Genomic DNA, 288,358 nt, shown 5'->3' with positions numbered 1-288,358 from the left:
AAGGTTCTATATAGAACCATCTACAACACAGTCTCCATCAATCTGAAGAAGCCTTTCATGATGCAAAAAACCCTTTAATCATGAGTGTTTAATCTTTGTGTTCTTGGTTGTGTATAGAACCATTTTCATTACTAATGAAGAACCATCAGTTTAAGTGTGACTATTTGGCAACACTTTATTCAAGGCTACCTGCATAAGCACTTCATAACACACATATATAAGCATTGAATAACATATATAATAATGAAAACTTGAGTATTTATAAACAGCTTATGTCATTATTTACAAAACGATATTGGATGATTTATAAGGTAAGTGATATTGTATTGTTATAAGGGGCCTTAAACTAAAGTGACAGACATTTGCACCATTTATAACACTGTTATGAAGCATCATTCCCATGTAATTGCTAGTTATGTAAATTGCAAGATATATGCCTAGTTAAGAACACATACATTGTAAAAATTATGCAACTTTTAAACTTAATGTATCAAGTTAACTTGAAATCTTCACTGAACTTCAAATAGTCTTTGTTTTGTCTCCAGCTTGTTGATGGCTCCTTTATTTCACTGCTCCTCGCCATGATCTTGCCATCTCATTCAAGAACTCTTTGGTCATTCTGTCTGAAGATGCAAGAAGTCTTGGTGTGATTCTGGATGACCAGTTGTACTTCTCAGCTCATATCACGAACCTGATGCAGGTTTCTCCACAGTGTCCAGAAGATATGACCCTTTCTTTACGGGGAGGCCACCCAGGAGCTAGTTTAATCTCTTGTCATCTCAAGGCTTGAATACTGCAGCTCATTCCTGGCTGGTCTTCCTATGTGGGCCATCAGGGCCTTGCAACTGATCCAGAATGCAGCAGCACGGCTCATCTTCAATCTTCCTAAGTTCACTCATATCACTCCACTGCTGCGCTCTCTTCACTGGCTTCCTGTAGCTGCACACATCAGACATAAAACCCTGATGCTTGCCTACAAAGCCTAAACTGGACCAGCTCCTCTCTGCCTTATTGCAATGACCAAAACTCGACCTGTACTTTGAGCCCTTCAAGCTTCAAGTACAGCTCAGCTTGACCTGCCATCCTTCAAGACGCATGGAAGAAGCATCGAGACTCATCTCTATCCTGGCACACAGGTGGTGGAGCAAAATTCCACTAGCTGTCCGAACAGCAGACTTTCTCCCAGTCTTCAAACGTTGCATCTCTTTTTGTGAAGCACTTAAGCAAATGCTAAGTACTTATTGAAATGCATTGCATTGAACTTCTGCTATGTATTAATTCTGTATCTTTATTTTCTAGGTAGCAGCACTGGCATTTGGATACATAGGATACATTCTCTGAGTGGACAAACAAAGCACTTTCGTAAGTCCCTCTGGCTAAGAGCATCAGCTAAATGCCATAAATGTAAATGTAAATGCTGCTTTTAAACCAGGTGAACAGTCAGTGGTTTTGCATTAGGGCACATGTTGCACTGTGCCTTTGCTCATATGTACATATGGCTCTTAGGTTCCAGCCTAGGCCTTGGTAACAAGCTATTTCTCGAGCCACAGCTGCACACTGTTCCATTCTGTGCTGTCAAGTTCAAGTTGATCCTTAACCGAAGCCTCCAAACCTTATATTTCACATTTTTTTACCACTTAAATGCTTCAGTTAAGGTATGTAGAGAATGCCGTTTGAGAATAACCTTGCAGATTACATGCTTTTTGTTACATAAGAGGATTGGGGGCACGGCTAAAGGTTAAGCACACTATTACATCACAAATATGCCTCTGGTTCATTCAGCACTCTGTGTTATGTGTGTGCATTGATTTCTGTCTGTAGAAAGAATCCAGAGTAAATTAGTTTATTGTTTGGTCATTTGTATTGCTTGCATATAACTTTATCATCCGATTATGACTCTGAGTTAGTCATTTCATATGAAATACCGTAGAGCTATGAGAAGACTAGCAAAGTGCTATTGACCAACAGAAGATGCGTGATATTTTGTCTATTGAACCAACCATAGATTTTTCCAGTTTGTTTGTTTGGGAAATGGCACCTCAGGGAGAGCACTTTACTGCAGTTTTAGAGATGTCTTATACCTCAAGCCCTACCATTGACCTGCTTATGACTGTTTCAAGCCAACAATTGAACATACAAAGCTTAACACTGCAGCAGTGGTGCAGATAAGAAATAGATTCATTGTTCTTCAGGGAGTCTGACGTATAGTTTGTTCTGCTTTGTTGAAGATTTTCTTTGTCCCGTAGAGTAATGGCGCATTTATGACTCTTTTCATACATCTTAGTGATGAATGAGGCTGAATAAACACCAGTGAATAGGCAAGGGGTTTGTATTTGGCAAATGACAGTGAGAGTTTTTTTGGTTTCATTTTCAAGATTGATGTAGTTAATATGGGATATGCATCTCAAACAACCAGCACAAGTACAGCGCAGCTCAAGTTAATACTAAAACTGAAAATGGATGGCCAGGCTACTGTTGTCCTGAGGGTTCTCCTAAGAGAAACAGTTATATTTACATTGACTTCTCCTCCACAAACACTTGTAGAGGATGTAGCTGTCAAATAATGTAGGGCAGTTATTAAGTACTGTTACAAGAATATACAACTTTATCTGGCCTGCTGTCTGGGTGAAGTTGAGACTGCTCTACATCTAAATAGAATCTGTGAGAGCTTGTCACTCTGTTTGGAGAGAGGACAGTGGAGGACATTGCACGGTGTGTGCGTGTATTTCTTCAGACTGCAGCCTCGAGGGAGCTGGGTAAAAATATGTCTCTGTGCAAAGGGGCAGCATTATTAGGGACACACATAGAAATAAAAGTAGAGGCAGAGTCCTTTACCTGTTGATTAATAGATGATGTTTTTTTTGGATATGCTTTTGGCCAAGAATGTAGCGGTAAAGAAAGAGGGTGGGTGAACTCTAAACTTCAGTGGGCACCAGCCATGTAACTGGGAAATGATGCACAAATACATGTCAGTGTCCAAAAAAATGTCCATGTCTCTCTGTTTATTATGATTTTTATTTTTCTACATCATTTGAAAACATCAGCTGGCCTTAACATTGTGTAATGGACCTATAGTAATATACAGCCCTTCTGGTGACATCCTGTATTAATGAAAACAATGTGTGACCACGACTTAGTAAGACGTGGGAACAAGATAATGAAGTTGCAGCCATGACTTAGTAAAGTGTGGGAACAAGATCCTAATGTGTGGCCATGACTTAGTAAGGCTTATGAATGAAATAATTAAGCCTTGGCCAGAGCTTTATAAGGCACGATCTTGTTCCCACCCCTTACTAAGTCATGGCCATGACTTAACTATCTTGTCCCCATGCCTTACTAAGTCATGGCCATGCATTAGGATCTCATTTCCATGTGTTAATACCGCATGGACAGGCATTGTTTTTATTTACACTCAATGCCACCAATGGGGCTCCATAGAAATGCATCAAAAGTAACTGAAATAAAATGTTTTTAAATGATCTCGCATTAAAAGTTCATAACATTTTTGTCTTGTCCTGTAAAGTATTTTTTTTAGATATATATTTTTGACAATGACAATATATAAACCAACACTCCAGTGTTATCATTTCATGTGAGCTGCACTGCAGTTTTTTTCTGCATTGCTTAGCAAAGGTTTTAATATTTAAATAATATTGTCATTATTTCATTTTGTTCTAATAAAAAATAGCCACTGATTGACACCAAGTTAGTGACATAACACATTAAACCTACAGTTGTATACAAAAGTTTTGCTCCCCCCGTTCAAAAGACATGTTTTGTTGATTTTCTGAGTGAAAATAACACATCCTCTATAGAGACACACTTCTGCACACTTTAATGCACAGTTACTGTTTATTTGCTGAATTTAACATATTGAAAAAAAAATATGCCTGTTATATATTCTGTTAAATAAGCGGTAATAAACAATGGTTGTGCATTAAAATATGCAGAAGTGTGTTTGCTGTAGAGGATGTAAAAGGAGATATAAATTATCATTTGCTATTTACACACACAACACCACAGGGTGCATTTTCTTTTAGATGTTTTATGAAATATATTAATAGTGAGTCCTCACATAAGTGATATGTTAGGTGGAGGAGGTGAACCATGAGAATGTATGAGTCAAGTTTAGTCAAGTCAAGTCAAAGTTTATTTATATAGCACTTTTAACAGCTGTTGTCACAGAGCAGCTTTACAGAAAAATCCAAGTCCAAACCCCCATGAGCGTCGCCAATGGCAACAGTGGCAAGGAAAAACTCCCTAAAAGCAAGAGGAAGAAACTTTGAGAGGAACCAAGACTCAAAAGGGGAACCCATCCTCCTCTGGTCGACACCGGACAGCAAACAGCATTAGTATAAAATATTACAATACAAAACGGGGAAAACAGGTGGAGCAATGGTTAAATAGATTAGTTTGAGTTTATGCAGCAGCAATAGGAGGGTCAGTTCATGAAGGTAAGATTTGCACAGCGTGAAGCTCAATGATGGTCAAAACGGTCCAGAAGGCTGAAACGGTCCGGAAGGCTGGCAAGCAGTGGCCACCCGATCAGAGTTAGTTCTGTAAAGAGTGACTGATCAGATTACAGTATTAACAGAGTGCAGCGTTAGACAGCTAGACAGCGTTAAGAAGATGTCACGATCGTCATCTCAAGATCTCTGCCCACCTACAAGATGTTTAGCAGGCTCTACGCGCATCACTGTTGGCTCCAAGGCTGGTGCGAGAACAACGGCATTGACTAAGTGAGAAACTGGAGTACTTTCTGGGAGCGACCAGCCTTCTACCATGGTGATGAACTACACCCTAGACGGGGTCTATCTTCCTGTCCAAGAACATAGAGAAGGTTCTACATCAGGTCTGATTGGATGTAACGATAGCATACAACGGATGGGTAAGTAGTATTGACAGCAGACAGGTAAGTGCTTTTACTGCTATGGACTATACTTTTCCACAATTCCCTGAATGTTCTGATGATATTATGCACCATAGAGTATGAAATACATAAAATCCATGCAATCACTTGTTGAGGAATGTTGTGCTTGAACTGTTGTTTGCTGAATCATTGGCACATTTTTGGCAAAGTGGAGAGCTTCATTTTTTAAGTTGAAGTTAAAATATTAAATTTCTTATACTGTTTCTGTTTACTGTGACGGACTGGTGACCTGTCCAGGGTGTTTCCTGCCTACCGCCCGATGACCACTGGGATTGGACCTTGCACTCCTCGCAACCCAGGAGGATAAGTGGCATAGACAATATGTGTGAGTGTGTATGCTTCTGTTTAAATACAAATTAAATTCAAAGTAAATTTACAAATAACTGCTTTCTGTTTTCATTTGCATTTCACACACTGTCCAACCTTGCATGGAACTTTATGAATTTTCCCCAGATAATTCCCAGCACTATTCCCATATCGCACAGCTGTGTGTGCCCGTGCGCGTGTGTATGTGCACATTCATTTGGGAAAGAAGCAGAGGAGTGAATGAAATCCGATTAGCGAGATTCAGAACTAACTGTCAACAACATGATGAAGCGGTCAGGCTGCAGTTATTCACACACATATACACACAGAGAAGAAAAATCAATAAGGCTTGCTGGCCATTTCTGTTCCTTTTGTCAAGTGAATTGTTTTTTAATTGCATGCAAAGCTAATGCAGGCTTCTGGCAGTAATGTATTGAAGCACTGCCTCACTGGGGAGCCAGCACAATCCTTTATCATGCTTCTAAAGACTGTTTCTGTCCTGCACGGCGAGAGAGGTGCTTATCCTCAGACGAATGGGCCGTATGCCGCGTTTCTTTGCAAATCCATAAGTGTGGATGATGCAGCTAAGTGCAGTCTATAGAGTGAATCCAGTCCAAAGCTGATGTATAGAATCCACAGCAATATCTATGATCAAGTTATTACCATAGCAACATCTGTGTCTTCAAAGCTCCAAGGTAAGATGAAAGCTCATGAGTCATGTAACCATGCAAATAGGACAACACAAAGATCGCAATATGAACTTAGACAAGGCATTGCATATAAACAGAGTCTTTGTATAATTAAAATAGAAAAAAGCGATGTAGAACAAACACTGTAGCCCACAACAGTACATAAAGTAAATAATTAACATGCAATGCTCCACAGAGAGTTTAAGTTGTCATACTCAGAACCTGTTCACACTGAGCTGTTGTTATTCTGGGCAATGAGGGGTGGGGGCTAAGCTCAGTGTTAATTGAATGCAGCGAAGTGTGAAGAGGAGAAGGTAGTAAAGGAGAAATTGGATATGGGTGTGCTTCTAGAACAGTGTAGGTCCCCTATACTGGACCACGTGGATGAGTCGATGAGAAGGTCCGTATATACCCACTACCCGTATTGGGAAATGTAAGCTACTCCTTCTAATTCCATCATAAAACATCTTTTTATAAAACGAATAGTCCTAAAATCTGATGAGCTGTGTTTAAAGCCGTTGGAAAATCCACAATATACACACAGCTATGACGCCTCACAACAGCTGAACTCTATATTACTGCGTCAAAGGATGAAAAATCTTTGTGCTGTTAATGGAATAATCTTTGACTGTAATGCTGCTCACATGGACCACTGAGTGTACTGATGAAGTAAGAACCTGTATTTTATTTAAGCTGAGGGGCTTGCAACTTATTTTCTTAACTATAACTAGGCTGGTCAGCTAGCTAACAGGCTACAAGATAGCTAACAACATAAGCAGCTCCATCATTAATATCACAGGCTTGAATTAAAGTAACTTACTTACAATATGATTCACTGTAAAAGGGCAATGTAAAACACTAAAGAATGTCACTTGAATGATGTACATGCTTCAAATGTCCGTGTTTCAGTCAGAAGTCATGTCAAACCCAGGCTGAATCACCAATGGCTCTGTACTCCCTAAATAGTGTGCTAGCTATGAAAGGGTTAGAAATTCTAGCCTTTACAGCCAAACAGTGCAGTATGGACGTGGCCAAGTCCCAAATGACTATTTCTTAGCTATGTTTTGCACCGTTGTTTAACCCTCCCAACCCTGTTCATAAAGGATTCATATAAACATTCATGAAACATACAAACATTGCAAAAAACCACACACCTATGTTTACAGCTGCCCCATGAAATCAGCTCCAAATGAATAATAGAAAAGGGTCTTATAATTCTTGCTTATTGATATATCTTATATAATGTTGCTGTCATTACAAAACCATGTGTCTCCAAAATTTTATTCTAAATAAATATGGAGCATTTTTCATTTCTGTTGGCCCATACATCATAACATGTTCATTAAAATGAGGTTTTGATTTGACAGTGACAGCAAAGTACTGTGCACTACAAAGAAGAAGAAAAAGAAAGTAAGTGCAAAAGGAGTTTCCAGAGTTCAAAAATGATTAACAGCTATACAAGACCTGGTAGTCCACCAAAACTGTCCAAATCTGAAAAGGCTTTCATCTTTCAGAGAGAGGAGAAAATCAAGCTGCTTCAGATCTGAAAAAAATCCACAGGTGTTTCTGTCCATCCTTCCACTGTGAGAAGAACTCAATGCTATGGGTCTCAAAGGTTGTCTCAAGGAAAAAGTCATATAACTCACTCCATCCTCAGCAAAAGTGTAACTCTGTTTGGTTAAACATTAAAACATTATGTTTTAGCCTACATGCAAAGCCTTCATCAAGTGTGAAAAACACACAAAAGAAAACCATGTTAAAAAGCTCTCAAATTAAAAATAGATGTGGCCTCCTAATTAGAGGAGTGGTCTCACTGTCTAGTGTCTGAAGCACAGACAAAGGATAAAGACTCAAAAGTTACATTTCAGCTTTCATGTTTACAAAAACAAGACAAGACAACACATTGCTTTTAAAAGAATATTGCATACTCTATTTCAAGGTCGAGTCCCTTTGGAGATAATGTATCTAAATGGTTTGTCCAAACAGTGTATCCAAAATGTGGATATATTTTGTGTTGTTTTTCACATCTGACGAAGGCCTTGCATGTAGGCTGAAACATCATGTTTTTTAACCAAATAATGTCACCCAGTTGCTAAGGTTAGAGTGAGTGCTGCACCTTTTTACCTGATAATTTTTTGGAATTTTATTTTTGAAGCACCTGTTTTCTTCAGTGTTTCTGAAAGCATGTGTACTTGTCAAAAAGCTGTTACAGAGAATACAAAAACTGGATAGCAAATAAGGTTCTATGAACAGATGAGTGTAAATTTGAGATCTATAGAAGTGACAAAAGTACGGTATGTACACTGCCGAAGCAGTGAAAGAGTCTTTAATCCTTCTACAACCATTCAAGCACAATGGAGGATTAGTGCAAGTTTGGAAATGCATTACAACATCTGGAGTTGATGATTTGTTTTTTGATTGGAGGCTTCATGAAAACTGTTAAGAGCAAACAAAATGTATAATATCATGGAAACCATCTGAGTGAAAAGAAACTCATTCTAGACCAAGCACATTTCTGAGAAGATCAAGACATACTTACCAAACAAAGATGCTGCTGGTGTTCTCAGAACATTGGACTGACCACCCCAGAGTCCAGACCTCAACATCACTGAATGCTTTTGGGATGAGTCATATCATGAGAAGCAAAAAAATGCAACAAGCTCCAAAGACTGAACTTTTTTGGAGGTGGAAAATCCCTGCAGATTTCTTTCAAAAACTGAAAGTGAGTCTCCTGAAAAGAATGGAAGCTGAAATACAGGCAATGGGTGGACACACTAAATATTGATAAATATGAAATCATATTCAGTTATTGAGTGTTCTGTGTCATTTTTTGTTAAATTTGTTTTCTACTTTTTTTTCTGATGCTGAAAAATCACTTAATGGCCATTTTGACTGGAAATGAAATAAGTGAAGGTGAGTATCTGCCTTTTGCTCAGTACAGTATGTCCAAATATTTATAGTGACGATCATAAGCCTATTCCTTTGCTGTCTGCACATTCATCAAGTTGCTTTGCATGTCTGGTACCAGAAAAAAACTGGGCCCAAGGCACAGTAATGTTCCCAGGCCCTCCCTCCCCTCTCCAAAGAAAATAAAGGAAAGAAGAAAAAACTCAATGTACTTACTATTTTGCATTTCTTTATGAGGTTGGCTGGTATACATTTAAAGGTTAAACAGCTGACAGTAAGGAAAATATGTTTTAAATTATTAATCTTGCTCTACTTTATCCCCTGAAAATCCCAGGCTTATTACATACTAAGGTCTATTATACAGTAGCTCCAGGGACTTCAATGCACACTGGTTGAGCTATTCTTAGGTTATAGTGTCTAATAACACTTTGAACCTGGCAGCAGGCCCTGGTCATGTAAGGGGTTAATAAGGATTAGACTTAAACTTGGTCTGTGTTTAAAAAAATCAGTATGCTCAGCAAACAGTTTATTGTTTGGAACACCTATCAGCTACCTAGTTTGGTGAGCTTTGTTTGGTTATGATCACAGAAACACTTTCTGTTTAAAAAAGCTTACTTGCTGCATTGAATCAAACCTTGTGCTTCTTTATCAGCTTGTGGTTGTTACAAATGACTGCAAAGGTAGCTAATCACCATACACATGGCTAAATGCTAGTTAGATAGCTAGCTTATATTGCTACAACATATTTACTGTTTGGCACTTTAGGCTCACCTGTTTTCTGAAAGAAACTGGTCAGAAGTTGTTTGTTTATTGCTCTGTCTCTCTCTGCTCCTATCATTTCTAAAACCAGGTCACCATTGGTGGATACTGACGATAGACGTGTGCATCGAAGGATCAAACCACTTTTGCTTTGAGGCAGGGGGTGGAGGGGGAGCAAGGAAACAACAACGCACAAGCAGAAATTATCATGAAAGATGCAGTGATGTGTTGTATATTTCCATAATAACAGACAGTATCACGATAGGAAACCAAAATCAATTTATTGCCAAAGCTTTTGGAGGGTCCCCCACTCAAGAGAGACCCCTGGTTAGTCAGGTCTGTCATTACTATGGTCTGATACCCCTGGATATCAGTCAAAATGATGTTTATGCAAAAGCCAAAGGCTGGTAAATCACTGGGTCAGTATAATTAGCTTTCGCCTGTAAATGACTAGAGCTTGCTAATGGCTGTGCACTGAAAGGAGGTAGTCAGGTCATAAATACTTTGGCTGTCAATGCAGTGTCACCTTGCTTTGACTGATGGACTGAGAGAGTGAAAAAGTTCTTGCTCAATAACAAGATGTGGTTGCTGAGATCCTGCATAATTAAATATTATTTGAATTTGAATTTAATTTTACTGCCATTCGGACAGACAAATACAAATACAGTTTGTTGCTTAAGACTCTTCTTTAGTGCCAAAAGAAGACAGATGTGTCTACCAGAGCCTTAAAAATGATGTTGAGTTGTTGACCTAATGCCTAATGCTCTGATGAATGTTAATAAACTCCAGTAAACAATGAGCTGGCATTTAATTAGTGGATGTTTCTGGCAACACTGTTTTCAGTAGTCCTTTGTAGATGATTAATAAACTCCAAACAGATTATCAGTGACACATCAACAACATATTAGTGAAGTAGCAGTAGCATCTGAATACATTCAGGTAAATAACTTGAAGATATGTTCATATATTACTTACTTTAAGACGTATGATTGATATAATACATGAAGCAGACTTAATATGTTACTTCCATTAAGCAAAACCTATCCTTGTCCAACCTTACTCAAAACCAAACCTTAACCCTGGTCCTAATCCTAACCCTAACCTTAACCTCAACCCAGAACTTAATCCTAACCCTCACCCAGGCCCTTATCCTAACCATGTGCTATCCCAGGCACAGGAAGGATGTTGGGAGCAGAGTTGAGGGTTTCAGGGTTTCAACAACCACATTAACTTTATTTTCACGCCAAACAAACACAAACAATAAAACCAAAACCAAAGCTGACCGTTTTTCAGTGGCTTCAGAGCAAGATTATTCAATCCTTTTCTCAAAACCAAGCTTTTCAGCTCCTCAGTCTTTTGCTGCTGCTCATCCGTCCTCTCTGTCTGTTCCCTCTGTTGAAAGTGTTTCTGTGCTAAGAGAGAAGGAGAGCTCATTGCTCCTCCTCACAATCACCGCTCCCACAGCTCAGCCACCTGGATAGTATGTGAGGCAAAGCAGAGTGGCCTTGCCATGAGAACGAAGGTGGTGCCCATGTGGTGGGGCCCGGGACTTGTGCGCTGTCCACCAGTCCCTCGCAGATCTCATCCTCTCACTGATGTCCTTGAGGGGTTTTGTCTGCGCTTGGAGTTTGAGCCCCGCTTCCTGTGGTCTTTTGTGGCCGTCACTGGGGCCTGGGGGGACGGGTGGATGGCTAATTTGTTGTACTACTTTGGTTTGTAAAGAAAAGTGCAGTTGAATTGGGGTTTGACTCAAGGTTGTTCAAATTTCCTTCCACCTGCCTTTCATCACCACTCTTTAAGCTTTGAAAACCTTAATGAAGACCTACTCATTCTAACATGCTGGAGATTGATACACCAACACTATTCTGTTTTTTGGAGATGCAATGTCCAATGTCCAAGACTTTCTCTGCTTCTCTGTCCAACATTCTCGAGATCATGGACTTGTATTTGAACAAGAAGGTGTAAACCATCTTCCAGTGGTTTAATAGAGATCAGAGATAGAGATGTAAGGCAAGCAAATCGTCTCTGTTACCTAGCTAAGGACATTCTAAGTGGCACTCAACTTCAGCATTATTAGAACATTTCTGTCCAGGGTAGCAGCTGAGGGTTCCTGATCTCTAGTAAAGAACTAGGTTCTATCATCTGTATGTGTTAGAAACATAGTATGAGCATTTATCTCTACCTGGAACCTGTGTAGTGATAAGGCAAATCACAGAGGAGGAAGATAATGGGTGTTCAGCAAGACAGGGTCCATCTAGGGACTTTAGAGGTTTGATGAGCAGCTCAATCATCCATGATATGATCAGCAAATGGACATTATAGCTTTGAGTTTCCCAGAGATCTTCCAGGATGTCTCTATCCTTACTACCCCTGCATTGTGTTGACAGATTGTAATGGGAATGTGGAGGCTGTTCAGAGTGAATGAAGCTCCACAATAGTCCTACCCTTTTTTTCAGTACGGTTTTCAACATGTTCTTGACCACTTTGCTTCTGAAACGTGCATAGCACCGATGTTATTGAAGTGGTCACCTGCAGGACAAGGGGAGGAGGGGACAAAAAGGCGCATTGCACTAGCACTGGGCTAAGTAGCCTCAGTTAGCTATTTACTGGGAGCATACCTGTATTCCCAGGGGCCTTTGTTTCCAGGGCTTTATATAATACATTATATCACAATATGATACATTACGGAAACCTGTGAAAGAGCTTGCAAGGACATAGTTAATGCCAAGGGGTCATCAAAGGTCATACATGGGACAATAAAGAACAATTTTTTCAATAGGAATGCACTTAGCATTAGTGAGTTTATTAGCTAGCTTTACAATTCAAACCATTCTTTGAGAAGTCAAAAGTGTAGAATTCATAAACTTTTTGTATAAATGTTTTATCTGGTTTAAGTGCTGTGCAATGAACTTCTTTTTTGTTGCCAGTTGTGTTGAAAGAGTATCAAGGAGTGCACACAAACACACACACACACACATTATCTAAGCTGCTTATCCTCCTGGGTTGCAGGGGGTGCTGAAGCCTATCCCTCACTAGGCAGAAGGCAGGAAACACCCTGGACAGGTCGCCAGCCCATCACAGGGCAGACACACAGACATACACATTCACACACACTCACACTTATGGGCAATTTAGCATCTTCAAATCACCTGACTGCATGTCTTTGGACTGTGGGAAGAAACCGGAGCAACCAGAGGAAACCCTCACAGACATGGGAAGAATATGCAAACTCCACACAGAAATGACCCTGGTCGCTCTTGCTGTGAGGCAATAGTGGTAGTGTCAAGGACTACCCAAAGGGGAAATGGTGAGGGGGGCAAGTTAAAATTGAAATGAAAGGGGCTCCCAAATGGCGCAACTGTCTAAGCGTTGGCCCTATCATCAGGAGATCGTGAGTTAGATCCCTGGTGTTGCTACAGCCATCCGTACCTCGGAGTCCCAGAGAGCACAATTGGCCTCGCTCTCTCTGGGTGGGTAGGATGGCCCCTCCTTCTCCGCCCATCACTCAACGCGATGCTAGTCAGCGCAGGCGTCTGTTAGCTGACGTAACAGATCTGGCGGTTGGCGCTTTCCTCCGAGCGCGTTCAGCTGTCCAATGACGTTGCGTGAGCGGCAGCTCGAAAAGAAGCGGTGGCTGGTTTCACAGGTCTCGGAGGAAGCCTGTATTAGCCTTCGCCCTCCTAGTGTTCATAGTATCGTGTGACTGGGGGAGTCCTAACTAGCGGGTGGAATTGGAGACGACTAAATTGGGGAGATAATTGGGTGAAAATCCCCCCCAAAAAAAAAAGAAAATTGAAATGAAGAGTAGATGTAGTTTTTGAGGATGTGCTGAAAGTTTCCACTGGTAGCACAAATGCGAAGTGTGGTAATGTTTTACTGTTCAAATTGTGATATTCATAAAAAAAAAATAAGACTAAAAGCATTTAAATGCTACCTATCACTGAATTGATTCTGCTTGTCATTCACTGAAATGTTCAATCTGAGCTTCTACATAAACACAGTTTCAGATTTGGTTTACTAAACATTTAACATTAGAATACATTTATAAATATACCTGAGGTACGGATGTTGCTGTAATGTTCTTGTTGAGGAAATATGATTGAGTACCACTTTAAAGTAAGACTACCCTTATAAAGTGTTTATGAATAAAATTAAAATTAGTAATAAAAAACAAATATAGCTCATTGAATTTTTATTAATGTGTTATAACCATTAATTAATGCTTTTTAAGGTGTTTATAATTAATAAACTCATTTTCAACCATTCATAAGCCCTTTATAACGGTAGTCTTGTTCTAAAGTACCATGATTGAGGAGATATGAGAGCATAGAGCTATTTCCCAGGAAAACTTCAATGAGGGAGCATAGGGCCTTGGGAATACTGAACATTAGGAATGTAGGGCTGTTTCCAAAATTACAAAAAGGGAACACAGGGCCTGGGGGACATAGGGTTTTCCTACAAATTTCAATGAGCAAATGAAGGGCCCTGGGAACATAAGGATGACCCCCCTGATTAGTGAGCTGAGCAAACATTATAATGCTAACATTTTTAAGACATTCAAACAGAGCACACATAAATGTAGTAACACTCTATTTGAAGGCTACCTTCATAAGGATGTCATAACACATACACAAGCACTAAATAAGATATTACAAAGCAATACCTGAATATTCATAAACAGCTTATGCGAGTCAGAAGCTAAAGTAAATGATATTGTGTTGACATAAGAAGTTTGTACTTTAACTCATGTAGAACAATGTAGGATAGATATAAACGTCTAAAATAGATCTTCATTCTAAGTTCTATAACTTGGGAATTCTGCTTCATGTTGTTATAAACGGAACAACTGTCCATCATTTTAGTTTAAGGTCCCTTATGTCATGCAATGTCACTTACTTTATAAGAACATCTCTTGTGGTTACTAGCATAAGCCGGTCATTAAAACCTAAATATTTCTTCAAAAATATGTTATTCAGTGCTTATGAGTGTGTTATGTAGTACCTATGTAGGTGGCTGAATAAAGTGTTACTAAGTGTTGCTTAGTCTTACAAAAAGTCAGAGAACTGTTAGACATCGTTGTTGCTAACTGTGTAACATTTACTTTACTGACTAATGAACTAGCTGAGTAAAGTTATGTTGATTTATGTGTAACAGATGGAGATGTTTCCTATGTCAAGCTTAGTTTGAACATTGAAAAATGAATGTTATAGCTTTAAAATATATTTTGTTGCTTGGGCTTATAAACAGCTTCGCCTGCTATGTTCCTTAGTTTGGTATCAGATTGCACTGATTCTGCTCCTGAAGTTTACATTTATGTTGATTTAATCCTTTCTCTAGTCATCTAACAAACTTCATATGAACTAATGGAGCACCCCATGAGATGGCATCCATGATTCCCCAGGGGGAATGGCATGAATGCATTAACGATGGTATTTCAAAACAGGAGGCCCATTGAAACAGAGCACCAGTATGATATTAGTTAAGTTTTATACTAACAGGGCACACACACCGAATGATAAATAAGCTGACTAAATCACACACACTTCTTCCCTCAGGGTTGAAGATTATGTCTTTTGTATCTTCTAAACATGATTTGTTGAAAGGCATCTGGTGCCCTTGACAAGAGTGTGCTCAAGTTTCAGCCTTTGTAACTCCAGACACGTACCTGCTTATTCCAGGTACATTCAACTGCACTAAAAATGCCTTTGGCGAGCCTTTGAAACTGTTCCCTCTACAGATCATATAGGACTATACAATATATAACTGGACATTTATCATCACCAGTTTTTGGTTCCATTCTTTTAATGCAACCGTATACTTTGATAATGGCCTCTCTGACCATTGTCAGCTATCAAAACAGGAAAGCTCAGGTTATATTTGGTTATATTTGATTCTTAGTAACACTCATTATATTTACTATGCAGTGTTGTTGTAAACTCACTCCTTTTGTGGGAGTGTGTGTGGGTGTGTGAGAGATATATCTGCCTCATAAGCAAGCAGCTTTGTTTTGACTCATAATGTACCAATTTAGCATTTGTAAAACTGGGATCTTGTAAATGTAAATGCGGAATCCGTGGCAACAAGGAAGGTGTCTTCACAGCTCCCATTATGACGAGGGCACATATGCTATTTTAAGGTCAGGCCTGGGGTCAGCTCAGGCTTGGGGGCAGTTATTGTTGTGTTCACATCTTTGTTTCAAGTTTTAAGCTCAGTTTATTTTTCTGATGTGCTGGGAGTGAAACGCTGGGCAACACAGCAGTGAAACCCCAGGGCTGCTGATCGTCTTCACTTCTTCTCTTCAAATTCTCCTTTCGATCTCTGAGAAACAAAGCTGTGTAGCACTGACATCTTCAAAAGTGCTCCAGGCTGGTAGCTTTTCGCCTACAGCGACTTGCAAGGAGATTCTTGGAGTGTGACGTGCCTGTGAATCCTGCTCCTGCTGTCCCATCATGTAACAAATTATGTACGTCCTACATTCTTTTTTGATTTTGCATTTTTATAGTTCTCTCACTAATTTAGCCACATGCAGTTAAACCTATTAGCTGGGTATCTCCCAATCACACCATGCTACCAAGCTGGGAGTGTGAAAGCTAGCATGTTGTCGCCTTAGAATTATAAGGTTCTATCTGTGTTCTGAGCAGTTTTGAGATATTGAGCTTTAAAGATTTTGCATTCCCAATAGCAAAACTGATATGTGGAACATGCCTCTTTCATACATGAACATGACAGACACCCTAAATGTACCATATCAAAATCCTATCAAATTCATAAATGACTTTTTTGTAACAGGTCAAATGCAGACAGAAGATTCTAATCATAAGAACTCACTTTCTGCTTTGAATTATGAGGTTCTCTCTGGCAAAACATGAAAAGAAGCAATAATTTTCACAGAATGTGAACAGTGTATTCATATTTTGTTTAAAAACATAAAGTTAGTGTTCTAACAGAGTCTCTATGTTATCAGAACATTACAATTAATGCTATCTATAACATTTGTATGACATTTATTTGTATTAATTATTTTTATAAAAAAAATCTTGTTTTAAGACAAATAATCATTTTCCCATTCAAAAACATTGCAGAGTAAGTATAAAGGTCAGTGCTAAATATTTTGTCCAGTGCAGAGGTCAGTTTGAGGTAGAAACCATTCGTTTAAGTTTCCTTTAGGTTAGATATCAATGAGCTTCTGTAATAAACTGTCCCAGCAACTAAGTATAGCAGATCAGCATAAAGGCAGTGTGAGGTTTTGTTTTAGTTCATAAATGTGGCTCTAATATACCAAAATGTCTTATTTTGGAAGAAAGAAGAAAAAGAGAAGGTGGATGAATGAATGAAATTAATGTCAATGTTATAATTAAGACCCCATCAGTTCAAATGTTCACTATTTATTTACAATTTACATTTAAAGATTAACATTTAGAACATATAAGATAATATGAATTTTTAAAGACCTACAAGAAGACAGGCAGAGTTTCAGCAACATGTTTTCATGTTTAATAAAGTTTTATGAACTTTTTCCCACAGTCACTGAGCACTGTGGCAACAACATAAAGAAGCAGAACCTGATTGGTCCTCTTGTGTGTATTTACAGTGCTGATTGGCTTGCAGATAAACCTATATAGGACTAAGTTAGAGTTTGACCTTTTTAGAACCTTTTTGTTTTCTAGATAAACCCCTCACATAGTGTTAAGACGTTGTTACAGTGTAAGAATATGTGAATAACTCAATTCTGACAAAAATGTCAGAACCTTATAATTCCAAGGGGATGATGTGGTTCCTTCAAGTCACTGCATCTTATCAGACTGCTGCAGACACAACATCATTGGATAGCACAACACAAGAACATTAACTACCAATTCTTCCAATTATGCTCTCCTCTCTCCAAACCATAGAAGGTGGTGGTGGTATTACTAGGGTTCAAGCTCAGGATCTCCCAGTGATATACATTGTCCATATAGGGACAGTGCCTAGATATCTTTTCAATACCTTAAACATCATTTTGATGCCTTTTTTCTTTGAAAAAGACTAAGAGCTCTATTAGCTTGTTCATTCCAGCTGCCCCTGTTGTTTAAGAATTACATTTTCTGAACACCTTTTCTAAATAACATGTTAACATTAGCTATACAATGAAGTTCACTGAAACAATATTTGTCTTTTAGTGGGCTAATCTGCCATATAATTTCAAAAGAATTTTCCCATTTCCCATTTTTTAGAGAGAGAGTACCTAGCTACATTTTACCATGGTGATAAAGTTAAATCTGTTGTTAATAACATTGTAACTACATGATAATGGACCTAGACATGTGACTACAGCATTGAAACATCCGCTGAAGTTAGAACAGTTAAAATAGATAGGTTAGCAAAGTAGCTTGTATAAGGTAGATCATTTTTAGATTCTTTTAATGTGACTTTTTACAGCAATTTTAATTAATGTCAGCATGTGATACAGTTTCCCAGGAATGTTAATGTTTTGCCCATAAACTAGACATGAAAAGAGAATAAGTGTATGAAAGCCAGCCAGCAAAGGTAGAAAATGTTAATTAACAGTGGCTAGTTATCCTCACTGAAGCAGCGCTCTTTATAAAACATGGCAGATATAAAAGAATGTGCTTAAATTAGAAAATAAAGGAACATATTTAATTGTAATAAATCTGTTTTAGTGTTCATTTTTAATGATGGAGATTTTACCGTCTCATGTAATCTGTCCAGGATTGCCCAGAATTCTTTGAGGTCTTAGTTTCCCTTAATTACCTTTTATGTTCTTATTTTTCATCATTTCTCTTCATAGAAAGTGTCTTTGTGGTGTAACAGATAAGAAAGAATAGATCTGGATACTTTTAGCATGTAGTTGTTTTGTTCACCATGATGGTGATTTGTGTTTGTTTACCAGTACAGCTTATCTTGCTGTGACAAAATGTGAACAGGTGGTGACTGTAAGCTTAGCAGTTGCTAACTGGCTACTCAGTTGGCAACCTTGTACTGTTTTGCTTTATTATCATGATATCATGCATTTGAATCCTGGTGATGAACCACTAATTGTTGGCACATCATCAACAATATTTTTGTTGATTCCTCTAAATCTATTATTGTCTATAATGCCTCATATTATCAACCAGCTGATGTATTGGTGGGGTCCAAGTGGACACAGAAGATTTTTCTCTTTTCAGTTGAAATGAACATGCATGATTTTTTACAGATAAAGCTGTAAAATTATGGAATGTTCTGTGTATGAAGTAAAGGAATTGTCCTGTACAGTAAATTAACAGAATTTTCTGTTAAAGAGATGACGGAATTGTCTGTAAGCTTTTTTTTTACATTTTTTTTTAAAGTGATGTTCTTTTCACATGAAGCAGGAGGTTGACACAAGAGCACATTGCCAAACACACAGTGTTTCCTCTCCACAGACACCATGCCCTGAGAAACCCGAACCCCTGCTAGTGACAAATCCTGAAAGATTTATAGCATCGTTCATTTTTAGCGTAATATTTAAATTTTCAAAGAGGGTTTTATTAATGTTTGGTCCCAGGGATATTCTTGATGAGATTTGAATATTAAATTACAGAAACATCTTCTCACTTGCAGACAACTCTGTTTAGAGCCAGACAGCGAACTCATGCCCTCTCACTTCCATTGATAAATGTACCAGAGATGTGAGTGTGGAGTAAGACTTCTTACTGTAAGCAGGAAACCTCTCGCAAATAACACTTGGTTTATGAAAGGAAATGGATGTGAACATGAAAACTGATAGGTTAAATGCAATTGAACACAGAATGAATCGACAGGCGTGTCAGATATCAGGTCAGACGTGCTGCAGTGATATCCAACCCAAATCAATCCCTCTAACCCCTTAAATGGCCAGGGCCCTTTTTTAGTTTTATTACACACATCTATAATCTAAGAATAGCTCAACCAGTTTGCATTGAAGTGCTAGTAGTTACTGAATATAATAAGTCTGGGATTTGATTTTAAGAGGTTAAAAACCCAGTGTGTGCCAGCAGGACAGTGACAGTGTGCTAATGGTTTGCTGCCTTAATAGACAACAGAAGTTTTCTAGTACTCATATGGCTAATAAAAAGACATGGTGACCTAACATACAGTGAATTTTGCTCTCTGTCTAATTCTGCTCATGTGGGTTTTCATAGAAGTACATTGTGTACATACTCAAGGAATGAGTGTTAAAATTGGCTAATTGCTTGTTCCTATGAAGGCAGTAAATTAATAGAGTCTGTTATTTTCTTGGTATTTTTGGTATTTTTTAATTTTATTTGACTCATTGTTGACTCATTGTTATTGACTCTATTAATTATATGAAGTTCTGTGCATAATGTTGCATTAAATGCCTGATTCACAATTACTTGCTGCTACTTAATTGCTTGTTTTTTTTTCTTTAATTTACAATAAATAAAATAATTCAGTAAGTTATTGTAACGGTGGCAGACAGAACCAGACGCTTGCAAATGAGGCTTGAGTTAAGCTAGATTAAAAAATCCAAAACCAGAGATCTGCAAGAAGACAAAAGGACAAGGCAAAAATCAAGGTCAGGACCGAAAAACAAGTCATACACAGAAGTCGATAAACGGCCAAGGAAAGATTCCTCGGTGTGCTAATGCTGAGATGATACTTCACAGATACCTAGACTAAGGCCTGGACTTATGTATTAAACTAACAAAGGCATGAAATGAGAAACAAGTGTGTGAGTGAATAGAAGTCTGTTGAGTCCAGAGTCATGATGTGAGGCAGCGAGGGGTTCTGGGAATTGTAGTCTGATGAGGCAGTGTCGGCTGTAGTTCCAGCAGTGCTAAGAGCAAGTCTTGGGAAATGATAATGAAAGTGCGATTTGGGACCAAAGTGGGTTTCAAATCTCAGCTGCACCGGAGGATTTTAAATAGAACTTTAGCACTTCAGAATGTAGAGCTTTCAGTAACATATCATTGCATATTCTAGTGAACCGTACAGTTTTTATTTATATAATCTTAAACATAATATAGCCGTTAGCCCCTTATTTTAAGTAACACCGTGTTCTTGTGTGGGGAATGTTTAAAACGGCCACCAACAGTCTTAGGCAAATACTCGATTTCAGGCTTGTCAGTTAAGTTATTTGCCAACAGCTGTTAATAATTCCCAAAACTCACATCCTTACAGTAAGCACATTTTTTTCCCATTTATTGATACAGTATTTTGGTAGTCAGTAAATGTAGTGTCTGTGCTGCTGTCGGTGGAGTGGTGCAAACGAGAGCGTAGCATTTGAAATCTTCTGGTGCAGTTTTCAAACCCACTTTGGTCCAAAATTGCACTTGCAATTAGACATTTGTTTCATCAATAAAGCATGTAATTTGACCAGTGTGTTCAAATGTTTGCTTAACTCTTTGAAATCCCAGGCATAATTGCATACTAAGACTTGTTGTTCAGTTACTACACAGACCTTGATGCAAACTGAACTAATCTTAGGTCATAAAAGTGTATAAAAAACCTTTCAGGTCATTTCAGGGGATAAGATTGTTAGCGGGATCAGGCATCTGTGTGCATATGAAGTAATGGGGCAGTTGTGGGCTTGAGGGAACCAGCCCTGTGACCAGAAGGTCACTGGTTTGATCCACTGAGCTTACAGTACGTGACTGAAGTGCCTTTGAGCACCTAACCCCCAACTGCTCCCGGGCGCAGCGGATAGGGCTGCCCACCGCTCCGGGCAAGTGTGCTCACTGGCATGGATGGGCTGTGAGACTAATAAGTGTCTTAATCTTAACAGCCTGAAACTGTGTTAAACATACCCTATATAAGAACACAGTTTGATTGTTACTAACAGCTACAACATGTTCACTATTATATTAACAAAAACTGGCTGTGCACCACTGTGCAGCTCACTTTCTCTCTGAGAATATGAATCAGCCTAGAGTCTTACCTCTTGTGGATGTTTGCTTTTGATATGGTACATTGTTGTATTTGCACTACTGTCCGCTTGAATGGTGCTCCTAAACACTACTGTTTTTAGCAGCATGTGTTGCTGTTGAGTTTGAGCTCAAATGGTGAATCATCTCCAGCGCGTGAAATCAAGCGCCAGCCTACCAGCACTTCATTTATATATCATTTACGTGAAGCACACGCTAATTCAGCTGTTTTGGCGGGGAGACAATACAAGCACAACAGTCATCTGCTCATGAGCCAATGGCTGTGCTTGTAGGTGGAGTTTAAGGTCGAGAAGTGACTTCACTGCTCCCCCTGCTGACCAAACTTTATAATGTTTAAATTCTGACAACAGGAAAGAAAAAAAAAGTGAAATAAACAAAGTATCTTAGTTTTAAGATTTGTTATTATTATTGTCTTCATTATCTTCATTATAACAGATGATATTGGTAATAATTGTGCTTAGTTAACTGCAAATTAAGCATCAAGCCTCTTGACTTGACTTGATTTGTTTCAGGTTATTAAAATATTACACTCAAATTTCCATGCACTGCTACCAGACATGAGTTTGTTGCTGAACAAAGAACTGTCAGTGAAATTTGAGTGCGCTCATTTTACAATCAGATTTGACCAAACGTGATAAGTGCCAGTATGACCAAAGCCTGGGTGAATCTGTCTCTTTGGTAGATGAGGTTGATCTACTCAAGCAGATGTAACAGTTAAATTACATTATAATTTTTTTCCCCCCAGAAAGCATTAAAATGGGCAGAAACAGCTCAGAAGAGAGCTGCAACAGCGCAGTGCTGAATGAGATTGCGCTATCAGGCCTGTGTCCTCTCCTGTTGAGTGTGAAATGGTGGAGTGCGTTAGCCAGAGCCCTCGGAGATATCATAATGACGAGAGTTTAATTAAGGCCCCACGCACATTACATCAGAGCGGCCCCTCTCGGGGGGGGCCCGCTGAAAATGGAAAATATTTCGTTTTTGATGGGGGAAAAAGAAGAGAGAAAATGTTTAATCAAACACGTCTCTCAGTGGACCTTCAGAATCAATTTGATGTGTTATGAAGAAAGTTCTTGCTTCTTGTTTGAATGATTTTTGTAATTAGATGTCTTTGTGAATACCTTTTCACAAGGTCATGCTGATTTAAGTCTCGCGGACCTTCATTTGCTGTTACTTTGGACTGTAACGGATTCTCCTTAACAAGATATTACTCAGTTTCTGTGCTGTCAAGCATTAAAGGCTAACTGTCCATTTAACCTCATACATTCTCTGGGGTTCACAATAAAAACCATGAGGTCTTTTTTCTTTGTGCATATGTGTATCTGTATGCACTTCTGTGCTAAGATCTGCGACGCGGCCTAATTGCCTCAAAAAATCAATTTCAAACTTTGCAAAGCTGAAGTGGTAAGAACTCATTAGCTCTATCAGTGGTCAACATCACTTATAGAGCATATACTAGCCTCTTCACAAAGCTAATGGCAGCAGCACAAGATTGAGTCATTGAAAGCAAGAAAATCTAGCTGACATGGCTGTACACTTTTTTGAAAGAAAATATTATATCACTGTCAAAGTACTGTAAAATTTAATGGGCAGTAGCTTTAAATGGTTAAATGCATGAACCCAAACCATACATATATTGTAATGTAACACTTGTGTTAATTTACAGAAAAATTGTGTAAATTCACAGAATATTTACATTTGCATTTATTTTAATGGTTGTTATACTTTATTACTGATTATTATGATAAAATACTGTATGATGGTGAACTAGTGAAACTGTTGAGTAAAAGTAAAAGGCAGTATTCCTAAGATATTAACTGACTTTAATTTTACAGATTTTTTACCATCACTGTGATAACATACTTTTACTGTTAGTTAGTGACTTTTTGCGTGGCTACAAAAGTCTTTTTACCACTTTTACAGGTTTTATTTTATTTTTCATTGTAAACTACCATTCAACAGTCTGGAACCACTTGTCATATTATTAAATGCTGTTGTTTTGTTCAGTAACAGCTTGTACATATGTAGATATCGTAGGAATACTATGAGCTAAACATCAGAATGTATTTTAAGATGTTTTATTTAATGTTTCAAGTTTTTGGGAACACCAAGAAGCATATTAAGTGTTAAAAAAATTGTGTATTAATTCCTTCAGTCAATTATCTGCTTCATGATTTGATCATGACGTTTCAAAAACAATGTATTCTGGAAGTTAATTTTAGTATAACATCATTCTCAGAGTTAAACAGTTTTCTCTGCCATTATAGAATCATCTACAGTTGTGTCAACATTACAGAAAAATGTAAAAATGATCTTTTACAGCTTTCTACCCATTGTTTGAAAAGTGAAATTGCAGGATATTAGCAAAATAATGAAATAGTTGTATACATGTACAACACTGTGCAAATGTCAGGGACAAATCTTCATTAATTTTCAGTCAGCAAAGTCATCAAGTGCACTACATGTGTGTGTGTGTGTGTGTGTGTGTGTGTGTGTGTGTGTGTGTGTGTGTGTGTGTGTGTGTTTTCCGCCCTTGAGCAGCTCCCCTTGTGTCTGTCACTGTGAAATGAGGACAGCACTCCCTCAGGTGCCCACTCGCCATTTCAGATCACTCACACACACAGGTATGAGTGTATGTGTGTGTGCATGTGTGTGTGCATGTGTGCGTGTGTGGGTTTATATGATGATGATTGAAATTGGAAGATGGAAAGATAGAATGGTGCATGAAGAAGGAGAGAGTTAGTGTGATGGAGAAACAGAGAGTTAAAGAGAGAGAGAGAGAGAGAGAGAGAGAGAGAGAGAGACACTGACCAGCCACTATATCAAGTACACCTCCTTATTTCTACACTCACTGTCTATTTTATCAGCTCCACTTACCATATAGGTGCACTTTGTAGCTCTACAATTCCATGCTGGAGTCTGTCTGGTAGTCACCCTCTAGTCCTTCATCAGAGGTCACAGGATACTGCCCACAGGATGCTGTTAGCTGGATATTTTCTTAGTCCAGCAGTGACGCTGAGGTGTTTAAAAATTCCAGCAGCTGTGTCTGATCCACTCTCATCCACTGTGTCTGGACTGAATGTAATGTATATGAAAGTTTAACATATTATAAAGGATATATACACACATAGAGAGAGAAAGATGACAGGGGGGTGTTGACCACCACCAAATAAAGTTGGACATTTTTTTTTTCACATTTTTTGGTGTGTAACTATAAAAATAGCATTGTGGAAGTGACAACAGAGCAGTGAGGACACAACAGTCACAGGTATGTGTATGTGTGTATGCATGTGTGCCTGTGTGTATGAAAGAGAAAGAGAGAGAGAGAGAGCATAGTTCTCTGTGCCCTTTGTCACCCACATCTCATCCATCAAAGCCACCACACTCCAACACTCCAACACACTCTGTGTGTTTTCCTTTCCCATGCTGCACACACACACACACATGCACACACACACACATACACACACACACACACACACACACATCATCTCTGCATAGTTCATATCACACCTACACCCTGCCACTTTCACAAATATATGTTTATGGGATTGTGTACTCCTTTGCGAATCTGCAAATAAATTACATCAGCCATCCTCTTCAGCTCTTCCCACAACACTTCATGTTTGTAAGTGTTATCATGTGTTCTCATTGCTTTTATCATCTGTCACAGGCTCTAATATGATCGTTTTTCTGATTCTTGTTCAAATAGCACTGGTCAACCCACATCAAAGAAGCTTTATTAGCTTTGCTGTATTACGTTGCTAAAACATTCATATTTGCTCATCATTCATCAGCCTATTAATTATTTAATATTTAAACACACACAGGTAACCACACACATTTAACCATATAATAATGGTCAGTCAATGGTCATTCTCTCTCTCTATCTCTCTCTCTCTCAAATTTTGCTTTTTGAGTTTTGTTGGTGGTCTTGGTTTCTTGCACTGCTCAGAGCAGTGGATTGAGTCCTAACTGACGGTTATTGCCTTTGCCCTGAAGCAAGGCCCTTAACCCTAGGTAGCTCCAGGGGAACTGGCGCTGCAGTTGGTTTGTGTAAGAGTCAGCTGAATTACTAAGGCTATGGTCACAATTCAAGCCTTATTGCTCAATTTTGATTTTTGCTCAGATGCTGTCTTCCTGCCTTGACGCTTCACATTTATGTTTGTAGGTGACCCGTATTTCTGTCCTGAATGGACCCAAATGTGCAGCTTTTAGAAAGCATTCTAGTCACATGCATTATCCATAGGTGTCATAAACAATAAAGGCATCATAGCTGCGAGACAATCCATCATTTCAGTAGCACTAAAATGAAAGGTCAGTGCTCTGTTAGAGTGGGACCAGTTTACACTACAGCCTATTGTTCTTAGAGATGGATTGGAGAAAAGAACACACACACATATAAAGCATTACACCATATCAGAATAGTGAGTTATAACTGTATTTAATTCATAGTCATATAATCAATATTAAAGAAGCCTTCCTTGCTCACTCATTGGTAACACTTTACAATAACATAATACTTAAGAGAGTAATGAAGAGTCATTCTAGAGAAACGTCCACTTTTTTGTCTATGCATAGGAGTCACTGGTGTTACGGATCATCATTGGTGTTACACATAAGAACGGAAACACCAGATACACTTTTAATGAAAAATGGATTTTACAAAATGGCTGCTACAGAGCATCAAACCACATGTTGTCAATCATGGAATATCCACAAAAATATGTAATTTAATTCATTTGTATTATATTTTTTTTCACAATTACCTAAGAATAAAGTTGGTCATACTAGTGACTTTAGCTAAAACCTTCATATGAAATCATGAGTGAAATGAGAAAATTACTGATAACTAAAAAGACACAGTGGACTCACCATGTGCTTCTTCATAGATCATCAGAAAATAGGTAAAAGGAAGTCAAGTGATGTCATCACTGCACCTTTTAGGAATTATCGAATTGCGAAGGTTCTCTTCAGAAAACAAAGCCCATTCTGAGGTGGATATTTTGGAGAAAGAAAACTTTACAGCGAGCAGGACAGGAGATACCCTAGGACCAGGGTTGGGAACTGCTAGTATAAGGCAATGCTCATGACTACCACATGTGGAGGCACTGTATTTTTACATTTACAGCACCTGGGTGGCCTCTTGAGTAAGAAAGGGTGGAATCTTCTGGATGCTGTAGAGGAGAAACCTGCATGACCAAGTCAGGTTTGCAGTATGAGACGAGAATAACTGGCCATCTAGAATCACACCAAGACTTCTTGCCTCTTCAGATGGAACAATCAGAGAGTTCTCGAATGAGATGGCTAGAACATGATGAGAACCTGTAGTTGCATGGATGAACAGCAGCTCAGTCTTGCTAGGATTAAACTTCAAGTCGTGAGCTGTCATCCATGAAGAGATGTCAGTCAGACATGCCGAGATGCGACTGGAAACCTGTGTGTCAGAAGGTGAGAAAGAAAGCAATAGTTGAGTGTCATCAGCATAGCAGTGATAAGAAAAGCCGTGAGAGGATATTACATCACCAAAAGAACTAGTGTAAAGTGAAAAGAGAACAGGACCTAGCACCAAGCCTTGTGGGACACCAGTGGAGAGCCTGCATGGAGAGGATGTGGACCCTCTCCATGTTACCTGATAAGAGCGACCCTCCAGATGTGACTTGAACCACTTCCATGCATAGCCAGTGATTCCAAGGTTGGTGAAGGCGTCCAGAAGGATTGTATGGTAAACCGTGTCAAAAGCTGCTGAGAGGTCAAGAAGAATCAGGACAGATGACAGTTTGGCTGATCTTGCTGACTGGAGCTTCTCAGACACTGCTATAAAGGCAGTTTCTGTTGAATGGGCTGGTGTGAAGCCAGACTGGTTGGGGTCCTGGAGCTGGTTCTGCGTGAGAAAGAGAGACAATTGATTATAGACTGAACATTCAAGAATTTTTACTTTTAAAAGGAAAGAAAGGAGTGATACCGGTCTGTAGTTGTTTACATTAGAGCTGTCAAGCATGGGCTTCTTCAGGATGGGAAGTACTTTTTATAAACAATGTTTTAAAGCCACACTTATATTTTTATTTCTGTTCTTCTTTCTTCTTATTTTTTATGTTTATGGTAAATTTCTCACCTAAAAGCCAGCCTACAAAATACAGTTGTGTTCTATGCTGGTAGTTCACTGTACATAATTTCAAAGTGATTCGAGGGGCTGGACAACTAGACTGAAAATATCAAATCTGCATGATGCTAAAGATTTATCACTTGGTGTTTATTAATCAAAGTCATACATACATACATCATCTAAACCGCTCATCCTTCTGGGTCGCAGTGGGGTGCTGGAGCCTATCCCAGCTGTCATTGGGCGGAAGGCAGGATACACCCTGGACAGGTCGCCAGTCCATCACAGGGCAGACAGACATACACATTCACACACTCACTCACACCTAGGGGCAATTTAGTGTGTCCACTTAGCTTAACTGCATGTTTTTTGGACTGTGGGAGGAAACCAGAGTACCTGGAGGACACCCACGCAGACACGGGGAGAACAGGCAAACTCCACACAGAAAGGACCCTGGTTGCCCAGCTGGGAAGCGAACCCAGGCCATTCTCTTTGAGAGAAAAGCTTGAAAAAGTCTAATGAGGACTGTGGGTGTTTTAGACCACACAGTGATTGACAGTAGTCTGTCCACAAACACAAAACAACCCCTTATAAGAGGATTTTTCCCAACTATGTTAAGCTTTTATTTTCTGGCAGAAGATGGACTTTGAATTTATGTGAGATGTCTGATTATGGAGGTGAAGCTGCACTCAACTTTGATTCATTGATTGCAATGACTGTGGTGGTAAATGTTGGTGTTTAACGCAATCAACCAAACTCTGCTTGCATTTGCTGAAGTACAGTTCTGTGGTTAGGTGGCTGTGATTGACAACAACTCATACAAGCAAGGTGAACATCTGTTGGCCACTTTAGAAAGAATGTAGTTCAGGAAGAATTCAGTTAATTTATTTGCACACTCTGCCCTGCTCAAACATCCAGTGATGGCACAGAGAGAGAGAGAGAGAGAGAGAAAGAGAGAGAAAGAGAGAGAGAGAGAGAGAGAGAGAGAGAGAGAGAGAGAGAGCAACAGCAATCTAGTCTCAACCCACTTAAATCCAACTGAGGCAAAAAAAAAACAAAAAAAAAACAAACCTCTAAACTGAAGTGCTCTTTATTTGGCGGTCAGTAGTTCATCCATGCAGTGCTCTATAACTAAAAGTCTAAACAGATCATTAAAGATCTTTGGTAAAACTTTACTTGAAGGGTGTCTATATAACACATTCATACATAAACGCTTCATAATATGTTCATGAATGTTTAAATCAACATTAATAAAGCATACATATTTACTTGACATTGACATGGATTACTGTGTCATTTTTCTGAGAGACATTTTTTTTTTTTCAAAATGAAAGTCCTTTTTTTTTTTCAACAATGTTATTTTCAGTGAAATCATTTCTGGACAGCCAAAATAAAAATTACCTTATTTTACTCCTTTGGCCATTCAGTGCTTTCACTCTTAGACACATTTTGCTTATACTTTTGACTTCTATTAATTATTTATTTCTTCTTAAGCTTTTGTATTTTGCCCTTTGTTATTCTTTCTCCTTTTTACTCTTTGTCTCCTTTAAAATTTGAATGTGCCAAAGGATTAATTCAACAGTCTATACATTGTTGAGGAAAATGTAATTTATCCTACGTTTAACTCTCTTGAGGTCAAATGCTAGCACTGTTAGAGATGTTCTTCCTCACTTACAGTATTGGAGAAGGCACAAGTATAATTGTGTATTGGTTATCCCATTTAATTGACACTTTTTGAGGTTAAATGTTGCACTGTTATCCCAAAGATAGAAAAAATCTGTTTTGCCTTTACCTCAAAAGTGATGGAAGCTATTCAAACTGAAATGGGTCTTTAAACTGCAATGCGTAGAAGTCTACGTACATTCATGTTACTATCCAGCATCCACAAGGCATGGATGAGTATTATCACCCTAAAATTCCTTCATGCAATGAGTCCCACCCCCATAATAAGATTGTTCCTAGCATATTAATGAGTAATTCACTGTCCGTATAATAAAGTGACATGTAAAGCAACAAATGCTTAAGAAAAAACAAATAATTTAAAAGTCAAAAAGAAAAGTGAAATGCGTCTCAGTGTCTAAGCACTTAATGACCAAAGGGATAAAGCGAGGTCAATTTTATGTTGGCCATCCAGAAATGAGGTGTTTTACTGAAAATAATACACTTTTTAAAAATAAAAAAATGAGAGCTTTTATTTTGAAAAATGTATCTCATGAAAATGCCATAGTAGTCCATATTAATATAATCATGTTCATTAACATGATATTAAGTGCTTATATAAGATGTTGTAAGTGTGTTATGTAGACACCCTTCAAGTAAAGTGTTACCAGATCTTTAAGACTCCTCAGTTAAGGGCACCCAAAGGAAGTCCAACCTGGTTGCCATGGAGGAAATGCCTCTTCTTGTATGCTCCTAGGACCCACAGAACGTACAGTATTAGAATGGTGGTACATCTCTGGATGTTCGGTTCTAGTACAATCACGTCATGTTCTGATTTTGACTCTGGCCACATCCACTTTCTGTAGTACAATGTGTAGGAATGTGTTGGTGTGTATGTGAACATGCACTTGTGCGCTTTGCGCGTGTGTGTATGCGTGTGAGAGAGACGGTGTGCGTCTCATTTGCATTCAGATTGCTATGTTTCTGTGGCTGGTAAGGTTATGAAGAAGGAGAGATTGATAGTGTGGGGTTTGGCTGAGTGCATGTGCATCAATAAGCATTGAGGAAGCTTTCTGTCTCTGTTTGGTCTCTCCACTGGGAGATGGAGCAGGCCATGCAAAATTCAGCAACCAGCATTACCTGCACTGCAAACACAGAGATCGACTCTATGAGAGCTGAGAACACACACACACACACACACACACAGCAGCATCTCTTGAATATATAAGCACAGTATGTGTTATTGTACTCATCTAACACACTTATATCCCAGTTCACAAACACCCTGTTGTGCTCACACACACACACACACATGCTCAGTGAACGATAAGGAAATGGCTGGATTTCTCCAGAGGCCTCGCAAATCCCACAGTCATCCTGCGGTGGTATTAGCTTCAGATAGATATGTTCACTCATTGCTCTCAGGAGCAAGGACAGATTGGGTGGCGAGAGAGAGATCGAGAGAGAGAGAGGAGGGGGGTCAGAGATTCAGATGGAAATGAAAACAGATACTTTGACCTCTATGGCATAACACCACAGTAGCAATCAGGGACTGGTGACACATTTTCTATATGGGTACATTTCATATATTTACAGGACAAAAAAGTCCTGATTTTGCAGAAAACAGTAGAGAAAATCAGCACTTACACACATCAAGACCAATGAAATGGTTTTGACTTTGCAAAGTGATTTTGACAAAAGCAACATGTTTATTTTTTTTAACTAAATGAGCAGAACCATTTCATGTTTGTTACTGAAGTGAACTTAAGGGTTAGATTCAGGGTTAGACATCTTATTACACATATAAGTAATTAAATTGCTGTTGTCAGAGGAAAACCCAAAATGACAACTTTACAGGAGAAGGATAAAAACCTACTTTACTTTTAATGTAAGTCAATGGAACCAGACTTTTTACCAAGTCATTTTAGGTCATTTATTTTAGTGCTTTCATCATGAAATTTACATGCAGTGTAAAGGGTAACAGGTATTTCCAAATTCTGTCAAAAACTGAAAAACGACAAAAATGGAGATACCAGCTTTTCTTCCAACAACAGTGAAATATTGCTGATGTCGCATTAAAACCCTGCCCTTTATGTTGTATGAACATTTCACAATGAGTGGACAAACATAAATCCACCCAAATTGCTTGGGAAAAAAATCTCACTACATTACTACAAACATACATTAACGGTAAAATGTTTTTTTCTTTTTCTTTTAATCATTTTGCAGAAATGAGATTTGTTGCAATGTAATAATAACTTAAAGGGAAAAGTCCCCCAGGGTAATATGTTAACAGATTAAAATAATTCAAAACAGTGCATATTGTAAACCCACACGCACCCCATACTGTGTTATGGTGCAGAATACAGAGTCAGACCCAGGAGACACATTTATTGAGAGCTTCTTACTCCATAAATAGTCTGTTAGTGTCAGTGATGGCAGCACTGGGGGCCCTGCATGAGACTGAAGAGCTTCAGAAATAGAAGTGAACCCTGATCCAAGCCTAAAGCCCTGACCGTCCTCTGAGACGACGCTGGGATTCTCTCCCGCCTCTGCTTCTCTGTACACCCTGCACAATTGACATGAGCTCTCAGTCTGCCATCAGCTCTCTGCAGCTCTATATGCACTAAGCAGAGTGTTTCCTTAGTGCTATAGGGTTTGAGCTGGATGGCAATGTTGAGTTTTGCTGATATAGCTTCTTGGCATAGTGCCTCCTCCTGAAGCCCACCTGTGTGCTGTCCTTCTGGACTTTCCCTACTGCTGGGGTTTCCCCAGAGCTACTGGAGGTTCACTAGAAGTAGAACTGGATCAGTCTAATTCTCTACAACAGCAGAATTAACCTTGATGTTTTCTTTTGTAGCAACTGTTGCAATGTTAGGCAAGCTTTACAGAATATTAGCAAAACCCCATTCAACCTAACCAAAAAGTCAATTATTCCCTTAAACAAGGGATCAAACAATCAAGGGACTGCTGGGGGCAGTCGTGGGCTGGAGGTTAGGGAACAAGCCCTGTGACCGGAAGGTCGCTGGCTCGATCCTCTTGGCTGAACAGTCCTTGACTGAAGTGACCTTGAGCAAGGCACCTAACCCCCAATTGCGCCTTGGGCGCTGTGGATAGGGCTGCCCATCGTTCCAGGCAAGCGTGCTGAACAGTCCATGACTGAACAGCTGAGCAGTCTATGACTGAAGTGCCCTTGAGCAAGGTACCTAACCCCCCAATTGCTCCCAGTGCGCCATGGATAGGGTTGCCCACCGCTCCAGGCAAGTGTGCTCACTGCCCGCTAGTGTGTGTGTGTTCACTGGTGTGCATGTATGTGGGTCTTTCATGGCATGGATGGGTTAAATGTGGAGGTCTAATTCAACAGTGTGCAAACACAGTTGGCTGATGGTTCTGAATTCAATTCAGAATCTGAAGAATTCTCTGTATGAAAGGGACAAAACCAGTAATTGCTGGTCATGCTCTTCATTAAAAACAGACATTATTTTGTAGTGGAAATCACTGCATGGGCTCAGGAACACTTCTGAAAACCACTGTCTGTGAAAACAGTTCATCGCTGCATCCACAAATGCAAATTAAAACTCTTAAATGCAAAGAAGAAACCATATATAAACAGGATTTAGGAATGCTGCCACCTTCTCTGGGCCCAAGCTCATTTAAAATGTACTGAGGGGAAGTGGTAAAGTGTCCTGTGGTCAAACGAATCAAAATTTTAAATTCTTTTTGAAAATCATGGACACTGTGTCCTCTGGGCTAAAGAGAATTCAGCTTGTTATCAGTGCACAGTTCAAAAGCCAGTATTCATGATGGTATAGGGGTGCGTTAGTGCACATCTGTCACAGTGTCACTGGCACATCTGTGAAGGCACCATTAATGCTGAATGATATATACATGTTTTGGCAATACATGCTGCCATCCAGATGATGTCTTTTTCAGGGAAGGCCTTGATTATTTCAGCAAGACAATGCCAAACCACATTCTGCATGTATTACAACAGCATTGCTCTGTATTAAAAGAGTCCGGGTGCTAAACTGACCTGCCTGCAGTCCAGACCTGTCACCACTGAAAACATTTGGCGCATTATGAAATGAAAAATACGACAAAAGAGACCCCGAACTGTTCAGCAGCTGAAATCCTATATCAAACAAGCATGGAAAACATTTCACTTTTAAAACTACAGCAGCGTCTCCTCAGTTTCCAAACACTTACAGAGTGTTGTTAAAAGAAGAGGTGATGAAACACAGTGGTAAACAAGCCCCCATCCCAACTTTTTTGGAATGTGTTGTTGGCATCAAATTCAAAATGGGCATATATTTTTCAAAAAACAAAATTTCTCAGTTTCTACATTTAATATGTTGTCTTTGTAGTATTTTCCTTTAAAAATATGGCTTAAATGATTTGCATTTCATTGCATTCTATTAATTATTATAACACAAAAATTGTAAAGTTCATGAAATGACAGCAATATACAAAGATGGGTGACTGAAAGTTATTGTCCTTTGTCAGCAGTCCATAGTTTCTTGGCAACAGTAGTTCTAATGAACTACACTTCTTGTTAGAAGAATTGTTCATTATGATTATTATTTAATTACAACGTAATTAATATATTCATTTTTTAGGTTATCATATTTTATTTGTTCACCACTTTATAAAAGCAATAAGCCATGAGGCTGTGTGTTACAGTGATTTTGTTATGGGTAAAGGATGGGGAAGGGGGTTTTAGGCATGCCTAAGATCACCCCTGAAGGGCTTTTCTCACTGAGTGTGATTTATTTTTGTGATTGATTCTGCTGTGTATGGCTGATGTCTTGCAGAAGAAAACATGATTTTTTTGGATAGCAAAAATGCAACATCATTCGCCCTCTTGAACATGAACACGTGAACTGCTGTCAACATGAACTCTCTGGCCAATCATGATTGGTATTGGTATGGTGTTCCAGCAACTGGAAATCTCCAAAAACAGCTCTAACTGGGCTACAAACATTTGAAAAATACATGGAAGCACTCATAAAGTTTCAGCTTCTGAATAAAGTGATAAAGCTCTTTGCACTACTTTCACTTTTGCAAAATGGACAACAGACCAATAATGTGATCGTTTCCTTCTTCTGTGAGAAGCAAAAGATTTATTTTACACTAGAAGACGTTCGGGTTGCTTGTTTTGTGAGTCGTCTCATGTGGAGATGCATCTCTAAAAGCAGCTCAGTGTGTTATGGAGGCCTGAGCTGTGAGTAAAAGAATGCTCAAAGTGAATGAGGTGGAGAAACTCTCTGTTGTCCTTTCACTTTTCCAAAATGGAAAGCATCCTGCACAGTTTGCCAATTTTTGTTATAAGCACTCAGCCCATTTGTTGTTTTTTGTCACTAGAAATGTAAAAAATGATGTGAAAAATTGTATTCAAATATTTTGCATTTTTGTGCCACTTATTTGCATCACATTCTGTATGTAAGGGCATTTTATCCATTATGAAACTGTGGCCTATTATTTTATTACAAGTTGAAAAGGAAATATTTCATAATGACATGAATGTGTTGAAAAAATATTGTTGTCCATTCTTGTTTTGCAGATAGAAAAACATTTTTTGACATGTTTTTGCCATTTTGGACATCAAAACAAGCAGAGAAAAGTTAGAAGCACAGACTGTAAACACTGGTATAGAATATAAATTGAATCTAAGTGTAATTAGCTATGTAATTACATAAGTATAACTATGTAATGTACACTGATTGTGAAAAAACAGTAATAATAATAATAGCTCTAGGCCTCTAAGCATAAAACAATGGATCATGTAAACTGTTCCTAACAGTCATGCAGTTTCTTAGCATTGGGCTTTGAATAGGGGAATGCTCGAAAACATTGGTTAATAACAAGAGGTTGAAGTGATCTGCTTTACATTGCTGATGCGTTCTGTCAGTGAAAGCAGGGTATTCTCTGCTGTATCTGGCCACTTGCTAAAGCTTTTGAAATCAGATTTTTTATATGTCCAAAACACTCTACTTTTATTGGCTTTATGAAAAGCTACCTGGGCTTATGCTGCTGTGTGTGTGTGTGTGTGTGCGTGTGTGTGCGTGCGTGTGTGTGTGTGTGTGTGTGTGTGTGAATGATGATATGAAGGTTGTCTCACAGGCCGCCGCCATCTGTCATCAAAGCTCTCAGGCCACATAGAGGGACAGGAAATGTCACGACTGTCTCGGCAGGGCTCGTGTACGTATGCGTGTGACTGTGTGTGTGTGTGTGTGTGTGTGTGATATGTCCCCTCGTGGTACGGCTTGTGTCCAGCTCAGGGAAAATTGCCTGCTCTGCTCTAGCTCCCCACTGTCATCAGTCAATCCATTTCTGCAGCGTCTCAGCTTCACTTTGGATCACTGCCCCGTCCACATTGCCCGTCAGAAGTTTGGGAACTCTTTGCCTTCTTTTGAAATGTGAATTTTCTCGCTGTAACTTTTCATTTAACCACATTTTCACAGCAGCCACAAAATGCAATTTCCTATCTTGGAGGTCCCTCAGTTGAACTGAGCATAATTAATAAATTTAATTTACAAAACCAGATGCATATTGGATTTTTCCAAGTGAGCAAGAAAGTCAACGTTTCTAAAAGTGTTTCTTGAGTTCAAATGCTATTTTTCTCATAGCAGTTGTACAGGATTGTTTGAAAAGAGGAAAGCTGCAATCGTGCTATCCATTTTCTCTTGGCACGGCCATCTTTGTGGAAAGGTGGGAATTGTTTTCACAGCAGGGGGTTCTCGCTTCTCCCTTTTTGCCCTCATTGCTCACTAGCAGCTCAACACAATCACAACATTTCACACTCAGAGAGATGATAGTGTCCTAGAGTTAAAAGGAAAGGCATAATGCCAAGCGTCAGTTGGAGTGGTGTAAAGCACGCCGCCACTGGACTGTAGAGCAGTGGAAACATATTCTGTAGAGTGATGAATCACGCTTCTCTATCTGACAGTCTGATGGACGAGTCTGGCTTTCATGGGCATTCACACACCTGCACTGTCTTGGCTGTGTGTTTAAGAACATTGTTGTGTTGGAAGGTAAACCTTCATCCTCGTCTGACCTTGAGCACTCCTGAGCAGGTTATCTATAGGGATTCTGTAATTTGATGCATTTTTCTTTCCCTCAATGATGTCCAGCCTTCCAGCACAATGCTACCACCACCATGCTTCACTGTGGGTTTCCTCCAGATATAATGCTTTATACAAAGCCTTCTTTCTTGGTTTCATGAGATCATAGAATCTTGCTTCTCTTGACCTGAAAATATTTTTGCTGCTAGCAAGCTTTCATATGTTTTTACAGAGAAGTGGCTTCAATATATACATTTTTTTAATAAATTTGAAAAATCCTTAAGAATAATCAGAGGAAAGAGGGCGCACATGAGCCAAAATATCACAGCACAGAGTCTGAAAATGTGACATTACAGACTTTGTACATTTTTTAGACATTTACAAAACTTTGGAAGTTGTTTTTTAATTATGTTTTTTTTTTTTTCAGATGGATTAGTTTGATCAGTTTTAGAGTAAAAATGTAACATGACAAAATGAGCAAAACCTTAAGTGTGAATACTTTCTGAATGTTCTGTAGACACACTGAATGCATATTTCTCAAATTGTTAAAGACATTTTGATCTACAATCTTAAAAAAAGTTGAAAAGTTATTACCTTACGTAGTACATGCCATTCCTATGTATGTGTTCAATTTCAAAACTGAAATTTTTAAATTATTATTTTTAACACCTGCCTCAAACTAGTTTTCAATAGCCAACAAAAAAACTTCTTCAAGCATTCCAAGTTGTTTCTCATGAAGACTGAGAGATTGCAAAGAATGCGTAACATTGACATCAAGGCAAAAACTGATTTTTTTTAAGAATAAAAAATGTAAGATAGTTTTATAAGATTAAAACATTTGATAATTCAATGTGTTTTATTTTAATAGTTTGATGCCCTCATTATTACTCTAATGTCAGTTAAATATAAGGCTAAAAATGAGAAAAAGGTTTTGATTGGTATTGACATGTTGGTGGACAGTGTACTGGCTCTGTTATCCCTTCACTCAACATTTACTGAGGCTGCTGCTGACTTTTTTATATATTTGTCAAAGAAAAAATAAAACAAGTTTTTCAACTCTTTGGAATTCTCAGCAAAGAGTGAAGGCCACATTTCAAAATATATTTTGTGGATCGTTAGTCCAAGAAGTCAAAGCCTTTTTAGTTTCCCCTCCATTATTTATTTACTACTTGAAATATCTGGGGAGAATAAGGGAAGAAGGGGTGAAGGAGGAGAAAAAACAGTGGAGCAGTAAGACTTTCAGATAAAGGAAAAAAAAAAAAAAACATGTTGTACTGCTGGGTCAGCAATGTTTGAAAGATATGAAAGCGAGAATTGTGAAAGAGGTCACTGTGTGTGATTTCCCAGTTGAGAAGCTTGTGTGTGTGTGTGTGTGTGTGTGTGTGTGTGTGTGTGTGTGTGTGTCAAAGTGTTTCATTCTGCACTAACCTTAACTGAGATATCCGTGCCTCATTTCTGAAAGCTAGGCTAGCTCTGCTTTTCATCTCTCATGTGCATGCATGACGCATATCTGTGTTTCTGCTCTGGGCTCAGCCTTATGACGAGACTCACACATGCAAAAAGAGGCATTTTGCTTAACATTGCATAATTGTAACTGCAATTTGAACAGTACTGTAATTTACCACTTTTACTGTGATCAACACCCTTTAACTTGCCATCAAGTTAATTATTTTACAGATATTTCTGAAGAAATTCGATATAAGACAATCAGCTTTTTAAAAACACTGGGAAAGTCCACAAAAATAAATGAAGAAACAGGAATTTTTAAAATTGGAGTTGAAAAAATGACAAAAAAGATACACAGAAAATTGGTGTGTTCAATGCACTGACCACCCCAGAGTCCAGACCTCAGCATCACTGAATGTGTTTGAGATTTCTTGGATTGTGTGATGCAGAAAATGCAATCAACTTCTAAGACTGAACTTTGGAGGTGTGCATATTCAATTAAATGCATATTCAGTAAATGCAACTGGACTTCAAGTTGAATGTAGTAGATTCTATGAAATCTAACCTAATCATAGACCTAATCCTAACCCTTACACTGTTGTTTATTAACAATTAGAGTATCTGTAGATGCATAAGTGACTGATTTTATATGTTTGACTGACGACTGATGACTGATGACTGTTTGTACTGCACATCTATGTTGTCGCTGTCATATCAAACCCTTGTAGCTCTATTTTTCTGTTTTTTTATTTATTTATTTATTTATTTATTTGTACTCCATTTGAAATCACCAGCTGTGGTTCCCTAATGTCACATTCATTCGCAAATATTTCATTTCAAAACACACTGCATGTTTGAAAAGAAGACACCAATATGCATGTTGTGCACCACAAGGCTGGAAATTGGGCCTCATTCACCAATAGCTTCCTAAGTATTTTCTTAAATGTGTTCTTCAGAAATGTCCTAAGAAAATGTCTACATTAGATTCACGTTGTGTTCTTAAACTGCAGAACTGTTCACACCTTTGTGCTCTTGAGTGTGTGCAGATTCTGTTTATACCTGAGAACACTGGTGACTGTCAGAACTTTTGTGAAAACTGTGTAAGTATGTTTTAAAAAGAAATATCTTAAGAATGCTTGGTGAATGAGGCCTTTTGTTATTTGGTCAGTATTTAAATAAACTTAACTAAACGTAACTGTTAGGAGCCTTTCCCTGAATAAGTGCAGGGATGAAGAGAACCGGGTAAAATATGGGTAGATATGTGTTTATTAATTGATATTATCATACCACACCACAATGATCTGCGGCACGGTGGCACAGTGGGTAGCGCTGTCACCTCACAGCAAGAAGGGCTTGGGTTCGATTCCCGACGGGGGTCCTTTCTTTGTGGAGTTTGCATGTTCTCCCCGTGTCTGCATGGGTTTCCTCCCACCGTCCAAAGACATGCAGTCAGGCCAATTGGACATGCTGAATTGCCCCAGGTGTGAATGTGTGTGTGATTGTATATGTCTGTCTGTCTGCGCTGCGATGGGCTGGCGACCTGTCCAGGGTGTATCCTGCCTTCCGCCCAATGACAGCTGGGATAGGCTCCAGCACCCCACTGCGACCCAGAAGGATAAGCGGTTTAGATGATGTATACCACAATAATCTACAGTCTTTTCTCAGACACTGTTTACACTTAATCACTTCACGTGACTAGTATCTGGATTGTATCCTAATAAGATTTAAGCCACATACAGTTACACTTAGTAGTCAAATGCATCTCCTGTTAGACTGAAATCCGATTGCTGTGAAGGACGGAATATGCAAATCCACTTGTTATCCCAAAATCTGCAACCAATTACCAATTGTTTACCATTCAGCTTCTTCGTCTGCAGTTTGTTTTGCTCAGTAGTGTCTGTCCATATTGCTATTAAGCATTTAGTTTCGTCCAGTGCCCAACCATGTGTGTTCTTCCTCATGGACATGGGTCACATGCCCAGTGGCATACTGAATGGGGAGGAGGTTTGGTTATACTGGGAGGGATTTAGTTGTCGAACGTGTCTTGGACTGCTATAGCATTCCTTAAAACCACCTCCTGAGGTGGTTTGAGTGATCAGATTTGTATCTGGTGCATTTATGCTTGCATTTTTATGTGGCTTGGCCTTATATCCAGGTTTAATCCTGATACTCAAGACGAATGAAGTGACCAGGCGTAAACATGGTCTCAGTTCCTGACAGCCTATTAAGTGGAGAGATAGAAAGAGAGTGAAAGAGCAAAAGGTTTGTAATTCAGAAACATTGTTTAGTGCTAGAAGACAACGAGACTTGTTTTACCTTCAAGACAATTTGTTACTTAGTGACTACTGTAGAACCTTTGAGTTATTTAGGAGTCATGAGGTGAGGAACCATTTAAAGTTTTAAAGCACCTCCACATAATGTAAAAGTTCTACACCAACAGGTTCATCCAAGACCCATTCTGGAACCGTTATTTTTAAGACCTTCACAGTAAGAAACAAGTTCTGAATCATACAGGATTGGAAGGCTCCACATTAGTCTTAACACTAATTAGTTAGTTAGCATTTCCAAATTGTCTAGGTGAGAACGCGTTGTACCTTCATCTCTCCGTTCTTCTTTAATTAGCAAATAACACCTCTAGTATGAACTGGCCTCTGCTTCTACCACCTCTGTGTGTGTTTGAGAGAAATGGTGGACTTTCGAAATAACATTCCTCACTAATTGGGATATTGCTGGGGTGCTCTTCCCTCACACTTCCAGCCCCCATCATTTCTGTCCTGCCTTCATTAATGCTTTCTGAAGGGCCTGAGAGGCAGACAGCAGGAGGCCTGCTGGTGAAAGACAGCTGTACCTGTCTCCTATACACAACTGGGACTGTGTAACTTCAGTCACAACAGCTTAATCTGCTGAGCCAAGGTTCGTCCTTACAAGTCTTGAGTTATTGCTGTCATTTATCTACGTATTTTACAAACTTCAGTTCCAAAAAAGTTGGACAGTATATGAAATGCAAATAAAAACTCCTGGTTGGGTGGTTGGGTGTTAGTGCCCATGGCACGGGGCACTTCTGTGAAGGCACCTTTAAAACTGAATGGTGCAACAAATGCTGCCTTCTAAACAACAGTGGGGTCCATGTTTATATGACAATGCTAAGCCACATTCTACATGTTTCACAGCAGCATAGCTGCACAATCAGAGCGTGTGGGTCCTAAACTAGCCGGTCTGCCGCCCATTGAAAATGTGTGGTGCATTATGAAAAGCAAAATATGGCGAAGGCCCTGTATGGTTGTACAGCTGAAGACTTGTATGAAGGAAGCATCACCAAAAAATCTGCTCTCAAAACCTGGTCAGGTGGTGTTCAAATAATTAATTAGTGTAGTTAAAGGGAAACGTAATGTAACATAGTAGAACATGTGATCTGAGTGTAAATTTACAAAAAAATTACTGTTTCAAGTTTCAGTTTACATTCTGAATCAACTTCTTTGCTTTGATGTCAAGAAATTACACAAACATTACCCAATAACTTCAAATTTAAATCAGTATACAGTATTTAATTTTGTGCAGTAATGTGGCTTCGCTTGAAAGTTTATAACTGGAAATTTTTGCTAAATTTCTCTGGTTGCTTGAATGAGCCATGAGATTAATAATAATTAATCATAAATAAAACTTACTTTGTTTTTTTCTGGTGATAGCTGTGACCTCTAAGAATGAAGCTATTTCACAAATGATAAGAGAAGCTTTTGACACTTATTAAGGTATTGTATGCTTATATGTTTTAGTATTTTTTCACTGTTGTCCTTAGTCATTCATATCCCATTTATATTCCAAAACAACAGTCCTGTCTTTAACTCACACTGCTTTACTGCCACAAAGCTTCTCAAGATACATTTTAAAGCTTTCAGCTGGACCTTCTCTGCAGGATTACTGCACACGTACTAAGTGCAGGACTCAAATATAAACCCTTGAGTTTTACTCCCTTTCTTTTGTGTCTACTACTCTGTCAGAGTGTTACCATGCTGATTGGATATCTGGTTTATCAGAAACTGATAATGGAACACTCAGCACTTTAATACATCCAATACATCTAATAAGACTATTGATGAAAAATATTACATTATTAATGATCACTGTTGATAATTCCACAAAGCTTAAAAAGAGATTCAGCACCACTATTATGGAAAGAGGCTATTCATGGAACAGGACATACTGTACCTTACCCACATGGGAGCTTATGGAGCTCCTATTAATATTGATAAGGTGTGTATATAATTATCCATTGTTTGTGTTGTGTAAGGCCTTGGAATCTGCTCCAGTCTCTAGTGTATGGAAGACTGCACATAAAGCTCTTGAGTTGTGGAGAGAAAAGGAGATGATGATGCTTTTATGCATAAGCATGGTCAACAGTTACTGTAAACAGCAGAAATGTATTTTATTATCCAAGCGAAGGAAAGTGAGAGAGGGATAGTGAAAGCTCCATCAAGTAAAGAGGGGTAAGAACAGGATATGATGTTCAGAGATGCAGACATTTCGTGAATCATGTTGTTCTTAAGCTGTTCCTCAGCTGCACTAGTTTAACCTGAGGATGAGATTCTGTGACCAACAGCCATTGGCTCATGAGCCTGCTGAATACTTTTCTATTATTGCCTCACTGTCAAAGCATTTGCATGAATTAGGGTGTGCTTCATGTAAATTATGTATGCATAAGAGCGAATTGGGGCATGTCCCTTGCAAATGAGGAGGAGTGATGCTTTAAATTGATGTATTTCAACAGTGTGCATCATTTCTGCATGAATTTTCTGTGTATGTTATTCATCAAAGTTGCACACGATCAAATCTGATCATTAAATGAACACATGCAAATTTCACGGAAGGTTTTGTTTTTCATGAATTTTATCTTTTGCACATCTGTATGATGAGATACACATGTGTTGGAATTGTGTGTAAAATTCAGTGTGATAGCCTGATAAAATGCAGTTAAATGATCAAAATTAGTGTCAATATCATCAATAACATCAGCTATAGCAGTGAAAATAGAAAATAACAATGATAATACTGATCATTTTGAAAACATCAATACTTCCCCTAAAGTGGATACACTTTTTTTAAATCGTGCATTGGTATAAACAAATGTTGCAACTATACATTCCACTTAAAAACACATGCTTTATACTACTCAGGGTGGAAATCCCTACCTAGGTAAAAGTACTGTTACATTAGTGATAATTTAAAGTACAAGTAAAAGTATGTATAAAGTAAATTACTCAAGTTTGAGTAAATAAGTAGTTTATTGTAAAACTGCTTAAGTAATCATGTAACTTTTGTATATCTGCAATGACAACCTGAAACTGTTTCTGAGTTGACTTTACTACATAATTTGAAATAATCTATACAAACAAAACTATAGCAATACATGATAAAACATAGGACAAAAAATCTTGACGCTGATCTGCTAGTGCACATTTATACATCTTTTTTGTACTGTGTAAGAAACAAGGTAAGCCTTTTTAACTTGGCCCACTATGGCTCACCACTCAGATGTGCGTCATTCCTATGTAACTAAGTGTCCACTCACAGCAGAAGGGGAGGAGGGGACTTATTAAAGGAGCAGGTTATTAAAATGGAATGCACTCACCCTCGGCAGGTTACCCTTAGTGAGCTAATCAGATAGTCATACAAACTTTGCAATGCAAAATGGTTTTTTTTTAAGAAGTTTGATCATAATTTACATAACATTAGTGTTTAATTGCTTTGTCTGGCTATAAACCTGGAGTAGAACTGTGCTGTAGTGCCTTTCTTTTTGTTCTTGGTAGCCATGTAGTCTTTAGCATGCTAATGAGCCAGCCAGCAGTGGAAAGGGATGATGTTGTATCAGATGTATAACAGATGGAGTAGTTTGAAACTTAAAGGCCAGTAAATTGAACGCTATAGTTTTAAAATGTTACATATTTCATAGTAGTTTATTGCTGTGGCTTATAAACAGCTTTGTCCACCATTATGTTCAGGACTGAAAAGGAGATGCGTCAGGTTGCATAGATTTCTGGGCAAGTTCTGGTGTTCACTCGATCCCTCACCCCCTGAGGGCTTATCTAACACCCTTCACTTCAGCTAATTAAGTGATTAACAGCCCTTAAGATGGCGCTGGGGATTCCTCTGAAGGGAAATTATGAGTCCAAGTGGACAAGGGCTTGATAAAGCCAACAGGAAACAGGGGCTTGATTTCCTGTATCACAGCTTTATGTGGCAGTTTACCTCAAAAACTATGACAAAACCATATTTTATACTGACACCAGTGTTAACTATATTAACTAATATACTAAATGACAGATACTTGCCATAAAACACAAACAACAGATTTTAAGTTTAATAAATAGCCACTATTTTATTCTAAAACAGCAGAGTAAGAAGAAAATAGTGAACATAGTATCTGTTTAGCTAGGATTAGCTAGCCCTCAGGTTGAAGGCTCAAGCTGAGCTGTGAAAGCCGGGGTCTCAGCAGGTTTCGGGAGGCTGCATTAACAGCTGATCATAATTCTCTAGTTCATTTGGATATGTTCCCTGTGTATGCTGGCAAAGTTTTCCTCTCTTTCTCTCCTCCTAACAGGACGTCTCTGAAGTGTTGTTGCAGCTGGGAGCTCTTTTATTTTGTTCTGTTTTGTTCTGTATTTTGTTCAGCCTTCTGAACTGAATCTTTTAAATTTAACCAGGCTTTCGTCTAATTTTATTCTTACTCTGCAACATTATTAAAATGAAAGTGGTGGAGTAAAAGTATGAATTAATTAAAGTTTAAGTAAAAGTAGTATCATTTAATTTTACTCCAAAAAAGTACTTTTACAGGGAAGAATGCAATGTGTGAAATACAGGGGGTCCTGGAGGGCCCGGGACCACTAAGTAGCCTCTTAGAATTTAGCCTTCTCTGCAAGCTTAATATTATGTAATGCTTTCTGTTCAGGAAAAAAAATACTCAAATACAAAAATTCAGGGCAAGGCCATTGTTTCGCTGCCTCACAGACAGTCGGCGAGCTTCTGTTTGTAATATTCTTAACTGACTAGAGCTGCACTTCCCCAGGGTGGCGCTGTAGCAAATTGGTTCACGCAGTTTGTCCCTCATACCCTAGCAAGTGTGACCCTGTAATACCCGGGAAAACTTTACAATAGCATATTTGTAAATATCAAAACTTGCCGAGTTTCGTGAAAATTTGGAAAGAGTGAATTGTTACTCAACCTTTACATTGTGGCGGCTGCCACTTGCTCCGTGTTACAGAAGGGACTTTAGAGGTGTGGTATGCAATGTTGCACCTCTCTGCTTGAAAGAGACATTCATTGCTGTTATTGTTGCTTTTGATGTTGTTTCTGTTTGTTAGTTTAAGATGTGTTTATGTGTTGTTTGGGTGTTATTGTGTCAGGTGTGGGTTTAGTTAGAGTGGGTTAAGTGTCTGCCATGGAGTAAAGTTACACAGCTAGAAGTGACCTGCCCCTTTATTCTGACTGTATTTCAGTGGCCTTTTCTGCAGTGTTCAATAAAAGAAGCATTTCATAAGCACAAATAATGGCCTTCACTGTTTCGTCTCTGCTCAGACAACATAACAAAGAGGTTTAAAAGGCTAGTCACACTCACGTTTACAAAAATCGCTCTTTAAAGATTGATTTACTGAAAGGTTTTTTAGGGAAAAGAAGATGTTTTTTCTAAGGCATTGCTCTAAAGAACGCTTTTGGACACCTTTATTTTCAAAAGTATAGTCTTTTCACAAAGCATTAGCAGTCTGTTCAGTAGTGATAGTGGGGGAAAAACTCAATGACCTTCATGCAATCTTAAGCACACCTGCATTCAGAGCAGTTGAGCATTAGCCACTAGCTCTGAGGCTAACCCTAAGGGCTAAAGACTGCAGGGCTGTGGTTCAGAAGGAAAGCTGAATCGGAGAGATCGCCGCAGGGTTGATCATTCGTAGTGCTGTTACTGTGTTCTGCTCCTGTGTCCTTGGCATACCCAAACTTGCTTCTAGGACAGTTTATGATACTTCATGCAGAGGTCAGTTCCCAGAGAGCAGGGGCCTGGACAGTCAGGGTCTGAGGCAGTTGTATGATTTGGCAGTGATGTTTAATTTCTGCATTTAAAGCAGAATTTATAGCAATAGTTTAGTGGAAAATCAAATCAAAGTTTTCCTCTTCCACCTCTGAGTTGATCATATTTGGTGTCTTCTTTAGTTTTACACCGGAGCTACAAGGCTAATGTAGTTCACAAGTAATGGATGCACCAATGAGCATCATGATAACTGAATGCCTGTAACACTCTCCTCGAATCCTGCTACATAATATTGACACATGCATGCAATAAACATGTCATGAGCAAGTTTTTTTGGTAGTAATGTTTCCATTACCAGTGACTGTCATGACAGATGTTATAATGTTTGATGCCATAATGACTAAATAGAGCATAGCAAAAATTAGCATATGACATAAGATGCCATAACATCAAACATGATGGCATCTGTCACAAAAATTACTGGACATAGTAACATGACACTGTTCCTGTGAATGTAAAAGCCCCTGCTATTATTCAGGTTTTATATATATATATATATATATATATATATATATATATATATATATATATATATATATAATACTTTGTAGATATATAAAGTCAAAGGTTATGGCACCTTTTATATTAATATTTTTTTTTTTGGAGTAGTAGTTTTTTTTTTCCAACATATAAAATGCACTTGAAAAGCAGATTTCAAATTGATTTTTTTTTTTTCATTTGTTTTAGTAGTAGAAGTAAATGTATTAGATTTGACCATACTCAGAAGAGTGTAAATCATCAGTATTATACTTAAGTACATGTACTTAAGTAAATGTAACATCTGCACATCATATGTCTTTGCTTAATAACATCACACGCACAGGCTCGTCCACTTGAGGACAGAGTCCAAAGTCCAAAGCACAACCCATATTACAAAATGTTTTTCCATGTGGTGTGTGCAATTACACTTTTCCACCAAATCCCCAAAACTTACGTAGTGAAGCTTTAAATAGTCTCAAGTAGACTTGCTTATGTGGTTTCAGACTCTGTATGACATACAGTTATTTATACAAATGGACAAAGATACAGACAAATACAGGCTTCCATGCCTTTATTTAGCTACGGAGCAAATTTGAATTTTCTCTCAAGCTGAAAATCATAATAAGACAAAACTGCTGAAAGAAGATTCATTGGCTCAGTTTGTGTACATGGTTCCGTTAATGCTTCCGCTATGAACCTTCTTCTCACCACCTTAACTAAACCTTCAGCTTTTTCTCTTCTGCTTTTTTCCTTACTATTTTCTCTTGGATAATGCAGTAGCTAACTCAGCTATGTGACACTCACAAGCATCAGTGTCCTCTGTGTGTTTGCTGTCCAGCTGTTGTGACTTATTGAATTATGAGGAGAGTTATTAGAGTGTGATTAGCATGTGGTTACTATTAATAGTATTGACTGTGTTGTCTGTCCTGTTCCTCTACAGAGGGCAGTGAAGGGGCAGTGTGTGTTCAGCATGTGTGTAAGAGATTGAGAGGGGTCAGTGCTGATGTGTCAGTGTATAGAGTGGATAATTAGGTATTATTAGAGTCCAGATGTTGCCAGGCTGGGTCACACCTGGAGGGGGCCTTTACAAACGGAGCACCACAAGACATCACACCAATGAACATCTGTGTCTCCTGCATGTGTGTGTGTGTGTGTGTGTGTGCGTGTGTGTGAACTATGCTTGCAGTATCTTAGGACTACAAAATTAGATCATGTTGTTACTAATTTTGGAAAGATGTAATTGAACTTATTGTGCTCACGCTTTAGTGCCACATGGAATGCCAGAGAAACTGAACGAAGCTCTTTTGTTATTTTACCAAATTATTGTTCAATATTATATATGAATATATTATATCACTGCTGTCAGAAGAAAACCTTGTATCTCCATTTTTGTTGTTTTTCTGTTGTTGACATAATTTGAAAATACCTGTGGCCTTCACATTATGTGCAAATTTCATTAAGACTGGACCAGAAGAAACAACCCAAAATGACTTGGAAAAAAGTCTGGTTTCATTCACTTACATTAAATGTAAAGTAGGTTTTTTCCTTCTCCTGTAAAATTCTCATTTTAGAGATACGAGGTTTTGTTCCCACAACAGAAATATACAATAATCTAGTGTTGCAATGTCAATCCCGTTTCTTTTTTGTTACAGTTTTTGCCAAATTATTTCAAAATATTGATATAATGTAATTAGGAATGCACCAATATGGAAATGGTGGGTCAATATCTGATAATTTTCATGTATAAATCTGCCAATGACAATACAGAGACATTTATAGAGAGTATAAATTGGGGCAGGATTCACCTGCATTAGCATTAAAGAAAAATGCAACACTTATTTTCGTAGTGTTTAAATGTAGACATTTTAGCATAGTTTTTTGTGTTGGTTTTTCTCAATTCCTGCATAATTCAATCATTGAAATGTAATCAAAGTTATTCAGAGTGGTTTGATGTAAAATGATGCAGTTACACACTTAGATTTCTTTACAGTGGTTGTGATGGAACCAGAGGTCACAAAGTCCAAACAACATTTTTTTACTGTCTAAAACCTGTGAACCGACACGTGTCTTCTAAGCTTTTATATGTAATGTTGATGATTTTAAAATAGTGTTAGACCTGAATAAAAGTGTTAGACCTGAAAAAAAAAATAAAATAAAATAAAAATTTAAGCCAAAACCTTACATGAAACAATGTTTCAGGCATCAGGCAGCATATTTATAACTATTTTCAAGTAATAATGTTCGATGAGGGAACTTTTAGAGGCATTAAACTCTTCAGACATCTGGTTTCCATCACTAAGAACACTTCTGACTCAGTATGATTCTCTAGAATGGAACATTTCAAATGAAACCACCCAAAAGGGCTTTGTTTACATCTCAACTATGTAATTGTACAGAAACTTTGAAGAACAGAATATCATTTATAGACAAAACAAGTTAGCAGGGCAGGGTGGTGTGTCAAACTGAGGGCCGCACACAAATTATAAATTTTTTACAAAAAAAGAATGTTTTTTATTTTGACTAATGATATCTTATGTAAACAGTGATACACATATAATTCTGAAAATAATAAAGGTTTAATAAAAATATAAAATTTATTTGGTGATATTTTAGATGCAAATGTGATGTTGGTCAATACAGACATGTGAAAATGGCCATAAACTGATGAAAACTAGTTGTCACACACATCCCTCCCTCTAACACTCTCAAACACTCCATTTCCCAGAACTCTTTGGGAGATCATATGACAGATGAACCACCACAGTCCACTAATCACTGTTCCTGTTCACCTGAGTATTAACCTGTCTCACCTGTTATGTGTATCATATAACTAGATCTAGCTTAGTACTTAAGCCCAGGCTTTAGTATAGGTTCTTTGTGAGGTACTGCTTCTACCTGTAGAGCTACTGAGCGTTTCTGTCTGTGCTATAGCCTTTGTGTTTTCCTGACCGTAATTTTGGACATCCTGACTTTGCCTTTGCGCCTGATATTGTTTTGATATGTTTGTTATTCTTTTTTGGATTTGACCACCGCCTGTTTACCGACTGCGAATATTGTCAAACCCTTTACAAGTGAAGCCTCACTCCTGTTTTTTTACCGCAAGCGTCTGGCTGGTTTTGTCTTGTTACAATAGTAATGTTACTCTTTAAGATTAGTATTTTCTCATACATCAAGTTAGCAACAACATTTGAATTAATAGCTTTAAGCTTTGGGGACACACTTTGGCACACTTTTGTGCCTTATTTATCTCACCAAACATTGCGGACACAAATGGCACCTGTTTCGTAGAATGACCTTGTGTCGTTTTGTGGCCAAATTATAAAATATGAATGTGTGGATGTATTTCAGAGAGAGGGAGGGACGCATGTCATCATAGTACAGAGCTCTACAGCACGGCTACAATGGGGAGGTCGAAATGATGATGGACGGACGAGGAGACGGATTGATGGAAGAAGAAGGATGGAGGTCAAAGGTCGATTGCTCTCCAACACACTAATCCAATGGTCTGTATGGAGTCATGGCAACAAGGAAGTGAGAAAATAGATTCAAATTGGTGGGTGTTGTGGCTGGCCATCAGGGGAGATGAGGGGTGGACAAAGAACCAACAGTCATAAATCAACACACTGACATCACATCTTAAACAATGAAAGTGATGAGTTAGGGACAGTCCTTACACACACACACACACACACACACACACACACACACACACACACACATTAAGTAAGGGGAAAGAATGGAGCAGGCTTGTGTTCACCTCCTGCTGTTTGCAATTGTCTTTAATTCCAGAAGACAGCAGTATTTTTTTCCTCATGCTGATGTTTTTGGAAATTTGTTACACAATGATTTGACTCTGCTTAAGCCTGTCTTAAGGGAAGTTGCGTCACAAACTTTTTCATTTTTGGTGTGTGTAAGGGGGGGTGCGTGTTTTGGCGGCATGCTGAGACTCACACCAGTGTCTGAAATTCATTCTGTCTCCTACCTCTCAACAGCGAATCCCCCGGCTCAATCTGCAGGGGGCTCAGACTTATCGGAAAACAAAAACCTTCTAAATTTCGCTTTTCGTGGATGTGGTGCTGAAAAACGAATTTTGGTGCACCCAGGTGGCCCTGCTTCACATTTGATACTTTTTTGAGTGTTAGTACTGAAAATAGCAAACATCATCCTTACACGTTAGACACATAAGGACATCATCTTTTGTAGTTTGCCTTTAGCATCTATACAAGCCATAGACCAAAGCCCCCAGCAAAAGCCCCACAGAGTTCCCAGAACAGGTTCTGGACCCCTGCCATGCATATTTTAGTGTTTCCTGTATGAACACATAAACTCAGGAAGGGTAATGAGTTGATTGGTAGATCAGGTGTGTTAGAGCAGGGCTTGAGAAACACTGATCTAAGCTTTTTTGGGGGGGGGAATCAGGCTCTGCCACCACACAAGTTGTAAAGCCTCTATGTTTTGTTATATGTCATTTGAATAAGGTGGATAAATCATCAATATAGACATATTACTATATTACTATATAGGTGCACTTTGTAGTTCTACAGTTACAGACTGTAGTCCATCTGTTTCTCTGCATACTTTCTCTGCAAACCCTCTTTTACCCTGTTCTTTAGTGATCAGGACCCCCATGGACCCTCACAGAGCAGGTACTATTTGGGTGGTGGATCATTCTCAGCACTGCAGTAACACTGACATGGTGGTGGTGTGTTAGTGTGTGTTGTGCAGATGGACTACAGTCTGTAATTGTAGAACTACAAAGTGCACCTATATAGTAAGTGGAGCTGATAAAATAGACAGTGAGCATAGAAACAAGGAGGTGGTCATAATGTTTTGCCTGATCGGTGTAAATACCCCATGCAAACCTGTAAGCTTTGTCAAGAGTAGTAGTCAAATAGCTTTACACTAGTCAAGCTGGTGTTCTTATTATAACATTATAACATAATATAAATACAGTGAAGAAATGTATCATGTTACTGTTGGAACAAAACTTTGTGTCTCAAAAATGGCAACTTTACAGAAGAAAGTAAAATGTTCTTAACTTGTAATGTAATTTCCAAGTACTTTTGGACCATTTTTGTGGGTCATCATGAAATTCATCATGGAATTTGAACACAAGGCAAAATGTACCTTGAAAAAAAAAACCCATAAATAAATAAGTAAATAAATAATACAAAAATACATAAAAGGAATTGTAGATACAGGGTTTTAAGATAAGATAAGATCTTATCTGGCAGTCTGACAGACAAATCTTGGTGTGGCAGATGCCAGAAAAATACTACCAAGCCTAGTGTTGACTGCTGAGTTTGGTAGAGGAGGGATAATGGGCAAGGGCTGCATTCCATGGTTTGGTTCCAGTGAAGGAAAATCTACAGCATACAACTGAGATTCTAAGGAATCATGCACTTCCAACTTTGTGGCAACAGTTTGGGAAAGGACCTTTCCTGTTTTAGGAATGCCCCCGGTCACAAAGCGAGGCCATAAAGGAATGGTTTGCCAAGTTGACATGGACAAACTTGGCCTGCACAGGGCCTTGACCTCAACCTTATTGAACACCTCTATGATAAATTGGAATGCTGGCCATGAGTGCAGCCTTATCACCCAATATCAGTGCTTAACCTCACTTGTGCTCTTGTGGCTGAATAGAAGTGAATCCCCACAGCTGTGATCCAAAATCTAGTGGAAAGCCTTCCCAAAAGAGTGGAGGCTGTTGTGCACTGAGAAAAATGGTGTCTTGTCAAGTAAAATTGTCTTAAATATAGTCAAGAAATCTAATATTTCTCCTGTTGAGATTATCTTAATTTAAGATTATTCAACTTGTTTCTAGATATTTCTTACTTGTTTTAAGTAATTTTATTAAGTAAAATTATCTCACTATGTTGGCAGATAATTTTGCGTGTTTTAAGAAATATACTTGAAGCCAGAAAATGATCTGGTAGTATAGTGAGATAAATTTACTTAATAAAATGACCAAAACAAGTAATAAATGTCTAGAAATAAGATAGATAATCTTATTCTAAGTGCAAAATCATCTCGAAATGGGAAATAATAGATATATATTGACTAGATTTAAGATCATTTAACTTGACAAGATACCGTTTTCTGCAGTGTAGGAGGACCATGTTGCCAAATACAGAATGATGCCCCCTGCATGATCTTACAGATTTTAATTTTTAACAATGATGTCTTTGGCATGTTTTTGTACAGAAAGGCTGTTTTCCACTATAAAGAGTGTAAAGATTGTGGGTGTTCCCAGGCCACCTCTTCTCCTCTCATCACCTCCTTACTATATATCACACGCATTACCTCAGTGACCCCGAGGCAGACACAAACACAAACACACCCTCACATATTTATATATATCACATGCTAATCTCCTTGGGGCTGTTAAACGTGTCTGGGTGATGAATTGCAAATCTGGGATCGATAGATTCCTGACACATAGGGCAGCTTTTAGTGCTTTAGGACATGATGGGTTAGGATGGCTATGATGTTTTATGAGGCTTTAGAGAGAGGTCATAATGGCACAGCCCTCTACACTAAAATACATTCATGAATATATTATAAAGTTAATGGAAAAGTCGATCTGTGACGCAAAACTCGTCGCTGTGTTTGTCCTAAACTCCGAATAGGTGGCGTTTAGTTTTACAGGGTGTTTTTAATGATCACTGCGTAAAGTGTTTATACAGCAGTGCTAAGAGTACAGTGGAGTAGATGAGGACTTCATAAACACACATGCTTCATATTAGAACAACTGTTCTTTATTTCTTTCTCTCTTTCTTTTTTCTTCCTTTCTTTTTCATACATTAATTTTCTTTCTTTTCTTTCTTTCTTTCTTTCTTTCTTTCTTTCTTTCTTTATTGTTATTTTTCTTTTTTATTTCTTTTACTTTACATATTTTGATTCATCCTTTCTTTTTTCTTTCTTTTTTCTTTTGTTAGTTCTGTCTTTTGTCAGTTCCTCAATATTCATTCATTCATTCATTCTTTCTTTTTTTCTTTCTTTCTTTCTTTCTTTCTTTCTTTCTCAAGTCAAGTCAATTTTATTTTTATAGCACTTTTTACAACAGGTGTTGTCACAAAGCAGCTTTACAGAAAAATCCGGGTCCAAGCCTCCATCAACATCACCATTGGTGACAGTGGCAAGAAAAAAACTCCCTAAGAGCAAGAGGAAGAAACCTTGAGAGGAACCAAGACTCAAAAGGGCATCCTCCTCTGGTCGACACCGGACAGCAAACAACATTAGTATAAAATATTAGAATACAAAACGGGGAATAACAGGCAGAGCAATGGTTAATTAGATTAGTTTGAGTTTATGCAGCAGCAGCAGGAGGGTCAGTTCATGAGGGTGAGGTTTGCACAGCGTTGTACAGCATGAAGCTCAATGGTGGTCAAAACGGTCCAGAAGGCTGAAATGGTCCAGAAGGCTGAAACGGTCCAGAAGGCTGGCAAGCAGTGGCCACCCGATCAAGGCAGAAGAAGCAACAGCATCAGACGCACAGGATGGGCAGTTGTTCAACTCGGCAAAGAAAATGAAAACACACAGAGAGTTAGTTCTGCAAAGAGTGACTGATCACAGATTACAGTATTAACAGAGCAGCAGAGACTCCAGCAGGTCTAGATATTACAGCCTCACTAAGAGGGAGAAACAAGAAAGGTCTCCCTGAAATGTCAGCCCCCCTCCGCTCCACCGTCAGCGACTTGAGTAAATGCATGAGAGCAGCGGGACGACAGCACCAACACTCCCAGTTTGCCATAATGCTCTACGTCCATGACCTCCCAGATCTGCACCTTTTACCGAACGGAAAAACTAATTACCAAAGGCTCGACTAAACATGTAGGTTTTTAGCCTAGACTTAGACAAGACTAAGGCTGTGTCTGAGTCCTGAACACTGATTGGAAGATTATTCCAAAGCTGGGGGGCTTTGTATGAGAAGGCTCTCCCCCTGATGTAAATTTATTAATCCTAGGTACTAACAGTGAGCAGCACCTTATGATCTAAGTAGACGTGATGGTTCATAGTGTGAGAGAAGTTCACTCAGGGACTGAGGGGCGAGTCTTTCTTTCTTTCTTTCTTTCTTTCTTTCTTTCTTTCTTCCACAGATTAGGAATTGAACATAATAAAACAGCTTCTTTTTGTTCCCCTATTGAAGCCGCTTGCATTCATAGTTCATAAGAAATGATTAAGCTTTTCAGAAGTAACAAAATGTTAACACAAAGAACCTTCTTGTTATTTCGCGCCATTTGCATCTTGTAAAAGAATTAATGCTATTAACTGGGGAGCCGTTTAAGGCAAAGTTGAAGATAACCTTTAAAATAAAATAACCTTTCGACTGTGGAACACTTGAAAGCATTCTAATTTATTTTTCTACTCACTGACCACGAGTCATAGAAGCCAGCGCATAAGCGCAAACACACACACATGCACAGAGAGAGTGTGTGAGTGCGAGACTTCAGAGAACGCCTTTGTCCAAAGGCCTGAGGATTGAAAGTTATCTGTGGCTGTGCTCTTTCTTTGGGTGGCATCCAGTTTCTTTTCTTTCATTTTATTGAGGAGAAAAGCAGTGTGTTGGATGTGTGCGCTGCAGATTATGATGTTTATTCAGCCCAAACACACAGTTCTGTCTGTCAGTCAAGACTGAAGACGAACAGACCAGGGCTTTGGCCTTCTGTCACTCATGCTAAGCACTGTCACTCAACTCGGAGAGGGACAGTATGAGAGATAGAGCACAAGGAATAAATTTCAGGCAACAGAATGGACTCATAAGTCACCATGAATGACCACTACACCTGGTCTGCTCATCAAGTGTGTTGGACTTTTTGTCATTCTTGCCTCAGGAGACCAGCCAGGTGCACTGTCTACACTAACATGATGATCCATCAGCAAGACCTGACCGCATACCACCCGTCCATCATGAATGAAACTGTGAGGAGGGTAAACTAACCCACTATAGCGCTTGGAGCTCAGTGCATGCACGTGTCTCTTGTTAGTAGAGCATATCTCCAAACCACAGTAAGTTGATACAATCACCATTATCTATGCTGGTAGAAGATTGTCACAAGGCAAATGACTATGAAGGCAAAAACGACAGTTTTATTACACTCTAAAATGTAGATTCAGATAACATCATCTCAATTTACTTGCAGTATTTTAAGGCCTACACCGATGATGTTTCTTATACACTTGGTCCAGGTCTGTTTATTGCCTCTAGAACCCTTAATGGTCTCAACAACAGCACCATTCAGTTGAATAGACAGTAGAGTCTTTGTATTTTCAAGGCTCAGTCAAACTCTTGTCAATACAGAGTGCTTTTGTGATACTTTTAGTACAATAAAAACATGTCATTTTTACTGTACTGATTCCACTTTACAACACTGATTCTGCACTATCGCACTGTGTGGAGAGGGGGGTGTGGCCGAGCGTTGAATGCGGGACGGAGAAGCCGGTCTGGCTGAACCAGCGGGCTAAGTAGCTGATTTTGTTCAACTGTGCCTTGTTTCTGCCAGCCTACTTATAGCCATCTCTTCCTTCAGTAGGTGGCAGAGCCCAGAGAGAGAAGGAGACCTATAAAGGCATGAGAGCTGAGCTGAACTAAATGAACTGAGCTGAGCTGAACCGAACCAGAAAGAAAGAAAGAAAAGAAAGGACTGAAAAGTCCCAGTGAGCGTCTTGTCTTATGTTGTAGGGCTGAAAAACCGAGTGTTTTGCGTTGTGTATAAATAATAAAAGAAAGCTCTCCGTCTTCACACCTGCCTCTGGTGTCTTTCCTTCACCCATCGTTAAAGTCGCTACACGCTGATTCCCCACTACAGCACTGTTTCTCACTATAGCACTGATTTCTCACTACAGCACTGATTCAACTCTTCAGCACTGATTCCGCACTACAGCACTGATTTGTCACTACTACACTAATTTATGACTACAGCACTGATTCCTCACCATAACACTGATTCCTCTAAACAACACTGTTTCCTCACTATAACAAAGATTATTGACTACAGCACTGATTCCTCACCGTAACAATGATTCTGCCCTACAGCACTGATTCTTCACTATAATACTGATTCCTCTCTGCAACACTGATTCCTCACTATAACAAAGATCATTGACTACAGCACTGATTCCTCACTATAACACTGATTCCTCACCATAACACTGATTCCTCTAAACAACACTGTTTCCTCACTATAACAAAGATTATTGACTACAGCACTGATTCTTCACTACAGCACTGATTCCTCACTACAGCACTAATTCCTCACCATAACAATGATTCTGCCCTACAGCACTGATTCTTCACTATAACACTGGTTTCTGACTTTAACACTCATTCATCACTACAGCAATGATTCCTCACTATAACACTGATTCTGCACTACAGCACTGATTTCTCACTACAGCACTCATTCCACACTTCAGCACTGATTCCGCACTACAGCACTGATTTGTCACTACTACACTAATTTATCACTACAGCACGATTCCTCACCATAACACTGATTCCTCTAAACAGCACTGTTTCCTCACTATAACAAAGATTATTGACTACAGCACTGATTCTTCACTATAACACTGATTCTTCACTACAGCACTGATTCCTCACTATAACACTGATTCCTCACTACAGCACTGATTCCTCACTACAGCACTGATTCTTCACTATAACACTGATTCCTCACTATAACACTGATTCCTCACTACAGCACTGATTCTTCACTATAACACTGATTCCTCACTATAACACTGATTCCTCACTACAGCACTGATTCCTCACTACAGCACTGATTCTTCACTATAACACTGATTCTTCACTATAACACTGATTCCTCACTACAGCACTGATTCTTCACTATAACACAGATTCCTCACTAAAGCACTGATTCCTCATTACAGCACTGATTCTTCACTATAACACTGATTCCTCACTACAGCACTGATTTCTTATCATAACAATGATTCTGCCCTACAGCACTGATTCTTCACTTTAACACTGATTCCTCACTAAAGCACTGATTCCTCACTTTAACACTGATTCCTCACTAAAGCACTGATTCCTCACTACAGCACTGATTCTTCACTATAACACTGCTTCTCATTCTGCAGTGCTGCATAATTTAAAGTAATTTTCATATGACAGACACGTGTAGGCTAAACTAGGTGAAAGAAAATGTAACCTTTATTATAAGTACAGAGTAAATACAGTAAATATTTAAGAGCAATGTGTCTTCCTCACCACACTGATAAAGAAGTTTAATCTTTGTCTGATAAGAGGAGCTCACTGACGCTACTGTGCGCCACTTGAAAAACTTTATCGGCCTTTCCAGAGAAGAAGAAGACACAGATAGAAGTCGTCCTGGGCGGCAAGGAATAAAGTTTCCTTTTGTTGCCAGAGCGCTGTGATGTTGGAAAAATCTCTGAGCGGATTTGAAACTAATCGCTTCCAGGAACCACTCGATAAGTGCAGCTGGCTTGGGCTGGCGGGAGAACACAGTGAAGGATAGAGTTAGACGGCGGAGACTGCGCTCAGGTTTCACTCTACAGCCGGCTATTATCACCACTCCTTTAGAACCAGGGATTATTCTCAGTGTGTGCATTTGCTTAGCTGGCACTCGTCCATGACCTGGGGTTTTTCACACTCATCTGTCATTCTTTCTTTCTTTCTTCCTTCCTTCTTTTCTCATATCCTCTCTTTCTTTCTTTATTTCTTTCTTTCTTTCTTTCTTTCTTTCTTTTTTCTTTCTTTCTTTCTTTCAGATTTTTACTTTACCCTTTTCTATCATTCCTTCATTTACTTAGTCATGCGTTCATTCATTCTTTTTCTTTTTTCCTTCTTTCTTTTTTCTCTTCTTCCTTCTTTCTTTCTTTCTTTCTTTCTGTTTTACATTCTTTGTTTATGTTTGTTTGTTTGTTTGTTTGTTTCTTTCTTTCTTTCAGATTTTCACTTATCCTTTTTCTATCATTTCTTCATTTACTTTGTTTTGTGTTCATTCATCCTTTCTTTCTTTTGTCCTTATTTCTTTTTCCTTTCTTTCTTTCTTTCTTTCTTTCTTTCTTTCTCCTTTCTTTCTTTTTCTTTCTTTCTTTCTTTCTTTCTATCTTTCAGATTTTCACTTACCCTCTTTCTATCTCTCCTTCATATATTGTCAGTCTTTCTTTCTTTCTTTCTTTCTTTCTTTCTTTCTTTCTTTTTTTCTTTTATCACCCCTCTTTCTCTCTCTCTCTCTCTCTGCAGTAGGGCAGTGGCTGATGGCCTGGGGGATTGCTGTGGGTCTTTTACCCAGAATAGTCACTCTGTCCTCAAACCGCACCTCCACAGCCTCCCCTGGGGTGCAGGCTCTGACCGGACTTCCTTAAAAGGCACACGTAATGACCACTGCTGCCCACTGACCATCATAAAGCAAAGAAAGACAAAGGATTCAGGAGGGTCTTCCTCCCTATAGAGTCATGTCCCCCCGCCTTCAGCAATTACTGACACCACAGTTATTAAGGTTGTTCGCTGTTTGTCTTGGTGTTGTCCATTGTACTAGTGCAGGATTGCAGTGAGTGAGTGTGCATAGAGGGTCTCTCTGAAAACAACCATACAAAGCTAAGTGGAGCTACAGTCGTACGCAAAATTCAAACACTGCTGGTCAAATTACTTGTTTTGTTGATGTTCAGATTGAAAATAAGTTACCATCCTCTACAGGGATCAAACTTATATATGCCATTTTCAGCAATTTTTTAATGCTAGTTTAACAAATTCAAAAGTAAAACATATATATATATATATATATATATATATATATATATATATATATATATATATATATATATATATAAATAACCTTATTTTCACTCTGAACAAAAGGTTTTATTTGTTTTTCCTCAATATGATAAATTCAGCAAATAAACAGATATTATGCATTAAAAATGTTCAAAGAAGTGTATGTCTTCATAAACCAAAATATGTCTTGACCAATCAACTACACTTGGGGTAAAGGGAGGTTTTCAGCTATCTCACCTCTCGCTTTAAGAGTGTCACATGAGAAGAGGTTACAAGCAGTGTGTGTGTCATGTGAGAAGCGCCATGGCACTTCGTACACTGCAGCTACTCGTGATGAACGTGTGACAGGCAGCGAGCGAAGGAGCGATGAGCGTGAAATGTAGAAAAATCCATTAGAGAGAGAGAGAGAGACAGAAAATGAGAGAGAGAGAAATACGTCTGACAGCTGCTTAGCTCACCAATCAGTGTTCAGTTGTGAGAGCTCATGCTTGTGCAAATGTGTGATGTAAAGAGGACTGAAGAGTAGAGAAAGAGAGAGAGAGAGAGAGAGAGAGAGAGAGAGAGAGAGAGAGAGAGACACAAGAGAGAGAGTGTTAAACCAATGGAATGTTATGATCAAGGCCTACAGAGCGATATATGTGGAAAAAAGAGGAGTAGATAGCCTGTAAGTGACTCTTCACCAAAGAGAGAGAGAGAGAGAGAGAGAGAGAGAGAGAGAGAGAGAGAGAGACAAGAGAGAGAATGAAAGAGAGTGAATGAGAGAGAGAGGCAGAGAGAGAGTGAGAGAGAGAGAAGAGAAGAGAAAAACATGAAAGAGCTAAAATGAGGGAGATGGAGAGAAAAAAGAGAGACAGTGATTGAGAAATGAAGAGATAGAGAGAGAGAGAGAGAGAGAGAGAGAGAGAGAGAGAGAGAGAGTTCTGTCCTGTTTGTTCCTGTTTCTCTGTGCTTGACTGCAAGCTGACGTAATGTTGCGTCTTCACACCACCTCTCAGCCTGCTGGTGATGACAGCACGCTGTGTGTGTGTGTGTGTGTGTGTGTGTGTGTGTGTGTGTGTGTGTGTTTGTTTGTGTGTGTAAAGGAACAGGAAAAGACAGGGTCCAACACACTTGACACACCTCTCTGCCTAGAGTGAAAGATAAAGAGCATGGAAGGCTCGGCTGCTGTCTACACAATTACACTTGATGCACATGCATACACACACCACACCGATCACAGCACTGCATAAATATCAGGGTCCAGAGGCAGAGCAAATGGCCTTCATTTCTCTCCAGTGCTTTGCTGTGCTGCGAATCACAGCTCTCTTGGAGGGCAAATGGCTCCACTCTGGCAGTGTGTGAAGGAGAAGAAAACGCTCTACACTTGTAGCAGCAATATCACAGGCCATTAAAAAGCTCGCGAGAAACTTTGATTCACTTAAAGTGTCCCAGCTCCACATCAGTGTCCTACATAAAGGCCCATCTGTTGGTGAAATGACACCGTGGAAAAAGGCATCTGCTGCTAGCCAGCGTGACTGCTAGCCAATGTCCAATGTAAGCACAGGGCTAATAAGAGCAATAAATGGACGGCAGTTTCTTCTCACAAATGATTGTTTTAACGTGCAGATTTTGTCTCTCCTACTGTTGCTTTTGTTCAGTTGTGTAGGTCCAGATTAATGCATGTCCACTCTTTCTGGACCTCAGATTAATGCATGTCCACTATTTCTGGACCTAGTTAACAACAGTGAAGTAAACCTAGTTAGCATAGAAGCTACACTACATCTGCCTTCTCAATCACCTAAGTCCTTTGTTAAGTCCATTAACTTCATTCTTGGTAACACATTTACACATAGGCATGTCACATTGTCAGAGGGTAATATATGTATTTACTCAAAAAAATTTGAACAAAACCACAGAATTTTAGATGAAACCTTACTTAAAGGATGTTTACATAACATATTCATAGCATCTTACATAAACACTTCATAGCATACTCGTGAATGTTTAAATCAACATGTATAAAGTATACATCTTTTACCTGACATTGATATGGACTACTGTGTCATTTTACTGAGATACATTTTTCTTTCAAAATAAAAGTCTCCATTTTTATTTTTAAAAACTATATTATTTTCAGTGAAACTCCTTATTTCTGGACAGCTAAAAATGACCTGGCTTTGCCCCTTTGAGCAGAAGGTGCTCTGACATTTATGCACTTTTGCCTAGATTTTAACGTTTTATTTGTTTTTTCCTAAGCATTTGCATTTGTATTTTTCACCTTGTTATTTTTCTCCTTTTTACTCTGCATCTTCCTTAAAATTTAATTGTGCTGGGACATTAACCCAACAGTCTCTAAATTGTTGAGGAAAATGGTATTTAAGTTTAATCACTTGTCTTGGGTTTAAATGCCAGCACTGTTATTCAAAGGATTGATTAATTATGTTTGTTTGTTTGTTTACATTACTGCAAAGTTTAGTGATATTACAGCTGCCATTCATCCAGGAATAACTGGTAACTCTTTGACCTTCCTCACTCACTACTGATACTGATACTTCTGTTAAAAAAAAAGTGCTTTATAAATAAACATGTCTTACTTTGCCTTTACCTCAAAGTGATGGAAGCCACATTAACCATAACAATGCATGTTGTCTGGATCTTTAAAATGCAAAGCAGTTTATGTACATTCATGATTAGTGATTTCAGTAATCAAATACTGGCACCTTGAATGGTTAAGAGAGTACTTGAACACCAGTGAGCATCAGAAGTATCCACTTGTAAACAGCCTCATGCTTCCCATGAATCGTCTCTAATCCATATGTTATCAATGGATAATAGCCACTTCTGCTTCAGTGCAGTTCTCAGGCCCTGCCTCACCTCTGCACGGTGTAAACAACTTTCCTTTCATTTCAGAAAAGAAGTTATTAGGTTGTAGTGTTCACAGATGTGGCACAGAAGAATCATGTTTTCATGTGTTGGTCATGTTTTCTTTTAAAAGGAGAAAAACTAAACATCATCGGCTGATGTAGATGAGCAGTATGTACTTCATCTGCATAAGTAGTGAGCCGGGGTGAGAGATGGTTTACAGAGACAAAGAAGGGCACAGTTTTTCAACACAAATACACACAATAATTATTGTCCTTGCTTGGGGTGGGGGGAGTGGGGTTGTTATTTGCTGTGCCAGGCTTTTGTTTTTATGTTTTTTGCTTATGTTCACTATGCTGCATGTCTATTTGTGTTACCTGTCTTTTATTTGTCATTGACTTTGTAACGTGCCTCTAAATTTGAGGGATGTTCTATGTAAATGAAAGCTGGGCTGGTGTGCTATGTTTGTATATAAGGTGTATATTTATGGTGTCCAGAGCTAATGACGCACCTGCGGGTCCTGGCGCCAACTATGACACACATACAGGATTCCCTACCAGCAACAGGGACACGCCATATGCTAGTAGAGGACAGCAGCATATGTACTGATGCTGCAGGTTAAAACACACACACACACACACACACACACACACACACACACACACACATTTATTTATTTCTGTCTTTAGTGTGTTTCCGTTGTCTGTTTAACTGCAGCCAAATCATGTTATACAACACCCACCATAGTGTGCAAAAGTCAGAGACCACCCTTCATTTATTTAATACCCAGTCAAAAAACCTATTAAGAACAATTTATTCATTTTATCATATCATCATATCAAATCAACTGGAGATATTTCTGAGAAGACTAGATATAAAATAACAATATACAATATCAAACAATATCAAAGGAAAATAAGCCATAAAAGAGCAGTGTTCACAACTAGAGTTAAAAAAGTTATTAAACAATGCACCTGCTAGACCTGGTAGACCAGCAAAATTGTCCTCATCAGATAAACAGCACTTAAAGCTCTCACCCTTGAGAGAGAGGAGAAAATCAAGCTGCTTCAGATCTGAAAAACTCCACTGGTGTTTCTGTCCACCCTTCCACTGTGAGAAGACAACTCACTGCTTTGGGTCTGAAAGGATGTGCAGCTGAGAAAAGAGAGTAGATAAAAGAGAAGAACATTTGCAAATAAAGAAGCTTGTGTCCTCGACATCACTGAATGTGTTTGGTGTAATAGTTCATGAGAAGCGGAAAATGCAACAACCAACTTCTAAGACTGAACTTTGAAGGTTTCTTTGGAAAATCGAAAACAAGTTTTCTGAAAAGAATGGGAGCTTTTAAAAGGGCAAAATGTGGACAAGTTAAGTCAAAGTCAAGTCAAAGTTTATTTATATTGTGCTTGTTACAACAGCAGCTTTACAGAAATATACGGTTCTAAGCCTCCATGAGCGTCGCCAATGGCAACAGTGGCAAGAAAAACTCCCTAAGAGCAAGAGGAAGAAACCTTGAGAGGAACCATGTAGGGTTTGTACAACGTTGCTCAGCAGGAAGCTCCATGGTGGTCCAGACTGGTCCAGAATGCTGGCAAGCAGTGGGCACCCGATCAAGGCAGATGAAGCAACAGCATCAGACGCACAGGATGGGCAGTTGTTCAGCTCAGCTAACGGTTAGTTCTGTTAATACAAGCTGATTTCAGTTTACAGTGTTAAGAGAGTGAAGCAGAGACTCTGGCAGGCCAAGCTTTTACAACCTAAGGGAGAGTCTTAAAGTTAAGAAATAGAAAATGCTGAAAAATAAAAGAAAAGGTACATGGACACTTTCACTGGGCATTTCGAATGGAATTCAAATAAAAGAAGGGTAATATCTGATTTTGGCACAGTACTTTAAATCAGATTCCACTGTCCTTGGGTCCTCAGAAAGAGCTAAATACATGGCCATGCTCACACACACACACACACACACACACACACACACACACACACACACACACAGAAAAATAACATAAAGTTCCACTTAAGTAATTAAAATCCAAATAAATTCACATGAAGTATATTACCATTTAGAGCAATTTGCAACTTATATTGCTTAAAATGATATATAGTTTAAGAAAAGCTATTTACTCCTAAATAGAGCTACACTCTCACCATTTAGGTTAAGAGTTGGAAATCAAGTCATGCCTAAATGAGTGTATAATCATTTCTTATTAACACAGCTGAGAGAGTTCTTCATCTAAATGGATGTGTTTGTCCAGCGGCTCGCCTCTAGGCAAACTGAGGGTGAACTGAAGGGCCCCTACTGTTAAACAAGAATAAGAAGCAAAAAGATGCCCCAGTCCTGCTGCTTTTCAACTCAGACTGTCCTGTGCTGACCAAGTTGGCTGCACTGCTGGGTCATTATGATGCATTATGGTGTATCTGCAATGCAGTATATTTCAGTGGATGTTTGCTTGTGTGAGAATGTTTGCTTCTAACTGGTACATGGATTAGATTTTTACATTTAGTGCTCAGTTTCTCATTCCAGTATGTGTGTGTGTGTGTGTGTGTGTGTGTGTGTGTGTGTGTGCATTTGTGTGAAAGAGAGCAGATGGTCGTGGTGACCATGCAGGCCAGAGAAGTCAGCAGGTGGGTGGAGCTTTCACCCTCAGTCATCTCTCCTCTCTGTCTCTGGCTGTCTGGGCGCCGTCCTGCTTATAATTCCTCTCATCCTTCTCTGTAATTGTGAACCCTAATCCATGCACACACATACACACACACACACACACACACAAACACACACACACACACACACAAATCGAAGTCCTACTTTTGAAAGTATCATAAGTGCACAAAACTTTGCAATAGTCTGAGACAACCCTTTATTTATTTCATTCTCAGTGAAAACAGCCATTAACTTATTGATTTATCAAGACATATTTCCAAGAAGATCAGATATGAGATGATCTATTTGCATTACAAAGGAGAAAGTCAAAAGAAAATAAGTGAAAAAACAAGAATTTCCAAAACAAGAGTTCAAAAAAGGTTTAAATGATAGAGAGAAAATGGGGCTCCTAACAGCCATGCAAGACCTGGTAGACCACTAAAATTGTCCCCACCAGATAAACAGCACTTAAAGCTGTCATCTTTGAGAGAAAGTTAAGCTCCACTTATGCTTCAGATCTGAAAAAATCCACAGGCGTTTCTGTCCATCCTTCCACTGTGAGAGGACAATTTAACACTGTGAGTGTGAAAGAATGTCTAGCTGTCATGAAAAAGAAATAAACATATGAAACATTTGGAAATCATTGAAAGAAGCTGCTGGTGCTCACAGAGTAATGGGCTGACCACCCCAGAGTCCAGACTTCAACATCATTGACTGTTCTGAGCAGAAAAAGACAACCAACTTCTAAGACCAAATTTTGTAGGTGTGGAAAAATATCCCTGAAGATTTCTTTGGAAAACTGGAAGGAAGTCTCATGGAAAGAATGGATGCTGTAATAAAGGCAAAAGGCGGACACACTAAATACTGAAAATCACTGAAAATATATTTAGTTGTGGCTTCTCTGTATTTTTTGGTTAAATATATGTTTTCTTGTTCACTTTTATTCCTAATGCTGAAAAAAATGTGTTCAAAGGTGCAGTATATAATTTTGGGGAATGATTGTTCATATTTGACCCCAACGGTGAAACAAATACCTCCCCCTTCTCCTTTCAGTGCTCCTATAGAAGCTCTGCCCCTGAATTCATTGATGTGCATGCCAAGGTGAATGACACTGAGCTGGCAAACGTCTTTTATTTTAGGTTTTTGTGGCTACAAAACCCTTTGCAAACATTGTACAGACAAATACAATGACAAAATGTTAGAGTGACACAGACCTAATGTAACTAATATTAGCTAAGTTGTGGGTTAGCAAACTGTTGCTACAATTGGTGCTGAGAAGCTAACTAGTTGCTATCTCAAATAGTAGCAAATGGGACAAAACAATACTAACCTAATGGTTCTGTGAAAAAGCAGAAATAAGTCAGTCACCCACCTGTCACTCAGAAACAGCTGCCTCCTCATCCCTTTTCATGACTCTCAATGAAGCTGAAGTCAGCTTCTTTATGACCAGCTTCTTGTTCACATTTTCCTGTTCCACTACAAATGGTGCAGTAGTTCCACTCCAGTGCCTCAGCTTCTTATTTGAATTGTCCCTTTCCACCTCAAATAGTGTAGCTGTTACATTCTGGCACCTCAACTTCTTGTTCAAATTTTCCTATTTGACCTTGAATGGTGCAGTATTTAGGCTACATTCAGGTGCTTTAACTTCTTGCTCAAATTTTCCTGTTATACCTTAAATGGTGCAGCATTCCAGAACGGAAGTGCTGAAGCCAACTTCAGCCTCATCAACTCTTGGAAGTCTCTCTACTGTTGAAATGCCTCACTGATGTTAACGTGGCTCTTCACCCTTGCCTGATCAAGAAACATCTCAGTTTTTGTGCTTCAGATCTTCTCCTCTTTTGCTGTTTCTCAGCCATCTCTCCTTCTTGACATTGCATGGAGTTCTGCACATAGCCCCTCCCCTTCCCCCTGTCCTGTGCACAAGCATAAATGCCCCCTGATGCTGATTGGCTAGAATAGTGTTGTGTCGTTTGGTCCAAGACACTTTCCCATTTACAGAGCCAGGACTGTAAACAGAAGCTTTTTTTTCCATTGTACACACAGAATGGACAGCTAACAGACCATGAGAAGATATTTGCTGAATTTGTCAAGTGTATTGGACAGAAATCATATACTGTGATGTTAATGGACATTTTGAATGGAAATTAAGTAATTAAATGAACTTTTTCACAGTACTGCTAAAAGTTTCAGCACCATGGACAGCAAAATAGAATGAGAATGACTGAGAGATCTGGAGTTAAACTCAAGAGGAGACGGGTCAGCACACAGACACGCATTTACACATTAAGCTTTTCACACCTCACTTGTTCTCTACGAGTGTCGCGGTGCCTGGGTGGTCTTATTTATTTAAAGTGTGTGTATGTGTGCAGATCTGCAAGCTGACCTGTCTCCTCTTGAGTTTAATTCTGAGTCGCCCTGTGCGAGCTGTAGACTCTTCACAAAATACTGCTGAGATAAAGAGAGAATTCCAAACAGCTGTAGATGTTTCAGCACCACGGACAGCGGCAGACAGTGAGCGTGAATCACAGCTTTGTGGAGAGAGGATCTTTCTTTAGAAGAAAAGGCTTGGAAAGGCTTTGGGGCATGTTCAGATGCAGGACTACACCAGCCTCTGACATGACGCCATCCGAGGCAAAGGATGAGAGAAGAGCGGAGTCAAATGGAAATAATGAATAGTGATGAGATGGAAAAGAAAGCGGGATAAAGATGATGAGCAAAGAACAGTAGGAAATGATGTTTGAGAGGCAGAGAGAGGGAGAAAGAAAGAAAGAAAAAGAGAGAAAGACTTTGAGGAGATAAGCAATGGAAGGAGTAGATGTCAACCATTGACAAAGAGAAGCTTTGGCACAATTGGGCGCTCAGCCCAAACCCTCTGGAGACCAGAGCCTCTGTATATGTGCATGTTTTGGGAGCTGGGGGGGCAAGTGATTGGCATGGATGTGGTTATTTTGAGCAGGGGTTGCAGCTGTCTCTGTGTGAGGAGAGAAGCTGAGAGCTTTAGATAGAGATCTCTGTCAGTAAGCTCCACTGCAGATGTCCAATACACACGCACACACACACACATGCACACACTCACATCATCTCACTAAAATAGCAGGCTCACAACACTCTGTCTTTTACTCTGTCCATATGTGTTCTCATAATCAATAGCCAGACATATGTATATGTCGCTGTTGGCAGAAGACGTATGTGTGTATATATATATATATATATATATGCATGTGTATATATATATATATATATATATATATATATATATATATATATATATATATATATATATATATATATATATATACCATTTATAAAAAAAAATTAAATATAAAATATAAAATGTGCTACAACTTTTGCACAGGCACATTTTTCCCCCTAATATGTTAAACACAGCAATAAAAAGGAAATGTGTATTAAAATTTGCAAAAGTAGGGCTAGGCAATATCACAACATATATTGTTGTCATGATAAATTCTGTCACAATACAATTTTTTTTTTTTTTCTGAATGTTTTGTGTATGTTGTCAGCGCTTACAGTTCAGTAAAACAGCTTCTTTTTTCTTAGTTCTAACTGATCAAAGGTCGGAAAAAATACATATTGTGACATATTAGATATCATGAAAATTTGTATTGCAATATTATATCTTTTACCAAATCATCCATCTCTACACAAAAGTGTGTTCTCTGTGCAAAGTGTGTTACCTTATTTACATTTAGAGAGTGTAATTGTACAACATGTAATTTGTCCAGGGGTGACATTTGCATAACAAAAACAAACTTTGCTTTTAATGTAAGTCCATGGAACCAGACATTTTTATAAGTCAATCTGTTCCATTTTTTTGGTCCATTCATCATGAAATTTACATACAGTGTAAAGAGCAGCAGATATATACACAGATAGATAGATAGATACATAGCCAGGCCCTGCCAGCGGGCCCAAAGTTTTATTATACACTTCTATAACCAAAGAATAGCTCAGCCAGTTTGCACTGAAGTCCCTGTAGTTACTGAATAATAAGACTTAGTATGTAATAAGGGCTGCATGTGTGAATGACGTAAAGCCTGGTCCTAACCGGTAAAAGTATCCTGGTAGTGTCCGGAGTTTTATGTGTGAAAAGGGCTTGTAAGAGTCGTGTCATGTGCAGTAGCCTTTACAGTCCGCAGTCTAGAGCTGATCTCACTTTTTTTCACATGATAAAATCTGAATGTTAACTTCATTCTTGATGTTGTACATCTTTTTCAGGCAATTTGGAACCAGCTACAGATTCATTCATCATTCTGGACACTTTCAATATTTCAATTTTTTCAGCTTCCAAACTATTTTGGATATAACAGGTTTTTAAAAGAACATCAGCCATATTAACAATGGAAAATATTATTTTTTTTCTACAATATTGGTGGTATTAATCATAATATAGCATAGATATTTCTTGTTTATGTAAATCCGCTCAATGTTTTTTATGAAAGAAAAAAGTGTTGCTGGTGTGTTAAGTCTGTGTTGCTGGTGTGTAGTGTTGATCCTCTGCTACGCGCTCTGTAATTGTACGTTGTGTGCTGCATCTGCTGCCCAGTGCTAAGGCTGATGAATGGAAGCAGAGGGGCTGGACTGTGGTGAAGAATACGAATGCCCTCCCCCCTCCTCGACCACTGCCTCGACCACCCACCCCCTACACACACATAGACACACACTGCCTGCACATCCTACACACAGTCTGCAGATAACACCAGATAATGCCTGGCTTCAAAATCAAATTCCTACACAGTAGATGAACATATATAGGTGCTTAGTGCATTAGAGAAAGAGGACACTGGATTGAATTAATCTTCTAAAGTATCTCAGATGGCCATGAAGGGCTGGCGGTTGGTGGATGACATGGTGTGTGAGTCATCAGGAAGAGGAACAGGTGGTCTAATGAGAGAGATATTTAGAAGTAGAGGGCTTACTGCTCGGAACTACTGAACCTAATGCACATACGCTCTTAAACGTAAAGGTTTTCGGCATGAATGTACAGTTCTATTAAAGGCCTTTCGTTAGTATAGAAAGTTTATAATGTGCAGAGGTTCTTCACAATCACATGGTATTAGAGCTGGGCCTTCAGTTCAGGCTAAAATTTTCAAAATTTAATCAGAAAATTAGACAATAACACCTCTGACAATGCTGTCTGCCAGTTCATTTCAAATGTATGTTATGTATGTTAGCACATTATCTTTTTTTGGCTGTTCTAGATGAAACTTTGATTGATGTTTGAAGCTTGAAAAGGCATTCTATACATTTTATTTGAAGCTTGTGACAAATTTTATTATATATTTAGTATATTCTGCCTTGCATGTTGCAGTCTTGCAGTTAAAGGTGGAGTCAGCGATTCTGGAGAATGATTGTTGATATTTGAACTCAATAGCAAAACAAATATCCCTCCCTTCAATTGTCCTTCAGAAGCTCCACCCACGAAATTCCTGGGTGTATATTGCCAAGGCAAATGACAGTGGGTGGGCAAACTTGTTGATCTTCATGGCCTCAATACCCTTTGCAAATATTGTACGGACAAATAACATGACACAACATTATGACACAATGACACAGCAACAAATGTCACTTTAGCTGAGTTGTGGGTTAGCAAACTGTCACTACAATTGCTACTGTGAAGGTAATCAGCTGGGATTAGGTATCACAAACATTAGCAAACAGGACAATGTTTCCCACCTGTCAAGCAGAAACAGAGCAAGCTCCTCATCCATTTTCATGCGTTTCAACTGTCAATGTAGCCGAAGTCAGCTTCTTTTTGCCAGATTCTTGTTCAAATTTTCCTGTTCCACCTCAGGCAGGAATGCAACTGCTGCACCATGAATGAATGAGAGACCTGTCCAGGGTGTATCCTGCCTGCCGCTGAATGACAGCTGGGATAGGTTCCAGCTCCCCCCGTGAACCTAAAGGATAAGCGGCTTAGAAAATATGTGCGTTTGTGTGTGTCATAAAATGTCCTGTATGCATCCCAATACTTTTAACCTCATAGAAGTCATTAGGCTCTCTCTGAAGGCCTAGTAGGCCTCAGGCCCTTTACAAAATGGTTCTTAAACTAACCATCTATTGAAATGTTCTTTAAGGAACCAAAAGTGATTTTTTTCTTCTAGAGACACTAGATATGCTTATAAAGCAAGACCCTGACTGTTTTATGCAGTCATGCATAATGTTCACCATACACTACTCAGAATATACTCAAGTAGCCGTTAAATTCATTACACTTCTACATGTTTTTTATGTAATTTGTTTCTGTGTGAGTCATGACTGGCTACTGGAATAAAACTCTATTCATTTAGTCCGTAGGATGTTTGCCATTTCTCCATGGTGCATTGTGCTGGAACGATTGGATGTAGGTCAGTGGCACAAAAACAGCCCACCTTGGCAGTGTTTTCACTTGCTGGGAAGCTGAAGTATGCAGAGCAGCTATTAACAGGCAGGTGTGCTCTTAGAAGATGCTGGCTTGTCTGTTTATTGTGACAGTGGAAGAGTGAGTTGGCTCAAAATAAAATATGTCTAAAGGAAAGCATCCTTCTTCTCAGCAGGTCTTGTTAATTTAATGAGCGAGCATTCCAGTGGTTTCGTTTGAAGGGATTATTTTTTTTTTTCTCCACACAGCATAAGTGGCTTGAACACCCTTTGTTAAAAGTGTGCTCCAGCCTTTAATCACTTCACATTACATTTCTGTGAGATTAATTAACAGGACTTATTATAACACACCATCCACTTTATTAGACACATCTACCCAAGCTTCCACCCACTGGTCACTTTATGAGGCCCACACCTACCTTGTAGGTCTGCTGTATAGGTGTACTATTACAGACTGTAGTCCATCTGTTGTCATGCACATTTTTTCAGCTACTCTCTACACTGCTCATCGCTGGTCAGTTTCTGACCACATCATCACTGATAACCAAAAACTAAGTGGGCGGTGGAGCATTTTCAGCACCAGTAGTGACACTGACAGGTAGTGGCATTGCAGTGTGTGTGGGGCTGGTATCCGGCACAGTGCTGTTGCTTGAGTTTTTCATGTGTTGTTTTTTGTAAACATCTCCAAAGTTCGGGCTTAGAAGTTGCACTTTCGACTTTTCATGATCCAAATAACCCCAATTACAAATTTACACTACTCGGTCCATAAAACCTTAGTGCCCATCTCAGATGATCAGTTTCAGGGTCAGATTCTCCTATTCTTTTTCCCCCTTTTACCTTTTCTCAGTGGGGGCTTCTTGACAGCTACACATCCTTTCAGACTCATAGTGCTGAGTTGTCTTCTCACAGTGGAAGGATGGACAGAAACACCTGTGGATTTTTTCAGATCTGAAGCAGCTTGACTTTCTCCTGTTTCTCAAACATGAGAGCTTTCAAGGTGCCTTAGAATGCATTTATTCAGTATTTTAAACTGTTTTCTGATGTGGCAAAAATGCCCAGATGTAGTTTTACATGCCCATTTACCACCCTATGATTTGTGATTTGGCCCTTTTGGTGGGCTCATGTATAATTTGATGAGCTCTGCTCTGATTTTATAGCAAGGCACCACGATGGCTCACACAGAAGTAACATGTCAAAATACAACAACAACAACAACAACAAAAACATTTATTTGTATAGTGCTTTTTGCAACTAGTGTTGTCTCAAAGCAGCTTTACAGAAAAATAGACCCAGGCAGGAAAATACGACGAACCATGTAAATAAACTAGGTCCTCGTACTATTTAGTTTCCATTACTAGTTAATTGGAGCCAATATTACTTCTAATACCTACTTGCTTTCAATCTTGACGAAACAAAGTAAATTAAAGTCTTTAGCTCACTATGAAACTTTCAGCTCAAGATGATCTGGCTGGCTTCAACTGTCAAAAAGTGGATAAAATCACACAGTATGGCTGCTACTTACAGGTTGTTGTTGGGGCTGTGATGCTATAGTTGTAACTGCCCCTCCGTCTCTTCAGTGTCAAACACTGAGCGGAGCCTGCTCGACATTCTTCAGAATGAAATGTGCAGAGCAAACTAACAACTTGAATTACAGTTGTTTGGGATCCTGTTAAAGATGTGGCTTCCTATTTGCCAGCTTTTGAATTTAGCTTACATGTTGTTGCAGTTACATTCATGGTGTAGGGGTACATGGAGGGCAAAACAGTCCCCAAAGAAAACATATTTTTTCAGATTTTCGATTATTTTACCATTATCAACATTATATATAAAAACTCAGAAGACACGTTTACATTCACTGGTGGTTTTGTATAATATATAAAATGGCTAGTTTTTTTTTAACTTTTTCTACAACTGACCATCTCATTTCAAACCACTCCGAATGACTGCAATGATGGAATTATGCAAAAAATAAACAAATAAATAAATAATAATAAATTGGTGGAATTCCACTTTAACAGTTCAGAGACAGCAAGCAAAGTGGGAAGTGACCCGCTAAACAAGGGATGAATTCACTGTCCTGTTTTGCTGTCTGAACCCCTGGAAATGTCACCGCAGCAGACAGTTTTGGTTGTACTGCCAAACATGTGACTTTCATTCCTACAAGCTACATCATCGCTTGTTCCCATCACTGTTTTTAACGTTTCTCTTTTAACGAGAAACCAACTTTTCCAACTCCACCAAATGTGAAAACCTTTTTTGGGGATATTTAGACATTTTCTGGCTAAAGAGGGGACAAATTAAATACTTATAGATTTGATATTATACTTAGTTTGAGAGGCTTTGGGGTCATTTCCATATATATATATATATATATATATATATATATATATATATATATATCACAATAGAATAAACCCACAGGTTTATGAGTCTCTGATTTTTGCATGGTACTGTAGATGTTTCTAATGAAGTGGCCATTGAGTGTGTACCCAATGCATGCTCATTTCCTGTGTTTTCTCCCTGTCTGTCCTCACTCCGTCACCAATCACCTAAATCACATGACCTCCACAAACAATATTCTCTGCATGATCCTTTCACTGTGCTTTCACACGCTACAGTCTCAACTGCTTATTAAACATCTTTCGATGGAACCGACCATGTGATCATCTTCCCTCATACACTGCCCAGGGTTAAGCAGAGGCACCAACGCTGCGCTCAACAGCCAGAACCAAACACTCCCCACATGAATCCTGCATGAATAATTCACGCCGTTGCCGCTTGTTGTTGTGACGGGTCATTTCCACCTGCCGTTACGCTCTCATATCTTCAGAGACGTTGAGCTCTACATACCACACGCCACGGCATCCCCTTTCCGTTTGACACTGAGCCCTCACATGTGCACACGCGTCATATTTATTCAAAACAGCAGCTGCACAGGAGCCAGCGCGTTTAATTCTGAGCAGCATCTTTTTGGAGTGTGCAGACTAAAATCAGAGACGTCCAGCTCCACTCACTTTCCTCTCCATGTCTCAGAGGGATGGGGCTGGTTTGAACTTTAATGAATGTCTCCAGGAGCCATCCACAGGCACTATTCCCACTCTATCACATGCCCAGGAGAAGCCTCTCAAATTGGGTTGTGGCCTGTCATGCTAGGCCCCAGGGCTCTAAGCCTGTCATTGAGGAAGAGCACAATGTCTATGCTACATTTTTAAACCTTATTTTTATTATATATGTGCAACTTGATGTATGATCTCCTTGTAATGTTTCTTTGTTTCAGTGTAGTCTGACACAGCACAGTCACACTCACTGAAATGTTGAAGCTAGGAACTCACCAGCAACTACTTTGTCTACATTTATGGACTTGCACTCAATGGCCACTGGCCAGAAACAGCAACCTTGTAAGTCCAGTTTTAGACTGTGGCCCATCTTATGCTATGCACAATCCTCCAGCCCCTCATCAGTGGTCTGTTTATGGCCACAAAGGTGTTCTTAGCTGGATATTCTTGGCTGTTGGACACGAAAACTAAAGATTTGCTCAGATATACTAAACAAAATTATACTTAAGTATACTTGGTTTATACTTGCAAGTATAAAGTTTAAGTATATTCAGCCTATACTTGTACTTAATCTTTTGATTGAGATGTACATAAGAAAAGTGTAAGTAAGTATAAAGTAACAGTGTATAAAGTGACCGGGTGGCATGATGGCACAGTGGGTAGCACTGTTGCCTTCTAAACTTTTGAATGAGATGATTAAGAAGGGTCTGGGTTCGATTCCCCATCTGGGTGACCAGGGTCCTTTCTGTGTGGAGTTTGCATGTTCTCCCCATGTCTGTGTGGGTTTCCTGCAAGCGCTTCGGTTTCATCCTACTGTCCAAAGACATGCGGTCAGGTCAATGGACATATATAATTTTACTTATGGTATACTTCAAAGTATACTTTTATAAACTAAAATGAGACCAATTTAATCCCAAGAAGTACTGAAATAGTACACTTACAAGTGTACAACTAGTACATTGATATTAGTATACTTACTACAAAAAGTATACTTGGGAAATATACTGGAACTTTACCTAAGTTTACTTAAGAAAAAGAACTTTAATTGTACTTTTTTGCAACGGCTTAACTTATTTTGACTTACAAAATCAACACAACATGTCATTTAACCGTGGTGTTCAAACTTTGCACACAACTATTTGCTTGATATGCTCCCACCAGGGCCACACACATTACGATATCAGTGTCACTGCAGGGTTGAAAATGGTGCTCAAATAACAGCGGGTCCTATGGATAACAGTTTTAGGTCAGAAGGTGACCAATGATAAATAGAGCCTGTGTGGTCAACCTAAACCTAACACACCTGATCCATCTAATCATGGACTTCTGAAGGCAGTAATTAGTTGGATCTGGTGGCGTTGATTGATTGGAGCTAAACTCTTCAAGAAGGTAGGTTTCCAAGAGCAGGGTTGGCGACCACTACTCTAAGGTGAGCTACACTTTATTGACATTGGTGCATTTGCTAACACTCGTTTTTAAATCTTGTGGGCAGCGCCCTGTGACCACTGACGAAGGACTAGAGGATGACCAACACAAACTGTGCAGAAAAAGATGAGCTATTGTCTCTGACTTTCTACAAGATGGACCAACAATGTAGGCATGTCTAATAGAGTGGACAGTGAGTGGACACAGTGTTTAAAACTACATCAGCACTGCTATATCTGATCCACTCGTACCAGCACAACACACACTAACACATCACTACCACGTCAGTGTTACTGCAGTGCTGAGAAATCATATATGCTCTGTGGTGGTCCAGTCGGGGTCCTGACCATTGAAGAACAGGGTGAAAGTATACATAGAAACAGATGGACTACAGTCTGTAACTGTAGAACTACAAAGTGCATCTGTATGGTGAGTGGAGCTGATCTAATTGACAAAGAGTGTAGATACAAGGAAGTGTACTTAATGAAGTGGCTGGTCAATGTATGTGGTCAATGTAACTTTGAGCTCTAATATCTAATTGAATACTCTATTTATTTCTTGTGTTCTGTAATTCCCTTATTTAAACTGATTAGCGGTGTTGCTAATCGGCCCTAACTAGAAAAAAATTCTGTTTCAACATGTTTGCTTTGAGCTCTGCTGGATTACAGATAGGCAGTTATACTTACGGTCAGGATGGTCACAACTATTTGTTTATGTAGTGTGACTATGACGACCATAACTGTGACAGCAACTGTAGACAGGCCCACACCTTCGGGAACAATGTGAAGGGGCTATAAGCCTGAGGCTTTGGCAGTGAGAAAGCCCACCATAAGCCTGGCCGAAGCCTAAAAGTGGAGGTGGAAAAGCATCTTAAGCCTGACTGTGGAAGGGAGACTGATGTCTTCTCGCCTGATTGGGCTTCTTTAGGGCCCTCAGGTCCAATTCTTGGCTCATTCTGGTCCCTGGCAGCTGTGCTGTTAGTCCAGAGCTCTCTGAAGCAGCATGGTCTGCACAGAGGACCCTTGGTCCGGCCCAGGCAACGTGATGAATGAGCCGTGTGGCATGTTCGCTCTGAGCGGCATTGTCAGGTATGAAAAATGATGTTATTACAGTCAAACAGCAACCATGAAACCTGTCACAGGGGCTTGAATAATATTGCCAGTGCTCTAGACAGTCACAAAGTCTTGTACTACTCTGGTTTCGGGTTGTAATGTGGAAGACAAGCTGACAGAACCAGCCGGAATATATAAAAAATACCACTATGGATTTTGTCAGATAAATTATGTAGGTATGTTTGGTTCACCATCAATATGTCGACTTGTGTAGGGCACAGGAGGCATTTATAATCACTGTTTAGAATCTGTGCCAATGCTAATCATTTTTCAAAAGAAATCATCATGAAAAAATCACTTTTAATTGTTAATAAAAATGTACATTTATTTTCAGTATTGTTTGGCGAATTATCTCCTAACATTAAGCTAAAGTTTAAATACTGAAACATAAAGCACAGTGTAAAAGTCTTAGGCTGCCAAAAAAACATACCTTAGACCATGTATCTCATCGATAAGTGTGTTTTTGTCAGTAAAAACACAATATATCATTACAACAATAACAAATAAACATATGGTGACTTTACAGGAGAAGGAAAAAATATACTTTACTTTTAATGTAAGTCAGTGGAACCAGACTTTTTCCAAGTCATTTTGGGTCATTTCTCTTGGTCCATTCATCATACAATTTACACAAAATGTAAGGGACAACAGGCATTTTCAAAATATGATACATGCCAAAAATGGACATACAAGGTTTTGTTCCAACAGCAGCGATATGTACAGTTGAAAAGTAACAAAATGTTTTGTTTTTAAATTGTTAATAAATGTTATTAATATGTAGGTTAGACGAATACAGTTAGAAGAACAGATGTTTGTTTCCTGACATCTCAGTACGGTCCTGCCATTGCATGAATTTGTTCAGTTCCACCAGCAGCACCCTCTAATTTACTTCCAATATTATGGAAAACATACTTTTCTTCACTTTCATGAAATAAAGGAGTTTGTAAACATTGTAGTAGGTAAATGTTGTTAAAGCATACCACACATTCCCCAGTATAAAATCCATATATGGAAACTAAACAGCGAAATTTTGAACTGTGCTGTCACAAAAATCTACACATTTACATTTATCCACCTATTCAGGCTACCGCAGTTTAGATCCACCCGTTCACACTGTAGTTATGACACTGTTTCAGCGTTTTGAATGTACCACAAAAATGTATAACATATATATTGGCTATAACATAATATATATATATATATATATATATATATATATATATATATATATATATATATATATATATATAATTAAATGCAAGACAAATGTAGGATATAGGCCCTGCAGAAGGACTGCACTTTGAACTAAATGGTAGAGTGGTCCATATATTATCTATTTAACATACTTGAGTTCTATGAGACAGTATTGCTTATGAGTTAGTCCTACTCTATCGCTATGGAAGATGTAAATGTAGGGGCTGAAGCAGTATTATGAGACTGTAATGGAGTCAGTATGTCTCTGCAGGCAGCACACACTGCTGGTTGGTGTGAGAGAGTTGCAGTAGGCTGGAATTTAGCCCAGGGCTGTCTCTCCATACTCACTGAAAACCTGCCTGATTTACTGTGCCATCACACATATGGTACTGGAGCTGTTCTGTGCTTAAAGCCACTAACCTTCATGCTCTCTCTCTCTGTCTCTCTCTCTCTCTCTCTCTCTGTCTTTCACACACACACACACACACACACACACACACACACACACACACACTACATCTTCTTGATGTAGCCAGTTTACAACAGTAATCTCAAAACTGCCATCAATCTGGGATTAGAGGTTATTGATCAGCACTGGGAGATCGAGAGAGTGCTTCAGAAAAAGAGTGAGAAGTTTGGATAGATAGATAGATAGATAGATAGATAGATAGATAGACAGACAGACAGACAGATAGATAAAGCTTTATTTGAAGCATTTCTGACCTTTGATTTAGTTACAAAAAAATTGCTCTGTGAACTGTAAGTTTGCTTTGATTCTTTTTAAACCAAATAATTAAATTGACTTTAATAAAACATCTTAAACAAATTGCTACCAAACTAAATATTTTATACACATTTTAATAAAGTAAAAAAGTACAAAATAACTCAAAATCCATACGTGCTTGTTTAACAGCTTATTCCAAGGAAGTCGGTCTCCCTTTGCTGCTCTAACAGCCTCTTTTTTAGGAAGGCTTTCCACTAGATTTGGGAACATGGCTGTGGGGATTCATTTCCATTCATCCACAAGAGCTTTAGTGATGTTAGTCACTGATGTTTGGGAGATGAGGCCGGGCTCACAGTCAGCTTCAGCACTTGGCAGTCCTGTTGTGTGAGCTTGTGTGGTCAACTGCTTCACAATGAGTGGTTGTTGCTGCACGATGTTTCCGCTTTATAGTAACAGCTGACCGGGGCAGCTCTAGCAAGGCAGAAATTTGATAAACTGTTTTGGAAAGCTGACATTCTATGACTCTCACTGAGCTCTTCAGTACAGGCCATTCTACTTCCAAGGTTTGCATGACTGCATGCTTGATTTTAGTAGATATTTATGAAATCTATTTTGATTTACTCTAAACATTCGGTACTCGATCACACCATCCCTCTCCAGTCATGTTGTTTATGTTCTTTTTTCATTGACAGGGATCACTTAAGATCTACTGGTGGTTGTGCTGTGTGCAGCAGCCTCTGTAAAATGGGTGAAATTGATTTTCTTGCCATCTCTTTGTGTTCGCTATAGATTTTACAAGCTTTGCTGATGATGAGAGCATTTAAGCATGGTTGGCTGGCTCAGGGGGATGGACCAAATCCAACAGCAGCTGGTCATCTCCAATCAGAGGACGAGTGGTGGAGTTAAACCGTGTGGGTTCCAGCTGAAGTGAAAAGTTGGCCCCTGTGTGGCAGGTTAAGAGACAGCGAGCTCTCCTGTATGGAGACACTTACAGCTCGCAGGAAGGAGCCAGATTTACTGGTAACCATGGTGACGCCAGCACGTTTTGGCGCCACTTAGGCAACAACCCAAGGCAGAGCGAAGCTGTAAACAAAATAAGACACTAGCACACAGAGCTTCCCTGGTTAATCATATAAATAAGACAGAATGTGCAGTCACGGGTAAATGCACCAAGAAAGGCATACATACGCTTCCAACAGATGAGTCATCAGGTTGTAGCTAGGCTTGGATTTCTACAACTCGGTTTTGTGTGAAATGTCACTGACGTTTCGTTTTTTTGGATTCCAGATAAGAAAACGCTGCACTATTAAGGGGGCAATGGGGGGCATATTTTATCTTTAGGTGGACTGAGATGCAATAGCAAACATTAAATTAACAAAGCCCTTCAATCCACCACTCCTGCCTGATATTTACCCATCCATGCTGTGTTCTTTCACAGGATTTGTTGTGAGGTTGGACGAGCCTTACAGAACATCGGCAAAAAGACCATAGAATCTCTAGTGCAAACTGATTATATTATTACAGAACAGATTGCCTTATTAATTGGTTATAGATTGTGTTCTTAATAAATAAAGTCATGCTTATTTTGTATGCATGTAAAAGATCATATAATTTATGTATTTTTTGTTGTGTTATTGTGTTTTAGTATTTTGACAAATTTGTTGTCATATCCAACCTGATTAGTGTTGATTACCTACAGCTTAGTCCAGCTTGGTAGCACAGCATTTTAACCCTGGTGTTGGGGTCTGTGGGACCCATTTTCAATGTTCGCCAAAAGAAAAAGTGATGCAATTTATTGTTATTTCAACCTCAGATTTCTTGGTCTTTGCTCATTTTCTATGACGGACATATAAAGTAACACATTTTCAGTGTCTTCACTCTGTTCACCCCCCACACATTTATATACTACACATGTGGTGTTGGCTGAACCCACGGGGAATAAAAGTGTGGAGGTGCTGTGTCCTTCACTCTGTTCTCCTCCTACATGGCCTGCTGTTAGTGTGTGTGTGTGTGTGTGTGTGTGTGTGTGTGTGTGTCTGTGTGTGTATGTGTTTGTATATGTGTGTGTGTGAGAGGGTGGACAACATGGACAGGCTGCTGACTGACTACAGCTGCTAAAGGAGAACCCTATGCTGGGCTCTTGTGATATTTCAAACATCTGGCATTTTTACATAAATTGTTATGGTTGTGTTGATTTAAAAAAAATAAATAAATAAATAAAACAATAATGTGGTGAGTCCACCAGACCACTGAGTAACAAACACATCAATACCACACAAGGGTTAAACTGGAAACGTATGTAGCAAACCTCTGTTATGAATTCATTGGGTTTAACGGGATTTTTCCAGTGTTATGTAAAGCTTGTCCAGCCTTGCAGTTACAACAAAAGTACACACTTGTAGGTGGAGCATTGGATAGAGCAGTTAATGAAGGTTGCTGTCCGTGGTGCTGAAATACTGAACCATCTACATATGTTTCTCTCTCTCTCTCTCTCTCTCTCTCTCTCTCTCTCTCTCTCTCTTTCTCACCAATTTCTGTGAGTGTCTAATTCTGGAAGCACTGGAGGCTGCAGATACTTCATTAAAAGCTCCCCACACACTGTCTTACACGACTGCTGCAGCTGTGATGGAGCTCATGCACCTTAACAAAGTGTCGCGACTCCAGACTCTATCAGGAGCGTGAAAAAGTCCCCTCACCCTCCTGGGGGACATGCCTGCACACAAATCATAAGAACCTCCAGTCACACCATGATCTTGTTAGCATGATCTCACACATCCCTCCTCCCCCACCATCAGAGATATGCTGATAGGCTTGAGTTGATCAGCCGTGAGATTTAACCCTGTAAACTCCAGTGGTGTGTTCCTCCTGTCATAGCTGTGGAAAGTGCCCATGTGGGTTCCCTACACAAAGGAACATTGTTCTAAGAAACGAAGCTGGCAACAATATAGAGGCAGCACTCTGGTAGTAAAAAGGGCCTACATATTTTTTAGTTTACTGAGCATTTACTTTCACACATAGACAAACTGAGATGAACTTACAGATCTTCAACATATCACAATGATACTTCATAAGATATGTACTATTTCACTATATGCTATTGTCTGGCTCATAATCATTCACAATCTTTCATCAAATATCATTTAATTTATAAAGATTCCTCCCATTGGACTAAAGGATGAATTCCACTGATCAAAATTCAGTCCTTAAGATGCAAACAAATTCAGAGTGGTTTGATATGAAAAAAATGAAATCATTGTATCAAAACTTACCAACTCAGATTTCTTTACAGTGGTGGTGATGGAAACCAGGGGATGCAATGTCTACAAATGCATACAGCCATTTTATTTACTATCAAACACCAGCAGCCATACTGTATGTGTCTTCTAAGGTTTTATATGTAATGTTGATAATGGTAAAATTGCATTAAATTAAAAAAAAAAAAAAAAAGATTTCTTTGGGACTATGTTGCCTTACAAAGCCCTTTATGTACCCCTACATAAAGTGTGTTTTAAAAACATCTTGTAGAATAAAACCTTCTCAGAACTATCTTAAGGGAGCCTTTAAAGGCATTAAATGTTTTAGATGTCTGATTCCTGTCATACACACTGCAAACAATTCTGACTTGGTAAGTTTCTCTAGAATGAAGCACTCCACATCAAACCACTCTGAATGACTTGTTTATACACCACAACATTAAAACCTCCCTGTTTCTACACTCATTGTCCATTTTATCAGCTCTACTTACCATATAAGTGCACTTTGTAGTTCTACAGTTACAGACTGCAGTCCATCTGTTTCTCTGAACACTTTGTTAACCTCCTTTTACCCTGACCTTCAATGGTCAGGACCCCCACAGGACCACCACAGAGCAGGTGTTATTTGGGTGGTGGGTCATTCAGTGACACTGACGTGGTGGTGGTGTGTTAGAGTGTGTTGTGCTGGTGCAAGGTGATCAGACACAGCAGTGCTGCTGGAGTTTTTAAACACTGTGGCCACTCACTGTCCACTCTATTAGAACTTATTGGTCCACCTTGTAGATGTAAAGTCAGAGACAGTATCTCATCTGTTGCTGCACAGCTTGTATTGGTCATCCTCTAGTCCTTCATCAGTGGTCACAGGACACTCTGGTTGGTGGACTATTCTCAGTCCAGCAGTGACACTGAGGTGTTTAAAAACTCCAGCAGCACTGCTGTGTCTGATCCACTCACACCAGCGCAACACACACTAACACACCACCACCACATCAGTGTCACTGCAGTGCTGAGAATGATCCGCCACCCAAATAATACTTGCCCTGTGGTGGTCCTGTGGGGGTCCTTACTACCAACTACAAAGTAGACCTGTATGGTAAGTGGAGCTGATAAAATGGACGATACATGTAAAAACAAGGAGGTGGTTTTAATGTCACAGCTGATCGGTGTATCTTGACCATTTAATAATGTTGAAATTTGAAAGAATTGGTGATATTGTCCTGCAGTGATATGTTTCTTTTTTGTCTAATATGGATGTGCATTCACTCACAAGATCCTTAAACCATAACGACTTATATGCTATTGTGACCCATAATAAAGACGAGAATGAATATATCTTTCATCATATATCAATTGATCTATAAAGGATCCTCCCAGTGATCCACCGATGAACATATATATATATATATATATATATATATATATATATGTATATATATATATATATACACATACACATGTATATATACATACACATATGTGTGTATGTGTGTGTGAGGACTGAAGCAACTGAACGAGCTCCCCTCGCGCTGAGCTTCTTGAGGCTTCCCGTGAGTGAGGCACTGAAAGCTGTCTCCATCTAGCGGCTCCGCATCTGCGCGCGCATCAGCCGCGAGAAGCGCAGAAACCACCGAACCCCCCAACCTCCCCCACGCACACCCCACCACCCCCTTGTTCTTCTCATCAGCGCTTCAGCTCAGGTCACGCGCATTACTACGACGCCTTCCCTCCTGTTTCACCGTGCGAGGTTTCGTGGAGCGCGCGCAAGCCACTTTGCGCGTGGTGCGGGGTTCTGGGTTTTTTCTTCGCTTTTTTTTTTGTCGCATACACACTGCGCCGCAGCTTACGTTCCCGGAGTGTAAGCGACCACGCTGCCGGCTCCTGAGGGGGGCTTGGTTTCACTGAGCACGTGACACGCCTTGGACAGAAGCTCGCGCTCTCCACCGCACGCGCACATCTCTCTGCTGGTGGCTCGGAGAGAGGGGTGAACGGAGCAACTTCAGCAGCGCGCGCGTCCGTCTCGGGCTGGTGGTAGAAGCCGGTTCAGCGCTGCTTTCCTGTCAGCCTCTGTGTGACGCTTTGGTTGAATTGTGTTTCTGTTCCTGTGGAAGGTGGATGGAGTAGAAGCGAGCGGGGACGGACACGGAGAGCCGGACTGGATTTCTTTTTCACACTGAACACGCACACGCGCTCTGGTCAGGGGGGCTCTCTCGGCGTTGTATGAATGGACCGCTGTGAGGCTCTGCTGGAGAGTATCGCTGTAAAACGCAGAGGCTGCTGCTGCTGCGCGCCGGCACGGTTTTCCGAAGTGCCCTTGGCTGAGTGCGACCGAGCGCTGCGCCCGAATCGCCTTCACAAACTACCTGAGTGCTGAACTTGTTGCTGCAGCCTCTGCAGCGAGCGCGGGGGAACATTTAGGGCACTTTTTTTTTTTTGCTTTTTACTTTCAGTCTGCATAGTTTCAACGCTCGAGAGAGGACCGCGATTCATGCCAGCTGCTTTGGGCTTTTTACTTTCAGAGCACGAGTGGATTTGTGTGGAGGTAAGTTGAATGTGTTTCAGCCCCGTCAGGAAAAGTGCAAATGCGTGTAATTTATCCTGAGCTGTTCTGGCTGAACGGGGGAAGCGTTCGCTTTACGCACGGATGCAACCCCCCTTTGATAGTGACACCATTTTTCTTCTTTCCTCGCCCTTATTTATCGTAATTTAACAAAGTCTGTCAGGCGCAAAGCACGTTTTACTTTATCTCCTAGTGCTTGTTAGACTGTCTATCTGGCACTGTGTGTAATAAAACACTTGCACTGAGCCTTTGGAACTTAGTGACTAGTTCTTGCTGTCTTTGGTCCCTAGATGTCCCTTGCCTTCGTGGCGGACCTGTGAGTGCAGCCCGGAGTGAGCCTTGAGTCTGCCTGAGCCAGACCACCTTGCACCCACCAGCTCACCATGGCGGCCGGAGTCGCAGCATGGCTGCCCTTTGCGCGCGCTGCGGCCATAGGCTGGATGCCCGTGGCCAGCGCGCCCATGCCCCCTCCTCCACGTGACAAGAGGCACACCCGGGACGAGCTGATCATCCTGAACGTGAGTGGCACCCGGTTCCAGACATGGCGCAACACACTAGAGAGGTACCCGGACACCCTGCTGGGCAGCACAGAGCGCGACTTCTTCTACCATGAGGAGACCAACGAGTACTTCTTTGACCGTGACCCGGATATCTTCCGGCACATCCTCAACTTCTACCGCACGGGCAAGTTACACTACCCGCGCCACGAGTGCATCTCGGCATATGACGAGGAGCTGGCGTTTTTCGGCATCATCCCTGAGATCATTGGCGACTGCTGCTACGAAGAGTACAAGGACCGGCGCCGGGAGAACGCCGAGCGCATCCAGGATGACGAGGATACCGAGAACGGCAACGATGTGACGCAGTTGGACTTGACCATCCGCCAGTCCATGTGGCGCGCCTTTGAGAACCCGCACACCAGCACCATGGCCCTGGTCTTCTACTATGTCACGGGGTTCTTCATTGCCGTATCCGTGATGGCCAATGTGGTGGAGACGGTGCCATGTGGCACAGGGAGCAGGGCCAGGGAAATGTCATGTGGCGAGCGGTATGCGCTAGCCTTCTTCTGTCTGGACACGGCGTGCGTCATGATCTTCACCGTGGAGTACCTGCTGCGCCTGATCGCCGCGCCCAGCCGCTACAAGTTTGTGAAGAGTGTGATGAGCATCATCGACGTGGTGGCCATCATGCCGTACTACATCGGCCTGGTCATGACAGACAACGAAGATGTGAGCGGCGCCTTTGTCACCCTCCGGGTGTTCCGCGTCTTCCGCATCTTCAAGTTCTCACGCCACTCGGCGGGTCTGCGAATCCTGGGCTACACGCTGAAGAGCTGCGCCTCCGAGCTGGGCTTTCTCCTCTTCTCCCTCACCATGGCCATCATCATCTTTGCCACCGTCATGTTCTACGCTGAGAAGGGCTCCAACTCCAGCAAGTTCACCAGCATCCCTGCTGCCTTCTGGTACACCATCGTCACCATGACAACACTGGGGTAAGTGATGAAGGGTTCTGGGATGGGGTGCTAGTGTGTATGTAAAGGTGTGGATTTTCCTGGTGCTCTTTTAAACCGAAGAATACTGCATATTGCTTGCATTTGTACATGACATCCGTGCAGCCAGAAGGCAATGAAATGATCCACATGGGTTCAAAGTAACATCTTTACTACAGCTAGAACTGGGGAAAGTAGAGATCTAAAAATAGGACATATATCAAGGGCAGGGGGGCTCAATAAAAGGTATAACTCACTCCTCTACACACACCTTTGTATTCCCATCGTTGGAGTATGCTGACTTCTGTTTTCCTACAGCTAAATGCTGTTATTTCTTGTAAAAAACACATTCTGTTCCTGGTGGGGACTGGCAAAACGTCCTCACAGCATCAACACTGTCTATCATCCTGGGGACATATGGTCCCCACAAAGTGTTAAATACCCAGCCACACATACACTGCATCTGTCCCTCCTCCTATCATTCACACGCACTCATGCGCTCCAACAGATGTGTTCGCCTTTTTAGCACATTTCCCTAGTAGTGACTTTCTCCTGTGGCAGTTGTAGCAGTGGTGTAATTGCAATCCCCATATTGTCGGAGAGCCAAGAGGAAGACCGCCGGTGCAGCTATTACGAGACGGAGCGTTCGACGCGATTACAGTAATACATCCCCTATTGATATGTTTTCCCATTCATTAACTGGCTCGCTCCCCGGCTGAGTGCGCCTCTCTGTGCCTCCCACCTGCACACCGGTCGCTCTCTGTGGTGCTGAAGCTGCTGCCTGCATGCCGCTCTGCCCCGCAGCTCTGCTCGGCTGCTCGGGAGATGGACGCTGCCAGGCCCACACGAGGGTGTGAGTCACACTCTGGGGCAATAACCAAACCGTGCGTTCCGGCACACAACTGCTGCTTTGATCAGCTGCCTTTTGAAGTCCAGAGCAGTTTCTGTCATAACACAGAACTGAGAATGGCAGCGCGCCTGGATTGCACTGATAGACCACGCAGAACGGGTCAGTGGGCTGTAATTCTCGTTTAAGGCCTTCGCTTTTTAAGTCCTTAGAGGGATTTATGCATCGCTTTAGTGATATGCTGACTGCTTTGTTCCTACCTCATGTCTGCCTCTGTGTCTTAACATCTTATTAGCATTTTATGGTTTTTGGTTCTGTAATGACTGTCCAATTGTTTTAAACGCTATTAAAAATTAAGGTGCTGTAAAGACTTCTTTGAGCCCTAGAGAAATCACTTCTGGCTCCTTAATAAACCATATTTGAAAAAGAGATTTTGAGTATGAAGAACCTTTTAAAGTTTAAAGAACCTTGACATGAAAGTTCCATACCAATCTAAGGGTTCTTCCTAGAATCTTTATATTACATTCTTTGATGGAGTGCTAGTGTGTATGTAAAGGTGTGGATTTTCCTGGTGCTCTTTTAAGCCAAAGAATGCTGCATATTGCTTGCATATGTACATGACATCCGTGCGGCCAGAAGGCATTGAAATGATCCACATGGGTTCAAAGTAACATCTTTACTACAGCTAGAACTGGGGAAAGTAGAGATCTAAAAATAGGACATATATCAAGGTTCTTTAAACTTTCAATAGGATCTTCTTACTCACATGTCTCATTTACAAGGTTTTCTTAGGGAACCAAAAGTGTTTTTTCTATGGCATCATACAAAGAGCCCTTTTTGGCACCTTTGAAGCATGTTGTTATGACTGTCCTAATGTAGTACGCTCTTAAAAATAAAAGTGCCAGTAAAGGTTCTTTTGAGTGACATCATAGAAGAACCACTTTTGTACCTTTAAACTACCTTTTTTATGGTTTTCCTAGAACCAAACATCCAAGAACCAGTTAGGATTCTTCATTTTTAAGAGTCTAGTTTTTTAGTATGTAAATGTTGCCTGAAACCTTTTTTTTAGGTGGAAATTATGTTGGTTAAGCTTTGAACAATGTCAAGATGGAACAGTGAAGAGATAGAAGCTGAGGCTGTGAGAAAGTGTAAATGAGAGAGTGAGCAATGGTGAGACAGTAAAAAGTTGTTTGGTCGTTTCATTTCTTTGTGTCGTGTTTGCATTGAACAACTTCTTGCTAGTCTGATTAGATAACGTCAGTAGACAGAATGCAATTAGTGTCCACCAGTCAGCGCCGAGCTAATGGTGGAAGCCTGCATGTGGGTCTTCTTCACCCTGGGAAGAGGAGCTGACTCATAAGGGCTGGCTGGTAATGAACTGTGTCTTCTAAACAGTCCCGCAGCTGCAAGGCCTCAGCTCCGCAACCCCTCCTTTCATCTTCCCTCCACTCCGCCTGAGCGCATCCCCTCCTTTCAAATTTATTTTTTTCATGTGCCCCCAGTGCCCATAGTGGAAGCAGAAGGAGTACTAAACATAAAAGTTCCTGACAGGTTCCTGGTTTGAACATATGGTTCTAAAGAAATGATTTAACTGGGATGGAACTTTTACATTGTATGGACTGGTTCAATAAGCATCGTTTCAAGGGTTCCTTAGGGAATCAAAAGTGGTTCTTTTAAGGTATTGCACCAAAGAAACTCTTCATTTTTAGGACCTGCTAAATCAGAGTGGCACACCTGAGCAAGAACCTGGCTGAGAGAACGGATGTTCAGGGTGGGAAATTACGAGATGAGACACTTGGAGGTTGTTGAATGCTTATTTTTAACCTCACAGATGTTCCGTGCAATGTTTGAAAACAAGTGATGATATGTCTTATTCCTAGCAGCTCTGTACTCTTTCATTTCTTGCGGCTTGACTGTTTTCAGATTGATTCTTGTAGGCTTCTTAAAAGAGAATGTGATCCTGAGCTGTTGAAAAGCAAAGCATCCTTAATGGTAATACCGCAGACCCTCGGTATCCTCCTCTCACAGTTAATCCATTACGCTACAGCTCCGCGTGCGAGCTTTCGGTCTAATCCTATCCCTCCTTTGATGACACACAGAACCTCAGCAAGTGGCCAGGGCTGCCGTTACTAAGCATCTTTGCCCTCTCATGGACCTCAGAGACCTCTCCAAATCTCCATATCACTTTTTAATGTTGTGATTAGCCAGCCGTGTGGGTGGCATGGCGGGGATGGATGTGTGATTGGGGGTGGAGGATCTTGGGGATGGCGGTTAGAGGAGATAAATGTATGACTCAGCCGTCCAGTCTGGATGAGGGGCGGTGGTACCCAGTGCGCCCATTAAACAGAGCAGAGCAGAAGTTGAGAAACATGACATTTGGTTTGAGATTAGCCTCAGGGAGGATGAGATTACTTGGTTATCTCTGTGGTATTAAGCCTAGTCCCTACATGCTTTCAGCCACTTGGCATATATTGGAATGTATTATAATTGCTGCATGTGGCCACAGCACACACTCATAACCACTTTTGTAAGTGTACTGTGAGTGTGAAGAAACTTTATAAGGTTTAAAGAAGCACCCCATAATGTAAAGGCTAACCATAATGTCAGGACTGTCAAGACAACTCGCACATGACATCTCCCATAGCATGTTTATGGCATGGTTATGTCAAGGTTATGAAGCAGGGATCAAGTAAAGTGATACTGTTTTTGTTTGTTTGTTTGTTTGTTTGTTTCTGTTGGGTATGTGTTTTTGGGTGTTGACCCTATATATATATATATATATATATATATATATATATATATATATATATATATATATATACATACATATATAGTCTTTTGCGGAAAAGATTCCTGCTGGAGATGCAAGAAAAGCAGCTATAGCTGAGCTAAAGCTTAAAGCAGAGTAAAGTAAGTCTGCATTTTCATTTATATAATATTTTTTAGCCTATTTTAGGACATTAGTACATATTGAGACATATTTACAGCCAAGGTGGTAAAACGTTACTTTGTAAGTTCAGACCATGCCTTCAACAGGTGGTGGTAGAATGAGAGAAGACTAATTGAGGGAGGGGCAAGAACGCTGAAAACTTGAGCTGGAGTTCTGGGCAGGTTCTGCCTGTAGCTAGAAGGCCTCTGCAATGAGCACAATGATAAACTCATCTGTTGATGAGAGAGACACACCGCTGCAGTGTCTCCTGTCCTCTGAAGCAGTTCATTCGGACACCCAGGTGTTTTAGCTTGTTCGTCCCCAGCGTTATGGATATACCCTCCAGCTTATTGCTGGTGCACTTTGTCATCCCCCATCTAGATAAAGAGAGGCCTTTATCTGTGCTTGTCCAAAATTCTGTAGCTAAAGCCACAGCTTATATGAGATAGCTGACATACTGCTTTGAATCTCACTGTAGTGCTGTAGCTACACGATACGTAGGGTAGGACCACAGCAAACTGTGACTGTGGTCATTCTGTAAAGCTGGTTTAGACTGTTTTGTATGCTATTTCTTCTCACTCTAAAAGTACAGACAAAGTTTAGACTTCGAGATGACGGGTACTACTGGTTTTAGCTCTGCTAAGTGAGCATGTGGCAGACTGTCGAAAGCAAAAGTCAACTTGAAAGCAAAGCTTTCCCAGACATTTTAGTCAATTTAGAAATCCCAGTCAGACGTGTTTTTAGGTCCTGAAAAAATGACATGTCCTAAAAGAGGAGGATGTATAGGCACCCTGTGCTATGTACTTGTGTCCATTATATAACAGTGTGCTATACATTGTCAGAAACCACAAAATCAAGTCTATATTATCACACAACTTGATATAGTTTGTGGCAAGTTGGATATATTTAGGAATGCAGCTTGTATGGTTCTAATTGGCTGGGTAATAGCATCAGTTACTGCACTGCAAAACTAATGAAGCAAATTTCTTGGGTGTATTAGGGTAAGGTAAATTCGATTTGATTTTTCACCAAACAATTCTTTTAAAGCATGTTCAGGCCTGATCCCAAGTTCAACAGCCTGCAATTAGATCTCAGTCTGCCAGGATTTCCACTCTACTCAAACATGAATGCTTTAGGGTTGGGAAAATAACTTGCAACCGTAGCTTACATGTCCCGCACTGGGCCCAGCACCTCCTAATGGACTCATTTCAGGACCCGGCCAACTCAGCCCAGCTCAATTAAATCAGCAGTATTTTAATTGGCTTATTCACTGTCAAACGGCATCTATTAAGCAAGCAGCTGTCAGAGTTAAAGACGTGCAGACGAAAGAGAACGAGAGAGTGGAAGACAGACGGAGAGAAAGAGAGGTGAAAGTGAACTGTGCATTAAGTATAAGTGCATTGAGTGCGGTGAATATGTGTTTTAAATTAAATGCCACTTAATTTTGTTCTGTACCCATCAGCCATTCCCTAAGAGACTGTCTCTTTCTTTCTCCCTCTCTCTCTCATTTTCTATCTCTCCTCGTAGTTTTTTACTATCCCTCCACTGCAGGGTTCATAAAGCGACATAATGAAGGTAGATTATAGAGAGAGCTATAAAGGGCATAATGGAGTAAAGCGGCGAGTTTGTCCGACCCTTATTAACTATCTTTCGCTGGGTCAGCCTAGGCCAGCTGTTTCTCAGGCCGAGTCCTCATTTCAATCTAGCTTGAGGTAACAATCTGGGGATTTTGTAGATTACATGGTCATGTCCCTGGCTGCAGGCAGCGGTTCCGATTAGGAACGAATGTAATACTTCCAAAAGCAATACATTTCGGCTCTCTGCTTGTCCTCGACAAGGGAGAGCAGGAGGTTTTGGCAGGACATGCGTGTTCGGTTCACAGACAGGTGAGAAGTTCCTGAGAGGTAAGGGGCAGGAATCAGAGGGCACAGTGGCAGTGAAGTCAGGCCGGGGTTAAGATGCAGGCCGAGACGTGAAAGGGGTTCATTGGAGTGTCTGTCAGGCTGCTCTGGTGTGGGGTTACCCTCATTAGCGCAACCCTCATCAGAAGGTGCATGCAGGAATGTGTGGTTCCTAGAAACGCAATAATGCCAACTGTATTATTGATGACCTCCTCTTCAAATTCTCTAGACACACACTGAAACGAGCCACGGCTGAATGCTCCTTTCTGCAGGAACCCACACAATTAAGGGCTTTAAAAGACTTAGCAGATCCTTAGTTAAAGCTCTATACCATTTTTTGTAGACTTACATATGTAATTACACAGTTATAACATAGCTATACAATGAATTACATTTAGATTCAGTTTACATTTTGTACTAACAGGTTGTGATTTGCACTTCTGACTTTTTCTGTTTGTTTTGATGTCAAGAAATGATAGATGTGGCTAAAATCCACAAAACCAGACTGTAGACACAAGAATGACATCATATCAAATTCAAATGGTAATAAAATATCTCTTCTACTTACAAACACACACATGGTATCAACTGAAAGTTCAGAATCCCCACTTTCAACCGAATTGCCCCTCTTGTTCCAATGAGCTAAGAGTGAGAAATAATTTGTATCAAATTGCATCATGCTTTTATAATAGCCGGCACTATTTGCAACTTATGCGTGGCTCTGCATGTTTTCTGAGAGGCATCTGATTCCATGCTGCGCTCGGATGTGAAGCTATAAAAGTGAGTGGGAAAGAAAGTGCGTGCGCCTTATGAATGCAATATGTCTGTCATCTCTCACAGGAGTGGATGAGTTCAGGGTTACATCTGAATGGCTGGTGCATTAGCTCAGCCGTGGTGACACAAAGGGCACATAATGAAGTAATTAAAGTCTCTTTGTCATGTGGAATAACCCCTGTGGCGCTCCTGTGTGACTGCAGGAGCCTTTATCCATCCGTATCACTCCCTCACCATCATCCCACACTGAGAGGCTAATTGGACTCCTTTCTTTCTCTCACTGTCTCCTTCTCTCTCGCCGTCTCTTGCGCCCTTATCACTTAAAATGGCTTAAGTGTGTTTAAAGTGGAAAACACACAATCACAGGCTCAAATTGATCCCCACGATCACTCACTACAGTCAAAGAAATGAAAAGGAAAGATTTTTTGTGAAAGTTTATCCTCATCACATTGACCATTTCATTCCAGTTAAAGTGTCAGTGGTCTAAATTTTTCTTGTTTTTTTTTTATATACCTTGAAGTCAATTTATAACATTTTAAAGCTTCTGTGTACAAAAAACAGTCATAATTCAGTTGTACATGACTTTTTCAACCTCTCTTCATCTATAAGGGTTAAACAGGCTGTTTTTATCACTGTGCCTTGAATGCTGGCTTTAAAACTTTCATGCAATTTTAGTTGCTTGAAACCCACACGAAGCTTAATTGCACTTAAGTTGCATAGTATAACGTGCACTGCAGCTCATTTGAAACTCAGCAGCAACAGTTGCAAGCAACTTAACTTGCAGAGGCAATTTTTGTGAAGCAGCCAATCAAAATATCAAAAACACATCACATGATCACGTCAAATGACATACTTTCAAGCCATCGATTTAACCAGATTGCATGTGGGTAGCCTAAAACACTTTCATGCGTTTTTTTTAGTTGCTAAAGTCTTGTTACATGTTAATGTGTTCATGGTTGTGACATCACAATATTGTATGTTTATGGTTATGATAACACAACCATGATGTATTCAAAATAGGCTGATTTTGTAGCTAAGGGGAGGAGAGTGGATGATACATTTTTAGCTGTCTTTCTTTATTAAAAGGGCCCATATCCTACAATTTTGTCATATTTGTAACTTTTCCCTTTTAGCTTCAGCGTGAATTGGTGGGGCTAAATTGCTGTAGGCTGAATGAGCATTTCCATATATGGACTGTAGGGGCTGATGAATGTTTGCACACAACATTAAACAGCTTCATTTCCAAAAAAACGTAAGGAAAATTTCCATTGTTGGTTTTCCATGATATGGGCCCTTTAAGACTCCCCTAGTACTGATGCTGCTGTATTGGCCAGTTTTCCTAACATATGCCCTAGAAGCACTTCATATTTAACAGATGACCAAAACATCTGCGGATGTGTAATTAGCAAACATATTGGACAGGGCTCATAATGCTGGTAATTAAAAGGAAATTGTGTGCTATTATAACATACAGTTTGTGTCGTGTTGGTTTGTTGGTGCCTTGAGCTCAGTCCCAAAGCTGTGCAGTAATCCAGCTCTGAATTCTGGCCAAGACTAAGCTTAATCTGCATCTGGGAAACAGGCCCCACAGGTCAACTCCTTAATCCTTACAATAGTTAAATACAAGCAGGTTTTTTAAACAATGTGAAGGTTTTAATCAAGGCACAATGCATTGCAGAGGCAGACACCTTTAAATGAAAATAATAAAATTAAACTAAAGGTTATTAGTAGTAATTTAATTAAAAACCTTCAAAGTGCCACAGTTGGGGCACTGCAAAATGTAAATAACAGAATGCACACACACACACACACACATCATCCAAACCGCTTATCCCTCTGGGTCGCGGGGGGTGCTGGAGTCTATCCCAGCTGTATAACAGAATGCAATCATGTGCATATCATTTAAACCCTATATTAAATTGAAAAACGTACAAAGACAACACATCAAATGTTGAAACTTTTAAATATATGCCCATTTTGAATTTGATGCCAGCAGCACATTCCAAAAAAAGTTGGGACAGGTGCATGTTTACCGCTGTGTTTCATCACCTCTTCTTTTAACAACACGCTGTAAGCATTTAGGAACACTTAGGAGACACTGCTGTAGTTTTGTATGTGAAATGTTCTCATTCTTACTTGATATAGAATTTCAGCTGCTTAACTTTTTGGGGTATCTTTTGTCGTATTTTTCATTTTTTATAATGTGCCATTTGTTTTCAAATGACAGATCTGGACTGAAAGCAGACCAGTTTAGCACCCAGACTCTTTTATTATAGAGCTATGCTGTTGTAATACATGCAGAAAGTGGTTTGACATTGTCTTGCTGAAATAAACAAGGCCTTCCCTGAAAATGACATTGTCTGGATAGCAGCATATGTTGCTCCAAAACCTGAATATAGTGTTCAGCATTAATGGCACTTTCACAATTGTGCAAGTCGCCCATGACATGTGCACTAATGCACCCCATACCATCACGGATGCTTTTGAGCTGTGAGCTGATGATAAGCCAGGTGGTATTCAGCCCCGATGATGCAGTGTCCATGATTTCCAAAAAGAATTTCAAATTTTGACTCGTTGGATCACAGGACACTTTTCCACTTTACCTCAGTCCATTTAAGTGAGCTCAGGCTCAGAGAAGGCGGCGGTGTTTCTGGATCCTGTTTATATATGGTTTCTTCTCTGCATGGTAGAGTTTTAACTTGCATTTGAAGATGCAGTGATGAACTGTGTTCACAGACAGTGGTTTTCAGAAGTGCTCCTGTGCCACTGCAGTGATTTCCACTACAGAATAATGTCTGTATTTAATGCAGTGCCGTCTGAGAGCCTGAAGATCGCAGCCAGCTAATATTGGTTTTTGGCCTTGCCCTTGCATACAGAGATTTCTCTAGATTCTCTAAATCTTTTGATGATATTATATACCGTAAATGATGGAATCCCCTATATTATTTTTGCTATATTATGTGGAGAAACATTATTCTTGAATTGTTGCACTTTTTGCCCATGCAGTCTTTCACAGAGTGGTAAACCCCTCATTGTCTTTACTTCTGAAAGACTGTTTTTTTAATACCCAATCTGTTACTATTTAACCACCAGTTGTTGTTTTTTTTTTAGCATTACACAACTTTATCTTTTTCTTTGGTTGGCCTGTCACAACTTTTTTGAAAGCTGTTGGGATCATATTCAAAATGGCATGTATTTTTCAAAAAACAAAAACATTTCTCAGTTTCAACATTTGATATGTTGTCTTAGTAGTAATTTTAATCTAATATAGGGTGATATGCGTATCATTGCATTCTGTTTTTATTTACTTTTTGCGCAGCATCCCAACAATTTTGTAAATGGAAAATCAACAGGATGTTTTAATTGACCAGGGGCACCCAAACAACTGCTTTAGACTATATAACAAAAAGTGAGATGTTCACCACATGTGTACATTTACAAGGTCCAGAAATAGAGCTGCATGGTCTGCAGGGACATATCTGAGTTTTATTATGTTCCACAGATGGTCCAGAGTTGCCCTTAGTGGTGGACGTGACTGGGCGTTGTGAAGCCACTCTATTGATCTGACCTGGATTTAACTAATATGCAAATGGCTTGGACGCTCTAACTGCACTGCAGCTAGGATGACACCTAGAAACACAACAGATTTAAATTTCTTAAACCATGCACGGTTTTCTCAGATATATATGTTCCTTGATAAAGAACTTGCTCTGTTGGTCTCCAAGAAATGTTTATTCACAGCTCCGTATCAAACACAGCATTTCTCACCATCTCCTTTTTTTTGTGCTGATATGTCTGGCGCGCTTTATCAGTAGAAGTCCCGAATCTCCCTCACTTTTCGCCTCAGTCTCTCTCCCTCTTTTCCTCCTTCTCTCTCTCTTTTCCTCTCTCTGGTCATTAGTCAGGGAGAAAGTCCATCTCCTGCAGGTCATGACTGATTTGATTTCCGCGTAATTAGCACTGTGGGCTCTTCATATTAGCTATCTCCACTGGCTTCTCTCTCCGTATATGTATGTGTGTGTGTTCAGTCTCTTCCTGTGTGGGCGTTCTGGACTTTGGGCCTAACTGAATTAATGCATTTGGCCATGCGAGACACTCTATCTACATACACACATACATACTCTCTCTCTCTCTCTCTCTCTCTCTCTCTCTCTCTCTCCCCCCCCTCTCTCTCTCTCTATCTCTTCCTTCCTTCTCCACAGAGCTAAAAAATTATTTTAAACAGAATGTCTAATGATGGCACCTAGAAAGGCACACAGGATGGGAGTAATGAGAGAGAGAGAGAGAGAGAGAGAAAGAGAGAGAGAGAGAGAGAGAAAGAGAGAGAGGGTAAAAAGCAAGAAAGAGCAGGGTGATAAAAAAGGAAAGGAAGAATAAAAAGCAGGGCATTTGAGGGTCTCTCTGGCGTTAAGAGGGTTTATTAATGTCTGAGTTTAACTCTAAAAGAGGAAGGAGTGCATTTAAAAAGCTGGACTAATACACATTGAGGCTTTAATGTGGATAGTCTTCATTAGGCGAGAGAGAGTGTGAGAGAGCGAGAGAGAGAGAGAGAGAGAGTCAGAAAGAGAGAGAGAGAGAGAGAAACAGAGAAATATATGGAGAGAAATAGAGAGAAGAGACAGAATGTCAGAAAGAGGGAAGAAGAGAGACAGAGAGAGAGAGAGAGAGAGAGAAACAGAGAAATATATGGAGAGAAATAGAGAGAAGAGACAGAATGTCAGAAAGAGGGAAGAAGAGAGACAGAGAGAGAGAGAGAGAGAGAGAGAGAGAGAGAGAGACAGTCCTTACTGTTAATCGAGATGAACAGTATTTAACGTGTGTTGGAGTGAGTGCGGCCAGTCCTGCATTGGCTTTGTGTTGGTGTGTATTGATTAAGCCTCGATATGAAGCAATGAAACGGGCCTGAAGCAGAGACCCCGGTCAGTTACTGACCGATCACACAGTGCCGCTCACTCAGCAGGAGAACAGACAGAGACAGACAAGCTGAGAATCAATCTGCCTGTTCAGGCTCACACATTCGATGTGTACACTGAGCTCACACCTTATTAAACACTGCTATCTTGTAGGTAAACTCATTGGCCATTTTATTGGAAACATCTACCATATTAGTGCACTTTATAGATTTACAGTTACCATCTGTTGTCTGCACAGTTTATCAGCCCCTCTCTACTCTGCTCATGACTGGAAAAAGACCACCATAGGACCACTGCTCAGCAGTTATTGTTGGGGTGGTGGATGATTCTCAGCACAGCGGTGACACCAACATGACAGTGAGTTATGCTGATATGAGTGGATCAGGGACAGCAGTGTTGTTTGGGTTTTTAAACACTGTGCACACTCACTGACCACTCTACCTTGTTGCTACATGTGTTATGTGTACCATTAGATGTGATGGCTCACATTTTACCATGCACTGTTTGTGCTGGTCAACCTTTAGCCCTACATCAGTGGTTAGTTTCTGACCACAGGGCCCACTGTTGTCTGGATATTTTTGGGTGGTGAAGCTTTCTTAACCCAAGCAGGGATGAATTACTGACCAGGTCAGTGGAGTCAGTGCTCAGGGGCTGGTGCTGTTATTGCACATTAATATGGCTAATTGTGTTTATTTGCAAAAGAAACCATCTGTGTTGCTCAAAGTACAACTTTTAATCTTACTCATTGCTTCATTCATTGATTCATTCATTAATTCATTCATTATTCAGCATATCCACTTCTTTTGGTTTAATTGTGCCAGACTGGCAGTTAGTTGTGGTTGTGTTTTCATGTACACATCACGTGGGTGTTTGATTGCTTCTGATTTGTCTAACTCACCTAGAGACAGTTCACAAGTTTTGTGTTATGTGGTTAATTTTCCATGCTTAAAACTTTATTATAATTAACATTGCAGCTCTTGTGATTTGACAATTGCGCTCTTTTAAATCACAATTTGAATATAAAAATGATTTTTAGGGCAGTCCTGGGCTAGAGGTTAGGGAGCAGGTGACCTGAGCTGAAAGGACATGACTGAAGTGCCCTTGAGCAAGGCACCTAACCCCTAACTGCTCCCTGGGCACTGTGGATAGGGCTGCCCACCGTTCTGGGCAAGTGCGCTCCCTGCCCCCTAGTGTGTGTGCGTTCACTTGCGTGTATGTGGGTGTTTCATTGCACAGATGGGTTAAATGCAGAGGTGAATTTCCCCGTTGTGGGATAAATAAAGAGCAACTTAACTTATCTTTCTGCTCTACCTGGAGCCTCACAAGACTAAGTCCCTGCACTGAAGTATAAAAAATCCCAGGTGCCCCACTGTGCCTAATACATTCATGTATCTCCAGTGTTTCTAAGAAAATGACCAATGGCTCATATTTATCACAGTTCTCAGAGTATGAGTACTGATCTGGATCAGTGTATGTGTTTTACAGTGTGCTCTACAGGACTACATAGACTGATGAGACCTGATTTTAGACCAGTATTTTTACTCTGAGATGCTTGATAAATCTGGGTCAATGAGTGTAGGTACAAGGCAGGTACCCAATACACTAAGAGAAAGAGAGAGTGAGAGACAGAGAGAGAGAGAGAGAGAGAGACTTCTTCTGGTACATTAATCTTGACCCATTTTTAAGTGTTCTTGAACAAGGATGTAGATTTAAAAAAAAATCACTTATTGTGTCAAGATGCTCAAAGCATGTGCACATTTATTCCAAGCAAAAGCTGGTTTTCTGTCAAGAATGTTGAGCAAAATGTGACACTGCAGGTTTCCCACAACTAAAGTGGCACGAACTCTTGTGTTTATTGGTGTTTGTGTTTTTGTGTGAGTTGTGTGGCAGTTCTCTCCTGTTTCTCCTCTGCTGTGTTGTGCGGATGCAGGTTGAACAGATCCTGCGTTTATTTTTTACTGTCAAGGTGAATCTGCTTGGCTGCCTGTTTGTTGGGCTTTGTGATTTGGGCTCAAATGGAGTGAATCGGTGGAGGGGCCTTGTGTAACCGCTGCATTTCAGGCAGAACACTAGGAGACACACACACACAAACATACACGCACACACACACACACACACGGTGCCATTAGTGGATCTGAGGAGAAGCTCTGAAAGGGTTCACTCCGAGAATGTTTCTGTGCAGTTTTAAAGATTAACACAAACCAAACAGTCACAAAAACACAAAAGAGGTTTTGGTGTTGGGCTGCCTTTTGAATTGATCCCAGCAGTAAAGGGGAGCTCCACCCAATTTTTCAAAATTTTTGCATAATTTAATCTTCGAGATGATGACAATGTCAAAGAGAATTGGTGCCGACTTGGATTCAGTACAGTGGTGGTGATAGAAACCAGGAGTCACAGTGTCTATGACACAAATATAGCCATTTGATTGACTATACAAAACCACCAATAAACCTACACTTTATTACATTCTATGAGGAAGCTTTTTAGAGGCATTGCACGCTTCAGACGTCTGGTTCCTATCACCACCACTGTGAACAATTCTGACTCTAGAATTTCTGTAGAACGGAGCATTTCACACCAAACCACTCTGAATGACTTTGTATGTATCGTAACAATTTCATTTTGCAGAAACTTTGAAAAACTGGTGGAATTCCCCTTTAATTTATAGCTTCAATTGGAATTCTCAGTGCTCTATGTCTTGCTATATATCTTTTCTTTTTCAAGATGGATCTCTCTCTCTCTCTCTCTCTCTCTCTCTCTCTCTCTGTCTATCTCTCTCTGTGTATTTTTTTCATATTTCTGCCTTCTGTTTTCATTTATTCTTTTATAATGGTGATCAATTATTTATTTCCTCTTGATTTACTTATAATTTAATTATCTCAGTTGTTATCCAACAGAATTCACATTCTCAGTTTTATCTCCCTCTATTGATCATTCCATTATGAAACAGAGTGACTGGTCACAGATGCAAACGGCTAACTGGCTAATCTAGCTGCTGGCCTTTAGCAGTTAGCATAGGATGCTTAGCAACTTGCAGTTTTATATAAATTTAACATGTTAGTCAGTATATTTGATAAACTGGCGATTTTAAATCCAATTCAAAGATAAGTGCCAGACATTTGCGTCAGAGCAAAGTTTTTCCGAGGATACGAAGCCCCAGCTGTCTGGCAAAGTGCCAGTAAGAGCAGCAGTAAGTGTTCATACACTTGTGTGGGCAGCAAGTGGACCCTTTACATTTACTGACAAACATGCATTTCACATTGATTTACATAAATGAAGATTAGTTTATCTTTAGAAGTTTCATTTGTGTTTCTTTTACTGACAGTTCATTTGCATTTGTTTACTGAACATCTAGCGAGTGTCCAGTTGTCTGGATAGTCATTCACACTTCTAGCAGCAAATTAGAATGTGATTGTCAACAGACCACTGTAAGCACATCGTGCTTCTACATTTATGGAAGGCTTACAGGACTTTTCCTGTTATGTCTTTCCATATTTTACATAGATTTACAGGATATTTCCAATGAAGTTCTTTTATATTTACCAAAGATTACAGAACATTTCCAACAAAGCTGTTTTATACTTTTCATAGTCTTACAGCGTGTTCAATGTAAAGCTGTTCTGCCTTTATGATAGATTTACAGGTATTTCAAGTGAAATCTTTCTGTGTTTATCATAGATATACAAAATATTTCTTCATGTTTTCCAGAGGCATATGGGACATTTCTTGTGAAGTCATTCTGTATTTGCAAAAGACTATGTAGAATATTTCAGGTGAAGTCTTTCTATATTTACCATACATTTACAGGACATATTCTGTGAAGCCGCTCAGTTTTACCATATATTTACGGGACATTTACTGCATAGTCTTTCTATGTTTTCCATAAAGTTACAGAACAGTTTTTGTTAATTTGTCATATATTAACAGTTGTTCTATATTTTCCGTAACCATACACAGACATACAGGACATATCCTGTGAAATCTTTCTATATTTACCACAAACTTACAGGACATTTTCTGTTAATTTGTCTAATGTATTCTACATTAACCATGGACGTGCAGATCTTTTACTATTAGTTTATTGTACATATACCATAGAGTTATCGGACATCTTATTCTTGATTATAATCATACATATTTGTTGTGAAGTCTTTCGACATTTGCCATCACTGTTGTCTGCCGTCTAGAGAGTGCCCTACCACAAATATCGTGCTGTGACTCTGGTGGAGGTTAGCTGTGGGTATAAAAACAGTGGAGGTCAGTGTGAAGAGAGGCATGGTAATAGGAGAGTGATTGAAATGGAGGGAGAGAGAAAAAGACAGAGAGAAGGACGACGTTTAGAGTGTTACGTGTCACTGGAACATGTTCCCCTGAAGACACGGAATCCACTTACCATCGACTGTCCTCTCTCTGGCCCTCTCTCACTCTGTTAGGCAGCCTGTAATCACACACACACATACACACACACACCTGAAAGTCATAGCACCCTGTGTGGATGCGCTAAATGAACTGCCAGTCATCGCAAACAGACTCAAGACCAGTCAGCACACACATGGGAAATGAGATTGGTTGAGTCATACAGACACACACATACACCTGAACAAACAGGTGCCCTCGGCACCAGGAGGACGCGGCGTCTTTCGGAGACGAGAGGAAAGGTTGTTTAGGTTGTGCTCTTCAGTCCCTGATAAGTCCAATAGAAGATGGCAGAAGGAAGCAAGGTCTACGGCTGGCTGGGGGGGGGCAGCTAGCACCTCGGCTTCATGTTTTAAACATTGCGCCCCATTCTTCTCCGTGCCTGACATTCAGCAAACTCTCTCCGTCTGTCCGGCCTTGATAGTGTCTGCCGCCTGGAAGATCGCTCCCGTAGCCTAATTACCATATACACACAAACGTACGCGAGGTGGCAAATCACCTTCAGAGGATTTTCACAAACACGCAGGCAGGCACTGTTCCATTTGCCTCAAGCATTCCAGGCAGGTTGGTGAGATTATGGCTTATGTAGGGGAAAAAAAACAAGATTTGTACTGTTTTTTGTGTTTCTCTCCACAGAATTAGGAAAAAGAACCGTAAATCGATTTACCTCTTGCCAGGTGCACGAAAGCTATTTTCAATCATGCACTTGTTGTGATTGGAAGTGCATTGTTAAAAATGTGTGTGTGTGTGTGTGTGTGTGTGTGTGTATGTGTGTGTGTTTGAGACCAAGACAGTGAGTTTATTTAACCAGCAGTGTGGTGAATAATGTTTTACAAGCCTTTACAGTTTCCCCTTAACCCCATATATAGTTAATGTTTGGTGTATGAAGCTTGCTTCTTTAGATTCACACTGGAGCTGTGAAGCTAATGAAGCTAACAAGTAATGGAAAGTTATGCTCACTCATTAGCACCCGTGGAAACATCATGCCTAAAATATCACACATGTCTAAAAACAAAACTGGTAATTTCATATTGATTTGCTTTATGACACTATGTGACATGCAGTAATGTATTAGCATATGTATATATATATCACATCACATATACATGACATGGCTAAAAACAGTGGGCATCTTAAAGCTGGAATTTTGTCCTTATTTTCTTTGGAATGGATTTCTTATATAAAACAATATGACCATGTGCATAGGGACAATTTGATATCCGTCCAAAATGCTCCTCTTGCCACTGATTTCAATAATAACAATAGGTTTATGGACAAAAAGTCACTAAAGCCTGGTACACACGTTGCGATTTTAGCCCATTTCTTCAAGTCCAATTTGGTCATCGCCGACTTCAGCATCAGGCCGCGTTTCACCTTCATCAGCCGCCGTTTGACATGCAGTGCCAGGGCGATAGTGATGCCTGATTAACTGCCCAAATGAGCAGCCGATTGAGCAGTCAGATGATTTGATGGATTTCTGAAAATTTGATTGCACGTCTTGCAGTTTGAGCAGATCTCACCAACATATTTCTCAAAGTTGCATGCAAACCACACAATTACGACCTCCGACCAAAAGGCTTGTCTTGGTGTTTCCTTCTTTGAAGAACAACCACAAGCAGTTTTTGTTTTCAGGAATTCATGATTGAATGACTGCTCACAACGGATCTCCCACTACAAACATGTCTGCAACAAACTATAAGTGCATATTATTGTTTTTTGGACAGATAGCAGGGTGTTCTTGTGAACGAGGCCTTTGTCATACACTGTTAGAACCAATACAAAACCAAAGAAGTAAACAGGCATCAACCATGGCTGGACTGATCCACTACACTTGGCATAAGTGTGTAGGATTGTATAAACTGGATAGCATATATGTTTGCAGAGTTCTGGCTTTAATGTAACACTGCCCCCTACCGCACTTTGTATGTGTGAACTCCACTTGTTCTGCTCGAGTTTTTCAGGCCCTGTTTGATCAAGTGTCATGCAAATGGCTTCACACCAGCAGTGCTGACACAGTTTTTAGTGAAGTAGGGCGTGAGGGTGCCACGGCAGAGCGACGGTGGCAGGCTGTACACTGGTAGTGCATTACACTTAGTGACTGCTTTTAGTCTTCATGCTGAGGTGAACCAAACATGGCATGTTCAGTCATTTGCTGCAGCTGGAGATGTTCATCAGGGAGCAGGAGAGGAAAATCTCTTGAGATCGTCCAGAAGGCGTACTGTAAGTGTCTCTGTACTCTGTGCTATAAAGCCGGGTGGAAAATGAATGTAGATGGGGAAAATGATGCTGTTGAAATCCGCAGATGGGTTGATAATGGAGATTGTCTCTGTTAATCCTGCTGCAAACTGTGTGATAACTGCGGTCTTAGAAGTGTATTGCATGTCATACTGTATGAGATGAGGCCAATAAAATCTTGGCCAAAATTGGTGCCAGACTGAGCAATAGCGTTTATCTTCGTGCTCGCTGCACACCAAATTGTACAGTAAAGATCTCCTGACAGCCTATGATATAGGCATATGATACAAAAAACAGTGACATTATGCTTGGGTGTTTCATCAGCACTACCCATTTGTAGTCGATGTGATTGTGTTGGTGTGACTTCCTATGCGCTATACTGCATTTACATGTAGGTGTTGGAAACAGCTGTTCTTCAAAGCAGAATCTGCGTAATCATGCAGCCAGTGGTGGAATTCCGCTACATATAAACAATGGCATTCCTGCCTCTGTGCAAGGTGATGGTGTTAGCCCCTGTTTTATCCTAAAAGTGTTTTGAAGAAGGCTAATGTCACTAATGGTTCGTATTCATTAAAGTTTGCTTTTGTTGTACATTAACAGTTACGATTTAAATTCAACTAGGAGTGTTCCACATCATCAAATCCAGTTTATTCCACAGCTATGGCTGACAGCAGAAGTTGGGAAATTTAAGGTCTTGATGGAACAGTGTGGTATGCTGCCAGTGCTGCTGGTGGTTGCAGAATTTTCCTCTTTACTAATCTGATAGAAGATAAGGAACATCCAGTTTTCACCATTATCCATCCATCATACTGTCATTGTGTAAACTGAACTTTATTCTTATTGGTGAATTTTTTTATCACATGCACTTGATCCAAAACTTCTGATGCTTTCAGATCTTTGTCTTAAGCTGTCTTTAATTGTAAAAGCACTAAATCAGCAAAGACACTGTAGGTGAAAATCACAGGACCCCCAAATAGCACTAATTTGTAGATAGCTCTGTACAAAAAAATAAAGGTATGGGTAGCGCTGTCACCTCACAGCCGGGCCGGGCGACCAGGGTCCTTTCTGTATGGAGTCTGCATGTTGTCGGCGTTGAGGAAACCCACAGTCCAAAGACATGCAGTCAGGCCAATTGGACATGCTAAATTGCCCCTAGGTGTGAATGTGTGTGTGAATTTATATGTCTGTCTGTCTGCCCTATGATGGACTAGCAACCCGTCCAGGGTGTTTCCTGTCTTCCACCCAATGACCGATGGGATAGGCTCCAGCGACCCAGAAGGATAAGTGCTTTAGATTGTGTGTGTGTGTGTGTGTGTGTGTGTGTGTGTGTGTTTTGACAGGGTAAATGAAAATGCTACAAGCATTAAAACTACAGGTACAATATTTTGATATCACACTGTTAGAGGGTAAATAATAGCATTAAGCTGAGCATGTGTAATACGCTTGAAGTAAGGCTGAACTAGCATTAAAAACACAATGAAACGTTAAAAAACAAAGAAAAGTTACTATTCCATACTAATGATATGTGCATCCCCTCAATAGGTAGAGTAGGACATACTGTTAGAACGCTGCCTCTGCCCCCTCATCATCCCCTACACCTGTTTCTTGTTGTTTCAGTTTGTCTTTGGCTTTGTTCTTCATGGTTTTCATGTGTAAGTGTTCCTCATTAGTTCCTCTCATTTCTGACTTTTACCTGCTTTTGTTTATTGATGATTGGTGGGTTTTTCCTGCATTTTGCCCATCTGCCTGTCTTGTGATCCCTGCCTCTCAACATTCACCCAGTGAAACTGCTTATGAACATCCAAATTATTTGATTTCTTAACAGCAAACATAATGCAATGTTTATTAATTAGTTAACCAGAAGGTAGACTAAAGTTTTTTTTTTAAAATAAATGATAACTAATTTTGTGGAAAAAAAAGAACTGGTAATACTGCTGAATTACCAAATGTCTCTTTTGGCTCCTAAACGACTCTCATTTGTGAGCTAATCCAATTGATCTCATTGAAAAAAACTCAGAATGCCCATCTTTATTTTGCAGCTCGTCATTTTTTATGCTTTTGCCCCTTTTCAAAATACTTGCGTTTTTCATCGTGTGAACATTTTATGATGAAATGACCAATAGAAACGGTTTAAAACTGCCTGGAGTCAAATCTCTGTTGAATGGATCAATAGAAATAGTCTAAAATTTTTACTTGGAATAAAATCTTATTACACTATCTTACATTGAAAGCTAAAAATAATCCTTCAATTCTAATATAATGCTACCATTTTGGAGATCCATTGTTTTGTTACAACAGTGATGATGGATGTTTAGTTGTATGGTGTCATTTGTTACATAATATCCTTAACTTTTAACTGTCCATTGATATCCAAGTCATTCTGTCCTGTTTATGACTTTTTGAGTAGGTTTCTGACGTCTTGTTTCATTGCTATACTTATTGCCAGAGCATGTAGGTCTGAGTGGAAGGCAGTGAGAGCCTCATTTGGCTGATAAATACTTTAGGTGGGCCTTGGCTGGCCAGTAGGCTGTGTGTGTAGATTTGGATTGGCCTGTAGCTGTGGATTGTAGCTTCCTATTGGCTGGTTTCATAGAAGCTACTGAGGGAATGGAATGTCTAGAATCTGTGTATGTGTGTGTGTGTGTGTGTGTATCTTTGCTGAAAGCTCTCTCTCTCTACGCTTCAGCCCCCACAGTGCCTTTGTGACGACTCAGCCAAAACCGGCTCAAAACAATTTAGCTGAATCCTCGATACGCCTTTTAGATACAAGAAATGAAATAATAGCAAGACTGCCAAGGATCATTGATCCACAGCCGCCTCTGAATACCAATGAAGTGCCATTACACCAGGATAAATACGGTGCTCGACTGCTGTGGCCTCCCCCCCTGTGCACACACACACTTACATACACACAAATCTAGATTGAAGCCCACCTTTCTGAGACACTAGTTGACAAAAAAAGCACTCAGAATCAACGAGGGGAAATTTACGACCAGCTGTTTGAAGCATTTGGCAGAAAAATATGCTTTTGAGTGCTTTGTGCTTTTTTGACATGCAGGAGATCAACCTTTGCAGGAGTGTAATGCAGGATGTCATCTGTTGAGAGGCTGCTTAGAGTTGTGTTGCATTTAAAAGCCCCACCTAAACCCATCTTGGGATTCTGTTGTCCCAGCAGATAAAATTTGGAGCTTTGTGGTTCCGTGATGGAACGGTTCTAGCCGAAACTAAAAGGTTCTCTAAAGCGGGATCCTTTCTGTCAGACTAGTTTTTCATCACAGCTTGAGAACATGGCTTATTCAACAACACAGCATTCAATAAGTCATGCGGAATGACAATGTTTTTATCTCTTCCGTGGGTGTGACACGACAAGCTTTGAACCTGCAGTCTTGGATGTGAGGAACTTCACCAGTGTGCAACACTTCATATCACGACTTCCAGAGTTCTTTAAATATTTCAATATTAACCCTTTAAGGCTGAGGTAAAAACCTGCTGTCTGCCTTTTATTCTATTTTACTCTTCTTTATTCTTTTGATATGGAAAGAATGTGGCCTAACAAAGCTGAAAAGACTTTTATCACAAGCAAGCACTTTGAACAAGCAGTGTTTGCAGCACAGTCCTGACAACTGAAGATTTGTCCAGCATCCTGCAAAAACAAAATGGCGTTTCACAAGGGGTGTCCACAATAGTGGCGCACAGAATTTTGAAATTTCAATCATTGCACCTCAAATAAAGATTCAAATTTAGTTAAAAGGATAAGCAATAAAAAAGGTTTTTTACTTTTTTACAGCTTGTTTTGCTCATGTTTATCAGGGGTGCCGATATTTGTGGAAGGCACTGTATAAGCATCAGATGTCTGTTTGACCTTTGTGTGGTGTTCAGGTCTGTGGGGCTCCTTGGCTTTTGCTCATTTTCTGTGAAGAACATATAAAATAACACATTTTCAGTGTCTTCACTCTGTTCACCCCCCACACATTTATATTACACATGTGGTGTTGGGCTGAACCTGCAGGGAATAAAAGTGTGGAGGTGCTGTGTCCTTCAATCTGTTCTCCTCCTACATATCTGTGTTTAGTCTATATTTTTCTCATTGGGAATACAATAATCACATATTTGTTTAAATATTTGGACATTTGGATAGCAAACATTGTTGAAAAATGAGACTCTCTTTTGCTGAAAGTGGCTCACCTTCTTGCAATCATTTCTCTCTTTGTTCACTTTATCTCACAGCCAACGCTGTTTCAACATGCTCAATCAGCCAAAAACACTGATGATGAGTGACAAGAGCAAACAATGCAGTACATACAGCACTGACAATGAGCAACGGTTGGCCACAGATGCTCACCAATGGCCTGGCGGCATCCATCGGCCAACAGTTGGCATGGTGTGCCCACAGTGCATCCAACAATAAAGGCAGCATATTGCTTCTTTTGTACAGTGATAGAAAGTTCTGTGCAACAGTGTTTTGATCTACAATCACTTTACGCACTACTAGTTAAGACATACCAAATGTGTCTGTGGTGCAGCCGAAATTCTGTGTGTCGCTAGTTTTAAACTAACTTCTTCTTAAGATTTAAGATGGACATCACACCCCAACTTATGATTGAACTTATGTTCAGCTGATGCAACTGTCTGCAGTACTACATGCTGATATATTTTGCTGCCCAACATTAACATGTGCGTCACTCAACTACTCTGGTGGTTGTGGACAAAGCCAAAGAGGAACTAAAGTAAAAGTCTCAAATGTATCGTTGGCGATTGTCACACCTCTGGGTCTTCTCCCTGTCGCTGTCAAATCCATACACTACAATTCCCATGATTCTCTGGACTCGCACACCAAGGACTCCACCAATCACTAACCACTTCCAGATCCAAGTCAGCTGATTACTGAACCTGTTTCTCATTATCCTCAGTGTGTAAATTCCCATCTGTTTGCAGAGTTTCTTTGCAAAGTATTGGCTAATTTGTTGTATATTGAGTGGTCATTTCTCTCGCTGATTTTCCCCGGTTTATGACCTTTTTTCTCATTTCTTGTTTCATGTCTTTGGATTCTCCTTTTTGGTATTGTTTACCTTGAACTGACTGCTATTTTGGTTTTGGTTTTCTCTTTTCGTTTAGCGCTCATGTTGGTATTTCTATTCATCGCTGTTCTGAACTGGTCTGGCTTGGACGTTCTTTTTGTTACGCTGCTCTTTGTTAATAAATCCTTTTTGACCTTTTATATCCGCAAGCGTCTGCTTAGTTGGGCTAATGTTACAACGATATAGGTTAGCTAAGACAGGGTCAATGTCATGGTTTAGAAGTGCCATTTTTATGCTTAAATATGCATTCGTTTTCCTCTCTGACTGATATAGCTGCACTCTTCCATATCTGCCTGTGATCAGCTTGCAGATTTTACAGTCCTTTCCGCTGCTTTCATATATTGAAGCTATTATTACCCGATAAATGGGCTGGTGCTATAGTCTGACCCAAAGGCTTGCAGGAAACAGCTTGGCTTTGAATGAGAATGGCCCAGCCAGAGGTTGCTTGGAGTGTGTGTGCAGCAGCAAACAGTAAAGCAGTCATATGGTCAGTGATTTAGGCATCTTGGAGACGCCATTATGGCGGCGGGGCAGCACGGACCTCCGATTCACTGTAAATCTGCAGGCGTAAATCACCACTGGCCCTGTCGCCTAGCGGACAGGCAGTAAAAGGAAAAGAAAGGCGCAGGGTAAATTCAATGCCATAGAGGGCTTCCGTCAATGCTATGCTAGTCATATACATAGGCCTACACAACATCCCCTCCCTAAGAACCATATTTCATTTCCTGGGTGACGTCCGCAGCGTATGTGCATGTAAGAGTGTGCGATTGTGATTGATGGTGTGCTGAACATGGCGTTTACGTGTATAAGCGAGTTGTGCACTAGGGGATTTCACAACCTTGCTCTGAATTGAACAGTGGAAAAAGTAATGCTTTGAAATGAGTCAGTGCAGATGTGTAGGGGAGAGCTGGGTGCAAACATCAAGTCAAGTCAAGTCAAGTCAGCTTTATTGTCAATACTACAATATGTACAGGACATACAGAGTATTGAAATTGCGTTACTCTCAGACCCCATGGTGTAGCAATAACATTAAATAGAAAGTAAACAGGAAAAGTGTGAATTTAAATAGACACTAAATAAACACTAAACACTAATCGTAAAAATAAGCACAAATAAAAAAAAAAATATATATATATATATATAAAATAAAATAAAATTTGAATAATAAATATATATGTATATATATAAATATAGATCTTGAAAATTAACACGAAGTGACATGAGGCACAACAGATTAAGATCTGTGGGTATAAATAGTGCAAATATAAACAGTAGTGCTATTGGAATGAGCTTATGGAGCAGTTAAAGTGATGAGTGCGTAACAGTCCCTGAGAAGGTCAGACATATTGGTTTTTGCTTAATAATTTTAAAAGTATTTGAGCAAGATTCATACTTTTATGCAAGCAACTGATACACCAAAGCGACAAATGAAAATATAATCTTCGTTCCCAGCATCTATCTTAAATGAACTATTCAGCCGAAAGTGGCAGGAGTGCAAAAGTTGCAAATAACTGGTATAGGCGGGGTTAATTGTGTTAGCAGATGGAGATGCTTGTGGTAACAGACACCAAAAATCTGGCAAATCGATGCAAACACAGTAAATCAAATCTGTGTCAAATGTAGTGACTGTTCATACTTGTCATAGCACTTTTTTTTTAATTCTCCCCAATTTAGTCCAATTAGTCCTATTCCACCCACTAGTTAGGGCTCCCCCAGTCACAAGATACCACCAGCGCTAGGAGGGTGAAAGCAAACACAGGCTTCCTCTGAGACCTGTGAAGCGCCACCACATCAGCTGCACTTACTATGGCTGCACTTACTAGCATTGTGCTGAGTGATGGGGGGAGATCGGAGGCCATCCCACCCACCCAGACCCAACTCCACCATGAGGAGGCTGTACTGTAGCCAGACTATATCTCACTGTGAGTTATTTACACACTTCAAGAAGATGCTATATTACAGCCACCAAGAGTGAGATTCAAATGATATGGATGTGAATTATGGGATTAATAGAGACCACTCAGTAATTGAAAAATGCTTATGATGATACAAAAATGCGCTGAAACAATAGTGGATTTACATAATTAAAATGTGTCAAGTGGTTGCACATGAACAATATATGTGACAATAACACAATTTATGCAAAACAAACTTAAAGATAGCGATTCTGTTGATGTGACACATTATTTGTGTGCAACATGACACATTTTAATTAGGAGCTTTTTTTTAATCTTGACAAATATCTGTCTGATTGCTGTCAGAATTCACTGATGATGTTGGTATGTGAATGCGAGAAGATGCCTAAAAGCATGTTCTACTTGAACCTGTTCAACTACATAAAATATCCATGTTACATTGTATCCCACATTAGATTGTGCCCTACTCGCCCTACATCTTTTTCATATAAATAAAATAAGCTCCCCAAACAAATGCAAGCATCACTCCTTCTCTACAACTTGGTTAAGCATCTGACTGTCTTGGCTGCACCAGTCATGTCAGATAAAGATCGCTAGTCTCTTGAGATCCTCTCCATTTTTATCACTCTTCTACTAACTTTCTGCTTCGTGTCTGAGCAGAACACCAGGATCACAACTGTATGTGACTGATTCAACAGACCTGAGCTCAATCCCTACTCTTAATTTGGAACAGCAGGTGAAATGCTGAAATAGTCACACTGGAAAGGGCACCCGGTTTGTAAAAGAGTGGGCAAGAATGGACAGGAATTATCTCAGGAAACTGGTGTAATCTGTACTTGATCAATGCTGTCATTAAGGCAAGAGGAAATGAAACCAAGCATTAATAAAGAAATGATGCATGTGACTCATTTTTTTTATAACATTAATCCAGTTATCACCAAAAGTAAGTAAAATGTAAGTAATTCAATTCATCCTTTTTCAGTAAAGTTTCTACCATCAGAACAAAACAGAAAATCTCAGAAGAAAGCAAAATATTACACCAAATAAATAAATAAATAAATAAATAAATAAACAAATAAATAAATAAGTGAATAAATGATCTTGAATGAAGTAATTTATAATAAATGCTGTTTGTGAGGGAAGCGGAATAAAACCAAAATGTTATATCAGAGGTTCTCATTAAAACCATTAAATTTAGAGAGAGAAAATCATTCTCATTAATTATTACCCAGTCCCCAGCATCTCTCTGTATTCCCACATTGCTTGTGCGTTCATTATTAACTAATTGGAGCGCGCTTTACACGGGTACTCCATGGGAACTGCTGCAGCAGAATGCTAAAAGGCTAAAGGCTAGTATTGACAGTCTGGTCATACCTGGAGATCTGATAAGAAGGGTTTGAGCTGTGTGTGTAATGTCTGTACACATGAGACGAGGAACAGCCAGTGTGTGTGTGTGTGTGTGTGTGTGTGTGTGGAGGTTGATGTAAAGATTGTGTAATGGATGTGAGACAAGAGAAATGATGAACTCTGGAATTATAAAAATGCTCAAATATCAGGCTCTCCTCTTTTCATACACAGGAGATATAGAATTTCACTCTCTTTCATTTTCACTCTATCTATCTATCTGTCTATCTATCTATCTATCTATCTATCTATCTATCTATCTATCTATCTATCTATCGATCTATCTATCTATCTATCTATCTAATGCCATGTGTCTCTCAAACTCTCTCTTTTCTTTTCTCTCTCTCTTTCACCCTCTTATTCTTTCATTCTATTATACTCTTTCTATTTCCTTTTCTCTTTCTTTCTTTTTTCTCCCTTTTACTTCCCCTCTCTTTCTGTTTCTGCCTCTCTCTCTGTTCCTCTCTCTTTTGTCTCTGTCACTGGCTCTTACTTTCTCTCTATTGCTGTCTCTCTCTCTCTCTCTCTCTCTCTCTCTCTCTCTCTCTCTCTCATCTTTCCTCCAGCAAAGCTTACAGTGAGTGTATGATTCTAGAGAGATGAAACTCTGCTCTGAGTCTAATTTAAAGTCATTATTATTACATGAGAGAGGTGAAGAGGTTCAGACAAATCACATGATACGTGCGTGTGTGTGTGAGAGAGAGAGAGGGAGTGAGAGAGCGAGAGAGAGAGAGAATTGTTGCTGTTGGTAGCTATAAGGGGAACAGTAAGGGGAGGGGAATTCCTAATAAACACAGTCAGGTAGTGCTCTCTGTAAATCATCCCATAGAGAGAGAGAGAGAGAGAGAGAGAGAGAGAGAGTAAGGGAGATAATCCTCTCTGGTGTGGTCAGGTGACAGAAGCCTCCTGCTGATCCATATTTATGACCAAAGACACAGAGCAGTGATCACTGGTAAAAACGTGTGACACACACTCATAAATACCCCCCCACCCCCCAACACACACACACACACACACACACACACAAACATACACACACACACACACACACATACACACACACACACACACACACAAACATACACACAGACACACACACACACACACAAACACACACACAGACACACGCTCACGGGGAGGAAAGTGCTGACGAATGTGTAAACAGTATGTTTCCGTATGCAAAGGCGTGAGTAATGACTCTGAAAGGACGAGAGAGGGCTGGAGACGGGCCGGCCCGGCGCTGGATGAGTGGGCCAGCGCGTTGAGGCGGCGGCTGATGAATACGCCGGCGAAGTCTTTTCAGCGCGACTCAGCACTTTTCTCCTGACGTACGCCCGCAGACAGCCAGATTAATGAAACTCCACAAGAATCAGATTAAAGACTTAAAACCCCACCGTCTCTGTCCTGTACCAGACAAGATGTAATCTACAATATGCATATCATCACTTCTGTAAGAAAAACTCATATTTCTGTAAGCGGTATCTTTATAGGAGAAGGAGAAAACACTCATAAACAGAGGAGGGTAGTAGGTGCATTTATGCAGTCACGTGTACTCAGTAACACTTTTTGATTCATTCGTAATTTCCTGAGTATTTTTAAGTGATAATACTTTCATTTACTGAAGTATATTAGTGAGAAAAGCTGTGTTTTTTTCAGTTCCACTTTAGTCATCAACACTTCTATAACTTATACAGTATTACAGGTGCTTTTGACTTCTGTTGTTTATTGGAAAGATATTTAGGTTTACCATGGTCATGGTGTTGGGTGGGGGGCACGAGGGGGAAGAGCCTTTTCAGACACATGCTAAATGTTTCAACCTCAGACTTAGAATTAAATTTAGTGCTACTCATTATCCACAGTGCTAAAAAATTTGTTGGTGCACAAATATGATATAATCTCTGAAAAGGATAGATAGATAGATAGATAGATAGATAGATAGATAGATAGATAGATAGATAGATAGATAGATAGATAGATAAAATTTCATTGTTTAAAAACAATGAAAAACCATTTAGTAGCTCTAGAATTGACAGCAAGGACATAAATAAAAAAGAAAAAAAAGATACATTAGTGTTGGTCATCCTACCTGTTTTTCTTTTTAAAACATTCTCTATGGTCAACAGGGTTGCCAGATCCAGCCCAAAGTTTGCTTAAAAGCCATCCACCAGAAGTGGAAACTTTGTAATTTTCTTCCGCGACTCCTGCAAATCTGGCAACCTTGGCGGCATGTACACAGTGAACCAAACGTTCCACAGCATAACAAATGATCGTGAAACCACGTATGTAGGTGCGCATGTCCAGACCTGATCAGAGCCTTTTATGTTTTACGCAAAGATAATCATAATAGTAAAAGGGGATGGCTATTTTTACAAAGGGGTGTGATCTCCCCTTGCATCAGCTCTCAAATCAAGCCATGATGAAGTATGAGTTTACTCTACCCACGTCTGTTGAAAATTTTACTTAAAAATGCCTATTCCTGTGCAATTAGATGTGTCCAAACTTTTGACTGGTAATGTAAATGCTAACACTAATGTTCATTATTATGCATTAGACTATAAATAGGGCATCATTTCCAATTCATATAAGGCTGCTTCCTTTCAGATAACAGTAAAGCACAGTGAGGTTCATTATTATAGTTTTGAAGCCTGGCTAGCAAACGAGATCATACAGCATACGTTAGTAATGCTAGTGCTTCCTAAATAGCTCTTGGCTTATACATAGAGTGTTAGTGAATGTTAGTCATGCTAGCATTTTTCAGCTTTCTGTAAACCATGAAAATGCAGCTTCTGCTTTGCTTTCTTCTAAATTAAGACTTTACAGCCTAATTTCAATATGCTTACATATCAGAGGAAATAAAGCTCCTCGGTGAAATATCCCTCTAAGACTCGTTTCCACCAGCACCTGCGTGTTCTTTCCCAGGAGGCGAAGTGCTTTTAGCATTTGTAATAAAGCTCCTTTCTCCGAGAGAGTGTGAGCGTGTGTAAATGAAACACATTTGGGTGTTTGTGTAGCACTCAGCTTCAAGAGTGTTAGCTATGCCTAAAACGCTAGAAGTTCCCCTCGAGTGCTAATCTGGTGCAAGCTGCTTCTGCCTCACACGTTGGATGAGAAACTGCAGGACTGAGCTCAAATCAGCAAAGCAGGCAAAACAACCACATTATGGAGCTTCATGGGCTTTCTGCTGTGTGCTGTCTGTGGTAGATAGAGGTAAGCACTATTTTGCCATGGGCCTGGTCTAACCTAACTAGCTGTGCAAATTCGGAAAGCGAGCATTAAACGAGCTCATGCAGTCTTCAGTTTACATCCACCCTCCTTTGAGTCACTTCGGCTGTATAGGAGTTATTTCAGCACGATGATTTTACCATGCAGGGTCTTCACCTGTGATGCTAGAGGCTGAATCTGAAAAAACTCTTTGATGTGTCAGACTATATGGATATATATTTATGTCCAATGCAGCAGATTAGTCACTAAATTAGGGAATAAAGGGGCAATTCCTATTCATGTTATTGCTTTTATGCAACTCTATAGCAAAGCACCGATCTGTACACATAAAATGACTCCAAGCCCACCCTTCCCAAGCATGCCAGAGAAGTGTGAGAAGACAATAAATTGCTTAAAATGTACACTTTAAAAAAGATGGTTCTTCAAGGGTTCTTTAGTAATGACAGTGGTTCTGTACAAGCCCAAAAACACTCAAAGAACAATTTGCATGCTTAAATGGTTTTAAAAATGGTTCTATATAGCACCAAAAAGGCTATTGTTACAATGTAAAGCTTATAACAATAGATAAACCCTTTTGGGCGCTACATAGAACCATGTACAAAAATCATTCAAGCATGCAAATGGTGCTTTGAATGTTCATGGTGTTGTGTAGAACCACTGCCTTTACTAAAGAACCCTTGAAGAAAAAAAAATATAGATACTCGGTTTGTTTTCTGTTGTCCTCTCTGCATCATTTCTGAATATGGAAGGTAGTCCAGCTCAAGCCCAACTCTAAGGCCTTTGCACACTAAGCACCATATATTTGTGTGTATCTTGCGCACCAAAACATTTTTGGAAGGTGAAAATGTGACACTGTTTTATTTACGCTCTGTTCACTTTTTGCACACTTTCACAGTCGATATGGAGTCACTCCACCAATCACTGTTGTCTCTGGCATTGCCATGATAACAACCAAGATCGGCTGTGTCCCAGCAAATTTTTTTTTTTTCTGGTGATTCTGGCGATTTTTTACTTCATTTTGTTAGTCAAACATTGCCACAAAAATTTTAGAATAAAAGCAAACCTAACATACCCCCTCCTTTCCCTCCCCATCCCACTGGTCCACCCATCCCCTATGTCTGTATGTTGCATTGCTGATGATAAATTAAATATTAATGAATGGAAATAAGATAAACAAAAAAAAGATGCTAGCTTATACAATATACATCACACCATTTGCTTCAATCTTTCCATCACATCAAAACAAACCTGTCTTTAGCTTTTTCGATTCTAGCTGTGTCCAATTCTGACACATTCGGCTATTTCATGTGGTTAAAATGCTAAATGTTCCACACTAAGATTAAATGGGGGGAAGCTCATCTCTGTGCAATGGTTTTAAAGGCGATGTTAAAAGAGCGAGCCGTGTCTTCCTTTGTTTTCCTTTTAGGACTAAATTGAAGTCATCATTAAGCCGTAATATGGTATTCTTTACTTTACGAATATCCTGAGTGTGTTTTGTACCCATTTAAAGAAGGCAAGCATGTTAATGTTAGCTTGCATTAAAAAATGTTGCTATATCATCATTTCTATCATAGACACATGTCAAAACAAATGTCTACTTGCACAAATCAAGTCAAGATATAAACGGTCCATAAACCGTTTTCATGCCTGCTGTGGCAGTGTGCATTAGCTTAGGATGTCCTGATTTTAACTCAGTTATGTAGTCTTCACTGCAGTATAATTTGAGTCTGTTGCAAGCAGACTTATGTTTTATTGGTAAGGACGTTGCAGTGGTGGTTGGGTTTATGTGATGCCTTTGTTTTTGATATGTGCACAGTCATGTTATTGTACTGTATCTTTGGATTAGGGAGTTTGATGACTGCACTGGTGTCAGCAATAGGCTATAGCCTCTTGTCAAGACATAGCAGGACACATTGTGTTTGAAAAATGTATGAAATGTATCCCAAATTTTTTTTTTATTTGTGTATACAATGTCTGACGTTATTTTGGCACCAGAGCAGTCTGTAGATTATAATCTTAGGCATGAAATGTTCTTGGCTTCATGAATTGTTATAGGAAAAATCTTTAATCAAAATGGAACTTTTACATTATATGGAGGTTCTTTACACTTTAAAAAGGTTCTTCATACTCGCACATCTCATTCTCTTTAGAGAGGAACCATCCATTGAAAGGCCTTTAGGGAACTAACAGTTGTTCTGTCACATCGATCCAAAGATTTTTAAGAGCGTGGACCTGATATGGACACAGAGGTGAACACTCACACACAAGAACGCACTGAGTGAACGTAGAGATCAAACGTCATTTCTACACGGGCCTCAGTCTGAATCTGTTTTTGAGAAAGCTGCGCACTTCAGATGAGCGTTCGCCAGAGTCCAGAGGCCGAGGTTGTTCAGGAGAACAGAGAGAGAAAGTTTAAGGGAGCGAGTAACCTTTAACATTCACTATGTGTGTGAGTGTGAGACTGTGAGGGCACCAGGTGGGTGTGTGTGAGAGTATGTGTGTGTGTGTCTGGCTGGTAGCTAGAGGATTGTGTACTGAGCCCAAGAAGCTCTGAAAGAGATCCAGGCTGTAGGGGGCTCAGTGCTGTGGGCAGCTCCAGAGATGTGAACTCTGCCTGGGGAGTGGAAAGTCCTGTCAGGGGGCTCATGGAACAACCCCCCGGAGGCCTATCTCTTTCAGAGCTCAATCATTACTAAAGCATTTAGCTCCCTTTCCCTCTCGCTCTCTCTGTCTCAGTCAGCTTTTCACACCCTGAGGGCACACCAGTGTAGGTCCACAACACACATATACACAAATAGCTGGTGCTTAGTCGATGTTATATTGATACTATATTTTCACACACCCTTAACAAGGCGTGCCTTTAGTGAAAAGTTGTAAATAGAACTGTGATAACTCAACTCGAAGAACCATTTGAATGCTTAAATGGTTCTTTGCAGTGTTAAATGATTCTTCTCCATGATGGACAACCTGCTGTACTTCTATATGTTTTTTAAAAAAACGTTTTATAAAAAGCTTCAAGAACTTTAAAGGAAAATTACACTTAATTGTTATCGATAATATTCCAGTGACATTGCAGTTGTGCTGTCACCATTTTGGTAGGCAAGCTTGAAATTCATTCAGCAGTGCTGTGGCTGTTTGTAATGAGATGAAGCCATAACTAATCCAGCAATTGCAGTAAAACACATTTCTTTAAACACTTTTTAAATCAAATTTTTAAAGCATATTAACCAGTGTGTTCATGTGTACTGATCTGGTGTCATTTGATTTGTTGCTGTAGTGATTAATGAAAGCTAAAATCCAAAGTATGAGGAGTATGAGGAGCCTGGCCTCTTCCTATTTCCCCTATTATGTCAAAAACGTGACTGCAAAACGCCACAGGGCACCTGCGAGTGAGTCCTCAATAAATGGAGCTAAACAGCTAAAACTAAAGTTAAAATGCTTTCTCATCACTTGCCCAGAACTTTCTGTTAATTTTAGAAAGTGGAAAGATGTATTCCACTAAAAAAGCAAAACTACAGCTAACAGGCTTTGGGCAGCAGGATGTTAGTATTAGTACTACTGAGTGCTAATTGGTTGGCGAGCGGAACAGCTCGTTCTCTGTTCGCACTCACTGACGTCATGAATGTAGATGAGGCAAAGTTTTAAACTCCTATATAGAGTTCAAAAGTGCTTAAAATAACAGGGGTGTTAAAATATTTTATGCTGTTCTGTGTCCACCAAACTATCTAATCTTCTTCTCATTGCATTCTCTTTAGATGCATATAAAGCATCTACATATCTTTTCATCTTGTGGTCATTCTGGTCTGTTTTGTTTGTTTGTTATCCACCTGCGGGGCTGTAGCTGTAGTGACAGTAATGAGACGAGCACTATCTCTCAGATTTACAGCTTGCCTATCAACAGCTTCTGAATGATGTAATCAAATACTATGAATAGAAGGGATTTTTCAAAATTTCTATATAATTCAATGGTTGAAATGTGAACAAAGTCAATCAGAGTGAATGAATGTGAAAGAAACTTTTCTTTACAGTGGTGGTGAAAGGAACCAGAGGTCGTGATGTGAACAACTCATTTTTATTTACTATCCGAAACCAGCAGTGAACGTACGTGTGAGTTTTTACATGTAATGTTGATAAAGGTAAGCTAGTGACAGAGTGCCTTGCAACTCTCTGAATGTACTTCCAAACTAAAACAATATCAGGCATCAGGCAGTGTGTTCATAACCTTTTCATGTAACTTTCTGTGAGGCATTAAACACTTTAGAGGCATTAAACTTTTTAGACATCTGACTCGTTAAGTTTGTCTAAAATTGTTCTAAAATTTTACTGCTCTGATTAACTTTGTTTACATCTTAGCCAATTAATTATGCATATATTAGATATTAGAACTCCCTTCTAAATTACTCTACATATATTAGATGATATGATGGCTACTAAATACACTGTATGCCTTAAATATTAATTCATTTAAGTTAGCTTAGAAACTCTTAGCTGGCTCCACTCTGTTTGTATGTACTCTCAGCCAATCTCACTGAGCCAGGGCTTCTTTTGTCTGGGTATGTTTTCTCTGCTCCTCTGGTCTGTGAATGAGACCTGGTCACTGATAGATTTTACTCAACTCTGTCTCTCTTTATTAAATATATCTGCTGCAGCGCCATTCAGAAACCACATGTGGGCCTCAGGCCTATGTCTTGATTCTATGGGTCATGATTTTGGATGGATTGTATTTTTCATCACACAGCTGCTTGAATGTCTTATTGTGGTCTTTTGAGGATGAGAAAGGAGAGGAGGGGCTCCACCTCACCGCTACAACTCAAACTACACCTAAGAGCACAGCCATTGGCTCATGAGCCTGTCGTTTTAATGGCTCCCTACCAAAACATCTGCATGAATTAGGACGTACCTCCTAAAAATGATATGTAAATGAGGTACGCTGACACTTGATTTCACACACTGAAGCTCCTGATTTGCGCTCAAATCTCCACTTGTTTCCACATCGTGTGAAAGTTTCAGGAATCAGATGGAGAGTAGTTTGTATGTCATTTGCACTTTTCTTATCTTTGCTGAATAAGGGCCATTCTGGGACATTTGGTCCTCACAAGGGTAGCAAGACAAGCGCACACATACACACACAGGAGATGGCTGTCCCGAGCGAGGCCTGACGATGATGATTAAGGTGGGAGGCAGCAGAGCAGAGTCTAGGGTGAGTCATCTCACTACTATAATACAAGACAGAAGAAGACACACACACACACACACACACACACACACAGAGTCTTTCTGTCTCAAAAAAAATCTATATTGGTGCCAAGAGATCCGTTTGGGTGTGTGCGTGCGCTAATGCTTTACAAATGCTGTTTATTTAGCAGACAAAACTTCCCCCTTGTGATCCATCATCATCATCATCACCGTCGTGGTAATGTTATTGTTTATAGCGATGCACTCTGCTTTCATATATTAAAGCCAAAAGCTCGATGATACATCGGCCAAACTTCACTCCTCACAGGGTAATTACATTCCTCTCTGCGCTCCATAACTCACACTGATAGAGCCGCTGAAAGGGCCCCTCATTTGCTGCTGGTTTGAGGAGGGGCGAGAGACATGGGGATAGAATAACACGGCCGAAGCCAAAGCCCGTCTTTAATCAGTGAGAAGCTTCTTAGAAAAGCAGAGCGAGAGAGAGAGAGAGATCACTGAAGAAGTCAATGAGGCTTTAAAACACAAGTTTTGTCATGGTCTTTTATCTTAAGGCACCCAGAGAAGGGGATTTAAAGTGGGTGCCAAGCGCATGCGCCTTCGCACGCATGCACACTCGCAGCTTCTGAGGGTTTTTGAGTGGGAAATAAGGGCCATCAGAGGCAGAGAGAGAGAGATGAATGCACACCACCGTTCAGAAGTTTGAAATGACATCATATTAATAATTTCTGTTCTACAACAATGTAGCATTAAAGAAGTGTTCCACTGAGTTTTTCAGAATTCCTGCATAATTCAGTGGTTGAGATGTAAACAAAGTTGTTCAGAGTGGTTTACTGAGAAGTGGTTTATTGTAGGGAAACTTACTGACTGTCATAATGTCTACAACACAAATATACCCGTTTTATTTGCCATCCAAAAGAGTCAGTGAACCTACATGAGCATCCGGAGCTTTTATATGTAATGTTCATGATGGTAAAGTGGTGATAAATCTGAGAAAATATCTTTGCTGTCCAAAGAAAAACAAGTATCTCTAAACTAGTAACTTTACAGCAGAGGGCAAAAACACTCTTCCATTTTAATGTAAGTTAATGTAAAGATGTTTTATTCCAAGTGATTTTATTGCATTTCTATTTGTCCATTAATCATGAAATTCTCATCCAATGTAAAGGACAGTTGGTGGGTTGAAATGATGTAGTAAAATAAACATTGACAAAAATGGAGATGCATGGTTTTCTTTGGACAGCGACAATATGTTTTCTTTAAGGACGCCCTGAATCTGTCTCTCCAACATGAACACAAAATACATTTTGGGCCAAAACCTTGTAGCAAAACTAACTTAAAACAATGTCTCAGGCATCGGCCAACATATTTGTATCCATTGCATTTGATTTGAGGGTATTTATTGTTGTGTAATGTGTTCAGTGCTGTGTTATACATTATTATATGCAGTATTGTGTGTGCATGGGCTGAAGTTGTATTTTAGGCTGCCTATTTTTGTTTATCCCTACATGGTCATGTTTCTCACACCTGTCATTTGTCATGTATAAGCTGGGTCTAAGCTTGGCATCAGTCCAGCTATAAAACTGTGTCAGTCCATTGTCTTACGGGCTGGCTAGGTGTTTGGTACCTGCGCGCGCAACGAATAAACTTCACTTCTCCAGACGTCAGGCTGGTTCCCCTGGTTAAGTTGGGGTTTGGATTCTTCAGATTGCATTGCATATTTAGATGTCTAGTTCCTGTCACCCCCACTGTGAACAATTCTTATGTTTCTCTATAACCGGGCATCTCACATCAAACCACTCTGAATGACTTTGTTAACATCTTAACCACTTGATTACACAGGAATGTAAAAAACTGGAAATGGAAATTAAATATAAACTCAGGAGATGACTATAGGTTCACTGGTCACTTTGGATAGAAAAGAATGGCTATATTTGTGTTGTAGACATCACAACCCCTGGTTTCTATCACCACCACTGTAAAGACATCTGAGTCAGTTTCTCAGCAATGAACCATTTTGCAAGCAAGATGTTATTAAATGATAAAAAATATACTGTATTCTTCTATTTACAATATTTCAACCGATTAAGCTGTGTTGAGATTTAAGCATCACTTTTGAAATGATGCATTGAAATGAGGCATTTTGAATATTAATGTTATTATAACATCATATTTAAAAGTTCTTATTCATTTTTTATTTTATTTAGTCAACTAGAATCAAATTAAAATAATTTTGTACATATATCTGCAACCAAATTGATTTTATATTATTAAAAACGCAGATTCCAAACTTTTTAATGGTAAAAATAACATAATTTGATAATTGATGTGTCTGAAATGAGGAGAATGTCAATTGCTTTACTGTGTTCTCCTCCATGTATTGAATCTACTGTAAGCTGGGAGCTGTTTGATGAGCATGCGAGCTCTAATTCAGCTGACAGTAAAGGCAGGTATGTAAATTGAACAAGGAACCATGACAATGGCCAAAGCTCTTGGGATTCACATTAATGCTGTATGCAGGTTCGCTGTTGGGATAATATCAAACTACACCTTGTGAAATTCATAAGTAGTGTATGCTAATGTGTTTAGCATTAAATTGCAGCACTGTGGTGTAGATGACATGTAGAATTTGTAGAGACGTTCACGAAGCTCCTGATAATCTTCTTATATTAAAGTTGCCTAAAAATATCATTTTGTCTCACACTGTTTCTAATTTGCTTCTGTTGCTTGGAGGCTGTTTAGGATCTGAATTTCAAAACAACCAACACTAATAACCACTAAGCCTTTTACACAAATAATATATGAAATGTGTGGTTGCATAGAGCGCTGTGTGAGAGTCTAATTAGGTCTGCTGTACATAGAGTATCCAGAAGTACATGCATGTTTTCACAGCAGAACACTGGTGAAAATCCAGTTCTACTTAATGTTATTACATACAGTAGTGCAAAATTCTGGTTTTGTCAAAACAGAAATTTAGATTGCATTATTCATTTCAAATCATATTTGTTTTGTAAAATTCCAAATTAATTCCGATTTAAATTAATTTGAATAAGATGGTTGTTAATTTTGTAAAGCTTGTCCAACATCACACCTGCTGGGTGGGCTGATAAAAATGTCTTATTTAACCCTCTGGGGTCTGAGGGCATTTTCTCAATTTATGTATCCTTTCTTAAATTCTCCTTTAAAGGCTCTTGCGTAAAACATGATACTCATATGTTTCATATCAAAATGCCTATATACGTGAGTAAACCTTTTCATTCTAGAAAAAACTCGCTAAGGCAAAGTTATTCACAATGACATTAATTGGACCCAGATGTCTGATGCCTCTATTTAAGTTTAATGCCTCTAAAAGATCCTACACAGAACGTTTTTACATGAAATGGTTATGGATACACTGCCTGATGTCTGAGACATTGTTTTCTCTTTTGTCTAGAATGTATATAATTAGAGCCTACACTCTTCAAAAAACATATATATTTCTTCAAGGTTCTTCAAAAAGATGGTTCTTTAGTTAAGACACTCCGACCCATTTTCATGCTTAAAGGGTTCTTTGCTTTATGAAGTTGTTCTTCAGATTGGAGAATGTGTTGTGTATCACCAAAAAGGGTTGTACTATTGTTACAATGTCAAGCTTATAACAACAGAGGAACATTTTGGTCCTATAGAGAGCTATATACAACACATTCTCCATCAATCTGAAGAACCATTTCACCATGCAGAGAACCTTGCATGCAAATGGGTCGCTGAGTGTTCGTGGTTCTATTTAGAACCATTGTCTTAACTAAAGAACCCTTAAAAAAATCTTTTTAAGTGCATACGTTAGCAAAAACGTTGTTTTCAGTTCTAAGAGGGGAAATTGAACCTAATAAGAGCTTGTGAAATGTCTGTAGATGAGTTAGACCAACCAGAGGCGACCAAACCTTCATGTGTTGTGACATCACAACCACAACTTACTGGCAGTTCGGCTTATTACATTCAGGGGTCAAGCCTCAAGTGAGAGGAGGTGAACCTTCTGATCTTCTTGGCCAAAATAAATCAGGCCTGAATTTCAATTTTCTAAATAATTGGCGTTTAAAATTACAGTCACAATATTAGTCAGAAAAATCGCAATTTTCCCAAATCGTTCAGCCCTATGCTTAAGTGTGTTCCCTGTAGAAGGTATTTTCGCTTAGAAAATCAACAAAAAATGTAATTTAACTGGCCCATATGACTGTATCTGTAGAGCTGACTCTGTAGATCCTCAAAGGTCAGGGTTAACTTGTTCTGCTTTAAGGCCATAGGTGCTGTACAAGGTGTCTGTCCTCTGCATGTGTGAGTGCGTGTCTGTCCACTCACCTGTACTGTAACCTGCTTCTCTTACCTACCTGTAAGGACACGGATCATATTTTACAGGGAACCTCACCCTGACTTACACCCTCAGCGCTGGGCTTAAATGACCGCTATCTAGTGTTAGCCACAGCCTAAAACATCCAGAAAATGTTACTTCAACCTCAGTGGAACGTTGGCCCGCTGCTCAGATTCAGACATTTGACACAAGTCTGTCAACGTGCCCGGTATGTGTAAGCAGTAACGTTAGAGGGTTGCGCTTTGACACGTTCCACACGTCTGAACACACGTAATCACATGCATGAACACACACGTTAGTGCCAGCACACGAGCCAAAAGCTTAATCGTCTGTTTAGGGTTAATGTGCTGTACGTTAATTTGTTTCTTATTGCTGAACGTATTTGCCGTAGTTTAGCGACTGAGGCGAGAAAAAAAAAAACATTTGCGTTTTAACAATAAGCGTAGCAAAACAGCCCACCAGTGTTGTTTTGAAGATATACAGTGTACAAATGTCTGGAATTAGCTGCAAATGCTAATCAGCCTTAAGCCGCATTTAACAGCCCTCGGTCGTAGCATATTGCTACGAAAACAGATCACGTATGGCATGCATGCTGATTAATGCATTATTCATCGTGTGCCTGCCCGCATGTTGTGTACCATTATTATGTTTATTAATAAATGTTTGGCTTGCCCCTGGAGAGACTGCTTGTGGGCCCATGTGCTTGTGTGTACTTGTTTTTTTTTTACATTTTCAGGACAAAAGTGTCCAGGCTTCATTGGAAAAGCATGGATAACCTACAATATCAGGACCAGCCAAATGGTTTTGACGTTGTAAAGTGCTGATCCATTGCTTTTCGTTTACTGAGGTTACAGGTTAGTCTTTGTGTCAGGCTTCTTTTGCATATCGATATTTAAACATGCATATAATACATATGGAACTTATGAATGACTCCACGTCCTGACTCTGTATAAAAACAAACCTGCGTGTGAGTGTGTGCGTGTGTGTGTTTAGCCCTGGCCCTGGCGCCCCGTTCTGACGGGCTGTTAAAAGATGGAATAAATGCAGGCTGATTTCTTCCCTAAAGTCTCTCCGTCATTGGTGGAGGATGAGAGGCTGCGCTCATCTCCTCTCCAACAGCTGCCGGGGTATTTTTAGCAGGCATTGTATGTGTCTGGCCTGTGCTCAGCTTCAGATAAACATCTACACAGAGAGAGGGGGGAGAGAGAGAGAGAGAGAGAGAGAGAGAGAGAGAAGGAGAGAAGAGAGAAGAAAGTAAGACAAAGGGAGGGAGAGATAGACAGAGAAGAAAAGTAGAGAGAAAGAGCAAGAGTGAGAGATAGGAAGAGAGAGAGGAGGGAGAAGAACTGAAGAGAGAAAGAAAGTGAGGGGTGAGGTAGGGGGCAAGAGGGAGAGAAAGAAAAAGGGAGAGAGAAAAGTAGAGAAGAGAGAGGGATAAAAAGAAAAAAAGAAAGAAAAGGAAGAGATAGAAAGAAAGAAAGTAAGAAAGAAAGAAAGAAGAGAGTGAGACAAAGAAAAGAAAGATAGAAAGAGAAAGATAGAGAGGGAAAAGGAAAGTGATGGAGAAGAGAGAGAATTAGAGTGAAAGAAAGAAAGAAAAAAAGAAAAAGCAAGAAAGAAAGAAAGACTGATTTTGAGAGAGAGAGAGAGAGAGAGTGACAGAGAGCGAGAGCGAAAGAGAGAGAGAGAGAGAGAGAGAGAGAGGACAGAGGGAGAAGAGGGGAAGAATGGGAAATTGAGAGAGGGAGAAAGATAGAAAGAGAGAGGAGAGCCAGTAAGAAAAAAGAAAAGGAAGAGAAGGATGGTTCAAGAGAGACAGAGTTATTTTAAAAAAGAAAGAAAGAGAGAAGGAGAGAGAGACATAGAGAGGAGAGACAGAAAGAACAGAAAATGAGGGATATTTAGAGAGAGAAAGAAAAGAGAGAGAGAGAGAGCAAGGGAGAAATGGGCCTGTGGCACAGCACTGAACACCTTCTCGCATTACTGATGAACACAGAGTTTGCTGGATGTCCATGTGCCTCGACCACAAACTGGCAGATTTAGACGAGCGTTCGACCATAAAAGTCAGCATCTCTGCCCGCGAGGTGTCACGTAAACCTCTCTCAGTAAAGCGATCGCTCCCCAGACAGCATGTTTCCGTGTAACTGAGAGTGTTGGGCTTGTGTGCTCGTGTGAACCTGTGTTTGTGTGTGTATTACACAGAAGGCGGCGACCCCTCCGTGAAAGATGTATGGCGCTTTGGAAGATTTAGTGAAGAGCTGAATCCGATCACGCTGCGAGTGGTAAAAGAATGCTTAAAGACAGCTCATGAAAGTTTTTCTGACTCTAATGGTGTCACCGCACTTTTCTGATTGATGTTGTGACAGGTTTAATGAGTGGAGAAAGGAACAGGTGATGACTACCATTACGTTACGCTAGTCAGCTATCCAAGGGTGTTATGTCAGGATTATTATAAAAAATGTGTTGACAGCCATTCGTTAGTTTCAGTGGCAGCATGCTTACGTCAGTGAGCTGTAATCTCTGCTGTTACACTTGACGTTGGCGCTAACTGCCAAGATGTGTGACGGCTCTGCTGTTGTGTCAGTCTAGGTCACTTTAGACTCCAGTTAATGAGGGCTTTGATTACTGCTAGAGCTGAGCAATATATTGTTTTCTAACTGTTACTGTAATATAGGCCTTTGCGGAAGGCCGAAAAAAGCAGATGAGCTGCTAACTGTCCTGACCAATAACAGATGATGAGATATCTCAATGTCCAAACTGCTCATCTAGCATGTCTTCTGAAATCAAGAGCATTAGTGAGGTCAGGTACTGATAGGGTGATTAATTGAGCACTCCAGCTCCAGACATTTGATAGAGCACCATCACTCCAGAGAACACAGCTCCACTGCTCTACAGCCCAGTGCTGTGGGGCTTTATTCCCTTCTAGTAGAAGCACTGGGCACGGTGAGCTTACCCTTTGCAGTTGTTCCAGAGCATCCCATTGAATTGGCAATGGTTTTCTATGGAGATTATACAAACTGTGTGTGCACAATTGTTGCTGTGTCAGCAATGGGTGCACCTTAAAGAAATAGTTGTGCAAAAAATCTAATTTACACAATTCTTTACTCACCCCAGATATAGTCAATCAGTCAAGCCACGTTTAGTGTCCAGATTCTGCATCTTTAGTTGGAGCTCCTAAGCTAACATAGCTAACAAATACAAGAAGTCAGTAGTCACCCAGATCTTTTCTATAAATACATCCATGAAAATTTCTCTCCACACATTTGAACCACATTCAGGTCTTCATTAATGTCAAGCAGGCTTGTCAATGTGGTTTAGGGCACAGTATAGATGAATGCAGCAGGCATAGAATAATAGAAAGAACAGAAATGGCAAACACAATAAGCAGTACATAAGCAGTACAGTAAATATGCCCATGTGACGCCCGTGAATCTAAAGTCATATTCTGTAAGGGAGCCAGAATTTGGTAAAAGTGGTTGTCCACTAAGTTTTGTTCAGGTTTTGTCCATTTTTATAGTTCACAATAAGTCATACTGTGCCCTAACCACACTGACACGTCTGTGTTACCTTAATGGGGACCTAGATTCAGTTTGAGAGAAGTTGTGAGGATGTATTTACAGAAAAGATTTGGGTGACTATTGACTTCTAGTGTTTATTAGCAATGTTAGCCTCATAACTCCCAGGCATAAGGAAGCAAAATTGGGACACAATGTCTTGGTTGGTCGACTACATCTAGGGTAAGTGGAAAACTGTACATTTTGAGGGAGCGATTCCAGTTTCTAGCTGGTTGTACAAGATCACAGCCCAAAGTTCTAGGGACAGAACAATCTGCATTAAAAAAAGAAAGCTGCATCTTTTATCATTTATTTTGAATTCAATTATCATTTATTTGCAAATGAAATAAAATATTATTGATGTGTTCATTCCAATCAGAATAAGTAAGTTGCTAACATAACTAATGCCTTTGATTTTTAACGGCCTAATATGCGTTTTTGATAGGCTACAAGTAGTTAGCCTTAAGATGAGTGTCAGCATTACTCTGGCTGCTCCTTGGTTGACTTGCTGTTAAATATATGTTGTCCATATTGCGTATGACCATGTCCACCTACTTCTAGCCCTGAATAGAGAACAATTGCTCTTCAGCCTGACTTCATGAAAAATTAAAGCGTTCAGCTGGTGCACTATGGGAAATGTAGCATCTGTAGTGAATTTGCATGGTCATAATATTTGTGCCATGTGGTTTAGCTCAGCAGTCAAGGTGGAAATGGCACTTATGCATTGACACATGTATTTTTTGTGGTTATTGTGGGGCACGGCAATATTTTACTATTAACCAGTAAATTGGGTTTAGTGATGCTCCATTCACAAGGCATTTCAGTCACAGTATTTCACTCACAATGTATTATATTTTATCAAAATCAAGGATCCCTGAGGGCTGCTTGTTATTAGGACAAACGCAAAGACAATGTAATGCCATACTTATGTGTGGGAATCAAGTAAAATGCTTTCAAAAAGTTTCTGTTTAAACTGCAAATGACTCCTGTGAAATCTAAATAGGTTTTGGTTGGTAGAAGCTTTTGTACTATAAGCCTCATACACATGAATCAGTAAATGACAATGAAAAGTAGGACAGCCAGAAAGAAACCTTTGGTTAGGACAGCTTCAGGCAGATGGACCGATATAGAGGTCTGCACAAGGGGGGTTCACTCATAGGTTCTGTGTGATCTGAGGAATAATAATAAAGATAAAACACATCGTTGATACAGATACGGCTGAGCTGATGTCCAAAAAGTAAATAAATAAATAAATAAATAAACAAAAATGTTAACTGTACAGGAGAATGCATGAATCTTAAAACAAATTAATGTAAAGAGCTTTTATTCCAAGTTATTTTGGAGCACTTCTATTGGTCCATTCATCATTGATGTTTCACACAATGTAAAGGACAGCTACTGTGTTCAAATGATGTAGAAAAATAAAAATAAAAAATTATGATAATTTACTGTAAGTCTGGAGGTTGTTCCACTGTCTCACAAGGGTTGCTTGGGCATGCTCCATGCCAGTGGTGCAGATTACAAGGAGTAGACGCAAGCAGGTACAGATGAGGAAAACAGCCCAGAGTAGATGGGTGCGGACAGGTGAGAACAGTACTAGGTAAGTCTGTGCTGGTAACAGAGTCTGCTTATTCAGGTTACTGGTAAATAGCCATGATAAAGAGTTAAATTAGGTTGGTGGCGGGGGGGCGGGGGGGGGGATGTTTTTCCTTTGCTTTGTGTTCTGTAATTTTCTGGCCATTCTTTGCACCAAAGCGGACATTGAAGAAAACACAGTGTTAGCATGTGAGTTGAGTTGAATCTTTGCTAAATAAAAAACAGCATAAAGCACAGTTCAGTAAAAGTTGTGATTGGTCATCCTTAATTTGGCTACAAAACTTTAGTCTAGTAAGAAAGAACAGAATTGCGAATATTACATGAATGTTACAATCTGAAAGTTGGTGGCCACTTAGCTTAGCCCTTTGCCTCCTTCTCTGCAGAGGTCACTTGAAACGATCCATTTTACCTGATGAATGAGAGCTGAGACATGTTTTTCCTGAGACTGAGTTCATTTTTCAGTCTGAATCCTGACGCCGTGCTGTGAGGATGTTGTAAGATGTACATCATAGCATAGAGGTGGATTTTCAAACAGGCAGCTGCACAGAGTGTGTTTAATTATGGATTTTTAAAAAAATCTCATCTATGTTAGGTACAATAAATGTGGTATGTAGGGCATCTCATCACCAAACATTCAAAATTGTTGTTATATTTACATTGGGGAATTCTTCTTTTTTGCTATGTAAGAAATAAATCAATAATTGCTATTGTTACAATGTCAAGCTTGTATTTTCAAAAAGGTTCAATATGAAACCATATACAACACGTTCCCCATCAATCTGAAGAACAATTTCACCAGAATTGTTTACACATGCTAATGGTTATATACAGAATCCATGGTTCTCAATATAAGCATTGCCTTTACTAAAGAACCCTTGGAGAACCTTCCATTTTAAGTGCGTTGGTTTTGCGGACAGGTGCGGTTGTGATACGTGTGATATAAGCGGGCAGGTGCGAGCATTAATAATCAAGCCTGTGCAGACCTCCACCCTGACACACATACACACACACACACACACACACACACACACATACTCATTCATATACACACAAAATATTCACCGGCAACACTTTCACACCCTATTATAACAAGGGTTGTTCGTTTGCACTGGTCCACGTCAACCCGGTGTCATGCCTGTATGTCAGAAGCTGAAGTACTTTGCACACGCCTGACCGTCACTTATGCATGGCTTACTGTCCACACAGTCCAGCATCATAGCCCTCTATTTCAGTCCTATACAGCCTTATGCTTTTGCTGTCTTAACACTGATCTGGAAGCAGGGTCCTGTGTGAATAATGGCCTGTTTTGATACTGTAGGGGGGCTATTGATAATGCTGTGCATTAGCCGAGGCGAGGGGGCCGTAACCATGGTAACGTGACCTTAAGGGTGGATGTGTAATTGCAAGGCCTTGAGGGTGTGCATATAAAAAGCTCATTTAGAGAGCTAGAGTTTGTCAACACTCTGCAGCCTTGCACCGCAGGGAGAGGAAAGTAACACTTTCATACACAGTCAAGCTCACATTCAACCAGAGAGAATTCTGTAACACTATCGCCACAGCCACGCTTTCCAAAATGAGGCTTCATATTCAACAAGAAATAGCTTATGTTACACACAAACATATCATACCAAACATTATACCTTGCAGGTTTATATGCCCCCAATTTACTGTATACAGTACTGTGCAAAATTCAGACCACCATTTCATTTATTAATGTGTATGTCTGTGTGTCTGTCCGCAATGGACTGGCGGCCTGTCCAGGGTGTTTCCTGCCTTCCTCCTAATAACCACTGGGATAGGTTTCAGCACCCCTCCATGACCCAGGGGGATACGCTGCTTAAAAGATGAATGAATGAATGAATGAATGAATGAATGAATGTTTTACTTATTGAATTTTCCACTTAAAACAACCAGTTACTCATTTTTCAGCCGCAATAACTAAACTTTGTTTTTCAGTGTTTATTGTGTCCAGACTTTGCTTTTATCACAGCTTCCATTCTTTTTGCTTTTTGCTTTCATGTTTTCACAGAAATCTGCAGGGATATTGTTCCACACAAGTTTGTTATAGCTTTTGCTTCTCATGATTCAAGTAATCCAAATTACAGATGAAGAATAATCTGTCCATTAAACCAAATTCCACATCTCTGTCCAGTCTCAGTGTTACAGTGCAAATTTTCTCCTTTTCTGTCTTTTTCTTTTCCTTAGTAAGGGCTTCTTGACACATCCTTTCAGACCCATAGTACTGAGTTGTCTCCTCACAGAGGAAGGATGGACAGAAACACCTGTGGATGTTTTCAGATCTGAAACAGCTTGATTTTTTCCTTTAAAAGATAAGACCTTTAAGTGCTGTTTATCTGATGGTGATGGTTTTGGTGGTCTACCAGGTCTTGCATGGTTGTTAGGTGTCCCATTTTTAAACTCTAGTTTCGGAAAATCTTGTTTCTTACTTATTTTCCTTTGACTTCAGGGGTGTGTCTACAGGTGGGCTTTGATAGGCTTCGCCTACCCAGAGAGAAGCCTTGCCCACCAAGAGGAATCATCTGTCCATCTAGTGAAAACTCAACAAATCATAGTTGTAGCTATTTTTGAGCATTCAGTTTTGTCAGTGCTTATTTATAAATGCACTGCCTTCCTATTGGGCATTTTGAAGGTGTGGGTGTGCTTGCTCGGAGCTCCTCCTATACATTATTGCTAAACCACAACACTTCTTCATACCTGTGGTACAGACATGGTTAAGTGAACTGCTAAACCTGCTCACAGCAATCCAAATAAAACTGTTCATACCTTTTCTCTGGTTTTCATAAGTTATATAAGTAGTCATGTATAGTTTAAAAATTAAGTTTTCACATTTTGCGAGCTGCATGTTACCAGGTCACTTGGTGGCCATGGTTTAGTCATTAGCCAGCTTTAGTCATTAGCCAGCACTAGACTAGCTGATTTGTTGCTATTCATTGCAGTTGGCCTGTTGTGTGGATATAAAATAATTTTACAGAAGGTTAACAGTCATTTAAAGTGGAAGTACATAAAGCATGGATGGATTAAATACTTATAGATTTCATATTGTACTTGTTGGAGATTTCTGTGTCATTTTTTGTTCAATATACAAACGTTTCCTAAATGTACCAGATAACTTTTGTTAAAAGCACTTTATAAAGTCAAGATCATTTTGTTGGTCCTGATGCAGGTTAACCCCATTTTATAAAAAAGTCAACACATTTGCGTACCCAAAATATACAAAAACAAACACACACACACACTATGGCACGCTGTAGGGCCAGGTGTTGTGTGGGCCGTGTGTGTATGTAGTGTCGAAGTGCACTGCTGGACCCGGCGGAGACAGCTCATTGTGTTAATGGTGCCAGATGTGATGTATAATAGATGGGGATCAAAGTGTAATTAGCTAGTGTTGTGAGCTCAGGGTGTACTTTACCCAAACAATGAGAGCACAAGAGACACTCACTCACTACTATATTCAACATGCTGGATACACTTACCTCAGCAGGTGTGAAACACAGGGCCCTTGCTCCACTCAGACACACAGTAAGGGTGGGCTATATGGTAAAAACTAACATCGCTCAAAAACATAATATACTCAAAGACATTTTCACAATGTATGATATGTGCAACATTTATTCGTTTTTTGGGTTTTTTTTTCTAAGGTTTACAAACAACTGGAACTGACAAAATGCACCAGCAGGGGCTCCCGAGTGGTGCAACCGTCTAAGCGTTGGCCCTGTCATCAGGAGATCGCGAGTTTGATCCCTGGTGATGCTACAGCCATCCGTAGCCAGGAGTCCAAGAGAGCACAATTGGCCTCGCTCTCTGGGTGGGTAGGATGGCCCCTCCTTCTCCCCCCATCACTTAACGTGATGCTAGTCAGCGCAGGTGTCTGTTAGCTGACGTAACAGATCTGGCGGTTGGCGCTTTCCTCCGAGCGCATTCAGCTGTCCAATGACGTTGCGTGAGCAGCAGTTTGAAAAGAAGTGGTGGAAAATGGTCAACAATAGCACTTTCATTTTGGCATTTCAGAAAAAAAAAAAAACAGATTTAACAGGCCTACAACTAAGTGATAAAATCAAAGACTTTGCAAATAATTCTTAATGGTACTGATAATTGAATTGTAATGATAATTGTAATTAAATTACAGACTGAGCAGTGTAGATAAACAGTGAAAATGTCAGTCCTGTGGAACTATTTCCCAGTTTCTCCTAGAGATGACAAGTGATTTATAATATCTGTTCATGCCAAATATTAACAAAAGGTATGACACGCAAGAACTTCCCCACGGCAGGTTTGATAACCCTGAATTTTGGTTTCACTAACAATTTTTGTTTCAGTGCATCATTTCAGTGCAACATATTGTAATAACATACACTATATAGACAAAAGCATGTGAACATCCCTCCTAAGTATTGCGTTGTTTCAGCCACACCATCACTATAAGCTAAATCAAGCACATATCTATGCAATCTCCATAGACAAACACTGGCCACTGGACTCTGGAGTAGCAGAAACATCCTCTAAGGTGATGAAACATGCTTCAATGGGTTTTGCTACCTACCAGAATGCATAGTATTAACAGTAAAGTTTGGGCTTAGGATTTGGGCTTAACATTGGGCTTAGTTTCAGGTTGTCCTAGCACATGTGTGTACTGTGTACTCTTGCACACATACTGCAGATGTGGATGGAAATGCCATTCAGTGACAAGGGACTGGGATCAAAAATGAAATTTTGCTGAAAGGCTGCTGCACAGGCAGGTATGGCTGTGTGAGCGTGTGGGTTGGCAGCATCTCTTGCTCTAAGGTGGGGGTGTGTATTCGAGCTGGCTTGGCACGCATCTGGGTGGGGAGCGATTGTTACACTTTGGCAATGGGGCATGAAAGCTCGGAAACACTGAGGGTTTGGGGGATGGGGGGTGGTGCACTTCTGGCTATAAGGATCACGAGATAGCATGTACTTAGCAACAGAGCGTGATTCTTAGGAGTTGGATGTGGCAGTGAAAGTTTTCCCACGTTTGTTTTTATACATCAGGCCATGGAGTCATACACTGCAAAAAATCTTAAGAGAAATCATCTTACATCTAGTCTAAATATCTAATATGCTCATTTTGAGGTGGTTGTATGAATATGATAAGATTTTTCAACTTATTTCTAGTTGTTACAGTAATGCTATTGGGTCAAATTATCTCACTGTATTGGCAGATAACTTTGCTTGTTTCATCACATTTCTTAAAATAAGCAAAATTATCTGCCAATATAGTGAGATAATTTTACTCAATAAAATTATTATTATTATTACTCAAAACACAAACATGTCTAGAAATAAGTTAAATAATCTTATAATAAGCTTACAGCAATCTGAACATGGAGAATATTAGATATATCCCTATATTTAGGATCATTTCACTTGCCAGCATATCATGTTTTGCAATGTATATACAGTTGTATACAAAGGTTTAAACACCCTTGGTCAAATTGTTACATGTTTTGTTGATTTTTGAAGTGGCTGGCACATTTTAATTTTCTATTAAATTTACTTTTTACTTTTAATTTTTCATTGTCTTTCTTGTGATAAATGTTATTTTAGGCGGTCTTCACACATACAAGAAATATCAGTGCTATACTATGATTAATAGCACTTTTCTCAGAGAAATAAAAATGCATTTCTACTATACGACTTTTTATTATATTATATCCAAAATTATTACAAATGGTTATACAGTATTTTCTCATCCTTCACAGGGAACAAACTTCTAAAATATAATTGGAAATGGAATGGAAAAAGACAATTTTAGTGCACAATTATAATGCATTTGCTGAGTTTAACATATTGGGAAAAACTTTTGCACAGGCTTTTTTTATTTCATATTTTTTTTCATCAACTAAGCAGTAAATGAACCATTGGACCACTTAATTTGAGTGGTCAGGGGTGCCTAAATGTACTTAAAGTACATATGACTGCATCATGTCTATTATATACAGTACTTGGTTAATTGTCTTAATAAAAGTGCCAATCCTGTTAGATAAGGATTACTTCCATTTTAATCCACTCTCCCTTAAACTTTGTGCAGAGCAGAACACCACATTGACCTTCCCACATTCCAGAATCACATCTGTAGAGTGTCTGAATATGAATGGTTCGACAGACACCATGTAACTCTGGGACACTTTGACTGACCACCAAAATCACCAGACCCTAATCCCAATCCTCAATTTGGAACAGCAGGTGGAATAGACACACTTGAAAGTGCACCTGGTTGATGGTAGAGTGGGCTAAAATGGACAGGAGAGACTGGTGTAACCCTTACCTTATTTTTTTTTATGTCAGGTGAGCTTTTATAACTAATGCAATAAGCCCAACCCCAAACATAATCTTAACCTCAGTAACTACAAAGAATGATCTGCCATTTTAGTTAAAAAAAAAGAAATGAAACCTTTTGTCATAACATTTTTGTCCTGGAAATGTACAAAAACAAAAACATTCAGACACACAAACACACAAGAAAAGACACACGCGCACCCACACTTGGGCTGAGTGGTGATGAATGAGGCTTGACTTGCTGGTAAATGAGAAAATGCCGCAACCTCGAGCACACAGGAAATCCACCATAGCGGAGCTTCAAAACCCTGCACAGCACAGCCCTGCTAGCAACGGAACGCATGAAATAAGCTAATATTTTTTTCATACAGCAAAGGCACCAGTGCTGCACACACAAACCACAGCTCTGTGTCAGCACTGAAACCACACTGAATTTACTTGATTCAAATGTGTACATTAATTCCACATGAATAAAATATCTTACATCACCACAGTGTGTCTCTGTGGCACATGTAACTTGTGTGTGGATTATTGTGGAATACACTATATGCCCAAAAGTATCTAGACACTGCTTCTAATCAGTGAATTCAGATACTTGAACCCATTGCTGGCCCATGCTTTCAGTTGCATGCAAACAGTTTGCATAATCTCCATAGAGGAGCACTGCCAATAGAACGAGATGCCATATCACTGCCAAGCATCATCTAGAGGGGTATAAACCCTCTATAATTGGGCTGTGGAGCAGTAGAACTGCATTCTTGTGATGGAGCTCCATCCCATACCTTTGGGATGTGTTGGAGTAAAGTTTGTGATCCAGAACTAATCATCCTATATCAGTACCTGACCTCACTAATGCTCTTGTGGATGAATGCAATCAAATTCTCACAGCAATGTTCCAACTACTGGTGTCTTTTCAGCAGAGTAGAGGCTGTTAGTGCAGCAAATAGGCCAAAACACCCTATAAATACTCTTGATTTCAGTAGAAACGATGAATGAGCAGGTGTCTACAGACTTTTGGACATATTGTGGAAATGATTTACAAATTTGAATTATGTAAATATAGTGCATCACCTTTTTCAGTGTTATAGGCCACTTTCTGCTAATTGACCTATCGTCTGCTCAGTAGTGTGTACCTCCATAGCAACTGTTGCTAGGCTGGACAGAGCATTAACACTACCTAATGAGAAACTGTTGCTCACAACTCAGGTTTTAGTTTTAGTTATTCACCTTAAATTATCTTTACTTTTGTATGTGTGAAAGAAAAGAGTAATCAAACTACATTAGAATCCCGGCAAATTCTTTATTGTTTCCAACCTGCTTTGTTTCTATTAGACACAAAAGCCTCGGCCAGCTTGTGTTTTAACTCAACAATATGTAGTGAGCACCCTATTTAAAGCAATACAACACTATGTTTCCTAATTTTTTGCATGGCACAAAAACAAATCAACATAACGCAATCCAATCCACATATTTCATGTGCCTCTAGTGCCACTCCACTGGAACGGCACTTCAGGCAAGTGTTCCTTAAACAAAACACAGTTTTTTCCACTGTCTCAAACGTATTCAACCCCATCTAAACCAAACATAGCGCTGTAGAAAGTCCCTGCAGAGCGATGTGCCAGATTTCAATAAGCACTTGTGATATATCAGCGTACACAGCCAGTGGGAATTGGGGGCCATTTTTACCCACTGCAATAACGCCGTCCAATAATGCTTGGCTGCGCCGACATGGCGGGCGCGAGGAATGCAGCGAATGTAATGAACGCACAGAGAAGGGCCTGCTGTGAACACGCTGGAGTCATCAGTGCAAATGATTCATTAGATTATTAATCTGAAAAACGGCAGTGAAATCTGTCAGTGGGCCCAAACGAAGCTGAGTGCACAGTAATGTCATTAGCTGATATGTCGTTAGCATATTGAGAAGCCAGCGTTAATTAGTGAAGATTAGGGGTTCTCGGCTGGTCATTGCTGATGAGGGAGTGGATGTCCATGTCATCTGGTTAGTGTGTCCCTGGTCTGTCTGTGTTTTCATCTCTCTGTCCCCAGTGACCTGGGTGTGTATCTGCTCTGCTCTGTGTCTAGTCCCTTCCCTCAGTGAGGATTTCCAGATGTGACGTCCAGTTGGCGTAAGATGACTCTGGCTTCCTGTCTAAGGGGAGTCAGTATGCGAGAGAGAGAGAGAGAACTGGATTTTCTCAGGGTTTTGTAATTGATCATTAGCATCACTATGTACAGACCTTTCACTCTGCTTCCTCTCTCATGATGCGGAGCAAAACAGATTGTGCTGGACGGCTCAACACTCACCTATAGGCTCAGAACCTTAATCCAGTACCCTAATCTCATTTATATCACGAGCCAACAATTCAGTATGTCATATAGCATGAGTACCTTAATCTGTCCCATCCAATAAACCAGTATCTTCATCTCCCCTATATAATAAACCAGTTTCATAATCTTCTTTATACATTATATGTCCAAAAGTTTGTGGACACCTACACAATCAACGTTTCTTCTGAAATCGAGGGTGTTAACCCTATCAACCCGAACATCTTGCAGGCGTTGATTTTAGCGTTGCTCCAAAAATGTTTACTTTACTTCGTGGCAACGCTGTCTATTTTCGCACATGTGCAGACTAAGAAATCCGAAAGAAATCTGAGTAAGAGTTTACGTGCACTAAATTCTGCTCTCTTTATTGGATTTCTTAATCTAATTTCTAGACCTTACTCCGATCATAGAAATCAGAATCTGCTGTTTCAGATAACTGCAGAAATCCGATTAGGATCGGATTTTTGAGTGCATGTAAACACACTGATTGATATATTTAAGCAGAGTAGAGATGAAATGTGGCATTTTCGAGAAATGACGTGATTAACAGAGATCAGCAGATTAATTAGCACAAATAGCCATATTTTGTGTCAGCCTTAATAAGCTAAATAAGGAGTTTGTCCCTGTTTACAGCAGTAATGGCCTCTACTCATCTGGAAAGGCTTTACAATAAATGTTGGAACATCGGTGTGAGGATTTGATTGGATTCAGCCATATTAAGAGCATTAATGAGGTCAGGTGTTGAATGATAAGTTTTGAATAACAAACACTTCTCCAACTTATCCCAAAGGTACTGAATGGTGCTCCAGAGAATGCAGTTCCACTGCTTCACAGCCCAATGCTGGGAGGCTTTATTCACCTCCAGTCAGCACTTGACATTGGACATTGGCACCTTACGGTCATTTACGGCTCCTCCAGAGCATGTGTCTATGCAATTGCTGGGTGCACCTTAAAGTAGCCGAATCCACAAATTAGAAAAGTGTCTACATGCTTTTGGACCTACAATAGCCTGTGCTCAAATCAACGTGTTTACATGCATTGAGTAATCAAATAACGGGAAAACTCTGGGTCCACACGAGTCAGGCAGTAATCGGATTTCTGCTTTGCCTCAAAACTGTAGTTATAAGGCCACATTCACAAGGAACCCAGCTTAGTAGGTCCAGACCTCTATTGCACACTTCTATAATTGTCTCTTATTGTTTCTATCTAATTGTTTCTATGTAGTTACTGGAAATAAGCCTTAGGAAGTAGAGAGATATTTAAACCCAATCTTTTCCTTGTTCAGAAAGGACATCCTAGTCAAACTAAACACTTACATGAAATGGGTCTTTATCTCCCCATACCACAAACCAGTTCCATAATCTCATTTAACCAGTAGCTTCATTGTGCCAAACTGCCTAATTTCTGACTTAATTTCTTCTCTGTTCACATTGATTAGGCTCACATTTCCATTAGTTTCACAGCCTTTTAAAGTTTAACATCACTGTCTTTGTTTAAATCCACTGTGCTATAGTTCAGGATTTTGTAACTTTCTCTGTGCCCCTGAAAATGTCATACTTTTTGAAATATAATCCATCCCAGGAGCTCAAATCTGGTCAGATAACCCTGACAAAGTGGAAAAAAAGGTGTTCTTTCACTTCCGATATACTTGGTCAGAATTCTAAGCACCTATCGGTCTTGGCAGGTTAACCTTGCTGGGAGCTGCTGTGATAATAGGGGTTTGCAGATGAGCCGTGTCCTTTTCTCTCTTTGTCCTCCATCCAGAAGTTGTAATTAGCTGATGGCATCAAGCAGGGACTCGTTTGGCTCCACAGCCAGTGACTTCACCGGCCTTTCACAGTTGGTCAGACAGAAGAGCCAGTGAGAGGACTTGAGGGAGGCAGGCAGGCCGACATATGAAAGGCATGACTCTCAGCTCAAAAACTGCTTTGATCCATACAGGAGATCAGCGGGGCTTTTGAAGCCTGATAGTGCTTAAATATACCAGGTCACATTGCAAAGAGAAAGGTCACAGTATACCTGCGTTTCCCTGAGTTTAAGGGATATTAAAACGATAGTGAAAGCAGTTTTTCTTCAAAGGTAATGCTTGTTTGTGAACCCTACTGTCTAAGAATGAATCACAAGCCTTTGTTATGTATTTATAGCTGGGGTCTTACTATCCCTACATTCTTAAATGTGCCACTTTATGCATGTTGAGGAAAAAAATGTATTTAGAAAATGAATAACTACAGTTCTAGAATCTAATTAGCTGAATCATGCTTGAAGTGGTCGTAAAATAGTTGATGTACACATGCATGACAACACGTATCAGTTGAATTCTGTAATAATGTACAAATTTATTCAAGATCATTGGGCTGTTCATAGAATAATCTTTGACCATTATGGTACTTGGCAACTATAGGCTACTGTTAATGAACTATAATGTTTGTTGCCTTTGATTAAAAGCATTAAGCATGACAATATTTTTTACCACAGTTAAGGGGGCATTCAAACAACTCTCAGGCACATTTCTTTTTCTTGCTGACTTTTCTACATTAAAGTTGAAAGACTGTCAACTTTTGTGCTGAGCACCCACAAAAGAGTACCATACATCATCCACAGCTGACCAAACAATATCAATATAGAGAAGGATGCCTTCTCTCTAGTCACTCATCATCCAACATGGATGTTTTTGAACACCCAGAGCTGCACTCTACACAAAGAGTAAATAGAAACAGTTTTCTGTTTGTGATTATACTGTATTTGCCGGCTTTAAAATGTTTATAAAATGTCTTTTTTACATTATCTGAAATTGCCCCTTAAGAAGTGCACAAAACATCACACCATTTGAAAATGTCTAAACGCCTCCAAACCTGCTTTACTGTGACTAACAACCCCCCTTAACCATGGTAAAAATCTCTGTAATGCACAGCCTCGCATAGTTTATTGGTCTATTTAAATCCAGTTTAAATGATCATGGTAACATGAAGACTCTATCAGATGGTGACAACATTGATCATTTTATGATCATTTTATGATGACAGTGATGACGATGATGATGAGTGTTGGTGTTCAATCCTAATTTGCTTAAAGTAGAATTCTGAGATGTCAGATCAGAGATACTCAGAGTTTGGATTATTTGGAGGAAGTGTGTGGTCCAGTGGAGGTTATGTAAGTGTTTTCAATATCTCTACTTTCTGCTTTAGCATTCCTCACACGCCTCTGTTTTCCAAGGCAAATGGCCTGCGTGCAGCTGTCTGGCAGCACTGGACTCAACTGCCCAAAACGGGGTGTGAATGGCTAATGTCCTTTCAAAGACACATTACTGTTTTGACATATGACCAGTCCAGCAGTGACTCATCACTTTCAATCTGCATGTGGCTTTGGCTTGTTTATCATAACATCAGTTCAAGTGTGTGTGTGCGCTATGTGGTGGCTGACTCCAAACTTGCACTGCATCTTCAGCGCCTGTCTGAGTCGCTGGTCATGCATGTGTGTGTTTCTGTGTTAGGGCTGAGCTGTGTGGAGTTGACGTGTGTTCTCCTGAGTGGGGTATCAGTGAGTGAGAGGAGAATTTAAAGACCTGCCAGCACACACACAAAGGCGCTCGTCACTGGAGATTAAAATGTCAAAGCATGGATAGCAAGAAAAGGAGAAGACTCTCTCTCTCATTTGGACTCAGCTGCAGGTTGTGGTCATATCAATGTTTCTTCCTTGGCACACTTTCCTTTTGGCCTTGGCTTTATGATATATAAAGCCTCATACTAGACATAGCTCAACCATATGCCAACAACAATGAATGAAAGCCTGTAGTCACCAATTAACCTGATGTCATTTACTATGCATAATGCCAAATGGTGTCTATTCACTTTCATTCATTGTCAACAATTTAAGGTCAGGAGGAATCTTGAATGCCAGGCAGCTGCATCATCTAGACAGGTAGTGCTGCTGTAGGAGTGGGCGATATGGCAAAAATATGACATCACAATATTTGAAGATGTTTTCATGATACATGAAATCTATCACCAAATTTAGTTCAATCAGGACCACTTTGTCAAAGAAATTATTTTGTTTCCATTTGCAGTAGTTATATTTGGCAGTATGGCTCTGTTCTGGGACCTGAGAGCAGCAGAAAGACCCCCAAAACGACCATAACAGGCTTGCAGAGGAAGCAAAGAGGCCTGCAGAGGAAATGGTGGGAACAGGCAGGCTAAAGCAGCTTTAATAAGTGCCCTGACAGATTTAGCCAATTGTATGCATAGTGGCGATCAGAAGAGCCGTCAGCTGATTCAGATCAGCTGCTAACAGCTGGTGATTTGAGAGTGGCCTGAGCTTGATTTCATGACCTGCCTCAACCAACTCTATGCTCAAATTCAGTCAGGACCACTAGTTACATTTTGCAGCATGGCTCAGTTCTGTTCTTCCGGTCTTTCCATGTGCATTGGCTGTCCTGTATTATGCCTTATTCAGACAGCAGTTAAGGCAGTTACACTCTTCGAAACTTCAGCATGAATGTGTGAGGATGAATAGGCTATACATGTAAATATGTTGGGTTTTGTGATTTCACAAAAAGAAAATTCAAAATGGGCTTTTTCAGCTATATATGGCAGGGCTGTCCAGTCTTTTCCACAAAGCACCAATGTAGCTGCAGATTTTCATTCCAACAAAGCAGGAGCACACTTGATCAATTGTTTGAAACCTGACCAACTGATTAAATTAGAGGAACCAGGTGTTTGGAAGGAAAACCTGCAGCCACACTGGCCCTTTACAGATGAGATTGGACACCCCTGATATAAGGACTGTATGGACTGGTGACTGAAAGGTATGTTTTGAAGTTTTAAAAGTGTTCTGGGGTCCGTCTGGGATGCGTAATCCCTTGTAATTTGGCATTTTAATGAGCTGGTGTAGTATAGGAACTGGTGGTTAGCATGAGCTAAATGCTAATGCTAACTTGTCTCATTTGATATCATAGCCTTTTAGTGTCTGAAGCTATTTGAGTTTGGTAGAAGGGTGATTCATAAAAGCAGCTGCTCACTTCAATGTTCTGTTTTCTGACAGTTATAGTACTGTTAAAAATGCATTGTTTTATCTGAGATTTGTTGCTTGAGCTTGGTCTTGTTTGTGGGCCTATCTGACTGTCAGGTGAGGTGGAGAGTGTACAGACTCCCCCTTCTGTTCTGGAGGTGGAGGAGTTGGTGAAGCCTGTTGCAGGTGTACTTGGACTGGTGTCTCTTTGCCTTTGTTTGAGCTGTTGTCTTTGGGTCCTGATATGTGGCAGGCAAAGTGTGTGACCAACCATGAGTTTGTGACCAGCCATACAGGGCTTGAGGATGATAGCCTGGCCAATCAATGAAAGGAACAGAAGGCCCGAGTCTCATCTCAAAATCTGCTTTGATCCATAGAAGGAGATCCATACTTGAAAATACCAGTCAATCTCTTTCAACTGATTCAATTCACTTTCTTTTGTTGCTCATGAGGATCAGTCACACCTGTTCTACTCAGCTCCTCAATGATATTGAACTCTATCCAGATATCATTGTCTGGTGAGTCTGCATCAATAGAAAAACTCACCAGTATCTGCAGCACCTCAGATGCTCGCATAGCATACGACTGGCATTCGTTTTGGCAGGCATAAACAAGTGCAGTTTGCCTGCAGACATTTGTCTCAGTTGAATTGGTCAGTTGTTCTTTTCACAGTGTTGGAAGGATAGTGAGGATGGGAACAGTGTCTACTTGATGCTTTTGGAAGAGACTATTAAATTCAAGAAATTCAAGGCTGTTTCTAACAGATTCTTAGTCACTGAAGGGCTACTTGGACCTGGCATGGTTGCTTTCTGGGGTAATAATTGTCTGCAAATGGTTCTTATTATTTATGGTTTCAGGAAGTGTGAAGCATTTAGCCATAGGGCAAGTTATTTGATGTTGAAGTACTGGTATAGAATGATGTGTTCTCCAAAAAATGCAGTTTTATGGGCTATTTGAATTTCAGTGGAGGCCGGTGAGGGGTATATTTTTGGCCGCAATGTTTTGAACGCAAAAAGGCTCCATAGGCAAAACTCCCGTCTCTAAGATCACACAGGATACAGCCTGCCAGATACAAAGATCTGAATCAATTTATTAATTGATTTTAGTTTTTTACCCCACTGATGCCTCTCTCTCGCTCTCTCTCTCGCTCTCGCTCTCTCTCTCTCGCTCTCGCTCTCTCTCATTTTCTCTCTCTCTCTCTAATTTGTACCTTGTCACTCAGCAGCACACCACTGTTCCTCTACAGAGCTGGGCTGCCACAGCTAATCGATCCTCGCACCACTGATCCTCAGGTCTAACCAAACGCTCAGACAGAACCGCACGTGTGACCATGCTTTCACTGCGTGTGTCTATTGTTGTGTGTTACAGAGCTTTCAATCACTCTGGTGAAGAAAATAGGAAGAAAGAAAATGACTGACCACACTAAGAGACCACAGCCACACTTCTGCTCTCTTTCTCTCTTTGATCTGTTTTTCTTTTTTCTTTCTCTCTCTCTCTCTCTTTCTCTGTCTCTCTTTCACTACCTCTTTCTCTCTATTCTCTCTCTCAAGCTCTCCTTTTCTGTCTCCATATTTCTCTTTCTTTCTCTCTCCTTCTCTTTCTCGCTCTCTTTTCTTTCTCTGCCTTCATCTCAGTCCCCCTCTTTCTCCCTTTATCTTCATCTTTCTCTATTTCTTTTTCTTTCTCTCTATTTATCTCTCTTCCTTTCTTTATGTATTTCCCATTCCGTCCCACATTTTCCTTCCTTTTCTCCATCTATCTCTCTCTTTAGGTATGTAGGTGTGTTGTCTGAAAGTTATTGACGAGGATAAGATGTAGGTCAGAAGTCTGTATGTGTGCGTTTGCTTTTGTTTAATGGACAAAACGGCATCCTCAAGGTCACTGAAACTTTGGGGACAGATGACCTGTGCATCATGGAATTAATCAAATGTAACCACACGTAGGAAAGCTGAACACTCACAAACTACAAAGAAACACGTCCTCCATCCGTGAACACGCACTGCAGAAACCTACAGGCCGCAGACACCCGTGTGCCTAAATGTCCACTTTAAGGCCTCTGGGGACATTTTAGAGCGCGAGGGAGTGTGGTCGGCGGGCAGTCGTGATTTATAATACATATGTTAGACAGACCTCATGTGCTATATATAGTTGTATCCAAGGTGATTGCATCTGCCCTGTTTTGGTCCTTCATTCATCACGCACAGCTCCTTAGGAGTCACAGAACAAGAGAAAGGAGGGAAAGGAGCAGATTGGGGAAAAGGAAAATGGCAAAGAATACACAAAAGGCAGTAAAAAGTAGGGCCTGACCGATATATCAGGTGGCAGATAGTAGCGGCCAATAACGATGTTCTGCAGATTTATTTATGTCGGCAAAAAAACACCAATAACTAGTAGAACACTTTACACTGTAAAACACCTGTTTTGTGAGGAAAAACCCGTTAATTTCTGTGACTTTATGGTTTTCTTGAGAATTTTCTTTCTGCTATGATTACAGTCACCACATGCACTCTTAAAAAAGGGAAGGTGCAAAAAAAAAGGGGTTCTGTGCCATGGAACCACTTTTGGTGCTCAATTGAACCTCTCATATAAAAGGTTCTTAAGGAAACCTCAAGTGCTTCTTATGTGGTATTGCTCAAAATCGTGCTTTAGGGCACGTTTACTTTTAATAATATTCACTTCTTTTATAGCAATACAGGCTGAACTGGTAAATTCTAACATTAAAATAACAAAAACGGGTAAATTGAAACAGTTACCATGAGGATAAGATGCCATAATACATATGAAAACAACAAAACAACTAAGAAAACTGAGTAGCCCCTTCCCCTCATGTTACAATATTTGTTTCATTTAAGATTTTTTTGCTGTTTAAGAATTGTGATAATGAGTATGTTTACATGCACTCAGTAATCCAATCATAATCAGATTTATGCAGTTGTCTGATTATTCATGTGGTCTTGTAAATAAGTTTCTTACATGGGAGTAAAGTCTAGAAATCCAATTAAGAAATCCAATAAAGAGAGCCAGATTTTAGCTCAGTAATCAGATTTCTCAGTGCATGTGAACTCTTACTCTGATTTCTTTCGAATTTCTCAGTTTGCGCATGTGCGAAAACAGACAGCGGTACTGGAAATAAGCAAGCAGTGTTACTGCATGATGGCAGCAATACACTTGTGGAGCGACGCTGAAACCAACTACATGCTTGAGAAAATGAAGGATTTAAATATTCTTCAACTTCTAGATGATGTACGTTCACATTTTCAGGTAAAGTGGCGCGATGTTTAAATAAAGTTTTACAAAAAAAAAAGTTAAGTTTCCCCAATATCTGATTGATCAATTGCATGTAAACGTATTGATCGGATAACTGACACAATCTGATTTTCTGCAGTTATCGGATTATTAAGCACATGTAAATGCACTCAATGATTTCAGTAATTTAAGCACTGTTTAATGAAGACTATTGGAGCCTGTTTCATTTTGGACCGTATTAAACAATATCGGCCAATATTTTCAGATATGAGATTTTCAGGTCATTTAAAATTGGAATCACGAAAAATGTACATATCAGTCAGGTCCAAGTAATGAGATATGAAGAATTAACATTAAAGCAAGGCCTGTATATTTTTAAACGCAGCAATGCCGCTGTAAATGGCTCACTATTGCTAAGCAATATTCACTAGCCTGACCCATAAACACTCCTCAATTCCACTGACCGCTCATTACAGAGAAGGGAATCCTACTGCTGTAGATATGCCCACCAGGCAGTATTGCTGTATCAATACTCCTCTAATTAAATAACACAGCCTCAGCCGTTATAATAGTTAAATAATACACCGTTCCATTTTCTGGTAATATGTTTTACTGAAATTGAGTTTTGACCTGCCAGTATTGCATTCGGCAGCCAGACCAATAAAAAATTCGGCCCTGAATTGAATTGAATTGAAGGAGCGAGTGACTTATAGAGGGGAGTTGGGTGGGGGGGCAGTGGGTGAGAGAGGATTGTTTGGATGGCCATTTGAAAATGAGCCTAGATCAAGCAGATTTGTTTCGATTTCTTTTAAACTTTAGCAGCCTTAGAGTCACGCAGCTTCAGACGAATCAGCGGTGGGTAATTGGGTGGAGGGTCTTGTCCCGATTTTAAATACTGACCGACTGATTGGTTTATTTGTTGCGTGTGCATGTGCACGTCGTGTGGCTTTTCTTGAGTCCCATGTGTTCATCTTTCTCTGAAATGAGCCACCAGTCAAGTCTGTCGCTACCATCAGTGGCTGAAGGGTGTGAGTGCACATGCACACGAGTGTGTGGCTGCTTCCATTAAAGAGCAGCAGAGATAGAAAAAAAATGTATTTCTGATGTGAATGTCTCCAGGCAGGCCAGTCATATTGGCGGTTTCGCAAAAATAATGACAAATGACATTATTTCTCTCTCTCTCTCTGCCTCTCTTTCTACTCATTCTCCTTTTCCGTGAGACCTGTGAGACATTTTCATTATGCTCTCATCCACCAGCACAGTGGGTTTTGTGTGTGTATTGAATGGTGGTCCGAATGGAAGGAGAGAATGCTCATCATTTAAAGCCACACTCAATTAGATTTTCTTTAATAAATTCTGCAGTTTATGCAAGAGTATCATCTAAAATCTTCAACTTTCCTCAACCAAATTATTAAAATACATTATATATCACTGCTGTCATAGCAACACATCGTACCTCTGGACCAAAAAAGACACTTGCATCGTCTTTCACAAGAGAAGAGAACAAAGGAATATTCATCAGCTTATGAGTTTTTATGAAGATTCTGACATTCACCAATGTTTTTTTTTTTATTTGGGATTTGTTCTTGGGTAAGAACAGAATCTACACACGCAAAAGCACAAAGGTGCGAACAATTCTGCGCTTTAAAAACACGTCATGAATCTGACGTAGACTTTTTCTTAGGACCTTTCTCCAAACACATTTAAGAAAAAACGTAGGAAGTTATTGGTGAATGAGGCCCAAATTTCTTTGTTTAGACTTACTTAAAAATGTATTGCAGTTATATTACTGATTACCATTTAAAAATGTTGTGTATAACCTAATCCAAAGAATTAATATATGTATGTAATCTGAATATTTTCCATTCTTTTTTTAATTACATGAAATGATATAACAGCAAGTTAAAACAAGTTTCTCAAACCAAGTCATATGTCTTTAGATATTGACATCACATGCACAGGCGCAAAAAGAAGGTCTGGCTCGATGTTTAGGTTTCTAATGCAAAATACGTATGAACGTATGATAGCTATAGTAGATAGTTCACTCACGTCCTCAGAACACACTTCCTGCACCGCATTTTGACTGAGTTGACTGAGAGCTGTTGTTACTCCTAGACTCTGCCATTTCACAATAGCGCTTAGGCCTTATTCACACATACTGCTTCTACGTGGCGTAAGCACTACATCTCAAACACGCTGGCCTATCATACATAGTGTTTTGAGCTGCGGAGCAGCGAGAAAGTTATACAGACATTCCTTTTTCCCGATGGATAAATGGTCACATCAGCCACTCTGCTCAATAAAAATGTCATTGATGAAAGAGCACGGTGTTTTTGTTTGTCCTGGACAGCAATCGGACTTGCCTGGTAGATCAACTGGGAAATCTGTCTGCATCACGGAATGTTTAACTAGTGAATTAAAGTAAATTAAAAGTAGTGTTTTTCAAAGTTTGTACATGGTTTTCTATTCAGGTTTCATTGAATTTCATGGCTTATTTTAGTGTTTTTTGCTGTGTGACGCGTGCAGCGCAAAAAGAAATCAGCACCTGGTCTATTCTTTAAACACCATGCCTCTTCAGTGCGGCGTCTGGGACTCTGCCGCTTCGCATCCACAGCCTGTGTGAAAGCACTGACCAGTTAACATGGGCACTGAAATGAAAAGCATGCTCACGCCTCGCAGATGCAGTATGTGTGAATCGGGCCTTACAGTTGACTGGGACAGATCTAGCAGGACCAAAATTTCACAGACTGACTTGTGGCAAAGGTGCCACGTTTAAAGTCACTGAGCTCTTCATTCTGCTGCCAATGTATGTCTATGGAGATTGCATTGTTATGTGCTTAATTTTATCCACCTGTTAGCAACAAGTGTGGCTGAAACACATGAACTGAACCATTAAGAGGGCTGTCCACATTTGTTCGGAAATATATTCGAATATTTATATATTATATAATAATGTACATTGTATATATTAGCATATATTGCACATATGATATATTTTGGATATGAAGAAACATATGTACATATATTTTGGTTCAATTTGAGGTTGTTTTCCAAGTCTGTCTTTGACATACGTTAATGTGACAAGATTTTATTTTCGTTCAAAATGGAAAACACGATTGCACATGTGCACGTTTCGTTTTTTAGCACAAGTAATTCCACATTTGCTAACCAAATCTATTGCATCAAGCTATTTCATAACACATGTGCATGTTGCAAAGTGCATGACCTCTTTGTTACATCTTGCAGAGTCTTATCTGCTAACTGTCTGAGCTCTTTTTCTAGTTATCTTTTTACATAACTATCTGAATCTTTCTCAGTGCTAATGACTCATCTCCTGGGATAGCTGTGTGTGTGTTTGTGAGGGGCTGGTTGTATTTGAAAAAGATATACCCCACACACACTTACGTTCCCGCTAATCCTTTCCAAACACTCCCAAATTTCTTCAAGTGGGGGTTATTGTGTAATCTTGGTATTACAACAGTCCAAATAAAATGTTTTATGTTATTTAAGGCGCATTAAATATTGCAGACAACATCTGCTCCAAAGCAACCACTTTCATCACTAAATGAACTTTGGAGTCCCAAATCATGAAGCCTTAAAACTGATAGACAGTTCAGGCTAATGTAGTAACAGAGCACTTCAGGCATCGAGGCCACAATGAAGTGATGTGAATGAATCAGTAAATGCAGAGATGGTCCTGGTAGGGCTGTTTTGGCAAATGCTGATTGTACATTTAAATGCTTGAAATGTCCTATCATCATAAATAGAGCCACAATCAAATACTTTATGAGATGGCCCCCATTTGCTGATGATGGCTCTTATGCACTGAAATGGAATTTGCCGTCCCTTTTCGGCGGGGGATAATGTTTATTTCAAATGCAAGTCTGAATGCTTTCTTTGAGGCGCCTGAATGCATTTCTTGGGATACCTGAAAAATGACAGACTTGAATTGGTCTCCAAAATCAACTGGCAAAATGGCCAACTTTGCTGACCAAATGAAATTTTTTAGCTAGCGTCTTGGTTATGGAGCAATATCTGAGGGTGGGTTTCGAATGGCCCTTAAAATGAGGTGAGGACTGTTTTAGCATGGTTAGTCATGCAGATTTGAATAATACAGTACAGCAATGGTAAAAACCAACCACTATTAAATCACTATTCAATTTAGTTTATTACTCAATTGGCCTGTCCATGCTCTGCCCACAAATTCGTAGCAACTATTGATAGACTGGACAAGCTTTTAAGTGAAAAATGTGTTTGTTTGGCTTTTAAGTTGACATACTAGTTCAATTTCATAGAAAAGCCCAATATCTATCAGGAAATCCAAACATTTGCAAAAGTGTGATGTCTCTGTGGACAACATTGACTGAACAAACACATCAGGAGGTGACATGTTGCTCATGTTTGCATCTTTTAGGTGTGTACAAGGCAATTTTGGTTGCCACCTATTTTATTTTTTACATTTTTACAAGACAAGACCATTTTGTTTGAAATATGAGCAGTTTTTACAAGTTTGTAAGTTTCTCTTTCCAAAGTTTGAGTGATACTATTAGGAATAGGAATGGAATTTGTTGTGACTGCAGGCTGACTTACTATGATTGACTTGATCATGAAATCACCAGTGCCAGTTCCCCAGATTCTCAAGTTATTTTTGAACCTGATGACTAAGATGAACCATCAATGATTGTTGGGGTGACAGAAGGCAATAATAATACAGTACAGCACTTTAGGGTTGAGCCCAAGATAGACAAAAAGGGCACCACAGAACCACGCAGAACAACTTGGCCCAGCAGTAATAAGTAATAATTATTTCTATGAATGAAACTGTTTCATCTTAGCCGACCAATCAGCAATTTAAATCTGAAAGCTGCCTTGTGTAAGTATATTTTATATGATTTTTACATATCACTGTTCCAAAATGGTAACTTTACAGGGAAAGGAAAAAAAACTACTTTACTTTTAATATAAGTCAATGGAACCAGACATTTTTCCAGGTCATTTTGGGTCATTTCTTTAAGTCCATTCATCATAAAATTGACACACAATGTAAAAGGTAACAGGTATTTTCAAATTATGTCAAAAACTGAAAGATGTTTTCTTCCGACAACAGTGATATACAGTTTTGTAATTTTGATGTCATTGCTTCATATTAATACTTATATTTTTTCTATCACTGTTAAGCTTTATCGACTGTCTCTAATGCCTCAATGCAATAGACAGATAAGGTCCCAGTTTAGTCGATTGAGCACTCTGACCCATTACTGATTCACTTATGTCCACCTAAATGAGAAAAAAAGGCCAGATTTTTATCAAATAACCCTTTTAGTCTTGTTCAAACTAGATAACTAAAAGTGTAACAGTATTAGATTTATAAAGGATATTTGTGGGCTAACAAATAGCTTGAAATCCTTGAAGATGATGTTATACTATCACTCGCTAGCAAGCAAGTATAAGGAAGGATTAAACTTCATTCTGACTATAACTTCTTTTCTAATATTATATCTGCATTTATTGTTGTCATTTTACTGACTTTTCTCCACTGAACTTAGAGTTTTCAGTTTAAAGTGCTTTGTTGTTGTAGCTAATTACAAAACAAGGCAGTTTAGAAGCAACAATGACCACCAAGCTAATGTCACCGAATGGGATTTTTGCTAACATTCTGTAAATCTTGTCCAAATTCAACAGTTATTATGACAGAACGCAGTGGTGAGTGGGGCGCAGATCAATTCCACAGTGAAGCTGCAAAGGCCTTTACAGTCTAGACTCAAAGTCAGTCACAAGATGGATGCCTTCGTGCTGGTGAAGTCGTGACCTGTGGGTGGCCTCGTGGGCTGCCTCAGAGGAGGTGTTGATGATGAGAAGGGAAGATTTATTCCCTGATAATCTCAGTTAAGGCACCGAGTGAGAGAACATTAAGGCTTTCTAATTCTCCACTTGGGGTTTGGAGTGGAACTGCAAAGATTTCCTTATCGCACTTGACATGGCTTTGTTCCAGAGTGAGAGTGGTGGCGGAGGAGAGAGGAGATCCTGGATCAAAGAGCGGAAATGAGGAGACAGCAGCGCGCTATGAAAAATCCCTGCTCTGTGTCGCTACGGGCGGATAAGCCTGGGTTAGCAATGACACACTCCAGCTGATCCCTGCTTCAGCACGCAGGGCTTGGTTACCCAAATGTCTAGCTGGTTTCTGTTTGGTGGTTTGGCAAAAAATCTAATTTACATCAGTTTCTACTTATTCCAAATGCAGTTGATCAGCAAAGATGTGCTTGGTGTCTATAACTTGCTTCCTTAGTTTTGCCCTGGAGCTACAAGGCTAATGAAGCTAATAACCCGATGTAGGCCTTTGACAGCCAATTATCAAACTCAGGCTTCACAACATTTTTTTTCCATAACATTTGTGTGGATTTAGGCACTAAAAGCAGTCATAGTTCATTTTTACATGACTGTTTTCCAACTTCTCTTTATCCCTTAAGGGTCAACAGGTTTTTTGTTACTTCACCTTTAAGACTGATATATGTCAATACCTCTATTCTAATTGGCTGCCCTGCATTGTGGCTCATTCAAAAAGTACGCTGGACAGAAACTCCTTACAACTTAAGTGTGAAATGGTAGGGCTAAAGCTGCTGTAAGCTGAATAGGTGGCTATGTGTAAATATGTTGTTTTTGTGACATACTACATACTACATGTAACTGTTTTATTCCTAAAAAGCATTTTTTTTTCATGATATGAGCTCTTTAACAATTCAGTAAGGTTTGAGGCAAATGTGTGATGATTTATGTATGCAGTTTTCACAGCGCTAAAATACTGGCTACAAGCTTCCATTACTTATTAGCTAAATTAGCCTCGTATAGGGCTGGGAGTCAATCCCCAAAAAGAATCAATTCCTCGCTTCCAGGCATTTAGGAATCGATGGTCGACTCCAAAGCTTTGGACTCAATTCCACTCAGTGATGCTCAAGTTTTCCTGCTCCCATAAGCACATGGAGTGCAAAATACAGACTGCATGAAAAATACACCCTCCACAACTCACACTCACGATAGTCCAGCTGCGCTTTTCTTTAGATGAAGTGAAAAACAAAGTTAAATGTAAAATTTGCAAAACAAATTGGTTTATATTGTCAAAGCCAAAACATCTACACATCTAAGAGTGTTGACAGAGAAGTATCAAGTACATCTTAGCCAGCTGCTAGTCAGTATGTTAATGTGGCTAGTGTTAGCTCTCCAAATTTCTATGCTAAGGTCAAATCTAATTAATATTGTATTGCATTTATTTTTGACAGATTTTTCTTGATTTTTGAAATCAAGATTGTGTGCATTGTGTCAACTTTTGGAATAGATTCCATTGACTCTTCGTCACAGAGTCCAAAATTTCTGGAATCAAACAGCCTTAGCCCTGTAGCTCCAGTGCAAATGCTAAAAACAAAACCGAACACGTCTTGGCTGATTGTCTACATTTAAGGTAAAAGGGAAATTGTGTACATTTGTTTTTTAGCTGAACTATTCCATTAAGCTCTCCCTCAATTATCTGGAGCATCTGTTTTTGCCCTCTAATGTGCTTTTCTCTTTTCCCCTTTCTTTTTGTTTTGGCGGTGACTTGTGCCCTCCGTTTACTGCTACAGCCTCTGTCTGCTCACTATGAAATTGTATTTCTGTGACTCACTTGGTGAACCAGAAAAGCCTTTCTTTTTCTGCTTCACGGCTGTTTTCATACTGCTTAAATGGTGTTCCTTTGCCCTTTACCATCTCTACATTAGCTGAGTATCTCTCTCTCTCTCTGTGATTTTCTCTCTGTTTCTCCTCTATCTTTCTCCCAGCAGACATAATTTACCTGTCACTCTGGGTGAAACAGATTTTCCTGACCCAGTGCTTGTCTGTGATGCATTAGTGATAAGCGTTGTGCGCGTGTGTAGAGTAGACCGTCTGCATTTGAATGAAAGATTAGCACCGAGCAAGGAGTTCATTTCTACAGCAGCGCTAAGATGGCAATCTTAAAGGTTAAGCGATGGTTTTAACATGGCTTTTCTGGTTTTCCGTGTGAATGGATTCATGGCTTTTAGTGGAGCTCTCTGTGATGTGTCATCAAAACAAATTCAATTGGTATTTTTATACATGCAGTCACTTTTGTTATACCTCTTGCAGTTTTAGTTGTAGCGGTCAGCTAAAATTAAAAGTCCTTCTTGGAGAAAAAAATAAAAACCTGAATGTTACCTGATCTGCCTAGATCTATTTCCTGCAGCAGTATCCTATTCGGATCGCCTAAGACTTTGCAGATGAAGCATTAGTGAGTGTAGAGCTGCCAAGGTTTAAGTCAGTGAATGGTGAAATTATTATTCATATTGATTCTCTATAGGACCCACCCCCCAACTGATTATCAATGAGGAACATATTATATTAATTAAGCTACACAGGCGCTAAGCACTCATGGGAGAATCGCTGCTTGAATTGTCTCATAACCAGAAGCTCATCGACCACAGCACAGTGTGTGAGGAGTTAATGTGTGTGTCAGCAAACCCAGCAGCGATCGATTACACTCCAGTCGATATTCCTTGATTTTCTCCACCACTTTTAAATCACTAGGCTTCTCGCTCCTTTCCAGGCTGGCGAGAAGATGAGCTTTCATTTGACTATTCCCTCTTTTCTTATGTTCTTTCCTGCCTTCTTCCAAAGACATGCTTGATGTTGGTGACTGAGTAGCATGGTAAATAGTTAGCATGGTTTGGGGGTTTTTCAGAATAACGACTAGCCTCCAGTCACACACTAGTATGCTGTACTGTTTGCCTTGCAGATGAGCTTTTGTTGGACTTCTCTGGTTTCTTTTTTCCTCACCTCCATTATTCCAAAATTAGACTTGCTATTCTTGAATGATTAGCACAGAAATTGTTAGCATAGATTTAAGCTTTTACAAAATCACCAAAATCCTACAGACATGCACTAGTTTGCTCTTGATCCTTACCAGAGAGCTAGCTGATGAGCTTTCATTTAACTCTTCCCTCCTGTCTTTTGTCCTTTCTTCCAGAAAACTGACTTAAAAGGCCAAAAGTACTGATGTGTAAATCAACCGAGTACTGATCTGCCACAGCATAAACATGTGGCCCTCTTCCTTCATCCACACTGTTGGGCCACAACATTTATGCCTGAATTGGCCACACACAGCTGTCCAGCTTCTGGCCCAATTCTGGCCCACATGCCTAGACCTGAAGTCTCAGCCCAGAACTGTCTGCTATCTGGGTGGGCCACTTATGCCATGCCAGACTTGGGCCAAAAGTACTGAGATGTAAATCAACCAAGCACGAAACTGCCACAACTGTGCTGTGGCCCTTTTCCTTCAACCACATTGCTGGGCCACAACATTCACGCCAGAATCTGGCCTAGTTGTGGCCCACATGCCTAATACCAATCTGGAAGTCAACTTGCAGATGTAAGTCAGAATCAGCCCAGAACTGTCTGCTATCTGGGTTGCTGTTCTTGAATAATTAGCACAGTAAATACTTAGAAATGATTTACCCTTTTCTAAAATCACCAGAAGCCTACAGACATACATTAGTTTGCTCTTGCTCAGGTTAGGTTAGCCTAATTGGTTAGCTTTCATTTAACTATTCCCTCCTTTGTTTTCTTCCTTGCCTCCCTTTTTCCAAAAACAGACTTGCGATTCTTAAATGATTAGCACAGTAGATAGTTAGCATACATTTAGGCTTTCCTGAAATCTGTAAAAGCCAGATGGATAGCTGATGAGCTTTCATTAAACTATTCCCTCCTTTCTTTTGTCATTGCCTCTCTTTTTACAGAAACAAACTTACTGTTATTGAGTTATTAGCATGGTAAATAGTTAGTGTAGGTTTGGATTTTTCTCAAAATTACCAGTAGCCTTGAGACAAGCGCTAATTTGTTCTTACTACTTTCCTGGCCAGCTTGTGGGTGAACTTTTGTTTGACTTCTTCTCTACTTTCTTTTGTCCTCGCATCCCTTCTTACTTGCTGTTGCACTGATTAACACGGTAAATAGTTAGCATGATTTTTTTCAGTATAACCAGTAGCCTATAGATATGCGCTAATTTGTTCTTGCTACTTTCTGGCCAATGAGTTTTTGTTTGACTTTTCTGCTTTGTATTCTCCTCACCTCCCTTCCTACAAAGACAGACTTGCAGTTGTTGAATAATTAGCACTTTAAAGATTTAGCATAGATATAGGCTCTCTCTCAAAATCACCAATAGCCTACAGACATATGTTAGTTTTACCAGATGGCTAGCTGATGAGCTATCATTTAAATACTCTCTCCTTTCTTTTGTCCTTTCTTCCAACGACAGCCTTGCTGCCGGTGATAGACACGTCTAATAGCACATGAGGTTGAGCACGTGAATGTGCCTGGAGCTTTGTGGGATAGCTGTTCACACTTTAAGGCCAGTAGCCCTGGAGGAGGAAGGCTGAAATAAGCTCAGTTAATTAGCTTCGCTATCATAGCATGCTCTGTCCCCTCCAGTCAACCATACTCCACTTCCTGCTTCTCACAGGGTATGTATCGGTCATATAAGACTGGCAGTGCTGAACTTTGTTTGCACTGGAGAATTTCACAGTCCACTAGTGCTACATGATAGTAGTCTGCACACTAGTACTGGTGCTAAACACTCATAAAGATGGTTCTTTAAGGATTATTTGTCTTTTTAGAACCATGAGTTCTATATAGAGCCATTTGCATGCTTAAATGGCTCTTTGCATGGTGAAATTGTTGTTCAAAATGATGGAGAGTGTGTTGCATATGGTTCTATATAGCACCAAAAAGGTTCTGCTATTGCTACGAAGTCAAGCTTGTATAAATAAAAGAACTTTATTGGTGCCATGTAGAACCATTTTCTGTAAGATTCTATACAGAACCATATGCAACACCTTCGCCATCAATCTGAAGGAACAATTTCACCATGCAAAGAGCCACTTAAGCATGCAAATGGCTCTATATAGAACACATGGTTCTAAAAGGAACCATTGCCTTTACTGAAAACCCTCAAAGTACCATCTTTTTTAAGTGTGTAGTTTGTGGGTTTGTGTGTGCGTATGTGACTTCTTGTCATTTCAAAGTTTGTTTCCTTTCCAAACACTGTAACTCAGACCCCTTCCCAGGTGAGACCGGCTAGTCTGCCAGCAGTGCTATCAAGTTTTGATTTCTCTCACTCTCTTTCCACGCTAGCGTGTGTTAAATATTAATCAGTGCCTCTCCTGCGAGCTTTCGGTGTTTGGCAGCCACAGCATTGTGTTGTGGGCCGAAACTCTCATCACTCTCTCTCTCTCACTCTCCGCCATGTTTGTCTACCTGTCTCTGAGGACAAGGCTCTTGAAAGAGACAGAGTCAGAGCGACGGCGAAGTGGAAACATCGCTGCTCCTCTGAGCACTGACGCCCAGCCCTGACTGCTTAGTGCTTTAGCAGTTAGCCACTTCCACGTAGCCGCTTTTGTCAGGAGCCACGAGAGAGAGGCCTCTCACTACTGACACATGATTGCAACTGCAAAATGACAGGCAGAAAACCAAACTGAATGAAGGAGTAATTTGCTTTTGGGACTGATAGCTGGTTAACATTGCTTATTGACATAAAGGTCCCCCAGTGGACTTCCACTTTGACCTGATCATGAATGTAGATGCTGAATTTCTAAGCTGTGCAGAGTGCTTGGATACCAGCTATGCAATCTATAGCATACATGCCAGATGACCTGAGTACTGGATGAATGAGTGAAATGGAATGAATGAGTTGATAAAAGTGCATTGGACTGTGTAGGAGAGTGAGATATTTCATGGGAGAAAGTTTGGTTATGCTTTTTTATGAATGGTATTCAACTAAGAACGCATTCATAACAGGTTAATGCATATATGAATTTGTAAACAGGGCTGCAAATATTTAGAAAAATATCTTACACTGCTTTGAACATGTTATGTCATCAGTCCCAGCTTGTGTAGTGCACCTCAACCTGACTAGTCATAAACACACTGAGCCATGCCATGATTTCTTTTCTTTACTCTAACATTAGTAACTTTACTTACAGCCCACAAATATAACATATAAGCTTTTATAATTGGGTTATAATATCATATTTGTATCAGTAATAATCTCTACCCATAATGACAATTATATGAATTCTGTCACTTGATGCTTGCAAAGACATTGATACATTAAAAACAGCTATAAACTGTTATTCAACTCAAGCTCATAAGTTATTAAAATAAATTATGGCATTGCTCAGTGTGTAAATGACTAGGCAGGTCATAAAGCACAATGCTAGCTGGGAGTCTCTGACAATATACGATATTTAGTTCTGATGGCTCAGTCTGATTGGTTGAGAAGTGTTCTAACCATTCTGTTGTTTGTGATTTGATAACATTGTTTTTTTTTACATAACACAAATGAAAACATTGAATCATTTATATGAGAACATTTGGTGTTTGGTCAGATTCTGAAGAACAGTGTGACATCAGGACTGCATCAAATTTTTTCCATAAACAAGCTTTTCGGTTGGCAGCTGTGAACAACTAAACAAGCTGGAATTAGCCAGAAACTAACTGAATGGTATTTAACAATGAGCTGTGAAATGCTTTACAGAGAGTGACTGGAAAAACCAAACCCACTTTCAGGTTCATCTGGCAAACACACTGGAGCCTTGAAAAAGCTAAGCTGAACCTGAGTTTTATGGATCTATCCATAATAGCATTGTAAATATGATAAAGATGGTTTTATATTGGACATTCATTGGATAGTTGATTTTCTCTCCTTCGATTTCTCAGGAAATAAACATCCAAAAATGCAAACCTCCACATTCTCACTCCTGAGAAGACTGAGAAAAAATTACAACCAAATATTCTCCATGTATGTAGCTAAAAGATGGCAACATCTTTAGTAAGTGATTTGACACGATTTTGCCTTATTTTAAGTGCCTTATGTGATAATCTAGTGTACCTGTTTATCTGCGACTGAATCACAACCGTAATGTTATTCATGATAACATACTCTCTCTCTTCATCTATTACTTAAATGAGCACTGCTTATAATGCATTATGTTAACAAATCGTAATACACAGTAAACACGGCTATAAAGTGTAAGCCATTTTTACAGTCCAAGTCCAGAGAGGCCATGGGGTGGTTATAATTTTCTCAATTGTTATCTTGAGATATTAGAATTATGTTATCTCAAGATAATAAAGTTATTATCTTGAAATAATGAATTAGTTGTCTTGTTATCTTGAGATAACAAAAGTTGCTACCTTGAGATAACAAGTTAATTATCTTGTGATCTCAAGATAAAGTTGTTTTTTTTTTAAATAACAAGTTAATTATATTGTGATCTCAAGGTAACAAAGTTGCTATCTTGAGATAACAAGATAATTGTTATCTTGACATCACAAGATAAAGTTGTTATCTTGAGATAACAAGTTAATTTTCTTGGGCTCTCGAGATAAGTTGTTATCTTGAAATCACAAGATAATTAACTTGTTATCTTAAGAAAGCAATGTAGAGAATTTTAACAACAGTCCATGGCCTCTCTGGACTTCTGCACATTTTTGTAATCATTTATAGCCATGTTTATAATGCCTTATCAGTGCAATATAACATCTTATAAATGTTTTCATCTGTTGTTATGGACATGGTATTCTTTGAAAGTGTTCACTTTAATTTTGTGAAGAAATTGTAGGTGTTCCAATAAACCCTTATTGCTAATCTAATCTCTCCACTTCCATCTTTCAGTCCGAGGCCCCTTTCACAAGAACATACTGGTATCAATATAAAAAAAATCATTGATACACATTGCTGGCTTACTGTAGGCGTGTTTGTGGGTGGAGAGTGACATGAAGGTCTTTCAAAATGCTGACAGAAGGAAGTGATAAAGGCTTGCCTTCAGCCGTCCTTCTATATGTTTAGAGTTGGATTGTACAGCTAAATCTGAACTGAAAGCAGTGATTACTTTCTCCTCGGCTTGACTGACTGAAGCTCCGCCCCAGACTTCACCTCAGCCACTTTCTATTGACTGACTCATGGTCACATCGAAGTATGGTCCGTCAAGACGAAACTCTGAAAACTTTTTTGAGGACACCAGCACGTTGTTCTCATGCAAAGCCATGGAGTGCAAGGCAGGTCACTGTGACTGTGTGACTGTGGAGTCATTTCGAGAGCTGCGACTGTGACTTGAATGTGAATCTGTGTGAAAAGTCAAGGCAAACCATCAAAAGATGAAAAGGAAAAAAACATTTGAGTAGCTCTGAGATGTCAACAGTGACCACCACGCTTGATGACTTCCATTTCAAGGATGGGGGTCCTTGGATCGAAAGAGAAATGACTGTCGTGTGCTTGGCCAGAGCATTGTCCATTTGTAGAAGCCCAGCACCAAGATTGGTCCTTTATTTATGGCATTATTTTCTTTTTCTCTTTTTCAGAGGTTCACACTCGAGTAATATGTTTCTCTCCCAGAAATGAATGTCTAGAAGGTGGGGAAAAGGGAGGGGGGGGTGGTCTGCAGCCCTGATTGGTATTCTCTCTGCTGTTACTGATGGCGATGCACGTCACTGTCCTTCTGTTTATTGCCACTGAAGAGATCTTTCTCTTTTTTCCTCTCTTCCTCGCCCATCATCCACTTCTATAGCTCAGCTCATTTGCATATAAATGTATTTAATTATTTCGCCACTTCTCTATCTTTATTTTCCTGCAATTAAAGGATGTAAGAACTTATATAGCTAAATCAAAAGTAAATAAGGTATGTAAGAATCTAATTCGTCTGCTTCGGTACATACATACGTGTGTGGTTCTTGTAATTTGTACATTGTCTTATGATTCCAGTCAAAGCCCTTTTCAGTTCTGTATGGATGCGATTTGGATGGCCATTGTGAGCATAATGGTGAGAGAGAGCAGAGTGTTCGAAGCAAACAGCACTCTACCTGAGTCAGGCCTCCAGCCTCGAGTATGTGCGCATGTGGCCTCCTCTTCTGATTGTGGGCCCTGCGAGAAGGGACGAGAGGCTGCCTCAGATTTGCATTTTAAAAGCTCCCTCTCTTCTCCCATTCTCCTCCCTCGCTCACCCCCTCTTCTCTTCCTCTTTTCTCATTCCCCTCATCAGCAGAAGCACAATCACAGCAGGCTGAGCACCGTCTCTCCACAGCAGAGTGGCTCTTCATGCAGCACTCCGACAGGCCAAGAGCTTCATATATTCTACATACGATGACACCATATGTAACCAAAGAGACTAGAACAGGGCTGGATCTTCTCTCAGAGCGCAGGGGCTGCTGCCTTTGCCGTGTTTGACGATGGACGATGTTGGCGCGGTCAATGGTGACGGACACGGCAAATGTAATCACTGCCAAGATCACTCTTGATCTGTCAGTGCAGCGGCGCAGCACGGCTCAGCCTGTTTGGAGATCCATCCCTCTTCCTCTCTCTCTCTGTCTCTGTCTCTGTCTCTCTCTCGCTCTTTCTCCCTTTTATTGTTTCCCACATGGCAAATCTTATCTGGAAATATAAGATCTGATTTCTCTTTCTCTCCCTCATAGCCTTCCATAATCCAGCATATCCCTCTAACTTAACGATCTGAAAAAAGGAAACAATTTCCACTTTTGCCCATCTTTCATTTTCTATTATTTTTCCTCTTTCTGTAGAGTCTAAGACCATCAACATTAACAGTTCACAGTTGATGTGCTTCCAGTTGGGATGCAAATTTTGCCATTAGTCAGCTACTAATCATTTCCCAGATAGTCTAAAATCAAGGACACAGCCTACAAAATATCAATTTTAAAACAGATAGCTCCAGTTCTGATTGGCTGAGCCATGTTCAACATTGTGTAAAGGGTAACTGATAGGTGGGGCCAGTCATGTGATGTGAACAGCCCAAAACAGATTAACCCCTTAAAAGGCCAGGGCCTGCTAGCGAGGCCAGAGTTTCAAAGAATAGTTCAACCATTTTGCACTGAAGTCCCTATACTTACTGAATAATAAGCCTTAGTATGTAATAAGCCTTGGATTTTAAGGGGTTAAACTAAACATGACCTACACATGAACTCAAGTTTGTTTAAACCAAGAGGCTGACAACTACATTCATGACTACATGACCAAAAACCACTGACAAAATGACTGGAATTAATAATAATGAGCTACTAAAAACACTGTATTCTAATTTGTATGTAAATGCCATGACCAGGGATAGCTTTGGCTCCGTGTACCTCAGTAGCTCTCGACAGTCATCACTGTCCACCACAACCTTCCCTGGCTGATTTCCTTGCAGCTCTGCATGTCACACTTTCTCTCAGAGAACAAGGACGAAATAGTTGTCTGCTTTATTACTTGTGGATGTTTGCTTTAGATGCAGTGCATCGTTGTTGTCCTCTCAAAAATTAGTCCCCAACAACACTAGTTTAGCTGTGCGCTTCATCTTAGTTGGCCTATTGAGAGGAATCAGTTGCCTGTCCTCATACATACAATTAAAACTGTTCCTCAATTTGAATGATAACCCCATGTATTCAGATAAACTATTTTCCACTGTTTCCCCTACTTTTAGCTGCATACCTTTTTTTAGTAGGCCTGTCTTGAAGAATTAATTGCTTGTCACATGCAATTCTGATCAACTTGAATGAAAACCCCCTTCATTCAAACAGGAACTTTTGTTTAATGGAAATTAAATCAAATAAATTCAATTAGCATTTTTTAATTGAAAGCATTGAATGAATTGTTTATTTGTAATGAATTTATGTAATAAGCGTATACACTTTACTATTGAGTTTTTCTAGACATAACATGGTCATGATTATTTTTTCTTTGAGGTTATTGCTTTCATGATTATTATTATTTATTATATATTACACGCTTAATACTAATTATTATTACTACCGTTTGACAGTGTTTTTGTTCTTGTTTTTCTTCTTCTTCCTCTTCTTCTTCTTCTTCTTCTTCTTTGTCTTTCTTTTTTCTTCTTCGTTTCTTTTGTCTCTTCTTCTTCTTCTTCTTCTTCTTCTTCTTCTTCTTCTTCCCCTTTGTCCTTTTCTTTGTCTTCTTCTTTTCTTTTTCTTCTTTTTCTTCTTCTTGTTTGTATTTTTCTCCTCTTCATCTTCTTCTTCTTCTTCTTCTTCTTCTTCTCTTTTTCTTCTTCTATTTCTTCTTCTTGTCTTCTTCTACTTCTTCTTCTTCTTCTTGTTGTCTTCTTCTTCTTCTTCTTCTTTGTCCCCTTTGTCTTTCTCTTTGTCTTCTTCTTTTCTTTTTTCTTCTTTTTCTTCTTCTTGTTTGTCTTTTTCTCCTCTTCATCTTCTTCTTCTTCTTCTTCTTCTTCTTCTTCTTCTTCCTCTCTTTTTCTTCTTTTCTCGTCATCTTCTTCTTCTTCTTCTGCTTCTTCTTCTTCTTCTTCTTCTTCTTCTTGTCTTTTGTGGAGGTTTTTAAACTGTAATGTAATGTGTGTATCTTTTCCTTGAGTGACTGATGTTGGTCAGAGACAGTTCCCCTAACTGACTTCTTCAACTTGGAGTCCAGTTTTTAAGAGCACAATGACAGTTGAAAGTAATTTTTGGGATTGAGACTTTGGATAAATTATCAGATTGTTGGTCTATAACCTTCTCATCATTCTCACCATGTGACATTTTTTTCATCTTTATGTACTTATTTCAGAGAACAGTCAAATGTTTAAATAATCTTTACGCAACTTTCTGTTAAGTAAATTGTGCTAGCGGGGATCATTCTTCTCCTGGACTATTTCAATTGGGAGTTTACTGTTTCCTTTTAATGAATTTGCTGCTTCAGTGTGACTGAGACAAACATTACAACATATCATTGTCAATCAGCTGTTGGGTCCCAACCTAATGAAAGTAACACATTAAATGTATTTTGATTTAAAATGTGTGTATAAAATATATTACAACAACACAGTTTTCTTTCAGTTTACTTTTGACAATGTTAGTGTTAATGTAATATATTTCATGTGGAAATGTGGAAATCATGGAAAATCAATACTTTACTTTCTCAGTGCGGCTTCCACTCCCCTTGGTCAGACTCCAACCCGTGATAACTGGAATTTAGAGAAGAGCTCGTCCACAATAGTGCAATCTGTGCTGAGCTCTTTGCCCAGTACTCGGAGATCCCAGGCTGCCTGTGTGTGTGTGTGTGTGTTGACTTAGTGCGGTTTTAGCATAGTTTTTCCACAGATCCTGGGCAGCCTGTGGGCCCACTGTGGTTATTACCAGACCAATACAATCATCCTTCACTCTGTCTGCTCAAATGAGGCCGCAAATGCAATTACAATGCACCCAGTGAGGAGGGGGAGGAGGGGTTAGCCTCGGCCTTGGCAGACAGGAAATTTAATTAAAATGTAGCAGATTTGACTCCCTCTCTCTGTCTAATTTTATTTCTCAAGGACCTTCCAGCCTCAGATCAAGCTCTGCAGGAGGCAAATTGGAAAAAAATCTATCTATCTATCTATCTATCTATCTATCTATCTATCTGTCTATCTATCTATCTATCTATCTGCCTGCAGTGTCCTCTTCTCATGTCCATTCTTCTCTTTTGCTGTTGTAGCCCACAAACATGCATTCAGAGTGGTGTCCAGTCTTGGTCCTCACAATAACAGATAACCTGTAAGGGATTTGACCAAGCCGTGCTTCGCCAACAAATGTGTTCTTTCATAGCAACGCTTGTGAGGCTAGACAGGCTTTACAAAACATTGACAAACATCCTATTCAACCTAAAAAGAAACCAAAATTTCATGCTAATGAGAAACTGATTAGCTCTAATGCTGCACTGCTGAGCTACTGAGTCATTGCAGATAATCGAAAATGATGATGAGTTTGCAGAAAACATGACTCTTTCTCAGGGATAATCCATATTCCACTGCAGTTCTGTTTTTTAAAACTGCATTGACTCCATACAGTCTGTCTTGACTCCAGGCTTTTATTTTATTTCTCCATTTTAAAACGTTAAGTTTCGAATAGGTACAAATGCATGAGGAGGTGAGTGCAGTATACAGGAGTAGACCTTAAGGTCCGTGTTGTATTTTGAAGGTTACATTAACATTGTTTGTACTGTGCTTAACACAAAATATACCTGTTCTGTAGCTTCTTTTCTGACAGTGCGCATGTGCAAAGTTTACAAGATTGCTGACGTTTACAAGAAAGTCAACACAACGCTGTGGCTCTAATAATTCAATATATACTGGTTACTTACTCTTTCCAGCTCGCTCTCTCTCTCTCTCTCTCTCTGTCTCTGTAGTGTGGTCTGGGACACAGAAGTGGGGGGTGCAGTTGCGATGAAGAAAATGTTTCTTGATGAATTATTGATACTATGTTTTTCTTTTGCTGTTTCTGTCCCAAGTGAATTACTTAAGAAAACCGCACACACCCGCATAAACACACACATACCAAAGGGAGTGGTAAATCACACACATGAATCACGTGTTAAAGAATCATGAAATAGATAAATGAGGCCTCATTTACAGTGTGGTACAGTAATGCTAGGTTGCATTACAGTAATACAGTGTTGTGTTACAGTAATACTGTGTTGTCGTACAGTAATACTGTGTCATGGTACAGGAATGCTGTGTTGTAGTGCAGTAATGCTATGTTGTGTTACAGTAATACTGTGTTGTGTTACAGTAATACTGTGTTGTGTTACAGTAATACTGTGTCGTGGTACAGTGGTACAGTGTTGTAGTGCAGTAATGCTATGTTGTGTTACAGTAATACTGTGTTGTGTTACAGTAATACTGTGTCGTGGTACAGTAATGCTATGTTGTGTTACAGTAATACTGTGTCGTGGTACAGTAATGCTGTGTTGTTTTACAGTAATACTGTGTTTTAGTACAGTACTGCTGTGTTGTGTTACAGTAATACTGTGTTGTGGTACAGTAATGCTATGTTGTGTTACAGTAATACTGTTTTGTAGTACAGTAACACTGTGTTGTGTTACAGTAATGCCATGTTGTGTTACAGTAATACTGTGTTGTAGTACAGTAATACTGTGTTTTTACAGTAATGCCGTGTTGTGTTACAGTAATGCCATGTTGTAGTACAGTAATGCTATGTTGTGTTACAGTAATACTGTTTTGTAGTACAGTAACACTGTGTTGTGTTACAGTAATGCCATGTTGTGTTACAGTAATGCTGTGTTGTAGTACAGTAATACTGTGTTTTTACAGTAATGCCGTGTTGTGTTACAGTAATGCCATGTTGTAGTACAGTAATGCTATGTTGTGTTGCAGTAACACTGTGTTGTAGTACAGTACTGCCGTGTTGTAGTACAGTAATACTGTGTTGTGTTACAGTAATACTGTGTTGTAGTACAGTAACACTGTGTTGTAGTACAGTAATGCTATGTTGTAGTACAGTAATGCCGTGTTGTGTTACAGTAATACTGTGTTGTAGTTCAGTAATGCTATGTTGTGTTGCAGTAAGACTGTGTTGTAGTACAGTAATGCTATGTTGTAGTACAGTAATGCTATGTTGTGTTACAGTAATACTGTGTTGTGTTACAGTAATACTGTGTTGTAGTACAGTAATTCTGTGTTGTAGTACAGTAATGCTATGTTGTAGTACAGTAATTCTGTGTTGTAGTACAGTAATGCCATGTTGTGTTACAGTAATACTGTGTTGTAGTACACTGTGTTGTAGTACAATAATGCTATGTTGTGTTATAGTAACAGTGTTGTAGTACAGTAATGCCATGTTGTGTTACAGTAACACTGTTGTAGTACAGTAATGCTATGTTGTTTTACAGTAATACTGTGTTGTAGTACAGCAATGCCAAGTTGTGTTACAGTAACACTGTTGTAGTACAGTAATGCTATGTTGTGTTACAGTAACACTGTTGTAGTACAGTAACACTGTGTTGTAGTGCAGTAATACTATGTTGTGTTACAGTAACACTGTTGTAGTACAGTAACACTGTGTTGTAGTGCAGTAATGCTATGTTGTGTTACAGTAATACTGTGTTGTGTTACAGTAATGCTATGTTGTGTTACAGTAACACAGTTGTAGTACAGTAACACTGTGTTGTAGTGCAGTAATGTTATGTTGTGTTACAGTAACACTGTTGTAGTACAGTAACACTGTGTTGTATTGCAGTAATGCTATGTTGTGATACAGTAACACTGTTGTAGTACAGTAACACTGTGTTGTAGTGCAGTAATGCCATGTTGTGTTACAGTAATACTGTGTTGTAGTACAGTAACACTGTGTTGTAGTGCAGTAATGCCATGTTGTCTTACAGTAATACTGTGTTGTGTTACAGTAATACTGTGTTGTGGTACAGTAATGAGTTATGTGGTGATGTAGTGGTCTCAGTGACACAGCATTGTGGTCATGGTGGATTGTGTAGTTCAGAATTAAAGGCAGTGGTAAATGGTCTCATCTGTCTGCTGAACCATGGCTGTATGACTGCAGAGTGCATATTTAGCATAGTAATAGGGAATAAATCACACACATAAACAAGCTTGGAGAAAAAGCATCTTCTTCATGTTTGTCCAGCTTGTGAAAGCTATGTTGCAGATGGTAACAAACAATCAACCAGAGAATTCAAAACACACAATGAACTCCACCACTAATCATGTGTGTGAGTGTGCTGTTTAATCAGTTACAAAGGCATGCAGTGAATGTATGTGTTTGATGTGTTTCATCATAAATGGTATAGGTGCTCAGTGCTTTATATGTTTTATACCTACAGTACTCAGAGATCCCCCTTCATTTGTTTTACATTTCCAGTTAAATTGTGCATTTAAATAAAATTTTCAGGAGATATTTCAAGGAGATTAGGCATAAGATAATCTGAAACTGGATTTTACCAAACCTGGAGCTCAAAAAATGAAAAGATAAAGAGAAAATCAATGGTGTAAGACCTGCTTCAGATCAGAAAAAATCCACAAGTGTTTCTGTCCATCCTTCCACTGTGAGAAGACAACTCAGTGCTATGGGTCTGAAAGGATGTGTAGCTGTCAAGAAGCTCTTACTGACAAAAAGAAAATAGACAAAAAAAGAAGACGATCTGCAATAGAAATAAAGAAGCTACTGGTGTTCTCAGAACAATAGACTGGTCACCCCAAAGTACAGACCTCAACATCATTGGAGTCACTTGGATCGTGACAAGGAGGAAATGCAACCAACTTCTAGGACTGAAATTTGGAGGTGTGGAAAAATATCCCTGCAGATTCCTTTGAAAGCAAGTCTCCTACAAAGAATGGAAGCTGTAATTAATGCAGAGTGAACACAGTGAATGCTACTGAGCCCTGCTGGTGACATCCGGTATAAATCAAAATAATGCATGGCCACAACTTAGTAAGGCATGGGGATAAAATAATTAAATCATGGCCACAACTTAGTAAGGTGTGAGAATGAGATGGTTAAGTCTTGACCACAGCATAAGGCATGATCTCGTTCCCATGTCTGACTAAGTTGTGGCTACAACTTAATTATCTTGTTCCCATGCCTGACTAAGTCATGGCCAAGCATTAAGATCTTGTTCCCACACGTTAATATGGCGTATCCATGCATTATTTGTATTTATACCAGATGTCATCAGCAGGGCTCCGTAGAATGCAGAAAAAAATTATATACAGGGTGATTTAAAAAGATTTGTCTGATTTCAAAGTGCCATATTTTTACAACCATAAGGCACCTAGCAACCAATCGCATACCAATTGAAAGGGGGGGTCATAGAGTTTCTGACCATCACCGGAAGATGGCTCCCTTCAGTCTGTGAGGAGATGGAGACCTCAGAGCAGAAAGTGTTTTGTGTTCTCCACTTCAATAAGAGTGAATCCGTCATAACTATGCAACGTGATTCGTTCATTGTTGATTCCACAACACTGGATGATCTCTGAAATCACACTGAAAGAGCCGTGAGTTCAGCGACACCTGACATGCTCAATTGAGTATGGGATAAATTTGAATATGGTGTTGATGTTGTCCGTACAGCTGGAGGAGGTTCATACTGAGCACCTGTAAAATTACATAATAAACTTTATGCTCACTTAAATCATTTACAACTTGCTTCATTGTTCTGTAATGATTTACAAGTGAAATAAATCATTTTGAAATCAGATGAATCTTTTTTTACCCTGTATTTAGCTGTTGAGGCTTCTGTGTAATTTGTGTTTAGGATCATGCAAATAAAGCACGATCTTGTTCCCACGCCTTACTAAGTTGTGGCCACACATTAGGATCTTGTTCCCACACGTTAATACAGCATAACCACTTATTATTTTTATTTATACTGGATGTCACCAGCAGGGCTCTGTAGAATGCTGAGAAAATGATATATTTAGATGTTGAGGCTTCTATGTAATTTCTGTTTAATAGGATTATGCAAAAAGTGGGGGAAGATGTTACACATGTAGCTGATTATATATTCTGCTTCAATTACTAAAATTTGAGCAATTTGTGCAGTCAGTTTTGCATTAATTTTCTCTGCCTTGTGAAAGCATTAGGGACTCAAAAGAAGTTTTATTGAGAGACTTCCTTCAGCAGTGGCAGCAGACACAGTTAGGCAGGGGTGCGAGCTTCTGACACATGCTGAGAGAATGTTTACCATCAGAATAGCACTGTTTAAACTCTCGGGATGTGAGAAGACAGTGCAGAATATGCTGTAATGTTATAACTTTACAAACTCTATTTTCTTAGCCGGAGTAAAATAATACCCTTGTTAAATATTTTGCTATGAAAGAACTTTCTGTTTTATCTTAAGCTTGTTGACAGCTTCCCTATTTCACTCTTGTAAACCATGCACCTATTGAGTGAGCAGTTAGTGGGTGGGGCTACAGTTTGTGTGATAAACTGCAGTCTGCATTAAACTTAATGTTTAATTCACATTGTGGGCACATATTGCTGTCGCATCATGGCCCATTTGTGCTGCGCCTCCGCTTGTACATATCTGGCCCAGAGTGTTTCAGAAAGAGGTTTATATGAAGGCTGTTACAGACACTGTACTGACAGAATGATTTAACCTACAGATGTTTGCAGCTCTCGGAACATATTCCTCAAAAGCTCAAAGTAAATGCTTTGAACAGCTCTTTAAAATGTGACACATCACTCGCACACCCACATAAACACACCATACACATGCAGACACACGCTCGTGCCCTTGCTCAACAAGCATCTGTCCTTTTCAGTGTGTTGTTTAGCAGCGGGTCAATTATGAAGCATCCACAACAGCTCAATTTTCCTTCCACACACACACACACACACACACACACACACACACACACACACACACACATTGGGCCAGGTCGTAATCTCCTGCACATCCTTTAGCACAACACTGACCTTCCTTTAGTCCAGCTTATTCACAGTGACCGACTCCATCTGGCCTCTCAATGGAATGAAAGGTGATTTGTCCCTTCATCCTCGTGCCTAATGGAGGAGATTTTCTCACCTAAGGATTCATTATTACACTAACGAGCCCTACAGCAGATGGGCTCAGATCACTGAGCAGAGCCTTCATCTAATGAAGGTACAAAGAAAGTGAGAGAGAGAAAGAGAGAGACAGAGAGAGAAAGCGAGAAACTGCGGATACAAGTCTGAAAGAAAAGTAAAAGGAAGTGCTAATTGACCTGTCCAGGCTCTGCCTGCAAATGCATTCATTCGTAGTAACTGTTGCTCGGTTGAATGTGCTTTAGGCTGACTGTACGAGGTAACACTTTCATGCAACTAGTTGGATGTTGTGAGTTGCATGCAACATAATTCCTGTGCAACTTGACATTTACAGGTAGCAGTTCAAAAACAAGGTTGTATGCAACACATTCGGTTACTCCACTAGGTAGCCAACTTAGCAGCTCATATTTTTGGTAGACTGTATTGTTCCCACTTTAAAGTCATCTGTATGGTGTTATTTACATATTTGCAGGATTTTTACACCTATAAAACCTACACCTACATATAACGCAATTTTTTTTCTAGTTGTCAGGGTTGTATACCTGTCTTTTGTCTATCTATGGTGCTGTATCGTGCTATATATTTGAGTTTTTATCTGCTCTGTGAATGTTAGGCATTGGAAAGGAGCCACAAAGATTGTACTTGATGTCTCATTCATCCTGTGCTAGAAGCATAAGTTAATCACAGACCACATCTCAGTCTCCTCTGCTGTAAAAAAAAAAAAGAAAGAAATTCATTCCTTCATTCTGTGGATCACAAATTAATCAGAATTCTGTGTAAAATTATGGGGCATGAAGAGAGGAGTACAATGAATCCAGCAAAATATGTAAATCACAGTAACAGCAAGCTTAAGAAGGATAAACAGTGACCCAAGCATCCATTTAAACAGCTGTTAGCATTAGCTTGCTAGTTAATGCTGCTGGTTCTAGAATTTCGCAGCTCAGGAAACCTATTGAAAAAGTACTACCAAATCAATAATTAAAAAGATGTTCTTTGACATGATCGCATGAAGCGTTATCTGGCTGTTTCATGAAACTTGTTTCACTAAGTTGAGATGCTTGCAATTGTTGCAGCTGAGTTTCAAGTGAGTTGTGGGATGCTTTACAGTTCAGTCTAATGTTGGATTCAATTATTTAAAAGCAAGTTTTACAGAATGTTACACTAAAGTTTTTGGTCAGAATGTCTTTATCATACATTTCGAAAGTCATTCATTTCAGATGATATTCATTTTGTTTCCAACCTGACTAGTTTAGATTAGCTCAGTCAAGTCGCATTGTAAACTCAACAGTATGTTGAGAAGCTAAACAAGCATTGTAGTGGTGCGGCATGAATGACATGCATATTTTGACAAAAAAAAGTTTTGCACTACAATTTCTGATCAGGCTTAATAGGTTTTTTTTTTGCCAGCATTCTGTAGAGCTTGTCCAACCTTGAACCAATAACCGCATTTGTGAGAGGAGCTTGGAAAGGCCAATTGGAAAGAAGAGAAAGGAGAGAGAAAAGAGGAGAAAGAGCAATGAAAGAGGGCAGAATAATGGCAGTAGAGAGAAAAAGAGATGGAAACACATGTGAAGAAAGGAAAATATTGACAGCCTGAGGGGGGGAAAAGAGTGGGAAAGACAGATGTAGAGGCTTCTCCCCTTCACCAAGGTTCATATTGACTTTGCTGCCCCCATGGCCGGTCGATGGGGCGGGCAGGGTCAAGCGCTTTGTGAAGGATCTTACGGAAGAACAGAAGGCTTAGGCTGGGTCTAAAACTAGCTCAGTGCTGGAAAGAGCTCTGAGACTACATTAAGCCTTTCTCTCTTTCCATAGAACCAATAACAGCCTGACTAAAGGTCAGCTTCTCTCTAGTTGCAGTTTTTTGCACTTGTGCTGACTCCATATCTATTTAAATGTAATGAAAGAATTACATGACTGACTATATGGTTATGCAAATAATTAAGTCCACATTTGATTTACATTTTTTGGTTTGACAAATAAAATATCTCTTTATTTCTTTGAATTACAAAAATAAGCTCACCGGCCAAAAATTAGTCACCTGTGACTGAAATATACCTAATAGCATGTAATACCTCCATGAGCACAAATAATAGCTGTGATTTGATTTGGCATGGGCTGGATAAGTTTCTGGATGTAGGAGACATCAATGTTCAGCCACTCTTGCATCAAAGAATTGCATAGTTCTGCCAGATTTCATGGATGCCTTCCCTGGTATCTTACTCGTTGTTCAAGTAGTCCAAGAGATTTTCAAGAGAATTCAAATCTGGGGATTTTGCAGGCCAGTCCAGATGTGTGAGTGCTCCCGAATGTTCATCATGCCAGTCAGTCACATTTGCAGCCCTGTGAACGCAAGAACTGTGATTGTGTAATACAGGGATAGGAGTGTTATTTTCTTCAGTAAGATGATGACCAAAAAGCAAAACCTGGTTGTCAGCTCAATGTCGGCACTGTGGTTCAAATTTACTTTTACCTCGATCAAAGGACCCATTTCCACAAAATTAAAACATCACAGAGCTCTTCCAGCTTGAACCACACCTTGCACACAGTCCTTATTGAAGGTTTCCTGAGGTCTACGATGAACACTTTGTGAGTAGAAGTGAGCAAAGGCCACTTGCGTGCCACTCTGCTCCAAATGTTCATGGTATGCAGTTGCCTGTGGAGTGTAGAGAAATTGGTTGTGAAGGAACTGCGTTGACTTTTCGAAGTAAATCTTGCCTGGAAGTGAAGTTATTTTTAATCACTTGTGAAAACACGCTGGCAGTCCCTGTTCATCAGTTTTGTCTTTTGGCCACAATTCTGATGAGAAATTCCTGTAGAGTGGTAATTTTGCCACTGCTGGTAGACCCGTTTGACTGTACACTTCAGTACACCTGCATTTCCTTCACACTGAGGCCTTTGGCACGGCCAAATGCAATCACTCATTTTTACAATCATTAACATTTACTTTGTGACCCATTTTCCAAACATCAAACAAGACATTCACTGCACTGTACCACCTTTTCTCAATCTATGAATCCCATCGTGCACCCTGCAGATAAAAGCCCAAACATCCTCGTGCAATACCATGTGCAGGAATGCAGCGTGAAGTTACTACCACCTTAATAATGCAAGGTGAATATTTTTTTATACAGGGAGTCTAGATATGTTACCAATTGAAACTTCAGAATCAGTACTTTTGATGGAATTCCTGGAATTCCTGCATCAAAGTAAAACAAGCTTCTGTTGCTGATGGCAATAACATGTTGAAGTGTCATGTAGTGGTGGGTATACACAACTACAAGGTCAAGCACAATGCACAAAGAAATAAGAAGATATGGTTAAGTGTGCTGATTGCTTGTTTTAACTCAGCTAGTGAGAAGAGTGTTGGAGAATTAGACATGGTGGAGCTGGCCATGGTGCTTGTGTGCAGTCTGAAAGCCAACTGAGAGGAGCTGCTGTCCATGGTGCTGAACTTTCAGGTTTTGATGCTCTATTGTCATATCATTCAGTGCTCGACCAAGAGAAATTTGTTCCAGTGCTGCCCAAAAGAAACAGCATAAATAACACATACCATATTTCGTTACTTCAGGTAAACCTGCCTGTTGCTTTCCTCTCTTTTGTGGTGCTGCATTTGGGTTTGAATCTCAGAACTTCACGTTAATCTGGTTCAGAAGGGGATGAGCAGGGCTATGTTCTAATTTTCAGCACTTTAGCGCATTAGGATGGTTTTTAAGTTCCATCCCAAGATTTTCCTGGTGGTAAGTGAAGGTGTTAGAGATTTCACTGTTTGATGGATGTTTTGCCAGACCTGGATACTCTTCAGTTATTTGTCGCTATCAATAAATGTCGTCTCAATGCATCTATCTGCCAGCTAATGAATCAGAACACATAAAAAACACTGTCATGTCACTGCTGGCACATCTCTCTGTCTCTCTCACTCCCTATCTCTCTCTTTCTCTCTCCCTCTCTTTCTTCCTCTCTATCTCTCTCTCTTTCTCTGCCTCAGTTATTTCTCTCGTTCCCTTTGCTTGGTGCATAAATCAAACCTAATGGCTTATCATTATCACAACAAAACGCTTACACGCTCTCCAGCCAGGTCTTTATTCTTTCTCTCCCGTATAAACAGTGGTGTAGCACGTGCCAGTGTTAGACTGCTGGGTGTGAGAACACAGTTCAGCAGGAGTGTGGTATGATTTTTTACTTACATTGAACAGAACATGATCCTTCAGAGAGGGAATGAATCATTTGCCATGGGAACATTGAAACATCTGTTTGAGAACAATGGAGTGATAGAAACAGATCTGAACTCTAAAAAGTTTTTTATGTGATCAAATAAAAGTCTACCAGACAGAAAGAAAGAAAGAAAGAAAGAAAGAAAGAAAAATTTGAACTCTAAAAACTTTTTGCATGGAACCATAAATAATCTGATAAGTGTTTCTGGCAACAGTGGCGTGATAAGGGGGAGGGAGGGAGGAAGGAAGGAAATTTCTGAGATGTAAAAACTTTTTGTGTGAGAATAAATAATCTGAAAATGATTTCTAGGAACAGTGGAGTGAAAAGGGGAAAGAAAGAAAGAAAGAAAGAAAGAAAGAAAGCAAAAAAAGGAAGGAAGGAAGAAAGAAAGAAGGAAAGAAAATATCTGAGATCTAAAAACTTTTTAACAACAAGCTTGTATGAGACAGGCAGTGAGGATTAGAGCTGGACTTTCTCTTCGCTACTTTTACAGTAGTTACTTTCTGAGTAATTTGTACAAATTGCAAATAATTTTGAACAATTTCCATTTTTCTAAATTGCTTCTCTTTTTCTGAGCACAGTTACAGAGCTGTTTCACACTTTCTTCAAATATTACAAAATGTATGAATATTTAAGGTCAAGGTTGGGGGTGAGATGTGTTGCTTTTTGAACAACTTTCTTTTCATTGTTCCTGTTCATATTTTTATTTCCCATCATTTTCCTACTAACATCACAATCCCAGGGCTTTTCAATACAGTTCACATGCTACAATTAAAGAGACACAAACACATTTTCCCTTTCCTCTTTAAGAAGAATCAAGTGTGTAGCTTTGCCAAACAAGAGGCCACTCCTCAATGAGTTAGCGAAATGAGGCCTGTATTGTTTGATGAAATCTCGCCGGTCTTTTGTATGTGTTTGAATGTTTAATGGGCTTGTGAATGGCTCATGGGCTTGGTTAAAGTGGAAGCATGGAGAATGGTGTTCAGAGCAAATGGCCCTACCGCTTCACTGACTCTGAGGCGAGGATTACAGGCTTTCACTTGGAGTGTTCTCTGGGTCTTCCTACATGCTTTTATTCCTTCTTACAGCTGTAGATGAAAAAAAGCCCCACAGCACATCCGTTTAAATATGCATTGAAGACACTTGTCCACCCAAATGCATATTTATGCATACTTAAATGTGAACATACATATATGTTAGTATGTACATATGTGAGATTAGCTGTTGTGGTTTGTGTTTCTCCTGAGTGGAGGTGAACAGGGAGGAGCACAGACTGATCCATTCACACTTACACTGAACTCATTCATGTTCTTTGAAAAAATGATAATTATGGGCATTTCTGCTGTTTCATCTGTCGCCAATAATAACATGATGTCTCAGTGCTGGTGTTGGATTTATTTGATTTGCAACGACTGTAGTCTAACAGTCTAATAACGTTGTAAGTTTTATTCAGTTATACCATTATACCACATCAATAGGATTATACTTCACACATCAAACATGTTTAATTGTTACTCCAACAAACCCGGTCAATAATAAGTGCTACTGTCACACATCCCTCCAGCTCTGAGACGCTCACGAACTCCTTCTCCCAGAACCCTCTGGGGGATCACATGAGCGATGACTCTTCTCAGCGCTCCAATCATCGATCTCATTCTGCTGAATACTAATCTTGTACTCCTGTTCTGTCATGTGTCGAGTTAGATTTAGTATAAAGCCTGGGCTTTTAGACGAGTTACTTTGCGAGGTATTGCTTCCTCGAGTGAGAGCTACTGAGCGTTTTTCTGATTGTCTTCTTATTACCGTTTTGTCTGCCTGGAATTTTTCGACTTTGTCTGCTTGTCTCTGCCCCTTTGGATTTGGTTGCCTGGTTGTAATGATTTTTCTTCTTTATCTTTGGATTTTTTCGGATATGACCTCTGCCTGTTTAATGACCATGAGTTTCGCTCAAGCCCTTGACAATAAAGCCTCTCCTTTTGATTTTTACTGCAAGCATCTGATTCGTCTGGTTGTGTCACAGATTATCAATCCAAATTAGGCCGTGAATGTGCTTACTTGGAGAAGAAGAATTGCAGCAAATTCAACAATGAAGGAAGTCCAGTGCGTCTTTTATACCATGATAGGAAGCACTGTAGCATGCTGAAAGCTCCAAATTCCACACACTGGTATGTTTTGCTCTGGCCAGTGTGCAGATGCATGCACCAAAACTCCTCTGGCAGCAGAGTTAAGCAAGCTTAGTGAGTCATTGTCAATTTTTTTTAGAATGGATCACCGGCAACACATTCGTACTCAAATTACGAAGGGCGAAGTCTGCACTTCTAGTTTTCTTCCATTTGTTTTTCCAAACTGTAAACATTTTATTCTTTCCACTAAACAAAACTGTGTAACAACAATACATTTTCATAAAATTTAAAGGTGGAGTATTTGATTTGTTTTAGAAACATTTTTTGATGTATTTTGTGAAATATTCTTTACATCCCGATAGCAATCAATAAATGAAATGACTGACGATAAACAGAAAAAAAAAAACTTGTCTGTGGAGGCCACAGGACACAACAACTCCCTCCAATCAGTTCATTTGGTCTAAACCTAGCCGACCTGTCTGTCCACCTGCTTACGATCTATTGTTACAACCTTGACATTGTTATAATAGAAGAACCCCTTTGGGTGCAATATAGAACTCTGTTCAAAATGCTTCTATATAGAACCATCTACAGCACATTCTCCATTAATCTGAAGAACCATTTCATGATGCAAAGATTCTTTGAGTGTTTATGGTTCTATATAGAATAATTTTCTTTGCTAAAGAACCCTTGAAGAACCATCTTTTTAAAGAGTGTAGCTACAGGCAGAAGCCACCCAGAACTCCAGCTCAAGTTCTGAGAGTTCTCCCCACCGTCTTCCCTTATACTACCACCATACTACATGTTGAAAGCATGATCTGAACTTGCAAATTCATAAAAAAATATTTGCTCCTTTGTTTACAAACACAATTGTAGTATTAATTGAAACTTTCAAATGTACATAACAGAATTCCACCATGTTTCAGCTCGAATATGACAGTGAGAGTTTAATTCTACACTTTTAATTGAATTTCTCAGCTTGTTTCAAGGAGCTGTGAGTGCTTTTGTTATCACTGCTGATAACTGCCACTTCTAGTTCAGTCAGGGTCTCCACCTGTATATGATACAAAGAACCAATCATATTGCATCAGATGCTGGTAGCAATGCGGAACTCGTCATGGCCGAAATTCAGACCCAAATTGAAACGGATCAAAGTGAGGAAGAACTTTGTGATGGAAGCAGTGAAGAGAAAACATGAGGGAAAAGCAGCCAGGACTGAAGACCGGAGATGTAGGTCTTCTTGCTTTTATCCCTTATATGATGATTCCACATACTCATGGATATTTATGAGCTCTGCCCCCATCCCCAACACCCTCATTCACATCTTGAACAGAAAGCATGTAAATGTTGCCCATGACACACACACACACACACACACACACACACATGCAAAAAGCAATCGTGGTTTTCCCATTAAAAGCCATCAGGAGTGTCACATATTGCAAATTATGTCTTAAGGTGTTTGAACTGCCACCAGGATGGACAGATAGAGAGTGAGAGAGGAGAGGCAATAATGAAAGGAAGACTTTGAATACTAAAAAAGATCCCAATTCAGGAGGTTCCAGTCTGGTCTTGGAAAAAGCCTATACTAGACATTAGTGTTGCACCGATATTGTATTGGTGAAAAAAACACTGAAAATCACTAATACTGACAGCGTGAATGGTGATATATACTAAATTGAAGCTCTGACATGCAGCGCGAGTGAACAAGATGTATGTATGAGACGAACAACTTCAGAAATTTGGATGTGAAACAACATTCAGCTCCATTTTTGAGACAGAGAAGCTGATGTGTAAATGCCTCAGGTTAATCTGTTTACTGTTCAGTTCTTTTTTAACTGATTTGCACAATGAAGAAATTTTACATTTATCTAAAGTTGTTAAACATGGTTCTTATTACTATTATATAATAGTAAATCCTAAATATATACAGTAAATAAACAAAAAATAGGTTTTCTTAAGCAGCTAATAAATATAATCCAACAAGTAGATGCTATGTAGCCAAGCTGAGTGTGCTGCATTTGTATTGCAGAACATAGATTTTACCAAAATAAAATATTTTAATAATATAATTTTATAAATATCAAGACTTAGAGTAAGTATCAGTACATAGTATCGGCCGATACTGAAGGATCAGGTATCGGTGTTGGAAGGGAAAAAGTGGTATCTGTGTATCTCTACTAGAAATAATGGACTTTTCTCTGCTCTAGTATATATGATCCATCTAATCAGCTCATTAACAAGCCCCTCCCAAACTGAAGGGGATATGTCAAGCACTGTTGAAACTGGATTAGTTTCATCAGAGAAGATCCTATAATGTAGTTTGTAATAGATTTGACTGATTCATACTTGAAGTATGATTTCCCGCAGAGGACTCGTACTGCGATGGCAGAGTGCAAATGTAGACATTAGCATTACAAGACAGGTGCATCACTCAATGACAATAAAAACATGGAGTGCTACTGTATCTTGCAGGTTTTGTTATTACCTTTTCATGAGGTTAATTTGAACAGGGCAACTAGGAAAGCTTCTACAAAAAAACATGAGGTCATTCACTCAGGAAGTATTACTGTAAGAATTATAAAAAAAACATGTGCATTGCAGATTCATAGCAGATTAAGTTTACAGATCTTGTTGGAAGTATTTTAAATTACAGACCCTTTTCAGATAAAACTAATCAAACTTTGCAGTGTTTTCTTTTTTCCTTCTTACATTGTATGAGTGAAGCAATTAAAAATTCTTTTTTTTAAGTTGACAGCACTCAGCAGAACCTTTAACAAACATTGTTTTCCAAGAAAGAATGTATATTTTTTTACAACAGTGACAATATGCAGGGCAGGATCAGGACTGAAGAAAAAGTCTTATCCCAGTGTGAAACTGTCTAATCTCTGGCTCTTCCTGTCCATTACGCCTGCCTGTCCCAGGCAATGGTCAGACACTGTTATTGTAAGGTTCACTTCTTCAGGCTCTACAGCAGCTATTGTGCCGATAGGCTTTTGGTACCCACCACTTTGTCTACAGGCAGCATAAGCACTCCTCTCCTCCTCTTTGTCCTCCTGCTCTCGCCTCCTCAATTCCTTAACTATTCTCTTTTCTTTTGGCCTTATTCAGCAGGTGAAAAGAAAATCTGTTAGGCTTTCATCTTATGCTTTTGAAAGGAAGGACTTTCAGTGCCTCTGAAAGAGTTTGCGTGTCTGACAGGTAGCCTCAGGAGCATTGCTTGTGAGTTATCTTCATCATTGACTCTCCATCATCATCGTCACTATCGCAGCCTATTCATCTAACCGTTTGAGGTGGAATTCCGAGCGATCATCTATAATACTTTCTACAATCACTTTGAAAGTTTGCTTTTGATTGCATTTCTCCAGCCACACATTCACACACTTGAGACCTACACTGAACACACACTTGAGAGCTACACACACACGCCGCCTTCAAAGCCCTGCAAAAAGCCAGCTTTGCCTAAAAGCTTTTGTAGAGCATTTGTCATTTCATTTCCCTGCTCTTTTTCCCTCTCTGTGTCTTCTTCGCTCTCTCGCTTTCCTTCCTGCTGAAGCTGACAGTGTGTCGGCTCTGCTACAGCGCTGCAGTGATCAGAGCGGGACGAGCCATTCTCTGTAATGCCACCTGATAGAAGCAAACTGATGAAAGGCAGAGGGCTGGGCACATTCGCAAACAGGCTAGAGGGCTGTCAGGGTCCCTGGAGACGTGTGTGTTTGTGTGTGTTTGTGTGTTGGTGTCTTGCCAGAGACTACAAAGTGGCGGAGGGCGAGCGCTGTTGTGTTCCAGAGAGAGCCGGAAAAGAATCTCACTGGGATGGAACTGAACTTGCATACATTAAGGCTTGAATACACTACACGACTTTTAAAGCCTTAACAGATTATAAAAAGACTGAGCTTATCACTACTGTTTTTTTGGGTGGCTGAAATATTGAGGATCACACATTTTATGACTTGGATTCACACACTGCTCAACTTTTAAGTTGTTGCAGAACTGAACAGAACTCACTGAACTCATGTGAACTCACACCTTCTCCTGTTACTAGGAGACGCAAATAAACAAACATGGAGCGACTCTCTGTTGCGGCTGTTTTCTCTGCTGTTTGCACTGACACAGTAAAGAAGCAGCAGGTAAACATGTTTGAGTGAGGGTCATGGGTTAAACAAGTGTGTGGTTTTTTTTAGAGTTTTAAATGTACATGAACTCGATTGTGCTTGTGCCTTAAAGGGTTAGCTCCATATGTGAGAGACGTTTCGCTATTTTTCTTGTTTTATTGCTGCATTTTCTTCTTTCTCGCTCTCAGTTTTCATCACCTGTTGCAGGAGTTTGTTCAGATTGAGCTGTTAACTAGTTTACACTACTAGATTACGCTCAGATTCAGGTTGAAAAAATCAAACGTTTGATAAACTCTGACTGGTCTAAAATGAGATCAGAAGGCCAAAAATCTGAGTCTGCATCCATTCTCTCTCCAACTGTCGACTCTGACTGACCCAAAGATCTGCAGACTAGAGTCAGCTAGCACAGACTCAGCCAGACTGAGAATTAGAGCCAAAATCAGGGTAAAAGTTGCATAGTCTAACCCTAGAATGGAGCTTCAGTGTTTACTTGACAAAGTCATCAATTACACTCAAAAATAACTTGTTGTATGAACGTCAGTTATGGTGCATATCCATCCGGTCAATCAGAGTAGAGTCAGTATACAAGGACTTTGTTACCTCAACATAAAATTCAGTTGTAGATTGAACAACATTGAAGCATTTCAGTGCAATTCATTAGAATGGAATTCTTTTTAGCTCAGCATTTTCATTTATTAAAATGCTCTCTCATTATTTTTTGTCCATTTTACATAAAGTAAGGTGACTTAAAGACAACACAGTTAATGTATTTCATGTCAACATATTTTATTTATTTATTTTTTTTTATTGCTGTTTAATTCTCTACAATGTTAATACGATACATGCAGACTGCAGTACACTACAAGAAGCGTGGGAGGCAATATGGCTTAAATTATAATATGTTCATTATAGCAGAAAGTTCACAAAACGACTGCAGTAAACCTACAATGATGGGAGTAGCTGAAAATTGTTTGCAACAACAGTCTCCTCTAAACAAACTATACGAAGAATTGTTTATTGCAGTTTTTATAACATAATTGAATTTTTTATTTGAAGTTGTGTCTTTTGACTATAATTTATGTTGTTTGTGTTTAAAAGAAGCTATAAGCCACTTGATGCTGCCTTACTGAGATTTTACCACCGTTAAGGGGTTTCCTTCTTCATTTAATGCCCTAGGTCATAGTAACACATGCTATAATGGCTTATTGCTTTATCCTAATATTCCAGCTGCCATGATGGACTGGTGCATTTTTACACTCTTACTTCTACAGTGAGCCATAAGAGAATCTCTAAAGGCCAAAGAGACAAATATGAAGAAACACAAACATTCAGTTGGTGTGCCATACCCGTGTTTGATGAAAGATTCTAAAATGTTCTCCTCTCGTTTATTTTATTATAAGCTCTTTTTCTGAGACAACTGCAAACATTAGAATGTGGTGTACTGTGTGTTGGTGTACGCTGGCCTTAAGGTGTTGTGTGTCAGAGGGAGACGTGTTGAAAGTTGTATTGGTGCTGACAGAGCTTTTGTTTGTGTTTGTGTTGTGGAGCTTCTGTCATGCGGGTTCAACAGCTCAGGATGGTGCAGTCACATGATGCCGATCTGCAGCAGCTGCACAAAAATGATTTCATCTGTTTGCTGTTGTAAACGCCCGCCAATCGTTTGGAGTTGTTATGTGCCGCAGGGTTGTTAATGGTTCAGGGGTGATTGAAGACGCAGGCTGTGTGTGAACCCGCTGGGTTTCAACTTCCTGTGGAGCACTACTCTGTGTGTGTGTGTGTGTGTGTGTGTGCATGTGTGTGTGTGTGAGAGTGATTGTGCACTGCAGAGGCAGGCAGTGTTAGCACACCCAGTGGAGACATCCACACTCACACACACTTTTATTGCAGATTGTTTGGCCCTTCGCTGGCGGTTGTTCTAATGAAACTGTTATTGCTGCGTCACACACAAATTCCTCTCCTAACGCCTCCTCCTCCTGTCTTAGGTCTCTCTCTCTCTCTTTCTCTCTCTCTCTCCCTCTCTCTCTCTCTCACACACTGTTTACTTGTCTGCAACCTGACAGAATGTAACCTCTCTTTAGTTTATCATTTCTTTTCTCTCTCTTTTCTATTCTAATATTTCTCTTTTCTATTCCTTTCTTCTCACACTCTCATTTTCTTTCTGTCTTTCCTCCCCTATCGCTTCTTCTTCTTGCCCTTCATCATCATTTTCTTGATTAATATATATATATTCTTCTATATTAATATATATACATTGTCCATTTTATCAGCTCCACTTACTATATAGGTGCACTTTGTAGTTCTACAGTTACAGACTGTAGTCCATCTGTTTCTCTGCATACTTTGTTAACCCCCTTTCACCCTGTTCTTCCACGGTCAGGACCCCCCATGGACCCTCACAGAGCAGGTACTATTTGGGTGGTGGGTCATTCTCAGAACTGCAGTAACACTGATGTGGTGGTGTCTGATCCACTCAGACCAGCGCAACACACACTAACACACCACCACCACATCAGTGTTACTGCAGTTCTGAGAATGAAAAAACAAATAGTACCTGCTCTGTGAGGGTCCATGGGGGTCCTGACCACAAAGAACAAGGTAAAAGGGGGCTAACAAAGTATGCAGAGAAAAAGATGGACTAATGTGTGTGTGTGTGTGTGGATATATAGCTGTTGTCAGAACAAAACCTCTTATCTACATTTTTGTTTTTTTGTTGTTTTTTTTTTGACATAATGTGAAAATGGTAGTTGTCCTTTACAATTTTATGATGAATGGACCAAAAGAAATGGACCAAAATCACTTGGTTCCATTGACTTACATTAAAAGTAAATTATGTTTTTCCTTCTCCTGTAAAGTTACAATTTTGGAGATACAAGGTTTTGTTCCGACAACTGTGATATGTGTATATATATATGTCTCTCTTTTTCCTGTTTTTCTTCTTCTTTCTCTCTCTCTCTCTCTCCCTCTCTCTCTCTCTCTATTTCTGTGCATCTCTCCATCCCTCTTCATCTGTCTTCTCCATTCTGTACCACTGCTTGTTGTTAGAAGTGATGTAAGAGTTATCCTGGTCACTCAGGGAGAATAAACATGTCTTGTTGTTCTCTTGGTGGTTCTGTAATGATGGAGTGATCACTCTGGGTCTCACTTTTCTTTCTCTACTTCTTCCACATTCTCAACGAGGAAACACAGTACAGGTTTACTGCTCACTTTATGGCACAAAGGATAACTTATCCTTCATCCTGCCTGCCTCTTCCACACCTAATCAGCACTGCAGCACTTCAGGAGCTCAACAGCAGAGAACTTAATCAACTAGTTTACACACCATTATCAGCCGTGTAGCCCTCTTAATGTTCACATACTCATCAGCAGGCCTGAACTTCTTAACTCAATAATCTGAATTGTTTTTCATGCAGTTACTCAAAGATAACCCTAAAGCTGTTAGTGGTTATAACTGATTATAAATGAATAACTACATGGTAATAATTCACTTGTAATAGCAAAGGTTCCCTTTTGTGTTGCAGTGCACAGACTGCCTTTTACTGGAGCCCCATAAATGTTTGAGTTTTTATGTAAACAAAGCAGTTTTCATAACTGCTGAGCAGTAAAAGTTACACCACACAAATTCCCTTCAGTTTGCAGGTGAGGGGAGGGGAGGTGCCTCCACGCTAAACTCTTAGAATTCTACTTACTTTATTATTATTTTCTTTTTGCAACATATTCAATACACAATTCTAAAATTCAATATATTATTATTTACAATTTTATTTGATTTATACGGAGCCCTGTTTGTGACATCCTGTATAAATAAAAATAATGTTTGGCCAGACCTTATTAACAAGTAGGAATGAGATCCTAATACATAGTCACGATTTAGTAAGGCGTGGGAATGAGAAAATTAAGTCATGGCCATGACTTAGTAAGGTGTGGGAATGAGATCATGCCTTAGTAAGTCATGGCCATGGAATAGGATCTCATTCCCACATCTTACTAAGTTGTGGCCCTGACTTAATTATCTTGTTCCCTTGCCATACTAAGTCGTGACAACATATTATTTTTTATTTATATAGGATGTCACCAGTGGGGCTCCGTAGATTTAAATTCTGTTTTAACATGTTTCAGTTTTTGCTTCCAACCTTTTTTATGGAATTCATGGAATTTAATGCAATTCAAATCATAATAAAATATCTCCTTATATACAAAAGTAAAAAGGTATTGAACAAAAGTTTAGAATTTGCAATTTGAGCAGAATTCCCCTACTTGTTTCAATGAACTATGAGTAAAAAATAATTAAACAAAAAGACTGAATATATATTTTTATGGAGCAAAAAGGAGGACAAGGTAATACAATGTAATTACAAGGTAATAGTGCTTGGATTCAGGTAAAGTGTGACACATTTCATGTTAAGAATAGTCCATCAAGCTGAATGCATTCTTTGTGCATTCTTTAGGGCTGTCGGATTCTCTATATGAAAGACATAACAGCTTTGAAATGTAGAAAAGCATCACTTTAAGTGAAACCAGTATTATTTAAGTTGTCCCACTTTACCTGAAATCATCCTACAATAACAAAGGCTTCTCTCAGTGTTCCAGTACACAGAACACTTTTACTGTCCCATAAACATTGATGAGGCTTTATATAAATAGTCTGCGTAAAGGCTAAGCAGTAAAAGTTACACCACACGTGCTTCCTTCATTTTACAGGTGGGTTTAGGAGCAGCTCATCCACTGTTAATAAAATAACCACACACAGGTAACGAGTCTGTGACGCCCCGAGGTGTCCCACCTTTGCTTTGTCTCTGAGTTCTATAACAAGCGTAGAAAGGCTGGATAACGGTGTCTCTGTTTCTCTGAGTGCTGATGAGGAGATATGGCCGTCCGCTCAGATTGTGAGATTAGCTCTGAGTTAGAGCTGCGTTCTTTCAGACGTATGAAAATGCAGCTCACAACTAATCTCATCCACCCACTAATAGTCAGGCGTTTGATTGGATAATCTGTCATGCGGGCGATAAGCCAGGCGTGCTTGGGGCGGCTTAGCGAGGGAGAAGATGTGTGAGAGTTCCTCACTGCAGACAGCTCGTAATCCCACACACACACACACACACACACACACACACACACTCTGCTCAGCTCAAATCCCCACACTACACACACACCGGCTAATTTGTCTCTGGATGACAGAGGTCACAACTACGCACAATGAGGCTTCTCTCTCTCTCTCTCTCTGTCTCTCTCTCACTACCCCACTCTTTATCCTCTCTCCCATCTATCTATCTATCTATCTATCTATCTATCTATCTATCTATCTGTCTGTCTGTCTATCCTCCACACGCACTGGCTAATTATCTATCCCCCCTCTCTCTCTATTTTTCTCTCCTTCTCTCTCTCATGCCTGTCTTCTCATGCCCCTCTTTCTCACACACTCCTTCTCCGTCTCTCATTCTTGCCAATCTATATGTCTGTCTGTCCCTCTTTCTCTCTTTCTCTCTCTCTCTCTCTTTCTCTCTCTATCTATCTATCTATCTATCTATCTATATATCTATCTATCTATCTATCTATCTATCTATCTCTCTCTCATCCCTGTCTTCTGTCTCTAGCCTTTCTCTCCCTCTTTCTCACACACTCCTTCTCCCTCTCTCATTCTTTCCACACACACTGGCTAATTATCTTTCTCTCTCTCTTTCTCTCATCTATCTACCTCATTCTCTATTTTCTATTTATATATTAATCTGTCCATCTTATTCTCATCAATGTAAATGTATTTGTGTTGTATTCTAATTCTTCATATTCACGTCTGTGTTTTCAGCGTATATGATGTATATATCATATTCTGTCCTTGTCGTATGTGAGGGTTCATTGTCTTGAACTTTGCGTATGTAACTTTCTCCCCGCTGTCTGGGGGGTCTTAGGTTGTCCTCGTTAGTGGAGATTCAGTCAAGTGCAATCAGTGCTTATTGTGGGTCTGGGCTGAAGCACAAGCACTTGCTATTAACCTGGCTAGAATATAAATGAGGGATTTACATAATCGCTGGAGTGTGTGCTCTCCTCCTCCTATCTGCGCCTGCTGTTTTAATGAAAGACCTTATTCGTCCTGCTGTTCGGAGAGGTCCCAGACCGCTGGCTATCTGCGCTCCCCGTCTCTGCCCTGACCCTCTGCCACACACGCATTGTTGTGTTGATATCTCAAGGTTTCTGTCTTCACTGTGTATTGTTCGTGTCAGCAGCAGAAGCGGAAAATGGCACAACTTCTAGGAAGAAAAGAAAGATTATGTGAGAGAAGAACAACAACATTCAGGTTAGAAATAAAGGAAAGAATGACTTAATAATAAGCAGATAAACAAATAAAAGAAATAAGAATGAAAGAAATTCAGAAAGAAAGGAAAGTAGACAAAGAAAAGCACAAATAAAAGTAAATAAAAGAAAGACACTGAGTAAGTAAATGAATAAATTAACTGACACATGTGAGAATGAAAAGAAAGAAAGAACAGAGTAAGCAAACGAACAAAAGCACAAACAAAAGTACAGAGAGAAATGACACAATGAGTAAAGGAATAAATGAATTAATAAATGTGAGAATGAAAAGCGGAGAAGACGAAAGAATGAACAAAGAGTGAGCAATGAATAAAAGGCAAGAATAAATGAATGAGCTTAAGACAGAAAAAAGAAAGAATGGGCAGAGAGAAAGTAAAAGGAACAGGAAGCTGAATTGAACAGAGAGCTAAGTGAGTGAGTAAGGGTGATCGAGCTAAAGACTGTGCTAAGCTGTGGTTTGGCAAGCACATCTGAAGACTTTGATTTGACTCATTGATTGTGATTGTGAGCTTTAATTAAATCCATGCATTTGATTTAATTAATCTCTTGTGAAGTTGACATTGCGGAGTGCTGGCTCTGGTGCTGCTGCTGTGTGTGTTTAGAGAGGCTGAAGACAAAATGGTTTTGAAAAGTTCATCAAATGTCCACTAAAAGCTCTGATATCAAAATGGCCTCTGGGACCTAACTGTCATAGTGACTATCAAAGTTACAGTGTGTGCCAAGCATTAATAAGAAGTGCAGTAATTAGGGCTTCTAATACAGTCCCGTTCATTCACTCCCATTCACTTCCCATTAACATAAAATAGCTCGGAGAAGTGGACCACTCACGCTCGCCTTGCGCCATTTTACTCAGCAAATTGAAATTCTTTTGCCCAGTTCTTGCATTGTTAAGCCATAAATCAATTTGAGTGGTAGGAGGAGTAGACTTATAGCTCAAGATCTGCATGAAATCATAATATATGCATATATAGCAATAATGATGGTAAGGAAAATGAGGAGGACAATGATGATGATGATGAGGAAGATGATGAAGGTAGTGATGGCGTTGGTCATGATGATGAGGGGATGATGATGGTGGTGATCTTGATGTCAAGAATGACAGTGATGATGATGGTGATGTGGGAGGGGGTTGATGATGATGGTGGTGGTGGAGATGAGGGGAGGAGGATTATAATGATCAGGATAATGAGGGGAACAGGATGATGATGATGCTGGTGGTAGTGATAATGGCAAGATTGATAATGTTGGTCTTGATGAGGATAGTGCTGAGGGGAGAGGTGATGATGATGATGATGATGATGATGATGAGGTGATGGTGGTGGTGATGAAGGTAGGAGGATTATAAAGATCATAATAGTGAGGGGAAGAAGATGATGATGATGATAATAAAGAATGTGAAGAAGATGATGATTATGGTGATGATGGTAGTGTGATGACAGCAGGAGGATCATAATAACCATAACGATGAGGAGAAAAGGATGATGATGATGATGATGATGATGATGGAGATAAAGAAAGTGATGAAGTTGATGATTATGGTGATGGTGCTGGTGATGAAGGTTGGAGGATCATCATAATAATCATAATGGTGAGGGGACGATGATTATGATGATGATGGAGATAAAGAGGGTGATGAAGATTATTATGGTGGTGGTGGTGAGGGTAGGAGAACTAAAAAGATCATAATGGTAATGGAAAGAGGATGATGATGATGATGATGATGATGATGATAAAGAATGTAATGAAGATGATTATGATGGTGGTGGTGGTGATGATGAGGCTAGGAGGATCATAATGATCACAACTGTGAGGGGAAGAAGAAGAAGAAGATGATGATGATGATAAAGAAGGTGATGAAGATGATTATGATGGTGATGGTGGTCGTGGTGGTGGTGGTGAGGGTAGGAGGATCATAATGATCATAACTGTGAGGGGAAAAAGAAGAAGAAGAAGAAGATGATGATGATGATGATGATGATGATAAAGAATGTGATGAAGATGATTATGATGGTGGTGGTGGTGATGATGAGGCTAGGAGGATCATAATGATCACAACTGTGAGGGGAAGAAGAAGAAGAAGAAGATGATGAAGATGATGATGATGATGATGATAAAGAAGGTGATGAAGATGATTATGATAATGGTGGTGGTGGTGGTCATGAGGGTAGGAGGATCATAATGATCATAACTGTAAGGGAAAAAAGAAGATGAAGAAGAAGATGATGATGATAAAGAAGGTGATGAAGATGATTATGATGATGGTGGTGGTGGTGGTGGTGGTGGTGATGAGGGTAGGAGGATTATAATGATCATAACTGTGAGGGGTGACGATGATGATGATGATGGATACAGAGAAGGTGATGAAGATGAATATGGTGATGGTGGTGGTGGTGATGAGGGTAGGGGGATTATAAAGGTTGTAATAGTGAGGGAAAGAGGATTTTGATGATGGAGATAAAGAAGGTAATGAAGATGATTATGATTATGATGATAGTGAGGATGGTGGTCATCAAGGTAGAAGGATCATAATGATCATAATGATGAGGGGAAGAGGATGATGATGATGATGATAATAATGGTGGTGTTGATGGTGATGAATATGGTAGTGGTGGTGCTGACAAATATAATGAAAATGATGCGGTGGTGGTGGCAGTGATGATGGTGATGATGACATTTTCAGATGAAGTGTCATTTTTAGATGAAGTGTCGTTTTCAGATGAAGTATCTTGGAACAGGACAGAAGGTTTAGGGTGTTTGTCACAGCGGTATAGTTTACTCTAGCATTAGTGCAGCCAGCTTGCTTCTCTCAGCATGATTTTCTCTCATATCATTTATTTCTCTGGCAGGAAACTCCCTCTTCTTTTCTCCCCTCTTTTTTACCCTCATGAAGTCTGAATGAATACATTTAGGTGTTTTGTTCTAGAGTTGAATTTAATTTAAAGTCAAAAACATCAAATAATGAGATAGAAAACTATGGAAATGCAGACGGAGTGTCCAGCAACACGCTTTTGACATTCCTGCTTTCTTCGCTCTCCTTCAGGGCTCAGAGTTAGTGACTGCTGGTCTTTGGGAAATAATTATGGGCGAGTGAAACATGGCAAAATCTAAACAAATGTAGCATTAGCTAGACTAGCACTAATGTTAACTAATTTATCAATAACATGGTAGAAATAATAGCTGGGTAGCTAGTTAGGTAAACACCACAGCTCATCTAACAACCCCAGAACTGCTTTTTTATACTTATGTCTACACTCTGATATGATGTTTAAAAGAACACATAATAAACCCAGAGCACATTTTGTTAGCATTTGTTTCTAATTTCAGTGGTGTTAGTCTTTTTCATATTTTGCTAAATCAGTCCCTTCATTTTTTTCATTCATCTTTGGCTTTTTCCCACATGCCCAAGTCAGAATTCTCCAAAGCAGCAGATCGTGCCATGTGGGCTGCATTATTCAGATTGATCTACCTTAGTTGTAAAGCTAATGGAAGTGAACACTGCTGTATCCATCAGCCTGTGTTAAAGGAGGTCCTAAGGGAGCCCCTGCTGATCCTATAGAGAAGGTGTTGAGTGTGTTTGTACAACCTGTGTGAATTGACCTCTTTTTAATGGAATAACAAAGAGATCGTAAAACCCACGCGTGACGATGGAAAAGGTCCATTATGGGATTAAAACCTGCGTTTGATAAACCAAGCAAATGGTCCTTCACTAGCAATTATCATGTGCACTTTCACTGACTTGTAAATGTGTCTCATGAACATTTAGTGTCTCGTGAACACTTCCTGTTGGGGTAAAATTAGCTTCCATGTGTGTAGGTGTCTGGTTATGTGTTTGTTTGTTTGCTTTGTGCGTGTTTGTGTGTGAGAGCTCATGCATTGATTGCTTTCTATTCCTGCATAAATTCCCGTCTATCCGCACTGTAAAACTCTCCAAATTAAGTTGTTCCTGCCTGCTGGCGTATTTAGAACATAAGAGGAAAGAAGAAAAGGCTCATGTTCAATATTAGTCTCCAAATGACGCTGCCTTTAATGCAATACCCGCCTGATGTGTTTACCGGTGCTAAAGAAAACACGCCTGCCTCGAGTCGAGGTGCAGCTCCACTTTCCCTTCCTCCAATTACAGGCAATTTAGAGCCGTGAAAGAGCAGTTAGCCCAAATTTACATTCTTTTCACTTGATTGCGGCATGTTGATTTGTGAAAGAATGTCTTGCTTAACTCGCTCTGGGGTAAAGACAGATTGCTCACTCTGAGGTGGAGAGCGAGAGAGAGAGCGTGAGAGAGAGAGAGAGAGCGAGAGTGAGAGAGAGACATTTGCATATTTGCAGTATGAGGAAGGTCTAGCAGGGTGGGTTTTTACAGTCTGGGCAGTGCACTGATTCTCAGTTCTGCAGGAATTCAGGACAATAAGACTTCAGTATTGGATTGTTATTATCCTTGTTTATATGCTGCTGTTTAATTAGACAACAGCACAATGACAATATGAATATTACACAAAGACATGTAATTATATTATGAGGATTACTTATTCAGTCACAGAAAGGGTACAGTCTTAAAATGATGGTTCTTCAAGGATTCTTTAGTAAAGAAAATGGTTCTGTATAGAACCATGAACACTCAAAGAACCCTTTGTATAATTAAAGGGTTCTCTGCATCATGAAAGTGTTCTTCAGATTGATGGAGAATGTGCTGTAGATGGTTCTATCTAGGAGCTTTTTGAAAAGGGTTCTATACAGCACCAAAAAGGGTTCTTCTATTGTTACAAGCTTGACATTGTATCAGTAGAAGAGCCCTCTTTGGTGCGATATAGAACCTGTTTCTATATAATAATAATAATAATAATAATAATAATAATGGGCGTGTGATGTATGTGGGAATGAGTGTGTACAGTTTGGATGTGTGTGTGTGTATGAGTGTGTGTGTTTTCCCAGATGTGTTCAGAGAGTCTGGTCCATTCCATCAGAGCGTCCTCTGTGTTTAATTAGCCGATTCATTGAAAACCCTCAGGACTACTGTCCCCTTCTACAGCAACACACACAGCTACAACTACAGCAACATCCACTGAGAATACACACACACACACACACACAGTTGTGCAGAACACTGAAAAAGTAGTGATGGCTGAACACTGAATACACAGTCCATTCAGTTCAGTAATGTATTCTATTACAATACAGAAACAGTAACATACTCAGAACATATTTAAAATACTTTTAGAACACACTTTAATAAACTGTTCTGTTGTCATTTAACTTCATCAACTGTTCCTCAGTGCTACTGGTTGGCAGTATTTCCTTCTGTGTTATACTGTGTTTCTGGCACTGTATAAAGGATGCACAATTTGTTTTTTAACTCATTGTTTTTACCTTTTTTTTTAAACTTTGGTTTAAATACACCTTTTTCCATCATATCTTTATGTCCCTGCACACAGACTCATGGGAAATGCAGTCCATGTATATGTTCCTTTAGTGTATAAGTGTTCCTCTACTGCAGCAGACTGAGCCAGCTCCACTTTTCTTATGTTCACGACCATCACTGATGTTTAAAATTGAGGTACTGAGGTAAATTTGAGGTAAATTAAGCAGGCTACTTGTGATAGGGAGAATGGCATCTCTGTCATTGCCACTGCAGGCCCGGAATGCGTGCTATAGCACTATGTAACTTTGGAGGAGTGGGCACGAAACCTCTCACAAGAACTGAGTAATGCTTTATGGCACCACGTCACACATCAACAGCTATGGCTCTTGAGCTAGCTATAAGAACAAGATGTTATTCCCAGCATTAGTATCATGGCAGATGCTCCCAATAGCCCAAAGAAGTCGTTATCAGAGAAAGCAAAGATACGGAAAAGAGAAAGTGACTGATCCAGAGTAAATCTCGGACGGGTGTTTACTCATTGGTGAGAGCTAAATAGATGAAAGATAAAAGGATGCAAAATCACGGCTCACGGCTAACTGGAAAATGACAAAAAATGGACAGCAGAGTGTTAATGTTATTTCTGAAAGATTGCGATGTAGGTTGTAACCTTATCTGTGCCATCCATGTCTCACAGAGTTTTATAGTTTTTCCAAATTCCAAAAGTCACCTAACCTCAGACTAGCATGCAAAATTCATCTCACACCAAAAGGTTTGGCCAGTCTTTGTCAATCAAATAAGCCTTGAAAGTTTGCAACCTCCTGTAATAAAAAATCCTATAAAGTTACTCTACCTTGGAAGTTAGCATAGTTCTTTCTCCTCTGATGTTGTGTTTGCCGGTGTTGTGCCGAATTCTGTCTCCCTGGCAGAATCTGACTCCCTGCATGACGCTCATGCGTCATGCAGACATACAGATGCTACAGATTACACTCACGATTTCAGTTGTTTACATTTAGAAACATAGAAATCACTAGTGTGATTCGTAGTGTCCGTGTGCCTGTGTGGTGTGAGTGCACACGAAGTTGAATTCTGCATCCTTCAGCTTGTCAACAATTGCACGTGTTCATGAGCAAAAACTACCAATTCTTGTATAATGCTGCTTTAATGCTGTCTCTTTTAAAGCTGCCTGTTTTTATTTTATTTTTTTGTATTTTATTTAGTGGGTAAGTCTCCTAAAAGCATTCTCCAAAAAATGTAAAAAGTCACTGTATACTGAATACTGGCTCTTCAAAATATAACGTGGGCTGAATACAGATGCTTCACTTCTGTATTCTGAATGCGTATTCCCTATACTCGTATTCCATCACATCCCAACCCTTCACACACACACATAACAAACAAACACACACACACTCTAGGGTTATTCATTGACTCCCTCAACCACACACACACTAAGTCAGTTCCACATTAGTATGCAGCTGGATATTTGGAGGAGAACGCGTCAGGGCCAGGAGGGATCTTTAGAAACTTAAGCTCGCCTTAACCATTCATTAAAGCTTGATGAGTGGAAATTCTGTAGCCAGGAGCTGCGCTTTGGGCCGAGCGAGGGAAGAGAGAAAGATAGAGAGAGAGAGAGAGAGAGAGACCGAGGCAGAGAGAGACCTCACGGGAGGAAAAGAGAGAGAGAGAGTGGTAGTGGTAGGAAGCCGACGGCGGAGAGAAAAGGAAAGTGGCAGGGAAACAGAAGAATAAGCCTTTCCTTTCTGAGAAGCTGATTCCCAAATCATCTCACTAACCTGATCCTAAAGCAGCGGGGCTTTTAGAAGAAAGAGAAAGGAATGATGATGAGGAAGAAAGAGAGGGTGCGAGGGCGTGGCACGCAGGCATGAGAGAGTGGGGAGGGAGGAGGGGATCCTTTCATCTTCTGCTTTCAGAGCTGAGGAGGTGAATGAAAAGAGGGACGGAGTCAGAGGAGAAAGAGCTTTTCTTTCTTTTATCGCTTCTATAAGAGGATGTATGAAAGGGAGAGAGAGAGAGAGAAAGGGGGAGCTCTCTCTCTCTCTCACTCTCTCTCTCTCTCTCTCTCTCTCTATCTCTCTGGCATTACTATGGGAGTGTATATTGCTCAGCTGTGCAGACGCACATTCATTTGAAACAGAGAGAATTACCCAGAGAGTACAAAGTATACACACAGCAGCGAGACGGAGATTAGTTTTTTGGGGGTTTGTTTATTTGTTTTTGTTTTGTTTATTGAGGGAAGCACCTTTGATTCCTCCACTCTGTGGATATGTGTATTAGCGGAGTGGGTAAGACAGAGGCAGCGGTGTGAAAGCATCGCTCTTCTTGCGTCTCACTGCCGTCTACGCTGCTTTTCAATTTGAATTTGAAAGCGCAGGCCCACGCAGGCATGCAGCCATGCATGAACCTCATCTCACAACATACACTCCAGCTCACTCCAGCAAGGGATTATCGCTGATAGACAATTCCAGTTCCATTGTTTACTAGAGCCACATACAAATACATGCATTTTCTTACACGACGGAAGCAGAGCTGCTGACTAATCTGGGTTTGTTTTCGTTTTCATTTCATTTTATTTCATTTTATTTTAAAACTGAAAGGGCCGTATCGTTTCTTATTGGTTACTGAGGTGAATAGAAGTAGAACAATTTGCAATTTTATATTTTGATTCAATGCGATACAATGGCCTCTTGATTCTATGCAGCAAAACCAGCCATAATTTATCATAACATTACCATTTTCCAACCCTGATATATGTAAATGAACTGCAATTTGATTTCCCTGCATTGTGACTCATTCAAATAGCAGTATATATATATATATATATATATATATATATATATATATATAATATATATATATATATATATATATATATATATAAGACACTGATCAGGCATAACATTATGACCACCTCCTTGTTTCTACACTCATTGTCCATTTTATCAGCTCCACTTACTATATAGGTGCACTTTGTAGTTCTACAATTACAGACTGTAGTCCATCTGTTTCTCTGCATACTTTGTTAGCCATCTTTTACCCTGTTCTTCAGTGGTCAGGACCCCCATGGACCCTCACAGAGCAGGTACTATTTGGGTGGTGGATCATTTTCAGCACTGCAGCAACACTATATATATGTATGTATGTATGTACATGACAAGTTACCCTCGAGGTTAGCTAATGATTAGTTTTTATTTTTGTGCCAGTTGGGCGTGTGACATACTAACATACTAATCAACACACCCGGCACACTGAACCAAGCGGCTGGACCACACTGTTCGCTGGCTTTTAACCTTCATTAAATCGGTACTGCGCTGTACATCCAGTGCTGAAGCTTCAGTGTCAATAGTTACTTCTAATGTAGCCCTTGTTAAGCTTGCTACTATCCGAAAATGAAAACTGCTTTGCTAAACAAACATCATCTTTTATGGAAAAATAATAGGTTAATACCTCAATAAGTATGTGAAAATAAATAAGTCCTTGTATGTCAGTGACATCATAAAAGAGGAAGCATGTGCACCTTCACCCTCCCAGTTTGGTAGCATCATACGAAAGGGTGAGACCTGGAACTTGGCAGTAAGTAAACTGGGGAGAACATTGGGGAAAAATCCATGTTCATACAGTATAAACAGCAAATTGAGTTTTCAAACAGTGCACAAAACTAAGAGTTATGATGTTTTGAGATAGTAGCAATGCTATATATAAGGCCTAAGGGATATATGTGTTTGTGGGTGTTAATGTGTAAAACTAGACCCTCCTAATCAGACATTACAGAGCAGATTGTAATCACTTAGTGATTCAGATCTTTTCACACACCTGCTGATGAGCGTGATCTTTTTTTGTTTCTCATGAAAAACATGCTGAATCACTGTACACACATACACAGATGCATCCTTCAAGACATTGCTTTTGAGATCCAACAGTGTCTTAGCTGATGGTCCGCACTATAAATCTCAGTTTGATAGAAGAGGGGCTGTAAAAGGCAAACGTGGACCCTCTCACCGCACATTTCCCTCTCGCTCTATCTAGTTATATCCTCCATAAACACCAGAGCTTGTAGAGAGAAAAGCTCTATTACGGCAATATGAAGAACTAAAAGTGTTGATTAGGGATCATTCTCCATGCCCCAAAGGAACCACCATTAGATTTCTGCTCATAAACATGTCGTTGTTTCATTATGTTTTACGTCATGTCGTCTCCAGGTTTATGGTTGAAAGTCATAATGTCCTCCAGTATTACAGCATGGCCTGTTTTTATGTGTGGCATCAATATGAGGAGGTGAGCAGGGAAATATTTGGGGTAAAATGCACCTGAATTCTATTCATTTGCCTTCTCTCATCGCCCATCTGTGAAAACTGAATATATTATTTTATCTATTCATGGACTTTATGGACATCTTCATTTCATGTCAGGTCTTAAAGACATGGTTTTTCATTTTAGTTCAGTTCAAATTATTATGATTTTTGCAGCAACACCTCAGTCTTGTCCTGTGTCTGAGTTGCTGAATCTGGGGAAGTAATATTTAGCAACTTAGAGTCCAAGCTTTGGGAAATAGAAACATTTAGAAACATTTAGAAAGTGTTCAAGGTGCATTAGACATTTAGAAAGTGTTCAAGGTGCATTAAGGCATATACAGTGGTGCTTGAAAATTGAAAAACAGGGTGATCACTTTCACCTGATTGCCATTTCATTGACCGAAACCTGACTATAATTTCACCTTCAAATTATCTGCTAATCCTAAAGGTTCACATACTTTTCCACTCACATATATGTAATATTTGATCATTTTCCTCAATAAATAACTGACCAAGTAAAATATTTTCATCTCATTTGGGGGGGGGGGGCTAAGCCCCTGCCCTTTTGCCTTCAGATGCATTCAAAGACCTTCTCGTTTGGCATATAATTGCATTTTGTATGACCATTCTACAAGACTAGTTTTAGTAAAGCACGGCTTCAGTTCAGCAATAGAGCTAGTAACCCAGCTGTCACTGGGTGGAAACACCCTGGACAGGTCACCAGTCCATCACAGACAGACAGACAGACATATACATTCACTCACACATTCACACCTACGGGCAATTTAGCATTGACCTGACTGCATGTCTTTGGACTGTGGGAGGGAACCGGAGCACCCAGAGGAAACCCAGACAGACACGGGGAGAACATGCAAACTCCACACAGAAATGACCCTAGCCGCCCAGCTGGGAATTGAACCCAAGCCCTTCTTGCTGTGAGGAGACAGCGCTACCCACTGTGTCACATACCAAAATTTGGTGATTTTGATCAAAATCCACACAAAATGTTGGCAGTAAGAGGCATGAATAACTTGCTAAACAAAGTTTTGTTATTGTAAAAACAGGGATTATGCCAGGATCTGTGGAGCTTGGAGTTATAACTCACTGCTATGTTGTGATAGAATAGCATAGTGGATGATATTACAGCCCTATATGCTAGTGACAAGGGTTCAAGTCCCAGGTTGGGAAGTAAAAAGATTTTTTGGCTGTATTGAGGAAAAGAAACTCAACTCTACATTTTATTTCCTCTTTCTTGACTGTCTCTCAGATGCTGTAGATTAATTGCAATATAAATCACATTCATGTTGCCTTTTTATTTTCTTGAGGCCACCAAAATATCTAAGCACGGGACTGAGCCAGACTAAAAACAGCTATGAACACCATAGAATGCTGAATTAGCTTTTACAGTATTCAATTACGTAGAGTTGCACCTAAATGAAGATGCTGATTTTACTGTGATAATTGTAGGCTACAGTGCTACCTAGCATTTAAAAAAAAAACACCATAAACTATAATTCTATCTACAATTCCTGCTTAGATGTGTTCTAGCCCTTAAAGGACACCTTATGCCACTACTGTGGAGATTGCAAGTTAGTACCTGTGGAGTTTGCATGGTGACACCTGTAGGAGATAGCAAGGTGTTGCCTGTAGCGTAGTGTGGTGTTAATTGTAGAGCAGGCATGGTGTTAATTGTAGAGTTAGCATGGCTTCAGTCTTGAGGCTAGTGTAATGTATAGTGGGATGATTTCTCTCTTGCCTCGAGTCTTAGCAAATACTGAGACATAAACTCATCTCTTTATTTTGAGAAAAGGTCTACCACCTCCTAATTACACGCTTCACACAGAGAAAGAGAAGCAGAAAATGAGAGAGGGAGAGAAAGAGAGCTAGCGTGTGCTGAGGAACGCCCACTAGGCTGCGGATTACAAAAGAGAGCCAAAAGAGGGTGAAAAGAAACTGGCGAAAATCAGGAGAAGCAGCCCGAGCGCTTAGTCACACACGCAGAGGAGAAGACAGATAAAGAAAGAAACTTTGTCTTCTAACATAAGACCTTTTTTTCTGTCTTTGGGTCATTTGGTGTATTTTCTTTTCTCTCCCTCTGTCTCCTTTCTTTTCCTTTGAGAGAAGATCTGCTAGGTGATGTCATCCTTGTTCCAGTGAAATTATAGACCTTGCAGAATTATAGACCACATTCTATTTGGTTTAATTCAAGTCAATTTGTATGGCGCTTGTGACAGTAGACATTGTCACAAAGCAGCTTTGCAGAAACCCAGATCGAGCCATCTAATCAGCAAGCCAAGCCAATTTCCCTATTTTTTTTTTTTCACCACACACTCAAGATGCCAAACAGTGTTCCTTGGAGCAGTGCCATGGAAGACCTACATTTGGTTCCCTAAAAGCGTTCAAAGGATGGGTCTTTCAAAAAATATCTTGGTGAATAAGATGTTCATGTGTGAAAGTACCCTTGTGTGGTGTTCAGGTCTGCGGGACCCATTTTTGATGTTTACCAAAAGTAAAAATAATGCTATTTATTATTATTTCAACCTCAGATTTCTTGGCCTTTGCTTATTTTCTATGAAGAACATATAAAATAACACATTTTCAGTGTCTTCACTCTGTTCACTCCCTACACATTTATATTACACGTGGTTTTGGGGTGAACCCGCGGGAATAAAAGTGTGGAGGTGCTGTGTCCTTCACTCTGTTCTCCTCCTACATGGCCTGCTGTTAGTGTGTGTGTTGGTGTGTGTGTGTTTGTATATGTATGTGTGTGTGTGTGTGTGTGTGGTTGGACAACATGAACAGGCTGCTGACTGGCTACAGCTGCTAAAGGAGGACCCTACACTGGACACTTGTGATATTTCAAATATCTGGTATTTTTACATAAATTGTTATGGCTGTATTGATTTAAAAAAAAATAATATGGTGGGTCACCAGACCACTGAGTAACAAACACATCAGCACCACACAAGGGTTAAAGAAATATTCTGTACCATTTAGGAACCGTTGTTTTTAAGAGTGCACTAGTCTCCTCAGGATGTTAGAGATATGGGTGTTAGTGATGTTTGAAACAGAAACCTTGAGCCAGGACTCTAAAGGGGAAGCCAGCAGAGATGACGTTTACATCACTGGGATTGAACTGAGCTAATCAGATCTTACAAAGGAAAGATCCATGAGATAGGCCCGTGACCAGTTGTTAAAGTTCACTAGATCTAGGGGGAATACTTTCTTTAGGATGTTGCAGACAGGAGAACATGGCAGGTAGAAGTTCAATAGGAGTACAAGGCAGAAAGAGAAGGCTGAGAAGCAGCTTTGGAGTTGACAGTGCATAAGGCTGGTTAGGGACCATGAGCATGGGGAGTTCATAAGGGATGGGAGACAGACTATTGATTAAAAACTTGGAGGTTGTTAATAATCACAGCAGGAAGGTGAGTGGCACATGGAATTGGGTATGGAACAATCAAGAAACTCTGGTCCAGAGAGCCGAGGAATAACAGCAGGGGTGTCGCGGCAGGATCTTGCACTCATATCAGGTAGCATGGGGTGAGCTGATTCAGTGAGCAAAAGGACTAAGCAGCAGCCAACTGAAGCCTGATTTTATCTACATAACAGTAGTTGTGCAGTGTTAGAAACCCAAGCAGGTCTATTTGAGATTATATTGGTGGACAATTAGTGTCCATTACTTGTTAACTATTTTATCCATGTAGCTCCAGTGCAAAACTAAAGAAGCTAACTTTGGACAGCACACATGTTTAGGCCCAACCATCAATATAACACAAGTTGTCTTATAGTCAACACAAGGTGTATGATGTAGGGAAGTGCATGGGTACCCAAGTGTTTGGTTGAATGTTGAAGGTGCCAGTAATCACAATTTGAAATCACTATTTAGGTATTCATAATGTTCCCTTGCTGAAAGATGTAGAAAATATACAGACCAACTCTTCAGTGAAATGGCAGTTTTATGGTTTAATATGACTGTAAAATATGGTGAGTTTGCTTGTAAGTATGTTTATCACACCTTGCTACTCCAAACATGAGCATCTTGCCAAGGATGCATTGTTAAGGATGTGACTGAGAAGGCAGGAATAGCACAGCCTTGTTGCTAACTAAGCTAATTACTGTAACTGATGTTAGCTTGGTCCAGAAGCAGTGAAAATATATTTCTCCTACAAACTAACATGTTTGCCCATCCTCCACTGAGGAGAAGAGACCAAAGACGACAAGTTCTCATCAGCATTCTTTGTTGTTCCTGTTAGTTATAGTTCTGGCCCATTAGCTTGTCTGAGGCAGCCTCTGTTACGTTACTCATCCAACATGAAAACCTCACTCAAATATTTTTTAAATATTATATAATAAATATTGGCACTGTCCAAAGAAAAACATGTATCGCCAAAAAGGTAACTTTACAGGAGAGGGCAAATGTTTTTTACTTTTAATGTAAGTCAATGTAAAGATATTTTATTTCATGTAATTTTAAGCATAGCCATTGGCACATTCAAGATGAAATTTTCAAACAATGTAAAGGACAGCTTCCATATTTAAATGATGCGGAAAAATAGAAATTGACATTTGCTTCTGCAATTCCTTGTGTAACACAAGTGCTGCTACATAAAAAAGTAAGCCTACAGCCTGCCATTAAAGTCAGCCAGTGATGCAGCCTGTTAACAAATCTGAGTGAGTGCGTGAGAGTATAGAGTTGACATCTCACTTTACCACATCTCAGTTTACCACAATTCTCAGTTTACCACAGCTCTGTTTCACCAGATCTGCATCTTTATCTGAACAAAAAATGAAAGCCAATTAGTTGCTGGTGTTTTGTTCTACTATTTTAATGTAATTAAACAATTAAAGGATTAATTACAAAGATGTAGAGGATTTTTGTCCTGCCAAACTAGACAGCTTTAACTTTTTATAAAATCATAATAAAACATTTCTCCTACTCACAAACATAAATTTGTATGGATTGAAGGTTTTAAACATGCACTTTCAACAGAACTTCGCTGCTAGAAATAATTAAGGCTGAATTACAACATGCTTTTGTTATCACAGGTGATAATTGTGACTTCTCAGGGTTAATGAACAGCCTGACTAAACAGGTGGGTTTTCAGTGTCAGCTTAAACGCTGCTATTGTGTCTGAGTCCTGCAAACTGACAGGAAGGTTGTTCCTCAGTTGGGGGGGCTTTGTAAGAAGAGGCTCTGATCTGTGCTCTAATTTTCTCATTTTCACCATGTGAACAGGGACTACCTGCTTTCATTCTAATAACACTTCGGTGATATACATTTTCACAGAATTTTTTGCACAATTTAAAGCCATTTTTCTAATTTTCTTTTAAGATCTAACAAAGATCAGGAGTATACACAACATGCACCAGAGTCTTGAGGCTTTTGGGAAGTTCTGAGGAATGTCTTTCTCCAGCACTAGCCCTCTGAAGCGAATCTCTATTGGTTCATTATACTTATCTAACTGACAAGATTTATATTTGAGACAGATATGGATGACATCTCTACAGATACTTCAAACCATCTGAAAGGCCAGCAGCCAGGCTTTGTGGAGTCCCAAAGAGCACAACTGGACCAAGCAAAGCAGTCGATTTCCCCCAAACGAACTGTTTACTGTTTGTGTGCACTGCATTTATCAGAGAGATAGAAGTGAGAAAGAAAAAGAGAGAAATCAATCAGTCCATCTTATGACACTTTTGTCTCTGTCTGGACAGACTCTGATCAGTCCCCTGAGGAGGCTGAAAAAAAAAGAAAAGGAAAACAATGAGATCAGGTTTGGGAAAATGTCACAGATAAAAACACTCCATCAAAAGTGGTGACATTTACTGTGCTTCTTCTGAAGCCTCTGAGCCGCAGAGACACGCAGAAGTGCCCTTATCCAGTAGAAATGAGGATTTCTAGGCATGGAGGGGGACATAATTGTGAAAAATAGGGCAATAACGTGCACACGTTAGCATAAGATGCTGGAATTTCCATAATGGAGGACTGATGATGGTGAACATGCAGGGCTTTGTGTCTGTGCATTGGCGATAATTTTCTATATATAGATGCAGCCTTTGTGGAGTTATTAGAGTGAAAGTGAATTAACTGTCTATGTGTGTGTGTGGCCATGTATTTAACCCTATGTTGGGATCAATTGTCCTCAGGAAGATGGACATTGTGGGGACTTAAAGCGTTTTTACTTACAAAGCAACTTTTATTTGAAAAGTGAACAAGCCAAAAGATTTCCTTTCAATTATTGAGATTAAAATTAGGGCTGAATTAGATCTTATTATTATTAAGTCATTTCCAATAACCAGATGGATACGTTTTTCTCCAAAATATCCTGTCTTTGGTTTGGGTCTTTAGGCTTCATAATGACTTGTTCATGATTTCTATGATTCAAGGCATTCATCTTTTTGCTGGCTGCTTTCTTTCTCTTTCATCTTCAACTGTTTTAAACATAATTGCTTTTCAGTTAAAAGAGTTCTTCTTATAATATGATGTAACTTCAGTTTTGTTATCCAGCTTTGTTATCAGTTTTGCAATTGAGTGATAATTGAGGCTTAATTTGGCAAAGAATCCATGTGTTTGCCATCCAAGGTACTCTGTAAAGTTTTCTCCAGCACCAAAGTTTACAAGTTTCTTGCAAGGGCCTCAAGATCTTCTTTATCTTATGCTATGAGCTTCATGTCACCTGCATATCAGAGATTATTGATGTTTCTTCCACAAATCTTGAATTTGACTGTCTAACGAGAAAGACCCCCTTCATAATGCACCTAAGTTCATCCAAAAACTGTCAGCGCACCTGTGGTGCTAAAGAAAAGTCTGCAAAATGTCTCAAAAGTTCAATGTGAGAGTTAGTGCTGCTGTCTACATGTCCACATCTGTCTCAAATTGCCTGGCCAATTTTGCTCGGACCACTTGTTTTAATCAAGCTAAACTTAGGTCTGGAGATCTAAAACTCTGCAGAGTTTAGCTGCAACCCTAATCTAACCTCCCTGATGTAGGTAAAAAGGCTTTCAGGGGCAGCTGAATTAGAGCCAGGTATGCTGAATCAGACCTTCCCAGGGTGGAAGATCTCCAGGACCTGTATTGAGCAGCCCCTTTCACATTTAAAACCCTGGACATTTTCAAGATACTTTTCCTGATAATGTTCAAGCTTTGCTTCATTCACATACAAAGCCTTTAATCTGTATTTTACCAGGATGCATGTATTCATGCCATGAAATTCCTGGCAAACAGGAGTTGAGCCTGAATAGCCAACCGCTCCTTCATTTTTGGATTATGTACAGAAATACATTCCTGCAATGTTATTCTCTCATCTTGACTGTACACAAACACAAAACACAAACATTTTGACATCAATGCTCCATCGCGTTTGCACAGAAGCATCCATGTACACACTCTGGGTAGATTTTTACACTTCTCCCTAGAATTGTGTTCAAAATAGGCTCCTGTGACACTTTCAATTGCAAAAACTACACAAAAAATTCAACTATAAAGAGTCACAGAAATGTTTAACTGTGCCAGCTGTAAACTAGACATCGTTGAATTTCCCAATAATGTATCGGCTTCTGTTCATGCATGTAATTTCCAAGTATTGTACTAGGCCTTGTGCAGGTAAATACTTAATCCCTTCCTGTTTAATTAGCATGAAATTCCCAGGTAAAAGTGTATGTGGGAAAGGGGCTTCTGTCAGATTAATACTGAACCATTTGTGTGCATGCAAACATAGTTACTGAAGCATGTTGACTTTAGGTGGAGACTCTGCATTATATACAGTAATACTGAAGTCGATGGATGAGAGTGTATGAGGTAGGAGTATAAAGTTGGTGTGCGTGTTGTCATGTGTGGGTCTAGTCTGCATTCTAATTTAGACCCATATGTCGCTGCTGTCAGCATCCATTGCGGATCATGCTGATGGAACCCAGTAGACATCCACTCCATTTCTAGACAGAAACGTACATGTCATATGAATCAGAGAGCCGCAAAGAGGAAACTGACCCCTCGGTATGAACTTATGATTGGCAGCTGTTAGTCCCGAGACATCACACATGCAAACCCAGAGTGCTCTCATCCTCTTTACCACATATACACATGTCCATCAAAAGCAGGTTGATTTGGGCTTCAGATGGAGCTGGAGGGGTCTGTCTGTGTGTGTGTATATATGTGTGTGTGTGTGTGTGTGTGTGTGTGTGTTTGTCAGGCTGGATTATATCTGTGAGGTCTCTCCTGTACTGCTCTGGGAGACAACCAAAGTGGAGAAAGTGTTGGCAGCTCATGCAGTCTCAAAGCTGCTTCTAGAAGATGCTGCTTTACATGAAGATTATGTGTTCCCTGGCTTTGTTGAAATGTGTGCATGTGTTTACGTTTTGTCCATTTTTATGACAAAAAAAAAGCATCATCATTGTCCAAATTTGGTGGACAGTGGTGTCTATGTGGGTAAAACATGGACAGGATCATTTGGACATCTTATTGTAATTGCAAGCGAACTGATGCCCTCTCGTTGGCATACCTGACCAATCTTGAAAAGGTCTTGGCTCAGGATTTAACTCTGGTTCAGTTGAGATATTTTGTGAAGAATCGATAGAACGAGTCTCCAGAAAAGCCAAGGCCTTTTCAGCAAATGTTATTAGGTTATTATCAGTGGGTTTATGGGAATAGGACAGTATAGCTCTAATGCCTAGGAGCACCGCAGGATCTTAGTCTGGCCTTGCTAGTGTACGAGGAGCAGTGACTAAAGCAACATCTTCATTTAGATCTATGGGAAAGACATGAATAAATGGGGCTGGAAATTGTGGTTGAAAAAGGTCATTCACAATGACGTGGAGAAGGATATTATAGAAGAGCCACAGTGGATAAACCCCTCATTACAAAGACAAATGCACTAAATCAGCATTGGTCTACGGAGTCGGGGAAAAAGTAATATGGTCAGATGACACATCCATTGCCAATATGGGTGAGTATGTGTGATGTACACAAGAAAACAATACAAGCCTGAATGCTTGATCCCTTTAGTGAGGGGGTCATGATCTCTGGTATGCAGTGAGGGGCACTTTTCTGGCATGGTTCGAGTCTACTTGGAGGGAAAGGCCACTGCAAATCGATACAGTGTTATTCTAACTGGTCACTTTAACCCTATGATGAAACATATCCTGATGATAATGGTCTCTTCCAGGGAGACAGTGCCCCCAGCCACAGGGCATGCAGGATCTCTGAATGGTTTGAGTATTAGAATGATGTAAATCATAGGCTATGACCTTCACAGTCACAAAATCTCATACCAGTTGAACCTATGGGAGATTTTGTACTGTTAGACAGCAGTCTCCAACACACTGGTCTCTTGTCAAGTGAAATGATCTTAAATCTAGTCAATATATCTAATGTTTCTCATTTTGAGATGGTTGTGCACTTATTATAAGATTATCCAGCTTTTTTCTATACATTATTTACTTGTTTTAGGTCATTTTATTAAGTAGAATTATCTCACTATACAGGCAGATAATTTTGCTGGTTTCATTTCTTAAAACTAGCAACATTATCTGCCAATATAGTGAGATGATTTACATGATAAAATTACTTGTTTTAAGTAAAAAATGTCTAGAAATAAGTTAAATAACCTTAAATTAACTTTACAGCAATCTCAACAGGAGACATATTAGATTTATTGACTATAAAATAATTTTACTTGACAAGATACTATTTTATGTAGTGCATCACATTCAGGGCACATTTGAGGGAATATCTTTTGGAAGAACGGTATTCCATTCACTTTAATTTGTCACCCCTTTGTATGTATGATCCCATGTCCTGACAAGACATTAAAACAAGTCTGCTATAGCTACACATGGGATAGTGTGAACATGTGAAAGCCTGAGACATTAATCTTCTCCACCATACATCTGAGCGAAAACCTGACCTTGTGTGTGTGTATTTGTGTGTGTGTGTGTGTGTGTGTGTGTGTGTGTGTGCGTGTGTGTGTGTGTGTGTGTGTACTCGAGAAAGCTTGGCATCTGTGGGCGGTAAATGAGGTTTGGTGTAATTGGATTATACCTTATTAATGTTCTTATAGCTGCCTAGCAATTATTAGGGCTGAGTAGCACTGCAGATTAATTTAAAGCCCATAGAACGCTGTGTGTGAGTGAGTGAGGGGTGGGAGGGTTGGTGGGGAGTGAATTCCTGTTTAACCTCCGCCACTCTTAGACCTTCCATCTCACCCCTCTCTTCACTCCACCAATTCCTCACTCTCTCTCTTTCTCTAAGCGATAAGCGCCAGCTGAACATCAGACAGTCTATCAAACACACTTGCTCCAAAAGTCACTATTTTTTACTATTTTATACATTATAGAATAATAGTGAATAGCTCAAAACTGTGAAATTGTTTATAGATTTTTATATAGATTTCTCTAAGTTCTGTAAATTTTGAAAGTTTGCTGATGGAGTTCAGCAACTTGCCATTGCTTCCTTTAACAAGTCTTTAGTCAACTGTGGCCAGTTGCACCAGCTGTGCGCAAGTTCAAATGTAGACTAGTTTTAACGTAAGTGTTTACTAAGTGCATTACTAAATCAAAACAAGTTTCACCACGCAAACTAGTGTTAATGTTGAGCTAAGTAGTTACTAAATATTTACACCCCCCTCAGCAGGTGTACGTTTTGGGGATACCATCAGAAACAACATAGAAAGCACAAAAAGACCAAGTTAACTAAGTGGTTAACTAAACACTATATGCTGTTCTCTTCTATGCTGGATATTTTTTCCATTGAAAAATCAGAGCAGCTGCCACTGTGTTTCCATGGCAGCAGGTTTACTGATTGGTTCTGAACACGTCATCGTCATGTTAAAGCGATGTGCACATTAGTTAGTTGTTACTAGTTAAGACATGACTTGCGCATTTGTGGTACAACCAAATTTATTAAAAGGACAGTTTGAAACTAACTAATGTTGACTAAGGACAAAGTAAAGACTTCATGACCAAACTTAAGTATATTACGCAGACCTGGTGCAGGTCCTGGTGTTCAGTCCTTTTCCAAGTTCTGGGAAATGCATTCAAATTATTGCCTGTGGTAACAGAGTGAACACTACAGACACAGCAAACAGATTACGTTGAAAAGTTTGAGTGGTTCTTTAAATTGACAAAAAATTAACCATTAAAATAGTGAAGAGGAGAAATAGCAGAGGGCTTTATAATATATCTGTCACTTTTAGGAGTTTTGATGTGTGTGTGTGTGTGTGCGTGTGTGTGTGTGTGTGTGTGTGTGTGTGTGTGTGTATGAGTGAGCCCAGCAGGCTGTTTTGGATGCGTCCACTGTGTCCATAAGCCATGGGAAACGGAGGGAAGCATGTATTCAATTAGGCTCCTCTATTACAGCAGGCCAGATTAAAACAAGGCGCGTTCCACCAGCGGCGGTTATGTGAACCCAGCTTAACACCAAATCCCCGCCGCAGGGCACCGCTGCCAAGCACAGAGGTGGGAGAGAGAGAAAGAGAGAGAGAGAGAGAGAGAGTAGTAAACAGAGGCACAACCTAGACCAAGTACAGAGGAAGTGACCACAGCCTGACCATAGAGAGTATCTGCGGACAGATGTTCTGCATACAGCTCAAGGGAGAGTGGAATTGGATTTGTATATTTGCATATCTCTGACTGTAGGAACAAAACCTTGTGTCTCCATTTTTGTTTTTCAGTTTTTGACATAATTTGAAAATGCCCATTGCCCTTTACATTGTGTGTAAATTTCATGATAAATGGAGCAAAAGAAACGACCCAAAATTACTTGGAAAAAGGTGTGGTTCCATTGACTTACATTAAAATTAAGGTATGTTTTTTCCGTCTCCTGTAAAGTTGGAGATACGAGGTTTTGTTCTGACAACAGCGATAAATTTTGGAATTGGGTTTGTATAATAGACTGATATATGTAATAAAGACTGACGTTAAAGACTGAAATGTGTCTTTGAATGGAGTTCAGAGAGAGAGAGAGAGAGAGAGAGTGAATATGAGTATGAGATTGGTGATTTGTATGGTGGCGTAACTCTGGCAGGACTCATAATTACAGCTCAGTTCCAGATGAAAGTGTGCAGACTGAGTGAGTGAGTTGACTATCATGTGTTTTAATGTGAGTGTTAGACTGAGCAGTGCTGATCATCTGTGATTAAAACATCATTCCTCTAAAAACAGTGATTACTGAGCCGAGCGACGACGACAACACGACACGGACCCCTTCTGCTCTCTCTCTGTTTTTCTTTCTTATTTTACTCTTCATTTTTCTCTCTGTAGAGAGCAAAGAAATATCCGTTTCTCTCTCCCTTACTCTTTTTTCTCTTTCTGTTTCTTTTTCCCTTTTCTTGTCTGTTTCTCTCTTCAAGAAAAAAGCAAAAGAGAAAAAGAGAAAGAAAATATTTCTCTTCTTTCTCTTTCTTTCTTCTCTTTCTCTAATTTCTTTTAATCTTCCCTTTTCTTCTCTCTCCCTATTTTTCTTCCTTTCCTTTTTCTCTTCCCCTTCTCCTCTCTCTTTTTCTGTTTTTCTTTCTTTTTTTCTTTTCCTTTTTCTTCTCTCTCTCTCCCTTCTACTTTCTTTCCTTCTTTCTCTTTCCCTTTTCCTTTCTCTCTTTTCTTTCTCTTTTCCTTTTTCTTCTCTCTCCCTGCTTTCTTTCTTTCCTTCTTTCTCTTTTCCTTCTCCTCTCTCTCTTTCTTTCTTTCTTTTTCTTCCCTTTGTCCTTTCTCTTTTTCTCTTTTTTTCTTTTTCTTTCTTTCTTTCTTTCTTTCTTTCTTTCTTTCTTTTTTTCTTTCTTTCTTTCTTTCTTTCTTTCTTTCTCTTATTCTAACTTCTCTCTCTTGTCTCCTTTAACCCGGCTGTTCAACCACTTTGCATTTTCTGTAATAACCCAGAAACTGTTTTTCATGCATTTTCCGACTGTCAAAGACTGATTCCTCTGTTCGAGCTCCTGGACAGGGCGCTCAGAGGGCTGGGGTTTCTGTTCACCCGGACTCTGTTTATTTTTGGGTGTAAATACTCTAAAGCTCAGCGTTATAAATGTACCTTGGCTATTTTTTTTAGTGGGACAAGCTAAGTTATCAGTGTGGAAGTCCTTCAGGTTGATGCCTAAAGGGCAGGAGGTGGATGTTCTTTAACTGTTCCGAGCTCTAGTGGAATCACACATTAGAGTTGAATTTGTTTTTTATCAAATTACACAGAACATTTCCTGTTTTGAGAAAAAGTGGTGTGCTGGTGAAAGTATTCTATCTGTCAGTGATCTGGGTGTGATATCATTTCATTGGTGAATCTTTGTGGATGGGTGGATTTTCTTTGGGGATCCTCATTATTATTAATATAACAATTAGCTCTTTACTGTAGGATGTAACATCCTTTAATTATTAATGCTTCAATAAAAGGGGGTTAAAAGTCAAAGTCTCTTGTCTCCTTTCTTATGTTTTCTCTCTGCTTGTCTCTCTTTGTAGCCCTCTCTCTCTAGCTCACTCACGCTCTCCAGTGTAATTTGTGCTTCGATATAAATAAGGTGTGATCAAGCTCAAAAGCACAAAAGTGATGTATTTGGTGACAGAAGGACAGAATGATGGTCTGAGGGACAGAAAAGAGGAGAGATGAAGAGGAGAGGAGTGCATAGAACCATACACAGGTTTGTGTGTGTGTGTGTGTGTGTGTTCTGATGTAACGTTTGTTCTGAGTGGATGGTGGAGAGGCGTAGAGAGGCCCCATCTGCTTTTTCAATCTGCACTGAGTCCTATCAGCTCTACTTCAGGACCACTCTGTGCTTGTTGGTGTGTATTTGCATGTTTATATTGTTTTGATGGAGAAATAGATCAGCTGAGGATCGATGCTTTGTCTTTTTAGACTACATCACCTTAGGGGGCTTCCAGTAGTTGGTCTTCTGTTTCTGTCTTTTAATACAGTATCATCACTAAGGCTGGGACCTTTTATAGTTATTGATAATACCCATGAAATCTATAGTTAGTGTGTATTTTTTTCTTTCCTATTTTGTAAGCATGAGCGTTGTGTGTTCTGATCCATGATCTGGAACTCCAGTCCTGGTTTTACTGCATTTACACACTCAGCAGTGAGCTGCCCTGTGAGCCACGGCATGAGTGTTCATCACTGGTGTGTTTCTCTGCATGGAAAACGTCACCAGGAACATTTTTTTAAATATAATTTGTAATTTGTAATTTATTTATGTAATTTAAGTTTAGTGAAGTCTTTTCACACCTAATCAGTTCTTACAGATGAAAAGGCTATCTGGGTGACTATTGAGTTCTAGTTTTTGTTAGCAGCATTAGCCTTGCAGCTCCAGTTCTTAACTTAAGTAGTAAAATTTGGACTCTAAACATGTCTTGGCAGATTGACTACATGCAAAAAGGCCTTAAGGCTTTGTCGCCCCTCTGATGCAAAAGGACACTGTAACACTGGTGGGGCTGAACAATTTGGGGAAAATACTTTGGGTTTATCTGGCCAGTATTGTGACTGTGATTTAAATTGTGATGATTTAGCCATAGACATTAAGGTTCAGCAGATTAATTTTTCTGGCTTGATTTCTGAATGCTGAGCACAGTCTGTCTGACTGCCAGTTAGTTGTGATTGTGTTGTCATGTACACAACAAATAGGTGTTTAATTGCATATGATTGGTCTAACTAACTACAGCTCTGTGTTATTAGGTTGCATTTCCTAAATTAGAATTTGTTAAGGCGACATTGTTGGTAATGTAAGCTTTAATTAAAACTGCACCTCTTGTAATTTGAAAATTGCACTCTTTCAAATTGCAATTGTGATATAAAAACAATTAGTCTTTCTGCCCTAAACACTAGCGGAGGCTTTCACATCATGACACACTGGATTAAACAGGCACACACAAACACACATGCATGCATACATAAATGCAGATTCACCCCCACACATTAACATAACATTGTATTGTATAAGTCATCTTTCCAAGTCACGACTCGAGTGTGTCCGCTGCCAAAGATTTGCTCACTGAATGTATTCACCATGTGGCTAGAACACCACATGGTCTCATACAAACTCACACTCATGTGCTCATGCAGTGTGCTAGACACAAGCCAGCATTTGCTTTTCTATTAATGCCATTACAGTAAAGATATGACTAATTTTCTTTGTTAATAACAGAGTGCCTACAAGTTTGCCTATTTTAGAGCTACTTTTGAGCAGTATAACGCTGAGGTTGGAGAAAATCCTTGTTTTTCAGTTTTTGATATAATCTGAAACGGCCTGTTACCCTTTACATTGTATGTAAACTTCATGATGAATGGACCAAAAGAAATGGGCCAAAATGACTTGGAAAAAACTCTGGTTCTATTGACTTACATTAAAAGTAAAGTATGTTTTTTCCTTCTTCTGTAAAGTTACCATTTTGGAGAGGTTTTGTTCTGACAACAGCAATATGGAGATATGGTGATTGTGACCAGTGGCCTACAGCAGAGAGGTACAGCCTGACTTTGGGAATCCCATCACCACCTCTGTCACCACCAAAAGATCCAAAAAGTCAGACTGGGCCTTAATTTATACTTTGTGTGTACACTTTGTTTTCTTTTGCGCTACGTTTGATTGTCATTCTTATTTTCCAATTATAAAAATATTCATTCTTGTGTCCCAAAGGTGGTCACAACAAATAAATAAAATATTTGGACTAGGTCATTTTTCCCAAGGTAGTCATTTTTCTCAGTTATTCTCCAATTTGCAGTTATTGCAAAGAAATATTACAATTTTTAAACAGCTTCCTATTTAACCCCTTAAATCTCAGGCTTATTACATACTAAGGCTTACTATTCAGTAACTACAGGGGCTTCAGTGCAAACTGGCTGAGCTATTCTTGGGTTATAGAAGCATATAGTAAAACTTCAGGCCTGTCAGTGGTTCCTGGCCATTAAGGGGTTAAGATATTAAGATTTTGTAAACTCACAAAGAAACAAGAAGCTCATTTATTAAAACATTTTGAAAAGCATCGTTAAGCCTTAGCTGAACGGCACAGCTGCTTTACAGAGCGTGTGTGTTAAAGTCGTGTGAAGATGAAGTGTTTATGTAATGCCAGCTTTGCCTGCTTTGGCCACACAGCAACAGATTAAGCCCCCAAAAAACTCTGTAGTAGCCAGCTAATCTGGCTCTCTGCTCTATCTGCTACAGCAAGCTTGTGTAATGACTGTTAATCCACCGCATCTCACATACAGACATACAAAGACATACACAAGCATACATTTTTAGAATACTGTAGAAAAGTCAGACACCAGAGACCCTTAAAATCCCAGGCTTATTACATACTAAGGCTTATTATTCAGTAATTACAGAGACTGCAGTGCAAACTGGTTGAGCTATTCTTAGGTTATAGAAGTATGTAATAAAATTTTGGGCCCGTCATAAGGGGTGCATTTCCAGCCAAAACCATTATTCATTTTAGTCTCAGAAAAAAACCTTATATTTAACAGAAAATTACACAGAAGGCTCAGTAATAAGAAAATTATCAAATTCATCAGTATTTAGTCTTTCCACTCTACCTTTATTACAGCTTCCATTCTTTTTGTGAGACTTCCTTTCAGTTTTTTGGATAAATCTGCAGGGATATTTTTCCACACCTCCAAAGTTCAGTCTTAGAAGTATGTAATGTTGAGATCAAAGTGAAAATTCAAATTCAATACTGTGCTTTTAATTTGCCATTTGGTACACTAGCACTGACATTTTATTTACACACAGATTTAGATACTCTATGAGTAGCTTTATTTAATTAAAATGCATTTCCAGAATGTCATAATTATGCCTAATGTAATTATGACATATAAACAATAATTTTGTCAAAATGGTAATTAAAATGTAGATTGCCTTCACTCTATAATAATGCATTTAAATTGCATTATCAAAGAGTACACCAAGCTACAAAGATGTCAAAATTCAAATCTAAAAATATGGATGTCCAGAGAGGTCATGAAATAAATATAATTTTCTGTATTGTTATCTTTAGATAACAAGTTCATTATCTTGTGATGTCAAGATAACAAAGTTGTTATCTTGAAATAACGAGTTAGTCGTCTTGTTATCTAAAGATAACACAGTTGTAATCTTGAGAGAACTTAATTATCTTCTGATCTCAAGGTAAAAAATCACAAGATAATTAGTTTGTTATCTCAAGAAAACAATCCAGAAAATTATAATAACAGCTCATGGCCTCTCCGGACTTCCATATAAAAGGGAAACAGCGCCTCTCTTCTGTGCAGTTACATATTCTTGCCTACAGCGGTCATTCTGTGTCAAAATGCTTTTAAAAATGCATTTGACCACATTTTCATGGTCAGCTCTTTATTGCATATATGAGTGGGAACTTTAAATGCAAACACACAAATACATTGCCATTTTACATATTACAATTTTTATTTTAATTTTGATGCTGATACGCTTCCATAGGTCTCTGACTTTTGCACAAAACAAAGCGCTGTAGCGTCACTCCTCTGGCACTGTGTGTGAGTGCATGTGGGCATTTTAGGTCCTTGGCTGTCACCTGATAGCTCTCTCTCTCAGGCTTTATCATTAATTAATGTGACGTTTGGGGGGGAGACTGACATTGACGCACACACTCGGGTGACGGTTCCAGGGAAAGCCACTGTTGTTATGTAAGTGGGTGATCTCTGTCATTCTAGAAGCATTCTTCAGTTCCTCCTCCTCTTCCTCATATCTCTCTCTCTCTCTCCCTCTCTCTCCTTAAACCAATGTAAACTATCTCTTCTTACCTCCTGAGGGTGTTCTTTTCCATTGGCAGCAGGTGTTGTCCATCTATATGGACATGAGGTGTTTGCAGGTATACTTGTTACACTGTAATTAATCAGCAAAGACAGCCTGGCAGCCCATGGTAAATCCATTGATGTGTAGCAGTAGCTAGCGCTCAGTTGTTTTAATGGATCATTACTCTTGTCTCTTTTTTAGACTATTGCAATGTTTTATTTAGTGGATTGCATTAAAAGCAGGATCATTTCTAGCTATAAGTGGTGCAAGTGGTTGCTTTGGGCCTCGGCAGCCCCCAGAAATATTAACACTGCATGAAGATTTTGTTTTTTTTAATCTGTTTATCCTACTTTCACTATTAGGCTTGTTAAGTTAGCGGCTAACTAGTCATAGACTGCCATAAACATGCAATTTCTCTTTGTTCTCCAATTTTTTTTCATAGAAAAGAAACATTCAAGTGATACAAAACACAAACAAACCACTTTTTCTGCAGATGTGTACAAACTTTTGCTTAATTAGTATTTATTTGATCCAATTTGCTTAAAGATTAAATTTCTTCTGTATATAGTTATTTATTATTTTATTATTTTCCTTATCATTTTTCAAGCTAGAGTGGGTGGGATGTCAATTAGGGCCTCCAAATGTTTAGAAACAGATCTACTGACACTGACCTGTTACACCTTGTACAAAATGCAATAGCTAGTGTGCTACTAAAGTAACCTGTACACGTTAAAGGCCACAACAACATGACACCTGTTCCTGCAGTGTTGTACTTGTTGCCTGTTTCCTCTAGAATTTATTTGAAAGTTCTTTTATTAGGTTTTAAAGTTTTAAGTTGTTTGGCACCTTCATAATATAAAGTGTCTTAAAAGCCATATTCCAAATTGGATCTCCAGCTCATTAAACGCAGGCTTGCTGGCCAGTCCTGTAGTGTAACATAAAAAATTGGCAAAGCAGCTTTATGTTTTTATGCTCCATAGATTTGTTGAGTTCTTTGGCTACTCAGATCCATCAGACACCTTCTGCTGACAGTTTTACAAACAACTCAAAACTCATTTTTTCACTTTAGCTGTCAAGTAGATTTTGACTTTTTTATTGGTGAGATATTTGCATACATTTGGCAGCCAATTTGAGCTGCAGTTCTGTATATGAAATTGTAATGGAGGCAGATGGAACCAGACATTTGCAGAAGACGCTTGAGTTAAGAACTTTAATGCCAGAAGGATGATTCAAAACCGCAGTCGAAAAACAGAAACAGAAAGTGGAAAACCAGAGATCCAAAACTGAGCAAAGAGAAAAGGCAAAACTCAAGGTCATAAACGTAATACAGGTCATAGATGAAGACCTGAGAGAACCGCTCGGTATGCACGACAAGGTGACGATACTTCGGAAAGTGTGTTTGCAAACAGACTGATTATATACAGAGTGTGTATATAACAGGTGTGTGTGATTAGAAGTCCAGAGAAGCAGAGAGTTGATAGGTGAATTGGTGAGTCCTGAGTCACATCATGAAGCGAGGGGTTCTGGGAAATGTAGTCTGAGGAAGCCATGTTGGCTGTAGTTTCAGCCAGGAGGGAGGGAGGCGGGGCAGAAATGTGCACTACTACTACTGATAGTATATTATTATTATTATTATTATTATTATTATTATTTATTACCCACATTCCAACAAACCCCACCTCTGTGCTATAATTGGCTAATAGTTCACACTGACAAGTGCAAACAAGTCCACCGATTGGCTGGTAGTACCCCACTACTACTGTGTACTGAATGAATGGCTGCTTGTATGAGCTATTAGCCAATACTGTTGCACAATAGCAACCCAGGTCTGTGCATCAGGGCAAGTGTTGCCATGCCAACGCTGTCACCATCAGCAGCTGTGAGAGTGTGTTGATGAAGTGTGCATGTTTTTTTCATTTTTGTCTCTGAATTAAGATTAAAGAGTTTGCAGAAAAAGATCAAGAACGGCACTGGCATCAGAGGGGCATCGACAGTTTTACTTCACTTTATTACCCCGAGTGTTTGTTGAAGATTCTCGGCTAAGAGAGACAAAAAAGGGAAAAAGTTCAGCAAATAATGCGTTATTGTGCTCTGATGAGCAAACGCTTCACAGAAAAAGGCAGCTTTTGTGTTTACTAATGAATAAAATATTTTGCTCTCAGCTAATGTGCAGTACAGCGGTGACGGGGGGAGATTAAAGTTTCACAAGTTTAAGGTAAACTGTCAGCTAATGGCAGAGAGTATCGGTCTGTCTGTCTCTCCCTGTCTCTCTCTCTCCCTCTCTCCCTCCTGGTGCTCTAATGCTGTGCTGCCTTTGCCTTAAGCCCATTAGAAATCAGTGAAGCCAATGGAAACCCAACTGAGGTCCATCCAGCCACTTCACACGGCCACCTCTCTCTCTCTCTCTCTCTCTCTCTCTCTCTCTCTCCCTTTGTCTTTCTCTCTCTCTCTCTCTCTCTCTCTCTCTCTCTCTCTCTCTCTCTCTCTCTCTCTCTCTCTTTCTTCTCTCTTGCTTTCTGTCTATCCTCTTTTTCATTTCTTCATTCCTCCTCTTCTCTTCCCTGTCTCTCTCACTGTCTCGGAGGATCACGCTTCAGTTCTGTTTCTTTCTCTTTATTGCCCTTCATGCCTCGAGCAACAGACCCCATTTTCCCCACTTAGCATACTTTCATTTTCATATGCTAAACCCTCTGTCATACTAACCCACCAAACATGCACATGTAAAACACACACTTCTACTGACCCACTAAACACACAAACACACACACACACACACACACACACACGCATACACAGCTATCGTGGCTGTAGCTGCACTGTGGCTCTAGTGTGTAGGCTATAGTATGTAGCAGATGTATAATGGGAGCTGTCTCCTGTGGGGGGTAGTTAGAGTGGTCGGTGGGATTTTCCACTGGTGAATGCTTTGGCTGTTCTGTGATATCAGCAGTTACTATCAGTCCTGTAACTTCATCTTTCAGCCCCATGTGTGGGGCCCTTTTGGTCTTTTGTGTGCGCTGACCTATAGCTGTAGCTGTATACCACTCGCTAATTATTTAAGGAATGTGTGTGCATGTGTGTGTGCGTGTGTGTGTGCATGTGTGTGTGTGCGTGTGTGTGTGCGTGTGTGTGTGTGTGCGTGTCTGTGTGTGTGTGTGTGTGTGTGTGCGTGTGTGTGAGTGTGTGTGTGTGTGTGTGTAAGTGCATGCATGCTCCTGAATGCGTGCATGTTTCTGCGACTGGTGGAGTTAACAGTGATGAATGGGTCATGTGGTGTATTTCACTTCTCGATTTTTCTCTCTCCATCTTAATTTCAGTTCAGTTGCCTTATTGGCACAACAAAGAATGTCACTTTCACTAAATTTTAGAACATAACAATTAATAAAATGACTTGAACAATGAAATAAAATGAAAGAGAACTAAATATTGGGCAGCAATAATACACATTATAATAGTGGAGGACAGTGGGGAAGCTTGTAATGCTCAACATTGTGTCTATTTATGGAGAAAGTCCCACTGTGCAGGTTCTCACTGGGTTGAAAGGGATGCTTCCAACTTTCCCAAAAGGCCTTTACAGTCTAGAATCAAAGCCTTCTAGGAGATGGACTCACTCCTGCAGGTTCACTACTTTGGTTTTGCACTTGTATCCTGTCAATTGATCGTTTGCACAGTTCTGACGAGTCCTGTCTCCCTTAGTTACTTTTACTGTGTTCATCAAGCTTTCAAACAGGATTCTGGAAACCATGTTTACAGCAATCAAACCAGAGAAACTGACTAATTTACTCTAAAATACTACAGGTTTGTTCTGAGGAATTTTGTTGGTCATCACATAATAGAGGCCGTAGCAGTCTGAGACAGCCGAGGGGCTTGTCAGACATTATTTTGCAAATGGTCAATTGTGGCAGAAAAGTGAGAAAAAAGTCATATGCAAAAGATTGGGCACCCCTCAAATGAATTGCTTTGGAAATGCATCCTCCACTTTTGGACATTTTAATGCACAGTCACTATTTATTTGTTGAATTTAACATATTTAACACATGGGGAAAAAACAAAATAGTAAACGTGGCCTGTGCAAAAGTTATGGGACAATTTAATATATTTTGTTTTATTTGTATGTTTTATTTCTTTTCCAACATGTTAAAGCAAGTATATAGAAATTGTGCAGGAAACACATGAAATGATATATTTTTAAGTTTGTTCCCTTCTTTTCACTTAGAAAATCAACAAAACATATAATTTGACCAAGGCACTGCAAGAAAAACAGCCTGTTTATTTCTAAGGGGTAAAGAAAAGTTGGAAAATGCTGAGATAAAAATGAATTATGAACATTATAAGTGGATGTCAGGGAGAAAAGACGACGAGAAAAATGTAGGTTATGGACCACAAAACATTTCTCTTTGCACGTATCATTCACCGATTTTCTTTTTTATTTGCTTTTTGCTATTTGAGTTTAACATATTGGGGGGAAAAAGAAAAAGTAGTAGAATGTGTACTTATTCTCAATTCAAAATCAACAAAACAGAATTTGACAAGGTCGCCCATCCTTTTGAATATGACTATGTGTACATTTGTTGTGCACTGTGGCTTGTGTGTTTATATGTGGAAAAGATTGCTATGTTTGTTTTTCCGAGGAACATGGAGATAGCAAAAACACAAGGGATTGGGATTCAGGCAGTGATGCAGGCAATGAAGTACCAGTTTACATATCTGCTTGTATTCCACTAACAGATATGATAATTCCTGGGTGTTGAAGAGTTGCTGATTTCGGGATATTTTTAGCTAATTTATGTGAAGAACGCCTTCTTCTCTTTCTTTATTCCTCTCTCTCCTTAACACTCTGACGTTCTTTCTAGGATATTCAAAGACTTAGCACTGAATACAACAGCCGATGATGTAAATACTTAGAGAGAATGATAAAGATTTAATGTGTTTATGTCCTTTATAAACAGCAAACCTCTCTGTTCAGCATCTAAGAGGGTGTAATCCTGAAGAATCAGTGCTTGTTCTGCGGAATATGAGAAAGAGCTTCACATATTCCTTATTGTGTCTTTAATGCCACTGCGCAATTCACCACATCTCTGAGCAGCGTTTGTAAATCGTTTTTGTTGTCTCTCTGGGGGAAATAACTTTAGTAAGTGGGTCAAATACAATCATAAACACATACATACATACATACACACACACACACACACACACACACACACTTCTGCCGCCAGTCTCTCTCTTTCCTTCGCACTGGTCCGAGCGAGGCTGTCAGTCAAAATGGACGATCACGTAAAGTGACACCCCTCACATCATGCAATAATGCGTCTCAATTTAGCACCACTTCCACCCCCCCATCCCTCCATCCCTCCCTCGCTCTCTCTACCTCCACCCTGGGCAGGCAGCCCAGACGCTTTCCTCACACTGATGGATGGATGAGTTGCAAATAAACGAGTGGAAATGTCTTTCCTCCTCTCTCTACAGCTTGTGTTGGATTTAAAGCAATAGTTTGGTGAAAAGTCAACCTGAAAATGGTTTTCACCTTTGCTCAAATACAGTCGATCAGCCAAGACACAGTTGGTTTTCAACTTTGCATTTGCTTCTTTCCAGTGGAGCCACGAAGATAATGTAGCTAAGGAGTAATGGAAGCTTAAGGGCACCAGTTAGCATCATGCAAACTGCCTGCCTAAAACATCACACTTGCTTTAAACCACATTATGCTGTCAGTCTGGACTTTTCTGACGCTGTATGGCATCTATTAAAATGGACAGAAGCACATGGTATAGCTAAAACAGCAGTAGCAATCATCTTGAAGCTTTTTTATCTGTAGAAAGGATGCTGAAAGGTGTTTTCAGGTGTGTGGGAGTGCTGAAATTTTAAGTAGCATATGTGTGATGTACACCATGAACTCATGCTAAATGATTTGCTTGATTTTTTGGATAATTTACATCGTACAGAATGCATCATAACATGCTATAATGTGGCATAAGACAACAATATACAGATACAACTGATGTGCAATCTGCTCTCTACCATTATGGGAGAAACTTCATGCAAATTAGCTGCTTGCAACAAATCAGATTATTGATATGTGCCACGGTAATTGATTGTGTCATACCCATAGTCACACAGTTTAAACAGACACTCATTAATGTCATTAAGGCAAAGTGCCAAAAAACTAAAAGCTATTTGAGTGCTAATAGCACCTCCTTGAGGAGAATATTCACCTGCTAAATGTGAGTGAGTGAGTGAGTGAGTGAGTTACAATGAAAGTTAATGTAGTGTTTGCATGTAAATAAAACAATATTAGGCCTCTTTAGGGCTCAGAACTGACCTACAACTCGACTCTACAGCCTTGACTTCCACTCTTTGTACATAAATTTGCTTGTGTTTTAGTGACATGCCCCCATAGTAGTGAACAGTTGGCAAGGAAAGCAATGTGGTTCAGTGTAATGAACATGCAGCGCTGACCTAAACAGTATGGGCTACTGCAGATTTTAAAAACATATAAACAAAAATAAATAAAAATACAAAATCCTCCCTAAATCAAGCATGTATAGGTCTTTACCATTCCTAATTTATATTTAAGTTCAGATCTTTAAATAACTTTTAGCAGTTGCAGTTAGCAATCCTGAAATCTGGTGGTGCGGCCCCCTCAGCAACCCCCTTCTCACAATCTACACTTTAATCCATAACAATATCTCATACAGAACCACATAAGCAAGTCTGTTTAATAATACTGAACAGCTCAATGCAGTTTGAGGCAAGTGTAAAGATTTATATATGCAGTTTGCATGATTCTAATTGCTGGATGTAAGCTTCCATTATTTAGCTGCATTAGCCTTTTAGCTCCAGTGCAAAACTAAAGAAGCAAACTTCAGGCACCGAACATGTCTTGGCTGATCAACTATATTTTTAAATTGTATAAATTTGATTTTAAGCACCTCACCTTATCTGCAACATTGCCCATTGACCACACTCCCCCGAATGGCATAAATCTATGTTCCCAGAGGGCCGCTCAGAAGACGCTGAGGAGGGATGGCCTATCTTAACAGCCACTGACCTGTGAGAGAAACTTAATTAGCTCAGAAAGTTCTGGCACCGGTGTACCGCTCCGCTCAAACACCTGGTTGCAGGTCACCCGTGATTAACCCTGGAATGGATCGCTCCAGCTCCGCTGAGCAAGGAGATGGGCGATCTATGAGACAGACACACAATGTGCCTTAAGGTCAATGGTCTGAGAAGGAGTTTAATGTTATTTATGGAGGATTGCGGAGTAAGATTCATTGGGAATGAATGGGCAGAGTATAGGCAGGAACAGGGCTAAGCCGATCATTACTCGCTGAGTTATTGGCCTGTAATTAATTCCCTCCTTTTCCATCTTGTGCTCATACCGTTATGTAGTCTTGTGTTGTTCTTATTGACAATTACGGCCTGACTGACAAGACTGGGTAACTTATGCCTGTGTGTTTTTTTTTTACTCAGGCACGACTCACACACAGGCTCTCTGTCTCTCGCTGTGTGGAAAGATGGCTGCGCACTACTTCTAAGCAAACTGTGACTGGCTTTTTTGACATCTCAGCATGGCAGCCATTTTCAAGCCAAGTTCCTTTGCAGTCTCTCCCGAGACGAGTCTTCCGAGGCTGCCTCGCTGACATGTCAACAACAGAGCGCTCATCCCTCCTGCCTTCGTTTTCTCCTCTGCCTTTCCGCTCAACCCTCCTTCCCTTTTGTCTTTCCATGGTCCCTCACAGTCTTCCCTGCTGGGAGCATTCTGCCCTACGACACAAACACTTTTCTTCTTTTGTTCATTGTGTTGTTCCCATTTAGATCCATTAGGTCCAGCCGCTCCCCCATCTGTCATGTCACCCATTTCTAGGTAGTGTGCCCATTGTTTGGTCCATATGGCCAAATACAGAGTCTAAATGGGTTCTAGGTAAACAGTTGCTGAATAGAGCTTGGAATCTGTAGCTAACCTGGTTAACCCTTAACACTCCAGAGTTATTACTGCCAGTTTTCTGTACATTATATTGATATTATAACATGGAATTGTATATATGTATTTGCATCATTACACATATTACATATATTGTTTAATCCATATGGTCAAATACAGTCTAAATGGGTTCTATGTAAACAGTTGTTGAATAGAGTTTGGAACTTATAGCTTACCTGGTTAACTCTTAAAACTCTGGAGTTTTTACTTTCAGTTTGCTGCATATTAGATTCTTGTATCATAACATAGAATTGTATATATCGTCACTGTCCAAAGAAAACCATGTATCTCCATTTTTGTTGATTTTTTTTTTTTCTACATCATTTAAACACACCTGTCCTTTATGTTGTGTGAAAATTTTATGACAAATGGACCAATAGAAACGCTCCAAAATCACTTGGAATAAAATCTCTTTACATTAACTTACATTAAAACATAAGAGTGTTTTTGCCTTCTGTAAATTTACTATTTTGGAGATACCTGCTTTTCTTTGGACATTGATGATATATATTTACAACATCACATATATTACAATATAGTATACACACCGATCAGGCATAACGTTATGACCACCTCCTTGTTTCTACGCTCATTGTCCATTTTATCAGCTCCACTTACTATATAGGTGCACTTTGTAGTTCTACAGTTACAGACTGTAGTTTCTGTTTCTGTTTCTCTTCACACTTTGTTACCCCCCTTTTATCTTGTTCTTCAGTGATCAGGACCCCCATGGACCCTCACAGAGCAGGTACTATTTGGGTGGTGGGTCATTCTCAGCACTGCAGTAACACTGACATGGTGGTGGTGTGTTAGTGTTTGTTGTGCTGGTATGAGTGGATCAGACACAGCAGTGCTGCTGGAGTTTTTAAACACTGTGTCCACTCACTGTCCACTCTATTAGATGCACCTGCGTTGTTGGTCCACCCTGTAGATGTAAAGCTAGAGATGATAGCTCATCTCTTGCTGTATAGTATGAGCTAATCATCCTCTAGTCCTTCATCAGTGGCCACAGGATGCTGTTGTCTGGATATTTTTGGTTGGTGGACTATTCTCAGTCCAGCAGTTACACTGAGGTGTTTAAAAACTCCAGCAGCACTGCTGTGTCTGATCCACTCAGACCAGCGCAACACACACTAACACACCACCACCACATCAGTGTTACTGCACTGCTGAGAATGATCCACCACCCAAATAGTACCTGCTCTGTGAGGGTCCATGGGGTCCTGATCACTGAAGAACAGGGCAAAAGGGGGCTAACAAAGTATGCAGAGAAACAGATGGACTACAGTCTGTAATTGTAGAACTACAAAGTGCACCTATATAGTAAGTGGAGCTGATAAATTGGACAATGAGCATAGAAACAAGGAGGTGGTCATAATGTTATGCCTGATCGGTGTGTATACTATATTGTAATATATGTGATGTTGTAAATATATATCATCAATGTCCAAAGAAAAGCAGGTATCTCCAAAATAGTCTTCTCTTATCTTAGAAAATTTTATTATACATCTTTACGTCTTCTGTTTATGCATCTGTATAATAGCGCACAGCAATGCTTTGCTCTTGTTTTGCTCTTTATTGTACTTTACTGTACTGTACTCTGTACTAGACAACTTTCCCTCTGGGATTAATACAGTGATCTGTCTATATATCTTTGTATCTATCTATCTATACTTATACACACAAATGTGTTATCTATTGAATGTTTACAATCTGCACTTTTGATCGAATTTCTCTACTTGTTTCAGTGACTTATGAATAAGAGGTATTTAAGTCATGTATACCATAGAGCAGCTAACAGGGGCAGTTATAATTTACATGAATACTCATGTAATAGTGTCCAGGTCATGTTAAGGTTAAGCTGATGTTTTTGTTTTTTTTTTTAACTGGCTACCTGTCAGACTCCCACTGCATTGTTCAATGGTCTCCTCATCCTCCCTTATTATACACACAAGTCCTCCATCGTAGGCATTAACTCATCCATTATTCATGCAGCAGTCTAGCCTAGCGAGAGCACCGCTCATTCAAACAGGCCATTCATCTGGACTAACAACGTTCTGACAACATGAACACAATGTTGAACAAACATAAACAAGCTACCATTTTGGGTCGTCGCCATTCTGCAGTTGTGCTGGCAGTGAAGTAGCATGTGTCAGACAAAGGTCTCTGTTCAATCAGCTATATCAAAGTTATCAAATAGCTGGTTGGGGAAATGATTGAAGGTAGTGTCAGGACAAATCTGTGTGAAGTGCGTAAGTCCTGGTTGGGAAGAGTTCATGTTGGACTGACAGTCTTTAGCTCAGCTGGTTTCTGGAAGCTGTGCTTGGCTGGGAACGTCACTCAGACATGTTTCTTCAAGCACAGTGAGGCAGCTCAGCATTTGTTGTGTCCATTACAGTTAATTCTGAGACTGTTCATTAAATAATAATTGTTCTGTCTATTCTCCGCCCATAGATGCATTCATTTGTTGCTACTGGTAACACTTTATTTGGATGGTACACTGTAGATACTTTGTTGATACTTAGTCTATCTTTAACTAACATTCAAATAAATATCTATTAAATGCAACCAAACTTGAAGTTGCTTGTGAAAGTTTTTATTAAATCTATCCCTAAGCCTAAACCTAACCCTAACCTCAAGGCAACACCTACACCTACTCCTAAACCTAATCCTAACTTTAGTGATGTTGATAGTCAACTGAGTATCACCAGAAACTTTGTTAACAATTTAAGTATCTGTAGATCATCTATAGGGGACCATCCAAACCAAGTGTGACCAGAATCCTATTTAATCTAAAGAGTTAAGGTTTTAGTTTAGAGTTGCTTCAAAGCATTGCTATGCTATCCGTGGGCTTCAGAGAGGACCACCCAAAGCACTGGTTCTATTGTCAGAAGATTGCAAGTTACATCTCCAGCAGTGCAACATCCATCTATAGCCAGGAGTCCAAGAAAGCATAACTTGCTTCACCATCTCTCCCACCTCTCCACCCATCACTTGTGCAAAGCTAGCCAACATGGCGTCTGTTAGCTAGGTTTGCCACCTGTCCAGAATTTTTCTACATCATCCTGAATTTTGGTTGTCTGTCCAGGAAAACTGAATTCTATCCCTGGATACAAGGGGTCCAAGCACTTTCACATGCTTGTGTTTCTTTTGAAATTTGCGCTGCTTCTTTTTACCCAATGTAACATACAAAACATGTGTTTAGTTAGTTCAGATTACTACTAATGTAGGGTCAGTTGTTTCAGAAAGGTGCACCGTTGAATGCTATAGCTTTGACGATTAGGTTCTGTAGGTTCTTTAGCTCAGAAAATAGCTCAGCTGAACTGGCCTAGCATAAGATCAATTCACTGATCAAGTTTTCAGGAATTTTACAGGGTTTGGGCAAAACCTTATGGGCAACTCTACTGTTAGTTAGCTGACATAACAGAATTGACAGTCAGAGCTCTCCTCTAGTTGTTGAGCTCTATAATAATGTTGCATTAGCAGCAGTTCAAAAAGGTTTTTACTGATGTTCTGTAAAGCTTGTCCAGCCTCACAATAGCTAGGAAAGAATGTATTTAAGATTTTCATTCTGTATCCATATGAAAAGACACACTGTTTGGATAATGTTATTTTTGTCATGTTAATGGGCTAATGTTAGTATGGTACAAATTTACAAATGTCACTTCCAACCTCACAAGTTTCAATTAGCTGCAATAATAATGTGCCTAGCTCAGTTAAGTAGCATTTTAAACCAGGAACTGAACAAAAAACAACAAATTCGCTGAATCACTGAATAACACTGTAAAATTAGGCATTTCAATGAAAAACAAGGTTTCTACATTTTTCTTATTACTTCAGAGTAGATTTTTCCAATGTTTTATGAGGCTTATCCAATCTCAACTGTATCTATGAAAGAATTTAGTGAGGAGCGTTGTTAGGCCTATTGTTAAATGCCTTAAATGCGGGTGACTTCTGCACTACAGATTGATTTTATGCTGTGGCTTGCATGTCTTTCAGAAGTCTGTGTGTTCTCCTCACATCATTCACATCAACCACAATCACAGCGTGTGTCTCCGCACAGCACACACGTGACTACACACACATACACTTTATTTCATGCTGCAGTTGGTCAGGCTGGGTTTTTTGGTGATAAGCTACTTCCTCATGTTGTGAAATATTCCAATCCACTCAGAGCAAAGCTCTCTTTATCAGACACCTCATTACCTCTCTCTCTCTCTCTCTCTCTCTCTCTCTCTCTCTCTCTCTGTCTCTCTCTCTCTCTCTCTCTCTCTCTGCTGTTTTTCATGAGGGGATGAGGGAAAAGCAGGATGAGAGTGAGGAAAGATGGAAGAAAGGGTTGAAGTAGCACTGTGCACCTGGAGGGGAACAAACAGGATTTTCTCCCCCCCAGAAGTGGCTCTATCTTCCTTTGCACAGACAAGTTTTATGCCTTTTTCTTTGATCCCTTCAACTTTCTCCTGTGTTTCCGAGCTTGTGATAGTCCCTCGCAGTGCATGTGTGTGTGTGTGTGTGTGCATTTATAGTGTAAGTGCAGGCTTGTTAAAGTGAACTGAAGAGGAAGATGCTGTGGTACAGTTGTGATTCTCTGCTGTTTTTGGAGCTTTTTCCCACTTCGGAAAAAGATATTCGATGTGTGTCCCACAAGTGTCATTTCTGAGGGAAAAACAAAGACAATAAAGAGTTGCCATGACAGTGTGTGTGTGTATGTGTGCGTGTGCGTGTGTGTGTGTGTGTTAGAACTTGTTTATGCTTCAAGCAAAGTTGAACCTCTGTGGATTTTGGGAAAATCATGCAGTGATATTTTTCTGAATTGAACGTTAAAGCTGATAGTTGAAGCCTGAGCCACTACGATGCTTTAAAATGAACTATTTCACATTTGCTATTGAAGCACAACACTTAAAGATGAATTCCACCAATTTTCACATTCTCTCCATAATTAAATGTTTAAGATGTAAACAGTCATTCAAAGTGGTTTTAAATGAAATGCTTCATTCTGGAGAAACTTACAGAGTCTGAATTGTTTACAGTGGTGGTGATAAGAACCAGACATCTGAATAGTCTCTTCAGAGGTCTCTTAAAGCTCCATCACAGAAAGTTATTACATGAAATGATTATGAATATGCTGACTACTTTCTTTGTTTTATGATAGTTTTGAAAAGGTTTTGGCCTAAAGCACATTTTTAGAATCCATTTATTTATGGATTTATTTATTTATAGAAATATATACCACATATTACACCAAAATCAGAAGATGTGTAGATTTGTGGGCGATTTTGGATAGTAAATAAAATGCCTATATTTGTATTACAGACATCATGACCTCTGGTTACCATCACTACCACTGCATTGTTCAGTAAATTTCTGTACAATGAACTATGAAAACACTTTGGACGAATTTGTTTATATAATTTCTTTGCAAAATCAGTGACATTTCAGTTTAAGATGAGCATCATGCTCAAACATTCTACTCCCCCAGCAAACGACATGACATCTCTCGGTGTGAGTGTGTGCTATTTCAGGATAGCTTTGTTTTGGACTCTTTTTCTAGAAAACTAAAAAGATTCTATCTGCAAAGTCAAACTCTAATCTTCTATCTGTGAACTAATCAGCACTTCGAATACACATAAGAGGACCAATCAGGTTCTGCTTCTTTGTCATGTTGCCGCTCTGCTCAGTAACAGCAGCAAAGTTTCCAAAACTTTATGAAACATGAAAACATGTTGCTGAAACTCTGCCTGCCTTCTTGCAGATCTTTAAAAAGTCTTATTGTCTTAAATTTTATAAACATTAAGCCTGAAAGGTAAGTAAATGATAAACTTCTGAATTAATGGGGTCATAATTACAACATATACATTCACTTTATTCATGCAACCATCTGTTCTTTTTCTTATTTCTCCCAGTATAAGACATTTGGCTCATTAGAGTCACATTTCTGACATAAAACAAAACCTTGCACTGCCTTGCTAGACTTACTTGCTGGGGCAGTTTATTACTGTAGCTGGTTGCTGTCTGACTTAAAGGAAATTTAAACTAATGGTTTCTACCTAAAACTGACCTCTGCACTGGGCAAAATGTTTTTTTGAATAAGAAAAAGACGATTTGTCCTAAAACAAGAAATATCATACACTAAATGAATAAATAATTAAAATAATTGTCCTAAAATGTCTCAGAAAGCATTGAATTTAATGTTCTGATAATGTAGACACTCTGTTACAACACAAATTTTATGTTTTAAAATAACTGTTTGTGTTCCTTGAAAATCATTGCTTCCTTTCATGTTTTCCAGAGAGAACCTTATAATTCCAAGCAGAAAGTGAGTTCTTAGGATTAGAAGGTTCTATCTGCATTTGACCTGTTCCAAAAAACTCATCTACAAATCTGATAAGATTTTGATATTGTACATTTAGAATGCATTTAAGGACACGCGATCCACATACCAGGTTTGCTATTTGGAATGCAAAATCTTTGAAGCGTAATATCTCAAAACTGCTCAGAGTGCAGACAGAACCTTATAATTTTAAAGGGACGAAATCACAAAAACTTTGTTTGAGCATCAGGTTGTCTGTATATTAACGTTTATTGGTCTTTTTGAACAATTTGTGGTTCTGTGTGGATGCTTGTAGGCACACATACACATTCTATTCCTCATTAGGAGAACGTGATTAAGTAGCGAGGGAGGAGTGGAGGAAAGAGACAGCGACAGCTGCTTTAATTGGAGTCTGCTTTCCTAATGAAGAGGAGGCATAAGAGGACAGAGAAGTAGGCGTGCTGTCCTAGCAGCTAAATATCCGTGTGGGGCTGCAAAGGCATGGAAAAATGAGCATGTCACGATTAAGATGCTATATATTGTCTTGTGATATATATTAAAAATGTATTACTGAATGCTTGATGTTGTTAACGATCAGCCTGCATTACTTTTCACTAGAATGGTTTACATTTGTTGGAGCATACAAGTATCTTTATACTCCCCGCAGAAACGTATGCGGATCAATTTATATTTTTTTTTTATCCCCTATAGATTGTCTACAAATGCTCAAATTATTAGCAAACTCTTTGGTGAAATTCAGAGTATCTACAACATTAGGTTTAGTGTTTGTTTAGGATTAGGTTTGGGGTGAGGTTAACACTAGTGTTTTATTATATCTATTATATTTAACTGAATGTTCAGTTGCATTTAATAGTTATATAGTTGAACAAGGTGACCATCTACAAAGCACCTATAGTGAACTGTAGTGAAAATAAAGTGTTACCAAAAATTGCAACATACAGATTTTAACAGTAGACTATGGTTGCCAAGCAACATAGCAGTCAAACATTGTATGAACAGCAGAATAGTTTTCACTAACTTGATGCATCAAACTCCCATTGATACATGTAGTAATATGTGTGTATATCAAGCATTTCACAATACCTTTTAGCCAATCAGATTTTAGAACTCAAAGTATCTATTTTATTATAATAATACATTATTCAAGCCTGGTGTGGAGGTCTTTCAGATGTCATTTGTGTAGACATCACTAATTCTGAGCCTAGAGAAAGTGAAGCTTACACTATAGGCCATAACAGGGGTACCAGCTCTAGTCTTGGAGGGTCCTAGTCCAGCACAGTTTGGTGATCTCCCTGCTGAAACACACCTACTGAGCCTGCTCATTAGCATTAGAGTTGAATCAGGTGTGTTTGAAAAGGGAAAGCACTAAACTGTGCCGAACACGAACTCTCCAAGACTGCAGCTGGACGCTCCTGTTAATCTAGCATCTCAAAGTAGACCTCACCATCATTATTCAGGCCCAGGTGAGACAGACACAAAGCCAGAAAAACACTGCCGTACTCAGATGAGCCAGAAAAACATTCAGATGAGCCAGAAAAATGTTGCTATAGTGAGACATGCCAAAAGTAATATTGCAAATTGTGTTGATTACCTGCTGTGTGTTATTGCTAATGATGGATATCAGTGGGATGAATTCCAACCGCCTAATACACCTACACTGCTGCACCTGGGCACTACCTGTGCCGATTATTGTAGACCGCTACCGATAACATTAATACGCGCTTAGCTTTTGTGGAAGTTATCATATAAAAGAGGATTTACATAGAAATCAGATTATTTTTCATACTGGATCCACACGAGCGTGTCCCTTTCGTTGCATTCCACTTCTCTTCCAAGGTCAGGCTTAATTGGAAAGTGCGCCGACGGTAAACTCAGCTGTGTACAACACGGCTTTGTGAAATTAATAGTAGCGCATTAGTTCAAGCCAGCTTTTCATCACTATTATCTTTTAATGGCGTGGGCCTTCGACAGGGAGGGGCCGCATTTCAATAAGGCTGACATTAACCTGCAGCTGAGAGAGGCACTATTGAGTGCGCCACAACAACAAAGACTAATGCAGGCAAAGTATTAGTATTCAATTAGACACTATTGGGATCCTCTGTTTAGTTCAAAGAAAACAAAGGAAGTCTTTGCATGCATAACACTGAGAGGGATTTACAATTGCTTGTCAGGATATTAATTAACCAACTAAAGCTTCAATCAGGACTTGCTGAAACAGTGCTGCAGCTGCCCTGGGACTCTTCTGTGTTTACACATACAGTCAATGGGAGGTTAAAAAAATGGCAAAGTTTACATTCCTTTGGATGCATTGCAGTATCAACAGAGCTGCTGTGGTTAGAAGCCACAAGGTTGATTTATGGAAAGGCCACAGGGCTGAGGAAGGGAAATAATCAAACCAAGTAAACACCTTTGTCAGTACTGTATCTCATTAATAACTCTATCTATCTATCTATCTATCTATCTATCTATCTATCTATCTATCTGTGTATCTTGTCTGCTTATCCTACATCTCTTTTGAAATCAAGTGTATAAATATGGAGTTTGTCCTACTTTTGCTTGAGTAACTCTTGAGTCTCTAGTCTTTTGAGAAGTCTTTACACTTGTTGAAACATTGCTAACATCGCTAACAAAGCTCTATGATTATCTCATACTATCTCTAAATACGTTCTATGTATTATTCACGCTATACACATCAGTTGCAGCCATAAAAATCTTATCACAAGGCTAATAATTTATGGACTACCTATACAGGCATGCAAACTCATAAGCAGTGAAAAATGATACAGAACCTCTTGTGCAGAGTCTGGAGGCTTAATCCACTAGAGAAAATGTTATTGATTATAAATGAAAATTAAGCAGTAAAAGTGCACCCTGGGAATAAGATACAAGAAACAAGTAATTGTTGTAGGACAGGGATGCTCAAACTAGGTCCTCAAGATCTACTAATATTAAGGGCTCTAATATTCAGATGCCCTTGAAGGCTTTCATTAACTACATCAGGTGTGCTAGGTAATGGTTGGAGCTCCACTTTGCAGGGTGCTAGAACTCAGGACCAGGATTGGACACCATTACTGTATAATAATTGAGTTCATTGAGTTCAACAACTATGCCAATACAAGTCACTGCTTTCCAGGTGTTTTGAATTATTTGCTTAAAATAAACTATTGCTTAATATACCAAGGTCAGAAGGTCAGTGGGTATGAAATTTCTCAGGCATCCTTCTGGGATCCCTCTACAACAGTTTGTTTTATTAATTGAGGAAATTCTAAAAACTCTGCCTATCATTTATGTGCTATCTGGCTCCATAAGGCATGGGGTGCTTGGACCCCGATGATTGCCACTTGCAATGTGATTAGATCTCACCAGCACCCACAGAAATTAATGTGTTAAATTTTCAGCAATTTTCAGACAAAACTGACTTGTCAACTGACTGTCCTGGTTGCAAACAATTATAATTTACATATTTTTGCTTTTGCACCAGCTGTTTAAAAGCTGTTGAAGAAAGATATATATGTGAAAATGAAACCAACAGCTCAAGTTACAACTGTTTCACTAAGGTGCCATTTATCAGTAGCATTAAGGCACCAATTTCCAGTAGCTTTAGCTAAGTCAGCATTAGCACTACAGAAACTCTTTCAATCTGCATGATTTAGCGTGGCATATTAACCATTCTAAACTGCAAATTTCACTGAAAGGCAATAAGTTTGTGCATCAATCAGTGACATGCTTGGAGGTGGCCAGTGACTGGACAGGGGCACTTATTGGGCCAATCAGATTTTTTAGGGCCCACCCCTGGACTGGCAGTGCTTTTGAACCTAAATCAGAGAAGCTGTGTGGGCACAATGGAACACCTGCGTCAGCAATGGGTGCACACAAAGTATCTATCTATCCATCTGTCCATCCATCCATCCACCCTTCTATGTGCACAAACCAGCCTTAAGTAAGGAAGCCAGTGGTTTCTAAGAAAAGTTGGTCATGTGCTACTAAAGTTCTTCCATTGCTTCTGCTGCTGCTGTGTAAATAAAAAGGCCTGAAAGTTGCTGTAGCATCCCACTGGGAGTTTAGTGCTGGGTACAGTGTTGTTTCACAATTCATAATGATGAAGAACCCTTGAACGAGGTCAGACTCTCAAATCAGGCCTTTCGTCTAGACCCCGCTGTGAACTGGGTCAAGTTCATGCATGCACACACAGGCTCCCCCAGCTCCACCTGTAGTTGCAGGAAGCAAAGACATAAGGAGGTCTGCTGCATCTTCCACACATACCCGCATACACACACGCGCGCACGCACCTGCTGCTCCCCTGCCACAGGTAGACAATCTGATATACACACACCTGCTGCTTCAGCCTATTTCTGTCTGAAGCACACACACACGAACATCCTCAGAGGGAAAGAGGAAGTGAGAGAAATGAGGGGGAGGAGGAAGATGAGGCTTTATTAATGTGTCATCACACAGGCACACATTTGCATTTGCCAGCTCGTTCCATCATGTTCTCCCCCTCTAGCCCTTCATCACCTCTTCTTCTCTGTCTTTCTATGTGTCTCTCTGTCCCTTTCCATTCCCTCTGAGCTCTAATTGGCTCCTGTAGCAGTGCTGCTCTGTTCACCATGTCTGCTAATTTGTATGAAGTTGTGATTTCACGTCTGAGAAGGTTATGCGTCTGTGGGGGAGAAGTACCAATTTGTTTCTATACATGCTTGCTGCCCTGTGCGTCTGCTTAGTGTTTGTCTTTGTATGTGTTCATTAAAAAAATATTTATTTTTTTAAACAATAAACAATTTCTTTGTAGTTTTAAGGTTAAGATTTGGGTTATAATTATGATTACTTTTAGAAAATGCTTATTTATGTAGTTCCTACATACGTAATACACAAGGGACATTATTGTCGCATTTCTCATGTATAAGTAAAACATATCAGACATTATTGTTACATGAAAGTAATAAATGAAATGTCTGCACAGTGTATAAGACAGTTGGCATTTTCAAATTAGACAAAAACAAAATAAAAAAACAACAACTTAATTGTATTCCAACAACTATATATATATTTAAGACTTCTTTTTATGATATATAGGTAGTTGCATATATGTGTAACACATATGGGACATATTATTACACATTGGCAGTTACATTTGTATTATATATATATACAAACAATGTATAATGCATATAGAAAATGCAGGCAGTGACATATATATGTATTGCATATGGGACATGTTATAATGTATAGTCAATGTATAGTCATTTAAATTGATGTCACTTATATTTCATATAAGTGACATCATTACATGTATGTCTTTGTATATAATACATATAGGACATATAATTATCACACATAGGCAGTTACATACTACACTGCATAATACACATGAAACATATGTATGTCCGAACATCCTGACAAGCATTAGAAGCAAACCTGGGGGTGTGTGTGTGTGTGTGTGTGTGTGTGTGTGTGTGCGTGTGTGTGTGTGTGTGTGTGTGTGTGTTTATAAGCTCCCTTTCTTATTTACACCACTCCATCTGTGCAGTCACACTTCTGAAACAGCCACCCCGTTGTGTGATGGCAGAGAGAGACACAGAAAGAGAGAAGAGGAAGTGTAGACAGAAAGAGTGACAGAGAAATAGCAGAGAGAGGGGGTCGGGCAGGGACGGAGAGGCAGTGCAGGGTGAGAAAGTGCTGTGTCTGAAGTCATTTATAACACTTTTAATGAGCAGGTCTGTTCATCAGCCAGAGGAGAAAGTCCTGCAGGGCTGCTGAAGACTCCAGCACAGGTAGGTTAAACAAGCAGAGAGAGAAGAAGAAGAAGAAGAAGAGGAAGAAGAAGAAGACATAGTTGAGAACGCCTGAGGAAACTCTTGATTAATGCCAGGCGTCTAGAAGCCCATAGGAAGGCCCTGAGAGGACAGGGGGAAGAGAAGCCTGAGATATAAAGAGGAAAGGCTATGAAGAGCCTATTTGTAGAGATTGGCAGGCCATTATACCAGGGGACTCCAGTCAGGAGCTGTAATTGAATGCTAGTGTTCCAGCCAAAGGTGATGAGAGAAGCTCATCAAATGTGTTTAATAGAAATAAACAATACTCACATAATAAAAAAAAGAACAACAACCAAAACGGTACGTCCATGGGGTCGGCCGCCAAGATTTGATCCCGGCGCTGTATAATCTAATACAGCAGAGCTATTTCATTTTTCTTCAAAGACATTAGGACGGATGGCTATTATAATCCCATTTGATGTATAATCCTATTGTGGCGGAGGGGGAGGGGGGGATGACATACTGAGAATGGTCAAAGCGATTTTCTCCGAGGGAAATTATGAATTATGGAGAGGATGGGCTTCACTTTGTTCCTGTCCAGTTCAATATAAGTGCACCGCAGTTCACTCTGACTGTTTTCAATATCCCGAGCAATGCGGTGGGAGGGCTGGTGTAAAATAGAGCACTGAAGCACATAGCTAGTTTCCATTAAAGCACATCACTGAATAGAGATATTGGAGAACTTTGTAGCTGGAGTAGACTGAACCTCCATATATTGAGTCATCCAATCCATTTTTGACAGTTAGGAGGGTCAGAAGCTATGGAAGACGAAAGTGGGCCACCAACTGCATACATATATATATATATATATATATATATATATACATATATATATATATATATATATACTGTCGGAAGAAAATCTCGTATCTCCATTTTGTAGTTTTGTGAAAATGTGAAATTTTCTGTAGCCCTTTATATTGTGTGTAAATTTCATAAGGAATGGACCAAAAGGAACGGCCAAATTACTAAGTCTGAAATAAGTCTGGTTCCATTGACTTACATCAAAAGTAAAGTAGGTTTTTTCCTTTTCCTGTAAAGTTGTAATTTTGGAGATATGAGGTTTTCTTCCACCAACAGTGATTGATATATATATATATATATATGTATATATATATATATATATATATATATATATATATATATATATATATATATATATATATATATGTGTGTGTGTATATATATGTATATATATATATATATATATATATATATATATATATATACACACACATATTTGCTGCCCCAAAAAAACAGACATCCCCATTTTTTGTGATATATAGTTTTTTTGCATGTGTATGTGTAGATGAAGCCAAGTGTGGTTGAGTCTACATATAAATCTACTGGACTTTTCCTAACTCACCCCAACTGTGCTGTATGTGGTCGCCCCCTAGTGGTAGAGAGTGATTATGCATGAGGGTATATTTTCAAAAGGAGCCTATTTTATGTTTCCTTCCGTCTCTGTTTCTCACGCACGCACAATGTACAGTGTGAATCAAAAGCGTGAGCTTGCCTAAGTCTGAGTCACAGAGAAGGAAGCACGCTGAAGATCAAAGTCGTGTGTTTTTCTCCCCTGCCTCTCGAGCAGCTTGCTGAAAAAGAGAAGCTTTGATTCGGAATAATGGCATGTGTTCTGAAGCCATTTTCTTATTCATTAGCTTCAGACTGCTTTGACTACCATTGAACTACTACTGCACTGAGGAGGAGGCAGATCTGTGGGCCGTATGTAGTAAGCCTTGTGCCAGTTTCAGGCTCAAATTGGATGCATTTTGCCTGCGTGTTATGTGCTAAACTGGCGCACGAGCTTCTGTGCGTAGTCTCTGGCCCGTGTGTGTGGTAAAAAGCGATATCTGCTTCTCTACTTCATGCATACGCATTTAAGGGAAGCTAACATAGGTGGAGGTAAAACACATATGGCTTTACAAAAGTAACTTGCAGCTGCTGGTTTTTCATTGATTTTTCTCTGCCTTTTAAGACCAGGCGTAAATTTGTGTAAGGTTCTCAGAAGATGTGTTGTGTGGCAGTTTTTCTTTAACATTGTTAAAACGTTAACATGTAACCTGTTCTCACGTGAAGTGTGCAAAAACCATGTGTTTAGAAGTAGAAACGTGTTTTCTCACATGCGAACACGCTTTCATGTGAGAACACATTTTTAACATTTGAAAATGTGCAAAAACAACAAATGTTTGTTAACATGTGAAATTCATGTGACTGTAAGGGAAACGCCCTGTTCTAGAGAAACCTAATGAGTCTTAATTGTTTGCAGTGGTGGTGATAGGAATCAGACATCTGAAGCAGTTAACTCATAGAAAGTTAGTAGATGAAATCATGAAATGCTTTGCATGATGCCTGAGGGTTATGATGGTTTTGAGATGATCGATTGAAGATTTTGGCATGAAGCATATACTTTTAATCTGTTCATGGTGGAGAGGTACATCAAGGGTGTTGTAGGGCAAAATAGTCCCCAAAGAAAATCCGTCATCAACATATAAAAACTCAGAAGACGTGTAGGTTCACTAGTGGTTTTGGATGGTACAGCACAAAAAAAAAATGGTTTTAGACATTATGACTTCTGTGACATTGTGGCACAATGTGGGTGCATCTAGGCACATTTTGCACTGAGCCTGCTCTTGTACAAAAATCTGGCCTAGAGTGAGTTTTTGGTTCAGTACAATGTGTGTGTGTGTGTGTGTGTGTGTGTGTGTGTGTGTATAATGATATTTGCTTGTATGAATGTGATTACAGAGAGACTGACTGTAGGGGTGCTGTGTGTGTCGGCTGCTGTTTAACTCGTCACACCTTCACACTCGCGATCTTATGTGGCAGGTGATTATCACTGAGCCCCTGAGAGAAACCACACTGATCTACACATACAAACTGGATGTGTTTGAGAAGACTGAAAACCCTGAAAACACACACAAAACTCTTTTCTTTGTGTAGTGATTTTTAGAACAGGTCATACTCACATTGCTCATAAACAGAATCATTTTATTTGCCAAGTACAGTATGTACAAGGAATGTTTACTATATTACTGTAAATTCTACTCTTTGCCTTTATTACAGCTTTTATTCTGTTCTGGAAAAATCTGCAGGGCTATTTATCCACACTTCCAAAATTCATTAGAAGCTGGTTGCATTTTCTGCTTCTCATGATCCAAGTATTCCTAAACGCATTCAGTGATGTTGAGGTCTGTGGCCGGCCACTGGACACTGGGTTGGTCAGTCGATTGTTCTGAGAACACCAACAGCTTCTTTGTCTCTTTTTTTGTCTCCTTTTCTTAGTGAGAGCTTCTTGACAGCTATGTATCCTTTCAGACCCACAGCACTGAGCTGTCAGGGGAAGGATAGACAGAAACACCTGTGGATGTTTTCAGATCTGAAGCAGCTTGATTTTCTCCTCTCTCTCAAAGATGAAAGTGCTGTTTATCTGATGGGGACAGTCTCTAGCTTTGATCCCCACTTTTCATACATAAGGCATTCTGGATATTCACTATATTACAGCTTCATTCATAGATGTTACACAGCTTTATAGCTACATGATGCACAGCAGTCACCCACACACCGTTATACAGTCTTCTCCCCATTCACACTGTTCTCGGATGTTCTTCTCCATTCGCATTAATCTAAAATGTTCTCTCTTTCACAATGTTCTTGAATGCTTTCTTTAATGCTGTTCTAGAATGTTCTCCCCATTCATACCGCAGTGGAATATTCTCTTCCATTCATGCTGTATGAATGAATGTTCTCCCTATATGCACTGTTCTAAAATGTTTTCCTCAATTTACACTGTTCTCACTGTCCCTGAATGTTCTCCCCATTCACACGGTTCTAGAATGTTCTCTCCATTCGCATTGTTTTTGAAGGGTCCTCGTTATTCGTACTGTTCTTTGATGTTCTCCACCATTCACGTTGCTGTAGAACGTTCTCTCTCATTCATAGTGTTCTGGAATGTTTCCCATTAATACTGCTCTAGAGTGTTTTTTCCCATGTACAGTGTACTATAATGCTCTAACCCATTCACAGTGGTCCACAATGTTTTCCTCCATTCACACTGTTCTAGAATGTTCTCCCACCATTCACACACTGTAAGTACTGAAGTGAAAGTATAAGTAAGGCATAAAGGAAATCAGCTGTTTTTAATGAAGAACTTGTGTGTGGCGTGTGGTTGAAGAGAGATTTTGAGAGCAGTGAGCGTACACACACATACACACACATACACACACATTCAGCACTAACAGTAAGCTGTCTCAGAGTATGATAGTGGTTCTAGATGAGTGATCACAGGAGCCTGTGCTCTTCCCTTAGCCCTTTACACCCAAACCACAAAGAGATGGATGGGGCAGCCTGAAGCGTCAATTTGGCGAATGACAAGTTCAAAAAGCAGACGGATGAGTGAGGTAGCTGAGGTGGGCTATATATAGCCTTCCCTCCCTTCATCTCTTCGTTCCTAGCCTGTTTTCTCTCTTGTTGTTTTTGTGTTTTTTCTCACTGTATGACTGATGGCGACTCCGCAGTAGAATCTAGGTAGCTGCTAGGCTGATGATCTATCAGTGTGGAAAAGCAGAGAGATCGTTGAAGACCTGCTCTTTCAAACCTCAAAGCACAGTTAAGAAGAACTGAAGAATCTCTACAGAGGTGAAGATACAAAACACGATACACACTGTGGTGTGATATTATAGTCATATCTCAGAGTGGCTGTTGTAAGAGGAGCCTGATACGCAAAATGATCTTAAATGCAAACAATGTCTAAAAGGCTTATCATTATGAAATTGTTGTAAGATTAGCTGTTTATGTAAGATTAGATAGATATTCTTGTAAGATAAGGTTATTCAACCTGCTTTAAGACCTTTCTGCTTATTTTACATAATGTGAAATAATCTCACTGCAAATTATACTTTCTTCAAGCAGTATTTTTTTAAAAAAAGAAAAATGCTCTGCTGTCGTGAATTCCTTGTAATAAATTTATGAAAAAGCAGAATTGTCTAGAAATAGGTTGAATAATTTTAAATTCCTAAGACCATCTCATAATGAGAAATATGACATATATTGTCTTTATTTCAGATTATTTCCCTTCACTTATTTTGTCAATGTGAGATGTGTCATATGCAGTAGTTTGAGCGCCCCTGGTTTAATTACATGTTTTGGTGCATACTTGTGTCCAGAGCCAAAACAAACAACATAAAGCGTCTCATTTGACAGCCCTTTGCCTTTTTCTCCGCTAGCCTTTGCCTGTGCGTGTGCGTGTGGTCTCTCCCACCAGGGCTTCAGGGAGGAATCAATAGGACTTAGTGAGGAAAGAGTGAGTCAGACCTGGATTTAGACAAACAACACTTTATGTACAAACCCTCTGAGGAATGACTGTGCGTGTGTGTGTGTGTGTGTGTGTGTGTGTATGTGTGTGTGTGTGTGTGTGTGTTTGTGTGTTTATATATGTATACATGTGTGCACTCACCTGCATATATGTAATGGGACAAAAATATGACATCATGATAGCTGAAGACATTGTCACAAAACCTGGCGTGTCATGATATTTTGTCTATTCAAAGATTGGAAGGTTGAATCAGACATAATGCACCAGTATCTTTACATTTACACATGCTATTAAAATTGAGTACAATTTGTTTTTTTTTTTTCAACATTTCACTTAAACTACTTTTCAATGTTGCACACAGTTAGCAAGCAGTCTAGAACACTCACAGCACAACCACACTACTATAACTAAACTCGATTATGATGTAATTTACCCACAATGTCATTAGTAAACTCTATTAGGATGTCATTTACCTGCAATATGAGTACAAAACTATATTGCAATAGGACTAGTAAATTCTATTGTGATATAATTTATCCTCAGCTTTAGTAGAAAACTCTACTGTGATGTCATTTACAAAAAAATGTGATTACATAACTGCATTATGATGTCATTTACCCACAATATGATTAGAAACCCCTACTGTGATGTCATTTACCCATAATGAGATTAGCACACTCCATTATGATCTTATTTACTCACAATATGATAAGAAAACTCTACTTTGATGTCATTTTCCCACATTATTAGAAAACTCTACTGTGGTGTCGTTTACCCATAATGTTACCCATAGTGATTAGAGCACTGTATTATGATCTTATTTACCCACAATATGATTAGAAATATCTAGTGTGATGTTATTGTCATTTACCACAGTATGATTAGAATACTGCATTATGAAATCATTTTACCACAATAAGATAAGAGAACTATATTATGGTGTCATTTACCTGCAGTAAGATTAGAAAACTCTATATTGTGATGACATTTACCACAATATAAGTAGACTATTGTATCGTGATGTCACTAACTCACAACATGTCTAGGAGACTGTACTGTAATGTAATTAACCCAGAATATTATTTATTTATTTAGATGTCACACAATTGGTACGTAATTGATTACCAGTGTGCAGTCTTGTTAGCAGTGCCATTGTGATGGCATTATAACGAACATCTAGCTCATTCCGCCCCTGTGGCTGACAGGAAAAGTTGGGAAAATGTGACTTTTGATGGATGTTGGCTGTTGTTGCTGGGGGCTGTCTGCTTTACCATCGTCCGTCTACTGTCACGCAAACAGAGGACAATGTGTACATTGTATCAGTGTAGATAGTATTAGTACGTGCCTATGTTTGAGAGTGTGTAACTCTTCCTCAGGCAGGCAGATACAGATGTATGGCACAGAGAAGGTCAGTCATTGTAGAACAGAGCAGGACACCTTCCTTCTGCATTCCCCCAACGCCCCACAGACGTTCTGCGGACGTTAGAGCAGTGTGATAGCATTTGACATATGTTCAGCCAGCACTGTGACCTCTACCAGCACTCCGGTGATGAGCTTTCTGTTCTCATTGTGCTATCATTGACACCCACCTCTCTCTCTCTTTCTCTCTCTCCCTCCCTCTCTCTATCTCTCTCTCTCTCTCTCTCTCTCTCTCACATACATTGGCCTTTTGAGTCGGAGTGCTTTCCTCTGTGATAATGTCAGAGACATCCTATTGATTTGACCTCTCGGGCTTGCCGTACCTCGAATCGTTTAACACTCTCAGAAAGCGAAGGATGAGGAATAGTGCTGAAGGTGTTTGTGTCTTTCAGCCAGAGCTGCTCTCTTACAGCAGAATGGATTGAAGGTCAGGTGCTAAAGATGAACAGATCACATTCGTGTTCATTAAAGGAACATGTGTCTGTGTGTCTGGACACTGTTGGCTCTTACAGAGGGTTCAGAGAGGTGGGCAGATTGGCACTCCATTACTCCAACCCTGCCTGTAATAATGACAGAAAAAGAATGATGGGGAGAGTGAGAATGACAGAGAGAGAGAGAGAGAGAGAGAGAGAAAGAGAGAGAGAGAGAGGGCGAGAGACGGAGAGAGATAATAAGAGGGAGAAAAAGCGAGCCAGAGAGAGATAGACAGACAGAGAAGAGAGGGATGTGACAGAAAGCAAGAGAGAGAAGTAGGACAAATAGGGAGAAGTGGGAGAGAGAAAGACAGAGAGAGAGACACAGCGAGATAAAACAAAAGGGGAGGGAGAGAGGGAGAAAGAGAGAAAGAAAAATATAGAAGGAAAATGAGAGAGAGAGAGAGAGCACGATGGAAAGAGATACAGAGAGAAGGATAGAGAGTAAGAGAGAAAGAGGGAAAGGGAAAAGTATAGAAACTAAAAGATCGGGAGACAGACAGACAGACAAACAGAGATAGAAAAGGAGACATAAGAAAGAGGAAATACAGAGCGAAAAAAAAAACGAGGAACAGTGAGAAAGTGAGAGAGAGGGACGGAGGAAAAACAAGAGAGCATGTAAGGAAGGGAGAGACAGAGAGAGGTTAAAGCGAGAGAAGGAAAGTAAAGGAGAAAGAGACAGAGAGAGGTTAGAGGGAGAGAGAGAGTTTAGAGGAGGGAGACAGAAAAGTTAGAGAGAGAGGTTAGAGAGTGAGAGATAAACAGAGAGAGGTTAGAGAGAAAGAGATAAACAGATGGAGGTTAAAAAGACAGAGGTTAGAGAGACAGAGAGAGAGAGAGGTTAGAGCGACAGAGAGAGAGAGACAGATAGAGAGAGATGTTAGAGAGCGAGAGATAAACAGAGAGAAGTTAGAAATTGAGAGAGAGTGAGACAGAGGTTAGAAAGAGAGAGAGAGAGGTTGGAGAGAGATAAACAGAAAGAGGTTAGAGAGTGAGAGAGAGACATGTTAGAGGAAGAGAGAAAGAGAGAGGTTAGAAAGAGAGAGAGAGAGACAGAGAGGTTGGAGAGAGATACAGAAAGAGGTTAGAGAGTGAGAGAGAGACATGTTAGAGGAGGAGGGAGAGAGGTTAGAAAGAGAGAGAGAGAGAGACAGAGAGGTTGGAGAGAGATAAACAGAGAGAGGTTAGAGAGCGAGAGATAAACAGAGGGAGGTTAGAGAGCGAGAGATAAACAGAGGGAGGTTAGAGAGCGAGAGATAAACAGAGGGAGGTTAGAGAGCGAGAGAGAGGGGGCCAGGTTTGAGGGAGGATGAGAGGTACATGGTGTCATAAACGCTTTGCGTAAATGAAGCGTGAGCGTTACACCGCTCCGTTTATGAAACGTTAAGTCTGGTGTGTCCATGGGCGTGCGTTAATGTACTCCTCTGTGTACCTTCTCTCTCTCTCTCTGTCCTACACACACACACCTGTCACAGGTACTTAGCTCCTCTAATGTCGTCTCTTCTCCTTTCGGGCCCTTGTCCGCTTTGCTGGTAATAGTTTTCTCAGATCATTAGAGTTAATGTTAGCTGTAGCCTTATTAGCGTACAGCTCGCCTCCTCCCCTCCCCCGCGTAGAGGAGAATGCACAATGAGCTGGTGTTGTATGGAACCTCACAGGCCTACTGCAGTGCGTTAGCAGCCTAAAACCGTTCTAATGCAGTGTTGGCATGAGATTGCTGCGTTACCCTTTGCCACCTTCCTCACACTGTTAGCTGGCTCTCTCTCCGGGCTACCGTATGGCCTATTAACGTCCAAACATCATAATGGCCATGCAATGATAATTACAGTGATTAGCGTTTTTGCTACAGTGTAAGCTGTTTTAGACTGCATTAAAACACATTTAAATTACAGCAGAAGTGCTTTAGGCCAAGCAAATCTCACAAACAAATATACAAAGCCTCGAAGCTGGGATCAGGGACCCGGATCGCAGCTAATCTAACGGTTATGGTTGGTGTATTGCTGTTGCTATTGTTCTAATGATGTGGTTGGTGTAATGTAAGGTGGGCGGCCATAGAAACAAATGTGTAAAAGCTGGAATTTGACAACAGGGCCAGCGGTGCCATTACTGGAAATGATATACAATCTGTTGATGTTTTGTATGTGGAAGTGGAAGTGTCCTCGTAGAAGGGGGGGTCTGATCATTGTGTATTTTGGCATTCATTATCATTAGCCTCTCTTTTCCTGTCCTCTCCGACCCCGTCCTCTCCTCTCTAATATTGATCAATTAATCTTCACTCTAAAAGGCCTCTGGAGGAAAGAGCGACCGCTCTAATTGGTTGGATTATGTGTGTGCCGTGTGCAATGAGTGAATGTCATTCATGACAACCCTCCCTCTCGTCCTCCGTCACTGTCATAACATCACATAATCCCACCCATCAGCGTTCCTCTGCTCTTCCTCCAGCGCATGCTCACCCACCAAATTTCATCAGCCTTCACTACGTCCGTAGTGACCGGGGATGCGGGAAGGAGCATTTAGTGTAATGTCTCTGTTTACGTCATGCCCAACTCTGTGCAGATGTCCTAGGCCACCTGAAAAAATAAAACTATGCATGTGGACAGTAAGTATGCTTTTAAGCCGCTAATCCTTCTGGGTTGCGGGGGGAGCTGGAGCTTATCCCAGCAGTCACTGGGCGGAAGGCAGGAAACACACTGGACAGATCACCAGTCCATCAAAAATGCTTATCTATCAAATGCCAAATCTTGTTTCCTAAAAAGTTACTGATATCTTGTGAGGAGGTTAGGAGAACCTTGTTCCTCTACTTCCGGACGCATGGAACATGGATACACAGCTACCATACCTGATCACTTCAAGGATCAGATCTCTGTTTCTCTAGTGTACAGTCAACAGTCATATCAATGCACTTCACTAAACTTGGTAAAGAAAGACCTCTTGAACTGAAGCACATTTATAATAGAAGCAAATTGGCAGTTGCTAAAACACAGTGCGTCTAACAATAAAGGAAGCCTAGTGTATATTTAATATAGTGATAGAGAACACAGGAGCATACAGAACTCACCAGTTCTACACCCTAAAATTGATCAAATGAATGTACTGTTGCCAGCAGTAACACGTACATGATGTAACACCTCTGCCGTAGTCTAGCAAGGTCAGACATGTCTAAGGGCAACTTCTGGTGCTGGATTGTGATGAAATCTTCTGCAGTCAAGAAGTCCACGCCCCCTTAAAAACACACACACACACACACACACACACACACACACACACACACACACAGTATCTAAGCTGCTTATCCTTCTGGGTTGTGGGGGTGCTGGAGCCTATCCCAGCGTTCTTTGGGCGGAAGGCAGGATACACCTTGACAGGTCGTCAGTCCATCGCAGGGCAGAAACACAGATATATACAATCACTCACTCACACCTAGGGACAATTTAGTGCGTCCAGTTGGCCTGACTGCATGTCTTTGGACTGTGGGAGAAAACCAGAGCACCCGGAGGAAACCCACGCAGACACTCCACACAGAAAGGATCCTGGTCAACCTGCCTGAAATCGAACCCCTCTTTAAAACCCACCCCCAAATTCCTATAGTTGTCTGTTAATATTGATATTGACACACAAGCAAAAAGCCAGCTAGCAAAACACTGTAATTAGCTAACGGAACCTTTTTTCCCCTGCAAGAGTTAATGTTTATGTTTACATCAGTGTGTTCTCCGCACTCATGACACACATCTGTGTGCTTAATTGGAGTTTTTCAGGGGCCTAACATTACATCCATGGGCTAACGAAGACGGATCCAAGATGTTGGATTAGTTTAGCAATTTCACGCTCAGTTTGTTCCCACCCTAAGTCCACATTCCCACACACATTTAGCCTAAAATTTCTCACAGTTGTCCTCTTTACTACTAAATTCTCATTACGAGATTGCATCTGGTGCCGTGAGACTACTCTGGCAGCAGATTTTGGGGCCTTGTTTTTATTTCATGTGGTTAGAAAAAGTATAACATTTTTTTAAAATGACTGATTAGCTAAATCAAGCATTCCACACTAACTACAAATACTGCACTGATGCAGTTTTGGAAATGGTTCAGCTGAAACACACTGACCAACATAAAATCACAGTTTATTTTTTTAATATTTACTTAAAGTTAATTAATTTCCGAGCAAATGTCATTCAAATGAGTGTTCAGATAAGCTGTTTATCAGATACAGAGATGGAAGAGTCTGACAGGATGTCTGCTTACCTAGATAGCAGTGATGATATGGAAGTAAGTTCAAAACCTAAATATTTTAAATGCGATGTGTTTTTCCCTTTTTTTAGGTAATTTAGCTGGTTTACTGGACACAAGTTCATGTTGTATCACAAGTGAAATAACCTCAGCATGCCTACTTAAATCTCATTCAGTATTGATGTCTTAGCCTGTTATTTAAGCGTTTATACCAATATACACAGTCTATACAAATCAGCTAAACCAGCTAGCTATTAGCTCAGTGTTTCTACTTTACAGTTAGTTCATCAGCTTCACAGAGGAAACAAGTGACTGTATTGTTGTTTTGATGCATTATGGTCCTTTATTCATTAACAAGCATAAAAATTGCTAATACTATGCTGATGTCTCGGCAACAAAAGTGTGGAGAAGCTGTGTCCTTCACTCTATTCTCCTACATGGCCTGCTGTTAGTGTGTGTGTGTGTCTGTTTGTGTATGTGTGTGTGTGAGGGTGGACAACATGGACAGGCTGCTGACTGGCTACAGCTGCTAAATGAGAATCCTATGCTGGACACTTGTGATATTTTAAACACCTGGTATTTTTACATAAATTGCTATGGCTGTACTGATTTAAAAAAAAAAAGAATAATGTGGTGGGTCACCAGACCACTAACAAAAACAACACCACACAAAGGTTAAAATTTCAACTCTGAAAATTCCCAGGAATCCACAAGAGAATTCTACAGTGTTAAATATAAATTTCTCAGATAGCCTAAAATTCATGCATATGCTGCTTAAAATTTTAGCTTTCTCGCTTCCCTTATAGTGTCCTGACGAATATGGTGAGCACTTTTATTAAAACAGACCCTGTTCCAGTGAAGCGTTGATAATCAGACATAACTGACCGTGTCAGCACCGTGTTCAGGGGACAGTATTTTTGTTGAGTGGAGAGTGAACGTGGGGCATTATCTCTGATTGATCTGCTGCAATTCAGCCAGATGACAGGCCACGGCCTATTCACTGGGGCTCAGAAGGAAAGATAAAGGAGCGTTATCATCTTCAGACTGCCATCCCTCTACCTCTATGACTCCCTCTCTCTTTTTTCCTCTCTCTCTCAGAGCAGCGCAGGCCAGCATGTATCACTGATTATCAGGTCAAGGACTCATACCTGCACCTGTCATTGTCCTGAGAGATGCACCGAAATGATGAGCTGACTGTATGTGACTTTCTCCTTTAGATACACATCAGAAAAACAAACAGGGAGAGAGAGAGACAGAGAGAGAGAGAGAGAGAGAGAGAGAGAGAGAGAGAGAGAGAGTGAGAAAGCATAAGATAGAGAGATAGAGAGAGGGAGAAAAAGAGGGGAAGAGAGAGGGAGGGAGAGATAGAAAAAGAAAGGGGGGATATAGAGAGATAAAGAGAGAGAAAGGGAGGGAGAAGGGAGAGAAAGAGAGAGAAAAGAGGAAGAGATAAAGAGAGAGGGAGAGAAAGAGAGAGAAATGGAGAGAGAAGAGAGCAGGAGAGAGAGATGGACTGAGAAGGAAAGAGAGTAGGAGGGATAGAGAGAAATAAAAATGAGGGGGGATAGAGAGAAAGAGGGAAAGAGAGAGCGAGGGAAAGAGAGCGAGGGATAGAGAAAGAGAGAGAGAATGAAAGAAAGAGAGAGGAAAGGATAGAAAGAGGGAAGGAAGGAGTAAGAGAGGGGAGGACAGAGTACGAAAGAGAGAGACTTACAGAAACTCTCTATAAGTCTCTCTCGCTCTTACTCTGTCCTTCCCTCTCTCTCGCTTCGACAAAAAATGCCAAGAGTGGGAAAGAGATTGAGAGAGAAAGAGAGTGAGACATAAAGAGAGAGCCTGCAGACAAAAAGAGCTGCAGAGAGAGAGAGAGAGAGCAAAAGAGGGATGTGTAGAGAGCGAGTGGAGATGAAACAGATTGTTCAGCATTCATGGGAGAGATTGAGGGATGGATAGAGGGAATTATTGATGGTGGTGGAGGTGGGGGGCTCTTATGAAGCTCCTGCATACCGCATTCACAAAAAGCCTTTCATGCAATCCTCCCTGGTGTATCAGCGTCTCACCTGCTGAACCTAGCTCAGAGCCAGAGCCCACCATAAATCCCCCTAAATTTTCCACTATCTCCGGGCTCGGCGCATCCCTCCGCGCCTCAAGAGGGCACGGAATTCCTGGGGGAAAGCTGCCTGCAAAGCGGAGACGCTCCCTGTAGCTTGAGTCGAGTTTGATTGAGTGGCGTTGTGTGTTTCAGTCGTCTCCACAGACATGATTGACCGCCCACAAATGCTTTAGACGAGCTTTACCATACATTAGCAAAAATTCCATTCAACCCAATGAGAAATAATAGCACACTCAGGTTTTGATCTAATAAACTTAAATGTAAACTTAGAGAGCATCATTAATTTCAAACATTTTAATTTTGTATGCAGGTAAAAGTTCAGACTGCTGAGATAGATTAGGTGTAGCTTTTTTTGCAGGGGGTAATTAAGTTTTTTGGGGAAAAACATCGGGTTGACAGACTAAGCAGGTTCTTCACTGGCTTCAGCTGTTTTAGCATTGCTAGACATTTAGATTAACAATGTATTCTGTACCACTAGCTACTGTATCATGGCTGACGTGACTCTAAAAGATTCGCCAACAACATTTACCACGTCATACGGTGTGACCATTCACACACAGAACTGAAATGATGAGCTGACTGTAACATGTGACATTTAGATACCCAGCATTAAAACATCCAGAGAGACAGAGAAATTATAAGTATAATTATGTTTCTATCAAATGAAATTAAGAGATCTTATACTTTGTTATAAATGTTCATTTTTCTTGTTCTTTCTTGATGATGCTTTGGCAATACTGTAACTGAATATGGTCATGCCAATAAAGCTTATTGAATTTAATTGAATTGAGAAAGAAAGAGAGATTGAGAGAAAGGGAGGGAGGGAGGGAGAGAGAGAGTGAGAGAGAGCTAGAGAAAGAGAAAAAGACAGAAAGGAAGTGAGAAGGGAAAGAGAGAGCGAGAGAGAAAAAAGAGAAAAGGAGGGAGAGAGAGAGAAAGTGGGAGAGATAAAGAGAAAGAGTGGGAAGGATAGAGAGAGAGAGAAAGAGGGAGAGATATAGAGAAAGAGAGAGTGAGAGAGAGCTAGAAAAAGAGAAAAAGGAAGTGAGAAGGGAGAGAAAGAGAAAGAGGGATAGATAAAGAGAAAGAGAAAAAAGAGAGAAAAGGAGAGAGAGAGAGAAAGTGGGAGAGATAAAGAGAAAGAGAATGGGAAGCTTAGAGAGAGAGAAAGAGGGAGAGATAGAGAGAGAGAAAATTTGCAAAAAATGCACAAACAAATTCAAACAATTAATCCCAAATTTTGAAAACCGCACACGATTGGAGAAATTACCAATTTTATCTTAAATCTTAAAATGTGTCATTTAGCATTAATAACACACTTTAAATATACATTTATTATTTATATAATACATAATTTGACTATAATTGAGGTTTCTACTATTTCTCATAAGGCTGAATGGGATTTTTGCCAGCTTAAATATCCCTGCAACAGTTGCTACAAAGGAACTCATTTGTGGGCGACGCATGGATAAGTCAATTCACACACTCAATAAAAAAACGTAGCATGTCAAGTTCTTCTAAAGGTGTGATGAGGAGAGAACTAGGCAGACAAACGTTGCAGCAAGAGAGAGAGAGACTTACAGGAGACTATGAATAAATGAAAATCAAAAATAAACCACAACGTGTTGCAGCACCTAAGAATAGTGCCCTTCACGCATGAGATCCACTTAATCAGCCGTTAATGAAGCCGTGGAGCCCTGTCCTACTCATTACTGCCACTTACGAGACGTTTCAGGCACCAGTGGGCAAAAATGATCAGAGCATGGACAGACATCACTTTTAGTAGAAAGGAACTGCTTTCATTTCCACTGTTGCTTTTCTGCTTAGTGATGAAATTGAGCGCTGTACAAAAAAAGGCCATTTGGACGTTTACTGTAGGGAGATTGAGAGAGCGGTTTGGGCTCCAAACAAGCTTATTAATGCTGGGCAGGCTGCTGGTGTTTGGGATACACAGACACACACACACAAGCACTGACCGAATCTGACGTCCCAGGAGTGTGACATGGTGTGTCTGTTTGTGTGCTGAGCAAACCGCCTCTCTGACTACACAGCAGGCCCGGCAACAGGACCTAATACCAAGTGGGGCATCCGAAATCACAGAGGGGCATGTTCTCAGACTATTATCTGGGGTTGGGGAGGAAGGGAGGTGTTACTCAGTATATCCACTCGACTCAAAGAAAAAACTATTTAAGCACAGAGCAGTCAATGTATAATAGATGTGTCCAAAGGAGTCGACAATTCAGGAGAGAATCAACAGGAGAGCGCAGGGAGGGGAGGAGTAGAGGTGCTGAGGGGGTTGCAGCACTCCCAGATTTTAGTAGTGTTGCACTGATACCGATACTAATCACTTGTCTGCCACTGTGTGGTCACTTACAGCCTAAGTTAATATTACTGAGAGAGCGGAAGGAACCGCTGGACTTTCAGCATAATGCTTGATAGCCTTTAGCCTCGGTTTAGATACCCCGATACCCATGCCATGCCGTGTGCATGTTGGTGTGTATGAGCTCAATTAACCCAAGTTCAGTGGTCAGGTCAGCGCGCTGACCCAGCAGTGACTCTGCTGTCATCTAACAAGCTGTATGCTAAGCTTGTTACGTGCAGTGCTTCAATAGATCACACAATGAGTCCTAATGAAGCAGACCGATGGTCAGCCCTGTCGTCTCTTCACTCATCTTTTCATCAGGCTACAGCTTTAATTGGGCCTGAAAATTTGGCTCTGAAACTTGACCTGACCCACAGCACCAACTTCTGAGTCTCAACTTGACTGGAACTTAACAAAAAAGATGTGAAGTCACATCAAACAGCAAACAGAGACAGAATAAAATCCACCTCACTAATGAGAATTAAAAATGTTTAGCCTTGCAGCCTTTCACCTACCTAAATTTAAGTTTAAATTCTACTTTAGATATTTTTAATTAGATTAGATTAGATTAGATTAGATTAGATTCAGCTTTGTCATTGTGCAGAGTACAGGTACAGAGCCAATGAAATGCAGTTAGCATCTAACCAGAAATGCAAAATACAGTATTATTTGCATATAAAGTGCAGAAGGAGGGTAGAGTGGTAAAAATATAGATATGCCAGTATAAATACTTTTGTTAATTTTTGTTAATTAGCTTATACTTTTTCCCCTTCAGTTCATTTCTCATGAGGCCTTTTATACATCATGCTATTCTTACCTTAACCTTTAAAATCCCAGGCTTATTACATAAAGGCTTATTAATCAGTAACTACAAGGACTTCAGTGCAAATTGGTTGTGCTATTCTAAGGTTATAGAAGTACAAAACTTTGGGCCCTGACCATTTTAAGGGGTTAAAGATTACATTTAAATGCATGTTAAATACATGTTTTGTTATTCCAAACCACAACAGTGTTTTGTGTTTCAGTTAATTAGTCCACTATTCTTCTGCGGTCATTATAATGATTGGCATAAATGTATGACTAATCTAAGTCTTCATAAAGGTGAATTTCTGTTTAAGATCTGACTGAGTGTTACAATGTTAAGTAATGAAAACTACTGTAATTATCTCTAAATATACAGATACACAAAGGTAAAAGGAAGATATTTTTAAATAAATACTTATTCAAATAGGGGTCATTCGCTTTGTAAAGTAATCTTAATGACAGATTATGTAATAAGCATTTATAAACATTTATGTAGTGTTATGTCAGTTGTCATGACAAGCTAATGTAGGCGTGGTAACACTTTCTATGAATGTCACGTTTGTAAGCATCTATAAACACATTTATAACATGTTATAATGCCTTCATACGGCATTATAAACATGATTATAAACATTTATAAAAATGAATTATGAATTACACTTTATAGCCATGTTTATTATACATTATGAATTGTTAATATAATGCATTATAAGTAGTGTTGATAACATGTTATACTGTCAGTGCCAAAGAAGTCAGTCCCAGCTTGGAGACTGCAAATTAAAGACAAATACCAAGCTAACGGTGGTGTACATTGACTTTCCCACATTGGGTAAAGCACTGATGGGAGCACTAGTTTAAACTCTGACATTTGAAGCCTGTAATGTGCTTTATTATGTATGTTTTAGTGTTTCAGTAAATCCTTCAGTAAATACTTCAGGAGGCTTTAGTACAGTACGCTTCACTTTACTTAGAGCGGACAAATACAACTTATGAGCTCTTATAATTTGTTATGAACAGTACTTATAATGTATTATGTTAACAATTCATAATGCATAATAAGCATTGCTATAATGTGTAATGCATTTTTATAAATACTTATAGCCATGTTTATAATGCCTTATGAATGCATTATAACATTATGAATGTGTTTATAGATGCTTACAAAGGTGACATTCATAGAAAGTGTTACCGTAGGCATCATGTAGCCTTATGATCAGTACCTTACAGTAAAGTGTTACCCATTGTTCTAGCCCTCCATGTAAACCACGGCTGTAGAACGACCCATTTAACTACTACAAATCCTTCTACAAGAGTGGTTTTCCATTTCACGGATTGCTGCAATGTTTAGTGATGCACTGCAAAAAGTAATATTTTGTCAAGTGAAATAATCTTAAATCTAGTCGATCTATCTACTGTTTCTTATTTCGAGATGGTTGTGCACTTATTATAAGATTATCTAGCTTTTTTCTAGACATTTTTACTTGTTTTAGGTAATTTTATCAAGTAAAATTATCTCACTATACTGGCAGATAATTTTGCCAGTTTCAGTTCAGTCAACACTTTACACCAATTAAGTGAACTCCAATGCAGTGCAAAACTCAGAGCAGTGTAAGTTCTGACAGTGCTACAATTACTTACACAGAATGCTTCATGGAGTCTAAATTTAACTTGAATTGGTGTGAACTTACACTCTGAGAAGGTGTTGATTTAACACGAGTAAATTTGTAATCATCATTTCAGTGAAGTAAAAACACTTGTGCTCTGAGTATATGTAGAAACGGCTCTTCCTACATCTATTGTCAGACTATAAGAGTCCCACATATGAAATTTTACGCTGGACTGAGCCTGAAAATTGAAAAATGATGTCAGAACTCAACAGGAACAGTGAGGCCCTGTCAGATTTGGACAAATATTTCAAGCTCTTATCTATCCAGACCTCTTCTCTCCCACAGTCCACAAACTGGTGTTTAGCCACAAGGACTATACTTAAATAAGGAGAGGAGACGAGTGGAAGGACAGAAAAAACAGAGGATGTTATCTCTACTCGTTTGATTTGAGGATTAGTGCACAAATTGAGTATCTGCTATTCAGCTATTCTTTACTCGCTCATCTCTTTCTCTCTCTCTCTCTCTCTCTCTCTCTCTCTCTCTCTCTCTCTCTCTCTCTGTCTCTATCCCTCTCTCTCTTTCCCATATCCGTCTAATCTGCATATCATTCTGCGGAGGCGTGGGGATGTGTGTATAAAGCTGTTTGCTGTCGGGCAGTGGACGCCTTTTGATGACCTGTTTTCTCTGCTACCTGATTGGATTGTAATTGCATTGTGGCCTTCAAGGTGCTCTCAGCATATGCCTCTGCTGTGGCGTCCTTTCAGTCGTCCTAAACCTGCGTGTGTTCGTGTGAGTGCGCGCATGTGTGTGTACACATGCATGCATCTGTCCTTCAACGCTGCAGCGAGGTCTGGTGATTACTTATGTTTTCCCATCAGCATTCAGAACATTCATTCATTAAAAGATGAGCACAGGTTTAGTGTGTGTGCGTGTGTGTGCGTGTGTGTGTGTGTGTGTGTGTGGATGGATGCTTGAGAGGGGAGGTAATTCCACATCTCTTCTGCTGTATTGTGTAGTTTTCTGCCCTTAATTTGTCAGTTTTCTTCACAAAATGACAAAAAATGTGGGTGCATGTTAGAGCAGAGTCTGACAAGGCCCACCAAAATATCACCTTTCAGGCCGGGTTTGAGCCAGTTTTTCACATGTGACTTCAGGCTTGGGTCAGGCCCAGATTTGAATCATTTTCTATGAAGGGGAGAGTAGGGCACAAACCAAAGCAGGGTAAAATGTAACATGGGCACTGTTTGAAATAGCATACTTCACCAGTATATCCAGTTTTGTCATTTTTTTTTAAATAAAAATGTTATTAGGCCTGGACATTGTGTTAAAATGTCATTGGACCAATAGAAAAGGTCCAAATTTACTTGGAAAAATAGCTTCCATCCAAACTTTTTTCCTTTCACTGTACCTTCCAAGTTCCTTCCAAGTTACCATTTTGGAGATACGAGGATTTGTCCAGGCAGTGACAATATACTTTAAACTTCATATTGCTGCAGTGTATACTGTATGCTACTCTTCATCAGTAGAAATCAGTAAAATATCCAGTATATGATAAAAACCGTATACTGTGCTTCAAGGCAGGGGCAAAACGAGATTAGCTCAGTCCCTGATGTTGGCAATCAGACCAATCTACACACGCGCCCCATTTTCCTCAGATTAGCTTAGAGCCTTGGTTCCTCTCAAGGGTTCTTTCTCTTGCTCTTAGGGAGTTTTTCCTTGCCACTGTCGCCATAGGCAATGCTCATGGGGGCTTGGACCCAGATTTTTCTGTAAAGCTGCTTTGTGACAATGTCTATGGTAAAAAGTGCTATATAAGTAAACTTTGACTTGACCTGACTTGACTTAACCTGACACTATGACAGAGTGGTGGAGCGTTTTCTTCTCCAAAACCACAAGTAAACTTTAAAAAAATTGTCTGTGTGATAAACCTGTGAGACCCCGATGTTTTCCTACATAAGTAATTTCATCATATTCATAGTTGGTTATATGAGCCAGTTCAACAGAATAAAAACCAGTGTGACTTCTGACAGTTTTAGTATGTTACTGTTTCAGCCACATTATCTATGGAGTAAGTTAATTTAATCAAATAAATTAGGTAGCAACCTCACCTTTAGACCAGCAGGGAGAGCTGATGGAACTTCAGTTCCGTTTCGACAAATTATTTTCTTTCCTTTTACTGTCATTTCTGTTTCCATTCATGTATATTTGTCAAATTCTAGCATACTTGCTATCCAAACTACACGTTAGCCAAACTTTTGGCTTCCCTTTTAACATCATATTTACTGCATGCATGGCCATAACTAGCTATGAGGACACCAAGGTTCGGACCCCGGTAGTTTCAGAAGGTTTCGGTGGGATTTTATGAGATTCAGTGTGGAAAAAATGATGTAGCTACCCAATTAGCAGTGACTGGTTCTCAGCTGACCTCAGAACAGCTGTGGCTTGGGTTTATCTCTGTATGAGACACTACAGAGAAGCAAAGTAACTTGGACTTCTTGAGATGTTCAAGTATGCAGCACACATGCTATAGGTTGCAGTTGCATTATGTTGCAGTTGCATAACATTGCAGTTGTAAAAATATATCTAGCTAATAGTTTATGAGCGCAATGAACACATTAAGATAGTAAAATGCAAACCTTGTATTTCATTTTTGTGTTTGGACTGCTCATTAAGTTGCTGGCTAAGTCACAATGCTTTAGTCTAGCTCCAGTAACTGCTCAGTTTAGGCTCTTTTGTTGGCTATATTAGTGATTCAGCCCTGACTGCATGCATAGAGTGACTGAAGGATTTTTTTTCAATGAAAGGCTCATTATTTAACAACCCTGATGCCACTGCAAGCATCATTATAGCACATGACCACAGCAAAACGGACTCATTCCACAAGTCACACATTTAAGATTGCAAACGAAAGCTTTTATTCGTTTACTGTGTTAAGGTTGGTGATCATAATTGAATCTGTTTTGTTCGTGTTTTTTTCTCAGGCTGAAATTTCTTGAGTGTTAAGTTTCGATTTAAAGTTTGGAGTCATTTAAGGGTGAATTTGTGTCAAGCTGCAAACATGCAACTCAAGTCCATCACATTATGACCATCACATTGCAAGGTCAAATGTACTCATTGTCCTCTAAATGGACATGACTGTGAGCTCTGCCATCTCTTATGTTGGATGACGGCGGTGATTTCCTCACACACACATCCGAATGTGTGGACATCAGTGAGCAGTGACCAACATATTCATCATGTACACAAATCTAATTATGAGCATAATAGCCTACAAGGGACTTTATTAGTTCTCCTTAATGAAGCTTTTGTCTGCCAGTCCAAAGCATCGCGTATTTGTCCTCTGGACACCGCCACTGTTCTGTCTCATAGACGCACTAATGAGGATGTATTCACATGGCGTCTACAAGCTTAGAGTGGGCAGACAATAAGATCACCCAGAACAAAACGAAAAAGAAAAGATGTGGTTAATCTCTCTCTCTCTTTCTCTCTATCTCTCTCTCTCTCTCTCTCTCTCTCTCTCTCTCTCTGCCTCTTTCTCACTCTCTCGTAGTTAATTACAGGAGTTTAATTGGAGAAGTTGACTCTGTGGCGTGCGTAATTATCACTCAGTCTTTGGAGGCTGCATCTCATTGGGCCCCCGAGCGCATATCCGCGGTGCCGTAATTCAATTAAACTCTCCACTTAGCGAGTGCCACAGCCTCTCAGCACCCTTAAAGAGGCATGCCACAACCGCGCTGTAACACACTCGCTGCTAAACTGAGGCCAGAGGACAGAAACAGATTGTGCTCTGAATGTGGATCTTCTGCTGCTTCGGTCCTTTAAATTGGCCTGTATTGTTAAATGGAGCCAGTAACTTCTTAGGATTTGTATATTTGGCCACATTCACATTATAAGTCGTAACAGTTCAGATTTTCTTCTCTTAGATCTGTTGTTTCTGCCTTCACAGTCGTGGTTATGTGACCTATATATCTGAACAGGCCTCAGCCCTGCAAATCTTTCAGATTAGCTACTCTTGACACACTGTCAATGCTGCATAATGATGACTGTGATATGCACATAAGCAGAGAATTATGATATAACAACAGCATATCGCTGTTGTCGGAACAGAACCTCGTATCTCCATTTTTGACGTTTTTTAGCTTTTGACATAATTTATAAATGCCTGTTGCCCTTTACATTGTGAAACATTGCATAAATTTCGTAATGAATGGACCAAAATAAACGACCCAAAATGACTTGGAAAAAAGTCTGGTTCCATTGACTTACATTAAAGGTAAAGCAGTTTTTTTCCTTCTCCTGTAAAGTTATAATTTTGGAGAGACAAGGTTTTGTTCCGATAGCCACAATACCTATTCCAATCAGACCATTTGCACTGTGGTCACATAGCCATTTTTCAGTTATATCTGACCGAGGAGTACATATAAAGGTGGCTGATTTTTGTGTTCACACTACGTTGAAAATACCTAATTGCATGTTTGGTCAGCAGTTTAGCGTATTCACTTGAAATGATTTTCATTTTCATGTAAGAGTGTTGACACATGACTTCAGCAGGCTGAATAGAAGCTGAATCTGCTTGGTCTGAATTTGATTCTCTATTTTTCATCTTCCATTCACCAGTGAAAGTCAACTCACGTTCACATGAGTGTTAAAAATAGCGCTGAACGTCTGTCAACCATAGCACGCTGCTTATAATTCCAGCCGAGCCTTGTGTCTGCGTGGGAGAACGTGAGCTGTTACTGGGGTTGAAGGTCATTTCCGGGATGCCAGTGAATGTGAGCTTTCTCTCAGCAGCATTCTGGGCTTATGATATATTCCACTGTACAGTTCACAGTCAGCTGCTCAGACACGATCCACCCTGTAGTTAATGTGGGTCGTCTTCCACTAATTATTTAAAAAATTCTGCATAAGTAAATGGTTAAGACATTCTTCAAATGTGAAGAAGAGCCGTTTTGTCCCTTCAACAAAAATCAAACCACCTTGGGAGACACAACATTTTATGTCCATTTAACCATCTTGGCTATAAATATGTCTCAGTGTGTGCTAATGTGCTAGTATAGGCTAAAAATATAATACAAAAGAAAACACAGACTTATTTTGCTCTGCTTTAAGCTTTAGCTCAGGTATAGCCACTTTTCTCACATCTCTGGCAGGAAACTTTTCCACAAAAGTAGAATAGTTTCTTGAAAAATGTCTCTTAACGTTTGACTTTTTACAAGGCTGAAGCTTCTCATTCACCAGCTTCTTGTTTGAATTTTCTCATTCCACCTTAAATGGTGCCTGAGGCGCCAGAATGCACCTGCTGCACCATTTAAGGTGGAAAATTCAAAGAAGAAGCGACTTCAGCTTTGTGACTTTTTAGTGTTTGACAGTTTCTCGTTGCAGATTAAATGTTTCAGGAAACCAGCTGGAGTGATTATAAATGCGATTAAGTTCAGTGGTCGCCAAATTCTCAATGTTCATCTTAAATCTTTCTCGTTGCCATTTCATTAGCTACGAGCTAGGCGAGACTGTTGTCTGCGTTGCTATGGTGACCAGCAGTCTGCGCGCCAACCTTCAGGGTTAAAGGTTGATAAACTAGCAGTTATACGCTGTATTAACTCCAGTGCTTAAGACCATTTATTGTTAAACTGTGTTAAACGATCAGCAGAGCTTTATTTTACTGAAAAGGAGGATTATTTTATTTTCACCTATAAAATCTAATTCTGCTGTGGAGCCACAAAAGGGCAATAAAAGAGCCGCATGCAGCTCCGGAGCCACATGTTGCCGACCCCTGGGTTAGGATGTAAACAGTGTTATTCAGAGGGATTAAATGTGAAATGAGAGTCAGAATTGTTCACGGTGGTGGTGATAGGAACAAGACATCCAAAAAAGTTAATGCATCTAAAAATGTACTCACAGAAAGTTATTACATGAAAAGATTACAGATACAGTGCTTGATGCCTGAGAAGTAGTTCTGAGAAGGTTTTGTGCATAAAACATATTTTTTTTAAAAACCCATTCATGCCATGCAGGGCGTTGTAAGGCAAAATTCCTACCTTTTTAGATTTATCGTTGATTTACCATTATCAACATTACATATAAAACTCAGAATGCCTATGTGTGTTAATTGAACCTGGTTCCTATCACTACCACTGTGAAGACATCTGAGTTGGTAAGTTTCTACCATGAACCATTTCACATAAAAACACTGTGAATGTACACTCTCAGTGATGCAAAGATTTTGAAAAATCAGCGTGATTCCCCTTTAAAATGCTCGTAAAATGTAATGATTTGCCATACAAACATAAGTTTGCTGTAGATATCCATGTGTTTCTGAGTACAAGCGCTGAAACAGGAGTACCTTCTCAGAAACATCCATCTCACCAGTATGTTGGCAGTTTAGCACGAGCTGTGTGGTGTTGATGTGTTTGTCCCTCAGTGGTCTGGTGGACCCACCACATTATTGTTATTTAAGTCAACACAGCCATAACAATTTATGTACAAATACCAGATGTTTAAAATATCACAAGTGGTCAGCGTAGGGTTCTCCTTTAGCAGCTGTAGCCAGTCAGCAGCCTGTCCATGTTGTCCACCCTCACAAACACACACATATACAAACACATACACACAGACACACACACACTAACAGCAGGCCATGTAGGAGGAGAACAGAGTGAAGGGACACAGCACCTCCATACTTTTATTCCCGCGGGTTCAGCCCAACACCACATGTGTAATATAAATGTGTGGGGGGTGAACAGTGTGGAGTCACTGAAAATGTGTTATTTTGTATGTTTTAACAAAAATGAGCAAAGGCCAAGGAATCTAAGGTTGAAATAATAATAAATTGCATCACTTTGTCTTTTGGTAAAAACTGAAATGGGTCCCGCAGACCTGAACACCATACAAGGGGTAAAGTGGTTCTCTCGCATTAGTAGAAAAGGCTTCTCTTTAACAACAGCTCTGAGAGAGGAGAGGGGGTGGCATGACAGAAGGAGAGGGTGTGTGTGTGTGTGTGTGTGTGTGTGTGTGTTACGGGAATAAGATGTCACACCAGCATTTTGCGTTCCCACGGTGACATGCTGGCGTCACACACTGCGCATTGTGGGAGCGATATGAGCTTGTGTGAACACACAGCCTCTGTGGTGCCTAATTATGAATGAAACAGGTCTTATTTTAAGGGCAAAGTAAAAGAAAGTAGGCCAAAAATATCTCTCTCTCACTCTCTCTCTCTTTCTTGCTCTCTTTCTCCCTCTATCTCTCTCGAACACACGTGGGCACGCTTTTTGGGTTTCATATCTCGCTCCTCACAAAAACATTAAACTTTTTTTTTATTTTAATTTAGAGGCAAGACTTGGCAGAATCTTGAGTCTTTTCAGAGAAGCGGGGCCTGGAGTCAGATTAAGAGAGTCATCACACCCCGAAAAACAGCAACAGATGAAGAAGTGTGTTAGACTGGTGCTCTGTGGCTCTCTGCTGCCTCTCAGTGGTTATTCACAGAACTGCACTGACTCGAAAAGACTGCGCTGAGCAGAGTAAAAATTACAGCAGATATTTACATAGTAAATAATGTTGCACTTGAACAGTTTTTCTCTTTTCTTCCTTCACTCTCTCTCTCTCCCTCTTTCTCTGTTCTTTAATGTAAAGACATTCTGCTACACTTGTATTGCCAAAGTCTGTGGCAATACAAGAGAATTCTGTGTGTAACACTGTTAATGTGTAATAAAAGAAGAGTCTGTAATGAATCTCTCTCTCTCTCTCTCACAGCTATGGGGACATGGTTCCGAAGACGATCGTGGGGAAGATTTTTGGCTCCATTTGTTCACTTAGTGGAGTGTTGGTGATCGCGCTGCCTGTGCCCGTCATCGTGTCCAATTTCAGCCGTATCTACCACCAGAGCCAGCGGGCCGAGAAACGTCGTGCACAAAAGGTACCGCTCTGCTCAGCCTGACCCACTGGAGTCAATACCTCTGACCTCTCAGGGCCCACTGGTGCTGAATATGCAGGTCTGGCTGGGAGAGAGAGATTTACTGATTTAAGATTTTATGCACACACACACACACACACACACACACAAAGCTTTCAGAGTACCAGACACACAAACGCACACACGCACACTTAACAGACACGCAGAGAGAGTCGTTAATGCAGTTTGGCACAAGACGTTCTTGCCCTAGATGTAAGTGTATGTTTATGTGTGGTACATCAGTTTCAGTCTCTCTGGGACGGTCATACTCAGGGCAGATCCAGAATCCAACGCTTTATGTTGGCCACCGTTTTAGAAAAGCAATAAGCCACTTATTAAGGCTGCGCATTACTGCGATTTTAGCATGGCAAGGGTGTTCTTAGGTACAGCCTCTCATGGCTTATTGCTTTAGTATATAAGAATAGAGCTATAAAGCAGCAGTTCTCAAACTTTTTTAGTCCAAATTCTCCTGTGTGGATAGTAAATACCACTGTCCCCTCTCCCCGAGGACCATGTCTTATCAGAACCTCATCTATTTTGTTAGCTTTCTCTGCAGCTATTGCTGACCTGTACATACAAGAGACATGGCCCTGTTCTATGACAGATAACTCATTAAGTGAGTGTGGTATAGCCCTGAATAACACATATTTAACTCTATAACGATTAATACCATCTACTATTTTTAAACAAGTACCACCTTTCATGGCCTTTTTTATGACCTTTTAAGTCGATTTAATAAGCAGCATTAAAAATTCCTAACCTTTAAAAATTTTCTGCGGCCCTCAGCTTGAGACCTGCTGCTGTTGAGGATGGAGCTGCATTCAGAGGTGTTTAGACAACATCTTTTTAAATGCAAAGCATGCTTAAAAAGTAGCAGAACAAGCCTCTTAAACGGGGCAAGTTAACACATTTCATAGATAAGCAGGTAAACACAAAACAATACCGTTGACTGATTCAAGTGACTTGAACACTCTTTTACATTCTTTGTGCTCAAAAACAGTCAAAACTAGCTTTTCCTATGTTCAATGGTTAGAGAGAAGGTATCCTCGATTGGTGAGCTGTGATGACATACACTGCTTTTCCATGAATCTCAGTTTAACATAGTTTAAAGTGTGTTGCGCAGGCAAGAAGAGACCTTTCAGTTGAAGGTTGTGTTGCTTTTTAAATGACAATGAAAAGAAGTGTCCTTAAGAGTTTGAAAAGGCGCAATCTGAACACCCCCTTCAGGAAGCTTGGAAGCCTTTTCAGACTCTCTATGTGTGCTCCTTGTCAGTAATGTCTATGGAGCAACGTGCACTGCAGCTGAAAAGCACTTCTCTTTCCTTCACAACACACTTTTCATTTGTAAACTGCACGTTTCAGTTAAAAAATCATTAAATGGTTTGCATGGAAGCGTGGCATACATCATTGACAGCTGACCAATCAATATCAAGGATGCCTTCTACTCACTAATGCAACAGGTAGGAAAAGCTAGTTTTGGACATTTTTGAACACAATGAATCATATTCTGTTTTTTTGTTGTAGAAATATTATTTCTGTTTTCTGTTTACTATTGTACAACCCCAATTCCAAAAAAGTTGGGACGCTGTGTAAAATGTAAATAAATTTAAATAAAAACATAATGCAATGATTTGCAAATCTCACAGACCCATATTTTATTCACAATACAACATACAACACATATCAGATGTTGAAAGTAAGACATCTTACCATTTCATGAAAAACATTAATTCTTTTAGAACTTGATGGTAGCAACGCATCTTAGAAAAGTGGGACAGTGCCGTGTTTACCATTGTGTAGCATCCCCTCTTCTTTTAACAACAGTCTGTAAACATCTGAGAAGTGAGGAGACCAATTGCTGGAGTTTTGGGAGAGAAATGTTGTCCCATTCTTGTCTGATGTAGGATTCTAGCTGCTCAACAGTCCTGGATGTACGTTTTTGAGATGCGTTGCTGCTATCAAGTTCTAAATGAGTTAGTATTTTTCATGAAATCGTAAAATTACATGTTCTATTGTGAATAAAATATGGGTCTATGAGATTTGCAAATCATTGCATTCTGTTTCTATTTACTTTTATTGACATTTTACACAGCGTCTCAACTTTTTTTTGGAATTGGGGTTGTATATGTTAATTTCAAAATGTTGTTCAATCATCTCAGTCACTGGCATCCTTGCAAATCAATGTCTTGTGTTTACATGCCAATCAAATGTGTTAACCTACTCATTTTTTCAGGCACAACACGCAGCGTGCCTCACGTTTAAAAGGGCGTGGTGTGAACGCTCCCTCGTTCCTCTGAGGTTGATCGGTATGCTGAGCTGCAGCGCTGTGCTCTTGTGCTCTCTGCATGTTCTACTGCCCTTCATCTGACTGAGTCCAGGCAAACCATAAGAGACACAGATCTGATATCTCAATCACACACACACACAGACACACAAACACACACATACACATACACTGAGGAACGGACAGAGCTCTAAAACAACAATCTGTTTTTGCTGTTAAGAGAAGAGAGGGGAAAAGAGAGAGACAGACACAGAAACAGAGAGATAGAGAGAGGGAAGGAAAATAGAAAGAGTAAGAGAAGTAAAGGAAAAGAGAGAGGAAGGGGATGATGAGGTAAAAAGATTTGGGGTAGAAAGAGAGGGAAAGAAAGCGATGAAAGAAAAGGGGAAAAGAGAGAAAGAGAGAAGGGAAGAGAGCGAGAAAGGGAAAGACAGAGCAAAAGGGAGGGGAAAAAGAGAATAAAAGGAGAAGAGAGAGAGAGAGAGAGAGAGAGAGAGAGAGAGAGAGAAAGAGAGAGAGAAAGAGCATAAGAAGATGTCAAGGTTATATAGAACATGCAAGAAGCGTTCCTCAATAAGCATGCTTGCTTTCCACTCACACACACACACAGGTGTGCTATGAGGAGCGAGTGTTCGGCTAAAACGCCCGTGTGTTTGTCCGAACAGAAAACCAGGCTTGCTAGAATTCGTGCGGCGAAGAGCGGGGGTGCTAATGCTTATTTGCAGTACAAACGCAATGGGCTGCTGGCCGACGCCGAGGAGGAGGTAACCGTGGAAACCGCAGGGGTCTCTGGTGCTGGGACGTTGCTGTGCCATTACGGGCTGGTGCTGGTGCATGCGGATCCTCACCCCCCTGACCTTTCACCTTTCCACCAGGGGCCGGGGGTCCGGCAGGGCTGCCTTCATCCAAATGCTTTTGTGGTGTCCTCTAACTGCTCTCTCTCTCTCTCTCTATCTCTCTCTCTCTCTATCTATCTATCTCTGTGAGGCTACATCTCTTACTGTCTCTCTCTGTACTCTCACTCTACCCTCTCTCATTGCTCTCTCTCTCTTACTCATATTCTCTTAAATGCTCTTTCATCTTCTGTCTCTCTTTCTACACTCACTGTTCCCCAGTTTCAGTTGAACTATTATTCATTTTCTCTTTATCTCCCTCTCTTTTTCTCATTCTTTTTGAGATGCATCCATCTGCAGACCCAGAGAGGTGGCAGCAGTCTTAGGTTGCAGTTTCAGGGAATGAGACTTTGCTGTGTTAGTGTAACACTTGTTCTACAAGAATAACACTTAGGTAGCTAGTATTGTGATAGCATTATACTTAAATAGCTTGCAGGCAAGTGTAACTTTTAGCTTAAGGTACTATTTTTTCCCTCATGATAGTCAAGTTAACAGTTGCTAACTTAAGATAATTAATTTCCCTTGTCTAGCAAGCTGAAGGGTGTTTTTCCACAGTACAATGTACTAGAACTCTGGCACCAGTCCACTGGCCTCCTGTCCAGTGTCAAATGTTCCAGTTATATGGTTTTTGGTACCTATTCAAGATTGGTACCAACAGGACAAGATACCCAAAGATGTTCTCCTCTGTCTTTGCCCTGCTAAAAAGAGCAGCCTAGACCAGCAAAACCAAGATAGCAAGCATATATCAATCTCCTGGCTTGATAAGGTCAGCACCCCGCTGACCGTTTGCCACTGCTGGTCCACCCTCGGACCACCCAGGCTACTGTCCTGCACACAGGCTCTAACTAGTTTTTAATCTCCTCAAACAGATTTTAAATACTCAGTTTTTATTTTAGAAAATAATCTAAGACAAATATTACAAACATCTGAGAGAAAAAAACACTAGAAAAGATATAAAATGATTTTAGAGAAAATGTTGTTGCTGACAGTGTGCTACATTAAAGTTATTAAGAAAGAAAGGAAGGAAGGAAAAATAAGTACATTAAAATACACTATGAGTGGAAAATGACTAAGGCTGAATGGAATTTTGTCTAATACTCAGCTTAACCACTGGTGGGCCGCTCAGAAAATGCTGAGCAAAACACCAGTGGACCGCCAGCTTTGCCAACAGTGGGCCAACAGTGGCCCACTATCCTCTTGCTAGCAGGGGTATAACAGCTTCCATAGCTGCTGACCAGCACAACAGCGTCCAAAACAAAACATGTGCTGGTTTTGCTGCTAACTAGCTATTCTAGTCCTTCCTGTTTTTAGTATGATAGTAACACTTTCAATTGAAGCCTCAGATTATTTAGCAAATTCTTTACATTTCCAGGTGAAAATAAAGTCTCCAAGCACTATTACATCAGCAATAAGAGCAACAGAAAGTAAACCGGAATGGTATTTTGATGTGAATTATTACTTTGTGAAAGGTTTGCTAAGGTGACAGAAGCTAGTTAGGAAGCTAATGCTAAAATTAGCTAGCCTCCACAGATTGTTTTGGCTTATCACAGAGTCTTTGTCAAGCTTTGTTTGATTCTACACATGAATCTATGTACCTACAGACATATGTGTGTGTCTGAGTGCAGAAAATAACACTGTATTTCATGTCAGCACTAAGCTAAGCTAACTAATAGGCTAGATAGCTAAAGTCGCTTCACTCTCTGGACAAAAAACTGAAGCTTTACTTGAATCTACATGAGTCTGTGTACATAGACATCTGAGGTGAGTGTATGCATGCAGTATATAGCGTTTCATGTCAGTACAACCTTGTTTAGCCGATATCCCTGAAAGCAAGAGGATAGTGGGCCACTGTTGGCCTGCTGATGGCAAAGCTGGCAGTCCACTGGCGTTTTGATCAGTGTTTTTTCTGGGCAGCCCACTGTTGGTTAAGCAGAGTATTAGAATTCCACTTAACATCGCTCAGTTAACAAGGCTCTGTGCATTTAAAATCTGTATGGGTCGATTAAAAACTAGTTAGAGCTTGTATGCAGGACAATAATCTGGGTGGCCCAAAGGTGGACCAGCAGTGGCAAACAGTCAGTGGGGTGCTGACCTTATCAAGCCGGTGGACCGATACAAGCTTGCTATCTGGGATGTTAGGCTAACTGGCAAACAAATTAGCTAATCAGCCAAATTTTATGCTTTAGAGTGTCATAGAATGAGCAAAAAGAATGTTTAAATTGCTAATTGTGGTTATAATGAAGGTTCTAGCTGTCTATCAAGAAGGTGGAAAATGAACTAGAACTACAACTGTAACCTCCGCTGGCTCTTGTTTAGGTCAGCTCTTGTTTTTAAATGTACAGTGGAAAAACATACTAAATTAAAACGTGGAAAAAATTCTAAGCAACTGCTTGTCTGGAACTGTTACGGCTCTCAGGGCTCTGCAGATGGTTGATGTGAGCTCTTTCACACTTTCTCTTTCATGCTCTCTCTCTCTTTCTCTCTCTCCAGTGCAGCATTGACTCTCTGCCTTGATCACGTCCTCTCTCACACCTAGGAGTCAGTGCCTCTTTCCTGGTGACCAGTCATGTGACACTAATCATGTGACCTCATGTGGCTAGGGATCCCTTCTCAACGGGGCTGCCACTCCTCTACTGCAAACCCTCTTTCCATCTCTCAGTTCCTTTCTTCTCCTTCTTCTTCTTCTTCTTCACCTGCTTTCTCTACTGCTACTACTACTTTCTTTACTACTACTACTTACCTGTGCTCCATGCCTTTTATAACATGCATTTTTGAGTGATCTCATCTCGGCTGCCCAAACTGGCCTGCGCTCTCTCCTTCCTCATGACATCATCCGAACGCATCATGGATTCCATCCCATGGAGGAATGAGAATGTTTGAGCTGCATGTCATTGATTGGCCAGCATTTAAACTGGGGGCGGGACCTGGGAGTGGGGAAAAGGAACAGATTCAGAGGCCTTGAGGAGTGTTGACTGGATGTCTGTGCGAATGTTTGGACATGTTACACGGACATGCAGCAAACACAGTGCTTCAAAGAAATGAGATCTGAAATGAGTGCGGTGACCCAGGGTTCAAATGAAGCAGACGCTTTCCCATTTCCATAAGTTTAGATAGGCATCATACCCGAGGACTGTCTAGTTCTGCTGCTGGAGATCTGGAATCCAGCACTGTTTGCTGATCTCCCTAATCTTACACACTCACTAAAACTGACAGTTTACAGAAGAGTTCAATCAGATACGTTTCAGCTGGAAATCACCAAACTGTGATGGATACCAGATCTCCACTGGAACTGAATACACCCTGTCATGGGCTTAGCTATCATCGCTGTGTCACCCAAAAAGCAAATACAGCTTCTTGCATTTGAGTAACACACATTTCAGATTTTGAATTCTGATTGAATCATGACTTCATGGATATTCCAGATGTGGTTTGTAGATAACATCTGTGTTACCCAAATACACCAAGTCCCTGGCTGTGGAGGCCGGCTATTTATTTAAAGCTACAGAAATTCATTCCACGCGCACTCAGGCCACACTTCTCGTGCGCCTGCCGTCCGCTGCGTTTGAACTGGGAGCCATCCGTCACCGCTGTAACCTGGAGAGAATGAGACAGGCACAGTGGCACACAGCCTAATGTTGTCACAACGTTTCAAACAGTTGTGAGAGCTCTGGCCTTACTGTTCCCGTGATCTCGTCTTTTCTCTCTCTTTTTTTTTTCCATCTGTACTTTTGTGTTATGATTGGCTCATGATCTGTCACATTGTTTTGTTTCTCCTGTAAGGCATCGAAGGAGGCAGGGAAGGCGCTGGTTTGTAAGGTGAACCCCACATTCGAGACCCAACATCATCATCTCTTACACTGCCTGGAAAAAACAACGGTAAGACTGTGTGCATGTGTGTTTGGTTTATAGTATGTCATTTGTGAACAATTTGTTCTTTTTGAATTAATCTTTTGGGTGAACGAACTGAGCTGATTCGGTTTCTCCAGCCAGTTTGCTCTGCTATATTAAATATGGTGACATGCACATTAATGATTTACTATCACATTGGTTAAAAAAGGCTAAAAATGGTTTTGAAACAGCTCTAGTCTGTTCATGCATCTGTTCTAGAAGAAATCCACACAGTTATAGCCTGCAGAACTGGGTTATGCATATAGTAACAAAAAGGATTGTTCATCTGTGGCAGCTGAGAGCCCATTTAAATTAAGCCACTCCATGTCTGGATAAGATTTGTCTGTTTACTTTGGCCACAGTTACACAAATAGAATTCCGATTTGTGTCTGTGCTGCTATTCCTGCGTTATACGCAAATTCAAAATCCAAGCTATGAAGTTACAGTCATGTGCAAAATTGGAAATGACGTTTTGTTGTTTTATGAAAATAAACACATTGTAACGTTACAGAATGAGTCAGACGCTCGCGGACAAAAAGGGAAAAACCTTTGCTGTTTGAGTCGTGATCCAAACTTGTGGTCAGTAAACAGGCACAGGTCAGATCCAAAACAGACAAAAAATACAAAAAACACAAACATAACACCAGGCAAACAGTCCAAAAGGGGTCAGGCAAAAAGGCAAAGTCAAAGTACAGGAAAATAAGTCAGAATTAGGAAATAACAATACAGAAATGGACTTCTCAGTACCTCGAGGAAAGAAGCGATACCTCGCAATGAGTTGAACTAAAAGCCCAGGCTTTATACTAACACGAACTAGAGGACAACAGGCGAAACAAATCAGTATTCTGGAGACAGAAAGCGGTGATTGGTGTGTGATAGAGAACTGTGTTGACCTGCCCTGGTTGCATAAAGACAATAGCAAGTTGGCAAACAAAACATATTCCAAATGCATGGTTTCTCACCTTGCACTCCTGGACCATGGCAGTGGTGGTTAGTGGAACATTTGCTAAGCGGTGAATGGATGAGGCAGACATTCAAGAAAGCATCCGGATTATGATCGACTGTAACACAATGACAACGGTTGTGCCGTTAGGAAAGTTCCCAAGACAGCTGATTAGATTTTAGCATAATTGCTAATGGGGGCCCCCTAGTGCCTTGGGCCCCTGGGCAGGCACCCAAAAAATAATGGAATGATCTGGGCCTTTCTATCAGCCTCCCAAAAAAACTTATTAGAAGGAGCATCAAATAGCACTAATAATAAACAATAGTCTATACACAGGTCTATGTGTTAGTTATGATTGTTGTTTATGTTTGAGTATCCTTTGTTAAAATGCTAGGCTATTTTTGCGGTCAACGTAAGAGTTTTTGGGCTAACGTATTTATTTGTCAAGTGTCCTACAAGCCACTGCAAAAATTAACATATAGGAAGTGTTTTTTACTGAGATGCAGTTTAATCAGTACATATGTAGCTACTGTAGTTTACGGAACTGTGTTAATCTGTTGCAGCAGTTCACAGATTACACCATGATTCATGTGCTATTCCAGACTCCTGAAACACTGAACGATTCAGGGAATGAATCAAAAGGAATGAATCAGTTCAGTGAGCTGAGTCAAATGATTATGAATCTTTGAAAAGGACTGTGATGCCCACCGCTTCAGAAGCAAAAGCATAGGATATAATCTCCTTCTTTTTTTTAAGCCTTTTATTCTTTTCTTAAGTCTCTCTCTCAATCTGTCTTTCTTTTTCTCTCTGCTTTTCCTTTGGCATGAGACTTGTTTACGCTGGATTGATGGATTGACCCAGTATGAAACTGGCAGCTGTTCCCACAGTATTCTTTTTTATTTCCACTTAGCCAATGGCGAGTCCTTAAGATAATACCTCTGTCTGCGATAAACATTACTCGCACTCATCATTTATAACTGCTGTCGAGTTGCATTCGTTTTATTCCCCATATATGACTTCATTTGAACAGGCAACAGTGTTTCCTTAAATATCATCAGAAACCTTTCACACGTCGCATTAACAAAGCGCAGGGCCCGTCTGTGTTTGTTTTAGTCTAAAGCACGCTTGGCTCCCGCAGCCGTAAATGAACGCTCCGTCTCGGGAGACCTTGTTAGGAGGCTGCTGCCAAGAAAATGACAGTTAGTGTCTCCCTCTGCCAGCCAGACTCGCTGCAACACGGGCCGTGACCCGCTCTTCCTTATCTAGGGCACTGCTCAAGATGTCTGAATGGAAAATTCCTCCGTCCTGCTGAGGGTACTGCTGAAGCGCTGGAGGCTCATTTGGGACGCGGCCAAAGCAACGGCGCATCGGAGCTCGGGGACTTTCTGTGATCTCCATTTAGGCTGGGTCGGATTACTGACAAGCCTGCTTGATGTTTCTTTTACAGACAGGGTTTGTTTGTCTCAGGCAGATTTGCGCTGCATTCAGTAGCCGGTGTCAGTAGTTCACTGTGTTGGTTTCATTCGGTGCAGATGAGGAGGGTGGTCCGAAAGAGCGTGACAAGCAAGAGTTATGATGGTTCAGTGATAGTGCTGCTTTTCGTGCCAGAGAGCCTGTTGACATCTTCGACCATTAGATGTCTAGAGCTACCAGTGCAGCTCTGCTATACATTTGTTTTACATACATTACATAATTAAATATCATAATTAATCATAAGATTTGTTACATAATAACGAATATTTACATTCAGTTTCTTTCAAGTATTTTTCTTTTGAGTTTCAAAATGACAAAAACATGGCAGAAATGTAAGGGATGCTTTTCATTTCACAGAACAAGGCTTTTCATCAACTTTGCATCAAATTATCATGATAAAATATTTATTCAGTAACCCTTTATTATGGGGGGCATAATAATGATCTTATTAAGCCTTATTAAGCCAGTAGGTGGTTGTCAACTGGCTATTTAATGTTACTTTATTAAGCAGCTATTAGGGTGGATTAAGCATTTTCCAAGCACTTATGATGCTTATCAAGCCAATAGCTGGTTATTAACTGGCTACTTATAAGTTGTTCATAAAGCAACAACTAGGGTGGATAAAGAATTTTCTAGAGAACTTGTTATTGTAGAGAAAAAAGTGTGGAGAAATTGTATGTTATAATGCCCTTATAATGCTCTTATTAAGCCTTATAAAGTCAGTAGCTGGTAAATATAAGGGTGTGTCATAATGCCCTCATAATGCTCTCATTAAGCCTTATTAAATCAGTAGCTGGTAATTATAAGGGTATGTTATAATTCCCTTATAATGGTCTTATTATTCCTTATCAAGTCAATGGCTTAACTAGTTGTTCATTACTACTTTATTAAGCAACAACCGGAATGGCTTGAGCATTTTCCAGGGGACTAATGCTTATTGAGCCAGTAGCTAGTAACTATCTGGCATTAATATTTTTTTATGTGGAGCACTTATACTTTTCAAATATACATCATGATAAAATTGTCTATTATTATGCTAGTAATGAAGACAGTCAGGGTAGATTAGGCATTTTCCAGAGCACTTTTAATACTTATTAAGCCAGTAGCTGATAATTAAGTGGCTGCCTATTACTACTTTATTAAGCAGTAACTAGATTGAATTGACCCCTCAACAGCCCAGACATCATAAGGCTTATTATTCAGTGACTATATGGACTACAAGGCAAAGAGTTATTCTTAGGTCATAGAAGTGTGCAGTACAACTTTGAGCCTGCTGTTGGGCCCTGGTCATTTAAAGGGTTAAGCATATTGCAGAGCACTGTTACTTTATATTATACATATTAATAATGTGCAAAACCCTTCCTTAAGCATTGAGGCTTCGATGTGCTTATTTTGTTTTAACTCCTAAAACCTCAATAATAACTCTAAATAAAGACAAACATGCCTTCCATTCTTAGTGGGAAATTCTAGGTTATACCTGTTAGATTGCATCTCATCAGATTGTATAAGCAAAACATACAGTGGAAGTGTTCATATCAATAAATGATCTGTTAAGATTATGACACGTAATACACAATAAACTTGTTCTGGAACACCCTAGTTATTAAGTAGTAATGAAAAGCCAGTTACTAACAACTGGCTTAATAAGGCTTAATAAGAGCATCGCAAAGGCTATATAATGTCACCCTGTATTGAAGTGTTATTTTCATTTTCTCTTCTACCTATGAACGTAAATCTTGTGATGACTGAAATCTTGTGCTGAACTTCTCTGCTTGTTTTAATGAGAGAAGAATGAAATAATGCATATGAAGGACACTGTTTTTGTGTCTCTGATAATGACTGTGAATTCTTAGGGTTAAATCTGTTTTATGAATCAGAACCATCAGAAGTGCCTTTTTTAGCCAAGTAAGACATCACTTATAGGAGTTTGTCCTGGCAGTAGCTCCCATTAACATCTATTTAAAAAAGCAAAAACAGGAAAGGAGACAGAAGAAAGAGCAGTAAAAGTGATAGAATAGCACATAGTGCACATATTAAAGATAACTGCTGTACATGCAAAACACATTCTGCACAGATTCACTATGTGTAAAAATTAAACAGTACTGTACTGAAAAATACAGTAACTGTGCCGTCTAATAGACACTGAGCTGTGAGTGATGTTGTGTTGTTTAGATACAGTCATGTTCCCTCAGACACTCTGAGTTATTAAATGTGTAGAGGAGCAGAGACGTCTGCTCAACTGGAATTGCAATCAATATATATATTTTTTTTTTGCTCCTATCTTTCTCTCTCTCTCTCTCTCTCCGTCCTCTTTGTCTCTCTCTCTCTCTCTCTGTATCTCTCTGTCTCTCTCTCTCTCTCTGTATCTCTTTCTATCTCTCTCTCTCTTTCTCTCTCACTCCCAATCTTTCTCTTCCTCTCTATCTTCTGTTTCTCTCTCCCTCAATCTCTCTCTACGTCCTTTCTCTCTTTATCTCCCTCTCCCTCTCCTTCTCTCTCTCTCCATCCTCTCTTTCTTTCCCTTTCCCTATGTGGTCTCTCTCTTTTTCTGTCACAATATATCCCTCTCTTCTCTCTCTTTGTCCTCTCTATTTCTAATTATCTCTCTCACTCCATCTCCTCATCTCTGTCTTTCTCATTCCTTTTCTCCTGTCCTCCTCTTTCTCTCTTTCTCTCTTGTCTTTCTCCCCTCTCTGTCTCTCTCTCATCCTCTTTTTTCTCTCTCCCTCATCTCTCTTTCCCACTTTATCTTTTCTTGCTCTCTCTTTCTAACTCTTTGCCTTTCTGTCTCTTTTTCTCTCCCACCCACCATCTCTCTCTCTTTTTCTCTCTTTCTCTATCCCACTCTCTTTCTCTGCCTCTCTCCCTCCCTCTCTCTCTCTCTCTCTCTCTCTCTCTCACTCTAGAACCACGAGTTCGTGGACGAGCAGACCTACGAGACAAGTTGTATGGAGGTGTCGATGGTGAAGCCGTCCACCTCTCGGTCCTCCTCCGTCTCCTCCTCTCCTCACGGCCTCACATCCTGCTGCTCGCGCCGAAACAAGCGCAAGAGCTTCAACGTCCCCAACTCCAACATGACCGCTGGCCGCCGCGGCAGCGTGCAGGAGCTCAGCACCATCCAGATCAGAGAGAGGCCACTCAGCAACAGGTACACGTACGGGCCCCTGCAGGCTGGAGCTCCTCAGCAGAGACGGCCTCACTCTCACACACTGACATGCATAATTCTGCATTTAATTCGGGCATTACGCCAACAACGCCAGCAGGTCAGCCATCAGCAGATGTGCCCTCTTCAACAACTACTCCAGCAGAGACATGGAAACACTCACAAACAAACACAAAAGCACACACACACACACACACTCTGCTGGTGCTGATGTTAAGGCACTTGAGTAAATAGAGATGAGTCAGAAAGCCAGGGGTCTATTCAGCTTCCCACATTCTCAGATCTCTGAGTGTTTATAATACTGATTGTCTGAGTGAGCTAGAGCTTATTCAGTCAGTGTGTTTGTGTGTCAGCTTCTGTAATCAAGGTAAGAAGATGTGAACTACTCTTTCAGTCCCGTATAGGTGATTAATCAACATTTGCTCGCTGTTTTCCAGTCTGTGTACTCCCTGTGAACTGAATAAGCAAGAAACATAAATGATGATCAAAAATACCAAAAATTTTTGAAGTACTTCAAGGCACCCAAACATACCATCAACAAATCACTACTAAACTAACAACAACAACTACATCAACTAACATTGACTAAATTGGACATTTTACAGTGCTGTGAAAAAGTACTTTCCCCTCTATTTTTGCATATTTCTTACACTAAATGGTTTGCAAATAAGAAAACAACAACATGCGGAAACACAAAACACATTTTTTAAACAATAGTCTCATTTCGCTGCTGTTGGAACAAAACCTTCTCTCTCCAAAATGGTGACTTTACAGGAGAAGGAAAAAAAAACTTTACTTTTAGTGTAAGTTAATGGAACCAGGCGTTTTTCCAAGTAATTTTGGGCAGTTTCTTTTGGTCCGTTCATCATGAAATTTACACAAAATGTAAAGAACAACAGGCATTTTCAGATTATGTCAAAAACTGAAAAATGGAGATACGCAGATTTGTTCTGACAGCAGCAATTTATCGAGACATTTTTAAGTTAAATTCTCCATTTTTTATAGTGCATCACAACTTGGTTCAAGTAAGGACTTTGACATGATCACTCAGAAACCTTAATTTTGTTTCTTTTAAGCCATTCAGAGGTGGGCTTGCTCTTCGGATCATTATCTGGCTGCATAAGACAATTGCACATAAGCTTAGATCATGGACTGATTTCTAGACATTCTCTGGTAGACAGCAGAACTCATGACTTTGAAGCAGCAAAGCATCCTCACACTACCACACTACCACCACCATGTTTTACTGTTGGTGATGTTTGTGGAATGCTGTGCTAGATATACTCCAGATGTAACAGAATCTACCAAACAGGTTCATTTTGAGTCATCAGTGCACAGAACATTATTCTATTCTTCATGTTAAAACTCTTGGGAGGCTATGAAGGTGTGTTTTACCGAATGTGAGACAAACCTTTATGTTCCTTTAGGTTAGCAGAGCCTTGCAACTCTCCCATGTATTCCATTTTTTTTGCCTGGGTTCTTTCTTTTGTTTTAACATCTGAAGCAATTAAGTGTGACAAATCAGCAAAAACAGTAATGCTTTTTCTCAGCACTGTCTGTTTCTGACCATAAGACCACTGTTGACCAGAAAGAATTTTACCCCTTTTCATGGTAGCCACATAATGCCATTTCTGCCTGTTTTGGAGATCCCTCAGGTTTTGCACTATCCATTTTATCTCACCATGTCTTTGTGGAGAAGCATGAATTGTTTTGCTCCCCTTTCACCTCTCACTGCTCACTAGCAACTCAACACAGAGTCACAACATTTCACACGCAGGGAGCCAACAGTGTCCTCATCAGTTCCACAGGTGGAACAGCCACTAGGGACCTGCAGAAACAGGTTACACACTGACAGCTGGAGAGAACGCCACAGCAACCGGAAATAAATGTGTTAACACCACAGCTGTGGAAACCAAAGTCACTAAGCAACAACTCCAGCATAACCGAGAAACAAAGTCTTTGCTCATCTCCATGAAAATGGCCTAAAGTAACAGTTTTTATTTGAAAAAAATATAGATTTGATTTTGTGCTACACTTATTAGAGGAATATTGTCATGATCTAGTGTAAACAAAATTCTAATTCAACACACAACAGAAACACAAAATTAACTCACTTTAACAACACATTTTAGCAACTACTGCAAAACTGATCTTTCTGCTGAAGTACAAAAGCAGGCTACAGCAGAAGGAAGTCAAATTAACACCATGTCTTATCAGAAAGCGACACAAGTGAACGATGATGACAAAACCGAAAGGCTCCAATTATTATTAATGAAGCTTCAAGTCTTTATCAGCAGTAAGCAGCAGAGTGTGATGCATTATCAACTCGTTTCTATTTATGATGTGTTGCATTGCTCTACCATTCCACCTCAAAATGAATGAGGAAAAACTCTTCCATGAAGTGGAGAAAAGGAGGGATTTTTCTCCATAACGTAATATTATTATCTAATAATATTTCTGCAAGGAGGGACTGAAGGGATCTCTCTGACTCTTCCAGTAAATATTATAAGAATGTTAACAAAAAAGAAACAATTTGGAGAGCCTGGATTGCCAGAGTGCTGGAAGTTGGTAAATAAATACTGTTTGATTTGTGTCACTGATTGATAAGGATGCTTATCTAGTTACCTAAGTAGACACTAGTTAGCAGATACAACCAAGCTGCCTAGCACAGCTAGGATTACGGGTGGGTAATATGACTACATCATACTTATAACAAATTAATTACACATGCAGTTGGCTAGTGTTCTTTAAGTTCTGACAATATCCACGATTAGGCGGATATAATTGGAATTACTGAGGTGAAATCTGTGAAATGTTGAATAAAAATCATTATATTCATGGTATTTTGTAGTAATAATCTTTAAATTCAACATTACTGGTTCTTTTTTGTCTGTTTCAACTTATCAAACTAAAAAAAAGGAAATATCATGGTGCATATTGTGTACTGTGAAAATGTCTTCATGTATTGTGATATTATATTTTTGCCATATCGCCCACCCCTAGCTAGGAAGTCAGGCATGGCTGGGTGAGTTTGGTGTGAAAGAGCTTGACTGGCCCACACAGAGCCCTGACCTCAACCCCAGTGAACACCTTTGGGATGAACTAGAGCAGAGATTGTGAGCCAGGCCCTCATCCAACATCAGTGTCTGGCCTCACAAATGCTCTTCTGGATGAATGGGCAGAAATTCCCACAGACACTCTCCAAAATATTGTAGAAAGCTTCCCAGAAGAGTGGAAGCTGTTAGGGCTGCAAAGAGGGACCAACTCCATATTACTGCTTATGGATTTAGAATGGGATGTCATAAAAGCTCTTGTCCCAACACTTTTTATAGTGTATTTCTGATAGGTGTGTGGTTTGTTTATGTTTTAACGTGGCTCATGCACTTGATGTGTTACTACATTTGAAAGCTCGCTTGTTGAAAGGCGTGTTGCACAAGTACAGTTTTTTCCGGCCACTGATAAGAATGTTGCTTGGGGTATCACTGCTAGGCTGAGAATTTCCAAAAAATATCCAACCATGAGCAGCTTTTGGTCAGAAAGTGACCACTGATGAAGAGCTAAAGGATGACTAACACAAATTGTGTGTCAGCAGATCAGCAGACTGATTTTATAGTGAGGCTATAAGGCAAGTGTTTCTAATAAAGTGGCCAGTGAATGGAAGTATATGTAGGTGTGTCATAAAGAGGATGATAGTGCAGGTCAACAACAGCACCATGACTAAACAACGCTTAGCCATAAACTTCAGCCTTGTGGAAGGAGTCGGTATGAGGAAGCGGAGCAGTGTTTCCGTGACTCATTCTGCGGGAATGTTGCAAATGCTCCAGCTGTGGCACCCACTTGCCTGTGTGGTCTAATGGACAGCTGGGGGAATCTCACTCTCTTTCTCTCTCCCTCTCCCCCTCTGCAGTCGCTCCAGTCTGAACGCCAAGTTTGAGGAGACTGTGCCGCTGAACTCGGAGCAGCAGCCCTACATCACGGCGGCCATCATCAGCATGCCCACTCCGCCCGTGACCACACCCGAGGGCGGAGACTCGGCCAGCTCGCCTGACTTCTTGCAAAGTAACATCGTTCGAGTGTCAGCACTATAGACCTTGTTTATCCCCTTTTTTATTCGGCGGACGGACGCTGGCCAGGGAGGGGATTGGCGGGAAGCCCTCCCCCGCAACGCAGAGGGAGGCCACGGCTTTGACCCTTTATTTCAACTCCTGCCCACAGCCCTGCTTTCTCTGCACTGGGGCATCAGCTCTGCCTCTGGAACAGGCCGCAAAGGCCGCCGACGTAAGCCCACCAGGCTTCTACTCACAGAAGGGGACTCAAATGAAAAAAAAAATGACCATGATTATCACGCTTGTTACAAATTGCTATGGTTTTTAGAGTATTGTGTGTCTTCACATTTGTTGTCTTAAGCTTGGTGGTGGAGAGAGCGAGGTGAGCATTTTTTGGGGGCTGTAGCTTGGTGTCGGGTGTGCATTTGGGTGTTTTTTTGTTTGGGGGGGTCCTAGTTTCTAGGCTATTATCATGCTTTTAGAGAGGTTTGCTCCAACAGAGCTACTTTTGATACTACGAGTAAAGCTGAGGTCTTTCAGTTCGAGAGGGATTCCGAGTGTGTGAGTGTGCGTGCACCTATGTGGATGTGAGAGTGTGTGTTTAAGACTAACCTTCTGCATGTTTTGCATTCGTGAGTCTGTGTCTCCTTTCGAGTTTTGGCATGAGCAATAAGGGTTTGTTCTTTTCCGGCAGCGTGTGTGCTCGTATTTTATTTGTTAACACCATGCCTGGTTAAACCTCATTAATCAGCAGTCCTTTCCTCTTTATTCCACCCACACTGCTCTGAAAGTACAGTTATTGAACACATTAAAAGTAGGTTTTGTGAACAGGAAAAGCTCTCTCTCTCTTTCTATCTCTCTCTCTTTTTCATTCTGCCTCTCTCAGTTTAGTTCTATCTTGAGACCTGGCCTAATAGCGTTAAATGGATCATTGATAATATAGTTCAAACAGCAGGACCAGGCGGTGTGGCCTTCCATACAAAATCAGTGGACAATGAAGCCGCTGCTTCTTTGAGAATGTTGCCAGTTTCCTTCGAGGAAATATGTCAGTCATTCCATTTTTATTGTCAAACGTTTTGAATATACTGTGAAAGATTTATTTTTTTCAATGTGCAAAACATGCATGATGTTCTAATGACCACTGGGTTATGGACCAGCCAGGCCACCATACCCTTATGTGCTTTTAGTTTGTGTCTTTTCTTAGTGTACCACTATGATACCTTGGATCCGATGGAGATTAAAGAGGCACTCTGGCCAAAAACAACTTTTTTAAACATGCCTACTGACCTCCTACAGCAGTGCTTAAAGACTAGGAAAAACACCTTCTGATGATGTATCTTGAAGGTGAGGCTACTGCAAAAGGGAGCCAAATATAAAAAGGGGGCCAGATATCACTTCTGTACTTAGTAGCCTCTACATCAGTGGCTTGCATTCAGAATGTCTAGCACCATGGGTGGGGGTTGCCTAATGATTGTAGAGCATATTTGCGCAGTGCATGTTGGGTATTGTAGTAAGAGAACAGTGATGGATGAAAACCTTAATAATATCCCATAATATGACAAATAACATATTAAGTGCTGGTTTTAGGCTGGACTGGCCCTTTAAGTAGAGCTCAGGCACGAGGACAGACCGTTAGACGTGTTGTGACCTAATTGGCTCAATAATAGGATCAACACGTCGTGGGTTTATCACTATATGGTGGATTATTTTATCAGCGCTGCAGCCCCCGCTCCTACTCACTGCCGAATATCAAAGCAAATGTATTCACAAAGCCCCCTCTGAGTCAGAGAGATGAATTAGTCATATCTCTCTATCCTTTCTCTCTCCGCTCGCTCTCTCTGTCTTGAATTAGCGAGAAATTAGCATATAATATCAAAGGATAATTTTTTTATGTCGTTTTCACTTATGTCAGGATGATTTAATGTGCGGAGAAGGCTTGAATATGGCCTGATGTACACACACACACACACACACACAAACACGCTCCCACCACTGCCCGCCTTCTGCTCAAACCCCTCCCCCATTGCTTGACCATGTGACTTATGCAACAAGGTTCTTTTTGTAAAGATACGCTTTGTATTAAAGGGGATATTCGGGGGGAATAGAATCACACATATTTTTCAAAATCAAACGGTGTTGATTATATATTATAAATGTTATTTCGGTTGTACAAAAGAGAAAAAAGAGGAAAAAAAGGGGAAAAAAACTCTGAGAGAGACTGTTGCTAGTGCACCTGTGTTGTAAATTTGTTCTTTGGTGTAGTAAATATTTATCTGAGTTTTATCGTCACCATCACGGACGGCCGGCCCTGCGTCCCGCTCTTGAGTCCTGGCGCTCCAGGAATGACAAACTGTACCTTTGTTTTTTTTTTCTCTTTTCTTTTTTTTTTCTGTTCCAAAGTGGAGGACGAATGTGATTGCATGTGATGGCGGAGGCCTTTCGCAGACGGGTCAAGGAAACGACCGCCATGTCCGTCTCGGACTCATGGGAGGCCTTCTGACTCAGAGTGGGGAAAACCCACTTCCTGTTTGTGAGATGACGCGAATTCGGGAAATGAGCAGGAGGACGGCGCAGAGTTCATCTGAATTTGTTACGGCTTGTGTTATAGACATTACAATATATGACTCATCGAAAAGCTATGAAAAAAATGACAATTCAATTGTTTAGTCCGGTGCAGTGTCTATGAATAAATAGAATAAATCATTGTCCCAGTAAAAAATACGGATAAAACATGGCTGTTGTGTTGTCTCTTGGCTTTGTAGAGAGAGACCGTTTTGGTCTTTGGTAAGTTTCATCCTCCATGTCAGCCGTTGCTGAATAAAGAGTAAGTCATTTGATGATTTATAGATGCCATCATCAGTGGCAGAGGTCACCTACCATTATTATTACATCTGGGCTGGGCTTCCCGAAAGTGTCTCAGCACAAAAACTATCCCTAAATGGAAGAGTGAGCATTACACTGAACACTCTCTCTACCAGTTAAGATGAGTTAGATACGTTGAATGTAATATATTCTATTAATTCTAACCCAAAACCCAACCCTAATCCTAAATCTAACACTAACCACTGACAGTCGTGTTTGTTAACAGTTAAAGGCTGCAGAAATTAATAACTGAGATGTAAACAAAAGTAGTCAGAGTAGTTTGATGTGAAATGGCTCATTACAGAGAATCTTTCCCACTCAATTATAATATAGCCACGTCCTCTGAGTCTTTATGTGTGATGCTGATAGGAGTGATGTGTCGGCTCTTTGAGTTGGCTGGTTTAGATGGCCCTCGGGGGCTGACATTTTTTCATACATAAATTTAAGAGGAAACAAATAGGTAATTCTTATGATGCTGTAGCTGAAAACTGCAGGACCCCCCTCCTGCACCTCATTGGAACATTCTGGCTCCGCCCTCTCGTTATCCCTAACACCTGCTACTTGTTTTGTTAGTTTACCTCTGGTTTTGTTCACGTATTTCTTCATGTTTCTAAGTGTGCCTCATTACTTCTTCTGCCTTGTTGTTGATTTGTCTGCACTTTTGTAATCCCTGCCTCTTGACATTTATCCAGGGAAACTATTAACATCAGACTTATTAGGTTTCTTTTTAAATTACAAACACAATCCAATTTTTGTTAATTAGTTAAAATGGTTAGTTGAAAATGAAATAATAGATAATATTGCTAACATGCTTAATTTTGAGAAAATAAAAAACAATGCTTATAAATGAAGAGCCAATTATGAGCTAAAAGAGCCAATTGACCTGACTCACTGAAAAGAGCCAGAATGCCCATCACTAGCTGATAGAAAGATTTCTTTCCTGCATGTTCACTTCTGCCATAGATTTAGAAAAGAGATTTAAAACAGCATTATAGACTTTCATACAGCAGTGTCTCAGGCATCAGGCAGCACACTCATAACCATTTCATGTAACTACTTTGTGTGAGGGAGCTCTTAGAGGCACTTTGGACGTCTGGTTCCTATCACCATCATTGTGAACAGCTCTGATTCGGTAAATTTTCACATCAAACCACTCTTATTGACTTTGTTTACATCTTAACCACACCTTAAAAATGGCTCATCAGTTTAACTTAAAAAAAATTACTTAATCTGGTAACAAGTAAAGTAATTAGTTTTATTTAACCTAAATAAATATGTTGAACAAATGATTATTTCAATTAAGTCGTTTTTTTTAGTTGAATAAAACTAGTTCAATTGCTTGTTACTACATGATGTAATTTTTTTTGCTTGAGCTGACAAACCATTTTTTACAGTGCATTTAATAATGCAGAATTTTTGAAAAGTCAGTGCAATTTCCCTTCAAAGCATCTGTAGTGTATCTGAAGTGTTACCAATTTAGACCAGTATAGAAATGATGTACTTATTTGAAGCATGAACATTTAAAGCATCACTTTTTTCATTTTAGAGAAGTATGCAAATCATGTGGCAGCAGGATTTCTACAGGCTGCTCAGATCAAAAGTACAAATCAATGTGACCTTTTCTCTGATGGTGCTTTGATGTACGCTGTTCAAGTCGACTCATCTCATCTGTGATCTCTTTCACAGTAACACGGTACCTGAGGAACTCCACCTTGATGATGTCGAACAGGACAGCTGGTAAACCTGGCCAGTTTGGTACTCTGCATGATGAAGACCTTGATGGAATTCGTGTACACCCCATGTCCACTTCGTGTCTCCTTTGTGCGCTGGGATGGAGGGAGGAGGTTGAGGTGTAGTGGGGTTTGGGCAGGAGCGTAGTGGGATGGAGGGATGAGGTCAGGAACATGTCAGGGCGATGGTGGTATCAAACCGGGCGAACAGCGGGGATCCAGATTAGCATATTTCCCATCAGACAGTACATAATTGAAATGTTTTGAGGTGAGTGCGAAGAGATGGGACGTGAAGGAGAATGAGAGAGAGAGAGAGAGAGAGAGAGAGCTGGGGGAGGATGAACAGTAAGGAAATTGATGCAGCTTTTCTACAGCTACAGGCCACAGCTGTCTATTTCTGGCCTGGCTATTTTTACAGAGTTGAAAGGTTAATGGTTTTATTTCCTGCACTGGTTCATTTTACTGTTTGCTGATGCACTCCAGGAAGGAACGAGGGGAGGAGGGAAGCGATCAGTGGGTGTGAGGTCACACACAGCCTGTGCGCAAAGAACACAAACACACACCCCGGTGAGATTTGTGCCTCTCCGTTCACATCTCTGCACAAGGACACCCTGACGTTGTGACGCAAACAACATACAACGTCACAGTGGAAACAGCTGATAAATCTCTCTGTCTGCCTTTCACTCACACACGCAGACACACACCCCGGTCCTGAATGGGAGGACGGTCCGAAGACGAGTGCAGGATGACAGCAACAAGAGTGGGAACACTGTGCCTTTTGTAAGCTGGTCTGAGCGCTGTGCTGCACGCCTCTGTCTTTCATAAATCACATCCTTCATGTTGCTGAGCGATGAAAGGAGAAAAAAAGGAGACAAAAACGGAAGAGCTGCAGAGGTTTAAGCACCCCAACAGTCCTCTGAGTCAGCCTGCTGGTTCCACACACAGTCATATGCAAAAGGTCTACAGGGAACAAGCTTAAATATGCCATTATTCCACAATCTGATGCACACAATTCTTATTTATTTGCTGATATAACATACTGGAGAAAAATGAAATATAACAAATAAAATGTGCCATTACTTTTGCACAGGCAACATTTAATGCTGTATTTTTCCCTGATAGGTTACATTCAGCAAATAGGCTGTAATAGTGCATTAAAATGTGAAAAAGTGTGTTCTCTGTTGAGGATGTGTCAAATTATTTGATAACACTTTACAGTAGGGTGCTGTTCATAAGCCTACATGTCACCTACAAAAGCTTGTTTTGACAACTGACATAATACTACATAAATATTTATTTAAAACTATATAAATGTTTGTAAATGCTTATTTCAATAGGCGACACTCTTTATAAAGGTTACGATTGCCAATTTTGAACAAAGTTCAATAAAGTAGTCTTTATGACAGATGACGCCTATTGTAATAAACAGTTATAAACATTTATTTAGGGTTATGTCAGTTGTCATGACAAGCTTATGTAGCTGTCATGTTGCCTTTTGAACAGCACCCTATAGCAAAGTGTTGCCAATTACTTTTTACTTTGAAAATCAACAAAGCATGCCATTTGACCAGGAGTGCCCAAACTTTTGCATGCAACTGTATAACTGACCTTTGCTTGCTCTGCCCACAAATGCATTCCTTAACAGCTATTGTGCTGTCGCCTTTCACTGCGCCACCGTGCTGCCCTACCACACATACAGTCAAATACAAAAGTTTGGACACCCAAATTACACTTTTTGTTGATTTTGATGTGAAAATAAGTTAACACATCCTTTACAGAGAACAAACTTAAATATGGCATTTTTCTGCAATATTTAGAGCACAATTTCTATTTATTTGCTGACTTAAATATAAAATGTGCCAAAACTTTTGCGCAAGCCACTTTTTATGTTTTTCCCAATATGATACAAAAATTCAGCAAATAAACAATAGTTTAGTAGTAGTTAAAATTTGCAGATATATGTTCTCTGTATAGAATGGACTATTATTTTGACCAGCAGCACCCAAACTGTAGCTGGACTATGTTGTCTATGTCTAATATTAGTTGGATAATACAACAAAAATCTACACCCAATCTATCATAGTTTAAGCTTTCACACATATGCAACCTAAAATTGCTCAATTTTTTCAATATTTTGACCAATATAGAAACACCACAAAAAAAAGAGTTTTTAAACCAAGGTGTTGCAAAAACAGACCACTTTCAATGATGTTGTGATTAAATATCAAAATATGCTGATATTTTGTACTACTAATATTCACTGCTTGACAACCTAGATGCTCCTAATGCCATTGTTGTTGATTTTAGCAAACATGTATGCAGAGTTGGACAAAATACTACTAAAAAAGTAGTGATGACTGAATACTGAACACACTGTCAACAGAATGTATGACAGATTTTTGTCTGGTGCAAAAAATGTAAGTCTAATTGCAAAACATAGATATTTACGTTTTTCAGACTAAGTATTTTAAGGCAGATTGTGTTCAGCTTTGAAAAATTAACATTTAAAATCCATATTGTTGAAATTCTCTGTTCAGGTAACAAAAATGCTGCATCAGTCAACACACTTAAGCGTTTACAGTGCAGTCATAGTCACTGCTACTTAAAATAAGCTACTGCCATTGCTGACTGGATGTGACTTATCCACCAGAACATACAACCAAACTGTATGTTTGCAAGCATTCTGATTTGGTCTAATTAGGTTGATGTAGGATAAGGAACACTCTTTAAAAAGATGGTTCATCAAGGGTTCTTTAGTATAGGGGATTGCTCTGTTTAGAACCATGAGTTAATATAGATCCATTTGCATGCTTAAAACGTTCTTCGCATGTTGAAATGGCTCTTAAGATTGATGGAGAATGTGTTGTATATGGTTCTATCTAGAACCAATTCGAAAATGGTTCTGTATCACACCAAAAAGGGTTCTTCTATTGCTGCAAGCTTTATAGAACCATACATAACACATCCTTCATCAATCTTAAGAACCATTTCACCATGTAAAGAACCATTCAAGCATGAAATGGTTCTAATTAGCACTATTGCCTTTATTACAGAAACCCTAAAGAACCATCTTTTTAGAAGTGAACATTTGGTTTAATGGAATTTCTCAGCAATCTGAAAATCATGTTCATTCTTGCAACAGTTGGAGAATGCATTTGTGTGCAGAGCATGCAGAGGTCAGGTCCCTCTCTCTCCTCCCTGCCCTCACTTGCTCACATAACGATGTTTTATTCATAGCTTTATTTCAGTGGTGTATGTCATTTGTGCAGGTCAGGTCTCATCTGCAGGTCCCTTTGTGAAAATCTCTTTGTTTCTTTGGCCCAGGATGTCTCAGGTATGCCTGGAGAGGGGCCAAAGATTTCACCGCTGTTTCCATCCAGTAGCATTTAAGCGTAACACCTCTGGAATCCTGCATGTATAAACAGCGTGATCTGCAGAAATTCATTCCCCAGTCTCTGCACTAGAGTATGAAAGCAGGCTTTGCTGCATGTTCAGAGTGTTTCAAATGTACAGATGGTGCTTGGCAAGAAATCTGGAGAGCTGCTTGTCAAGCTATTTACAAGATGTTTCAGAAGCAAGCTGACCCAGCGGTATAACGGCTGAAGGCTGTCAGTCCGATTTATGGCCTCTCAGAGTCATGAGATGCACTTTAACACAAGTGGACATCGTTATTAAGCAATGCTCAGATTGTCATTTGAAATATTTAAGTGGCTGAAAGGCTACGAAAAGTGAGAAGACTAAACCATGTGGGGAAAAAAGCTTAACACGGCTTATTACACTAAAACAACGAGCTTGGAAACCTCAAACTTTTCTCACATCTTACCGGTCATAAACACCGTGTCATGCTGAAAGAATAGAACTGTTATTCAAAGAAAGTGATCGTTTTGTGTAAAACTTTTTTCTCTTCACTGAAACACAGTATAGGGAAAAGGCTTAATGTGGCTTAATGCAATTACAATGTAGGAACACCTCACATATTTGGAGAAAATGGGGAAAAATGCCCCACTTAAGAACAAAGTCCATTTACTGCCAAGCTTCAAAACTCACATACAAACTTATCTACAGCAATATGGCCAAACGAGTTGCCTAATTCTAGCTAACACCTACTATAGTTTGCATATAAAGCTAAAGTATCACTAGTCAATGAAACTCTAGACAACTGTGTGTCTTTATGATGAAAATATAAGTCAAAGATATTTTTTGGGCAATATTCTTGCCATAAATATCACTAAAGTTCAGTCTTTTCTTGTTAATGCACTTGTTACAAGCAGAGTTGATCACTGTAATGCCCTTCTTACTGGACTTCCTAAGAAAACAATACATCCCTTAAAACCCATGCAAAATGCAGCAGCACAGATCCTAACAAAAACTTTTTTAAAGAACTGCACTGGCTACCTGTATTGCTTAGAATAGATTTTAAAGTTCTGCGGCTAGTCTTTATGGCTCACAATGACCTTAAAGCACCACTTACATCACACAGTGTCTGTCTGTTTATGTTCCAGCACATGACCTTGTTTAAACTGAGAAATTTTATTATTTTTTGAAAAATATATGCCCATTTTGAGTTTGATGCCAACAACATGTTCCAAAAAAGTTGGGACAGGGGCATGTTCACCACTGTGTTACACCACCTCTTCTTTTAATGACACTCTGTAAGCATTTGGGAACTGAGGAGACCAATTGCTGAAAATGAAATGTTTTCCCATTGCTTAACATAGGATTTCAGCTGCTCATCAGTTCAAGGTCTCATTTGTCATATTTTTTATTTCATAATGCACCAAATGTTTTCAGTGGGTGACAGGTCTGGACTGTAGGCAGGCCAGTTTAGTGCCTGGACTCTTTTAATATGGAGCAATGTTGTTGTAATACATGCAGAATGTGGTTTGACATTGTCTTGCTGAAATAAGCAAGGCCTTCTCTGAAAAAGACATCATCTAAATGGGAGCATATGTTCATTAAAACTGGCTTTTGAACTGTGCGCTCATAACAAACTGAGTGTTCTTTAGCCCAGAGAACACAGTGTCCATGATTTCCAAAAAGAATTTGAAATGTTGATTGGTCAGACCACAGGACACTTTTCCACTTCCCCTCAGTCCATTTTAAATGAGCTCAAGCCCAGAGAAGGTGGCAGCATTTCTGGATCCTGTTTATATATGGTTTCTTCTTTGTGTTTTTGAGTTTTAACTTCGCAACATTTTTTGAAATGGGGTTGTAGATCGACTGACCCCCCCAAATTTTCCTAGGTA

General features: G+C 39.8%; 1 protein-coding gene across 2 annotated transcripts; it reads left to right on the top strand.

Moving 5' to 3' along the window:
* The first annotated feature begins 83,573 nt into the window (after positions 1–83,573).
* kcnd2 (potassium voltage-gated channel, Shal-related subfamily, member 2) lies at positions 83,574–281,254 on the top strand. 2 transcript variants are annotated; one of them, XM_036563776.1, is made up of 7 exons: positions 83,574–84,244; positions 84,553–85,754; positions 261,632–261,794; positions 264,780–264,878; positions 268,788–268,883; positions 274,218–274,459; positions 278,382–281,254. In XM_036563776.1, exons 2-7 carry the CDS (start codon positions 84,646–84,648, stop codon positions 278,560–278,562), a joined length of 1,890 nt encoding a protein of 629 aa, XP_036419669.1. In that variant the 5' UTR covers positions 83,574–84,244; positions 84,553–84,645; the 3' UTR covers positions 278,563–281,254. The 2 variants fall into 2 exon arrangements, with proteins under 2 accessions (XP_036419669.1, XP_036419670.1); XM_036563777.1 differs by lacking the exon at positions 264,780–264,878.
* The last annotated feature ends 7,104 nt before the right edge of the window (positions 281,255–288,358 follow it).

Source organism: Colossoma macropomum, unplaced genomic scaffold (assembly GCF_904425465.1).
Source record: "Colossoma macropomum unplaced genomic scaffold, Colossoma_macropomum, whole genome shotgun sequence".
In the NCBI taxonomy this organism is placed as follows: Eukaryota; Metazoa; Chordata; class Actinopteri; order Characiformes; family Serrasalmidae; genus Colossoma; species Colossoma macropomum.
The sequence above is the reverse complement of the archived record's forward strand: the minus strand, read 5'-3'. Positions and strand labels throughout refer to the sequence as shown.

Excerpts from the sequence above, each read along its gene's own strand:
- kcnd2 (XM_036563776.1), top strand. The coding sequence starts at position 84,646 with ATGGCGGCCGGAGTCGCAGCATGGCTGCCCTTTGCGCGCGCTGCGGCC. Across the intron at positions 85,755-261,631 it reads GTCACCATGACAACACTGGG|CTATGGGGACATGGTTCCGA; the intron begins GTAAGTGATGAA and ends TCTCTCTCACAG. Across the intron at positions 261,795-264,779 it reads AGAAACGTCGTGCACAAAAG|AAAACCAGGCTTGCTAGAAT; the intron begins GTACCGCTCTGC and ends TTGTCCGAACAG.